This window comes from Clytia hemisphaerica, unplaced genomic scaffold (assembly GCF_902728285.1).
Source record: "Clytia hemisphaerica strain Z4C2 unplaced genomic scaffold, Clytia hemisphaerica genome assembly, whole genome shotgun sequence".
Lineage (NCBI taxonomy): Eukaryota > Metazoa > Cnidaria > Hydrozoa > Leptothecata > Clytiidae > Clytia > Clytia hemisphaerica.
Window position 1 is genome coordinate 497,266 of NW_027103472.1, and position 204,372 is coordinate 701,637.

The 204,372-nt window shown below is 36.0% G+C and overlaps 17 protein-coding genes across 20 annotated transcripts; 11 read left to right on the forward strand and 6 right to left on the reverse strand.

Moving 5' to 3' along the window:
- Positions 1–509: 509 nt before the first annotated feature.
- On the forward strand, positions 510–5,607 carry LOC136798354 (serine/threonine-protein kinase VRK1-like). Its single transcript, XM_067054961.1, has 10 exons — positions 510–683; positions 812–870; positions 1,112–1,181; positions 1,421–1,617; positions 1,728–1,826; positions 2,150–2,282; positions 2,951–3,071; positions 3,332–3,390; positions 3,638–3,783; positions 4,830–5,607. The coding sequence occupies exons 1-10, from the start codon at positions 536–538 to the stop codon at positions 5,139–5,141; spliced, it is 1,344 nt and encodes a 447-aa protein (XP_066911062.1). The 5' UTR covers positions 510–535; the 3' UTR covers positions 5,142–5,607.
- Positions 5,608–5,894: 287 nt separating this feature from the next.
- Positions 5,895–36,088, forward strand: LOC136798355 (protein phosphatase 1 regulatory subunit 36-like). 2 transcript variants are annotated; one of them, XM_067054962.1, is made up of 17 exons: positions 5,895–5,969; positions 6,189–6,285; positions 30,449–30,531; positions 30,815–30,910; positions 31,240–31,355; positions 31,497–31,560; positions 31,810–31,908; positions 32,170–32,310; positions 32,537–32,579; positions 32,982–33,064; positions 33,343–33,395; positions 33,562–33,637; positions 33,783–33,812; positions 34,156–34,251; positions 34,724–34,777; positions 35,261–35,401; positions 35,759–36,088. In XM_067054962.1, the coding sequence occupies exons 1-17, from the start codon at positions 5,935–5,937 to the stop codon at positions 35,787–35,789; spliced, it is 1,338 nt and encodes a 445-aa protein (XP_066911063.1). In that variant the 5' UTR covers positions 5,895–5,934; the 3' UTR covers positions 35,790–36,088. The 2 variants fall into 2 exon arrangements, with proteins under 2 accessions (XP_066911063.1, XP_066911064.1); XM_067054963.1 differs by lacking the exons at positions 5,895–5,969; positions 6,189–6,285 and adding an exon at positions 30,152–30,246.
- Positions 7,622–13,967, forward strand: LOC136798356 (sterile alpha motif domain-containing protein 15-like). The gene is made up of 2 exons (XM_067054964.1): positions 7,622–7,882; positions 13,715–13,967. Exons 1-2 carry the CDS (start codon positions 7,667–7,669, stop codon positions 13,904–13,906), a joined length of 408 nt encoding a protein of 135 aa, XP_066911065.1. The 5' UTR covers positions 7,622–7,666; the 3' UTR covers positions 13,907–13,967.
- LOC136798353 (carbohydrate sulfotransferase 6-like) lies at positions 15,062–17,231 on the forward strand. The gene has a single exon (XM_067054960.1). It carries the CDS (start codon positions 15,194–15,196, stop codon positions 16,532–16,534), a length of 1,341 nt encoding a protein of 446 aa, XP_066911061.1. The 5' UTR covers positions 15,062–15,193; the 3' UTR covers positions 16,535–17,231.
- On the reverse strand, positions 17,624–20,511 carry LOC136798352 (heat shock cognate 71 kDa protein-like). Its single transcript, XM_067054959.1, has 3 exons — positions 19,995–20,511; positions 19,387–19,803; positions 17,624–19,049 (listed from the first exon to the last, which is right to left on the reverse strand). The coding sequence occupies exons 1-3, from the start codon at positions 20,298–20,300 to the stop codon at positions 17,880–17,882; spliced, it is 1,893 nt and encodes a 630-aa protein (XP_066911060.1). The 5' UTR covers positions 20,301–20,511; the 3' UTR covers positions 17,624–17,879.
- A 2,618-nt stretch (positions 36,089–38,706) lies between the features above and the next one.
- LOC136798357 (proton-coupled amino acid transporter 1-like) lies at positions 38,707–44,375 on the forward strand. The gene is made up of 8 exons (XM_067054965.1): positions 38,707–38,943; positions 39,607–39,697; positions 39,965–40,053; positions 40,377–40,460; positions 40,686–41,031; positions 41,217–41,383; positions 42,001–42,173; positions 43,717–44,375. Exons 1-8 carry the CDS (start codon positions 38,783–38,785, stop codon positions 43,983–43,985), a joined length of 1,380 nt encoding a protein of 459 aa, XP_066911066.1. The 5' UTR covers positions 38,707–38,782; the 3' UTR covers positions 43,986–44,375.
- A 1,579-nt stretch (positions 44,376–45,954) lies between these two features.
- On the forward strand, positions 45,955–54,838 carry LOC136798358 (protein ERGIC-53-like). Its single transcript, XM_067054966.1, has 11 exons — positions 45,955–46,168; positions 50,960–51,114; positions 51,321–51,428; positions 51,788–51,849; positions 52,033–52,132; positions 52,251–52,374; positions 52,608–52,666; positions 52,838–52,972; positions 53,201–53,442; positions 53,735–53,831; positions 54,019–54,838. Exons 1-11 carry the CDS (start codon positions 45,991–45,993, stop codon positions 54,181–54,183), a joined length of 1,425 nt encoding a protein of 474 aa, XP_066911067.1. The 5' UTR covers positions 45,955–45,990; the 3' UTR covers positions 54,184–54,838.
- Positions 54,839–55,004: 166 nt separating this feature from the next.
- Positions 55,005–56,739, forward strand: LOC136798360 (retinol dehydrogenase 14-like). The gene is made up of 2 exons (XM_067054967.1): positions 55,005–55,762; positions 55,974–56,739. The coding sequence occupies exons 1-2, from the start codon at positions 55,039–55,041 to the stop codon at positions 56,282–56,284; spliced, it is 1,035 nt and encodes a 344-aa protein (XP_066911068.1). The 5' UTR covers positions 55,005–55,038; the 3' UTR covers positions 56,285–56,739.
- Positions 56,740–71,117: 14,378 nt separating this feature from the next.
- LOC136798361 (pecanex-like protein 1) lies at positions 71,118–107,501 on the forward strand. Of its 2 annotated transcripts, XM_067054969.1 has the most exons (31): positions 71,118–71,320; positions 71,786–72,293; positions 78,561–79,052; positions 79,504–79,942; positions 80,328–80,600; positions 80,855–81,008; positions 81,466–81,498; positions 81,786–81,960; positions 82,330–82,440; positions 83,835–83,926; positions 85,036–85,154; positions 85,408–85,525; positions 86,832–86,924; positions 88,807–88,957; positions 89,394–89,529; positions 89,758–89,935; positions 90,200–90,308; positions 90,573–90,702; positions 95,245–95,303; positions 95,561–95,776; positions 96,165–96,224; positions 96,658–96,851; positions 97,164–97,400; positions 99,843–99,952; positions 100,351–100,504; positions 100,976–101,127; positions 101,749–101,827; positions 102,018–102,258; positions 102,591–102,755; positions 103,411–103,542; positions 105,882–107,501. In XM_067054969.1, the coding sequence occupies exons 1-31, from the start codon at positions 71,168–71,170 to the stop codon at positions 105,899–105,901; spliced, it is 5,283 nt and encodes a 1,760-aa protein (XP_066911070.1). In that variant the 5' UTR covers positions 71,118–71,167; the 3' UTR covers positions 105,902–107,501. The 2 variants fall into 2 exon arrangements, with proteins under 2 accessions (XP_066911070.1, XP_066911069.1); XM_067054968.1 differs by lacking the exon at positions 105,882–107,501 and having other exon boundaries at positions 71,124–71,320; positions 103,411–103,944.
- LOC136798362 (uncharacterized) lies at positions 72,877–77,771 on the reverse strand. Its single transcript, XM_067054971.1, has 10 exons — positions 77,448–77,771; positions 76,414–77,232; positions 75,648–76,212; positions 75,426–75,518; positions 74,904–75,021; positions 74,531–74,701; positions 74,215–74,348; positions 73,722–73,853; positions 73,373–73,465; positions 72,877–73,142 (listed from the first exon to the last, which is right to left on the reverse strand). The coding sequence occupies exons 1-10, from the start codon at positions 77,671–77,673 to the stop codon at positions 73,091–73,093; spliced, it is 2,403 nt and encodes an 800-aa protein (XP_066911072.1). The 5' UTR covers positions 77,674–77,771; the 3' UTR covers positions 72,877–73,090.
- LOC136798363 (somatostatin receptor type 2-like) lies at positions 106,078–107,391 on the forward strand. The gene has a single exon (XM_067054972.1). The coding sequence runs from the start codon at positions 106,078–106,080 to the stop codon at positions 107,389–107,391; it is 1,314 nt and encodes a 437-aa protein (XP_066911073.1).
- Positions 107,502–115,350: 7,849 nt separating the features above from the next.
- On the reverse strand, positions 115,351–122,903 carry LOC136798365 (heat shock protein HSP 90-beta-like). Its single transcript, XM_067054974.1, has 7 exons — positions 122,532–122,903; positions 119,030–119,557; positions 118,583–118,732; positions 118,071–118,386; positions 117,352–117,911; positions 116,731–117,118; positions 115,351–115,681 (listed from the first exon to the last, which is right to left on the reverse strand). Exons 1-7 carry the CDS (start codon positions 122,661–122,663, stop codon positions 115,590–115,592), a joined length of 2,166 nt encoding a protein of 721 aa, XP_066911075.1. The 5' UTR covers positions 122,664–122,903; the 3' UTR covers positions 115,351–115,589.
- Positions 122,904–126,125: 3,222 nt separating this feature from the next.
- On the reverse strand, positions 126,126–128,752 carry LOC136798364 (uncharacterized). Its single transcript, XM_067054973.1, has 3 exons — positions 128,695–128,752; positions 127,131–127,786; positions 126,126–126,441 (listed from the first exon to the last, which is right to left on the reverse strand). The coding sequence occupies exons 2-3, from the start codon at positions 127,771–127,773 to the stop codon at positions 126,359–126,361; spliced, it is 726 nt and encodes a 241-aa protein (XP_066911074.1). The 5' UTR covers positions 127,774–127,786; positions 128,695–128,752; the 3' UTR covers positions 126,126–126,358.
- A 12,187-nt stretch (positions 128,753–140,939) lies between these two features.
- On the forward strand, positions 140,940–149,352 carry LOC136798366 (uncharacterized). Of its 2 annotated transcripts, none has more exons than XM_067054975.1 (7): positions 140,940–141,433; positions 141,778–141,940; positions 144,387–144,492; positions 146,048–146,211; positions 147,397–147,564; positions 147,754–147,929; positions 148,768–149,352. In XM_067054975.1, the coding sequence occupies exons 1-7, from the start codon at positions 141,071–141,073 to the stop codon at positions 149,023–149,025; spliced, it is 1,398 nt and encodes a 465-aa protein (XP_066911076.1). In that variant the 5' UTR covers positions 140,940–141,070; the 3' UTR covers positions 149,026–149,352. The 2 variants fall into 2 exon arrangements, with proteins under 2 accessions (XP_066911076.1, XP_066911077.1); XM_067054976.1 differs by having other exon boundaries at positions 141,778–141,934.
- Positions 149,353–151,245: 1,893 nt separating this feature from the next.
- Positions 151,246–165,091, reverse strand: LOC136798367 (RNA transcription, translation and transport factor protein-like). Its single transcript, XM_067054977.1, has 8 exons — positions 164,978–165,091; positions 156,359–156,429; positions 155,118–155,242; positions 154,368–154,470; positions 153,789–153,866; positions 153,241–153,395; positions 152,047–152,098; positions 151,246–151,496 (listed from the first exon to the last, which is right to left on the reverse strand). Exons 2-8 carry the CDS (start codon positions 156,420–156,422, stop codon positions 151,342–151,344), a joined length of 732 nt encoding a protein of 243 aa, XP_066911078.1. The 5' UTR covers positions 156,423–156,429; positions 164,978–165,091; the 3' UTR covers positions 151,246–151,341.
- Positions 165,092–165,764: 673 nt separating this feature from the next.
- On the reverse strand, positions 165,765–182,262 carry LOC136798379 (phosphofurin acidic cluster sorting protein 2-like). The gene is made up of 23 exons (XM_067054991.1): positions 182,245–182,262; positions 181,988–182,077; positions 181,477–181,602; positions 181,079–181,170; positions 180,617–180,657; positions 180,088–180,179; positions 179,609–179,644; positions 179,304–179,372; positions 178,424–178,581; positions 173,774–173,936; positions 172,639–172,794; positions 172,004–172,108; positions 171,543–171,649; positions 171,070–171,224; positions 170,269–170,379; positions 169,691–169,787; positions 169,440–169,485; positions 169,123–169,159; positions 168,450–168,534; positions 167,910–168,057; positions 167,303–167,417; positions 166,836–166,937; positions 165,765–166,569 (listed from the first exon to the last, which is right to left on the reverse strand). The coding sequence occupies exons 1-23, from the start codon at positions 182,260–182,262 to the stop codon at positions 166,445–166,447; spliced, it is 2,274 nt and encodes a 757-aa protein (XP_066911092.1). The 3' UTR covers positions 165,765–166,444.
- On the forward strand, positions 174,635–176,363 carry LOC136798369 (uncharacterized). The gene has a single exon (XM_067054978.1). It carries the CDS (start codon positions 174,678–174,680, stop codon positions 176,361–176,363), a length of 1,686 nt encoding a protein of 561 aa, XP_066911079.1. The 5' UTR covers positions 174,635–174,677.
- Positions 182,263–204,372: the final 22,110 nt, after the last annotated feature.

A 204,372-nucleotide genomic window follows, 5' to 3' on the forward strand; every position in this document is an offset into this window, starting at 1 on the left:
TTAAATCACTCAAATATTGGTCGGTTATTTTCACAAAGTCAATGATTTTTTGGTCGGTTTTAACTGATAACCGACCACTATTTCAATCACTGCAATAGGTTCAAGGTTTCTCTTCCTTTTATTCCACTGCATTCATTTCTCTGTCTTCTGTAGTAAGCGATCGAAAACTCCTGATTTTTTGTTTTTTCACCTAAAATGGTGATCCTTAAAATCAAAAAAGACCCATACCACGGGATAGAGTTTTTCAAACTGAGCTGAAAGATTCACTACAACAATCTTTCCTAGATCAAAAGTTATTACCGCTTGTGATGAAAAAGGTCTTTAAATTTTGCGAAAATTGTGCAGAATTTGGGGTCATGCCCAAAATCATGATTCTTTTGCCATTATGATTTTTGCTTGGAAACACAAAGCTAACTATGCAAAAACTTCAGGTTTTCATGAACAATAGGTAGTGTGCATTGGTTGTCTAATCCAAATGCTTTAATTTTATTAACATCATTGTACTTCAGAATGATTGGTTAAAGTAGAAATAAAAATGCCACCAAAAAAGAAAGCAGCAGCCAAGGGTCCTCGTGGAATGGGCAAACCCATATCCCCTGGTCAAAAGATGTTGGACTTGACCAAAAAAGAATGGAAGCTTGGTCCTGTTATTGGTCAAGGAGGTTTTGGTTATTTATATCTCGGTAAGATTTTCTTTTCAGGAATGTATCAATTTTTTTAAATAACTGAGTGAAAGTTATGTAAAATTAATTTTCCTGTCTTTTACCACTTAATAGCTAAAATAATGTTAAATCTTTGATTCTTTTCATAGGTGGGCCTGCTGAGGGAGGAGCAATTACTAGTGAGAATGGATCATATGTCATCAAAGTTGTAAGTATTAAAAGTTTCTGGAAATTCTGGAAATTGTGTTTTAATAACTGCGTTTTAGTGAGCTTGAATTGCTTTGTAAATATTTTTGGATTTTCTTCTTTTTGAACAAGTTTGCAACAAATATAGCTGTAGTATAACAGAGTATAAACGTTTTTATTTTGAATATCATGTAAGTTATCATGTAACTATAGTCAAAATTCTAAATCTGTTTTGCATAATTCACAATATTATTTTTTGAAAGGAGCCCCATGCAAATGGACCGCTTTTTGTTGAACTGGCGTTTTACCAGCGTGTTGCAAAGCCAGATATGGGTAAGAATTTTACTTTGTTTATTTTCAAAAAGCCCTGTTTGATTGAAGTTTCCGTGTTCAAAGTTTTTCTGTTGCAAAACAGACGTTCATCTCGACCTGATCATATTAAGTTATTTGTGTCTCAAAACTTGGTAGATTGCTTTTTAGGAGGAGTATAGGAGGAAACCTAAAAAAGCTACAAAAATTAAAACAACTGTAAGTCAGCATGATTATTTGCTAAATGATCTGATTTTTTGTAGTTTCAACTTGGATGAAAGAGAAGAAAAAGAAACATTTGGGAATACCACTGTATATAGCCACTGGTTCCTTTGAGCATGATGGTAACAAATACCGCTTTCTGGTAATGGATCGGTTTGGAACTGATGTTGAAAAAATATATAAAGAACATGGTTATGTATTTCCTGAATCGACTGTGTATTCATTAGGATTGAGGATTGTAAGTCAATGATTCATTCAATCCGCATAGATAAGAAGTTTTATAAAAGCAAAAAACATGTGTTGTACTTTCAGTTGTAGTTTCTACTCCATATTATATTTTTGTTTTAGATCGATGCTTTAGAATATATGCATTCAAAAGAATATGTACATGCAGATATCAAGTCTTCAAATATCATGCTTGGGTTTTCAAAGGCAGACAAATTAAAAGTAAGTCAAGTTGCTTTTACCTTGTAAGTTCTGTTTTTTATTCTTTTTTGCTTTGTTTTGATTGATACATTCACCACCCTTTTCAGAAATTTTGAAATATTTGTATTGATTTCAACCAAAACTAAACTTTCAAATGCTTCTGTTATCTGTTATTTCTGTTTCAAATAATAAACCGATCGACGCTGAATTATATTCCACAGAAGGTATCGATATAAGAAAGCATCAATATTTTGAATTGTTTTCATTAGCTTCAGCCAATTATTGTTGTTGTTGAAATTAGGTATTAATAATTACCTCTTTTTCTTCATTGGTATAAAACACAGGTATACTTGCTAGATTACGGTCTAGCGTATCGATACTGTCCCGGAGGTCAGCATGTGGCTTACAAGGAGGACCCCAAAAGACGACACGATGGAACAATTGAATACACGAGTCGTGATGCTCACAAAGGCTGTGGTAAGGAACTGCTTTTTTATGAGATTTCAGTAGGTCATGAATCACCTTTTGAGCATTGACACAAAAGGGAGAGTGAGAGGACCAAATCATATGCATACTGGACAGTGCTTTATGACACAATGTCTGATTTGTTTCAAACTTCTACCAGTTCTAGCTTCTTCAAAAAATACACATACCTCAAAAATACTTTAGTGAAATTAAATTTTTTTCACATCTAAAGCAGTTATGAAGTTGTTTTCGACTTTGTGCTTGCACAGTGTGAGATGTAGCAAAGGTTATTCTTTTTTGTTCGAAAATACTGTAGGCAAATGATTGTTGATACGTTAATTTTTATATTTTACTTAATGGGAGAAAAACTTTACTAAGAATTCCTAAAGCCTAAGAATTTACAAAGATTCCCAAATTGGTACTTGATGCCTCTCTGCTTAATGCTCGGCAACTAAAGAGACGTATCAAGGGTAAGTGGAGAAATCCAGGGAAAGGAGTGGTGCCCTCCCCTACCTTCGGGTAGACAGCTATACGAAAAGGGAGCCTTCGGGTCCCCCTCGACTGCGGTTGCAAACTTACTTACTTAAGAATTTATCAGAAATAAGACAATCTATTTTCATCGATTTTGTCTGAAAAAGCAATAACTTAAATAGGCTTTGACAAAAATTTCTCTGTTTTAGCACCATCACGAAGAGGTGATCTTGAAATTCTTGGCTACTGTATGCTACAGTGGCTTTGCAAGAAATTACCCTGGGAAAAGAATTTGAATGATAAAGAATACGTCATGAAAGAAAAAATTAAGTATGTGAAAAATTCCCCCAAAAAATGCATTCAACCTCTCTACGTTAAAAGTTATTTCGTTTATGAAATTTTCATCCATTGTTGTACTCTGGTGGGGTAACTTCAAGATAAAACACGAAATCAGGCAGTTTTGTCTTGAATATTTGAGTTTGGCTTTGATAATTTTGAAATTGTTAGCTGATTCTTACTGACTTTCTTTAATCAACAAATGCCTGATAAAACCTCTTCCCTACATTTCATTGAAATTTATTTATTTTTAGATATATGAACGATATTCCAAAATTGTTGAAGGAATGTTTACCAGGAACAACACCGTCAAGTTTGTTTATTTTCTTCCTTTATGAAATATCACTGCTAAGCATTTTATTCTTATTAACCAGGTGTCTTATACTATTTGGTCATTTGGTCATTTTGTTGTTTGGTTGACCTCTTTGAATATTATTGATCTTGGACTGCAATTTGATAAATTGCTTTTAGACTGGAGTAGTTTTGCTCTACCTGGGTCTACACATGAAAGTAGTACAAGAAATATGAGTAATAACTGATATGCTTTATGTTAATGACAGGTCAACTGAAAGACTTCTTGAACTATATAAACACGCTGGAATATGACAGCCAACCTGATTATGACAAAGTGCGAACGCTCTTCAAAGCGGGGCTTAAGAAAGCTGGACACAGTGATGATGGAGCAAATATTATCCTTCCTACTGGTGTAAGTTAATGATATGATTGCTAAAATTAACAATTTTGAAATAAGAAAGACGAAGAAGGTTCAAGTAAGGTCTTTCTTTATTTGTCCTTTCTCGTTTGCATTATTATGTCTTCTTGAACTTCTCGCTCAAACTTGTTTAGATTTTTCTTGAACTCTCGACTTATTAAATTTATGCTGTTTGAATAATGTTTTTTGGACCTACCTCCCTATAAATTAACCTGTGTCCGTCCGTCCGTCCGTCCGTCCGTCCGTCCGTCCGTCCGTCCGTCCGTCCGTCCGTCCATCCGTCCGTTCGTTCGTTCGTTCGTTCGTTCGTTCGTTCGTTCGTTCGTTCGTTCGTTCGTTCGTTCGTTCGTTCGTTCGTTCGTTCGTTCGTTCGTTCGTTCGTTCGTTCGTTCGTTCGTTCGTTCGTTCGTTCGTTCGTTCGTTCGTCTGTTACCAGCTTTTCCCGAGGTTGGCTCATTAGTTTTTTCTGATTTTTGGCACAAAGATGCAAAATGGCAATGACCAAAATGTGACGAAGCCTGATTTCCAAAAAAAAAAATTTCCGGGCGAAAATGGCGGAAATATGCCGGAAAAACCGGTTTTTTGACATTTTCTCGATTTTTCATCCTTAGTTTTTTCTGATTTTTTGCAGAAAGATGCGTATTCGCAATGCTCAAAACATTGCTGAGTTCGATTTTTGAGAAAATTTTTTTCCCGGTTGAAAATGCCGGAAATCGCCGTTTTTGCATATTTTCATTGGATTTTTTCCTTATACTTCTATGTTTTTCACACAAAAACATTATTGATAACAATGCTCATCATCAAGCATGATTCAATTGTCAATAAAACTGACTTTTGCGACCAGAACTTTCTATCTATTTTTTTCCCTACAACCCTTCCCTCTCCCCCATCAACAATCAATGATGAATTTATTGCGTTATGCATTTTCCCTAAACACTATATTTTCTGACTGATTTTTTTCATTTTTCTCCTTGCATTGCTATCTAACTTTCATCGTCAAGTAGGTCCATTCAGCATCTAGCTTGTTGCTTTTTCTTTAGTCTCCATCAGCAAGCCCCAAAAAGAGACGTTCAGCCAGAGGTATTGCAGCCGCTGTATCAGAAGATGAGAATAAACCACCACCGCCTGTCAAGAGAGGCCGGCCTAAAGCTTCATCAAATGTTGCTGCCAAGAAGTCAAAACCTGATCCACCCACACCAGAGGAAGCTCCTAAGAAACCTCCAAAAGCTGTCGGACCACCAAAGAGTAAATCTGCAGCAGCTACTAAGGGTGACAATAAGAGTGGACAGGTTATTCATAAAAGAGTAAGGAGGAAAAATGTGCCGACGAGAGACTTTGCTCAATCTCCTTAAACAAACTGATCAGTAGATGAGGAAAGGATGACTGACTCCTAAAGAGTATGAATAATTTTCCATCACTACCTGGCAGGTGGAAAGATGTATCCCTTGTTCGTTTAAATTCCCTGGCATTAAATTACAGAATTTATTTGGAACTGGGCTGGACAGAGCTTTAGGTCCGTCGTCCCTCAGTCAATTGCAAACTTAGTTTCTGAGAATTTTATCCGAGCTGGAAGGCAAGCTGTTTTCCCTTTCACACAGAAAGGAGATGCCAGATTTGTGAAAAATAACTGTTGCTTTAGCTTTTGAAAAATCGTTTAGAAATTTTCTAGAATTTTTTTTAAATTTTTGATTAATATGCAAAAATATGTAAATATTTTTCCTTTATTTGTTTAAAAAACTTTATACATGCATTATACCTGTTAAAGAACAATTTTCTATTTTCTTTGGGAAAAAGAAATTCAAATACTGCAGTTTTCGATACCATATATGACTTTATTAATAGTATTTACAAATGACATATAAACAAAGATTGGATCAGACAATTAAGATTTACTGGCCCTCTTGAGGCCACTCAAAAGTTTTCAAGATGTCACATTTGCCACGAGCGTGAGCCTCCGGCACGCCGTACGGGTTACGTCTGGCAACGGCGGACTTCCACCCGATCATTTGAGCGTCGGTACGGGGATAGGATTTTTTCGTTTCTTCTTTCGGTGTTTTTATTTTATGATTATGGCTTGTGCTATCTTCTTTTGTTTCTTGTTCTAGCTGTAACAAAATGAAAAATTAAATAAAATGAATTGAATGAATGAATTGGAATTGTGGTATTGTATTGGTTCTGACGTGAGTGTTTATTTTACTCTTCGGTATGGAAATGGGAAAGATCATTTGATATTTTTGACATGGCTTGCGTCGACTTTGAACCACTCAAAAAGATTGAAATATCGTAAAGTGGAAAGATTAAAATCATCTTTCTCGTCCGAACTTTAAATTTTAACGAACGAAAAAAAGCTGGGGAATCAAGGTATAAATTAATGTCGAGTCTTGTTTACCTCTTTATAGATATCGGAGAGGAATCCCCATTTCTGCGGCCAATTTCTTTGTGCGAGCAACTCGCGACCGATGTGATCCTTCCTGGAAAACAAGAAGAATAAAAAAGGTTAGTAATGCTTTTCCTGTATGACGTTAAAACAGGCCTACATTAAATTAATTCATAAAGTTAACGCTCTTTAATTCGACGTTCTACAATTAATTTTCTATTTCTATTTGGTTGAGTTGCAGGAGGCTTTGAGGCCTATTTTCGCAACTATAGACGCTTTCATTGAGCGCCCCGTCAATACCTTGGACTGACTACCCAATTCTCCTTACATGGCATGGGTTGACCCGGGCGAAGGTTCATTCCTTTGCCAAGTGAACCGCTACGAGTGGGAATCGAACCTCAGTCGCCTGTGCAGCAACCAAGGTCAACGACCACTATACCACAGCGCCTTTTCAATACGCTCAATTATTAGATAATATTGAAAATCACAGTTAACAAGAAACTCTCATAAAGAAATCAGAAATCGAATTAGAGAGTACTTTTTTTAAGTTCAATTTTTAACAAGAATTTTAAAGAATTCAATTTAATGTAACCAAATCTTTCCGACGAAGCAAAAAGTGGGCATCGTTTTTTCGAAGATTTGATACATTTATTACATGTGGTAGAGCTTAGCTTCGCATAATGTATCGTTTTCGTAAACTTCCACACGAAATTCAGTTTCGCGTGTAGAAGCTTCCTGACAGACCTAATGAAGGTCGTAAATTAATTTGGTCTAACTGACACTATATAAACCCACAAAGTTATCCAAGTGGTCTGCGTAAAGGCGTGAGAAGTAATTATGTAATGAACCTACCGCTTGGTAAAAAATACTTTTCAGTATAATATCAATGGCAAGAAAAAGTGAAGCCTTAAAATATGCGCCGTATTTTTGACGACGGATTGAATCTAGCGATTCTTTTGTTTTCGAGTGATATCTTTTTCGAAATTTAGGTGTAAATTTTAGTTTCAATCTGTCATTTGTGTAAAAACCAGGCGATCCGCGCTAGGCTGCGCAACTAGGAGATTCGATTCTAGCCCTTCGAGAATATACTTCGTTGTATAATATACTCACCATATTTCATCACTGTGGACGACGTTCAAAGACTTCTTTAGTTTGTGACTTTCCGCCATTCTCTCCACTCTATTTAAGTTGTTTTTTACACTTTGACAGAGATTTGGCCACCGATAGATTTATTGCAATGACTTCGTTATCGACCAAAAAGATATTTGACGTCAATTTATCTAAAATGAAACAAAATTTTAAAACTCTAAAAATCTTAGAGGAAAACATATTCATCAAAATATCCTTTCTTTCTCCTACAAAATCAATTTTTTGATAAAAAGCAACCATTTAATCATGTATTTGACGTCATTTTCTTATTTTCGATTCTTGTCAGTGCGCTTACATTTTTTGAAGTCTCGGTATATATATAACATCTTGTCTGAGCAAGTGTGAATAGTTATGGGCAAACCATACAAACCAACTTTTGATAAAAGTGGCATCCCATTAATGCTTCACTGGTCACCTCAAGATGTTGGCAACTGGGTCAAGAACACATTAAACTATCCCCAATATGAAGATTGCTTTATCAGCAATTTTGTCGGTGGCCAAAAGCTGATTTGGATTGATGCTGATAATTTGGTTAAATTGGGAGTGACTGACTTCAAACATATTAAGGTAAGACGATTTTTTGCTTATGGAAACTTCTTAGTAAAATTGAGAAACTTCATTTCATAATAACTAGCATTTAACCCATAGATTTATAAAGCCCGTAGGGCTAGATGTCAAACTTTAACTGAAAAATGTGCCGTGTTTAGGTAGGAAATCCTACCTAGATCGCGTCTGGTCGCGTGACAATACAATAGAATTTCAGCGCTTGACCAATCAGAAGGTTCGCGGGTTTTCGAAAACAACAACAACAATATTTTTTCCGATATTCACTTTTTTTACCTGCGATGTCTTAAAGCACGACATCTAGCCCATCGGGCTTTATAAATTTATGATTTTACCACCCCCTCCACTCTAAAGGCTCTAAAGGTGACAAAGAAAATTGTGAAGCATAAAGGTTCTGAAAAGAAGAAAACAATTAATTCTATTAAATTCAACTTACCTTGATAAGGCTCTTCGTTCAAACTCGCTAAGCTTGGACTTGAAATGTTCCTCATCTTCTCTTTATAATTTGGTATTTCTATTTCAAATATGATTTTCATTCTATTAATATTTATTTAGCCTTCTATCTTTGAACTTTTGAAATATAAAACGTGCTTAGGGTGCTGTGCTTGGATTAGTGTTTCTATGGAAACAACAATATTCAAATTTCTCGATCAATCAAAAGTTACATGCGACGGTTAAAAAGCTTGTTCAGCTATTTTTTGTAAAACAATGTAGTGACTTTCGGAAGTTATAGTTACAAAGTAAAGGTTGCAGTATTTTGACAACTTCTTTGTTAGCTTTTTTCATTCCGAATTCTGTAACCGTTCTAAAATTTAAACCAACGAGTAGAAGCCCGAAGAGCTAGCAGCGAATCTCTAACCTTTCTCAGGAAGGAAAAGTGAAGCCTTAAAATATGCGCCCCGCATTTTTGATGACGGACTGAGTCGAGCGATTTCGTTGTTTTCGAATGGTACATTTTTAAAAATCTTGCGCAGTCCGCGTGGATTTTGTGTGAAATCCACGCGTACTGCCCTAGGCTGTGCAACTTTGGTAGGACTTAATGGCTTCAAATCCTACCAAGGTAAAGTATAAAAAAAAATTTCCGAGGTTTTTTTTTGCAAATTTTAGCCATTTTCCAGGGGGTATCCTCTCATTTCCAAAAATATTATTTTGACTTAAAAAGATTCTTCCACCCCCCTGTATGGATTTTTAATGGAATAGCCCATTTCATTAATTTAAACCCTCTGCGGTTCGCGTCTAGAGAGGGGGCTCGACAAGACTCGTTTTCATATTAGAACAGATTGGCACAAGAGATGAGAAATTGTAAAAAAGCAATAAAATGAATCAGTGTGCTGTAATAAGGAACAGAGACCTTGGAAAAGAGATCTTATCAATTCTGCTTTAGCTGACGAAAAAACTTTTTTTTAAGGAGAATTTCAGATAGATTTTCAGAGCAATCTATTATAGTCGTTTGTAAAAAAAACAACAGTAATTATAATTAATTCCGAAATAATTATGTGTCAATTAGCTGAGACAAACAATTCAAAAAGATGTTTTGATCCGTCTGTGATGGAATGTAATATGACATTTATTCAACTTGCTCTCTTTGTCATGATCACGTCAATCTTGTCAATCTTAGAATTTTTGAAATCTTATCAGTTTGTTGTACACTGTAGTATCAAAATGGTAGACACGAAAACAGGCTTGTTTAAGATGAGAGAGATTTTGACTTTGATTTTGCTGCAAATGATTAGCTTTGCGAATGCATTGTTGGTGTTTATAGCTGAACAATTTGACAGAAAGCGAAAAGTAAAAAACAGTGCAAAGGTTTCCAAAGTGCTTTGGTGCACGCGCGTTGAACCAGTGTACACTGAATGTGATTTTGGAAGTGATGATTTTGTTTCGGTCTTCGAACAATTTGCAGACCCGAAAATTATCCTGAACGAGAGTGTTACGTTGTATGCTTTGACTGAAGATGAGGCTCTTTTTGTTGACACTGGTGACGTCACAATGATGCAAGCTCAACCTGGGTGGCTCTATTTATTCCAATGGGAATCAGCCAGGAAACTCATTTCCATGCCTTTAGATGTCTTCCTCAAAATGTCCGAACAAATCGATTTCCCGGACTGTCCGGTCATCAATATAGCGAACCATACCAGATGCGGAGGAACCTTAATGAGCAGAGTATTCCAATCCATCCCAAGTGCTTTGGTCCTTACTGAACCTCAAGCTTTGAGTTGTGTTGCTTTCTTCTCAGCACACAAAACATTCTCACCTGACATGATTCGGTGTTTATACGTCAGCACTCTGAAATGTTTGTTTAAACATGCGACTTTACAGAACCTCGATATTGTGTGCTTGAAATCGTGGCTGCCAGAGGTGTTTATTTTAGACTTGATGTTTGAAGCTACTCCTTTAATCAAACATATCTATCTTTACCGTAACCCTTTAACGTTCGTCAAATCATGGGAGAAACTGTTTGCTGTCAACCAGTTCCCTATGATGCCAGTCCACGTCGTCAAATCGAGATGTTATTTGTACCCAGTTCTTTCTAAGTCTTCTTTATTCACTGATGAAAATATCGGAAGAATGTCCTGGTATGAGAAATGGGCATTACATTGGATTCGATGTTACGCTGGCTTCGTGGATGTTCATAAGAAGAACCACTCTATTTCCACGGTCAGATTCGAAGATTTCATCTCAGATCCCGACCAAGTGATGTCTTTGATTTTCAAATATGTTGGAATTAACGAATCGCTTTTGCCAGACGCTAAATCGGTTTTGAAATCCGATTCTCAGAAAGGCACTATTTACACGTCGAGATCTGGTGCGAAATTGAGGGCTAATTTGCTTACGCCCATCACCAAGGAATTGAAAGAGAAAGTTGACATTTTGTGTGATTTGTTTGACGCCCCTTCATTCTGGGGCGGTGATATTGAGCTACCGAACAAATTACAAAGTTGATTAGGCATTTTATTGTGTGGATATAATATTTTTTTGTAAATTTATGAATTTAAATCTTATTTTCTTTTATACCAACGATAACATTGAAATCACTTCATCATTATCTCCTTAATACATTTTCATGTCTTGGAATTTGTTTATCGATTGCTGTCTCCATTTTTTTTTTTACTATGACTACCTTAAACTTTGAATTGATGGAACAGTTTTTTGATCGATAACGACTAAGGATCTAAAAATCACAGACCAAGGTTAAAAAAGTTTTCAGGAATCGAGTTTAAACTAGGGTAGGGCGTCAACAGTCATTTTTGGGGCAAAGTCAGAAAATTCAAGATGTAGTGTTTTTTTTATGAAAATTTAACCTATTGTGAGGCATTCTGCGCAATTTTTAAGGTCAGAAGTTCAAAATTGGCCGAACCCCCCTGGGGGTACTGATTCGCACTACAGGCAAAAATTGGAAAAAATGGCATTTTCTGGCCTTTTCAGGCCTGTAAATATGTCAAAACTATTGCAAATCTTATTTTTTTCACTTGCTGTACTAAATTTTATGAAGAAACAACAAAATAATCATATTGGATTGAAAATTGTGCCCATTAGAGCCCTAAACGAGCCGTTTTGAGCCAATTTTGGGTAGCAAAATGCTTTTTAAGGCCAATTTTGCAAGCTCATAAACTTTAAACTGATTGAATCACATGCCTGAAATTTTCAGAGATGGAAGTCTTCAATAAAGTCTCTACGCAAAATGAATTCCAAGTTTTTCACTTTTTTCAAAAAATCATAATGGCGTCTTCAAAAATCGCTTTTTAGCAAAAAAAAATCATATTTCTCAAAAAATAGCATTTTTTAAGGCAAGCTTCTACAAACTGTGTTTAAATGCTGACTGAAATTTTTTTTGCAGTGATAGTATACTGGAGATACTCCAGGGAAATCAAAATCATTTGCGTCTGGGATGGCGGTCTATGTCCGCCATTATGGAAATAAAATCCCTGCTAAGAGCCATTTTTCAGGCAAAAACCCAAATTTGGACTGAAAAAATCTCTATAATGTCAATAGACATGGGTCCAAATTTTTTTGCAGTGATAGTCTTCTGGAAACACTCCAGGGAAATCAAAATTGTTTGGGTTTAGGATTTAGGTATATCCGCCATTATGGAATTGAAATATGTGTTAAAACTGGCTAAAATACAACGTTTCAAGCAAAAACCCCGTTTTTGAATAAAAATTGCTCTAAAATGACAATAGACATGGACCCAAGTTTTTTTGAAGTGATAGTATTCTGTGAATATTCCTGGAAAAACAAAATCATTTCAGTCTGAGATTTGTTTACATCCACCCTTATGGAAATGAAATCTCTGTTAAAATGCTATATATTTCCATCCGATACATCATAATTGACTAAATATTTTGTATATTATATTAAGCTTAGAATGTGAATTTACAATCCTTTAATTTAGAAATACTAGTTAAAATAAATTATTTAAAAAATCCCATTTCACTCAACAATTCTTTATAGCCCACTTACATTTCCATTTTCAAGACTTGTTCCGTCAAAAAAAGATTGAATTTTAGCTTGAAATATTATATACATTTTAAAACTGGCTTCAGTTTAAAAATTGCGGTCCCAGAAGCATGTTATACCTGAATAGTTTTTACAGACCACTATCACTGCAAAAAGATTTTAGGTTCATGTCTATTGCCATATTAGAGCAGTTTTTAAGTCAATATGGGATTTTTGCTTGAAATGTTGCAATTTAGCCAGTTTAGCACAGATTTCAATTCCATAATGGCGGATATACCCAAATCCTAAACCCAAACAATTTTGATTTCCCTGGAGTATTTCCAGAAGACTATCACTGCAAAAAGATTTTAGCTTCATGTCTATTGCCATTTTTAAGATTTTTCGAGTCAAAATTTGGATTTTTGATTGAAATATTGCGTTTCAGCAGGAATTTCAATTTCAAAATAGTGGATATACCCAAATCCCAAGCCCAGATGACTTTGATTTTCCTGCAGTATTTCCAGAATACTATCACTGCAAAAAAATTTGGACCCATGTCTATTGACATTATAGAGATTTTTCAGTCCAAATTTGGGTTTTTGCCTGAAAAATGGCTCTTAGCAGGGATTTTATTTCCATAATGGCGGACATAGACCCATCCCAGACGTAAATGATTTTGATTTCCCTGGAGTATCTCCAGTATACTATCACTGCAAAAAAAATTTCAGTCAGCATTTAAACACAGTTTGTAGAAGCTTGCCTTAAAAAATGCTATTTTTTGAGAAATATGATTTTTTTTTGCTAAAAAGCGATTTTTGAAGACGCCATTATGATTTTTTGAAAAAAGTGAAAAACTTGGAATTCATTTTGCGTAGAGACTTTATTGAAGACTTCCATCTCTGAAAATTTCAGATATGTGAATCAATCAGTTTAAAGTTTATGAGCTTGCAAAATTGGCCTTAAAAAGCATTTTGCTACCCAAAATTGGCTTAAAACGGCTCATTTAGGGCTCTAATGGGCACAATTTTCAATCCAATATGATTATTTTGTTGTTTCTTCATAAAATTTAGTACAGCAAGTGAAAAAAAAAAAGATTTGCAATAGTTTTGACATATTTACAGGCCTGAAAAGGCCTGAAAATGCCATTTTTCCAATTTTTGCCTGTAGTGCGAATCAGTACCCCCAGGGGGGTTCGGCCAATTTTGAACTTTTGACCTTAAAAATTGCGCAGAATGCCTCACAATAGGTTAAATTTTCATAAAAAAGCACTACATCTTGAATTTTCTGACTTTGACGCCCCACCCTATTTAAACTTCTTTTTCAAAATTTAACAGCTAAACCCTCTTTCGTTAGCTTTGTGGGAATTTTTAAAAAAATTTTTCTTCTCTTTCTTTGTAGATCATCACTCAAAGTATACGAGAGCTTCTTGGTATCGAAGATCCTCAATGGAGCCGATCCATCTCATTGCCACCGCGCGAGACCCTTTCGCATTTCTTGGAACGGAAATCAGTTCGCGGTGAGGAGAGTAAAAATTTAACGTTCGAAAAACATGTGCGTCAATTAAAAAAATTCATGCTTCATGACAGTTGATCGATTCTCTGACAATAAAGAATGAAATAAAGGACAAGGACAAAATTACAAAAAAAACTACTTCCATTTCTTGTACACCCCTGTCTCACATAATCTATAAAACCTCCTTTCCAATAAAAAACACTCTTAAATTGTCTTTTGCAAACTACTGTATTTCATCATTAAAGAATGAAATCGGGAAATCTCCCTTCATAGCTATCGTACTGGCTTTTTTGAGCTCAAAACGTTGGTTTTATTACTATGAAACCTTTTAGAATTGAAAAGATCCACGGACATTTAAGGGTTATCCTAGAGTTTAATCGCTTCCCTTGAAATGCAAAAAAGCGTCTGTTAATGGAGAATTATATTTTACAGAGCCTTAATACAATTGGGTACAATTAAACATGTCGAAGTAAAAGAATGAAAACATTTGTGTAATTCAGTAAACAGAAAAGAATATCATTTTTCAAAGATTTTTCACATTTCTAAATCAGAAAATGGAAAGTTTGTAAATCGTACAAACAGTTATAAACATTTATTGTTCTGTTATTTTCAACCTGAATTGGAAATCACTGCAAAATTCGTGAAATTCTTGATTACAGAAAATCTAAATAAGTTCTCCCCGATTCATTTCATCTCAATGCAAATCAGTGCAAATTGAAATGAGATTTTTTGAAAGATTCTTACTTATTGCAGATTTGCGAAACTTTTTGTAGATAAATAGACTAGTGTTATCAGAGTATTCTTTAAAAAATGTTCCACCCAAATTAGTTCGTCTGTTTTAAGACGTAATTCACTTTTAATTAAGGTAGAAAATAGAAATTAAATAAAGATTTAATCACGATTTAATTCAGTTGAAAAATTTCCGATTTTCATTCGATTTGTTTACATGATAAAGAAAAGAACAATAAACAAATTCAATTCTTTTGTACTCACTTTCAGCATAAACAAAAAGTAATTCTCAATTTCCGAAAATTAGTTTTCAATTTTCAAATTACATGGCTGGTTAGTTCGTCTCTGCTAACAAATGTAGACAAATGAGGCTTCCTTATCTGAGAATTGTTCGAGACAATTTGTTTTTTGTTCGAACGTTCGAAACAACCAAAACAATCGGCTCATCTTCGTTTTGTTTTTATTGCTTGTATAAACTTTATAAAGAGAAGAAAATTTAAAGAAGCAATTAAAAGGCAATAAAATCCTCGTTAAATTTGATTGAATTTATTTAGATTACCTTTTGATAAACTCGAATGGTATCTAATGGCAATTTTGTTATAATATTTGACAAGTTGATGGAATAGACCGTTGGAAATGTTCGAGGAGAAGTTGGTATCAGTTATTCGTCGAACTCGTGATCAAATCTTATGGCTAGTCCTCCTCCTCGCGATATTATATTTATTGATTCTGAACTTATATTATGCTGACCAAAGATACAAAGTCGTGATTGAGGACACTGACGATGGAAAGCCAAAATGTGCGACTTCGTTAAGCCAGATGCAAGAAGAGGAATTGAAGACGGATAACAAGCCTCAAGGCGAGCTGGAAGAGTTACGTCAGAAGGTTTTGATGTATGAACGATTAAATAAGTTGTTGGAATTCAATTCTTGGATGAACCAGCATGGCTCGAAAATGCGTCAAAATATCTTGATTTTATCCAATCAGTATTGCGGAAGTGCATTGCTAGGTGAAATGTTCAATCAAAATCCACAAGTTTTTTATCTGTACGAACCTTTGAAAGCTCTTGATTATTATAAAGAGAATCGTCCATCAGATGTTTATGACTCCATGGTTACTCAACAGCTCGATGGAACTTTCCAATGTAAATTTGATGAGCTCTCATATTATACGAACTTTATGTCTTTTCAATACAGCTCTCTGAAAAGTCGTCTCGCAAGCCGGGCTCTTTCCGCACCTCCGCTTTGTCCGGAAACTAATTCCCGTTCATTTTACACTATCCGAATGTGTACACCATTGAAACCACAAACAACGTCTGCAATATGCAAACTTCACCAACATACAGTCGTCAAAAGTATTCAATTCTCTGAAGTGCATAAATTATCATATTTAATGGACAAAGATAGTAGTGATTATTCATTGAAGGTTGTGCACTTAGTGCGTGATCCGCGCGCCATTGTTTACACTCACTTACTAACCAACCCTAACATCTCACGAATGGTAAACAGTACGGATCATTTAAGAGAATACTCCAAAAAACTTTGTCGTGGTATGCTCATTAACATAAAATATGCCATTACAGCTCCTTCGTGGCTTCAAGGGAAATACACTCTACTTCGATACGAAGATCTTGGTACAAATCCACACCAAATAGCCGAGTTGGTTCATAAATTTGTGGGTATTCCCATGGCTCCACAGGTGCGCTTATGGTTGGATAAAATCGCTTATGGTTCAGGCGGTGATAGCAGCCGCCTCTCGTTCATGAATTCACAACCAAGCTCGTCCTCTTCAGGGTGGATGGAAGAATACATGGCTAAGAACCTGACCAACTCAGTACACAATTGGCGCACACAATTGCAGTATCAGGCGGTTAGGATGATAGAGACTGAATGTTATGAAGTGATGAATTTGTTAGGCTACAAAATCGTTGATGACGAGGAGGAATTGACGACACTCGAAACCTCTCTCGTCGATTGAATGTAAAACATAAAAGTGGTTGTCTCAAAATTATTGGGTACTGCTCATTCGCTCGAAAGCTGTCTCTTTGATTGAATATATAAGACATAAAAAGCAACAGTACATCTGAAAAAAAAATGGCGAGGTCTTAAGTATCTTAAGTGTATTTATTTTTCCGGGAATTAAATTTGACGGGTTTTGGTAAATATTAAATACCCGCTAAATTTGATAAAATCTTTTTAGGATAGAAATTCTATCTAAAATGAGCATTTTTAAGTAAAAACTTTCAAAATACCAAATAATTTTTGATTTACAAGTGCCTAAAATTTCCCCACACGCCTAATTAAATCCCTGTCAAAAATCGCATTTCGGCCAGCCGCCAAATTAGGTACACGCCAAAATTAATAAACTCAAGGTATATCCCAATACTTTCATGTCTCATTTTTCATGATCGGGAGGACTATGGAGACCTATTTTATCCCATTCAATACATCCCCAAGTTCCAAGCCGTTCACTTTGAGTGGATTTCAGAATTGGACGTATCAATCACAGTACCCTAACATGGAAAAGTGCAACGGCCTTTTGTTTCATGCTATAATGTATAATAATGTTTCGATTGCGGTCGAATAATGTATAATATGTATTTTTTGATAGATTGTTAGTATTAGATGTTAGTTAAATTAATTTTGTAAGACTGATGAAATGTGTTAAAAATAAATCATCGTTTCATTAACGTTATTTTCAACCCTTCTTTTTGATAAAACCATGACTTGTTAAACGGTATTTGACGGTAAGCAATTCAAACGTTGTTTCATGTTCAAACCTTTGCAAGTTTTTAGGATCGAGGATTCGGGAGATTTTATTCCAGGGCTAGGTGGATGAACTTACATCATAGCTTTTATGAAAACACCCCCTTCTCACAGACAAGTCAGATAATTCAGTGGGGATGGGAAAAATAGTAAATATTTTGCAGTGAAAATTGGTTTATTTATTATTCTCAGTGGGACAAAAATTGGAGGATAATTTTCCAGCGGGACAATATTTTGGCCAATTTTTCCGGAAGGGTGTATGAAATTTACGGTCAATAAGAATACAGATGAATATTTATTTCAAAATGGCTTGTTCTTTTACGACTGTTCTTTTTTCAAATCTTTTGAGTTAAATAATGGTTGAATGAAGACTAACTTCATTTTTTTTTACAACAAAGTTCTTTTGAAATATACAATGTCTTTAAATCAAACAATAAAATTTACATAAATATAATGGTTTCCTACTGCTACAATGGTTTCTTTTAACAGCGATATTATCATAATTTTTCTTTTTTATAGGTATACTCAGGTATAATGTTCTCTTGAATATACTTTGTTTAGTCAACTTCTTCGACAGTTGGTCCACCTTGAGACATGTTGGATTGGCCAGCTCCTGTTGCTCCACCTTGATGCAATTTGGTCATGATGGGTCGACAAACGTTCTCCAATTCGCTTTTCTGGTGTTCGAATTCCTCCTTTGATGCCAGCTGATTGCCATCAATCCATTGCAAAACTTCTTGGCATTTCTTGAGGATTGTCTCTTGGTCACCTTCACTTAACTTCTTTTTGATGTTTGAGTCATCAACAGTGCTTTTCATTTGGAAGGCGTAGGCTTCAAGTGCGTTTCTTGCATCCACTCGTTCCTTTTGCTGCTCGTCTTCCGCACGATGTTTCTCAGCATCCTGTACCATCCTCTCAACCTCGTCCTTGGATAATCGACCTTTATTGATGGTAATGTGTGCATCTTTGCCAGTGCTCTTGTCTTTGGCTGTCACATTTAAAATACCATTAGCATCGATATCGAAAGTAACTTCGATCTGCGGTACACCTCTTGGGGCTGGTGCGATTCCAGAAAGTTCAAATTCTCCAAGTCGATGGTTATCTTTGGTCATACTTCGTTCACCTTCAAAGACTTGGATGCTGACACCGGGTTGATTGTCGGAGTACGTTGTGAAGGTTTGAGCTTGATTGCATGGGATTTTGGTGTTTCGTTTGATGAGTGACGTCATCACTCCTCCAGCTGTCTCAATACCAAGTGATAAAGGAGCCACGTCAATCAATAGTAGATCTTTAACAGCATCGTCTTTTGAGCCAGTCAAGATGGCAGCTTGGATGGCAGCTCCATATGCAACAGCTTCATCTGGGTTGACAGAATTACAGAGGGATTTCCCGTTGAAATAATCTTGTAACATCTTTCGGATTTTCGGGATTCTTGTTGATCCTCCAACCAAAACGATTTCATGAATTTGTGATTTATCTAACTTGGCGTCTGCAAGGGCTTTTTGTACCGGTTCCAACGTCTTCTTGAACATCTCTGAGTTTAGCTCCTCAAACCTTGCTCTGGAGATAGATGTGAAGAAATCAACTCCGTCGAAAAGGGAATCGATCTCGATAGAAGCTTGAGCTGTCGAAGAGAGAGTTCGTTTGGCTTTTTCGCAAGCTGTTCTTAAACGTCTGATAGCTCGTTTGTTGGATGTGATATCTTTCTTGTGTTTTCGTTTGATCTCCTGAAGGTAGAAAGAGAGAAACAAATTAGTCAATGCACTTACTTGAAAGAAAAAGAAAAATTAGTCAATCTTAATGGATATTCTCAAGAATTGTCGACTCATCCAACACAATTCAGTGGAGTAGGCAAGAAGTGCGCAAAATAGAATTTCTTGATAAATAATTAAGTCTCACATACCATGTTGATCTAAAATTAGGTCCGATGCACTACTTTTTTAACCGGTGTTGTCAAATGTCTCGATTTATGCAAAGCTGATGCTTTTATTTATAAAGATTTATTATCTTATACTCCTTAATGACATGAATAAGAGATGAAAAAATTATGATTGAAGGACTTACGGCTACGAAATGTTCCACCATTCTGTTGTCAAAGTCTTCGCCACCAAGGTGCGTGTCGCCACGGGTTGATTTCACTTCAAAGACTCCATTATCAATTGCCAGTACTGAGACATCAAAGGTGCCACCTCCAAGATCGAAAATCAAAACATTTCTTTCGTCATCAGTGAACTTGTCAAGGCCGTAAGCAATTGCTGCTGCTGTTGGTTCATTAACAACACGCAAGACGTTCAAACCAGCAATCACACCTGCGTCTTTTGTGGCTTGTCGTTGGCTGTCGTTGAAATATGCTGGGACTGTAATGACTGCATCTGTAACTTTCTCTCCCAGATAATTTTCAGCAGTATCTTTCATTTTTGATAAAACCATTGATGATATTTCTTCTGGAGTATAAATCTTTCGTTCCCCTTTGAAATCGACCTGAAATGAAAATATGAAATATGAAATTAAATGTCAATTTATTGTATACAACTGATGTGCAACAAAAAATAAAAACATTGAGTAATAAAGAAAATAACACATTATAGGATACTGATGATGGCAAGTTCTGATTGCTTTTCAATAAGCTATTAGAGTTAACAAAAAGAATAAGACTGACTGAAAATACATACCTCAATCTTTGGTTTTCCAGCTTTGTTTGCAACTTTAAATGGCCATAACTTTATATCCGATTGGACTGTTTGATCCACAAAATTTCTACCGATCAATCGTTTTGCGTCGAAAATGGTGTTAGTAGGATTCATAGCAGCTTGGTTTTTTGCTGCATCACCAATGAGACGCTCAACGTCATTGAACGCAACATAACTTGGCGTTGTTCTGTTGCCAGCATCATTCGCGATGATATCAACTTTTCCATTTTGAAAGATCCCAACACATGAATAAGTTGTTCCAAGATCGATTCCTACTGCTTTTCCCATTTTTGTGATGTTTTTCTTCTCGTGAATTCTAAAGTCTTTATTTTTCTCGTTGTTGTCAACTTTTAACTCTTGTTTGAATATGACATTTCTCAGATTTACTCTCTTTATATATTGTTTGGAAAAATTCCAGAATCATCGAATTCGCTGTGTTTCTGGTTGAAATCTTGCTGCGACCCAGAATATTCTCGTACTTTCGGTTTTGTTCAAGTCTGCCATATTTGTTGTTGTTTCCATTGCATAAATTATCTAGAATAATTTTTTTTTTCTAGAACATGCGAGATTCGACCAATGAGATTTATTATACATAGGTTTTGCATAATTTATGCAGATGTTTTCGTGTATTTTTACACACATTCAAAACAAAATTGGGAAAATTCAAAATGGCGTTTAATTGCTGAGATTTATCGAGATTTTTCTAGAATTTTGAGTTTCAAACCGTTTCTTTGACCTTAGAAATTCTTTCGTTGTCTATCTTATCTACTAGTGACTCAGGATAGAGGTATTTTTCATAGGGTCTCTAGACCACGAGGGAGCCACGACTAAAAACCTTCCAATCAGTATCTCCAGCTTCGATCCTCATCATCTATCTCTCCCGTCACCGTCTACATACGTACTCTATATGTATGACTATGTACTACATAGTCATACATATAGAGTACCCTACCCAGTTGGCGACCGAAATTTTTTGATTCAAATTTTTCACTTACTTTTTACTTTTTTGAAAATCCTTTTCGACCAACGGTTAGACAACTTTTAACATGCTCTTCGTGTTTGTTTTGATATTTTATTTGAGGCGATCTTCTTAGAATAAAAAACTTTCGAAGCGAGCGGTACTAGTGCCCAGTTCCCGACCGACGTACCAGTCTGCGACCGATCGCGAGTAAGAAAAAATCAGTGCTCTACTTGCAGGTAAGGTCGTATTAATTGATCAGGATGATAAAAAAACTCATAAGCTTTCCCGTATTACATTTATTTACACTCGTTCTTTTGTTTTAAAATAGCTCACTTACATTTCCCTTCGGGAACTGGGGAGGGGACTCTACACCTGCATGATACAAGCACAAGACTACCGTCGTTTTGTATAAGATTCCCATTTCAGCACTAGCATTCTTTTTGCCAGTTTTCTAGCAGTTAAGTCACACTAGCGTCCCGCCAAAATGCATATCAAAGATTAATGCTGCGAAAGCGCTATATCGTTTACTTGACTCTCGAGCAAAAAAATGCACCGCAAAACTTCTAAAGAGATTCATGAAAAAATAACCCGGCGCTTTTTAATGAAATTAACATTTTCAAAAACTTTGAGAAATTGCCTAAAATTTGAGCCATAGATGAAAAAATTTGAGCCAAGCCAACCTTGAAAACTAATTTGAAGATCAACTTCACAAGAAAAAGATCTACGGGGGAGGCGGAACCCACCTAGATCCGCGCACCGCCGGATAGGCTATTTCCCGGAAATTTTGCCGTACCTCAAACAATGACCCATTTACATGTTCGGAATTATTTTTACTTTAGCGTATAAACAAGGCCTTAAAAATCGAAGCGCTGTCTCGGGAATTGAATGACAAAATTTGGTTGGTTGATATTTGGCTGCTGCACATTTTATTTTGTTTCAAACTTTCAAGTTTTAATTAATTGTCTTGCAAACTTGATTCAGGCAACTCTCATCCTTGTTGTGCAAATACATCCTGTAGATGACTGATGTTGTTTTTTCTAAAAGCTAGATTTCCTAGTGTGACTAACTGTCTAGAGAAAAAAGACCAGGCAGTATAAATAAAACTCCTATATATCAAGAAGATTACAGGATTTGGAGTGCGGGCAGATTTTACTTTCGTTTTCAGTGGTGTTTTTCAATTTCAAACCAACATCTTAGCAACGGCGTGCTTGCCCATAGTTACAGGGATTTGTGAGGGGCTCTATCTTTCAATTCCTGCATTACTAAAAATAGACAAAAAGAACAACAAATTTCATAAAAAATGACAAAAAAAAAAACAACAAATTTCTTATTTTCCCGTCCACAGGTGCTGTGGTACCTACTTCTATTTCTATTTCTATTTGGTTGAGTTGCAATAGGCTTTAGAGGCCTATTCTCGCAACTATAGACGCTTACTAATGAGCGTCCCGTCAGCACCTTGAACTGACTACCCAATTCCCCTCACATGGCATGGGTTGACCCGGGCGAAGGAACGTTCACTTGCCAAGTGAACTGCCGTGAGTGGGAATCGAACCCTGGCCCCTGCACAGAAGCCAAGGTCAACTACCACTATACCACGGCACCTCCTACCTACCTCTTTGTACCTCTTTTTGGCTTCTGCTTGAACTGCTCATCCAACTTGTTGAGTCCCATGCTTCAACATTTCCTTTAGGCTGTTGGATTCGGCTTGCCTAAGGTTGAAATAGTGGGCAAGCAGTGGTTCATCCAGAACAGTTGTGAGGAAGGTGTCTAAGTGTTTTTTGAATACTTCTTTGGGTCAAATCTCTTATTGGTCTGGGAAGTATGTTGAATATAATCAAGGGCCTTCTTGGGAAAGACTTCCCCTCCAGATATTTTTGTGTTTAATATTGACAGCTTTTAGATCACAAATTCTTCCCAATCTCTGATTTATATAGCAGGAAATGCCTCCTTTACTTTCGTCATAATCAAAATTTGGGACGTACCTTCAATGACGTTCCAGGTATCAATTATTTGATACTGCTCTCTCCGTCTTTCAAGGCTATACAGTTTTACTGATTTGAGTTTTTCCCAATAATTAAGATGTCTGAGGGATGGAATTCCATGTAAAAATGATTTCTGAACTACTTCCAGTTACTGGACAAGACCACGCTTCCAGGGAGACCATAGTTGAGAACAGTAGTCCAAATGAGGGATGGCTAGTGCTTTCCGTAAAGTTAACATGGTTTCAATTTTCTTTGATTTGAATGTGCAGTATATCCATACACTTATATTTTTTTATTTGTTCTTGGATATGCTTCTCATAAGTCAACTGAGTGTCTAGGGTGACTCCAAAGTCTTTAACTTTGTCTTTATTTTCTATCGACGTTGCTGTGTCAGAAAAAAATATCAAGAACTTTGCTTCAGAGCGTCGTTTTTCCCGTAGACAAGGTGCTCAAATTTAAGACCATTCAGCTGCATGTTGTTGTACTCTAATCCTTCGTATACATAATTTCTTTTCCCCTAATTCCAACAATCCATCTCTAATCAAGTCAAGTAGCAGAGGGCACGCGATCTTATAATTCAAGATAGATTTATTTTACTTTAAAAGAGAAATTTTTAACCATTGTACTACTTACTTTTGGTTACTTTTGGTTGTCTTCGAGCTTCATGCTCTGGCAAGAAACTTTCTGCTTCACACCACAATGCTGCATCCATCAAACCTGAATAAAGGAAGGATTTCGGCAACTAAACAGTTCTCATGTCAAGAATGGAGTTAGAGTCGGCTCTCCTGCACCCTGTGAAACCATGGATCTGTGGCTCGTCTGGGATCGAACTGAGGTGTCTGTCTAGAGAGTTTTTGAACTTTTCGACTGTAACATTCTTCATATCTCTAATACTCTTGGGCATTGAATTGAATAACTTAGCACCTTGCACAACAAGCGTGCTATCATGTAGTTTTGAACTATGGGTGCGAACACACATCCTTCCCAATCTTGGGAGTTCCTTGAATTGAAATTTATTGTTGATGTTTGGAACCAGATTTTCAGCTATTTTCCATGTATACAGGATCCGATATCTCTCCCTTCTTCTTTGAAGTGAGTAAAGTTTTAGCTTTTTCAGACAATCCCAATAGTTTTTTGGAGTGCCAGTTATTCTTTTGAGAAATGATTTTTGGATTTCTTCTAATCTTTGGGTAGAACTGACAGCACTTGGACTCCATAGGACTGAGCAATATTCAATGACTGGAATAACCAATGATTTGTAAAGAGTAATCATTAGTTGTGGTAAACGCGAAGAGAAAGTCCGCAGAATCCAGGAAATCAAGTTTTTTGCTTTCTCAATGACTGAATTTATTTGATGTGTAAAGACAGCATCATCTGACATTAGTACTCCCAGGTCCTTCACTAATTTCTTCCTTTCGATATTTTCTCCTGAAGGGGATTTGTAGTGAGTTTGGTTTTTTATTTCTTCATCTGGACCATAGCGTAGAAGTTCAAACTTTGTGTCATTTAGTTTCATGTTGTTTTCTTCAGTCCAGTCATAGACTTTTTCTAGTTCTTTTTGAAGAATTTCAACATCCTTTGTGTTTTTGATTGATTTGGTGGCACGTGTATCATCAGCAAATGATTTCAATATACAGTACAGTACTTTTTCATCAATGTCACCAATCAATATTAGAAATATAAGAGGTCCCAATACACTGCCTTGAGGGACTCCTGAAATTACTTTCTGGGCTTTGGACTTGACACCATTTACTATTACTGTTTGATATCTTTCAGTAAGGAATGATTCAATCCATCTGTGGATTGGTCCGGATATACCCAATTGCTTTAATTTCCCAAGTACAACTGCATGATCGACTTTGTCGAAAGCCTTTGAGAAATCAAGGTAAACAACATCTGCATTCAAACCCTCATCTAATATGTCAAGAATGAGGTCGTGTTGCTCGAGAAGCTGACTAAGGCAGGATCTCCCACTTCTGAAACCATGTTGGTTTGGATTGAAAAGGTCATTGTTGTTCATGTGATTTACAATATGATTTCTCAATATTTTCTCGAAAATTTTTATCACATGCGAGGTGAGTGCAACAGATCTGTAGTTGGCAGCCAGAGATCTGCTTCCTCCTTTGTGAATTGGTGTTATGGTGCATTTTTTCAGTTCAGTTGGAACAAGACCTATTTCTAGGCTTTTCTTCCAGAGTAAACACAGTGGAACGGATAACTCATCTTTGCATTTTTTGAGAAACATAGCTGGAAATCCATCAGGTCCTGCAGAAGATGATGGAGACAGCTCATTTATTGCTTTAACGATGGAGTCTTCTGTTATGTTAATCTCATCAATCTTGACGTTTGTTTTGTCTTGGTTAGGTTGTGGTTGTGGTTGCTTTGGTTTACTGAACACTTTAGCATATTGGTCGGCTAAGAGATCAGCCATTTCTTTGCTTCTTTGTGTAAGTTCTTCATTGCAATTCAATAGGGGTCCGATATTAGACCGAATTTTCGATTTCTTTTTTGCATAGGTAAAGAAATATTTTGAATTCTTTTTAATTGAGTCAATCACTTTGCTTTCCACGTGACGCTTTGACTCATTAAAAGATTTTTGAAGTTTTTTCTCAATTTGTAAAAGTTCATCTTTTATCTTGTCTTTCTTGGATTTGGAGTTGGTGTGTAAAAGTATTTTTGTAATTTTTCTTCTTCTTTTTGTAAGAGAGTGACAGTATCTCTCAGCTTTTGATTTCGTTTTTGATGTGGTCTTGGCCTTCACGGGAACTCTGCTTTCGCATATTCTGTAGCATATGTTGTTTCCAAAATAACATCTGGGTCTTCAGTATCGAACTCACTTGGCCAGTTGACATATTTGAGATCATCTTTAATAGTTTCCCAATCAATGTCATCAGCAAAATAATTCAGTGTGTTGAATTTTGTGCGTGGCTCTTGTTGATCGTCGTCCAGAAAGGAGTTTTGAACTTTCAGAGTTGTTGATACTAGTACAATTTCGTGATGTGATGTGCTTTGCAATACATGTAGCTGTGTATTATTTGTTCGTTGTTAGTGAAAACAAGGTCTAATGTATTTCCGTCCTTGTGTGTTGGCAAATCGATATATTGTGACATGAAGAATTCGTTGCAAAACTGATTCAAAGAGTTTAGAATAAGACGGTCGTTGATAGTACATCCTGATTTTGGAAGGCCCTCAGGCCAAGCTGCTTTTGGAAGGTTGAAATCACCTCCAAAAATGATATTTGGTACGGTTTCTAACTTTGAAAGTGCATGTTTTACACCATTGATAGGAATGATAAAATCATTTGCGGTTGAAGGATTACCATTTGCTTTGTCGTCAGGTTGTCGGTAGACTACCAGGATAGCCAGATTTTCGATGCTTGAGTATAGGCAAAGAAGTTGTACACTGGGCGAGTAGTGAGAATAGATTTTTTCGCATGAAGCTGCAATATCATCCCTGACATAAAAACAAACTCCACCAGTAAATCTGCCTCTAGATTTCTTCTTTCTTGTTGAATCACATCGGAAGGGAGTGAAACCTTCTACTTTAAGTTCTGCGTCTTTATGGTTATATAACCAAGTTTCTGACAATCCAACAAAAAGTTGGTTTTCATTACAAACATTATCTTTAATAAAGGGAACTTTGCTGGGTACTGTTTGTGGACAAAGCCCTTGTATGTTAAAAAATGCAAAGCTATTCACTACTGGAATGTTTGCATTGGGTTGAATGGTAGTTGAGGGATTTGGAATGGTGGTCTGAGCGGTAGTCCTTGTGGGGGTATCAGATGAGTCTGTTGTGGAGGTATTTGGTGAGTCTGTTGTGGAGGTATTTGGTGAGTCTGTTGTTGAGGTAATTGATGAGTCTGTTGTAGGTTTTGTACTTGAAATTGAATGTCTTGGATTTTCTGTCCCAGTGTTTCCAGAATTTCTTCCTTCAACAGACGAATCACATCTAAAAAATGACCAGGCTCTTGTTTGTTATTGTTTGATTGTTTGTTATTGTGCGCTACACTACTTTTCACAGTTGGAGGTTGTCTTTTTGTTCCTTTTACATGAGCAAAACGACAGGATTCTGAAAAGCATTCTCCTTTCCGAAGGGAATCTAAACACATTTTTGGATGAAAGTCCTTGCATTTAGTTCCAAGGTTACATCCTCTTGGTTGCCTTGTTCTATGTTGTGTGAACTTGCGACACATTTTAGGGTGAGTGTAGTTGCATTCCTTTCCTTTTAGGCCATGCTTGCATGTTCCATTTTTGTAAAATTTGCAGATTTGGGATTTCTTTTCATTATCTTTGATTTCGCCTCTTCTTGTTTTGTTGGTTTCGTCAGCTTCAGTATTTATTGGATGATGGTTGTTCTGAGTTTGGGATGTACTTTTTGTACGTTTTTTACGCTTACTATTCCCTTCTTCATCACTTGGAATGGTAGTAACTTTACAGGGATCGCTACTATATGTGTATGTGTAGATATACCCCTTGGGGTGGTTAAAAGAGAAAGATTATTATTAGACCCTTGTGGCACACCTGAAATAACATCTGTTTCTGAGGACAACGTTGCGTTTACCGAAACTCTCTGTGTTCGATGAGTCAAAAAGGATCTGATCCATTCAAGGAGTTTACCGTTTATGCCATTTTTCTGAAGCTTGTGTAACAAAATGGTATGGTCTACTCTATCAAAAGCTTTACTGAAGTCTAAATAGATAACGTCAATGTTGTTTCCATTTTCTAGATAATGGATCAGTCTTTCGGTGTGTTGAAGTAATTGACTAAGACATGAGCGGCCTTTCCTAAAGCCATGTTGCTTATTTCTGTATTCTGTATCTTGGCTCGTACAATCTTTTCAAAGACCTCTGAAACGTGGGATGTGAGGACAACAGGTCTATGGTTTTTCAGCAAGTCCTTGATTCCCTTTCTTGTAAACTGGGGATATACGTCCAGTTTTTAAAAGTTTTGGAGTGATTCCTTTGTTTAGTATGTTTCTCCAGATGGTAGAGCAATGTTATCTTTAGTTTTTAGCAGAAGAATAGCTGGAAAACCATCAGGTCCAGGTGCTGAAGTTGGTGACAGTGTACCGATTTCTTTGACAAATCCCTCGATAGTCAGCTGTATCTTCAAGTGTTGGTATTTGTGACTCAAGTGGATGAAGGTCGTAGTTTTGGTATAAGTAGTTTTGGTCATTGACCTTGGTTGCTGCACAGGCAACTGAGGTTCGATTCAAAATCGCAGCGGTTCACTTGACAAGTGAATGAACCTTCGCCCGGCTGACGGGGTGCTCATTGAAAGCGTCTATAGTTGCGAAAATAGGCCTCAAAGCCTCCTGCAACTCAGCCAAATAGGAATAGGAATAGGAACAACCCCAGTAAGTAAGTAAGTAAGTATTTATTTATTTACCTTTTTAACACATCTGAAAATGATACAAGAGGCGGAATCAACAAAATAAAAAGGAAGGAGACCGCCTTATAGCTAAGCTAATCAAATAAAGATGCGGCCACCTAAGTGCCGAAAAAATTGAAGCAATAAAAAATAGAATAAATTTTTATTTTATTTTTGCTTTCTTGGTTGGGGAGCGGAGGGGGTGTGCTCAGTATTCCCCAATACAGTGAGTGAAGGCAACTGACCGAAAGTGACTGTACCACCCCCAGTCAAGGCCTCCTTGGTCTTTTTTAACATTAGTTTGGATAGAATAAAAACACAACCAAACCTTCTGTCTTACGTTTACTCTTTCCTTCCCACTGCTTCCCAACAACTTTCGCTTTTGGTTATGTAGGTTTTAAAATTCACAAGTAACGAACCTCTAATAGCTTTATCTGAATAAATCTGGCTGAAAACCTTTTGTCAGGTTTGATTCCGTACATTTTTTATCAACGTGGTGAGCCGGTTTCCCCAATTTCTCGATAATTAAAAATTGGAACTTTCCCATGGGCGCAATTGGGCGTATCGCCATCGCAAAATATTTTTCGTGAAAATTTACCGTATTCTAACGCTAATATAATCTAGATAGGAAACAGATATTGAATTTGACTCTTTTTTTGCTCGTATTTCTAAATTTCCCGATAAAAAGAACTATTTACAAATGATTTTCTTTAGCGGGCCTTGAATTGATATTGACATATATAATGATGTTGTAATCAATGCCGTGCATATTTTGTCATCGCCATGCATATTTTGTCAACATCCTTTTCATTGGATAAATACCACTAAAATATACAAGATAAGTAAACATAATTTTATCGCCTGCGAGCACGACTTAGCTAAGCGCACCTTTCTTATTCATTATCTAAGATTTGAAGCGGGCAAAGATTACCGTGTAGGCTGATGGCGCACAAAGGTTATTTGAAGATATTTTCAGTCATAATCCAGGGTAAAACAAACTAAACATAGAAAGGGGGTATTCTTTAGTGCTCTATACGATCATCAGTTTTTTTCTTGAATTCTATGTTTAGATTTTTCTACCCAGCCCCATTGCTATGCACACGCGTCCTGTTGCTAAGACCTTTCCTTGAAATCGAAAGTGAAACCAAAATAATTTAACGCACACTGTTGTTCACGTAATATCAATAAAGTGAAAGGAAGCCCTGACTGACCACCCCCAGCGATTCATTTCTCTTTGTTTAGACGACCATAAAAAAATTGTACTATTCGCGTCACCCACCCGCATCATATTTTCTGCTAATTTTCCGGTGCAGACCTGGAAAAAACCCGGGAAAAGCAATTTGTTCTTTTAAAGTATAGTTTTTTTCAATCGCTTATGGCCATCGAAAAATCGTTTTGTTAGCGTCACCACCCGCCCCCGACTTACTGGCGCAATTTTTAAAAACCTGGGAATTTTTCCGATTAAACCAATAGAAAATAAAACTTTTTAATGTTTCTCTTTTTTGCACCAATTCTTTGAAATGAAAATATTTAAGATTTTAAGTTCCTCTTTTATTCAATGATTTTTTACGGCACTTTGTTGAAAATCTAGGAATGAGCTTGGGGGCAAAAGAATGAAAAGTTGTAAAATAAAAACAGTTATTTCCACCAAAAAAGTGTTTTCTTTTGCCCATATTTTCTTGGTCTTGATTCTCGCTTTATCCTGCCAAACAAACATTGACCTAAATTGTAAGCTGAAAATCGCCCCTGGTAGACTTCTATGTGTTTTATAGTTTGGAGAAAGGGAAAGAAAATTGATAAATAATCTTATTTATATTTTATATTTTTCAAATGAAGATTTAAGAATTAATAAACTAAAAAATTAAAAGATGGCAGCAGCAACAAACAAAACTGTGATGATATCTCAGTCCATCTATGATCAAGTCAGTCTATTTACTATGGGTTATCATTATTAAACCCTAATTATGTTAAAATATTTCCAGTTGATATCTCTTTTAAACTCGTTTACGAGTTGATATTAAGTAGAATTATCTTGTACATTTTTGTGTACGTCTCATAGAGTCAAAAGAAGGAGTCTGGAATTTAGGAGCAAGGCAAAATTTGTAAACAAAAAATATTTTTCAGTTCCCAGATATGTTACCGGATGTAGGAACGATGCATAAAAAATGGGTTTGGAAAGATGACATCAACTGTTTGGAACAAGTCAAGTCAGTACAAAAATTCTTTTTGTTTCAATATATGGAAAGATAGAAATTTCTTAGTTTGGGTTCTTTTTCGTTCTGTAGTTTAAGCTACTGGCAATTTTTAAAGTTTCTTCTTTTAAAAATTGTTATCATAACATCTATGAGAGAAGATTTAATATACGATTTTCAACAAAATTCAATGTTAATGACAAGAAGTTTTGCATACCATCAAGTATCCTTTATTTTTGGAACCAAAACATTTTTGGTTTTGAAGGATAATGTAACCATGTAATTTTGTTTTTAACAGCACCGGCAATCAAGCTACAACAGATAAGCAGCTCTTAGCATTTTCAAAAAACAAAAAACAACACAGGCATACACTAAGAAAAATACACTTTCAAGGGTAATGAGTAAATTGTTTTGTTTTTTTAATTTCTTCATTTTAATCTGGATCATCTTATTTTTCAATGTCAGTGTGAAACCAACTTTTCATGCATAACATGAAATGAACAAGACATTGCTGTAGTTAATTAATTCTAGGTATCATATTCCCAATTTACCGCATTAAGATTTGCATTCAAGTACGTTTAAGGTTTCAAGTAAGATAATCCCTTTCTAGTCTTTTCAAATCAAGGTGAGTGCTGGAAATAGGGCCATAAAAAATATATTCTCATGTCTTTATAGCCTGGCCCATATGAGTAGGAAGTCATATTTTAAAATATTTTGTTTTAGCCAACAACGCAAGAAATTAGATCCAAAGCATGAAAAAACCAATGCACTGTCACCAAAACCAAGCCTCAAAGTTCACGGATCTGAAAAGAGAGCAGTCACTCTGCAAGACGTCAAAAGTATTCTTTTAGTTTATCGAAATAGGGAATATGATTTATGTGGTGGTCTTTCAGTAGATTTGATAATGTTCAATGAAACTTTCTTAACACTGTTTTGTTTGTTTGTCAAAACTAACTTCTTGTGTCACATCTTTCTTGCAGGTGTCGCACTAGATTTTCTTTCGGAGAGTGGAGAGTTACCTGAAGCATTCCAAGAAAGTTTGAGGTAAAAACGTTTATATTTATCTTTTCCCGGTGATAGAAGAGTCTCTACCACTTCTTTGAGGACTACTCTACATTTTGCAAAATTATTCTGCTCCTGATAAAGGGAATCACGCAATACTCTTTATACTTTTACTAAGGATAATAATTGAAAAGAGACCTAATAATCATCCTTTTGTCTATGAAGTGTTGAATAAAATCTTTACTCATATATTAAATTCTAAGTCAAACAAATCCCCATTTCTTCATCCAGGAACAACCAGTTCGATGTTTTTCTTGCAGCAACACTTTACTACTTTGACATGTACTTCAAACGGATCGCACTGGACAGCAAACCCAAAACATTCGCAGCGTAAGCAAATAATATATTGCTGATAAATACGGAATTCCTTACGATTTTTAGTATCACGTGTGCTATGCCAGATGAAATTGTATCAATTTACTTAGTGTAATTTTAGCTAGCAGGAACAGTGAGGTAATTTGACTGTTTTTTGTGACTTAGTTATGGATTGCTTCGACACAGAAATATTCTTTCAAAGAAAATAAAGATATTATATTATTTAGCACGAGGATCCTGCAAATTATCAAAGAGTTTGAATGTTTTTCTTTTCAGGGAACCAAGTACAGCAGAAAAGAAGGCCGCAACTTCAGCATTGAAGAAAATTGATTTGGCGAGAAAATTGTTGGCTGAGAAATATTGTGCCTTGATATTGGGACTGGAAACGAGAGAGACACATCACATGGCTTGTGGAAGGTCAGGGTGTACTTTGTGCATCACCTTTCCTCGTTTTAGACGATAAAGTCGACAGGAGTTGAATGTTTAGTAGCTGCAATGCCTTCTTTGAAAATAATTTATTGGAACTTCTGATTTCTTAGAGACTTCACGTTTTTACCAACTACTTTAAAAATAAATGAAACAAAAGATTCCTGGAAAAACTCTATTCTTTGTTTACAGTTTCTTTATGTATTCATTTTTTTAGTCATCGAAAATCTTTCACAAAGAAGGACCGAATATTTTACGAGGTATGATTATGTTCTAAATTCATGATGAAATACTTAGAATGGACTGCATCCTTGACGCTTTGCCGATTTTCTTTTCAAGCTACCAACCATAAGCATGGTTTATTGCTCCCACGTATTGGATGATCAGAGCCGAGCGCAAATACAGGCTTTTTTTGCGGATCTAAATCTGAAGTTTCTGAGTACAGTAAAAGGAATTCGTTATTAAAGCAAAATCATTTCTGATCCTCCTTGATTCATGCGACTGTGGAATGATCTTTATTTCCTACGAACTGCAGTACGGTTGAGTTTCATTTTTTTTGTACCACGAAAAATCAACACTTTCAATTAAACTTCAATTGTGATAACTTGAAAGGAAGTTGTTCTAATTATTTTACTGTCTTTAATTTTCATCGTTTTCTTTAGACCTTGTATTCATATTGTTGTCTTGTGATTTGGGTCACTTTTCGAAGACGAAATTTGGATCCTATTCAAAAAGAGATGGGAAGGTATACAACCTATCAAACCTCTCATTTAACTTATGTCTCGACAACAGTTCGGGATACGCACCATTGAAATGACTTTACCACCCGATATGTTACTCTTACCATTTATGCAAACGGTATATTATAAAAGCTGTTGTCAAAAAAAGGCATTGTATTGTTATACCATGAACATTTATAAATTACTTTGCATAAGTATTGCTTCCCCTGGATTCCCTAGAGTTATGCTTTGGTAAAATAAGAATGATTGAATGTATACAATTCCCTATTTTTTTATTTCAAAGGTTATTTAGGAGTGATTCATTTAATCCATACGAAGAACCCGTGTCCAAAAATGGTAAGTTCGTCCTTTCTCATTATGCATTTTCCCTTAGTAGGTTAGGGTGTTTAATGTTTAGGTTTCTCTTCCCTGGATAGTCTTTTCTGTCCCAATCTTTTTCCTGCTCAAAACTAGAATGCATCAAGGACAGAGGACAATTCGGAAAGCGTTTTTATTTCTTTAGAATTTCAACTTGCATCAGACTTGGCCAACAAAGAAATTCATGAAGTCACTTTGGGTCAACCCTCCATACGCAAAAAGTAAATCGTTCTTCTTTTTCATCCCGATATACTGTGTATTGATGGTTTCAGAGGTGTCCTAATGGGAGATACAATTATTTTTCGATTTGGTTTGAGAATCAGTATTATTTACAATTCATGAAATATCTTCCCCTTTTGTTTTCAGTAAACGCCCGCCCATCTCCACCATTATAAAGTAAGTGATAAACTTTCTTGCATGCTATATTATGAAGTAGCGCGTTATGTGTGATTATTGAATTCAGAAGTTTGATCGTGTACAGTGGTATTTCAAAGGATGGAAATTTTGGGATGTGTTTCCTTCATTGCTTTCTTCTTCACTTTGTGAAAACGTTGGACTTAGTTGTTGTAGAGACTGATTTTTTACGTTTTGGGCGTCCATCGAAAAATATTTAATTCTGCAAAATACAGATTTTATAAAAACAACTCGATGGAAAGTTCAAGGAATTTGGTTTTCAACCACAAAAATTAGTTTCCAAACGTATCCCGCTGAAAAATGATCATTTCCGTTATAATTTCAGTCAACGTTCACCAGTGTTGGTTTCGTTACTTCCGACTCCTAAAGACAGAGGTGCTCACCTTCTCGATCGACGACAAACTATCTTTAATCATGTGAAGTAAGATCTCTTTCTCCACTCTATTTTAATTTAATCTCCAACAAGTCTCTGGTTGGCGAATCGTGAAAGCTTTTTATTGAATTTTCCCAATGCCTGGATTCGTATCTGGATTTCAAAAGTTATCGAGTTTAAAAACCTCAGGAGCACATTACACAAAACATGGGTTAGTTCTAATTCATCTTACACCAGATCATATTTTGTAGTTTTGATCTGTTAGAAACTATCTTCGCTCAGTTATTTTGCCTATTATATCTTCTCTCCAAATGGCTTTTTCTTAATCTTCACTCGCTGATTTTTATATAATATCCTCTCCACATAGTCTACACAATAGACAGATCCAGGCTTTTAAGCCTTACTCTACCTACTACGAAGATTAGGAGTTTTACGCTCGAAAAGAAGGAAAATATGACGTAGCCTACGACCCAGAATATTCGCATGGCTTGTTTCTACCTTTACTGATTCTTATTTACAGGAAAGATAAAGAAGAGGAAGAACTGACTGCTAACATCAATCCAATCACACTCAGGTAACAAGTACTCACATTGTCATTCCTAATAGTTCGTAATCTACACTCTATAAAATATGACTAATGGGAATAATCTTAACTCGCAATGTTCACTTTTTGTTGATGACACCGGCAAAAGTTCTAGAGATTCTTCCAAGTTATAGATCGTAATGTTTTCCTACTTTTGATTCAATATAAGAAGGCGACCTATTTTTCAATAAATATACACATTAAAAAGTAGCTCAAAATCGTTTGAAACCTCTACCGCTTTCACTTTCTTCTTTAATTACAATCCCTCAGAATTACCCTTAAAATTTATTTTAAAGAAGAAAGTGAAAGCGGTAGAGGTTTCAAACGATTTTGAACTACTTTTTTAATGTATATATTCATTGAAAAATAGGTCGCCTTCTTATATTGAATCAAAAGTAGGAAAACATTACGATCTATAACTTGGAAGAATCTCCTTTTATATGTCGACTTAGCTGCATCTCTCGTTTTTTCCAGTGTTGGGATCATTGGCGAGATGATATCAGGTTTCAATCCCTTCACACTGGCCCCTTTTGGCGACGACGCCGAAGAAGACGAAGAGGGCGAAGAAAGTCGGGGTCCAGTTACAGGGGAGCAAGGTGTCGACGAAAAACCAATGTACGTAGGAAGGTTATAGTGATATATTATAGAAGCTCGTGAACCTTGCATGAATCTTAGGAGGGTGAACACTATGTATTTTATTGTCATTGAAAATTGGCGAAAAGTATTGATTTGACTATAAAACCTCGTATACTTTGTATTTCCCTTGTATGTGACTGGTAAGGCCTTCGAAAATCCCATTGTCGAATTATTCAACAAATGAATTTATTGGGGGCTTTTTTTAGAATTAAAGACTCGTGTTGACATGACCACTTTTCCATTACTTATAACATGATCGTCCATTTAATGGATCTGATCAGGTCGAAAAGGATTTATAAAAGTCTACTATTAATTTCCGTTCTTACTTTCTTACAGGCATGCAAGTCCCAGTGAATACAACGAATAACAAGAATGCATTGATGAAGCAAACCATACCAGGTATTTTGACATGATCTTCTTCGTCAAGGTGAGAGAGGTTGTTGTTTTTAATTTTTTAAAGTAAGTTGTAAATAGGTTTTATTAGATTATGCTGTTTTGATAATAGTTTTCTATACATTTAACTTATTTTCTAGTGACATAAAAGTGTAAATTTCAATTATTTTTTTGTGACATATAGTGTAAATTTAATTTATTTTTATCCTTGTTTTGTTAATATTTTTGATTTAATTGATTGGAAGAATCTGGACAATGACGGTCATTATGGAACGAATTGAATTGTTATTTTCCGAGGGATTGAAGATTGAAGGTATTGTTTTGTTATTAGGGAAGGGGGATAAGTGTCTCTCCCATTTTCAAAGATTAAAAACAATTCTCTTGGTTTAAGTCTAAGTATAGATTATTTTCAAACCTGCTCCCAGAAAAGAACGCCCTCTAGAGAATGGATTTTTATTCATCTTTTCATATTTACTTTTAAAGAAGATATTTCGTCGTAAGCCTAGATAAGCGTCGAAAATATATTATGACTGAAATTTTCTATTTTTATGTTTCTTTCAAAACCACAGAATTATTCTTATCTTTGATTTCATTCATTTTCTCATTTTTGTCCTCTTTCGACCAATTTCGCTATTAAGCTCCTTCTTTTTAGCTAAAACATCAATTGCACTTGTATTTACAATAAAATAAAATACGCTTTTTTTCCATAAAAATGCGTCTAACATGGTATTTTTACCATCTGATTCCCTTAAGTGACAAGATGCAGCATTTAAGAGAAGATGGCTTTTAAAATTGGTAAAACTAAATTTTCTCAACTAAACTTTCTTCATCTTTCTACCTTTCCATTTCATAGTAAGTTAGAGGAGAGGTGACTTGATTGAGAATTTGTGAAAGCTTACTGCTTCATATCGTATGTTCGATGTCGGAATATTTCATCAAGAGAACTGAGAGAAGTGCTCTAACGAACCTCTCTCTCTTGTTTTTTTAATATGACCGTATAATTTTTAGAGCAGATGTTTGAAGGATGTTTTTTCCTTAAGAACAGTTAGATGTAAACAACATTTCTGGGGGATCTTTCTTATATAAAAAAGTATATCGTGTTCTTCTTGGTCTATTGTTGTGTAGTGCAGACCTTGAATTGATCATATATGAACAATGCTGGGCCTAGAGACAACTTATAGAGGTATCACAGTTTCCTTCCAAGCCTTTTGATATTATTTCTTATAATCTTCATCTCACATTCTCTACTTTTAATATTTCTTCAATTTTTTTTCATTCTTTGGTTATACATCTTCTCTTTCTTTTTCTCTCAGTAATTGGGACCATCATTTTCAAGTTGTCTTCTTTTTCAGTTCTTCTTATGGCTTGTTTTGTTTGCAAATCTTCTCTCTGTTTGTCAAATTTATTGTCCAGCCAGCCCTCTTGAGGATTTAGGGGTGGACTGTTTAATCAACCTTTGATGGACATTTATTTCACGATCTATCACTTTCCATTTCATTGATATGTGGAGTTTCCAGTGCCCGCGATTTTTAAAAAAAGAATGAAATGTACTTCAGGTTGATCATTGAGTATTTTGGTATTTTCTATTCTTTTGGTATTTTTGATTCATTGAAACTTCGATTGATTTTTGTCTCGGTTTTTCCTACTTAGTACTTTTCCCCTTTTTACGCGGGGGAGTTGGGGAGAAAAATGTTTATACGGTTTCATTATCGTGTAGATGCATAGTCTTTGATGTCTTGATTGCAAAAAAATTTCTACACTAATTAATTGAAAAAAGGAGCTTGGGAAATAGTAAAAGTAAAGATTTTTTTTGTATTAAAAGCAGATTCTGGAAATTGAGAAAAGGGGGAGATTCGATCAAAAAAAACCTCAGTGGGAAATTAAATAAACAAAATAGGGATATATTAGAATCCTAAAGTCAGTTTATATCAAACATAAATGAAAACTATGAAAATAATCACATATTGCTTGACAAAAGCAGAGAATAACATTCAAAATAATATAAAAATTTCTCTCTTTCACGAAGGCTCGAATTATTTCTCAACATCGATTGATGGTTAGAGAATTTCTGATGAATTCATTATTGGATGAAAACTTTTTTTTTCATCTTGTCTTGGATATTTCTTCTTCGTCGTTTGTGTTGCGCTGACCTGATAAAGAGAATTTTCATTTTGTCGAATACTTTTTCCTCTTTCTGACTTTTCGAATGATATTGTATCAGTTTAGTGTGCTTAATCCTTGAACGCCTAATTATGGCTAAGTGCACTCAACATTTTCCCACTCTATTTTGCTCAGTGTCCAGGGGGGGGGGCTTCCAAGAATCCGGTATTTCGGTATTGGACGAAAAAATGACCGGTATTCCGGTATCGAAAGACCGAATTTCCGGTATTCCGGTACTCGTTGGGACATTTTGGCCGGTATTTTAGATTTTTTTGACCGGTACGTCGGTATTTCATGAAAAAATTACCGGTATTCCGGTATTTCGTACCCTCGGAAGCCCCCGACTCCAAGGCTTCTATACTGAATCATTGCTCGGTGCTCTTAAGGTTTTTACATTGAATTGTGGCTTTTTTATTCAATTTAAGATTCGTACACTAACTAGCATTGTCTTATTTAAGGGAGATAAACTAAATAATAGTTTAATATTTTGAACAATTTTGGGTCACGTTATCAGGGACAGGCCTAAAAAGACTAAAATTCTACCGTTTTGTATTTTTTCCAAACCACAACTGCTCTCTAGATCGTGTAAATGAAAATAATCGAAAAAAATTCTCTTGGCAGCTCTTTGGAAATTTCCAAGTATACACCACTTAAATCAATTGCATCCTTTACTTTACTATATGTATGTATTATCTATAGACGTTTCTTTCATCATTTTCCATTTTAATTTCAGCGCAAAATGTTGCTAGCGAACCAGTGAAACGCGTTATTCATTGCTAGGTAGTTTCAGGGTATGGCCACTAAACCATGGATGATTGCAACGTGGATATAGTGCATGTCCAAACCATTACATATAAAGATGACGTTGTCGATGACGTCATTGATAAAGATGAATGTCTGGACCAATCAGAAGACGAGTTGGATCGTTTGATCAATGAATCTATTGAACCAGTGAATAACCAACTGGAGTAAGATACTAAATATATGGAACATATATTATGTTCTCATTAGACTTGTAAACAAGTCTGTAATTACTCTGGCTATAAGAACTATACAATAATAATAATAATAAAAAGACTAAAAATGTACGTGCAAAAGGAGAATAACAGACTTGAAGCTTCTTCCACGCCTTTTTTTTCTTCAGCTAAAATCATAAGCTCAGACATACAGATTTCTGTATGTCAGGCGCGTACGTGTTTGCGTTTATTTTTCTTTCTTTTAATTGCGTTTTAACAATTGTTCTTTTATTTCTATGTTCCTAAGTTCAATGTTACTATGAAATAACATTTAGTCAAAAAAGTTGGATGGTTTCTCAAAAATCTAAAAAAAGTTGAAAAATTAAACAACGTTTTTTGAGGGAAGAAGATTCTAGTCGTTGAAATTTAAAAAAGACACGCAACATCACTTTTTCGATGCTTTTTCTTTTGAGCTTGAATTTTTAGATAGAGTCTGTTTTCAACGGCTAGTTTACTAGTCTATGTTCTCATTTAATTTAGTAGTCAATTGTAGAAATATACATCTTTTTCTCGAAATTTTTTCATTAAAATGTTACCAAATACTTCCAAATACTTTCCTTACATAAAATTATCTTTCTAAGTTGATCATTTTTCTTACTTCTCTTTTATCATTAGAGAATGGCAAGTTTTGACACATATTTTCAAGTCGTTCGTCGGTACCGGCATTTTAGGGCTCCCGTCAGCCGTGATGCATGGCGGGATCGTTGTAAGTGCTTTATGTTGATTCTTATTCTTTAACATTAATGTATTGATCCCAAAGTCTGAACAAAAACTGGAAGGAATATTTCTACAGCTGATCTATGCCTCACAAAATAGTAGATAATATCTGGTTGAAAAAGATTTTTGATGTGTCTCAGAATAGTAGCAGGATCGTTGAAGATATTTGCACATGAAGGAAAAACGATCTACAAGTGTCGATTCGAGTCGTTTTTCTAGAACTCGGTGGTTCTGACGCTAGGATTTTTTTATATAGCTTGGTCCATTGATATTGGTGGGACTTGGAGCAATCTGTATGTATAACATCAAATTACTGGTTGACACTGCGCGCAATATGAGACATAAGTGAGTGACGTATTTCTTGCCTTTGTGTGTCTTTTATCGCTGTTTGTTATTCACTAAAAAATACTGTTATGGGCACATACTTGATCTTTACGTCTCTGTTTAGGGACCAATAGCTTCTACTTTGAATCCTTGTGAAAAAAGCATCACCAGGGATTTATGCGTTGGCTTAACTTTGATCAATATCTTGTCCATTTGAAACCCTTTTTATCTCCTTTTTTAAACAATTTTCTTCTCTTTCGCTTTGATAAATAGCATGTCCATTTGAAAACCACCTTCTACCTCCTCCTTTGTACAACAACAGCATTTCTCTTATTTTTCTTCAGTTTGAACATCAGCCGGATCAGCTACTCATCAATATCAGAAAATGTTTTTCAAGCGTATGGAAAGCGTGCTGGCACCGTTGCAAGGTTATTATTATTTCCCTTCAATTACACACCCCGAATTCTTAATGATGATACATGATGCTTGTTTTCTGATTTCTATTGACCTGATTACTGCCATTTTCCTATTCATAATACACAGTTCGCCTTTGTGTTCCTTTTTATGATATCTATTTCCTTTTGTTTCCCGACATACTGTAAAGGAGTAATCTTTTGTCTCATAAATCCTTTTTTAATCTGTTTCTTTTTCAGGTACCTGACAGACTTTTTGTTGTGTAGTTTACAAATTGGTTTTTGTTGTGTTTATGTTGTCTTCATCGCGCACAACATCCAGTTCGCTGTTGGTTCCTTGGACGTCCGCATATGGATGCTGGTCATTCTACCTTTTCTTATTGTACCCTCATTGATCAGTAACATTCGAACATTGGCATACCTCACAACGATAGGGAATGTTATTGTTCTGGTTGGTTTGGGAACGATTTATCAATATCTTCTTACGCATGTACAAAGCCCGTCCAGATTGCCGGCAACGAACGGTGTTTTGAACGCATGCGTAGCATTCGGACAGATTGTGTATGCTTTCGAAGGAGTGGCAGTGGTACGTGCTTTATTAGGGTTTTACTCTCAACTGTTACTTTAGCCTGGAGGCCACTAAGGATTTCTGATAGACTGGATAGCGTTATTAAGTATAGGTCAAGTCTCTACTGACTCCAAAACATGCAACAAGACAGAAAAAATGCTAGAAATATGAACCTAGTATGAACCATCTTTTCCTCTTCGCAGATTTTACCAACTGAAGAGAAATTGAAATCACGCGGCTCATTCGATTGGTTATTCAAAGTATCAGGCTGTCTGGTCATCCTTTTATACGCTTCCATGGGTATCTTTGGTTACCTGACTTTCGGACAAGAGACGTTGGGAAGTATCACTTTGAATCTACCGAACACAGCGTAAGTGTTCTCTCATCTCAAGAAAAGGTAGATGTAGTAGAGTATTCATGAAAAGGTGTGAAACAGGTCGTTTTAGATTTAGATTTCAAACGCTATGGTTTCGGCCCATCTACACACCCCTGTCTCACAGCCCCGGTGAAACTTCTTCCCAAAGCGAGGGTAAAAAATTCTTTCGAAATCCCAATGCGGATAGAAATCCTTTTGTCCTCAGGTAAAAAAATCCAGTGGGGTATTTTCCACAGCTCAGACGAAATTTTGGCCAAATTTTCAAGTGGGGCTGGGATCCCAGCGGGTCTGTGACACGGGAGTGTATCTACCATATGTTGAACGGTGAAAAAGAGTGTGGCTATTATTATTTCATTTTTTCCAGACATGGTTTGGGACTCGATCCTTTCTCAAGGGAATCCATCTACAATAGTTTGTTGAGACTAATGATTAATTCCTACATCACTTCGAATTTATTGTTTTTGAAATTGAAAAGGGCTTCACTTTTTACTTGATGTTGGTGACATATCTACGGAAACCGAATTCTTTTTTTATAACTGGAGCGTATTTTGAGACCACAAAAGACGTTCGGCAGTAGTAATTTTGTGAAATTCTCTATTTTTGCATTTCAGTGTTTATCAAACGTTACAAGGAGCTTTCTGTTTGATGGTTTTCTTCACTTACCCCCTACAACTCTTCGTCTCGGTGGACATCATCAAAAGTTATTTCCCGCCATCTAAAAGTACCGACACCGAAAGCTTCCTAGATGATGCGTTGTTGAAATCACTTCTAGTTTTTCTCACGTGTAAGTTTGTTCAAGAATTTTTCGAATCTTTCCTAACAATAACAGTTTTTAATTTTAATCGGCTTGAGCAAAGTTAAGTTTTTAAATGACAATGTAACATTGGGAACGATCTGACCAAGAAACTGAAACAGGAGTCTCTCGATTTTCAACTATACTTCGACGAAGCATGTTCGATATGCACGCCTACGAACTAACTTACAGATCCTTGAGAGCTCTATGCACCACTTCGATTGTTTGTTTAGTAAATTTGTCCCGTCCAATCTTTTCTGTTTTAATTCTAAAATCTATCTTGACCTTACTGACTTGTTTTTTGGACCTACCCCGGTGGAGGTCCTATAAATTAACCTGTGTTTGTTCGTCCGTCCGTCCGTTCGTTCGTCTGTTACCAACTTTTCTCAGGATTGAATCATAGGAATCTTTTGATTTTTGGTACAAAGGTGCAAAATGGTGGTGGCCAAAATGTGACGGAGCCCGATTTTCGAAAAAAAGATTTTTTGGGCCAATTTGGGCCGAAAAACGGCTAAAAAACGGGTTTTTTAGACTTTGTGAAAAATTGGATCATTAATTTTTTCTGATTTTTTGTACGAAAGTAGGGTACCATCATAGGTAAAAGATGGCTCAAGCAGATTTTTGCAAAAAAAATTTGTTGGCTCAAAAAACGCATGTTTATCTATAAGAATCACTATTAATAAGCATACATCAATGTTCTTAGTCAAATTACTCAATTTCTTTATGAGATAGATGTTTTTTTTTGCTCACGAGGGCTTACTTTTAGAGAGTATGTGTGTTTAGACATGAAATTTTGGTTGCTTAGCGTGTTTTTATAGAAAAACTGGCCAAATTCGATATTTTTTTATAAGCACATTATCAATTACTTAGGTATTAGCTTTTCTCGAGATTGGCTATTTCATTCTTTATGATTTTTTGCACAAAGATGCATAACTTTAAACCCTCAAATGTGACGGAGCCCGATTTTTGAAAAAAAATGTTTTTGGGCAAATTTGGGCCAAAAAACGGCTAAAAAAAGGGTTTTTTGGACTTTGTGAAATATTGGATCATTTTTTTTTTCTGATTTTTTACATGAAAGTAGGTAAAAGATGGCTCAAGCAGATTTTTGTGAAAAAAGAATTTTTCAGCTCAAAAAACGCATCTTTATTTATAAGAATCACTATTAATAAGCATACATCAATGTTATTAGCCAAATTACTCAAATTTTTAATGAGATAGATGTTTTTTTTTGCTCACGAAGTCTTGAATATGAAAGATTACTTCAAGAGCATGAAATTTTGGTTTCTAAACGTTTTTTTATAAGAAACAAACGACTAATTTTGATAGATCGTCACTATTTGTGTTCTGAATGATTGTTTAACGGTCATGTTCACGTAGATATCAATTATATTTGTTAAATGCATAACCAGGTAGGTCCATAAAAGTATCACTTGTCTATTTTCAAGTGAATATGTGTTAGAAAGGATTTATAATAGGTTCAATGAGCTTCAATATTATATTATTAAAATATTGTTTCATCCGTTTTCATCGGCAGGTGTTCTTGGTATCTGCATCCCACAACTCGATAATTTCATGTCATTGGTTGGATCAGTGTGTGGCGTTTCTGTTGGTCTTATTCTACCGCCCATTATTCACGCCCAATGCTTTTGGAATCAGGGCTTAACACCCCGGCAATTCGTCCTTGACATTTTCATCCTGGCGATTGGCGTTTTTACATTTGTGACTGGCTTTACGTCATCCATGTACGCCATTTTTCATCGATTCGTGGAATACCCAGGGCACACAACTGGACCCATTGTCTAATTGTTGACTTCGCCCACCGTACTCGCGCCTACTTTTATAACAAAAGTTAACTTTTAAAATCAATCTGATTGGCTTCTGTTTTGCGTGCCTTACCATAGTTTGAGCAATGGTATGGACCATTAAAATTTACAAATGGAATTTGATTGTTATTACGCCGATATAAACCAATCAGCGGTTGGGAAACTAATTTGGAAGTGAACCAGAATCTTTGAAAGTAGAGCGAAATTACGGTGCTGAATTCGCAATCGAGAAATTCTAATTGCAATTAGTGAATATCACTGTGGCTTGCTTTTCGATCACGTTTTTAATTCAATTTTTAATAGAAATATTTTTAATTTATATCATCTTTTAAAAAGCGAGAAATATATTTTATTTAATAATTGGGAGAAATCTTTTTTTTTCGATTTAATTTTTTCGTTACATAATTCTGCGATCTTCCCAGATACTTATTCTCGAAAAAGTAAAGTTTGAATACACCACCTTTTTCCGGTTAGCCGTTTCGTATAAAAAGTCACCAATTTTTCTCATACTCTGCACATTTTATTGTTTATGTTTTTTGCTTTTAGCCAATGGGATGGTTTGTTTACTCGAAATTTTGGTGACTTTTTATACGAAACTGCTAACCGGAAAAAGGTGTATTAACTTGATTGAGTAACTTCGAGGAGAAGCGTGGTGTTACACGCTTTTTTTAAGAATACACTTTATAAGAATGTCAATGATGAAAATGGCCAAAAAATTAAGAATAATGCTAAGGATATCACCATCATGGAATTTGGCTACTCAAGCTAAGAATGCCATTTTAAGACCATTTTCAATTATAAACTATCAATTATCCCCAAGTAAGGCTCACTCCTTTCACAAAAATGCCATCTTATGTTTGAGACGTATGTACTAAATGTTAAATCTAGTCTGAATTAGGATCCTAACTTAAGAATGTTGTAAGAATATTTTAGGATAATTTTCCCAAAAAAGCTAAGAATATCCATGATAAAATGGATTTACACCATTCTTATATTTCATAAGGTTCTTAGGCTTCTTTCGATTCTTTTCTGAGCAATTTCAGAATACGATTTTATTTTGTAAAAATAAAATTTGTCTAGATCGAGAGTAGAGGCAAAAAATGGAAGAGGGTGTGACAAATTTTATGAAGTCAGTGTATCCCGTCAGTGAGGCTAGGTGTTTTTTTAATTTTGGTGGTAATCCGGTTGAATTAGAATTTTTGAAAAATTTTGAATTCAGGGATTGATTATCAAAATCAATGGAAAATATCCTTTTGAGATCCTCTGCCTGCGATTGGCCCCGCCCCTAATCACCTTAGTTTCCTTCTGTCCCGGGGGGGGGGGGGGTACTTAGGCAAATGGAGGGTACGGTATATGCCGCCCTTAAGGGTACCTTTTTTGGACTTCCAAAGTCCCACTAACGACTAAGGGTCGGAAAAATCAGAAAATCAAATTTCAGTCTCACTAAGGGTCGGAAAAATAGGAAAATTTAAATTTTTTACCCCCTGAAAGATCGAAATTTGGTCATAATTGGTCAAATTTGTCCCGCTAAGGGTCGTAAATTTCCCAAAATTTCCCTTTGTTTCTCCTTTTTAGTCCCGGTAAGGGTCCAAAGTTCGAAAGTCGGGCGGCACCCCCCCCCCCCCCGCCTTCCCTTCTGTCCTTCCCGCGTCGATATGGTAGGGGCACCCAAGGGGCAAACTGACTGGAGTGGACTTCCTAGGGGAGAGCCGTTTACTGGGTATTTAAAGCAATTAAAAGTTGGTTAAAATCGTATTTTCAAACACAAATTGAGCATCAGAAGGTGTTTGTAAGTGTTTGATCAATTACAGTTTGATCGCAAATTTCCGATCAAATGTTTCGAGGAGGTGGTTTCTATTCCCATTGTGAGAAAGCTTTTATATAGACTGAAACAAGGAAGTTATGTATAGAAACCAGGTCATATATTTATAGTTCCAAAATACGGCGACAGAACTCGAAATCTCGAAATTCTTTTCAAAACAAATATGGCGACCGGGATGGCAGAAAGACACGTTGCTCACATCTTATTTTTTGTATTTCACTGCTTGCTTTTGGCATGTGCTGAAGAAGGAAGGCACACTAGATTTGAATATAAACAGAGTTTCAAGGGACCTCATCTTGTCAACAAACAGGGCAACATCCCTTTCTGGACGTACTATGGAAGTAAGATAAATTTTCATGATTTTTTATGTATTTATTTTTTGCCTTTTTTCTGTTCTTCTTTTTTATAGATGTCTCTTCCTTACTTGAAGTTACTATTTTATATCATAGAATTTAGTTGTCTTAACTGATGGAGCTATTTTATATGATTTAAATGAATACAGTGTATACAGGCTTTGTGTGTGGCTCCTCTAATAGTTTAATAGTCATCTGAACTCTCATCTAATTAGGTAGGCAAACAACAAGAATAGATTTTAGATGGGTAGGATTACACATTTAAGACCTCTTTGATAACTTTTGCTTATATGCTTTAGTCAGAAAAATCGGCCTATTGGCACAGACCTGTCAACTGGAGATATTCATTGAGCCATTCTAGAATTTGTCTGTAACTGGAGTGCGGACGACACAGAATTTCTGAGGGCAAAAGTTTTCATCAAAATTTAAAATTCCCGTTTGAGAGTCGTCTGGCTGTCGGCATATCACCGTTTAGGAGTCCAATGTAGTCGAACTCAGACAGATGACTTCGATAACGCCATTTGAGTGTGTAACGGTCTGTTTGAAGTGTGATGAAATATCTTCTCTCATGTATATAGCGACACCACCACTACATCTTCCAAATCGTGACTTTGGTCTTTTTCTGTCGGACCGAGATATTTCATAGCCTTCTATGTGTAACTCAGCATCATTATGGTCTTTGAGCCAAGTTTCTGTTAAAATCATAAATAAAAAGTTATTCTCAATCAACTTGTCTTTGATATATGGTACTGTGGATTGAACTGTTTGTGGTTTAAGTCCTTGAACGTTTAAAATTGAAAATGAATTTAGCGAGACGGGTTGATCATTGACAGGTTTATTCCCCAGTTGGTGCTCTGAGGGGACATCATTCGTTGAGGATACTGGTATTGTAGTGGTATTTCCTTCCTCACTTGTTTGTCCATCAGTGTGGATATTTTCTGATCGATCTCCAGTATTAAGTCTTTTTTGAATTTTTGAAAAATAGCTAAAAAATCCATTTCTTTGTTTGTATTCTGGTTATTCCTTTGATGGGTTTCTTGAGATCCATACTCCCTGTTGTCATGCTGATAGTGTTGTTCCTTAAAATCATTTTGGTACTGATTTTCTTTGACATCCCATTTGTTTTGATATTCTCTCTCTCTCTGTGGGTAGGTTTCGGCATTTCTTTTTGTTCCTTTTACATGTGTTAGCTGACACATCTTATTGAAACATTCTCCTTTCCTCAGTGAATCAATACACATTTTTGGGTGAAAAAAGAGACAGTTTCTACCTTTTTGACAGCCAACTCTGGATCTGGTTCCGTGCTTCATGAATTTTCGACATGCTTTTGGGTGGTCGAACTTGCAGTCTCTTCCCTTTATTCCGTACTTGCATTTTCCTTTTACATAGTGCGCACAGGTTTTGGATATCTGTCGATTTTGGTCTGTCAAATTGTCACTTATTTCAATTGTCTCATTTGACTCTGAGTTGTCTTTATCACTCAGGATTGGATCACTCATATTGTCATCCTCATCTTGTTTGCCTGCCATTGGTATTGGCTTGACAAGGTTATTAAGGTCTCTCTGTCTTTTGTTTTTCTTCTTTCCTGCTTCGCTCGTTGGGAGGTTCTCATTAGCACAGTGATCACAAAGGTAGTAGAGGTTTTTGATGTTATGTGGATTAATGATAGACAAGAGACTATCACTGTCCATATTTTGGTCAGCAGCACCGAGTTGAAGAAGAAAACATTGCCTATGAACATCCTGTCCACACATGACACATTGAAGAAGGGGATTATCCTCCAACCTTACACAATAAGATTCATTACAGATGACGCATCTCTCTGGAAGCAAGTTCTGGATCCTACATATAAGGTTATGTATGTTTGAAGGTTTCAGATAGTCTTTTTGCTCAGGTACTTGTAGAAAAGACAAGGTATCTTCTAAAATAGATTTGGTAAATCCGTTGAAATCCTTCCTCAAACGATCAAGGTCCTTTCCATATTGGTAGGTTTTGATACATCTCTTGATGTTGTCGGTAGGAGCTAGTAGGCAGAGTTAGTAACTATTTGATTTTATACAATTTAGTTGTCTTAACTGATGGAGCTATTATAATGATTTAAATGAATACAGGTAGACAGGAAATAAAAGCTTATCACCTTTTAATAGTTTAATAGTCATCTGAACTCTCATCTAATTAGGTAGGCAAACAACAAGAATAGATTTTAGATGGGTAGGATTACACATTTAAAACCTCTTTGATAACAAAAGTACATTAATTAAAGTTTAATGTTAACACAATCATCAGATGTATATACTGAATGATTAAAAATCTCTTATTTTATGAAGTCTACAAAGTGATTTTAAATAATAAAAGAGGTCATTTTTAAAAAGCATTAAAAACATTAGAAATATTTTTGCGAGAAATCATATTGTTGAAATATTGCATGAGACAAAGTCAAGATACCTGGATCTCACGCTCAATGCATGAGAGTTGGTTAACTTTGTGCAACCCCCTTTTAATCCTGACATCAACTTCTTTGCTTTAGGGAAAAATGGGCAGAATGGCTTTTTGGACCTACCTGGAGGTCCTATAAATTAACCTGTGTTCGTCTGTCCGTCCGTCCGTCCGTCTGTTACCAACTTTTCTCAGGATTGAATCATAGGAATCTTTTGATTTTTGGTACAAAGGCGCAAGATGGTAGTGGCCAAAATGTGACGGAGCCCGATTTTCGAAAAAAAAAAATTTGGGCCAAATTTGGGCGAAAAAACAGCTAAAAAACGGATTCAAAAAATTGGATCATTAATTTTTTCTGATTTTTTGCATGAAAGTAGGCTAACATCATTGGTAAAAGATGGCTCAAGCAGATTTTTGCAAAAAAATTTTGTTGGCTCAAAAAACGCATGTTTATCTATAAGAATCACTATTAATAAGCATATATCAATGTTCTTAGTCAAATTACTCAATTTTTTATGAGATAGATGTTTTTTTGCTCATGAGGGTTTACTTTTGAAGAATATGTGTGTTTAGACATGAAATTTTGGTTGCTTGGCGTGTTTTTATAGAAAAACTGGCCAAATTTGATATTTTTCTATAAGCACATTAGTAATTACTTAGGTATTAGCTTTTCTCGAGATTGGCTCTTTCATTCTTTATGATTTTTTGCAAAAAGATGCACATAACTATGAACCCTTGAATGTGACGGAGCTCGATTTTTGGAGAAAAAAAATTTTGGGTAAATTTCAGCTACAAAACGGCTAAAAAAGGGTTTTTTGGACTATGTGAAATATTGGATCATTGTATTTTTCTGATTTTTTGCATGAAAGTAGGTAAAAGATGGCTCAGGCAGATTTTTGTAAAAAAAAGAATTTTTCAACTCAAAAAACGCATCTTTATCTATAAGAATCACTATTAAAAAGCATACGTCAATGATGTTAGCCAAATTACCCAATTCTTTAATGAGATAGATGTTTTTTTTGCTCACAAAGTCTTGAATATGAAAGAATATTTCAAGAGCATGAAATTTTGGTTTCTAAACGTTTTTTTTATAAGAAACAAACAACTAATTTTAATAGATCGTCACTATTTGTGTTCTGAATGATTGTTTACAGTCATGCTGACGTAGATATCAATTATATGTGTTAAATGCATAACCAGGTAGGTCCATAAAAGTATCACTTGTTTTTTGCTAAATAAGTAAATAAAATATTTTATACTCATAATTTATTGTTCTACAGAAAGGTGATGGAAAAGAAAGGTTGTTGACATAAGACCAACAAACTCCTCAGGACTAGTAACTAGATTAGAATGGCCTCTTTATTCTTTTTCTTTACGTAGGAAGGACGTGATACCATTTTTAATCCAAAAAATTAAACATTATGTAACTGCTACAAAAGCATTACATAATTTTAGTGTCAGGATAACCTAATATCAATATTTTACCATTCAATTTGTAGCTTCATTGATTGCTAAGATTATGTAATGTTTTCCGATTTAAAGAGCTTTGTATCCTGCAAAAGGTTTTTTTTGGTGCACCTGGTAGCATTTTCCATGTGTAAGCCAGGAAATTTTTTGGAAAACATCATGAATTAAACAATATTAGAAAATGTGGGGACAGTGGGAGAAACCCTTGAAAAAGTATAAGAATTTGGGAGAAATTTTTAATGTGGTTGAATGAATTGAAAGTGCTGAAACGGCAGAGTCTCCCATCCAATGGGAAAAATTGACAGCTATGGTAAAGTCTTGGCGCGATTCTTTGTTGCAGCACACAAAAAGTTAAAGGGCTCAAGTTAGAACAAATTTTCACTGAGACCGCCTGTAGTGATTGTTAATTTCTTGACTTTTCCTACCAGTAGTGTCCACCCAAAAGGTGCTCCATGAAGTATAAATCTTGAGCGGAGTAGATGAAAATCCCATTTTAGTGTAGATAGTTGAGAATTTGCATTGAGGGAATGGTCACTCAAAAAAACCATGTAAGGAAGTTTGTCAAGTTGGGTGCAATAGCTCTTCTAACCTGTAAGGCTTGGGGCAAAAAAAAAACAATGCAGAAAATAAGGGCCCACTCAAAGGGGTAAAAAAATGGTGGAAAGTACTCTTTAAAAGTTTCTTGTTTGTAACAGGTTAAAAACAGCCCAAACTTATGGAAAATGGCCTAAGAGGTTTACTCGTTTTTCTCCAGGTCCCTTGAAACCTTTTTCATTTTTTTTCCAAAATATTAAACTACTTGGCATGATTCTTGAGTACTTTGTCAAGTTGTTGTTTCAGATTAAGATTAGATTAGACCATATTCTTGTGTTTCAGGTGCTATTCCAAGTGATGAGCAAGTCCGTGTTACACCATCACTGAAAGACCAAAGAGGAGGATTATGGGCCAAAACCAAAACAAATGCTCCTTTCTGGGAAATAGAAGTCTTCTTCAAAGTGTCAGGAAGGGGGAGAGTTGGAGGAGATGGTCTGGTGAGTTATTGAGACCTTTTTCGGCATGTTGCTGAAATTCTGTTGACAGAGGGACTTAACAGCTAGAAGCTAACTCAATTTTTTTAATCATTGAACTATTCATTCACCTTGCCAAATTTTTTTGCAGCTCTACTAACAATTTCAAAATTCAGGTTTCCCATGATTACGCAAGCATTTTGACTTTTATAAAATCACTTAATTTTTAGGCTGTGTGGTTCACCAAAGACCAAGGAACAACTGGTCCAGTTTTCGGAAGTTCAGACCACTGGACTGGAATGGGATTATTCTTTGACTCATTTGATAATGATGGAGAGGTAAAATTTTCAATAAACTGTTTGAATAAGAAATTATTTCAAATTTTCAGATTTCTACGTACTTGGCTATAATTTTATAGACAGCTCCAGCTTTGTAAAGCTTCACTGTTGGTTATGGTATTCCCTTCTTGTTTGCATCAGGGCAAATAAAACTTACTTCACATTATGTATAAAAGATTCAAAAAATGATGAGTTATGAGTAACATGCATAATAACTTCAGGATGCTGTCAAAATTAACTTCACCGTTTATTCAAAAAATAATATGAATCTTATAAAAGATCACAATGAATTTTCATTACTTTATTGAGATGCTGATTAAAAGGTGTTTCATTATAAAAACGTACTGTTACATTTTTAGCAAAACAATCCTTATGTTATGGTTATGTTGAACGATGGGACCAAAACTTATGATCATTTCAAGTAAGATAACTTAACTTGAGCACATTTTCCTTATGAGCCAGTCTCTATAACTCGAATTTGCCATAACTAGAAGAAATTTTTGTTTTTTGTTTCTTGTCTCGTTTCTTGAGTTGTGGACACTCTTTTCATATCACCTTTTCACTTTTTTTCCTCACAATAGAGTTCAATGTTCTTTTTGTTTAGAGATGGAAGCAACCAACAACTAGGAGGCTGCATGAGAGATTTCAGAAATCGACCACATGCCATCCGCGCTAAAGTCCGATATTACAATAATGTTTTAACGGTAAGTTTAGAGTTTTTCTTTCATTTAGAGGGTTTAAATTTCTGGTAAAGTTTTTAAAAATGCAACAAATTGAGAAAATGAGATGCTATATTCGAAAATTGTTTTCCTTGATTTTTAGGTGTTTTACCATAACGGTATGTCAGAGAAGAGTGAAGATTATGAACTTTGTATGAGGGCAGAGAATGTGGAACTACCAAAGGAAGGATTCTTTGGTGTCACAGCAGCTACTGGTGGGCTCGCTGGTAAGAACCTACCAAATAGTTGATAAATGCGTTTTGATAATGGTGGGAGAGACTTAATGCCAACTGTAAAAGTAAATAATACTTGTAACCACACTCTAGATGACACAAAGGCTTCCTTTTGTTTGCTTTCTAACTAACTGCTTCATCATCCCTTTGAACTCTTTTTTTACTCGTTATCGTTGTTTTATAATGCTTGCTATATAGCTAAAATAGATTTATTCTTTTTTATTTAGATGATCATGATGTTATCAAGTTTCTTACACACAGTTTGACTCCACCACTCTCTGAAGAAGTAAGATTCCAATTTCCGTTTAATCTGTCAGATGGCTAAATAAATACGTTAATATGATTTGAGACCGAAACAGCAGAATAATATTAATTCGATCAGAGTCAATAATAGTTCTGTTAGAATCATACTTAAAAGTAAAAGGCTTAATGATCTTTTGAAATTTTTCTTGTATAGGAAAAGAAGAAGATGATTTCAGAAGACCAACGGAAGAAATACGAAGAGCAGTATGGAGAATTTACTCATAAATTGGAAGAAAAGAAAACAGAATTCCAAAAAGAACACCCTGAGAAACAAGTACAGGAAGAAAAGGTATTAATCCACTTTCACTTTTCTAATTACCAGGGTCCACCATTTTTGTTTGCGATCGAAATCTCAGAAACTAAAGACCGAGAAAAGCTGAGAAAAGCCGAATTTTTTTGGTAAACTTAATATAGAGTTTTATGACATTTTTTTATCTAGCCACAATATAATTATTTTTCAACTTACCATTTGTCCTTTGGATGAATATTGTTATGTTCTATTGATTTCTCTCTTTAGTTTGAATCAGTGTACGAGCGAGACATTCGTCTCATTTACGAAGGACAAAACTCCATGCATCAAATCATGAGAGGTTTACATTCCAAGACTGGAGAATTGACAACGGAAATCAATAATTTACATTCCGCCGTCAACCAAAAGACGAGCGGTGGTGGAGGCTCCAGTGATGGACCAAGCCGCAATGATGTCAACAGATTAATCAACTTACAAAATGAAGTTCATACAGCTATAAGAGATTTACAGTAAGCAAGCCTTTCAATTTTAGAGTGATTCATCTATCACTCTAGCTTATTATCTCAATATTTGACGATCCAGCTTTGGATTCAATGCTTGTTATGAGGAAAACAATAATTTATCAACCTTTTTGTTTTTTAAAAGCTTTTGCTTACTTCCAAAAACCTTTTAAAGAGATGACATTAATAGTATTATGGTATCATTGAATTAAAGAAGGATTTATCTTGCTCGAAGAATTTATAGTTACCTGGATGGACTGTATGGAGACATAACATTGTGTAACAATTTTTTGCTTTGTAGATCCAGAAGTGGAAACACAGACGATCAAAGGAAATTGGAAAGAGTTGAACAAAATATTCGAACCATTTTAGAAAATGTTGTTTTATTAGCTTCAAAGGTATAAAATCAAGTTTCGGTTTTCTATAATTTTTTCTAGACCTTACGTCAACATCTTGTTTTTGTTGTTTGATGATTAGAGATCGTCTCATTTTTTTCTTGATTTAATCAAAAGGCTTAGAAGAAAATAAAATGTCCAGTCCTTTTGATCCTGTTAATATGATATAAAATCACTTTTTCATTTTCAGATGAACGACAAAACGAATAAACAAGCCTCACAGCAGAATTGCCCGACCGTCACATGTTTATCCACCGGCACTTTCATATTCATGATGTTTCTACAGATCGCCCTCATTGTCGGCTATTCAATGTATCAAAACTATCAACAACAACAAGCTAAAAAATTTTATTAGAAATATTTTGAAAATATACTCTTTTTTATAAATTGCATAGTTACCTTAGAGTCTCCACAGCTCGAAGCTCCATAACTCTAATGGATCCTTAACTAACGAGTTATCTGACCTGTTTAGCTGACCAACTGTTATAAACCAGTCTCCATAACTCGAACAATTTAACGTTTCCCTTTCGTGTTCGAGTTATAGAGAGCACACTGTATTACATCATTTTGATGCTAAAAAATTACTTTTGGGGGAAATGATCGATCAGGATTTTTTGCTGGACATTTTTTTTATTGAGAAATTTGAATTTTGTGTTTCAATGTTGAGGTGTAATGTTTTATTTCTGCAGTTATAGAAGTTTATGTAAAAAAAGTGCACTTGATTTCAAATTCCGGCAACAAATTTCCTCATCACTCATTTTAGCTAATCTAGTTTTCACGAAAAATCTAATCTGTAAAATTTTATAACATATTATAGCTTTAAATACAGTCACATTGTCAAAATATTTTGATATTTTATTTTCTTTGATATAATATTCTTGTAGGGATTTGAAAGATTTGTTCATATTTTAATGAATAGATATTATCATCATAGGTAGATTTTTATTTTTCTGTTTTAATTTTTTTTTTGTGAATGGTGAAGTAAAGAATTTTTAAGAATCTGAATAAAATCTTTTGTTACCTTATATTCATCTCTATTTTACATCAATCTTATATTGATTTTAATTTGATTGATCGATTGATTGATTGATTGATTGATTGATTGATTGATTGATTGATTGATTGATTGATTGATTTTGATTATATATTGATTGTCACTTTTTCCATTCCAGTTAAAAAGAGAATAAATAAAACAAGAACAATAGAGAAAATGACGTCATCATTCTTACAAGATTTGAAGGATGAAATATACCACCATATGCCAACTTTCAATCCAAGTGGGAGTTACGTCACTCTGGGAATTGGTGCCGGTATTTTGGTCTGCTGTCGTTTTTACCTCTCATCAAGATATGCTCGTTGCAAAAACAAAGAACTTTTAAACGGTAAAACATTTGTTATCACTGGTTCTACGTCCGGTATTGGACAAGCTGTTGCTAAGGACCTGGCACGCCGAAATGGCAATATCATCATAGCGTGCCGTGATGTTCAAAAAGGGAGTAAGACTGCATTAATGATTCGGAATTCGGTACCACACCCGGTCAACGTTTCCGTCTACCATCTTGACTTAGCCTCGATGGATTCCATCCGACAATTCGCTTTTGAGTTGAACAAGAACAGTGTTGATATTGACATCTTAGTGAACAATGCTGGACTATTTGGTGCACCCTTCACACTAAGTCAAGATGGCTACGAATTGCATTTTGCTGTCAATCACTTGGGAAGTTTTCTTCTGACACATTTATTGTTACCGAGAATGAAAAACAAACCAGATGCGAGAATCGTTATGGTGTCGTCAGCGCTCTACAAGAGAAGCTTGTCTGCTGACTTTCAAAATTTTAACGATGAGAAAAACTTCACCTCATTCAATGCGTATTCGCTTAGTAAACTGGCAAATATCATGTTCACTTTGGAGCTCAGTAAAAGGCTACCCAAAGGTAAAGTTTTTTTCTTATTTAATGAAATTTTTGTGGCATTTTTTGTTTAGAAACGTGGCATCAGTTGACCCCCTCCTCCTCTAGAAAATGGGAACTTTGCCGATTTATATGCCTAATAATAACACCTTGGACAGTTCAACCCCCAACCCTTTGTGAAATCTTTTTATCTAAAATTTCGTAACATCAATTAACATCTTATTATTCTTTATAGGAATCACCATCAACGCAATGCATCCTGGAATAGTATTTACCGATTTAGCGCGCTATCGAATCGGTGGTAATGTTTTCTTGAGATACCTTTATAACATATTTGGCACCTTGTTTTTGCGTTCTTCAGCGGTTGGCGCGCAGACGATTATTCATATGGTTACCGAACCTTCTTTGAAAGGAGTGAGTGGAAAATATTTTGGCGAATGTCGAGTGGAAGAGTTGAAAGAAAATGCGAAAGATGAACGAGTTGCCGAAAAATTGTTCGAACTCTCTGAACAACTGTGTGGAGTGAATTATAAGACTGTCCTCTAAATGCGTGATTTTACTCGATAAATGCTCATGGATCCATCATTGAATTTTTGATTGACTAGTCAACATGCTCCTGAATGTACCATTTTCATTTTACATGTTTTTGGTTGGAAATCACCGTTTGAATACCGTTTTTTGTGGAATATAACCATTCAGATACATTCAGATATTTCCTGATGACATTATCATGGGAATTTGGTATCATCATGAGGGTCGATGCTTTGATAAACGAACAAACAATGCGGATACAGATGAACTGTTTAAAAATATAAAAATGAAGAATTCGAGAATGGATAACAATAACATACACGATAGAGAATAATGTAATTCAGAACAACTTTTCTTCCCATGATCTTTAGTAATCTTATAGCCACTTAAATTTTCTGTTAACACCTTTAAAGAATAACTTATGACACGAATCCCGTCTTTTACACCCAAAGAAAGTACTGATTGAATTATGTAGTTATTTTTTTATAACCTTTATCCTCGACGAGATGCTTTAATACCGGAAGACCAACGAAAAAGTATAAGATTGATGGTCCGCAATAATTTAATGAAATGATGTGAATTTTTACAATATCAAAATTTTAACAAAATGAAAGACCAATTTGTTAAGACCGGTCCACTTTCGCGCGACATGAGCGAAAACTTTTTGACGTTGTGTAGGGCTCGTTGGTCGGTTGAAAAATGAAGCAATTCCATTGGTCGAAATTGACGTAACTGATGAAAAAAGTAGAACTTCCTTCAACTTTTTTTTTGTTCGCGCGAAATTTTTTTATGACGTTATCTTTTCTTCAGGCAAAAAAGGTTAAGAAAAAAACTGTCGCCAATTTCGTGCGAAATGGAAGACCGGCCTTTAAAAGCAAAAAATCTATAAAATTTTCAAAAAATTTATAATTGTTTAGAACCAAATTTTAATTTTGCCTTTTCTCTTTACAATGAAAAAGAACCTTTTTTGCGAAAATTATTCGCATTATTAAGTTGGCGATCAATCCCTAAGAATTTTTCACTGTTCACCCGGTATATAAAAATAACTATCACATTCTTATATTAAGAAAAAGTCTAACAAGTGAGTGAGGAGATCAGAGTCTTTTTGCCGTAAAGCAGGAATAACGCCAAGAGGTATCATATTATTGATAAAAAAATGCTATGCGAAATGTCTTTTCTTGCAGTCAGTCCCGTTTGCCTTAACTTTTGAATCTCACCCAGTTATCAAAGTAACCACAAACACACCTTATTAAAAGTATACAGGAGACCCATCCTATATTTTTATAATCTGATATAAACAGGACGGGTTCGAACTGTGAGGCAAATTCAGGCTTCAGAAAACTGTCGTTTTGTTTTGTAGTTTCCCTTTTCCGCATATTGATGACGTTCAGATATAATGCGAAGGATTTTCCAAATTTTGCTTATTTTTAAATACACGTGGTTTTAGGTCTAGTGAAAAATAGCCCCTGAATGAGCCTCGCCAAACAATAATATAGTATATAAATAACACCTCCAGTCCCCCTCCAGGGTTTGCACTTCAATTTAGTGATTGTTGTCGTGTTGTGTCCTTTCCCGGGGCCCCCTGAAAAAGTGGGGGGCACTAGAATAATCCACCAATTATCAAAAGTCGACCCTATCTCTATCTACCCTGAGTATCAGAGGCCAAGTTTTCAAAGAGAAAATATTAACGAATTTATTCGCGCTGTGATGATACTCACGGTAATCTCTATCAGATACACATATGTCAGATATCTTCAGGAGCCTAAAAAAGGCAAACCCTGACCAGCGGCACTTCCCCGTACCCAATTTTGCCTAAGTGCCCCCCCCCCCCGGGTGTTCTTTGTGAAGTAGTGAAAAGTGAAAAATCGAATGTGGTGCGCACGTTTATCTCGCAGACCCTACCGCGCGTACAACTCAAAAAGGTTTGCTTCGGTGAAGGCTTCTTCGTAAAAGCGAAAGACATGTATCTATTTTTCGGATCCGGCATGCGGGAATAGTGTCAGGACCTGCAGGCGACCTGGTAGGGTTGGGTATGGGTGTGGTTTGGGTGTGGTTACGTATCAGATTGGCTAGGAGTTTGGTTATTATCAGTTAGGGTTAGGGTTGGAGCTCGAAACAAGCACTCTTTTGTGATTTTCTCTAAATATAGTCTGGTCTGCAGTTTGTACAATATAAATAACCGTCAGAAACACTCTCTCGGCATGAATCCGTTGGGTTCGAATCCCACCGGTGGCGATCTGTCGGTAAGTCATTCAGTAAGTTAGAAAACATAGAAAATAACTCACATAGAACCAGAAAGTCAGAAAAACTACGAACAAGAGACTGGAAAGTACGAAATAAGTCCAGATCTGTCTTTCGTCTTTACGAAGAAGCCACGACCGTTTGCTTCTTAGCTAAAAACAATAATGGTAGCTCAAGCAATGGTGACCAAAAAGTGCAGCGATTTTCATAGCCTGGTTTATGATATTTTTGCTGCTGGTTTAACGCTTGGCGCAGGTAACTCGGAGATTTTTCCCTGCAATGCAGGTTTGGCCTGATTGGCCAGCTTTTTGGCGTATTACTTAGCAGTACTTTCGCGCGCATTTTGATAATTTCGATGCGCGCGCATAATTTATGGAAAAAGCTGACTCTGCAGAAAAAAGGTAAACAAATGAAAATGAAAACATAGATTCGGAAGGTGATAAAAATTGACCGTCAGTCGAACATGGTTTTTTTTCCGATCTACGATTTTGTGTTTCCGGGGGTTTTGTTGTTTAGAATTGATTAGCTAACAGTTAGGTAGGGTCAGGGTTGCTAGTAACGGCTTGTCACTGTGCCGGGTGCATACTCGGCGCCTTGGGCCCCGCAGGGTTGCTAGTAACGGCTCGAATTTCAGTCAGGTTAAAAAAGGGGTACTTTTACCCATATTATAATAACATTACCCCCGTCTTTTTTGTCATTCTATAACTATTTACAAATTTTGTAATCTGCTCCCTCTGCTGTGCGAGTGTGGCTCAATGGATAGCGCGCTGAGTTTCTGATCAGAGATTCTATCATTTGGTGGTTCGAATCCCGGCCGGGTCGATATTTGGAGAAAGTTTGAAATATCAAATTCATAGAAAAGTTAGTAGAAATCAGAAAACAAGTCTCAGAAAGTCAGAAAATAGAAAAGGAGATAGAGAGATGGGAAGTAGAAAAACAGAAGGAGGATGTTCGGTTGACGGTCAATTTCTATCACCTTCCCATAGATTCATTTAAAAACAAAATGGCTGTTTGTTGACTGGAAGTCTAAATACATGTGGCTGATGTTTTGATGTGGTTTTTAGTAGTTTTGAAAGTCTTTAGAGCTTGTGAAAGAGTTTTTATGGTAAGTTGATTATGTGTGTTTGCCTGGGTTTCCAAAGTTCAGAAAGTCTGTCAACAAGGGTTCACACACAGACTGTTCATAACATTCTGTGTCAGACTAAATCTACCTGCACCAAGCTCTATAATTTTAGAACTTGTGAGGTGAGGTATTTTTTGTTTTTTCTAAAATTATGAGCTTGGATTCCCAGGCTACGATTTTCAAGGCAAAAAAAAGTTTCTATATAGCAATTGAACAGATAACAGAGTATAAATTGCTAGCAAAGGCCAGTTTGAATTGAAGATCTTGCTTCGTGATTCTAGCCTAAAGTTTTGTTGATTCAGGGGGTATTGGGTCATTAGTAGGGTCAGGGTTGCTAGTAACGGCTTGTCACTGTACCATAGCTGTCAACTCTCCCGCATTGGGCGGGAGACTCCCGCATACCAATGTTTTCTCCCGCGGGAAAAAAATTCAGCCAAATCTCCCGCATTTTCAGGATTTTCTCCCGCATCTCCTGCATTCCCAAAAATTTCCCAATTTCCTGAAAAAAAATTAGGTTTTGAAAAAATGGAATGGCAAAATTTCCTGATTTTGGAAAATTGGGACAAAAAATTTGCTGATTTCCCCGTTTTCCCAAAAAAAATTTCCAATAAAATCAGATTTAGCGGGGAAATTCCCTCGATTTACCGATTTTCCAATTTAGAAAAATTGGATTATCGAGAAAATTTTTCCAACTTGGAGCTCTCCCGCATTTTTGTGAGGCGAAGTTGACAGCTATGCTGTGCTGTACTGGGGTGGATACTCGGCGCCTTGGGCCCCGCAGGGTTGCTAGTAACGGCTCAAATTTCAGTCAGGTTTAAAAAAGGGGTACTTTTACTCATATTATAATAACATTACCCACGTCTTTTGCCAGTTCGGTATAATATGTTATGAATTGCGTGATTTTGATGTGCGGCGATGGCTCAACGGATAGAGCGCTAGCTTTCGACTCGAAGGTTTTTCTTTGGTGGTGGTTCGAATCCCACTCGGTGCCAAAATTAGACTGGTCGAAATTGATGGACAAATGATTGACAGGTATGAAAACTCAGTCAGAAATGAGAAACTAAGTCTCAGAAAGTAGAAAAAACAGGTAAGGTGAAAGATAGGAAAGGGAAAATGGGCCGTCGCGCTCTGAGCATTTAGCAAACTCGCAGCTCTACTCTACCATTTTTGTTTTGATTTAACTTTGTATTTTAAGGACCAGACAGGTGTCATTCATTTGAGGGCTATGCGATGCATGTTAGCCTCCACTGATGCAAGTTACCCGACTTCACGGTATAAGAGTCCAGCTTGTGTTTTCCAACTAGTTGATTTCTAGTAAAAGACTTCTTTTTATCAATTTTTTTGGACTAAAGCTTCATTTTATTTTCTGACTAAAGGAAATATAAGTCACTTAGGGGCCACTCACATATCGATTTTTCCCACGCTTAGCCTCATTCCGACGCTAATTAAAAATTTTGCATTTTTAGCTTGAAATAGCTTATGCCTTGAGTAGCAGTTACATCAAAATGCCACGAAAATGTCAATATGAAAATTGCGTAATCAGAGAACGTATGTCTCGCTCATTATGAAAAGGCTGAGACAAACTTTCAATAATTGGATTGTAACATCGAGTTAAGTCTCTTTTGTTAAGTCACCAGGGGGTAAATAAAACAGACCTTGATACATTTATTGTTCGTTTCAACTTGACGATTCGTTTAAAACTCAGCCTCCCAAATATTTGGGGTAGGTAAAATATGTACAAAGAAATTCATACTTTTCCAAACCGGCGAATCTTTAAAAAAGAAGCGAACAATAAAATATAATTACCCTTTCCAAATAAACCTCTTCGGTGGCGAGCGTAGTCTACTCTGACGTAATTGTAAAATTTATGTGATGGGAGTTTGACATTAATGTAATGTTGTTTGGGGAATTATGAAGTTCTCTGGAATTTCGATTGCATTTATTCAGGTTGATTTTTTATGACTTCTAATGGTACTTTTTCTAACGAGTTTGATTACTCTGTTCTCACACTTATGTCTTTTTTTTTCGCGTCCTTTTCCGTGATTACTTTCATTTATATTTTTAAAGACAGGTAAGAAGGCATATTGATGTAACTGAGTAGAGTAAAACTTGTGTAGATTTTTCCAAAATCAAGATGTTCTCAAGTGAGTTACGGCATGTCCAAAGAAAAAGTGAACCAGTTCCACTCACTTTCAGTGAGGATCTTATCGCACTCAGATTTCGGAAAACACCAGCTTTTTGCTGATTTTTGTGGAAATTCGATATTAAAATTTTTTGATTTTAGCAAAAATATGGTCTGTCGGGCCCGTATAACAACAAATTAAATTGGTCTCGCCTAATTCATGCAAAAATAATATGATAATCTTTTTGTTTTTATTTTCAGGTATGCCGCCAAACATTGACGTCATCGTTATGGATTTAGCATGAACAATAGGACCAACAGACTCAACAAAAGGTACAAACAATAAGACGACCCGAGAATCTTACGATGAGGGCGTTTTGTCTCCGCCTGATATCACGCCCACAGAAGACGCTGTTTGAAAAGCGGGGGTAAAAATAGTAAGTAATAGCTTTTGTAAGTGTTTATTTTGCGAAATATATAACCATTTTCTAATATGGTCTACAAACTAGCATTTCTAAAATTTTGATAATGAAAACTTAAATATATAATGAAGAAAAAAACATACCATTTCAGTTTTATTTATACGTTTAACCCCCAGAAAAATTATGTATTTCCTATTACGTAACTTTACATTTCCCGCCTCGCTAACTCCCAGAGGAATTCCGATTGTAAACCTGATTGGTTTATTTCGGACCATCTTCATAATGGCAGATAATTTAGAAGTGTCTAGTGGAAAGGTCTTGTGAATTTTTTGATGTCAGTATTAATTTTGTTGGTTGATGGCTTGTTGAATCTGGCAAGAAAAAAGTAAACAGGTATAGCTTTTTCTAACCAAGGATCTGAGGGATTCGAGCAACACTGACTTTCAAAATGTCAAACATACAGGAGCTGGAAAAAACAAAAACCTATAATAATTTATAGAAGTGTATTTCTCAGGTCTATTGACCTCTATGAAACAATCTTACATCTTTACAATTTATAGATCTTATCTTTCCATTCGTTTGTCAATTCTAGTTTGAATTTCCCTACGGACGGTGCATTTACAACATTGGTTGCCAAACTGTTCCAAGTATCAATGCTTCTATAGTAAAGTGAATTCGTTTGGTATCCTCTAATGCCGTCTTCAGCGAAATTCCTCTTTAATTCGAGATTGTGCTTACGTTGAGGTCGATTTCGAAGAACGAGTTTCTGACATAGGGAAGATTTATCATAGACATTAAGATGTTTATATACTTCCACCATGTCCCCGATTTTACGCCGGATCTTGAGGCTGGGTAGGTTCATGACTTGTAAACGTTCTTCATATGAATGGTTTCTATAACCACCGACAAGTCTTGTGGCCCTACGTTGGACACTTTCAATTGCATCAGAGTGTTTGATCAGTCGTGGAGACCAAACAGCTTGCGCGTACTCAAGGTGAGGTCTCACAAATGCAATGAAAAGTGTGCGGAGCATCTCGGGAGAAAGGAAGTCGAAGCTTCTATTAATCAATCCAACGATCGAGTTAGCCTTCTTGATCTTGGTGTAGATGTGTTCTTCGAAATTCAATTCACTATCAATAATCACTCCAAGATCCTTCTCTTGATCAACATGTTCTAGGACAGAGCCAGCGATCTCGTAAGGATGTGCATGTTGAATGTTCCAGAATTTCCCTAGTGACAGCACGTGGCACTTGTCAGGATGGAATTTCAACAACCAGTCACCAGACCACTTTTCCATTGCCTCGATATCGTGCTGAAGTCTAATTGCATCTTCAGCGTTATTTATTTCTTCAACAAGCTTTGTGTCATCGGCAAAGAGAAACATTTCTGAGTTGGTAACTTCAGCTAGATCATTGATGTAAATAACGAAAAGGAGTGGACCTAAGACACTTCCTTGTGGTACACCACTTTGCACCTGGCATTTCTTAGATAACTTTCCATTGACCTTCACATATTGGTAACGATCGGACAAAAATGCTTTCATCCAACCAAGTACCCTTCCTCTGATACCATACGCTTCGAGTTTTCTTAGTAATCTGCGATGTGGAACGGTGTCAAATGCCTTTGCGAAGTCGAAATAGATTACGTCAACAACCTTATCATTGGATATCGAGTCTGCACATTTGTCTAAGTAGTGAAGTAGTTGTGTCACTGTCGATCGTTTACCCATGAACCCATGTTGTTTGGTTGATAGCAATTTCTCATTCGTGAGGTGTTCCATTATTTGTTTCTTTAGGATTCTTTCCATTACTCTACACGCAACTGATGTTAAACTAACGGGCCTGTAATTTTCTGCAAGGTTCTTTTTTCCTTTCTTGTAGATCGGGGACACATGTGCAGTCTTCCAATCATCAGGTAGTTTACTTTCTACGAAGGACTTGGCCATGATAGTATGTAAAGGACCGGCTATGTAAAAGGCCAGCTTTTTCAGCATGACTGGGTGAATCTCATCAGGTCCTAGCGATTTATTAGGATTCAAATCTTTCAGTTCCTTTTTGATCATGTCGATTGTTAGATCGAATGCTACATCTGTGTCTGTTCGTGATGGAAACTCAGGTAGTGATCCAGCAGGTTCATTCGTAAAAACACTGCAAAACTGATCCTGTAGGATGTCAGCTTTATCCTCATCAGTAAAACGAAGTGATGATTTATCATTTGGATCAAGGAGAAGAGGGGAAATTCCCGTTTTGGTCTTCATTGAGTTCCGGATATGCTTCCAAAACTTCTTAGGGCTTCTTTTTGCTTGACCACAAATTCGTTCTTCTAGTGTTCTTCTTTCTCGTCTGATCTTTCCTGTAACCTTGTTTCTCGCAGTAGCGTAAATAGCTCTATTTCTCTGTTCCGAAGTTGTACCTATTGATCTTATCCATTTGCGATGAAGGCGACGTTTTTCTTTTAAGCTTTGTTGAATATCTTGATCGATTGCAAAACTTCCCTTTTTTCGATCTCGCAACATCTTCCAGCAATCATTTACGTTTGCATTTTCTGCTTTTTGATGGAAACCTGTAACCCAGTCAGAGTTCTCAAGATGTCCTTTCATTGCTTCAAAATCTGCCTTATTGTAGTTATAGTTTTCAATAATGCATTCTGTTTCAAGGTAACATTCGAACGTAAATGATAGAACACTGTGATCACTTTTATGAAGTGGTGAAAGATAGGTTATGTTGCTAACCTGGCTTTCTTCATTTGTCAGAATCAGGTCAATAATTGATGGCGTATCGGTACCTCTAGCTCTTGTTGGTTCATCGACGTGTTGGTAAAAGAAGGAGTCTCTTAAAGCTTCGAGAAATTGTTCGTCTTCCTTCGTGTCATCGTGAGGAGTTGACCAGTTTTCCCAATTGATATCTTTATAGTTGAAGTCACCGACGATACACTTATGACTGTATTTCTTATTCATTGCTATTTCCTTCAGAAGAAGATTAAGTGCTGTATTGTTTTTTGCTGATGTTAGCGTGTTGGTTGGACTTCGATACATACATCCAAAAAGCAAAGAATCCGCTCCTTTGAGTTTGATTTCCAGTAAGCACACCTCCTGAAATTCACTATTGGGTGTCACTTCGACTACATTTTTGATCGATTTATGTGTCAAAACGATGATTCCACGTCCAACATTATTTAAGGCATTTGTTTCGTAGGGTTCGGAGTAGCCTTCAATGTGGTAGTCTTGTATGAGACGTTCTTTTTTCGAATGTTTCGGTTTTACTTCACAAATTGCAATGATATCGGGTTGTTCTTTTGAAATCACTTCATTTAGTTCTTTTCTCTTTATTTTAGTTAGTTGGTCTGCATTAGTATATAGTATGTTAAGGTTTTTTCGTTTGTTAGTTTGTTCGTCTTTCTTCTTTGTTACGTCTTTTTTTCGTGTTTGGTTTATTGCCGATCTTTGGCGTTTATCTTCTTTACACCGAATCCGTTTTTTGCAAAACCCCGCACTCTCCAGACTCCATCTTTTTCGGTTTGATTTCGTGCCTTAGCATCTTCTGCCGCCTCTTTGTACTTTTTTCTTTGAGCTGGAGTTAGATCTTCGCAAATGCTCATCCCCTTATAGGCATCAATTCCTTTTAGCGCTGGGAGATTTCCAAAAACATTCATTTTCTCTTCCTCACTGTTCAGAGTAACAATGAGGGGACGCTTTTTCCCGTCTACTGATTTGCCAATTCTTGAGATATACTTGATGTTAATTTTGACGTGGAGCTTTTCGATGAGTGTTTTCACCCATGCTTCATCTTTTTGGTAGCATCCTCTGTCGTTGGATCCTCAACACCATGGATGATGATGTTCTTTGATCTTCTGATCTTATCCCTTTCTTCTGCTGCCTCCTCCTCGTGGACCTCTTTAACGGCGGTCTTGATATTGTCATTAGGCACTTGGACATTGGCAGAAGTGGCTGCAGCATACGATTTTTTACATTCCTCTTTCAATGATGTTAAGATTTCCGTTCGGAAGGTTTCTAGTTTCTTTTCCAGTTTACTCTCTACATATTCGACAGTATGAAACGCCGGGTCATTAGACAATTTCTTCTCTAGATTAGTGAGCTCTTTTTTTTGAGATTCAATAATCTCGAGAAGGTGTTGTTCATTAGACTTCAATTTCTTAATTGTCTTTTCGTTTTCTTTAATCGTCTCATTTAATTTTGCAAGCTCGGCGGCCGTTCGCAGGGATGGTTGAGGTCCAGGTTGACACAATTTTGACACACGTATTTGCATGCGTTCGCAGTTCTTCTCCCGTCTTTACAGACTGCAATCATGTAGGGTGGTAGCCTTGTACAAATGTAGTGCACTAGTCGATTACACTTCGAGCAGGTTAAACTTTCTTCGTTTTGGTCGTCAGCACAGGATGAAGGACTGCAAAGCGGATTTGGAGTATTTCTATTCCTCGTGGACGTCATGATGGTTGGTTATGGTGATGTTTAAGTTGAATTGGTTGATGTTTTTGATGAATTTGAGTGGGTCTAGTAGCGATTTTTCATGATTTTTCAGAAAAACCTGTATTATGAGGTCAAAAACATTACATAACGTTACGTCATAAAACTTAAAATTTGAATATCTCGTGAACTAAAAGTCATATAAATGTCAAATTTTGACCACAAATAGATATTGATGTAAGAAAATTTCTGAATTTTTGAAAAAAATGATGACGTCATTTTTTATAGCCAAAAATTGAAAAATGGCTTAAAAATGCTGACGTCATCATTTATCAGGAGATTTTGAAAATTTTACTTCTAAAGAATTAGGATATATTTGTTCTGTCAAAATTTCATATTGATATCATTAAAAGTTTATGAGTTATTTGAATTTTAAGTTTCATGACGTAATGTTACGTAATGTTTTTGACGTCATAATACAGGTTTTTGGGCTATAACTTCTTATTGCCTCAAGTTAAATTTTTCTAACACCCATCACGTTGATCTACATCATATGGCGCTTCTTTCCAGCTATGTTTGACATTTTGAAAGTGATTGGAACTGGTTCACTTTTACCTTGGACATGCCGTAACTCACTTGAGTTAAACTCCTTTTATAACTCCTTCCTTTTAAATATTATACTATTCTAGGGTTTTGTCTTTCACAATTAGCAAAAGTTTTGATCTTAAAACGATACCATTAATCTTGAATAAGGTCAACTTGTTCATGCAATTATCTCAAAATCAGAAAAATGCAGTTACAACTGTACTTCCTTTTGTCAGATCACGGCAGATATATACTAACACTGGACTTTTTTTCTTCACCAGCATTTTTTTTAACGCACCATCACACTATTATGCAACAGACTTTGTCAGGTGTTTGAGTTGTCCTACTGTGAAGTCGGGTAACTTGCATCAGTGGAGGCTAACATGCATAGCCCTCAAATGACTGACCAATCAAAGCAGCAAAATTTCAAAACAAATGAACTACACAGCTCCGGTCGCAGCTCTACTCTACCATTTTTGTTTTGATTTAACTTCGTATTTTAAGGACCAGACAGGTCATTAAAATACGAAGCCTCCACTGATGCAAGTTACCTGCCTTCACGGTATGTGGCAAAAGCTGTTTTCTCATATTTTATTTCTCATTTATTTCTAATACTTTACTTTTTTTATCATTTATAAATCATCTTCCTCATGTTATTGGTTGTATATATTTTGTATGTTATTTACATTTTTGCATAACTTTTTGAGCGTAATCTTCTAATAAATATTTCCAGACAGATGGTGTCAATCGAGCAACTTTGAACAAAAATCGCAATCAAACCAATCGAACGTAATCAAACGCAATCAAACGGCCGATTCCTGGGTAATACTGTCAACTCCTCTAACTTGTGGGACGATTGGTCGAAACATGGGACTGTTGACTGGTTGATATCTAGCCTGTATTTTTACTTACTGTTAAATCTCTTTGACAACAAATTTGTTTTGATATGATAACTCCACCAAGTTTATCAATCATTTATTAATCACTTTCTGTCACAACATGTCACGATAACTTTCACTGATCATCACTTTTTAACTTTTTTGTTTTCATTCAAAATGACCAGACCCCGATTGGAGAATTACTTACTTGTGTTACTTGTGTAGTTGTTTGAGCATCCTGCTTCAGGTAAGGTTCTTGGTGAACCACGCCTCTGTGTGATCAATCTGTCGAGAGAAAAAGAATCTCAGCAGATATTTTTCATGTCAATTATTGAATTAGAATTAGCTCTCCTGCACCCAGTATATCCATGAATCTGGGGTTCATCTGGGATAGACTTAAGGTGTGTGTCCAGGGCTCTTTTGAATTTATCGATAGAAATGTTTTTGAGGTTTCTGATGCTCTTTGGCATAGCATTAAAAAGTTTTGCACCTTGCACTGCAAGTGTGCTGTCTCTAAATTTTGATGTTTGGTTGGTTACAGAACGCCCACCGCCTAACACCCGATGGGATTAATAAATAACGAGTGTGTAAATTGCTGAGCGAGTGACGTCAAACGCTCCATCGTTTTGCCACTAATTTGGTCTTGTTCATTCCAGACATTTGCGTGTGTTCCACTTCAGATTTTTTTCATATTTCGATTTATAAGCCTACTCGGTGCCAAATAGAAATCATGTATTTTTCAATCCGCCGTTCATTAACTCAAATCAAATGACTTTGGAGGCTCGGTAAAATGGTGGCCGAATTGATGTCCCATGTTTTGTCAGATAGTCCCAAGTTAGACCAGTTGACGGTATTCAATTGTGTTCAATTGTGTTTGAATAAGGTTAGATTAGTTCGATTGATAGTTGACTATTTTTTATTGATAGTTGACTATGTTTGATTGGTGCGATTGATTGTCTAGTACATTCGATTTCGTTCAATTACAATTATGTTCGGTGAGTTTGCTAGCAATTAAATTAAATTGGATCACTCCGTTAGAGCTTTTTAGCGTAGGCGACCGAGCGCTTAAGTACCGTACGAAAGCGAATAAAATTTAATACAATTGAATCAATTGAACGTAATTGAACATAATCGAATACAATTGAACGTAATTGAAGCAATCAAACTGCAAATCCTGGGTAATATTCAATTGCAATTCGATTGTGTTCAATCGAATTCAATTGATTTGGCGTTCGATTCATTCGATTGACACCGTCTAGATATTTGAAAATGCAGGACACAGGGGATGTGGGGGGTACAGCCAGCGGGTAGCAAAAGGTCGATTTGCATACTAGGGGGTATTACAAAAACAGGCTAGCTCTAAAGCTCTAAAACAGCATCTAATAACAGAAAACCAGAATATGATTCTTCAATGGGAATCAAAACTATAAAGTGCACTTAGGCAAGACCAATTTAATTTGTTGTTCTACGGGCTCGACCGACCCTATTTTTGCTAAAATCAAAAAAATAATAATAATGAATTTCCAATACAATATATTTTACACACTACTAATTTGTAAGAATCAAATTTGAATTAAGCTGAAAATTAATTTATGAAATTGAATTAAATTTAGAAAATCAAGCATTCCATACACTAAGATTTTATTATGATCTTCAGATAAGATAGATAAAAAAAGTGAACTTTTGAACCAGATATTTTTTGGAAAACATTTTCTGTACTTTACCAACCCTGATAAATGAAAAATTTATCTTTATTTTACCGACCGACCGACCCATATTTTGCTAAGGATTTGCCCGTAGAACAACAAATTAAATTAGTTTCGCCTTACAAACATTAATTTGTCAGATCTAAAAAATTAATAACCGCACTGTCAAGAGTCTTGTAAACATTCCAACAACTTCCATGGAAATGATCTGTCACAGCTAGGTCTACCATTTTTAGCGTTGTACGAGGATTGAGCCGAGAACGCTTTCAGAATGAAAAACTTTAAACTGTCAATCATCTTCTCAATCTTCAATTATCATTATCCCTTAATTTTCATTCCTATGTGGCGTTTTTTTGCAAACTTCAAAAAACTGATTTTTGTCCCGCTTTTGTGGGACTTTAGCTTATTAAGTGCTTGCGTGCAGCATAGGGTACAAAGTCCAAATATGCGCTTCCCATAATTTTTGTATGAAGAGTTAAAAGTCTGTACTGAAAAAGTGCTATTTTTTTAGAAGTTTTTGCTGTAATCACTTTCCTTTGTAACATAAGGTCTTAGAGCAACTAGAAATATATGATATGCATAGTTAAGTTACAGGGGGCATTGAGAAAATTCCCAACATAGAAATTCCAAAATTTTCAGCTCATGATATTCTGCATTATAAAACACACTTTTTTTATTTTCGTTTTTTTTCTATATAGGCTTATTATCGTAATACAAAGTATTATGGAACTCCATGAAAATCTTTAGGTTTTTTATTATTAGCAGAAAATGTACATCATGATATAGCCCTAACTCTTCATATAGAATTTACAGGAAATGCACATTTGGACTTTGTACCCACTTGTGGGTAATGAAAATAAAAATGAATACTATCCACTGATGATCCGCAGCACTTTCATGGTAGAATGGTAGAATTTAGCTGCAGCAGATCATTTCGATGGAAGTTGGAGGAATGTTTACAAGGTTCTTGACAGAAAATCCTTAGTTTGATTGTCAATGATGACAATGCCCTTATTAATTTTGTTAGATCTGACAAATTGATTCACTTTATAGTTTTGATTCCCATTGAATAATTATATTCTGGTTTTCATGTTACTAGAATGCTGTTTTAGAGCTTTAGAGCTAGCTACCATAGTTTTGATTCTCGTTGCGTTCAGCAATCTAATTTCAATTGGTTGGTTGCAATCAGGTTGGTAACAGCTGTGTTGTAAAAGACAAATCAATTATATGATGTTATTTAATTTATTGATTTATGCTGGAGTAATTAGTTATTCAAAAGACCATCCTGTTCTCCCAAACGACTATTCTCTTGTATTCTCTTGTAATCATTACCTCATCTTGTATTCATAGAATCATGAATTAATGAAAGAGAGTAAACAATAATTATCAAATTAAAAAATGGGTTCTCAAACCCTTGAGATCCTGCGTCAGGGTATTTGGGCTTCCATCACAGGTGGTTGGTTCTTTGATCCTCACCAGGAAATATTCTGCAATACATTTCATATGTATCTATGGTTGGCATTGCTACTCATACCATTTGTCATCCATCTGGTAAGTTGTTGTTACTCTTCTGAAAAAAAGATTCCTCTGGAACCAATATTTTAACATTGTCTCTGCTTCATTGATGTCATGTATAAATTCACACTGACCAATCCCAATCTTGCCATTTTGAATATATCGAGTTAAAACGAAATAAGTTCCAGTGGGTTTTCGTTTTTGAAAGAATAGTTTGTTATTCTTACATCAATTGTTGAAAAAAAAATCTATATCATCTGCTAGTCAACTACCAGAATCTTGTTAAATACTTGACAAGTTGTGTCCTTATTCTTCACAATAATAATAATCTTTTTCTTTTAGATAATTTTAACTTCATTTTTCTCCTTATTTCTAATTTGTCTAGAGCACTTTTAAAGTGTCATTTAGCCTTAGAGACTGACCATCAGGGAAATCTCCATGTGATCAAATATTTTGTCCAAATATTTTATCAATGACAAAATGTTTGTTTACTTTTTACAGACAGCAGAAACGGTGATCCTTCCTTCCATATTGTACCCATTGACCATCTTTCTCTTCTTCATCATCACAAAACTCGTAAACCACAAGCTTCACATTTTGTTTGACGGTGAAGAGCTTTTGGAAGATGATAAAAATAAAGAAGGCGATGATTCGGACAAAGACAAATCATCCTCACCAAATGATAGCGCTAGTAAGGAAAATAACGATGATTCAGCAACAAAAATTGATAACGAGACCTCAATAACATCAGATCCTACCAAGAGAAGGTATTCAGTGGACAATTTAGAAGAAATTGTGTTGAATGTTGCAAAACCAGGCAAAGACTCAACTACAGACAACTTAGGACAAGATGAGGATAAAGCTGCTTCAGAAAGTTTGACACCTGATAAAAACACACCTCAATCTGAATTAGTACTCTCACCTGTTGTTTTGTCACCCGCTGAGCGCGCTGTGGTGGTGGATCTGCATTCAACCAAGGCTGATTTCAAAGAACAAGACACAAAGAATGGTAAGTGGCTTCTTGTTCCTACTAGGGATGTTTTTTTATTGTTTGCAAATGTGAAAATATCGCGAGTGCTATTTTTTTTAAATACTTCTCTTTTGTAGCACCTTTTAAGAGGCATTGGGAATGGAAACCATTGAAAACTTTAATTAGTTGTCTTTAAGGCTTTTTGAAAGAGAGTGTATCTACTTATAAACCAGTACAACAAATTACTGAAAAGCTTCTTTTGGCTTAAAGCTTCTTCTTTGGGCTAAAAAAGAAACCAGATTTGGACATCACAACATCACGTGAAAATAGATGAACTTTTGGAAGACACACAGGTATATGAAAAGGTTTTTGGTGATATTATGAAAAAGGGGTATTTCAAGAAAGTCAAGGTAAATTTGTAATGGGCTTCTGTAAACTAAGAGATTTAGAGACAATTTATAATTTTTGGAACCCTATCGAACCTTTATTCTGAAGAAAAGGTAAAATCTTGACAGTTTTTGAAAATAGTAAAAATAGTTCACACAGTTGTGGGCTCCCTTGGCAGTCTTTTGACATAATGCCTAAATCATATGAGCGAAATTTGAAGTCAATTATATTTTTTAGTATACGGAATAGTTATATATTTACAAGGTAAATAATAAAAAGAAAAAATCCAAGATGAGAAAAAATAGTTTACAAATATTAAGAAATGGGGAAAAAATCGGCGAAGAAAAAACAAAAATTACTAGATGAATATTATTTACAAAATCCTAGTTAAAAAAAAAAAAATTAAATCTTTTCACAAAATATACGTTGAAAATTGGTTGACAATGGGTTCAGAGAAATTGATGGCCAAAATATTTGGTTCTGTATTCCTCTGCTTGTCGCCTGAAAACGAAAAATGAATCAATAATCAGCAAATCGAAAATAGATATTGGTTGATATTTTAAATACACAGGTCATCTTTTCTGTTGTGATAGCAACGTAATTGATGAAGTATTTGTCAAAAATCTTCTTTCCTCCTGCATGACCATATCACTGTGAAACTTTCTACATACTTTACTAAACACTAGGTCTGTATCTAAAGAGACCTCGCAATACAAGCATGAATTACTTACATGTTATGCTTATCTTTCCCATCACGAAGGTTGGAGGCTTCAGCAATATCTCCTGGACCATACTCGAAGTAGTTTTGTAAGAGTTCGTGAATCCTAATGAGAAAAAAAATATGATGAATGAATTTAAATAATCACTACTTAAAAACAGCATTTTTAAACAAACGAAAGAACAACTTTCTTAAGAACAACTTTCTTAAGAACAACTTTCTTAAGAACAACTTTCTTATCATTAATTTTGAAAATGTCTTTTTCTTATTCTGCTTTGTCAGTATAAGAGGCGCGCCTCTCTCTTTTCTATATTACAAAAAGAATAATCATTTTGTCTTCGGTCTTACAAGATAAAACTTACTTTGTGCCAGTGAGAGTATAATCAATGACAGTTTTGTTGTTCAGATCTTGGTAATGAGGGTTCATATGGTGAGCCATCAATAATTGGAGAATGTCTTCTTGTCCATCTATTGCTGCAATATGGGCTGCAGTCCTAAAAGTTGAAATTGAGAAATTTTAGATATACGTTCAATTAACTTAATATTTATGTGATGGTTTAAGGAGCGATGTCCAAGTGGTCTAATGCGTCAGCATTGTTCCTTCCAATGTTCCGTTCAGTTCATAGGTAATTGAGCCAGCTGGAAGTGGACCGCGTGAGAACAATCGAGATAAGCTGTCTAAAACTCCTAGATTACTTGGCTATCCACTTAATTTGTCGACTTTTGTGTATCTAAATCAAATTGTTTATCAAGTTTTTTAATCACTTTATGATCATTGGTCCTATATGTTTTTAGACAATTTACTGGCAAGAGAAACTATTGATGTTATCGAAAATCAATGTTCCTGTTTCTTACCTTCCATTGCCTTCTCTTGCATTGACATCACATCCTTGGTTCAACATGTAATCAATACACTTGAGCAACACGATGTTTTTGTCACTCATTAATGACTTGTGAAGGATGTTCATCTCTCCCAATTTGTTATTGTCCTGTGGTTATGAGAATATTGAAATTTAAAATGACTCCTGGACAGGCTTTTAGCAAGAATGTCTAAAATTTTACCCCGGTCTCTATTAATGAATTTAAAACAAACTTTGTGAGATTTTATTCCGATCAGATCAATGTTTATAACTTCAAAAAAGGAAAGTGCGACAGGTTTCACTACACTTACATTTGTCCTTGGCGAGACATCCCACAAAAGTTTGAACATGTCGAAGCGTTCATCACCATAGAAATGCAACAAATGAATTAAAGCATCACGTGAATCTTGCGCTTTGATGCGCGTATCAGCTCCTGCTTTGATCAACACTTTCACGCACTCGATGGAACCAATTTCCATGGCCTAAATGAATAAGAGAGTGTTGATTAATGCAATGATAACTGTAACCAACCAATTTAAATTTGTTATAACATTTTCTCTCCTTAATAACATTTTTCATTACCGATTTTTCACTTTTTTCAACGAAACAAAACGAACACCAGTTTATAAAGATATGCCCGACTTCAAACAAACCGACGAAAACACAATGAAATTAGCAACTTACTTTGTATAGTGGAGTTTTACCATGACAATCTCGCATGTTAACGTCAACACCAGGACATCTCAATAAGATGTTCAAAGTTCTGGTGCACCCCCATGAGGCAGCATAGTGCAGTGCGGTCCTATAAAAATGGGAATACAATATTTTTAGTTTTTCAGACCACTATCATAGTGTCCTCCCCCCCCCTGGATTCAGGGGGGAATGGGTTTTGAGGTCAAAAGGACGTATAGGGGTTTGGAGGCAGGGTGGGGAAAAATGAGGGGAGGGAATGGAAAATTTTCATTCTAGGCATGGGGGGGGGAAGAGACCCTGAAGGACACTATGACTATTTTTTTATCACATAGAGGCCAATGGGGGTCAACTTTGAAAATAGGAATAAAAACCTAAATGGAATATACTAATGCACGTTTTTGTGGATTATTTTATACACAATAATGAGTTTAAGGCCTCCACTGGAATCCATTATTTTCTGAAAACCAGATACAACGAGCTTATGTTGTGCGTTTTTAGGAAGTTGAATCTTACCTCTTTAGACCGTCAACTCTATTGATTTTTTTCTGAAATTTCTCATCTTTAAGGACCTGGCGCAATTTCTTCAATTTGCCTTTCCAGGCGAATCTAAAATAGAAAAAAAACGAATTTTTAAGTGGAAAATTGCGTATTACTTTGAAATCTTCTCTGAAGAATATCAATGGATAGTCAGTTATTTTAAAAATTGTAACATGCAACGTGGTCTATTGGACATACCTTAGAACGGCAGACAACTCTCCCTCTTTGACGGAGTAATTAGGGTAACTTCCCTCTAAAATTTTACGTCGAATACGTGGTTCTTCTACGTAATGTGGAGGTACGCCGTAATCGTACGCGTTGTCGATAAGAAACTTGCAATACATGTCTGCTGACACACGGTGGCCTGCACTTTCGTCAATCAGAGGCGCGTTCGCGGTTTGTTGACGAAATTTTTCCATTAATTCTTCGGCATATTCACGGCGCTCGTCTAAGGTCATTACGGACGCTTCGTAACGGCGGTGTTTCGGCACCGGAATAACTGTCCGGTTCCCGATGAATGGGCCGGTTTGATTTTCACGTTCCAACTTCTTCCGTTCGTGTTGCCGTCTAAGGTTCGCGTCGAACCTCTTACTCAAGTTGTAGAAAACACTTTTATGTTCTTTTCGTGGGGCTTGAACTGAAGCTTTGGCGACAGAAGCATTCACTTGAGTGACGATTTTTCCGACTCTGTCGTATGGTGTTGGATGAACAGAGTATTTGATTGGCAGCTGTGGCAAAACTTCTTTTCGCTCCTTCACTCGATCTATTCATAAACAGAAATGAATGTTTTGATTATTATTCCGAACAGAATGAATATCACTTTGTACACGACCTAAAAAATCGCTTTTCCCTCTAAATAGTTGCATGAGCAAAAGAATGACATAATCTCCTTGAATATCTTTATGAAAACCACAGATCGATAGGTTTTGGGGCTTTCGAAAGACAAAGAGAAGATTTCTTTTACCTTTTGCTTCTTTTGCCATTTTAGCAGCTTCTTGTTTCTTTTTCAAGATTTCTTGAAATTTATCAAGAGTTGCTTGATCTTCCTCTTCAATCTTCTTATGAAAAGACGAATCTGCGTCTCTGATTTGTCCATGCTCATCAGACAGACCACGTTCTTCGAGATAATTATTCACCAAATCACGATAATGTTTGACACGTTCGCCAGTCATGAGCCCTGGGTCCATGACATTTGTGACTCGTTCAACTTCGGTCAAACTTCGGCGAACAGAATCGAACTGCATGAAACGCAACATGGTTTTATCCAAAGCCTCTTCGCTGATTTCAGGATCCAATTTCCTCAATTCGTCTTTGAGCTCTGGTGTGCAGAGTTCCAAGCACTTTTTGAACACGACCATGTTTTTCCATTGAACTCTTCCTTCCATTTCGGCGTCTTTTAAATGTTTGAATTCAATCTTTGCTTCTGATTGAACTTCTGGCATTCCCGATGAATCAGGGTATTGCAATGAAGTTGTCTGCATCCGCTTTTCCGATGGTGTAGGTCGAAGGTGCAATGATGTGCTTGATTGAACTTTCTTTGGCTCTAGTTCATTCATATATCTCGAAAATCTTGTCTTGCTAGATCGAGTTTGTGTCGCAAATGTGTTGGAGCATGCAAAGGAGGATTGCTTTTCCAATGTCATCAAACGAGAATTCGCTGAGCCGACATTTTGGTTGTTGCATAATTTCCGCAATGGTGGACAGTTCTCATAGTAGTTGACATTAGGTTTGATACATTGCAAATATTTACGGCGACCATTCAACGTGATGCGATTCTCACGTTCTAGTAAAGTAAAAGAAAATCAAGAATTATTTCTCGGTGAATTTTGGTAAGGCAGATTTTTTGTGTCCGTGTAATACTCACTGCAAAGTTTCAATAAAAGCAACAATCGAACCACGTCTCAATGTAAAAAGGGTTATTCAAAAGAGTGTCCCTTTGCGGGCATTTCGAGAAGAAGAACAAGGACGTCATTATTTTGCAAGAAGAAGCCAGCTTACCTATGATCTGTTCGACGCGTTTTTGCATCTCCTTCACGCGTCTCTGTTTCTCATTGTAATCTCTCGAAACGGGTGCGTTGAAGTGATTTCCCCGCTCAATCTCTTCTCGCTCTTGGTTTAAAAGAAAAGATCTTTCTTGAATCTCTTGTTTAATGACATTCCTTTCCTCTTGCCAAAGACCCAAGTCTTCGCATGGCAAAACAAAAACTTTTAAAGAGTCTCTCATTTTGACGACTTGAAAATGATTTTTGTCTGAATAACTAAATTCTCTGCTCCTAAAACAGAGTCCGGTTGATTTTTACTTGAATTTACTGCTAATTATCGAATCAAAATATATTCTTCTATATATCTATCTCCAAAAAGCTCCTCCCAAACTTTTTACGGCTTGATAGGTTGGGTTTTCAATCTAAACTGAAACGAATAAACAAATTAACTTTCTATATTATTTGACGTCAATTCTCTTGTGTGATGTCAATTTTCTTGTGTGACGTCACTTTTTTATTGCAATATTCTTTGTTTAACCTTCAACCTTTTCCGCTGTTCAATCAGTTGGTCATAACCTGAATCCCCCTCCTTATTACAGGGACGAGTGCTTCCGTCATTGTCAATGCAAAAACCTGCGACTGTCTACAAATTCCGCATAATTCATAGCCAAGCCAGCTAGTCGCTCGCTAAGGCTTCTTGCTCGATGTCTTTATAATAGAGAGCTTTGAGGAAGGGGTAAACTCGACGCTCGTGCTTTGCGCTTCAATGGCATAAAAGACATCGTAGTAAGAAGCAAGGGAGCGTTGAGCTTGCTTGGCTACATAATTCATACAAAATTAAAGACTATTGGTACCACTAAAACGCTTTTTATTCTAGAACAGTTGAAAGTTTAAAGTGCTCTTTCTTTCATGTGTTATATGCTTTTTTTATTTTGAATAAAGTTATTTCGTGGCTGCTTTGGTAATCCGAGTCATTTTTCTCTGGGGCAAGGTTACGAGGGGGAAGAGGGAAAATACGAGCGTATTTTCCCGGTGAAAATCAATCCCCTGAAAAGTTCATACTTGCCTGGAAAGTAGTTTATTTTTTGTTCCAAATTCTCGTAATATAATCAGCTAATCATATTTACAGGTGTAACGGACGCTAAAGTGACGCAAACAAACACCTCAGCAACCGATAACAACAGCATCCAAGATGATAATCTCATTATCGCCAATAAACCAATGGCTTCTGAATTCGGTGGCGGTAGCGGCAACATAGGAACATCAAAAATAAAAACTGCTAATGAGACATCCAGTAATTTCAAATCAAAGAAAAAAGTCTACACACCTGATTCTTCTTGGGGAAGTAGCAGTGATTGTTCCACCATCTCTGATGCAAGTGATAATGATGAAAACCTCCCGAACATCGAACCCAAAGTCAAATTCTCACCGGTAGAATCTTCGGAATACAAACAAAAGAATGGAGCCACAGGGAAATCTGAATCCAATCTTTCGAGACCGTCCACTAAGAAAAAGACGACCAGCAATAGAAGTGATAAAGCTATTTCTCTGCCAGCTTTGGAATCACAAAATACAACTGCTTCGACTACACAAGCAACCAAAACTTTCCAATCCGATCCAGGTTAGTGCACGTTGACAGACAACTAGTTGTTTGGAGTTGTTTGGAGTTCTGATGTTGTTATTATTGCATCATCTTAGGCGTTCACGGAGAATTTTCACAGAAGTTTTTCAGTACGGGGGTGGGGTTTTACTTATGGTAAGTACCGTACCGTAGTTGCGACCCTTAAGGATAAGTTTTCAGGCTTCCCAAAGTGCGTTGTAAGGATTGAGAGTATTTTTGGAGATTCTTGCCAGGGAGTATTTTGCTCAAATTTGCTCAAATGTTCTGCACTATAAAGGTGCAATTTTCAGACTTTTTTTGTCCACACATACCAGCGCATACGGTACATTTTCGAATCGAGTGTTGCTCGCTAAGTTGATAATGGTTTGAAGCCTGTACAAATATTAACTGCTTGTCACCTTGCTATTAACAATGAAACATAGAACCTCCAAATTCTTTCTTTCCATTCCAGAAAAATTGATGTCTGTGAATAAAGATACGATCAACGATGCCAATGACAGTCCTGGTATTCGAGTCTTTTCCGATATCGATGTTGGCAGCCTGGATAAAACAGACAGTCTTGCGAATCAAAGAACTATCGTGAGATCCGGTGCTATTCGGATGACCGGTAGAGGTACATTACGGACACGCAACAGACAGCGCACAAATTCCGGCTCCCCTGCGACGTCACTCTTAAATCAAGAGAATGAACAAAGCGGAAGTGGAAGTGCGGAAACGAAACATTTGGCCATGACACACGAGGATACTTCAACAGGGGCAGTGCATTGTTTTCAAGATGAGTTTGGTCAGTGGTACACATACACTTTCGGTGATGATTCTGCTCAACCTATCGCTCAGCCTTCACTCGTGGATTTCATTCAGACACAGATTCCTTCAACTTCTAGGAGAAGGTTTGATTCGTTTTGAATTGGCACAGTAGTTTCTTGTACCTCAAACTTGTAGATTTAATACCGCTTTTGACCGTTTGATTTAATTTTAAGGGCAGATTGAATTGTAGAGCTGGTATTCTGTGTGTGTCCTTGACATCAGACTATAGAACTATCCAGAACGGTCCTATCTAAACTGGCCCTTACTTAACATTGACTCCTTTTTTCATCGGCTCTTTTCGCTCGGTTGAGATGTAACAGGAGGACGTCATTTCTGGGGAAGTTGTTTAATTGACAAGACAAGGCGATTGAATAATCCAATGTTCCTTCAAAAGAACACACTACCCAGTTAGTCACAGAGCACTCTTTCGAAACAAAGTTATAGTCCAACTATTTTCTCTTTTTCCAGAGAATCGAACGCCTCGAACAGCCTGTTAAACGATTCGACAAGCTATCTCTCACAACTAGACAACGACCCTTTACGAATCCTAAACGACGAGATGACCATCCCGACTCGCTGGAGATACGACTTCCAATCGCAACGATCTAATTTCTCCGGAGCCACCTCAACTGTCAAAGTGGAACAGCCTGCACCCAAGAAATATTACATGTTGCCCATTATTAGGGATTATTCTGTCAAAGTTTCTTTCGATCGCCTGGCTTTGCTTTCCTTGCTAGATAGGTAAGTCTTAGTCTGGAAATAACAAAGCTAAGGTCAAATTCCGGCTTTTCCGGGTGTTTCCGATTGGAAAAATAACCTATTTACACATTTCAAGAACAGGTGTACATCTGCAGTAATGCATGAAACTTGTTTAGAGCGAATAAATCAATGTAAGTGGAGTTGATTATGTACAAAAACTTTCTAAACAAAAGGTAGATAGTTACTCTCGCTCCACAGCTTCTACTGTTTAAATCTTTTTTCACTTTCCTTTTCAGAAATAAAAATCACGTCCAAGCATTTTTATCGGTCGTCTTAGCAACGCTAGTGGCGTTTCTTGGGTATAATCTACTGACCAGAGATTACTTCTACGACTTTTGGTTGTTCGTTATTTGCTTCATCATTGCCAAATGTCAATTCTCCTTGTTGAAGGTGAGCTAAAATTTCATTTCTCTTTTTCCCTTATGACTCTTACTTACATACAAGAAAAAAGAAAGTTAACTTTGGTAGATCACACTGCATGGTGGCCAATCAATGAATACCAAACCTGGTCAGGAATTGGGTTTGTTTTGAATCTTGAGATTGTATTTTTTGACCATTCGTTTTGATCACTAGTTTATACTAGACATTACGGCTTTTTTCCTACGCAGGAATGAAAAATCCTGGTTTTTGGTGAGATTGGTAGTTATATGATCTCGTGACCAAAAACCGCTTCAGAGAGTGGTTAATAAAATTGGGAATGTCGATGCAGTGGAATTACATTGTGACATCCCCCAGGTTATGACTTTAGATTGCCCCCTTTGTTTTGATAACGCTTAGATTCAATTGACATTGGGTTGATCAACTTGGCGCACTGAACGTTTAATTAAATTGTTTTTCTTTTTCACAGAGTGTTCAACCAGACTCAGCGTCGCCTATACATGTAAGAAGCTTTTTACCAGTAGTTTTAGTCGCTCAATATTATTGGGGCATAAGATTTTTCAATTAATGCCCTATCGTAATTTTATGAGAATAAACTTTCGCTGTTCAGTGATTTTGCCTCAAATCAGTTCTAAAACCGAAAATCCACACAAATAATTCAATGATTATGACCTTTTGGACCTCCGTCCCCTTGATTTTTCTACGAAGTAATATCTGCATTCAGGGACAGCGGAAACACTTTAAATCTAGTCCCCATTATAAGTACGATTTTCTTACAACCTTTACCAGGGCCACAACAGTATCATCGTGTTCAGTCGGTCGGTCTATTTCTGCGTTCTGGCTGTCTTCATTATTATTGTGGACGAAGGTGCCAAAATGACGTCCGAAAATCAATCAGTAACATTGTATGGTGTCCGATTATATTCACACACAACGTTGGTGTTCGCAAGAGATCTACTCGTTGGTAAGTACCATTTTGTTTGGTTTGTTTACTTTTAAAATGTCTATTCTTGGCGTGAACATTTCAGTACTTGATTCCACTCTAGATTCCCTTCAGCATGTCGCTTTGAAGTTGGTATATTTACAGCCAATTTTATTAAGACGGGAACGCGAGATTCAGAATTTGTAATCTTTCAGAGTAATATGGACAAAACTCTTCCACTGCTGAATTTCTAACGCGTTCTTGTCGGCAACAAACGTGTCCAAGTTCGAAAATTCAAGTTTTATAAGGACCTACAGAGATTAGCCACTAAAAGCCAAACAAATCAAGGCAAGATCTTCACTTCTGCTGTTGAAAGACACTAACCTCCAACAAAACTTTTTTCGTTTCCAGGACTTCTGTTGGCGTTCCCGGTTGTATTTTTGCTCGGACTCCTTCCGCAGATCAACACTTTTATCATGCACTCTCTCGAACAATTTGATATTCACATCTTCGGTGGCAGTGGTAAGTCAGCTAAGATACCATTTTCTGCTTAATCCATTTTTTGAATATAATTCAAAATTTTATTTGCAATTTCAAGATGCCTGAAGACTTGGTCATCTGTGAATCATCTTAAGGACTTTGGAGGGTCTGATTTGTCACCTGTAGATAATTAAAAGGCCCTTAGATTTAAAATCCTTAGAATATAGAAAAATTTATTAAAAATGTGTTAAAGTGTCAACAATGTTTACTTTAATGGGATTAATTTTCGCGGGGATTAAATTTTTTGTCCAATTAAACTTTTGAAAAGCGCCGAAACCTTCTATGTAAAATGTAAAAATTAAAATAAAAAATGATAAAAATAGAGAATCTCAGCGGGAATCTTTATATCACGGTTGGACCCTTCTTAAATTTCGTGGATGACACCCAAATCCGCAAGTCCAGCTATATTTAATACCCGCGAAAATTTATCCTATTGAAGTATCTGAACATCGAGCATCTTGCTCCCCTCCCCAAAAAAAAATCTTTTGATAACTTTTGCAAGTGTGCATCAAATATGAATTGGCATCTTTGGCGTTATTTTCTGCCCACCACGCTGAAGCTCTAAAGAGATTTGTGAGAAAAAGACCAGATACATATTAAAGCTCAACTCAATAACAGAACACTTACGTTAAACAGCTCTCTCTCTGTGCTTTTTTATTTGCTGGTGTCATGCAAAGAATCGACTTAGTCTATATTCAATCACCACTGAACAAACATTACAACAGAATGTAACATTTTAATTAGTACTAGTAATCGTATGGTTTGGAGTGCAATTAACGATTAATCACGAGTAACAAAGGAGAAAATAGTAATTTGCACGAGTCCGAAGGACGAGTGCAAATTACGGTATTTTCTCCTTTGTTACGAGTGATTAATCGTTAATTGCACGACAAAACATACGATTCCGAGGTAATCGTCAGTAAATAATCATTAGTAAATCAAAGTTTTTTTAGAAAAAGGGAAAATTTTTGACATTCGAATTGCTATTGTAACGTAAAATTTCTTTGTTCTTTTTTATATTGAAGAAAAAAAATGTCTTTGTTTTTTATTATATAGTAAAAAAAAGTCTCTGACACAGGACTTGGGAGAAAAAAGAATAAGGGGACAAAAGTGACCCCCCGCCGAAGAGTGCAAAAAGTGGTAATAGTGCAATTAACGATTAATCGCACTCCTCTAAACCAATCAGATTCGAGTAATTTTGCACGGCTGACGATTACTTCAGTTATTAGAGAATCAATTATCGATTATTAGGAAGATTAATTTCTTCCACTTTTCAAGTTTCAACTTTTGATTTGCTACTAACGATGCTTCTTTGAAAAGACTTTACAAAAGTAAAGGTCAAAAAGTGAATTCTTAATATTTTTCTCTATTTCCAGCTACAACGAGCCTGTCCGCTTCCATCTACGCATTTTTTCGGGCTATTCTTTTCACTTTGATTCTGGTTCCCTTCTGTTACATTCCTTTGGAGGTAAGGATTTTCATTTTTATTTCGTTTGATAAAACCAATAATTGCCCAAAATCTTTTACGCAGAATATTTTTTGTTTGAAAACAGGTTCTCAACTTCAATAGAGATAGAATCTGACAATTTGTCTGCAGATATGTTTTCCGGTCTCTTTGAGTTTTAGATAAATTTCTAGGCTTAAAGATGGACGAGTTTTTAGCTGCAAAATGAGGTTCAAACTATATTGCATCCTAGAGACTTAAGATCTCCACGGGAAAGACAAAACGCATTATTATATTCTCCTAGAACAAATGAGCAATATACTATTACCGGACCATTAAGAGATTCAAGAATCGATTTTGCTCACTTGTTTGTCACATATTAGTTTTTCTTTCAGTCTGGCATTTGTGTTAAGACCACGCTAATCACGCGTTTTGATGGAAAATAAGTGGCTTCATTTCCCATCTGACAGACAGTATCGGATCTAGCCCCTTCAGTGCTTTGAAATCAATTTATATACCGTATTACTTCGAATAAGGAGGGGCGTTTATTCGAGGGGGCGTTTATTGAATTATTTTAGTCTAAAGTCGAATATTTAGAGCAAATATACCCTTTGTTTTAGTTCTTTATCAGGATTTTAGTGCAAAATTTCTTTGGTTCAACGATTAAAATTGTATCGTAAACTGCTCTGGTTACAAGAAATGACTAAAATCTTCTTTTTCATACCCAATCAACACTGGTATTGAAGTATTAAAGTCATAAGTTTCTAATAAACGCCCCTTCCCTAGAGGGGTGTTCATTGGAAGGGGGCGTTTATTTGAGGGGGCGTTTATTAGATAATTTTCCTTTTAGTAGGGGCGTTTAAAAGAAGCTGGCGTTTATTCAAAGTAATACGGTAACTTAGAGGGCGTAGATGATTTTCCCCATACTGTAAATACGAGTGAGATGTAATGGAAATAATCTTGTAGCTTGATTACATGACTTATCTCTAAACATCTGGTTCACGCTTCGTCCACTTGCTGACCTTCTAGTATTACCGACAAAGCAACATGCGATCAACATTTTTAAAGCTAAGAGCCAAAGAACTGTGCTCTTTGGAATATGCCTTTGTTATAACTCTAATTTTTATTTCTAGATTTCTTCGAACACAAACGCATTCCGAAGCCAACATGTTCTGTTTTCGGTCTTCTCCGGTCTCTTGTTGGCGCTCTCTTACCAATTGAGCCGCTCCACCTCCAACCCTGAGATTCTATGGTAACATTTCTTTTATCTCCCTCGCTTTTTGAAAATATATTTAGTTATTGTTATCTCAATAGTTTTTGAAGATTTCATTTTCGTAAAATATTTATCACGCTTGTACGGTAGTTTATGAATGAGAATCGCCACTCAAAAGTACAAAGTTGGCTTTCCGTGAAATTAACGGGAAATTGAAAGAATAGCAGTCGCTCAATTTTTTAAACCATTGAAAATTTGCTGATTTTTTATCCTCCAAACATTCTTGTTCCAGGAGAGTGTTTGAGAGATTTTGTTGTGTATGCTGCAAAACGCCAACAAGTGGTAATGGTGTTGGAGGAAACCCTTCAGAATTGAACGATCCGCTACCTGATAAACTCCTTCAAACCGTCGTGAGTTTTAGTCTTTACCTACACTCACATAAAAGTGTTTAATTTTCTAGGGGTAGCAAGAATCAAGGAAGCCGAGCTTATTTATAGCCCGGAGGGACGGAGGGTGTCTCAAGATTGCTCTATAGATTCGAATGTTTGGATCGATCCGGTTGTTTTAGGCTACAGCCTGTCCTCAAAGTCCTTGAGTCAGTTTATTTATGTAATAGTTTTCCCTTGAACGATTGTGTACAATTCATTATGTTCGGGACGTAACGTTTTAAATAGCCCGGGCGTTTTCTACCACTAGTTTTATTTTTGGACCTACCCCGGTGGGGTGGAGGTCCTATAAATTAACCCGTGTTCGTTAGTTAGTTAGTTCGTTCGTTAGTTACCAACTTTTCTCGAGATTGGCTCATTCAATTTTTCTGATTTTTTGCACAAAGGTGCATTACTATAAACCCTCGAATGTGACAGAGCCCAATTTTCGAAAAAAAAATTTTTCCGGCCGGTAGAACCGGAAATGTCCCGAAAAAAGCGGTTTTTTGAGATTTTCTCGAGATTTTATCATTAGTTTTTTGCGATTTTTTGCACATAGATGCACATTAGTACTGCCGAAAAGGTGTCGAAAACCGTTTGCAGAAAAAAAATTTTTTCCGGTCTGTAGAACCGGAAATGTGCCGGAAATCGTCGTTTTTTCACATTTCCGTCACATTTTTTCAACTTATTTAATTGTTTCTTTACAGAAAAATGTTCTTTATGATGATGCCCAAAACTTAGCATCGTTTGATTTCCAAAAAAATCATCCTTTGAATCCGGAACTCCTTAAAAATCGCCGGAACAGCCGAAAACCGGCGTAAAACGGTTTTCCTTCATTTTTTCAACTTATACTCGACAGATTTTCATAATTTTTTGCACAATGATGTAAAATGGCAATGTCCAAAATGTGACAGAGCCCAATTTTCGAAAAAGAAATTTTTCCGGCCGCTAGAACCGGAAATGTCCCGAAAAAAGCGGTTTTTTGAGATTTTCTCGAGATTTTCTCATTAGTTTTTTGCGATTTTTTGCACATAGATGCACATTAGTACTGCCGAAAAGGTGTTTCTTAATTGCTTTCTCCGTTCCAATAGATATATAAATCGAAATTTAAAATTATACATTACTTCCATTAAATTCTAATTATTCGTTTTATAAATAGGTAGGTCCATTAAAGTATTACTTGTTTTATTTCAGAATAATTGGAAAACGCCCGGGCTATTTTTGTGCTTCCGTATAAAATATTTACGTCGAGAATACCCGAATTCATGTCCTGTTTCATATTTTGTTCCAGAAATCACGTGCTGTTCACGATTTGATCACGTGCATCATCATTTCCTTCTTGGTGTTCGCTGTACACCTCAGCACCGCCTTCACTACTCTACAGGTAATAGTGAGTTTACGTATTTACACGTTTGAGAGGACGGGAAAGGTGCTGATTTACCGCCGTCCTCGATTGATCAGAATCTAGACAAATCAGAAGCCATAACCTTCTTCGTCGGTGAAAAACACAAATTCGTTCGTCTGTTACCAGCTTTTTTCGGAATAAGTCAATTAGTTTTTTCTGGATTTTTTTCAAAGTGATGCAAAATGACAATACCCAAAAATTCAGAAAAATTAACGGAGTCTGATTTTCGAGAAAAAAATTTTTGGCCTAATTTGGGCGAAAACAAAACCGACATATGATGTATAAAAGTTTAATAGTAGCGGGTGTTTAAAGATATAGTGCACTATTAGTTAACTTTTCCCGGACAATGTACAGCACCTGACCCCGAGAATGTAGTAAACCCCGAGAATGTAGGTTTGTCATTTTTTAGGGTCAAGCTGGAGTTTTTACAAGCTCTTTGATGACTCTGTTGATCGTTAAATGTTGAGACAAACAAACTCCAACTCATCCCATTTTTTAGCATTGTAGCCCTAACGATAGTTCAACTTCATAAAAAGTTGTTTCAGTGCATACTGTTACATCTTACTGATTATTTCTGGACATAAATTTTCAACTTGAATTAATTTTTTTCAACGAAAATCTGAATAGAAGTTGATTGGATACTACCCGAATTGAGACATTTTTCAAACAAATCCTCTCTAAATCGAAATCTATTGGAATTAAGTTATAATGATAGGGTATTTTCTTAGTCCTAATGAACTAAGGAAATGGGGAAAATAGTCCATTTCAATATTTATTGTTCTAAGTTAGATATTTTGACGAAAATGTTTGACCTAACTTTTGGGGTTAGTTGACCTACAATTTGGGGGCCTTTATAACCTGACATAAAAAGTCTGTCAAATTATATAAAACTTGTTTGTTCTACTTTCATAACATGAAAGTACTACCTGAGAGATGATTAATGTTGACATTTTGAGCTTTTACGACGTGTCCCAGACCCACTGGGACCCCAGCCCAATCAGAAAATTTGCCTAAGTTTGGAACAATAGAATTTCTATCCCAATTTGGACTTAAGTAGTGATTTTTGAACCCGCATTAGGAAAAAGTTCCACCGGGGCTGTGAGGCAGAGGTGTTGTTACATTATTCACATCATTTCAACACAAAATTTTCAACATACAAAATAAAAACAACTTTCTTGTCTCTTGATTTCGTCCTTTCTTTTACTTTTCCTCATTTGTAGCACGATAAAATTAATATCTTTGTTAATTTTTTTGTCAGAGTATATTTCTAAAGTATGAATTTCACTTAGAGAACGATAATTTCAGATGAATACCGAAATTCCATTTTCAACAACCGAATCTTTTCACCTACATTCTGGGGGTTAAAAAAGGAAAAAATCCAATTTTGAGAATAACACAATGCTCTTTAGAATATTGTTTCAGCATAAAATATTTCTAAAATTTGCTGTTAGAGTTAATCCAATTGAAAAAATATCAACATTTTACTATTACTAGATATAAAGCCTACATTCTGGGGGCTATAACGAAAATGGGAGTCAACTTCAAAGACCTAACTAACCCCTGGAAAAGGATTTTGGGAGTTCAAAATTTCGTTGTAAACATTCAAAAATCTTTTAAAATGCAAATCTACATCTTTCAGGTCTTATTCAAATTTCACCTACATTCTCGGGGTGAGGTGCTGTATATTGAAATATTATGCTGGCAACAAAGTCAAAATTATTAGACTGTCAAATAAGTTCAGTATTTCGACTTCTGGTGATAACAATATTATTTATGTTTTTATCTTCAACAACCAGATTTTGGGTAGGTTGGTTCAGCCAAACAAGTTTTGCCAATAATTTTCTTCCCTTTTTATTTTCAGCCGTCATTATCTTACATCATCTACATTTTGACGGGAGTTGTCGGTATCTTGACGCATTACTTGTTGCCACAGTTACGTAAACAGTTGCCATGGTTATTTGTCTCCTCCCCAATCCTCAAGTCATACGAATACAATTTATACGAATGGCAAGGTAAAGGGAACTGTTGATTGTTCGGGTAGACTGTTGGTTTTTCGGGTAGACTGTTGATTTTTCGGGTAGCCTGTAACTGAATACCGTACTTACCCACAACAATCTAAAAGTGCTCTCACCAATCAAGAACTTTTTCTGAGCACTGATTGGTTCATTAAGGTCAATTACATCATAATTATGAGTTTCAACCAATCTGATCGATTTGATTGTGGAGAGAATTTTTGGATCGTTATGGGTAAGTACGGTATGTTCCTTGTGAACTGCCTTGTTAAGTATCTTTTTGGTAAAAAATAGCTTATCGCCTCCTTCTCAGACTTCTGTTCCAATATACATGTGTTTCAAACGAATTTTTATGTTTTGATTTTCTCAATGACTGTCTTATGTAAGTAGATCACCAGAGAAGGCGCTCAAAATCCATTTTTCTCGATCCTTCCAGAGCACTCCAAGATCATGTGGTTTGAGCGTTTATACGTCATTTTGTCGTTTGTGGAGAAGAATGTCTTGTATCCAATCGTTTATCTGAGTGCCATCACACAACATTCTGATCAAGTCGCTCAGAAGTTCGGAAATCTGTGAGTGTTTTTTCTCCGCTGAACATATTTGAAAAGTGTCCTCAATTTGACAATCAGAATTTTTTGAAAATGGTTGAATCTTTCAGAATCTTTAGACTTCAAACTATGTTCACTTAGGTTCGGTCAATCAAAGTAAAAAAGAGGGGTTTGAAGCTGTCATTTCATCGTTTGTTTTTCGTTCGCCGTCATCAAAAGTGCAAATACATAAACTGGCCTTTCTTCGTTCAGGGCGGCGTCTTTCATCATCACCATCTGCGCCATCAAACTGCTACGCTCCGCCTTCACCAACACGTCACGTCAACATATTATACTCATATGGACCGTCCTGTTTTTCGAGTATGATTTCCGAGGATGCTCGGAAACTTTCCTCGTCGATTATTTCTTCATGTCTATTTTCGTCGATAAGGTTCGTAAAAATATTGATTGAAAAGATTTTGACATGAAAGTATGTGCCCAATAATGATATTTACAAGCTAAGATTTATTTTCGCTGTACAATAAACAGTGTATTTCTCGCAAAAAACTAAACACCGAAATTGACTTCAAAACAGGAAAACGGGATGGTTATCCCTAGATTTTTTGTTTAACACTCAAATCAATGGTACTGTAATCTCCCTTATCAGCAAAGGGGTTAAAGCTCTATAAATCTTTGATATCGTTTTACCTGACAGACGATGGAGTTATATCTAAAGTTCAAGTTCATATTGACATACACAGCACCTTGGCAAATCACTTGGGGCTCCGCTTTTCACGCGTTCGCTCAACCCGTCAGCGTTCCTCGTATCCTTTTCAGAGAAGTTATTGTTTGGTTAGGTCACGCAACAGTAATAATTTTCCAAAGATTTCTTTGTTTGCTGGAAAATGTGCTATTATTAATTCTCGGAACTGTCGCTATAACTCATATCATTGGGCTATTCCATAAAAAAACTTTCTCCCCCTTTGAAGAAGTCTTTACTGGAAGGTCGAAGATCAAAGATCGAGAATGATTTTCATTTGATGTCGCTATCAAATTGCTTTTCCTTAACAATGACAATAACAAACTAGACTGTGGCATGCTGATCGTCCAGGCTATCGTTGCAGCGTTCTTTTCTTCGCCACTCAACCCGTTCTTGGGATCCGCCATCTTTATGACGTCATACATGAGACCAATCAAGTTCTGGGAGAAAGACTACAAGTAAGCGATCCTCGAATTGAAATTAACAAAACACAAAGTTTAATTTTCACTACTTTGCCGGGTCGGGTGGGCGGGTGGCCCGGGCCAAAAATAATCAGTCATTTCAGCCGTATCTATCCATCATGACTGTCTTGACCTAGACAGAATGTAGGAAAATTGGAACGACAAAATTTCTTCTGTCGTGCTTTCGTATTTTCAAGAAGATATCTACAAAATGAACCCAACATTTCCTATTCTTAGGAACAAATTGTGTGGTGAGAAATCAAAACACTCAGTACTTTTCAAACCTGAAAATTGAAAGCCTTTTTAAGAACTGGCATGATATCTCATTTTCCAGTTTAAAGGATATCAAGAAGGAGCTATTTTATGTGTGGAAAAAAACGCCTGAAAAAAATGGATTTCACCGCCATCTTTCTTTCATTTTAAACAATAGAATCTGATAACTGGAAATGAAAACAGTATGATTCCATGCGTGTTTTGCCCCCCCTTGATTTTCTCAACGTTGTTAAGCATAATTAAATTATTCTTAAATTCGACTTGTTTTAGTTTTGAGGTTTTTTCCACTTAACCCCAAACATTTTGCAATGTATGTTTCTTTTCCGTTGAACAGCAAATAATTATTTTTGTGTTTTCAAATTAGATAACAAACAATATATCGTCGCATCAAAATATAAAAGCTTTAAGTCCATTTTTTAGAAAATTGAGTTATGACCATACCGATGCTTTACACCCCATTTTTACCATCTTTTTGGCTTAATCCATCAAAAACCAACCGAAAGTGGCCTAATTTTAAGCTTTTAGAAAAATAAAAATTTTCACTTTATTTTACGGGTAAAAAAGCTTTCAGTCACATCAGTTTAGGGCGAAAAAGCCTTGTAACCAGTGTGGAAACAGTTATGGACCCAAGGCTTTTTTAACACAAAAATATTTTTTGTCATGTTAATGCATAATGGTTTTTCAGAATTTAAGGAAAAATAATTTAAAGTCGATTTTCTCAAAATAACAAAATGGACTTAAAGCTTTTTTATTTTGATGCGATGATATTGCGTTGCATATTGCAATTGTCGTATAAAATTCGATATCAAGCCAACTCAACCGGAAGACGTTCTAAATTTGCCAATATACCAAGTTCCAGACTTAGGGCTATAACCCCTGACCACTTGATTTAAAAAGGCATAAACCGAATGCTTTCAAAAAGAGTACACAAATGCCTTTCTAATGGAACCAAAACCATTGTCTTGCTCTCAAGCTACAAGCTTTTATTCTAGTTAGAAAATTTGGATTTCATAAATAAAGTTGGGAATTTTCATATTTTTCAAAAAATGTTGCACGCTGGAAAGTTTAATTTGGCTTTTTGTGATCAGCGTTTGCTATATATTTCATATTCATTTCAGCGTGAACAAAACAGAAATAAAAAGCGAAATTAATTATAATGTAATTTGTAATCGGCACGTTCCCGTCGGGGTTAAGGTCAGTTCCCCCTCTGTGTCGTGGCCCAAATAGCAATGTATCTTCCGAAACCATTATGGAAGAAATGGACAAATAAGAACCCTTCTGAACATGTTGTTAATAAAATTTGTTTGAAAATGTACTTTCAAAATCGCCATAAAAAGGTGAACTACTTTTATAAACAATTTCAACTGATATATAACATGGCAAGACTATTAAAATGAAACACATTAACAATTATGAGGATTTCCACCTCCTTTAAAGTCATTTTGAACAACTGCGACAAGCTCCTTTCTTGAACACAGGTTAAAAAGATAAGTCTATCTACACTTAATACAAAACCGTATTAAGCATCTTCCAAACATCTTCCAAAATGATGATTATTTGAGCCAAAGATATTGTTATGATGGCTGTGATTGTGGTTCAACGCATGCGCGTTCGAGACACGTTTATCTAAGTACGTCTCACGCCATTCTTTCACTTTGTTCTCGCTGTTAGTCGTCTTGATGCACGATAACGTGTATATAACATCGTCGGTTCCCGTCATCGGTTGAATACGCGTCGGCCGCATGATTGTTCGCAAGCGTTCTCGCACGTTCTCAAGAAAAATCATATGTAGTAGACCATCTTTGATGAATATAGCTAAGAAACCATACAACATGTTTCTATGGAAATCCCAACCGTTGCCGATGAAAATACAAATGGGTAAAATGGACGTTATAGTTGACATCAACATTAATAAAATACGACAGATTTGTCGGCAACTAAGTTTCATCCGTGAATGGGAAATGGTATGTGGAGTTCGTTGGAACCCCGTATTCCCTCTATTTGCAATCGTTTTCATGTATTCGGGTACCACCGAACGTTGCGAACATCGCCAAAAGATATACGAGTATGTCCCGGCCGTTAACCCGATTGACATAATATCCAGAATCGGGTAGCCATATTTTCGAGACCAACATTCGGCAATATGAAACATTTTGCTGTCCAATAAAACCAAAAAACAACTTTGCAGTCCAGCGCATGTCAGAAAAAATGAGAAAGCGATGTAGAAATGTCGTTCTGTTAAATACACAGGGTACTTAATGTTGAGATAGACTTCTAAGAAACGATCAACGCTTATCGTAATGGACATCAAAAAGTATAAAAGACCGAACCCCAAATAAGCCGCAATTTGAAAATGTTTGAAAGTATAATCTCTTCGCAGATTGTATTCCACTAAAACTTCGTTTATGAAGTAAACCAAGCATGTTGTTATCTCCATAATAGAGAAGACACGTGTTATGAGATGTCCGTTAGTTCTGGTTCTCCGTTCGAAACGTATTAAGGAGATAACAGTAGCATGCAATGAAACGGCCAGCAAACTCATTAAAGTAACACCGATCATAGTATCCAGAATGAAATGATGCGTTTCGTCCGAAATATTCGTACGTCAGTGGCTTCAGATTGTGAATTGTTGTGATATTTTAATATTTAATTGCGAGAGATTTCTCAACACCTAGCGTCAACGTCTCCAACAAAGTTTTTTCAAAAGTCTTTGTGTCAATCAGCTTCACCTTACAGCAATGTTACCTCTTGTTTACATGGAGAGTCTTGCTAGACTTGCCTTGTCACCACAAATTTGATTTCTCATGTCTCAATACAATATGTTGCGTCGATGTTTGAACACTACAAATGACAGAATCATTTTCCCTCACAAAAATCTTCAGCTGTTTCTCTCTTTCTCTCCCCATTCCCTTTTAAAAATTCATCGTAAATTAGAATGAAAAAGAAGAAAAGAAAAGGATTGAATAAGAAAAGCAGAAGTTTATATTCGGAATCGTAACGAAAAAGACACAATAAAACATCATGTTATGTTGCTAGGTAACCGTGTTACCATTTTTTTCTGACCAAGTTTTTTCTCACACGTTATAATCATCACAGAGATAGACTCTGTGGTGGAGAAATTTTGACAAAGCTTCGTCAAGGATTTTCTTTTGCTCTTGCACTCCACATCCCTACTGTTTGTGTTAAATGGTGGTATTTATGCAGACAATTGAAAATTTTTTGTATATCTTCCTCTTGTGCTTAGTTTACGTTCTTGAGATGTACGTCAAGCAAGAGACCGTCCCTCAATCAGGCTACGTTTTAAATATCATTTTTATTCGGCCCTATTTTTAGTTTAAGTTCACTGAGTCTTATTGCTTTGGAAAATTGGATATAACTTAGATAAAAAAAACTCTCATTTTCCGCCCGCCTACTAAGAATCGACCCTTGGTTGAGGTGATAAAGCCCTATATCTTGTATATCGAACTCTTCGTCTGAGACAACGGAAATTCAAAATGCATATTTGAAATCTTTTATTGTGCCTCATTTTCTCGATTTCATCTCTATAAATAATCTGTAGAGAAAATATCAGATCAAAAGAAAAGATCAGCTTCTTCGCATATCAATTGACCCACAAATCCAGGTTAACCTCCAAATGAAAATGGTTTCGAAGTATGGTTTCTAGAGAGATAACATTTACAATAGAATTCAGTTCTGCTTTGTTAACAAATATAAATTATTGATTTTCTTTCATTTTTCTTGGAAAGTCTGATATTTCACTCCAACAAGATTTCACTTCAAAAAAGATTACTTGGAACTGTATAACACTTACCAGCTTACGTGTTTTTGCTCTCATAATTCTTTCCGTCACTTTCCTTTCCTCTAGCGTGACTTTCTAGATTCGTGCCAGGAAAAAATCTTTCGCTCGTCAGCCCACAGGTGTAGAAATATATGTCACACCTACAGTTGAGGCTCTCTAAATCGACGAAAATCCAATTCCCCTTGAATTCGGGTGCGTCAATGGTAATTTAAGAATATTGATTAATTTTTGCCCGACTATGAATCACTTTCGTTTTCTTTCATCATAAGAACAAAGTTTATATTTTTTGGAAGGATAAAAATCGGGAGAAGTGAATTTCACCTCAGCTACCGATTAGGTATAAGTGTATAGTAGCGTAGTACGGCATTGAATATTAAATTTTTCGTAGATATGGCGTTAGTTCAAAGACAACCGAAAACGTCTTACAGATCAAACGAATTTTTAATATCTCATTTCTCACTTTTCAGCACAAAGAGAGTCGATCATTCGAACACAAGACTGTCATCACATATCGATAGCAACCCTGGTAATATAGTTTTTCCCGTTTATTATTATCAGCTTTGACTGAGCCAGAATCTCGTTTTTCCTTCGTTTTCATCTCTGCTCCTATATTATAGTGGCTCTTTATCCTTGCAAAGTAGTTGAAAATTCGTCAAAAACAAATCATTTTACAGCTATTTGTTTCAAATATACGTAACTGTTTAAAATTTCTCCCTCAAGGAGGGCCAATTATTCGAGGAGGATTTCAAATATATAGCAATATCTGCATTCTTTCAATCATAGGTGCCGATGATAACAACTTGAACTCGATCTTTTACGAACATTTGACTCGCTCACTCCAACATTCGTTATGCGGCGACTTGTTGCTAGGGAGATGGGGTAATTTTTCAAATGGAGACTGTTTCATAATGGCGTCGGATTATTTGAATGCATTGGTTCATATCATTGAAGTAGGGAATGGTTACGTCACTTTTCAACTCCGTGGGTTGGAGTTCAGAGGTACGTATCGTTAAAACGAGAATAAGCTCCACCCTTGCTTTGCTAGAGGAAGCTTAAAGCTACCGGTTTACACCCTTCAGACACTGTATATAGTTGTTTGGGTTATCAATATTTGCCTTAAGCAATCGCTCCATTTAAAAACAAAGCTAAAATTGCCAATGAACCAAGAAAAACATACTTTGCACATTATTTGTTAATGGGTTAAGTGTTCTTCAAGAGTGTTCTATGTTTTCTATGTGAGGATGATACTTTGCACATTTGCTCATACGTAAGAAGATTGGATAGGCTGTCATTTAATGTAGTGAAGAACATGATGTCCCTCAGACGATCCTTCAAATAGAACACCCAATCATCATATAATCCTTCACATTTCTTCTGGTTTCCATAGGAACGTATTGTCAACAAAGAGAAGTGGAAGCCATTACTGAAAATGTGGACGATGACGAAGGTTTGTATTTTGATTGAAAGCGCTGTGTATTGTCCTGCGTTCAGTTTGATGAGCTTAGGTCAGCCTTTGTTTTAGCATGCATCGACGTTCTAAAAGTAAACCTAGTGTAGTGAATTCGTTCAAGCTGCGTTTAACCACCATTCCTATTATCTAAAACTGATTATCTTCTTTTTGAAAACACCAAAAATTCAAGACACCATACTGCTGCTAATTATAAGAAGGAGGCGTAAAGGTTTTGTTCCCCTTTTTTATTGCAATGGAAGACGCTCTGGTTCTTGCTCCAAAGTTAACGTCGATGTTAATGTTGATGTTTCCCCCTTTCCCCCTCCCGTCTTTTTATGGCGATAACTATATTTAGGTACTATCTAGACCTGTAAGGGTGTGTATACATGGTGGGTTTAAACTTTATGACATTCTGTATGGTTATTTTCAGGCTGTTGTTGTTGTCATGTAGGACACGTTCAGAATCTACTCTCCTTCAACGCAGCCTTTGGTCTTCGTTGGTTAGCCTGGGAAGTCGTTCAAAGCAAGTATATTTTGGAAGGGTACAGTGTTAGTGACAACACGGCTGTCACCATGTTCCAAATGTTCGACCTTAGAAAGATCTTCATCACATATTATGTAACGGTATGTGTTTAAGATGATCGTATACTTTAATAGATCGTGCTACTCATGCATCATTATCTTAGTACCTTACCGTCCGTTTAATTGGTGAAGAAAAGTGTCCCTCTTTGCAAGAAATTTAATATTCTCATTTGTATTGATTGGACTTTTTCTCCTCAACGGAAATGTCACAAACTCATTCTTTTTGTTAGGATCAAAATGTCCTGCTTGATTGCATGCTCTTCAATTGTTTGTGATGTTTATTGCGTAAAATACTTGTGTCAATCTTCATCCCGTGGCGTTTAAAACCCACTGCTTTTCCAACCTTTTTTTCAGTCAATTGTATTTTACTGTGTTCGAAACAAAAAACTGAAAACCTGGCTAGCTGACGAATCACTAATGAGCCAACTTGAGGAACTTCAAAGCTCAACGTTCGTGGATTTCGATACAGTTTTTCGTCCTGTAACAGATAAAGATTACGATTTAGCTCAAGGTGGTGTGACCAGAGCTTCGTTTTGTCAGAATTACCATGAATGGTTGGTTTGTTGTAATATGCATCGACCTGCTGATCAAGTGAGTCAACCAGGGAAAATGTTTGAAAATAGGGCCGAACCTTATGCTTTTGAGTCGTTTGATTTTTTTTTATCGATATATAGGTAACACGAACAAATTGTACAAAACTAAAGGTTCCTAGCCTCCCGCTAAAGGACCACCAGCTCATACCGCCAGGAGGTAGGAACCCAAACTAAGCTAACAATAAACTAATAAATGGACTAATAAATGGAGAGAAAAAAAACTAACTACAGAGGATAAATACTAACAGAAATGAAAAACAAAAACTAAAAGAGCTAGGAGAGCAGTTGGAGTAAGACTAAAATAACGGTCCCCCAAAACGGCTTGTATCACGGATAAATTTTATCGTTATACTCAATATATCATGATTTTGGACAATGCTAAAATCGGGGTCGCCATAAAGAAGTATTCTACACAATGTTTTGGGATTAAATGGAAACAAGGTTATGTCAAGTTGAAGAAGGCTGTCGAACATAACAAGTCTGTCATTGGAGTAATCAGAGCAATGCATCAGGAAATGCTGTGTCGTTTCAACAGAATTACTTCGACAGTTGCAGAATGGGTCGATTGTGTCTGCAAAGTTATGTCTAAATTTGTGGTCCCGAAGATGACTGAAACCAACCCTTAATCGGTTAAGTAGAACCACGCCATCGTTGTCACTAGCCCTGAAAACTGAGTTAGTGCAAGGTCTAAAAAAATTAAGAATCGCTTGTTCGAATAATGAAATAGAAGGAAGATTTCGTATATTTTCGCCCAGGTTATTCCATTCATTGATGCAAAAGGAAAAAAAGGAGGCACGGTAACGTTCAGTCCTACAAAGTGGTGCCTCAAATGGTGGTTGTATCCTCCGCCCTGCCCTACGTTCCTCCTCCCCTCTTTGGGGAGGAAGAACATTTGAAAGATAAGCAGGTGCAAAGCCATTGATTATTTTATAAAAGTAAATTAGTCTTCGACTTAGTCGCCTGTCCGACAGGTTTTCAAGACCTAACTCAAGATAAATTTTTTCTCTGGATGTTCCTCTGAAACATCCAGTTATTGCAAGACAAGCATCATATTGAACTGATTCTAGTTTTTCAGAAAAAGTGGAATTACCTGGACGATCATACATGACATCTCCATAATCTAGATATGGTCTAATATGGGTTTTAAATATCGTGACTAGTGAATCCCTAGGTAGGAATGCACGAAGCCGACGAATAAGACCAATACCTTGATTGGCTTTTTTAATTTTTTCATCAAGATGACGGTCAAAAGCCAGCTCTTGATCAAGTATGAGACCAAGATGTTTTTGATGATCTTGTCGAGCAATGGCTGCGTTGTTAAAATAAATTTCTGGAGGATCAGGTAGATTTATCCTCCGAGTGAAGTACACTTCAACAGCCTGTTTAGAAGGATCAGGGTTGAAGGTCATTTTCCATTGATGAGCCCACTCACTAACCTTCTGCATGTCACTGTTCAATTCGTTTGAACAGCGAATATGATCAAGGATAAGGGAGAATATTGACGAGTCATCAGCAAAAATTTTGATCATGGAAATAATTCCTTCAGGGAGGTCGTTAATATATATCAGAAAGAAGAGCGGTCTTAGAATAGAGCCTTGAGGTACACCGGCCAAGACCTCCGTCCAATTGGAAGCTTGGCTATCAAGAACCACCCGCTGCAACCTACCTGAGAGAAAATTTTGAAGTAACGAGAGAAGGGGCCCGGACACACCATATGACTTAAGTTTGAAAATCAGCCCATCGTGCCAAACTCTGTCAAAAGCTTTGGAAATATCAAGAAATACTCGATTGATCAATATTAAGAGCAGCTCATAGTCAATATTTTATATGGATAACATTAATACAATAATGACCGGTTAGTGAGGGCTGTACTGAGAAATATTGCCCGAGGTCAAGTAACGACCGAGCTTGCGAGGTTGTTACGTTGACCGAGGGCAATATTTTCAGTACAGCCCGAAAAAAACCGGTCATTATTGTATTTGTTAACCGTTTCCTTCAGCTTCGATCGATTTTTAGCGCTTTATCCAGGAAAAATGGCGAAATAAAGCGAACAAAACAAGCGAAAAGAGATAAAAAATTGTTATAATTTCTGACGTCAGAAATAAAAAATGAGAGAAAATGATGTCAACGCATTGTTCATTTTCCTTTGAAAAAGTGACGTCACAATGAATTTTCCTGACGACGGGCAACTATGGGCAGTGTAGGCCCGTCGTCATGCGAAAAGAACCAATTGCATTGCGCAAAAAGTCGTGTAGCCCGCTTCGAGAAAGTAACCGGTTAACAATAATATATCAGGAGATATCAGGAGGAGTTTCAAGGTATTTTCTTGGCCGTCTTGGATGCCTTATACGGGTTTAGGAAAGTCTAGATCTCGCCTTTATCTAGTTGCTTTTTTTTGGTCCGTAAAATAATCATTTCATAATCTCTGTTCAATTTATAGCAAATCGAAGATGATGGAGTGAACAGCCGTGTGGTGACATTATGTTTTGCGTTAAGTCTTCTTGGTAGACGGTTGTTGTCCACAGCTTCTAATAATCAATGGAACGCTGCGTAAGTTGCAAATTCGGACCACTATAACTCGTTGCAGTCTATAACTCAAATGTCTCCTTAACTCGAATAAGTGTTATGGTCCCTTCATTTAGCAACGTCTTATAAACCTTACTCTATAACTCGAACAAATTTGTGTTCCCCGAGTTCGAGTTAAGGAGATTCCACTGCATTTTGATAAAGAGGCTTCTCCGTTTTGAAATTTTAGAATGAAAAGTTATATTTTTTCTTCTCACAGCAGAAAATGGCTCATAGTTAAGTTTTTTTCTTTTCAAATTGATTCCAACCAATCATTCATCAATGTTAAACAAGGATAGGTATCGCTTCTTCTTCCCATTATTCAAACTGAAGGAGATACTCTTAAATCTTAATAATGACAACCCTTTTAAAAAAATTTTCAGGTTGAAATCGTTTTTACATGGACTACACGCTCTGTTCAAAGGGGATTTTCGAGTAACGGCGGCAAAGGACGAATGGGTGTTTGCTGATTCGGATTTAGCGCTGCTCAGACAAGTTGTGGCACCTGCGGTGCGAATGGCCCTTAAACTGCACCAGGTGAGAATTTTTACCCACGCTAATAAACGTTGAATTGACGAACAACCTTTACGGCTTATATTAAACAGTGAAAGTCACTGAAAGCGACAAAGGTTTTAAATCTTTCGAAAATTTTCACAGAACTTTGAATGAAAGAAAAGCCGAGATTTTTCGTACATAGCCTACGACTATGGTCTATGAGTTGACAGCTTTGTGAGACTTATGACTCGTAGTGAAGGCTTGTTGACTGAGATTCCCTGGTGTTTGTGACACTGAATAATTCAAACCGATAACTAAGAAGTCATCGCTGTAAACTAGGGCGTGTCAGCTCAAATCCCCGCCCCTTCCATGTTCCGTTCAGTTGATAAATATTCGAGCCAGTTGACCGAGGATCCCGTGAAAGTCCTATATTACTGGGCTATTCATGCGGAATATTAACTCTATATAGAAGACTGTCTACATTTGCTGAAGCCGTCTGTCCTTCTTTTGCAGGATCACTTCACATGTGTGGATGAATTTGATGATAACAATGTGTTGTACGACACTATATCTTCACATGAAGAACAATTTGTCATCTGTCATGAAGGACATCCCTCTTGGAGACAAGCCGTTCTCAATAACCGCTCCAACCTCCTCGCTTTAAGGTAACCTTAAAAAGGAGCGACCCATTCCGTCCATCTATGTGATCAATGTGTACCTCTTTTCACTAGATGTGATCATTGTATATCTCTTTTCACTAGATATGATCATTATGTACCTCTTTTCACTACAATCAGTGCCAAAATACTTGGCACAAAAGGGAAATTCCCCACGAAATTTTATAACCACAAACAATTTGGAAGTGCTCTAAATTAGGTTGGAAGGGTGGAGTTTTAACTTTAAGTTTCAACGCTAGACTTAAGACTTAGGACCTTAGGATCTGAGGATCCAATTGTTCAAAAATGGTCCGAGAGGGCTTGAAATATAGCCTAGAAACCAATTAATCCCTCCCAGATCGAAATATTCGATTAAACCAAGTTAAAGGCCCGAAATTGACATTCTCGCTCGAAATTCAATTTTCGAAAAATGATAAAATAGCCAAAATTGCCAATATGTTATGGCACTGATTGTAGATGTGATCATTGTATATCTCTTTTCACTAGATGTGATCATTATGTACCTCTTTTCACTAGATATGCGATCATTGCGTAACTCTCTTCACTAGATATGTGATCATTGTATACCTCTTTCACAAGATGTGATTATTATGTACCTCTTTTCACTAGATACGTGATTGACGATGGAACGGATGATTATAAAATTATTATGCTCAACAAAAGATGTCTGAATTTTAGAGTTATAAAGGTAACATATTTTTTTTCTTGGTGTGCACATATACGATTAGCTCTCGATTTTCTCCTGTTTTATGCAAGAGCGTTTCCAAATATTTCATATTCAAACAGTGGCATTACTTCGTTTTCGGCACATACTCAAAAAACAACGGCTATCTTTGCGAATCTTTTTAAACATAATACTACTGTTTCACTTTCAACAGGTCAATAAAGAATGCGTACGAGGACTTTGGGCAGGTCAACTACAAGAACTTATCTTCTTACGTAATCGAAATCCAGAACGAGGCTCCATACAGAACGCGAAACAAGCCTTACGAAATATGATCAACTCTTCATGTGACCAGCCCATCGGATATCCCATATACGTTTCTCCTCTAACCACCTCGTATTGTGAAACAAACTCCTTTTACAATGAAACCACTGTTGGAAACTTGAATGGCAGTAGTAAGCCCCTCTACTTCTCTTCCATGCGTCCGATATTCTGATTCTTTTAAGATAAATCACATTTTTACTTTAGGAGGCTTCGTCGTTCAGCTATGTAGACTAATCATTAGAAATCATTTACCAAATTCAAACCTCCCAGGACCGCGTCCTTTGGGACCAGGGGCCTTACTACGTTGAAATCTAGCTAGGGCTTTGACCCTGCCACATAATTCAAACGTATGCTAAATGAATCAAGACTTATTGACCAAGCAAAATATAAAGAGGATGGAAAGCCATCTTGCCATTTTTATTTCCAAGTTAATCTGTATGTTAATCTGTTTATCAATTTTTAGACATCAAGAATTTTTTTCGTTCCTGCTACATGGCCGTTTATAACCGGTTTGCCGGGCACTGCCGGAATGGTGGGAACCCGGTAGAAATCGAAATGTCCGTATACGTGCCGGCAGAACAGAACGTAAATAAAGCAGAACCTTCCAATCCGTCGACTTCGATGAAAGGTGGGTAGATGTTAATTTGATAAAGTCTTTGAATATTTCCCTTACAACTGATATTGGCAGAAAACGTAAAACGTTGAAGCAGCAAATATGTAAAACATAAAAATGAAGCGACTGCTTAAGTAGAAATTTTCGGCATCTTTCGTGACTTCATCAGCATATAGCTCAACAAAACTACTGATAAACTAATGATAATGATAAACTGATTAAACTACTGATATTGGCTGTATGTTTAGAAACATCATACTCATACCTTGAGGAATCGCAGTTTAGTCTGTGATCAGTTTCGTTGGAACGAGAGTTAAAGAAGCCGAAATGCTGCATGTACTGCATGTACTATGCAAAGAAAACTGTAAATATTTTCTTGCCGCTGTAAATGATAAACATCTTTTGGGTACTTAGAGATAGATGTTAAACTGTTAACTATTCTAGTCGATTCTTGAAATTTGGCAACGGTTGCCGCTGTAAATGGTAAACATCTTTTGGGTACTTAGAGATAGATGTTAAACTGTTAACTATTCTAGTCGATTCTTGAAATTTGGCAACGGTTGCCGCTGTAAATGATAAACATCTTTTGGGTACTTAGAGATAGATGTTAAACTGTTAACTATTCTAGTCGATTCTTGAAATTTGGCAACGGTTTTAACTTCTTTTTCAGTACCAGGAGCAGCAAGAAGTATTCGAACAGCAAGTTATGCATCCATCCCCTCCTCGTCCAACCACAGTTCCGGCAACTCCTCCACCAATGGAGAATCATCGGAAATCGGCATCTTTCCGTATTTCACAGAAGGTAAAGCCGTTATTGTAGACATTAACCGTATTACGGAAGCCTTAGATGCGGACATCCAACATAACGTACAGTGGCCCGGACATCTCTCGATGTTGCGTGAGCGTACGGACATTTCTGCATGGGATGGTTGGTTTCCGCGCATAGGAATGATTGCGGATATCATTCACGAATGGAAGCCTAACCATAAAGATAAAAACAGACTGTCGCATTTGAAGAAAAGTATCTTTTTGTTGCGTATCGATGATTACAGTGTGCCCATTTTGGAAGATGGCGTCAACGTTATTGGAGAAAGGACGGCTGAACATCTAACACCTTTTGCATGAGGTGTGGTGTATTTTCTGGTCTGTAAATTGTAGTGTCAGCTTCATGGCACGGCGTTGTTATGTTTTGACTTGGTTAGTTTGGCTCTTTTTCAATTTCTCAAAAAAGTTCTTTATTTGTCATGTACCCGACTGGGTATGGATGATTTTTCTTCAGAATTGAGAATTTCTATTCTGTGAAATTTTAGGCTGCTGGCATCCACTAACGGATTCGTGCTCCTTATAGAGGATGCTTAATAAGCTATATTTCCTTTGTCCAGAGATTTGCCGCCTTTAGCCGATATACGGCTAAAGACATTTTTAGCTGGCGAGTGTCTACAAATATAACATTACGTAATGTTTAAATTTTCTGCGAGGCACCAAATCATAGATTGGAAAATATATTTGGATTTTGAAAAAAAAGTAGGCGGAGGGAAGTTTGCTTGTTTTTCTTCCTCCTTTCTTGTTTAATGTGGAGATTTTGTAAAAGATGAGAAATTAGATTTATTGAATTTAAGTTCCCTGATGTATCTTCTGTGTGCACCAACAAAGTTTTGCTTCATAAAACTACATTTTGATGCTTTAATTTGGACTTGCATGAGTGCATAATTTTTTACCACACTGGATTCGTTGATCACTTTGGCTCCAGATAATTGTTTTGTCAGTTCTACAGATATGTTGCAGATTATTTCAAGGTATTCTAGTTATGTATATACAGTACATTTTGGGGGTCATATTGAATATTTCTGACATTACTTCTTTATGATTCTACAAAAGGGAGTGTTGTTGTTCCTTCAACAAGGGCCTTTAAATGTTAAAACAAATAATTTCTTCAGCTTTGGCATTTCACTTTTTAATACTGTGTGGCCTTTGTATCTTTTCAGGTACTTAGCTTCAATTCTTTGAAGAGATTGGAGTGTTTCTGGTTGTTTTCTTTCACTTTTGTGTCCATATTTGTATTTTTTGAGCTTCGACCGAAGAGCTGATGGAAAAGTTTTGATAAATTTACAGACCAGATATCTTATAAAAGCAAAAGTCAAAAATAAATCTACAGACTGTACATAATGCGCGCATCAGATTGTTTTTTATCTTTTTTCTGTTTTGTTTTTCTGGTCTGGGATTCGAATTTCAAATGTAAACATTCCATTGAAAACGTTCGAAACGATCGTTTTTGCGCGCACAATAATGTCAATCAATTTACTCGCCAAGATTTCCTTTGCGAACCGGAAAGCGGTTGGTAGATCATTAAGCAGACCTATACTACCTGTGGTTTTGTAGAGGTCTGCGATTCAGACTAGTGAAATTTCAGTTGATTTATAAGATTAGTTTTCAAATTTTTAGCTCAAGTAAGATTTTGGCTTACAGTACTAATTTGGAATATTTGAAGAGGTTTACGAAGAAGCTAACTTTCCGCCATCCATGAAGTTTGAAATTCTAAAGATTCTTTTTATTGATGACCTCATTTTTTTATTTAGATTTTTTATAAATGAAATTCAATTCCAAACATTGGGATTTTACAAAAACTTGTGTTATAGCATTGTAAATATAAAGAAGAATTCTCAAAAACTTGAGAAAATCCAAATATTTCAAAGTTCATTAATTTTAATGGTTTGACCTAAAAAGCCCAGGAACAATTTTCTCTTTTCTTTGAGTTTTCATCCCCTTATTATATTTTCGTGGTGCAAAATTTCTGTATTTCTGTATCGTGAATATCTGCATGCTTAGTTTTACGTTCATTTTGATTGGTGGAGATATTTGTACCTCTTGTTTTCACGAGAAGGCCTGTGGTGTCTCTTCTTTCGAAGCCCACTCATCTATGAGGTAACTCACCACCAAATGACGTCATCTCAAAGTGAAAATTCCAAAGGACCTTATCATTTTTCTAGTATCGCTCTTTTTCATCATTTGCAAAAAATAAAATGAAAGGTTGGATTTTTGGCAAATCTTATCTTACAATCACGATCCCCTATCGTTTTCAATGTTTTCGGAAATAGTTTATAAACTGAGATATTTCTCCCAATTTCTTTTTTATATTCTTAGGGACAGAGGTTGCACCTTAGAGAAGTATTCTCATGGAATGCATCAATTGAACTGCACACGTTAGTTTTCAGAACAGCAAGGACAACAGAAGTATTAGTGTAGTAAAAACGGGAGGATTGGTGAATATTGCGCCAGAACTCAACATTGGGAAGAAATCTCTCACAAAAGGAGAATCGCATTCTTACAAAGTTTCAGTATGTTGATGTTGAACCTGACCATCTGTTTAGCGCATTTTGAACTCACTTTACCATGGTTGACAACGTATTGTCGTCTGTTTTCCAGCAACGGCACTACCACTGCGGCAACGCCCAGTGCCATGAATGCAGAATACGTTATCAAAACATACTGTTGTCCCTGGGCATTGAACACTACACACGAACATCCCAAGAAACTCACTAGACTGGAAGAAACTCGTCACATGTGTAGCTTCCCCGGGCTAAGTCACAATCGTTGTAAAGATAATCAGGATCGTGATCAATCATTTATCGATGCAGTTAATTATGGATTTTTCACGTGTGTTATACCGATCGGCTGTATCGCAAACCTTTTGATGATTTTGACTATCAGTCGTGTCAGTCACAATCACAACTTCGTACCCATGCTTTTCATCAAGAATCTGGCAATCGCTGACATCATCTCGCTTCTTGGTTACGTCATCATGTATTCAGTGTACAATAATTGGACCACCATGCCCACAAAAATGTACAAATATTTGTTTTCGTCATTCGATATTTTAACTGGTTCAGCATCCTTACTCCATATCATGGCCATCTCAATCGATCGCGCCATCGCTGTTGTCTTTCCCTTCAAACATTTCTCAGGAACCATCAATTCGAAAGCACGTGTTTCCACCATCTTGCTATGGTGCTTCTCCATACTTTTGTTCATTCTTTCCATGACGAGAATAGGTTACGACGATGAAGAATTTAGTACACATTTTCACTATTCTGTTATCATTATCGCGTTCATGGTTCCGTGCGCCTTCGTCTTCCTTTCCTACACGGTAATCATCGCCGTCACCATACGTAGCAATCAACAACTTGTCCGTGATAACGTACGTCGAAATTCCGCTATCTCGACAACTGGTTTGAATCGGTTCCGTGAGATTAAACTAGCTATCAATGTGACAGTTATCATTCTACCAATCATGTTTGGATGGGGATTCGTTGCCATAGTTTCAATAGTTGAAGGAATTCGAGATACACTTTCTGTTTACGGGAAGTTGATTTTTATTGTCCCGATAACGATGTCTTCAATAAACCCTCTGGTCTATCTCATGATGACGGCATCCCTTCGCAAAAACTCCCTCAAAACTTTACACAGTTTCGTTTTCTGTAAAACAGCCTGTTGCATTAGTTTTGCGACCAACAATGCAACGCGATTGAGGTTTGGAAGTTATTCGAGAAATTCGACGACTCGTGATTCTGGCATGATGATAGACGATGTTGTGGAGCAACTGACAAATCTCCGTGAGCGAAATGAAAGAGTTGAAGAAAACAGTGAAAACTGATGATCATCATCACTTTTTGTTTATATCTGTAGATGCAATTTAAAAAAAACATAATAAATATTTGCTATATTTTGAAAAGGGAAATCAAGAAAAACTTTGCTTTATTATTCAAAACATACCGGTACCACCTTAAGGATTTCATTTTACCCCAAAATATCCTCCATTATGCTGCTTAATCTCACTCACTGATACTTCAGTTATGTATTCAGTTAGAAATCTTTGCTAATCAGGTTACCAATGCTCACAATAAATGTGAAAGAAAACTTCAAAGAAAAGGTTTTGATTGAAATCTGTCTATAAATTATGTGGACTTTTTTATGTTCGGGTAAATGAAAGCACTGGTTAACACGTTTGTCAGGCAAAATTGTAAAATTGATAGGCTAAAGTCTAATAAACAAGCAACATGCTGAATGGACCTACCTGAGATAGATAGTCGGAAACATGCTGAATGGACCTACCTGAGATAGATAGTCGGAAACATGCTAAATGGACCTACCTCTTTAAAGATAAAATCTATAATGAAGCAGCTTCAGCAAATCCAAAATTTGCACAAGTTTGACTAAAACTTTTAAGTCTTACGTTTTAAGGGTTAAAAGAAATCTTCCGAAAAAAACGGCTTCAGCAACTTTTTAGAGACCCTTCCCCTTCTTATCTCTATGCAAAAAAAAATCAGAAAAAAAAAATAATGAAGCAATTTCAAAAGACGTCCATTACCCCATATGCTCCTGGGCACTGTCATTTTGCATCACTATGCAAAAAATCAGAAAAAATAATGGGACAATCCCGCGAAAAGCCGGTAACGGACGAACGTTTTAGAGTTCCAGTCGAATGAAAAAGTGCAACTTTGTTTTGAGTGCAAAAATTAAGCCATTAATAGTTCCCGCCCAGTAGATTTCAAATTACTTTTGTTAAAATTGAAAACCTTATTTTCACCCAAGGAACAAGTGCTCCAAATTTCATTCAGCCAAATCCGAGCATTTCTGAGGGTTCCAGGCTGTATTGAGTTTCAAGCCCAAAGAGCTAGAGACGAAACTTTAACCCTTCTCAGGCAAGAGAAATTGAAGCCACTTTTAACATTTTAACTTTTTAAATTTCCCATCCAAAACGCGCATAGAACGCAACGGATTGTATCTAGCGGTTCCTTTGTTTTGGAGGACTACATTTTTTGAGATCTAGGGATAGATTTATTAAGTTTCAATTCGGCTAAAAACTACGCGTGGGCGTTCTAGATGGGAAATAAGTGGTTTCATTTCCCATCCAGGAGTCTGGACTCTAACCCTTCACGCTTGAAACTCAATTCCAGACTGTCAGTCAGATTCCTTTTCATGAGTTTGAAGCCCAGAAGGGGCTAGAGAGGAAATTTCAACCTTTCCCAAGGAAGAAAAAGCGAAACTTTAAGTTTGCTCCGCATTTAGAAATTTTGTTTGAAAGACACACGGAACACGTGTTCAAAGTTCAAGATGGGAAATAAGTGGCTTCATTTCCCATTTTCAAGTTCTGTCTTTGTAACAATTTTTTCACTCTCCTATTTGTCTTTTCAACGGGCACAAAATCGCTACTTAATAACTTAAGGGAATTAATTTTCGCGAGACAGCCTCGAAATGATTTTATTTTCGCGACTAACTTCCACTGTAAATTTTTGCGAATTGGCGATTTTTTCAGATTTTACATTTTTCGTTATGTGTGTACTTAACTCGAACGGCTACTAGTAGGGGGATTTTTGTTCGATTTTTTGGAATCGCTTGACTGTTTTGTTAGAAGCACTTGTTATACATTTTTGGAAAGCTAAGGGGTAGTACCTAGGGTTCGGTACCTAACTCGAGATATTAATCCTTGAAAACCGTGTTTATCAGCCAGAAACAGCTATTTTGTCCAGTTTTTGCGCTTTTTGAAGCTCAATATCTCGAGTTAGGTACTGAAATCACCTATACTTGCAATATATCTCTAATCCTAATTTTTTGAGAGCTTTCCAAAAATATACAACAGGTCTCCGTTTTCTCGAGCTAAAATTTTCATTAATTTTTACCCCTATGATTTTTGCCTGAGACCGTCATATTTGTCCGAAAATCACACCAAAGTGTCCGAAAAAAATCGGAAACATAATAATTTCGATTCCCCTACCCCTTAGCTTTCCAAAAATGTATAACAAGTGCTTCTAACAAAACAGTCGAGCGATTTTACAAAATGCCCTCTACTATACGAGGAATGAAAATTTATTTGAATTGTAGAGACATTCGAGCAATGGAGACTCATTTAAGAGAGTGTCTTAGCTGAAACATTCCTCTGGCTGAAAGGACAAACGGTTTTTGGCGTAAAAAATTAAATTTCGCGAATCAAGCGAGAGACGAGGGCGAAAAAGGTGAAATATAATCCACGCGAAAATTTATACCCTTAAGGTAGACCTTATCGGATTTTTCTAAAAGAGCGATGCATTGTGGAATTGTTTCGAGTGTATTACTAGTCTAGCAAGCTACTCTCGGGTACCTAATAGCCGGGGGGATGGGGTTGGAATAAGCGGGTGGGGGTTGGAAAAAATCTCAAAACTTAATAAGCGGGGGGGGGGGGTTGGAATAAAAATGTCCTGGGTGGAAAATTTTTGAAAAGGAGGCTAATACAGCAGAATTAGGACAAAAGAGGGAACTTTCAAAAACATTTTCCCAAAAATTAATAAGCGGGGGGGGTTGGAATAAGAATGTCCTGGGTGGAAAATTTTCGAAAAATTAATTAGCGGGGGGGGGCGGCTATTAGGTACCCGAGAGTAGACGACTAATTTATACATAGTAGAAATGAAGCAAAAAGTAATGAATATGGAACAATTTTAGTCGTCTAGAAACCTTTGTGCACTAATTCCAAACAAAAGAAAAGTGTCAATATTGCAATTATAATTTTTTCCTGCTCAAAATAATTCTTGAGAAAAAAGAATATGTGTGGATTTGTGTATTGAAAGTTTTTCATTTGAGTTGATTTCGTTTTGAGAGTTTGTTGTTGCTTGATAAATTGTTTTCTCGCTACGCAAGTTTCTGCGTAGCTAGCCCCTGTATAGGGGGTGTTTGGGTGTTTTTGGGAGCTTGCTGGATAGTGTTTTGTACATTTTGTACTATAGGGGTGGGTGGGTGTTTAAAATCGAAATTTGCTACAAAGTACTGATACATGCCGCTGTTTTGTACATTGACCCCCCTGGTACAATTCCTAAAAATGAAAGTCTTGTTCATCGTGGTATTTTTGAGCTTGTGACCGAAGAGACAAAAGTTTTTGGAGCAAAGTTAAGAAGAGCGAAGGGTAGAACATATCGTTGTTAGGGACGACAATAGTGAGGTTAAGTAAATCGGCAAAATCACGACGACGGACAGAAATTTAACAGGCTAGTGAGTTTCAACCAATCAAATTTCGTATTTTCACTAGCCTATTACATTTTTTGTCCGTCGTCGTGGCAAATTTTTTTTTCGTAGACGGGCGGAAATATCTTTAATGGTCGGAAATATCATAGCGTAATGGTCGGAAATATCATTTGATGGTCGGAAATATCTTTTGATGGTCGGAAATATCCAAAACTCTGAAAATTTGAAAATTTAATGGTCGGAAATATCATTTGATGGTCGGAAATATCATTTGATGGTCGGAAATATCTTTTGATGGTTGGAAATATCATTTAATGGTCGGAAATATCCCGCGCTTTTAAAAATTCTTCATCAGCAAAAAAATGTAAACAAAGATGGTAGCAAAGGTGTTGTTGAGATTTCGCTGATTGCTCAGAGCGCGACGAGCAATTTTTTCCCCGATAATTTTCCTATCCGTCATTCCGTGATTCAGGGGGTATTGGGCCATTGGTGTTGTGTGCACAGATATCTAAGCCCGAAGGGCTAGATTTGCAACTTTAAGCTTTCTCCAGCAAAAAAAAGTGAAGCAAAAATTTGACTTTTTAAATTTCGTGCCGATGGATAGGATCTAGCATTTTAATTGTTTTCGGAGCGCGAGATCAAAAAACGTAGGCGACAAACGCTATTTCACATCTCTCAAACCGGTGAAATTGCATATTTTAGTCACGTGACTCTGGTAGGAAATCCTTCCAAAGATGAGCTTCACTTTTTGATAAAAGCCGCAAATCTAGCCCTTCGGGCTTTACAGATATCTGTGGTTGTGTGTGCCAGAGTAGTTTTTTATTATTAGTTTTTGGGACACTATCTGAGAACTGTTCTGTTTCTTAGTTCTTTATACAGTATTTTACACAAGACATAGACAGCTTTTTAGGTAGAGAAAGTGGTAATAAATTTTTTATTCAAACACGACTCTTCTTTCTTTCTTGTCTTTTTTTATATCCTTTCCTCCTCTAGCCCCCACTACTCTCAAATCACCCTAAAGCTAGTCCCAACCCTACCTATTGACACCCTCCCATTCTAGACCTTACCCGGGGGGGGGACACTCGATCTGAAAATGACCATACGTTCGGCGGAAAATTTGGCGTCCAAAATCTAACCCTTACAGTGCATCCAACCAGCAGTGCATGCAGTGAAAATTTGGCCAACAAATGACTCTTACAGTGGGGGCTAGAGGAGGAAAGGATATAAAAAAGACAATAAAGAACGAAGAGTCGTGTTTGAATAAAAAGTTCAATACCACTTTCTCTCCCTAAAAAGCTTGTCTGGCACGGTTGGCAAACGATATCATTTAGTCGCGCGGCTGAGGTCGAAAAAAGTGGCTAGAAAATGATTTTCGTGATACACCTCTTAGATTCCACTTTTTTCGATGGAAACTCTCGAATTAGTATATGTAGATTCCAAAATCAAAAAGTTTCCACGATATTATCGTGCAAGTAACGAGTAAATGGCGATTTTTTGCGTTTCCAGGCAAAATTGCAAGGCCTGGAAATTTTTGGGGGGTCTTCAAATTTAAAAAAAGACCTATATCACATGATAGAGCTCTTCAAACTGAGCAAAAAAGTGTATTACACCAAAGTCCCAACTTCTCTAGATCAAAAGTTATGGGCCTATTTGTGGTCAAAAAGGTGTTTAATTTTGCATAAATTAATGCAGATTGTGGGGAAATTCCCTGTTTTCCATCAGTTTTTTACCACAAATAGGCCAATAACTTTTGATCTAGAGAAGTTGGGACTTTGGTGTAATACACTTTTTTGCTCAGTTTGAAGAGCTCTATCATGTGATATAGGTCTTTTTTTAATTTGAAGACCCCCCAAAAATCATGAATTTCCAGGCCTTGCAATTTTGCCGAAACGCAAAAAATCGCCATTTACTCGTTACTTGCACGATAATATCGTGGAAACTTTTTGATTTTGTAATCTACACAAACTAATTCGCGAGTTTCCGTTGTTTTTTTGAAATCTAAAAGATGTATCACGAAATGAAACGTTTTTCGACCTCAGCCGCGCGACTAATACTCCAGGATGCACCCCGGCTCGAACCACCAAATGCAAGCAACCTTGTTTTATAAACCCAACACCTAACCGCTTGCGTCAACGAGACACGACAAAAAACTGTCATTCACAAATACTTATAGTGTGTAATTTACATACCTTAATTAAGAAAGCTCCCAACCCTACCGGTGCCCCTACAATTAGGATCCCTACGGGATCCAAAGTTAGGTCTGAGGGTATGAATGCCCCTAAGAAGGCCTTCGGCCTTATATTGTGACTTTCGAGCTCCAACCCTAACCCTAACTGATAATAACCGAACCCCCGTCTACGTCCGCGGATTGAAATATTTCACTTGCAGCCTGGAGTATGATATCGTTTGCCAACCGTCTGGAACACACAACAAGTTGGCCACACAACACCACATTCTGATAAATAACGAGATTGCTCACGAGAATTTTTAACCCGCGCGGGTAAACCCGCACCTGTCAATCATTTTTTAGACCTGTCAATCATTTTTTAGCTGCTTTTCTTTTCACTTGTGGTACTGAAAAAAGTGATAATAATAAAAAAAGAGATAATAATAAAAAAAGACGAAAGTCGATTTTTATGCATTTTTTTAGTTGAAAGTTTTTGAATACGTGATTTTCAAGAGAATAGGGAAAGTCATGAATCTTGACTCTTGACTCTTCACCCGCTAACCAACCTGATCTATTTTGCAATACTGTACTTGAGTCAAACTGCACTGAGGTGACGCCACTTAGAAAATTTTTGTTTCCTAAAAATATAACGGGAATTTACAAAGATATCAATAAGAGCTCATAAAACCAGAAAAAGTTTGGTCAATGCTGACAAAATAACACAAACTCCAACGCACCATATAGGATTCGAACTCTCGAAAATGACTTTCACAAGCTTATCAAATCACCGCCTTATCCACTCGGCGACGCAAGTTGCCAGATAAAGAGAACAATGATAAAACATACCATATCTTTATTTGCCATGACCTGTATAATTTTATTTACCCTATCAAGGTATTAACTTCTTAAACAAATGATTTTAGATCATTTCCAACATATGGGAGCCGATCGCCGATTCTCAGGGGATTTACAGCTAGTGCCTGTAAAATTCGAATTTCCATCTGGGGGGTTAGGACACTCTCCAATCTCCTTAAAGTCTCAAAAGACTGCGGAGAGGAGCTTTTTCTTGCATACAGTACCCAAATACAGCAGACAGAATTCATAGAGCGTATACGCGCGGGCGATTAAACACGATCGCGCGGAATGCGGATCAAAAAATTCTCGTGAGCAATCTCGTTATTTATCAAAAAGTACAACACCACCTTTGCTACCATCTTTGTTTACATTTTTTTGCTGATGAAGCATTTTTAAAAACGCAGGATATTCAGTCAGGAACTATTGCAAATTAGGCTATGTTCGCCGATTCTTGCCTAACTTGGATATGATGGCTTAATTAAGCTAGAAATTGTAGCCTAATTAGGCTGGAAGGAACAAAATTCCAATTTTTGACTTGGATTTCAAAATCCGCGTCAATATTTAGCTTAAAATGTCAAATTCTTATTTATTTGAATAAGTTCCGAATGTTTTTTGGGTAAAATTTGAGCGGACTGAGAAAATATTCAGTTTTTAAATATTATGCTGTTTCAGCAAAATTATGTTTACATATATACAGCAGAACAGTCGAAATTATTTCAAGATTAATGTAAACAAACGTAATCCGAACTTGGCTTTAGAAACATGTTTTATCTATCTATCTATTTTTTATCTTCATAATAAACTTGTTTGGTACGCTTTTAGATTTTATAAACAACCTTGTCAGCTATAATATATAAAAAAACGTAACAAAGACCATCCTCAATTTAAATATTTAATCAACCCATCAAGTGTAAATTTTGATAACATATCTTTAAGATCAGCAAAACCAAAAGACTATACTTTTAAAGCCAACGATAACAACAATATATTATGATACTAAGTTTTTTTCATTTTTCAGACAAAAAATGGCGCGCTGCATGTAGAACTTAAATCGGCTTAATTTGGCTATCATAGCCAAATTAAGCTAATTTTAATAAGATAATCACATCTTTTCACTCCGCTCTAAAAAGAGAAAAGTTTTTCGCTTTAAATACTCTTCTTAGTACAAGTAACAAGTCCATGTAGTAAGATTGACGCGGATTTTACTTGTTCTCAAGATATTTAGGTTTGAATATTTCATATATCCAAATTAAGCCATTAATATCCTAACTAGGATATAAATTCTGGCCTAATTAGGCTAACATCCTAGTTTGGCCATCATAGCCTAATTTGCAATAGTTCCTGACTGATATTTCCGACCATTAAATTTTCAAATTTTTAGAGCTTTGGATATTTCCGACCATCAAATGATATTTTCCAACCATTAAATTTTTAAATTTTCAGAGTTTTGGATATTTCCGACCATTACGCTATGATATTTCCTACCATTAAATATATTTCCGCCCGTCTACGGAAAAAAAATTTGCAGCGACGTGATTATCCTAGTATGCTTAACCTCAGTAATTTGACCTTTTGTTGGAATGGAAGAGACAAAATAAGTTCCAGTATTTCAGAATTATATTTATGTGGGACCTTTCATTTATGATATAAAAACTGTACAGAACTTTGAGGTCAAAACATTAATATGTAATCTTCAAAATACCAACGACGTCTCAAAAGCAGAGAAGGAGTGTGGTGTGTTTGGGTGTTCATTGCCTCCTCCTCCACTATTTTTCCTTTCATTTCCATTGAATATGAACGTAACATCTTAGCATTTCTACAAACGAGGGATGGTGCGTTTAATCAACTTCTTCCATGCGAGCTTTGTCTTCGTCTTCAGCTGGGGCATCTTCTTCCAATGGTGGCATGTCCGAATCAGCATCTTCCGTGGCTAAAAAGACAATTCAAATCAATATCACAGTATCAGTAAAAAAAATATTAAAATGCTAAGATAATTTAATTCAAAATCTTAATAAAGAAATTTAGGCAACATGCACGTTTCTTTTTTAAAGAAACACACTTTTAAGAAACACGAGGCTCAGAATGCCTAAAAACTAAGAAACATCTAAGAAACATGCTGAGGCTGAGAATGAGAAAATAACATTTTTTATTCGTTTTTTTTTAATAACCTTCCAATCCAGCCTTCCATGAGGCTGATTATGTCAAAAAGTTTAGAAACATGTAAGAAACATTTAAGGCTCAAAAGGCCGTTAATTTCTTAAAAAAAACAACGTGTATATAAAAAGGATCAGTCAGGAAAATGAGATAAACCGTTGGTATAACGGATTCACATTTTATCTTTTTGAAAGATCCATCTTTCTTATGTGTTATTGCAGGGGGGGGGGGCACGCAGTTACTACAAGACAGTATGACACTTACTACCGTGGTGGTACTGTATTCAGAAGTTATGAAAACAGTTACTACACAGTGTAGTAACTGCTGTTTGGGGGTGGTGCCAGACACTAAAACTAGCACTTTTGGTGTAGTAAGTGCTTATATTTTAGTTTTTTAAAGAACTTTCAAAATTTTTCACAATTCTTTGTTAAAAAAATATTTTTGTTATAAATGGACGAAAAAAGATTTGACCCAACTTTGAAATTATGCTTTCCCTAATCATCATTAAAATGTTCTCAACAGCTGTTAACCAAGTAAATTAATAGAAAATGGCTTTAGGTTGAAAAATAATCGCAATTTAGGGTATAATTTCGAGCATGCTTTTGATGATATCACTCAAAAACAGGGGTGGTACCTGGAAATCTTTTCTGAAAACAGTTACTACCAAGGTGTAGTAAATGCAAAGGGTGGTGGTCCTGAAAAAAAGTGTTGAAGAAGCACTTACTACACATCATGTCTTGTAGTAACTGCGTGCCCCCCCCCTGGTTATTGTTCACTTTTATGAAGTACTATCAGCAAAATTCAATTTTAAGAAGCAAATCTCACCTGGTTCATCATCAACTCCAAGACCGAGTTTGATCATTCTGTGGATGCGAGAAGCATGGTTTTTTGGTTCTTCCAAAGAGAATCCGGATGACAAAAGAGCAGTTTCGTATAAGAGGACGATCAAATCTTTAATGGATTTGTCATTCTTGTCGGCGTCAACTTTAGCTTTCAATGCAATCATGATTTGATGTTCAGCGTTGATTTCTAAATGTTTTTTGGCAGCCATGTATCCCATGGTACTGGTGTCACGGAGAGCTTGTGCTTTCATGATACGTTCCATGTTTGCAGACCATCCATAGGTACTGGTAACGATACAGCATGGAGAATCGACGAGACGGTTGGAAACTGCAACTTTTTCGACTTTCTTGTCCAAGACTTCTTTGATAACCTGAAAGTGGGAAAATCAAACAGGTTGAAAACTTGAAACCACATTCCCATTTTGTCTGAAGTCTTTTTGAAACATTGCCAAAAGAACAAGTTCAGCGCCAAACCATAGCCAAAACATTTCATTTTCAATACAAGATAAAGAAATATAGTTATAATTCCCAGAGTAATTTTAAGGAAATTATTGTTAGCCAGTTTAATCGTGTTGAAATAGCTTTACAAGGTATGAATACTAACCTTGCACAATTCTTCGAATGAAGCTTTCAATTCTTCGTGCTTCTTCTTAGCTTCTTCGTCTTCAGGAAGTTCAAGACCCTCTTTGGTGACACTGACAAGTTTCTTTCCATCGTATTCTTTCAATTGTTGGACGGCGTATTCATCAATAGGATCAACAAGGTATAAAACTTCAAATCCTTTTTTCACAACACGTTCCAAGAAAGCAGAAGAGGAAACAATTTCTTTGCTTTCACCAGTAATGTAATAAATGTCCTTTTGGTTTTCTTTCATTCGAGAGACGTATTCCTTGAACGAAGTTTTCTCATCACCAGATGATGAAGATGAGTATCGTAAGAGTTCAGCAACTTTGGCACGGTTGGTTGTATCTTCGTGGATACCTAATTTGACGTTCTTACTGAATTGTTCATAAAATTTCTTGTAGTTGTCCTTATCCTCAGCGATTTCTGCAAATAATTCCAAGCATTTCTTGACCAAGTTTTTACGGATAACCTTCAAGATTTTACTTTGTTGAAGCATTTCTCTTGAGATGTTTAATGGGAGATCTTCAGAATCAACAACACCTGTGAATTGAAACAAGAATTGTTTAATTTTAATGCTTACCATCCTGTAGAACTGTAATCCAGACATTTTGGTATTTCTGGTTTAAGCTTTAGTCTACATGACTGATGATAGTTGCATATGGATAAGATGCAAGGCTTTGATTTTAAAATACTTCTTACCCTTGACAAAGTTTAACCATTCAGGCATGATTTCTTCACAATTCTCCATGATGAAAACCCGTCTGACATATAATTTGATTGAATTCTTCTGCTTCTTGTTTTCGAAGAGGTCAAAAGGTGCACGTTTTGGAACAAAGAGGATAGCTCTGAATTCAAGTTGACCTTCAACAGAAAAATGTTTGACAGCCAAATGTTCTTCCCAGTCATTGGTCAAGCTCTTGTAGAATTCAGCATATTCTTCTGAGCTAATGTCATCTGGATTACGTGTCCACAAGGGTTTAGTTTTGTTGAGTTGCTCCATTTCATAGTAGGTTTCCTAAGAATAATAATATTTAATACATTTTCAAACATCTTTTAATACATTTTCGAACCTCTGTTTGATGGATGTGTCATGTCAGAAATTCAATTAGCTTAAATCATGTTTCTCATATATTAAGCCTTTGATTTAAATTCATCAACCAATCTTTGTATCTATACTTGTTAGCGATGAAGAGTGATGGAATAAACAATACCTTGATAGTCTTTTTCTTTTTCTCATCTTTTTTGTCTTCATCCTCTACATCTTCAATCTTTGGTCCTTCGTCTTCTTTGCCTTCATCTTCGTTGTCTTTCTCCTTCTTGTCTTCTTCCTTAGTTTCATCTTCAGCTTCATCATCACTGACCTGAAAATTAAAAATAATTTGTTTAATACATATACTGATAATTGATAATTAATTAAACCAAAATTAAGCTTGCTCTTTTTCACTAGCATATCAGAATGAAAGTAAATACCAATCACATTTTGAAGCTCTGGATGTTTTGGAAAATAATTAAAATAATTTGAAAAACAAAGCACTAGGGAGGTTTTACTCAGATCCAAAGAAGGTTTTTGCGGGTCTAGTATTTGGTCTTGGAAGACGTAAACAATCTTTTGGGATGTTGAGGTGTTGATTTTAAGGAAAAGTTTGTGTGATACTCACTTCTTTGTCTCTTGTCTTTTGCATTTGAAGGGCAATTGGGTAACCAATAAATTGACTGTGTTTCTTAATGATGTCTTGGATTTTCTTTTCTTCAGAGAAGTCAAGTTGATCTTCTTTCATGTACATGATGATTTTAGTACCACGCCCAATAGGTTCATTGATGGTATCAGTTTGGACAGTGAAAGAGCCTCCAGCAGACGAAGTCCAGATGTATTGTTCGTCATCATTGTGTTTGGTGATGACTTCGACACGTTCAGCAACCAAATAAGCAGAGTAGAAACCGACACCAAATTGACCAATCATAGAAATGTCAGCTCCAGCTTGAAGGGCTTCCATGAAAGCTTTTGTTCCAGATTTTGCAATGGTACCAAGGTTATTAACAAGATCAGCTTTGGTCATACCGATTCCAGTATCATGAATGGTGATAGTCTTTTCATCTTTGTTTGGAACAATATCGATTTTGAGTTCTTGTCCAGATTCAAGTACAGTTGGGTCAGTCAAAGATTGGTACCTGATTTTATCCAAAGCCTGAAGTAAGACAAAAGAATGTGATTTTCAGTAACTGCATAGAGTCTTTGAGGTTTCAAATCATGGTTAACTTTCTTATTTTGTAAACTTTAGTCATGGTTAATACTCCAATTTTAGGAATATACAGACCGTTATTTCAAGCCCTGAGGATGCAACTTTGTAAATTTATACAAATGCAGTGTTGCAAACACCTTGGGCGAAACTAGCAAGATTTTCCCTCTCAATATTATGGACAACTTTTTTGAATCTATGATAAATCCATAAACGATTGGAAATCAATTTTATTTGTCAATAGGTGATCCAGCTTATTCTGCTAAGTTGTTGATTTTATGGAGTGGGAATCTGGATCTAGAGAGCAACAATCAGAAATTTTCCTCCTAAGGTTTAATTGCAAAGACCTAACCCTTAGTGACAAGCTATGGTAGCTGAAAAGGGACTAAAAAAAGTGATACCTAAAAATAATAACATTCCCCCGAAAAAGAATCGATATCCCAATCCAGTATGGATTTCATGTAACTATCGCCAAAGATCTTCGGCGTACAACTGAAACGTTTTTGGCGCATTGGCGTAAGGGTACTTACAAAGATTGCTTGATTTTCAGCTTTCATTTGGTTAAATTTGCTTTTACTCGCTTACGCTCACGTCAATTTAATAATATGTTGGCGCAACGCCTCTTTCCCATCTTGCACCCAAAATTGAAAGTACAAAATAAATGTTGCTTGGCGTGAGGCTGACGGAAACATCGGCCGAGATTTGTGGAATCCATACTGGATCCCAATGTTTTCTGATAGTTCAATAGCACAAATTGAAGACTAATGAGAGACTGAACTTGTTAATGGGTGAACCCTTACTATGTCCCTTAGTGGTGAATCTGAAGGGGGTCATCAAAATTTTCGCCATAAAGACTACATCCGTGTAAAAAGTGATGATAAAACTGGATAAAAAAACCTTTTCTATAATAAATTTTTTGTGACATGGTTTGACAGGCTCACGATATTCAGTCTTGGTAATTGATTAATGAAAGATATTGAATGTATCGAGTAGGCGCAGGCCAGTATGGATTTTGTGTAACTAACGCCGAAGGCCGAAGATCTTCGGCGTACAACTAAAACGTTTTTGGCGCATTGGCGTAAGGGTACTTACAAAGATTGTTTGATTTTCAGTTGGCGTAAAGTAATAATTCCAGCTCGGTGCGAATGACTCCATAATCCATCGATTTTTAGCTTTCATTTGGCTAAATTTGCTTTCGCTCGCTTACGCTCGCGTCAATTTATTAATCATGTTGGCGCATGCGCCTCTTTTCCCACCTTGCACCCTTATTGAAAAATTGAATGTTGGTACAAAAGAAATTTTGCTTGGCGTGAGGCTTGCTGTAAGGAAAAATATCTTCGGCGCGAGATTTCGTGGAATCCATACTGGGGCGCAGGAGTCTGGTTTCATAGTTCAATATCTTTTTTCATGCAAATATTTTTCAAATGTCTAATATTTTTTAAACCCTTTTCCGCCACCATACGGATCTCAACTGGACAGACTTCTTTCTAAGGAACACTGATTAGATTATGTCCCTAGCATTGTCTTCATTTGACTAAAATAAGTTTACTATTCTGCTGACACTTTCTACTGAAAAAAAGGACTTTTTAAAATAGTTGAGAAATGAGCTAGTTTCTTGATTACCGTGAAATTGGGTAACTTGCATCAGTGGAGGCTAACATGCATAGCCTGATAGCCCTCAAATAAAAGACCTGGCTGGTCATTAAAATACAACTTCTCAGTTCCGCTCGCAGCTCTAAGTCTACCATTTTTGTTTTGATTTAACTTTGTATTTTAAAATGACCAGCCAGGTCTTTCATTTGAGGGCTATGCATGTTAGCCTCCACTGATGCAAGTTACCCAATCTCATGGTATAACTCTAGAAGAAACCCTTTGTAATATTCAGCCAGCCACCCAGCCCAGAAAAACTAGGGATGGGATGTGAATTCTTGGTAAAAATATTGGTACCAGATAAACACAATGTCAGATGATCAATAGACTAAATCACGATGATCATATATTAAGCCTTTGATTTGTGCATCACCCATGTAAGTTTTATCAAGTCGAGACCAGGAAGGTTCAAATTTTCAAAGCAGTGCAAAATGACTTTGTATTTTAAGGTTGGCAAACGATATCATACTCCAGGATGCAAGTGAAATTTTTCAATCCACGGACGCAGACGGGGGTTCGGTTATTATCAGTTAGGGTTAGGGTTGGAGCTCGAGAGTCACAATATAAGGCCGAATGCCTTCTTAGGGGCATTCGTACCCTGTGACTTAACTTTGGATCCCGTAGAGTTCCTTGTAGGGGCACCAGTAGGGTTGGGAGCTTTCTTAATAAGGTCTGTAAATTACACGCTATAAGTATTTGTGAATGACAGTTTTCTGTCGTGTCTTGTTGACGCAAGCGGTTAGAAGTTGGGTTTGTAAACCAAGGTTGCTTGCATTTGGTGGTTCGAGCTGGGGTCGGTGACCTGTTTCACCGGTAAGGGCAAATTTCAGAATACTTAGAAAACAGTTAGAAACACTTGAGAAAGATAGAATCAGGATAGATGATAGGAAAGTAGAAAATAGGAGGAAAATAAGAGACGATGCATCCTGGAGTATGATATCGTTTGCCAACCGTATTTTAATGACCAGCCAGGTCTTTCATTTGAAGGCTATGCATGTTAGCCTCCACTGATGCAAGTTACCCAATCTCACGGTATAACTCTAGAAGAAACCCTTTGTAATATCCAGCCAGCCACCCAGACCAGAAAAACTAGGGGTGGGATGTGGAATCTTGGCAAAAATATTGGTACCAGATAAAACACCACGTCAGATAATCAATAGACTAAATCACGATGATCATATATTAAGCCTTTGATTTGTTCATCATCCATGTAAGTTTTATCAAGTCGAGACCAGGAGATTCAAATTTTCAAACAGTGCAAAATGATACTTACGTCAGAAGAGTTGGAGATCAATTCACGAAGGAAAATCTCTTTGTTTGAGTAGAAAGTGTTGATAATCAAGCTCATAAGTTGAGCAATTTCAGCCTGGAAGGCAAAAGTTTCGACTTCTTCGTTTTCACCCATGATTTGTCAATAAACTTTGCAAAATATGGTACTAAAATTGTACTAATGCAAGATGAACACCCGTTTGTGACTCTGTTCTGTTGTGAAAGACCACATGCGAATATTTATGACTTTACCACGCTTAGCGAGCTCTAGAATGTTCTCTACGACCTGATTGGTCGAGGGCGAATTCCTGCTACCTGATTGGTCGATCAGACACTTCCAGAAAATTCCATCAAAGAACGAAAGTGAAAGACAGATGCGATGCGTTGCAACCACTGACCTTTATATACCCTGGACAAAGCTTCTCAATCCCAGCCAAGCAAAATCTTTGATCGGAGTTTTTTGAAAATTGGTACCCTAATGTCGGCACTACTCGATAGCGGTGTAAATGCATCGAGAGCGCTAGGTCTACTTTTCCTCAAATTTTTTTGATGATGTAGCGGCGTTAGACGTTAATTTTTAACATTGCAATGGCTTCTCCTTGGGTACCAATTCTAAAAAAACTCCAATCAAAGATGGCAGATATTGTTTGGTCCAGGGTTATATAAAGGTCAGTGGTTGCAACGAAGCGAGTGCAAGAATTTTGCTAGAAAAACAAGAGCCGCAAAATTTCGGATAAATGTTTTGAGTTGGGGGTTCCGACGTTGAACGACTACCTTGACTACCCATAGGTAGGTTGACCTTTACTTTTGGGGAATTTTTTTGGTCATTAGGGGATTTCCCTGTTCACCACAAGCAGTTATTTGACGCATCGAAATTAAAGGAAATTTAACAAAGCTCGCCGTTAGTGCTCGCCGTTTGTGATTAAAGTGACTTTGAAGACTTGAATGACTGACTGCTGATATGTTGAGCTTTTGGAACAAGGCAAAAAATTGAAATCTTGAGCATATTTTGACCTTTTTTCAGCCAAAATGCAAACAAAAAACTTTAAACGTGATTTTCTCCATTTTTTTTAGAGACTCTGCAGTAGATAAGATACAATTACTGATTCGTCAAAATTAATAAAAAAATCAAATGCTCAGGGCCAAGCATTCAAGCTTTTGACTTGAAATTTTGAGGGATTCTTTATATCCATAAAACGGAGATCCCCTATAATTTTCTATTAGAAATAAAAAAAGATGACGTCACTGTGAGCATTTGATTTTTTTATTAATTTTTACGAATCAGTAATTGTGCACTAAAAATGACATAGCTCAGCAAAAAAAGACTCAATGGTCAATGTAGTCTTAGAAAATTATAGGGGACATCGAGAATTTGGTCTACAACACTCATAGTCATATGTTATGTAATATTTGAAATCGATCAGATAAAAATTACGGCCTCTATTTTCTGCAGAGTGGAATTGGAATTTTTTTTTTGGAAAATTCTTATTTTTACTTTGAGAAGTTTCATTTGACCAAAAATTAAGTTATTTGGACCGATAATGACCGTTTTAGCGTTTTTGGTGGGGAACCACCTTATAAGTAATTTGCTTGCCCGCAAACTTTTTGAGAGGATTCGTGCATCTGCTATGCTAACTTTAAGAATCCTCCACTAACTTTAGGATTTGTCCACACACTTGGAGGACTTTTCCACTAACTTGAGGATTTGTCCATTAACTTGAAGATTTGTCCACTAACTTGAGGATTTGTCCACTAACTTGAGGATTCGTCCGCTAACTTGAGGAATTTCCACTAACTTGAGGATTTGTCCGCTAACTTGAGGAATTGTCCGAAAACTTGATTGAGAAATTGTCCGCCAGCTTGCTCGGGGTACCTAAGGCACTCCTTAATGGTCACGTGAGGTTCTACTTAACATAAATTATTTTTAATTTTAAGGTTTTTTCGAAGCCTTTTCGATATAGAAAAATGGGATGGGGCATGGTCAGATGGTCCCACTTGCTCCATAATTTAAAAAATTCGAAAAAACCTCATTTTCGCCCCATATTGATGACATCATAAAAATAAAATTATGAATAACTTTAAAATAGGAGAAAGCTTTTGACTTCAAATTTTCAGCAATGGTGTAAATCGATGAAAGGAGGAAGCGACCCACAAAAAAGTTTCATTTTTTGATGACGTCAGCAAAATTTGCAAAAAGTCGTTTTGGCTGAAATATGTCAAGTAGAGCTTTCTCCTTATAGCAGTTACTAGACGGTTCCCGTCGTCGCAAACACCGGTTTAGCTTGCGTATCAAAAGCCATTAGGCCTTAGGATGAGAAAAGATACCCTGAGTATCAGGTCCGCTAACTTCAGGATTTGTCCGCTAACTGCAGGATTTGTCCGCTAACTTCAGGATTCGTCCGCTAACTTGAGGATTTGGATGGATCATGTGGGAATAAAAGGTCGATGGAATTAATATGAAAAAGGTCTTACTCTGCACGTATGGCACGTCTATACTTTCACTATATAAACGTTTATATTCGATGAAATTTATTATTTATCGGTTCGGTTAGAACGTTTCTTTGCTAAATTCACCTAATGGACTGGGCGGTTTTGGAGCCTTTGTATGCTTTGGTTTTATCAGCGGCCCAATTGAAATAGACTTAAACCTTGGTGGTAGTGTATTAAGGGCTGGCTTAAAATGGCCTGATTGGATAGAAAAATATTTCAAAGTTTTCATCTGATCAAGCTGTCTCTACTGATTCCCCACTCGGTAAGCATATTATGATTAAATGAGAATGTTCCATGTGATGGAGTTTGACTATTAAATACCACAGGCATTACTGATACAAAAGAGTATGGGTAGTTGTGATAGGTATTAACATAGTATAATAAATCCTTGGAATGGTAAACATCTGAATTTCTGTTATTCTATCTCTGTCGTATTTGATGACTATTTGTTGATCAAGAAATCAGTAATGTAGCATCTTTAATGGTAAATTTTATTGGTTTGTCGTTAATACTTACTTCTCAGTGCGTTTTAGACATTAATGATATGCTCTTGATAATACACTTGCATTATAAAATCATTGTAACGGAAAAATCAACACTAAGAAATTGAAACAAGCACAAAATGGCTGGGTTGAAAGAACTCAAAAATTAATGAGGTGCCTCGAAATGCCTTCGCAATATTTCAGTGAAATCTTTTTAGAAATCAATGAAAAAGTACATCAAGATAACACTGTGAAAATTTCAAGCCAGCACCTTCAAAATTTATCATTTAAACTGACAGGAAAGTTGTCATCTTGAATATAGTTCTTATAATTTCAATTTTAGCGAAAAACTATGTTTCCACAAAATACCCCTAAAATATGTCCAAAATTAGTTCAAGTGTTCTATTGGGTACAGATTCAAAGATATCTAGCAACAAAAAAACTTTTTGTGAAGGAAAATAAAAGAAAAATTTTAAAAACTATCTACCAATAACAAACTGATCATCATGATGTTCTTATAAAGCTCGGAGACAGAGATGGAACAGCAATTAACTGAAAAGACAATGCGGTACATATTCCAGCCGCGGCTTTCTTATACTATGGTATTAACATACACCAATAATAGATTGATATTTCATGAAAGTAAATATATTTTAGCTCAACTGATAGAAAAAAATTATACTACAACAAGATTCCTACTTTATGCTGAAAAAATGTCTTCTTCATACAATAGTCATATTTCATGCCGTATTGGATAAATGGGATAAATTTTCGCATAAGATTAAAGTACCTTACAAAACAAAATTTAATTGAGCTCTAAATGTGATATGAGCAAATCTGCATCATATATCAATTTCTTTCATTGGAAATTTGATTCCGGCTTTTCTGTACCAGCACCTGTATTCTCCAACATTGATTTCATTGCTTCTGCGTCAAATGCTTCTAAATTTATAAAAAAATGTGAAGATTGTATTATTAGGCAAAAATAAAAAAATGTAGTGTTTCCGGAAACCGGCCGGGTGAAACAAAAAACATTTCTGACCCGGCCGCAGACTATGGGTTCATCTATATGGTTCATCATAAAGAAAATCAAGTTGACCATTCAAGCTATCAAACGTCGTTTGGTTTGATATTCCCGCTTGTAAATCAATTTTTGTTCGTTAGTAGTTGATACATTAGTATTCAGGGTTTACTTCATACTGTTGGCAAATAAAAGTTATCTTTAAAGTTCTATTTCAATGATCTTAAGTTATCAAAAATAGCAAAAAATAATTTTTTCCGGCCGGCCGTATGGGAGCTTTTTTCCTTCACCCGCATTCCGGAAACGTTACATTTTTTTTATTTTCGCCTTACTCTAAATGTTTTCATTATTACCCTTATACTCTAGGGGCTGAGTTAGGTCCCGTATGCGCATCGGCGTATAGTCATTTTTTCTTTTGATCATGAAAGTATAGTCCTTGAAGAGTCAGAAAACGTGTGTGGCGTTATTTGGATCAGGCACAAATTTCCATAATGGCGGATTGTAGATTTTCAACCCTTTTTAGCCCTCTTAGGCAGAGTCTTGCTAAATAAAAATTTACTTGATGAAATATGTAAATAACGAAACCCTGAGAGTAACCAAAGTAACTTACTACTTGTATACATTTTCTTGATCATAGGCAGCATCGATGTGACCCTGAGATCCCCTTCTAATTCTGTAATCTTCTTATGGTAGTCTTCGTCTACCATTTTTGGGTTTGACTTCCTTATTTCATACATGAATATTTGCGGGTCAACGGTTGCATAATCCACAATCCCTTTAGCTAGACCAACAAGTAGAATTGATGTTGCATCTTTAGCAAGCGTTCCTTCAGAAACCCATTTCGCTTTTTGGATGTAAACGGTGTTTTGAATAAGTGAATCAGATTCCCAATTTAAGTAGGACTTGGAGAAAATATCTGCTTCAGCAGAATCTGATGGTTTTTGGTTGATGAACCCAATAACCTCGTTGATTGCAACACTAGCTAACTGCTCCCAATCGCCTTTAAAGATACTTTTCAGTGCTTTCTGGATATTATCCGATGTTGCACCCTCTTTACTCTCGAACATATTTGTTTCCTGGACAATCATTTTGTTACCGCACAACTTGTATCCTAAATTGTTGTCGGTTGCTTGACCCAATCGTATAGAATCAAAAAGGACTGTCACGATAGCCTTCAATCCTTTTATTTGCTGATCGACAACTTGTTTTGCTGTATTGTCACCTGAAGTATGTGGCTGAACAACATTACCCATGATGGTATACAACCTTAAAATAATAAAAGTGGTAGTAAATAGCCGGACTGACGTAGCGTATAGAAGATGCCCTGATCTTGCGCATAAAAGACCCTAGCTAGATGAAATTAAGCAAAATTTGTGCTAGGTATGTGCAAGATGTAAGGGATCTCTTTTCACACACTTGTAAATCACACCCGCGTGTCACAGACCTGATACCCACACTAGAAAATGCGGCCAAAGTTTTAACTATCCAACTGGATTTTTTTAGCTTGAAGCAGTAGCTTTTCTGCGTTTGGAATTTCGATAAAAAGTTTCATCCCCACTTTGAGAAAGAGTTCCAGTGGGGGACTGAGACAGGGATGTAACGTCCCTCAAAAAATCCCTTCAAGCAAAACATCCTATCTCGCAAAAGCACCATTTCCAGTTTGGGCAAAGAAATTTCGGACTTTTTCTATTTTTGATATAAAATGTTTAGATGAAAAAGTTCGGAGCATCATGAGTCTTGTCAAAGTTATGACTTATTTTTTTAGACAGAAACTTAATAGCTGATTTGATTCAATCCTGTACAAAAGGTTCTAGAATCAATGAACACGGTCTGAGTAGTCCAATTTATACTTATGTAGTGAGTTGAGTGACTGACATCTGCAATATTTAATTAGAGTGTTTTTTGCAAAGTCTATAGACCTTTATTGTTAAAAACGAAGATTCAAATATATTCTTTCTTCTATATATTCGAAAAGAAAGCTCACCATCACCAGATTTGGTCAACTGGATGTCTCTTCAGAGTTTATTGGTGCTCTCACCACCGACTCATCTTTGCTAAGTTTCAGCCTCTATTAGCGACTTTCAGGTCCTTAGAAGTCCCAAAATCACAAAAGGACTAAAGCAATAGCTGAATTAGCCATATACACGACAAGAAAAAAGTAATATATCACGTACCTTGTAGAATAGGTGTCCTGTAGAAAATGTCTATTTGAGTTTTGAGAGCTTATCACCGACTGATGAAAAATGCACTTAGTATTCCCTTAAATATACAAATGTGACAATACGACAATAGGGCTGATTTGCATTTCAATTGGTTAAGTCCAAATAAGGGTAGCATATTACAGAAACAATAAAGTCCAACGCCCCATAAGTTGGGTTTGTCGTAATACATGCCTAGCTCTCGATTAGAATAATTAAGTATGTGCATCAGGGGGTTAATTTGCATTTCAATTGGTTAAGTCCAAATAAGGGTAGCATATTACAGAAACAATAAAGTCCAACGCCCCATAAGTTGGGTTTGTCGTAATACATGCCTAGCTCTCGATTAGAATAATTAAGTATGTGCATCAGGGGGTTTATTTGCATTTCAATTGGTTAAGTCAAAATAAGGTTAGCATAATACAGAAACAAGGAACAATAAAGTCCAACGCCTCATAAGTTGGGTTTGTCGTAATGCATGTCTAGCTCTCGATTAGAATAATTAAGTATGTGCATCAGGCAGGGGGTTAATTTGTATTTCAATTGGTTAAGTCCAAATAAGGCTAGCATAATGCAGAAACAATAAAATCTAACGTCTCATGAGTTTGGATTTGTCGTAATACGCATGTCTAGCTCTCGATTATAATAATTATGTCTTGATTGGTATATTAAGTTAATGAATGATAGACCTATTTATTCCTCTCATTCATTAGCAAGCATCTTATCAGCTTTTCGATGCTTAATTATAGCGCCAGACAATCTGCGTAATTTGCATCACTCTTTGATAAATCTAATTAATAATTGCAAGCTGCTTCTCTGTGATAATCAAAGTCGATAGAACAAAGTCGATTTCTGTGTAAAGGAATAAGAAGGATGGTGATAAATTAACCCTCCAAATTACTCAGTCAAATAAATTGAAATGTTCAATAGTGATTTTTGTCTCGAATTACATAGCACCAATATCAATTGATGCTTCTCGTACCCATTCTTTTAAGTAAAGACAGTGAATAAACTGAAACCCAGTTCTAGTAATCCGGCAGTTAGGCCAAAATTGGTGCTGGGTATATGTCGGTTATTTTTTACAAAATGTTAAAAAAGCATATAACAAAGTGCTCAATTTCTAGTTCAAGTTCATCGAAATAAAAACAGATTCCAGCCATTTATAGCACAAATATCATCGAATATTTTTTTGTTGTCTGAAAATGGGAATATTTAACCTCATCTTCCTCAATGAGTTCGCTCGTGTATTTTGTTGATATTGACTAGATTTTTTTAGCCAGCGGGGGTAAAAATAACGTACCAAAACTCGACAGGGATTGATATTCCCATGTCTTTTATGGCTGGGGGTTTTGAATTCCACCATCATGGGGATGGAAGAAAGAGCATCATATTTTACAAAGACGATTTGTTTTTCTGATTATTTTCAGCGGGGGCAAAAATTAGAGTATAATTTTCCACTTCCAATGGGTCTGTAAATAATGAGGTGTATAGCAAACGATTAGCTCATTACCTGGCACACAAAACAATGTCATTTCTTGTAAAGAATTTTGTGTAAAAGAAACAGAAGACATATGATAAGGATTTTATTTTAAACAAATACGTTCTATCAGCTTCAAAAGAGTTACTGTGTGGGCTATGTATTCCAATAACCTGTAACATCGATGCATGTATCAAAAACAAAACCAATGATCTTCAAAGGTCTTTAAACTGATTTGACATATTTCCTTCATTCCATGTGCAACCTGTCTCGTTTAGTAAAATAAACGCGGTCTACTAAAAACCATATAAGGCTTGACCATTTTGAAAATTCAATGTTTTGTGCATGATTACGTGAGTTTGAAAAGGAGTTAAGAGGACCTTGACCCCTCGTTAGATCAGAAATGAAGGGTGGACTTCTTGTAGAGTTTAAAAGTCGGCAAACCTTTTGGCTGTTTTGAGTCGGGGAGAGTGGGAGTTCCGCACCCCTTTTATATTGATTGATTCAATTGAGACACGCCTGTGTCAAAGACCCGGTGGATAAAAACCGTACAATTTCAATTGGGGTGAGAAATTGACTTTTATTTCATCCCTGTTTGAAATTCAATGTTAGTAGATGTTGATAGAAATTTTGATCCTCGTTGTGGGAAAAAGTTCCACTGGGGCAGTGACACGGGGATGTATTGATTGAAATAAACAAACTATTAATGGGGAATTGATGCTTTCATTTTTGCTTTTTACCAAATAAAGATCTCTTTGTACTTATCAATTTTCTGCCTAGACATAAAAAGATGCTTTTTGATAAGACAAGAACGAATTAAAAATCTTTGTACTTATCAATTTTCTGCCTAGACATAAAAAGATGCTTTATGATAAGACAAGAACCAATTAAAAATCGTTGTATTTATGTACTTGATTATAATTTAATTCGCCACAGAAAAAGTTTTTTACCCTTTAAGAATTGAGTAGAATTTATTTTGGTAAGAATTATCACGTTTCACAAAAAAATGCTGAAGTTTTGTTGAGTGTTTCTTGAAATATTCCATTTTTTGTGTTTATGCAGAGATTTGGGAAAAGAGGATAAGTGTGTACTACTGAAAAATCAAAAAAAAAAACAGAAGTGGAGTTTAAAAAAATCAAAACATCAGTTTTAAATACAGCTTTGTAGAAAAATTTGGCTTTGATTTAAAAAAGTTTTTGTATAAGGGAATCGTGTATTTATCAAAGCAATGTTGTATCTCCTTGGGATGCCAGAGATATGAGAGGATCTCCGAAATGTGCTCATAATTAAGTCAAATGAAAATTTTCCCTCACTCTAAATAAAGGAGGACAGGTGTTGAAAGATTGTTATGATTTTTTTTCTGGCCATTATATTCACTACTACACCCTTCCTTTAACCCTATTAGCCCCATAGAGGGTAGAATCTACCACGCTGGAGTTCTTTTGTGTATATCTCGAAGAAAAATATTATAAACTACTTGAAACTTTCTGACTTTTAACAAACCCTGCTTTTAACAAAATCTTATTAAAAATACTTGTGCAAAATGTTAGGGTCATAGGTCGTCCAGATCAGGTTTTATGACTTTACTGCAAAACATGACATAAAACCCACGCCTAAAATCGTTTAAAACTCAAAATTTTAAAGTGCTGATAACTTTTGAACTATTTATTCAATCATTTTCAAATTTTGACACATGATAGGCATTGACAATATAAATTAAAAAAATTTAAAAAAATTTAAAAAATGACGACGTCATGATTTCATTTATGACGTCATCAAATTTTTAAAATTTTACTTATCTTCGGCATAGATTTTAAGATAAAAATCTTTTAGTAAAATGCAAAACCGGCAGTTATATCTTTCAGAATCTTCAATAGAATCTAAATATCTTTATTGGTTCGACTGTAATAGACATTTTTGTAAAGCATACATTTGAGCTTTTTCCAAAATTTTGTGATGACGTCATCGGTTTTTGAATGACGTCATCAGAAGAATTTTGTTCTGATAATTTGTGTCATGATGGTGAACATCTGTACCAAATTTCATGGCTATAGCTCTTCTAGATCATCGAGGGTGGTAGATTCTACCCCCTGGGGTCTGATGGTTTTTGGCTGATGAACTCAACAACCTCGTTGATTGCAACATCAGCTACCTGCTCCCAATCGCAAGTCCCCCCAATAATATAATTGCTAATAATTGCATTGCTCGATTTCTCTCGTTTGCTTTACTTCTCCGTTCTTTTACTTGGTCTCTTTCCATTATTGTTAAATCGTCTGTGATGCTCATACTGGCGTACTTATCGTACTGCTTCAATTCTCTTAAGTTTCTCATAAATTTGTATTTAATCTGCCCGTCATTAAATACAACTTTGATTGGTGGTGTACGATTTGATTCTTCACCAATACGGGAGATGTGTACCGTGAATAGCACAGGTCAAAATCATATATTGACGCTGTGCCGACGAATCGAGATTCTATTCGTCACGCAATCAACGAAGACAAAAGTAACCATAACGACCATCCAAGATCTTGGATGAGGTTCAAAGTTGATATTTTTATTCCCGTCGTTGAAAACACAACTTAAAAAAGTCATCAATGCTTTGTAAAAAGAGTCAGTGATAGAGAATCATAACATAAAGTATGTCTATTATTTCCATTCGATTAAAGTGACATTTCCATAATTAAAAGTTTAGTAATTACTGTTTTAAACATTTGGGGATCATGTAAAAGATTTCTTTCGAAATAAACTCATTTCAATTACACTTAGAGGTTTCTGGGGAATTCGTAAATAGTATAAAGTGCATACTGATACAGTCTGCTAGACATTAATACGGTAATATTTGCTCTTCATCTTTGATTTTTTCTACAGTGATTAGATTGACACATGCGCGATAAAATTTCTATTATTGGTCTTCAGAGGTTAATATATTCTTTGAAAACTTAACCTCTGATACTCAGGGTAAGATATAAGTTGGCTCTGTGTTTATTTTAACGTCGTTTAGGAGTTCGTTTACGAAATCATTGTCATCTCTATTACTATTACTCCATGGATGATGATGTTAACTTCCCTTGATTACTTTCTCTGTTCTTTCATTTGTTCTTCAACTTTTTCGCTGCGAAGTATTTGTTTCATGCTGGATAATAGGTTTCGCATTCATTGCCTTTTCGATTTTAGTTGTCAGTTTAGTTTCCAGCGCTCTAATCTAGAGCTTAAATTTTCAAAATTTCCCCCTCGGGCCAAACGATGGTTGGCCCTCGCGGTGTCACTAAACTTCAGCCCCCCCCCTCAATAAGAAAATGCTTCCTACGGCACTGAAAGGTATTATATATGAATCTTAAATGAACAATATTGCATAAGTACGGCAATTTTTTTAGGCTTTCTAAATTCCAACTTCAGCATGGAGTCTTTAAGAGTAATCCTTTTAAAAAATAAAAGCTGATCGATGCTCTATGCCAAGTTCAACCTTAATTGTCAACATTCAAATTAGGTTCAGTTTAGGACGGCAGTTATTTGTTCTCATTAAAAAACAATATTGCATAAGTACGGTCTAATTGGTCATTTGAAGTGATAGAGATGACGCGTTCTTTAGAAAAAGTAAAAAAATTGTTTTATTACTGTTTAACGACCAACCAAATCAAATAAGAGCTTGTAAAAACTCCAGCTTGTCCCATTCTTTTCACTTCCTAAATTCCGACTTCAGCATGGAGTCTTTTAAGAGTAATCCTCTTAAAAATAATAAAACCTGATCGATGCTCTATGCTAAGTTTAACCTTAAATCGTCAACATTCAAATTAGGTTCAGTTTAGAACGAAATTAAGACTAATCTAAATACATTGCCAAGACATTTCATTCTGTGAAGGTATTTAATGTAACTGCACACAATAGGCATGGTTTGCCCTCGCGGTGTCACTAAACTTCAGCCTCCTCCAATAAGAAAATGCTTCCTACGGCACTGAGTACATAGCATCTGTTACATTAGAATTCATGATAATACCGGGTGTGCCAAATTGTCAACCTTGAAATTCTCACATTTAGTTATTGCTAAATATTTACAACACTTTCCAGCAAACTTTTTTGTGAAATTTGTGTCTTGATAAACTAAACTCCATGACATTTGTATTATTGATCATTAAATCACATCTTGGAACAATAGAGTTACTTGGTTCAATTGTTGCAAGAATGTTTATCTTTGTTCATGTTCTCATTATGTGCAATATTATCATTACATCATTGCCAGCAAGTTACATTGTATTGTCAGCTTTAGAGGTCACCAAACTGTGTTGAATTTGTAATCCTGGCACCTGAATTTGAAAGGAAAGAAAAATTCAAAATTTCAGAATGGGAAGTAATCTCTTTACAGTAATCAATGCCAAATGTGTGGTCATTCGCTGAAATCTCCCAATAAAAAAAGAGTGTAAAAGGGTGAAACTCTGCTTGACGGTTAGGGCTGTGTTTGCCATGCATATATATTGAGCCATATTCAAGAAGTTTACGGGAACGTACAAAAAGGACCACAGGGAACGTACAAAAAAGGCCACAGGAGCCTACAAGAAGGACCATGGGGAGCCTACAAAAGGTACACGCCCGGGGGGTACTAGGGTAAGATGGGTAACGGGGATGCTCCGCTGGTCAGGGTACCTTTTTTAAACTCCACGAGTCCCAGGTAGGGTCGCCAAAACACCAAAATAGAAAAATCAGTCCCTCGTAGGGTGCCTTTTTTGGAAAATTTGGGGAAAAAGTAGAACATTTGAGAAAATTTTGGAATTTCAGTCCCATTCAGGGTCACTTTTTTCGCAAATTTCGAGTCCCACGTAGGGTCCATTTTTTGAACCTCAGCGGAGCACCCCCGTCGGTCGACAAGGGTAGTACCCCCCAGGGGTACATGGGGAGCATACATAAATTTACACGGGTGGGGAGCATAAGGTACACGAGGAATGTACAATAAGGTACTCTGGGAACGTACAATAAGGTACACTGGGAACGTACAATAAGGTACACGGGGAACATGCAATAAGGTACATGGGGTATGTACAATAAGGTTTACGGGGAACGTACAATAAGGTACACGGGGAACGTACACTCGGGTAACTTAATGCCCCAAATTATTCAAAATCTACTTTTCGTTTTCGCCTCCCCCCCCCCCCAACTCCAGCCATTAAACCATAACAAATTATACATTTTTGGAAGCGTATTTGCATATAGAATGTTGGATTTAGTGTTATTTATCAACTTTTTGTATTTATGACGTCATCAATTATGACGTCATAAGCGGGTTTTCTTAAAATATCTCTAATTATACTTAGAAAAAAATTTAAGTAACACCGAATCCGATATTCTACATCCAATTACGCTCCAAAAAATATTTCAATTTGTTATGATTTATGAACTGGAACTGGGGGCGAAAAATTAATGCAATTTTGGGACATCCATTAAGTTACCCGAGCAATAAGGTACATGGGGAACGTACAATAAGGTATCCGGGGAAGCATTCAAAAAGGACCATGGGTAGTGTACAAAAAGGACAACACAAAACGTACAAAAGGATCACAGAGAGCGCACAAAAGATGGTAGGGGAGCGTAAAAAAAGTACACAGGGAGCGTAAAAAATACACAGGAAACGTATGAAAAGGTACACAGGGAACGTATGAAAAGGTACACAGGGAGTTAAAACATCTATTATGATCTAGTTTTCTTTTTAGCATCTGGCATCAAGGCTAAAAATGGGGCACTGAGAAGAGTGCAAGCTTTTCGAAGTTTTGACCATTAATATCTAGACAATATACATGAAATCAGAAAGAAATTTATGCTTACCTTCTTCTCTTCTATTCATCAAAATATGAATGGATTGAGTTTCCATATGTTAATAATCATTTTGTTACCGCACAACTTGTATCCTAAAGTCTATTCACGATAAGTGTGCACTCTTTTTTCATTAACCTATAACTTTTGAAGGAATTCTTCAATCTTTATAAATTTGGTATCATTGGAAAGATATTAACGAGTGGAACAATTTGAAATAAAAAAATCATTAGAATTATTCTGAAAATTGAAGATGGAAATGAAGAAGAAAAAAATGAAGATCTTGTAGAGAAGTGCTATAACTTTCATTTTCACTGGAGAAATTTTTTGATCTTAGGAGGTTATCACTGTGAAGAAATTTTACTACAATATTTATTCAATATAAAGTTATGATACAAAGTTTATAAGTGATTGACCCCAAAAAACAGCAGAAAACAGCAGAAATAATCGATTTTAGACTTCAATCAGCTTATAATTTTATTTGATATCTTTTGACTGAATGATTATTTTTGAGAAATTTTTTCACAGTGATGACGTTCACTGATCAAGGATTCACTTCAGTGAAAATGAAAGTTTACCTTAGAATAATAAAAGTGGTAGTAAATAGTTGACCTGACGTAGCGCAAAGAAGATGATGTCCTGATCTTGCGCATAGAAGACCCTAGCTAGATGAAATTAAGCAAAATTTGTGCTGGGTATGTGCAAGCTGTAAGGGATCTCTTTTCACACGCTTGTAAATCATACCTGATGTCCCCACTAGAAAATTTGGCCAAAGTTTTAACTATCCAACTGAATTTTTCGAGCTTGAAGCAGTACACGAGACAGTTGATTCCCAAACTTAATAGATCTTTACGACAAGAAAATAGTAAATGTCACATACCTACTTGTCTATATTATCTCCCTGTAGAAAATCTTCACCGAATGAATAAAATATCTAACATTATCTGATATATGATTTTAAACATTAGAGAGGCTTTATTGAGTTGATAATGGAGCTAATTTGCATTACAACTGGTTAAGCCCAGATATATAATGACGCCCCGATATTTCAGTGTTTAACTAGTGGATGTTGCTATGCTTAATTATTTTGTACCAACTACCTCCGAGGCTGCCTATTTTGCCTATTTGCGTCATTGATGTGTAGAACCTGTAAGCTCACGACACACTCTGCCGCACTTTTTCATGTGGTACCCAAGATCAAACTTTTTACTGTTACGTGTGTCACCTTAGACTAATTTTTTACTGTTTCGCGTAATAGTGGGGGGGGGGGGGTTACAACAGGGGTTCGAAATACCGTCTTCCCGTCAAAATTTTTGCTGAATCCCGGAATCTCGAAAATTGTACAGGTTCAAATACTGGCATAATGACAAAAAATAAGGCCAAATACCGTCACCGTCTGATTTTAAAATACCATTTTCCCGTCTTTTTTTTCGTCAAATCCCGTAATTAGCCTCCGTCTCGGAAGAGGACTGGGCCCGAATTTGCGGACGTTTTCACAGTTTCACTTTCGTTTTCGGCTATACGACAGCGTTTTCAAGCAGAAAGCAGAGGAAATCTGTGAAAATATGGCAGGGAATGCTAACCTATTTTTCCAGTGTTTCTCAAGATTGGAGCAAGATTATTGTTCTAGAAAGTTCATAAAGGCCTAATAGTTTCAGATTAGTATGATTTCATCAGAAAAAACATTTACACCAAAGCTCCTTATTGATATGTGAAGGCTACCAAAAATAGCAATGTCCTCCATCAGAACAACTTTAACTTAAGGGACAAGGACAGTCAAGAAGTCTACTTCTTTGTTGAAAATTTGCACAAAATACTTAGAGAAATGGTACTATGGAAGCCCATTCTATACTCCTAAATGATAGTTGAAAGATCAGCAGTTGAGAGGGTTGATTAAAATAGAACTCAAAGCACACAATAAAGTATACATATATATTTGTCCAGAAAGAACTGGCATGTTGTTTGCTTTGTTTTGGTGTTTAAAAATATGTACTTATCAGTCCTAAAAAAATACAAATTTGAATATAATGAGGGCAGTGAGTCTGGTTAAATGTTACTATATTTACAAGAAAGGATTACTGAAAAAATACTACTGTATGTACTACTGATGAACTAAACTCAAAAACTAAAATTTTACCATAAATTTACATTACGACAATTTAAAAAATCCATCTTTAATAGCAACAAAGAAAAAAACATGGCTCAAAGTTTTAAACATAGAGCTAGTCAGAGCTTCAATTCACAGATTCAGTAGGTTTAGAGCTTTCAAAATTTGAAAACAGACACTGCATTGGTTACTACAAGACATACTATCCACACGGTTTTTTCGATTCATGAAAAAAATAAAGTATTTATCAAAAAAAGGTTCTCTTAATTTTTTTGGTAATCAATTCCAACAAACAATAATCAATATAACAGTTTTTTGAAAACCATCCCACAGTGTAAACATTATCAACCAACTAAACCCACACCGCCAAAATTGTAAAAATAAGTCAATATAATTTCTATCAACAATTTCTCGTAAAATGTTTTTTTCCAACATTCTGATACCAATCATGGCTGGAGGCATCATGCGTAGGGTGACTGTGTGGCATTTCATTGCTTTTAATGATCACAATACCAAACATCAACCAAACAAAACTGACGCCAAGCCAAATCTGGCGATTAAAAATTTCCATGAAAATTATAATTGAAACTTATCTCGTAAAATGCTTTTTTCAACATTCTGGAAGTGTTCAAAGTTAGAGGTATCATATGTAGAGCCAAGCAATACATGAAAAGTCATTTACTATCCCATTTGCCATGAGATATATGAGTCAAAAAATCAAACAAAAACCAACAAATCATGTCTCTTCACTTTCATGTCACATCGTGTTTATATGGGGTATCAGAAAGCCAATCCACAAGAAGAGCCATCTTCCTTTATTATGGAGTGTTCCAAAACTATTGGTAGGTTGTTTGGAAGTAAAGAAACCCACACAGTTTGCTTTATTTTGAAGATATAACTTGAAAACAAACTGTATCTTTCCAGTAGAAACTCATGTTTCAACCTGCTACATAACATTGGTCAGTCGGGTCTGCTACTAACATGTAATAGTTTTATAATAGCTGAGCTTGAGAATCCGTAGGCAGAACTTGTAACATGTATTATGTGTATAATTATGTCAGTCGACTTGAATCATGATACATTACTTACATTTCACTGGATGCATTTTCGCTGTGAAATTATCCGCAAAATTTTCTGACCGCGTTCTGAGACGGAGGCTAATACCGAACTAAAAAAGGGCCAATCCCGTCACACCGTAAAAGTACAAACTCCCCTAATAGTGGTAACCAGGACCGAAAAAAATATTGCTGATTTTGGAGTTGTAAACCCTAAATATTCATTCTCCGGACTCCAGGGCATAAATTATTGCATTCCCATATTTACATATTTGACATTAGTCTGTTACTTAAGGGCTCTGACCATAGTGAATTTTTCATAATTGCCATGTTTAAAATGTGTTTTCTGACTGATGTAACCAACAAGACTATGGCATGTTATACATTTTCTGTTAGAGAAACTATTCCTGAATTTGAAAATTCAAAAATTGCATTGAAAAGATTTGACGAAGAAGAAAATGAAGACTTGTGCGAGGGAGAGTATTTCAACTTTGAACAGCTTAGTTTCAGCAAAGAAAAAACATTTTGAAAAAAATTTCGCAGTAGATGGTGTATCTTTTACCGAACAATAAAATTTTTTGCGGAAAATATTTGTAAATGCTTCTTTGTCTCGAAATCTTCAAAATAGTGGTTTTTCATCAATTTTTCATCTGGATTTTGCTTAAAAAAACAGTCATAACTTTTGACACATCGTTTTAGAAAAATTTTCCGCAAAACTTAAAATAGTTCAATTCTTTGCGGACAGTGTAAAGAAATTTTGAAACAAAAAGGTTAATTACCCATTAAAACTTAGCACTTTTTATAAAAGAAGGTGATGCAACATATTATCAACGTCTTTTTAAAGTTCATAACGTCATTTCTACAATTAAATTCTTAATTAACTCTGAAGGAATTTGATTAAAAAGCAATTTATAAAGGTAATTCTTTGTTGAAAGTGTTAAAGAACCTAAAACATAACTTTTATGTTCAAATACTAAAATCAATTTTCCGACTATGGTCAGAGCCCTTAATAAGCGCCCAAACCAGTTGCTAGAATGCAATAAAGAAAGACATGGATCAATGAAGTAGAACGGTTTGTACATGTTTGTTTCTATTTCATTGGATATTATTTAGTTCGTCATCATTTGAAACGCTAGTCTAATACATTCTCGCCAAAATTTCTTTTCTTAAAGTACCGTATGAAGAACTCTGGTTTAGAAGCCTATTGTTGTAACTTTTTGTTAACTTTTTTCTTTTTTGATATCAAAAGTTGAAAATCGATTTGCTCAGTGTTTGATCACGCTGCCATAAAATCCTCTTTGGATTGGTTCGGAATTTATCCACATGATCAAAAAAGTGTGAAAAATAATTTCTCAAGTTATGATTCTCTATCACTGACTCTTTTTAAAAAGCGTTGATGACATTGAGTTGTCTTTTTAACGACGCTAATAAAAATATCAACGTTGAACTTAATTCAAGATCTTAGATTGTCGTCATGGTTATATTTTTCTGCGTTGAATGTGCACTGAATAGAATCTCGATTGGTCGGCACAGGTCGTAATATGATTTCGGCATGTGATTTTCACGGTAGTTGTTTGGAGTATGTTGAATGGTAATCCATTCGGCAAAATTTACAAATAAAGTGACACCAAATAAAATATTCTCAATTGAAAATATATTCACAAACTTTTGTATTTGGTTTCCTACTAAGTAACTGGTAAGAAGTTGTAAACAAAAATTTCTAAAAAGATATATAGGGTAATGAGTTGATTGAGATCAAAAATAGAAAATATTGGGCTGACATTTTTTTGATTTCTTTATAGTCTGAGTAAGAGATTCGTTTTTTTTCTTCATGAAGACAGACATATGGTGAGATTCGCTGTTTTGACCTTTTTGGCAAAATAAGTTGATACGAATTTATACGAAGCAACAAAAATGGTGTTTTATATATTCTTTCTTATTGGTGGTCTAATCCCATCTGTTTTTGCTGGTAAACCATCAATTGTCCGGAAAAAGGAAATCACTAATGGTAAAGCTCCGGACGGCGAGCCTATGTTTTTGTCATATATTAATTTCGCAAAATTCCAAAACAAAATGCTGGTTGTTGGAGTACCTTCAGCGTCGATCATCAATGCAACTTTTGACGAGTGCAATGAGAAATGTTTGGAGATGAATGATTGCGTTAGTATGAATGTTTATAAGGAGAATGGAACCAAGTGTGACTTAATGAGTACAGATCAGCACCACGCCAATATGACAGTACTTGATGTACAAGGTGTAGATTATTATGAGCCAACGGTTAGTAGAAATTTTTTATGCATATAACTTTTTGTTATAATAAGATGAAAATACTTTGTTCAGTCGATAAATATTCTTTCTCAAGGAAAATGAACAGGTTCAAAAAAATCAACAAATTGACCGAAAGTTTAACTTTAAAAAAGTCCTTTAAATTGTATACCTTTTTAGGACGGCCCAGAAATCAAAAATACAATGATAAAAGAGACATATTTCTGTGTCAAAAGCTAGGGGGGGGCAAGCTATAGTTATTCGGTCATCTCATCAACGATTTTTTCCTTTACGTGAACTCTTTTTCAACTTTTTCAGGAAGCACTGTATTCCCTGTTGTTAATTATTTTTCTTAGAGCGATTGCGTGAGAGGGAACACTAACTGTACCAACAACTCCTTTTGTATGCCTGACCACCATACTGGTGATGTGAAATGTCAATGTAAACGATCCAAAACACAAAATTGGAACTGCTTGGAAAACGACACAAAATCCTCGACACAAAATCCTCTGGGTTATGGTTGGTTTTTGGTAGCAAAATTGCAACAAATTTTTTCAGGTCATCAAAATCACAATCTGATTCGTCAGGCATGCCCGATGGACGAAAATACGTTCATCAGGCATGCCCGATGAACTAAAATACGTTCATCAGGCATGCCCGATGAACTAAAATACGTTCATCAGGCATGTCTGATGAACGTATTTTCGTCCATCGGGCATGCCTGACGAATCAGATTGTGATTTTGATGACCTGAAAAAATTTGTTGCAATTTTGACCATACTGGGTCTGTAATATTTCTGAATAGTTCCCTAACATAGCGAAATAAGACCATTTTAGTATTGGGAAAGTTCACCGAACTGCACTACAAGTGGTTTTTCGGCAATAAACCTGTAAGATTGCTTAGAGGTCCTTGAGACTTTCATTCTTGTTATTAAGGAACTTACAAGGGCTGAAATGAAACTCAGCAGTGTTGGGCGGTAACTAGTAGGTGCACTTGTAAAATCCGAAAAGTAATTCTCAGCTCACGAAATATGGTAAAATCTTTAGCTTTCGTTTTGAAAATACTAAATAGAAAATATCTTTGAACCTTCAGTTTAGAACGAAAAATGTTGTTGTAGAGTTAACCTACTTTAGGCGTACAACTTTCGCGAGCAGAAACTTTCGTGAGGACGAAAAATCGCAAAATTCACGACATTTACTTTCGCGAATTTAAGGGCTCTGACCATAGTGAATTTTTCATAATTGCCGTGTTTAAAATGTGTTTTCTGACTGATGTAATCAACAAAACTATGGCATGTTATACATTTTCTGTTAGACAAACTATTCTTGAATCTGAAAATTCAAAAATTGAATTGAAAAAATTTGAAGAAAAAGAAAAGGAAGACTTTTACGAGGAAGAGTATTTCAACTTTGAAGAGCTTAGTTTCGGCGAAGAAAAAACATTTTGAAATAATTTTCGCAGTAGATGTAGACTGGGAATCCAGTCGTTTATAACGTTTTTGTTGAAAGCGGGAAATTTTTATGTCGGGATATGTTAAAATAAACGACTGGGCTAAGGTGGTTTCCGTAGCTTACGGGAGTTCCAGCAGGGCCCGCAGATTTCTGCGGGGTGAGAAAACAATCATATACAACAAAATATATAAACAAATGAAAATTTCAGCCAATGAGAATTTCCAAGTGAAAGAAAAAAAAACAAACCAAAACAAACCAACAAGACCCCCTGAAAATGTTGTCCAAAAACATGAAAAAAGAGAATTTTTATGAAAAGTTTGTTGTGCACAAAATATTCTAGACGACTATATTAATGCTCCTGTCAAGTTTTCTACTTCCTATTTTTTACTGAGTTAAGTCGTCTAGCATGCTAGACTACAGTAGATGCTGTATCTTTTACCGAACAATAAATTTTTTTGCGGAAAATTTTTGTAAATGCTTCTTTGTCTCCAAATCTTTAAAATAGTGGTTTTTCATCAATTTTTCATATGGATTTTGATTAAAAAAACAGTCATAACTTTTGACACATCGTTTTAGAAAACTTTTCCGCAAAATTTAAAATAGTTCAACTCTTTGCGGACAGTGTAAAGAAATTTTGAAACAAAAAAGTTAATTACCCATTAAAACTAAGCACTTTTTGTAAAAGAGGGTGATGCAACATATTATCAACATCTTTTTAAAGTTCATAACGTCATTTTTGCAATTAAATTCTTAATTACTCTTAAGGGGTGTGATTAAAAAGCAATTTATAAAGGCAATTCTTTGTTAAAAGTGTTAAGAAACCTGAAATATAACTTCAATGTTCAAATATCAAAATCAATTTTTGGACTATGGTCAGAGCCCTTAATGGAAAAATATTTTTCGCGAGCATAAACTTTCTAGCGTCGTTAAATATAATTGTTAAACGTCTTTGTTCTTCAAAAAAACTGAAGATGCTCTAAGAGAGAGCGAAATATTTTAAACCAGTATGTTTTTATTCTGAGCATAAACTTTCGCGAATCAAGACGTCAAATTGAGAAATTTCAATTTCACATGAAAAATGGCTTCCAGGGACAAATACTTCTTGAATTGGCTTGAAGATTTGTCCTTTGACTTAATAGTCTTTTAGCAGGCTAAAAAGTGCCATAAAAGTTACATTTTATTCAAAGTTTTACAGATTTTATGTTATGTCAAGAATTTTTCACGAGCATAAACTTTCGCGAATTGCCCTTCCTAGAATTTTTAAAGACATTTACTTTCGCAAAAAGGGCCAAAAATCACGCCAAGAACTAAACCAATACGATAGGCCTAAACCTACATTTGACTCTCCTCTGTTGGGCTTAAACCTCTTTTTTCCTCGCGTGATTTTCACACAAATGCTGAATGAGAAGTAAGTCCTGTAGTGAAGTCAACTTTATACTAAATCTAATTCTGTCTTTTTCAAGGGAGACACTGTAATGGTTCGTATGACGTCTTTTTGTATTCATCGTTTTAGTACCAGATCCCAACGAAGACCAACAATACTGGTTTCCGTATGTTGGGCCAACTTGGAAAGTTTCCTTCTACTTTGACGCCTCATCGATCGAGCTCGACATGTTACCGTAAGTTTAATTCTAATACGCTACAAATTAATTTAATCAAGTTTTAAATAGCACAAATTTGGTAGACTGCTGGCATCCACTAACGGATTCGTACAACCTGGGGTTTTGTAGAGGTCTGCGATTCAGATTACTTTAATCGGATTAACTTTCGTGAGATTAAATTTCGCGATTTCGCGAAATTTTGCCACTTTCGCAAAATTAACCTTTCCAGCGCGCTGTTTTTTATATTTTCACGCTGTCTGCGCGCAACTTTTTTTGAGAAAACGCGGGGTTTGGGAAATTTGCCATAACTCAAGAACTAGAAATCTTTTGGCAAAAAGTAAACTATCCCTGAAAAGCTAATTAAGTTTTGCAGCTTTTAGGTTGGGTACAAGTTCAATTAAAGTATTCTAACTTAAATGGTAGCTTTACATACACCAATGCTTTTTTCCTCATTTTTCGACAATGTCACTTTTTTGGCATTTTTCACTTTCTATGCAAAAAAAAGTGGGGGAAAGTTAATTATAAAATCTTTCTTTACTATTTTATCAATATATACTTACTCATGAAGCCATATACCAAAAATTAGCATCCAAAAACAATTCTACTGGTCACAAGGGCTTTTCAAACATTGTTCACTTTTCTCCAAAATCAGTGTTTTTCCGTCTGCCATCTTGAATCAGTGTTTTTTATTTGAAAAGTGCTGACTCACACCGTGATCATAACATTACATCATTATATATCAACGGAAAGCTTAGACTCTCTACTTTCTTTTTCTTTATTTTTCAACGATCGGAAAGCAAGCCAATTAAAGATATTGCGCGAGAAAGACATGCCTATCAAATTGCGTATATGTACGGCATTCGGAACGTCTCAAGGACGTATATGTACGGCATTCGGGTCCAAAAGGTTAAAACTCACGAAAAGGCGTGAGATTCCTGACTCGCAAAATTAAATCCACCATAAAATCCAGAAAACTTTGCGATTTTTTTCGCTCGCAAAATTTAATCTGATTAAAGTATAAATTTGGCGGATAGGGCATATAAAATAATTTTGGCGGACTCTTAATTTTTGTGGATTTCGGTTAAATTATTTCGTATTGAGGAAGGGGCACTTTGAAATTCCCATAATGCATTGAAAAGTTGTACTTTTTGAGCCATACATGTCCAAAAATTGATATATTTTAGCTACCTTAGTGTATATAAGTTTGGCGTGAATTAAATTTAGTGGATTTGCGCCAAATACCCATAAAATTTTCCAAAAACTTTTTAATTTAAGTTAGAAGTTTCTATTTGAAATCAGCATTTTAAGTAAAACCTGTTATAAAACACAAAGTAATTTTTGATTTACAAGTGCCTAAAATTTCCCAGTATGCCAAATTATTACAAAGTCTGCCATCCACGCCATCCATGCCATTAAATACCCACCAACAATCGAATTTTGACCAAATTAATCCACCTAATAGATCATGTTTTTCAGGCTCAGGTACTTTCTAAAAGTCTTTATTAATTACATGTTGCACCCACAGGCTTAAGAAAATTCTATTTTTTCGACTACATTCTTTTGGTTCTCTCAGAAATGAAATGTACGTTTTCCAAATGAGATCAAAGACAAATGTCATCTTAGAAGCGAAAATAATTAATGGAATGATGCATCTTGTGGCACACGAACTTAATTCGAAATGTAAAATCCTCCTTGGCAATAAGGTTTATCATTTCGAGGTTATGATGAGCTACAAAGGTAATTCAAAACTTCTACCTTAAGGGAACTTATTTTGGCGGGAACTAATTTTGGCGAGCGGCGAAAATCTTAAAATTTCTAAATTCGCCAAATCAACCAAAATTAGTTCCCGCCAAAATAAGTTCCCTTAAGGTATCTTCAGGGTTCAGACAGACCTTCGAAAATAAAATTCCCTGAGTTTCCCTGAATTTTAATCAATTTTCAAAGGTTTTTTCCCTGAGAAATTCCTCATTTTAGCTATTTTTCCCCAATTTTTTCCCTGAGTATCAAGCAAACCATAAAAACTAAGCAGAGTCAAAAGAGATGTATCTTTAAACAAAAGGCACACAAATCAAATGATAAACCTAAGGTAAAAATTAAAGCTACAAATATATACTGCATATGAATAAACACTTTAAAACTAAAAAAACTTTTAAATCTGTTTTTTCCATTCATTCTTCAAAAAATAAAATTCCCTGAGTTTCCCTGAGCAGACTGGGAAAAAAAAAATTTTTTCCCTGGGTTTCCCTGAGTTTCCCTGATTTTTCTGAAAATTTATCATATTTCCAGGTTTTCCAGGTTTTCCAGGGTCTGTCTGAACCCTGTCTTAAGTCTTCACCCGGGGGGTGGGGTACTTAGGCAAATTTCAGTCCCACTAAGGGTCGGAAAGATAGGAAAATTTCAACTTTTTACCCCCAGAAAGATCGAAATTTGGTCAAATTTGTCCTGATAAGGGTCGTAAAATTTATAAGATTTTCCTTTGTTTTCTCCTTTTTAGTCCCGGTAAGGGTCCGGGCGGCACCCCACCCCGTCAGCTCGCAACCCTAGTACCCCCCCCCCCCGGAGTCTTTACTATAACACTTGTGTAAAACTGAAGCTTTAAATTATAGATCACAGTCTAGTCTCTTTAATTCGATCTCCAAGGGAGAAGTAGTTTGCTGAAGATTCAGAAAGACCGGGGGGGGGGGGGCTCGATTCAAAAATTACCATACGTGCGGCCACTTTTAAAATTGGACCCTTACTACACGCTTAGAGTGCATTTTTCTCATTTTTAATGATATAGACCCTTTAGTGCACTTTGGGAAACTCGGAAAATATACCCTTAAGTAGGGCTGCACGAATGGTAGGTCATGTGAGTGTATCTTTGGACATTTGGATAAATGTTTTGAAATATTAATTGACTCTCCATTTTCTTTACTGATTAAGGTTTTTATGAAGGAATGCAACAATTTCAACTCACAACTGAAGAAAATGGAAAAACAATTACAGGATCAGGAACAACTTATTATAAGTATATACGACAACACAGTGATGTCACACTCTCTGTCATAAACTTTGAATTGAAGAATATTCAAGTTGATAATATTCCAAGCGGTAAGATTGAAAGATTTCCAAATTATAAATGCTAAGTGTTTTGCATTTCATTTCTTTCATTTGGATGCAAATTTTTCAGAAAATGAGCTAAAACGCTAAGTAAACCAAGCCCTGATTCGTAAATTGAAGTCATTTATAAAGAAAATGTGTATCGACATATTGACTGTAAACTAATGTTTTTTTTTACAGAATATCAAACCTCTAGTCAATGGACATTATTGGAAATACCACAATTGAAACTTGAATGGATACTCCATCTAAAAGTGAAAGTGTTTTCTTTTGACATCACTACCGGCAACATTGTGGTGATCGAGGGCCTGTTCAAACTCGCTTACAATATCAATGCTGATAAACACAAATACCAGGTAGGACAAGTGGCTTTTTATACTTTTGTAGTTTCTTTGGTGATTTTTTATAATTATTGTGATTGTGTGACTTACATTATCACTTTTTACCCGGGGGTAAAAACGAGCATACGTGCAGATGGGCTTTTCCAGAAAAAAATTGAATATGGGGGTGGAGGAGATTTACCCCTCGGACATTGTGACTTTTGACCCCCTGGACAGCAGGTCCAACCCCCCCGGACAAGCATTAGTTGACCCTCTGGACACTCAAAGTTACCCCCATACAAAGTTTACCCCCGGACAAGGCAAATTTTGTAGATTTTTCACTACCCCCCCGGACACTATATCCTCCAACCCCCATTGTACAAACATTTTCTGGAAGAGCCCAATACACCTTTCCTGTATTTCGCGAAACAGCTGCGCGCGCATATTTTGTTGCTCTCTACCATTTGGTCTTTTGGGTAAAAAAGCCCCTTTTTGCCTGCGTTTCCTCAGTGATAAAAATGGTTTTTTGAGCTTTTCTTAAGTTCTGTCCGACAGAATCCTCTCAAATATTGATATGTTCTTTCCTTTTATGATATTATTCCAAAAACATATCGCAAGGGTTAGAAGCTGAAAACCAACTTTCCCTAACCCCTAGCAGGTAAAAAAGCGTTTGTCTACCTCCCAGACAATTTCATACACAACGGTGGAGCAGGCATTTTCTCGGGCTATTTCTGAGAAGTTGGAATATCGGGAAAAGTGTATTAACAATATTCAAATTTTGAAAAGCCTGGGAAAGCCTGAAGAAATTATTCAAAAATGCTTTAAAATATGTTTTCACATTTTATTGCACTTTGTCTTTTGGAAATACTTTAAGGTGAGAACGATAGACGAGAAAGGCAAGCTCTTAACAACCTACAAACTCTACGTTGACGATGTTGAACGGGAAAAATTTCAAGAGTTCACACTAATCCAACAATTCGATGCAAGTTTGGCAGCTCATGTTGTGAAAGTTATTGTGAACAAGAATGTGGTGTACGTTGGAAAAACCAAAGCTACAGCCTACAGAAACGCTCAATTAAAAACAGGAGTTATTGAAACTAAGATAGCAGATTTTTACATGTTTAATCTTTGACTGTCTCCGAAATTTTTACGTTTATGAAAAATGGGGGGGGGGATGTATAACTGACCTACGCTGATTCGAACTTCTGTTCTATCATTAGAACCTTTTGATTTTAGCCAAAAAAACCATCTTATCTATATAATAATAACCGTACGTGTCTGAAGCCTTTCTCTGCAGCGTTTTAGATTACCGTAAAACCTTTTTCCGGGGGATATGTTTTTGATTTGCATCAGTATTTTCAGCCTAAGACACAGAAGGTATTGGTAATTCTTGCCCCCTGATGAGTGTCCATGACTTATTATAGATTTTAACATTAGGCTGCGGGAAAATTACGCATCTCCCCACATTGAATTTTGAGTGATCGTCATCTTTCTAATTTGTGGTATTTTAAAGAAAAAAGGCTACTCTACTATTTCTCAGGTTATGGAAGATTATTTTGAAATTAGACTGAATTCTACGAGAAACAGTTCCAACGATTTTCAAACATGTTCAAAGTATTTTTAGAGTCCTTCAAAGTCACAATTAAATGTCTACACACGATTTTTTATTTATAAATCTTTCGTGGTGAAACTACTAGCACTGCAATGTTGTGTTTTTAACTCTTTTTTTTAGTGTATAGTTTTATCAAGGGGGGGGGGGTCGGTAGTAAAATCTCAGACATAATGACGTTTACTACGGTGGTGGTGTGACGAAAAATCGAAAAAAAATTTTACTACCCAGGGTAGTTTAAATGCTAAAATGGGTGGTATCTATGTGTTAAATGTTCAAAAAAATTTACTACCTGGGTAGTTAAAACTGGCAAAATTAGCTAATTTTAGCTATTTGTAATTCTTTTAATTTTTGGATGACTTTTCTGAAAAATTTTCTGTTGGAAAGTTTTTTGCTCTAAATTCTCGAAATTTTTTGTCAATATAAAAAAGACTTTAATTTTAAGGGCAAAACATTAATTTTTGCACTAGAGAAAAATGTGTCACAGAAATAATTATTTTTTAGCTTTTTTTTGTAAAATCAGTCTGTGAAAAGCAACCAAAAAATAGGTGGTCTCCATGACAAATTGTCCCAAAAGCTTTTACTACCAGGGTAGTAAAATACCTCTTCCAAAAGTCTGGGTGGTGGTATGTAAAAGTTCGTAAACATCCTTTTACTACTCATAGATGTCTGAGATTTTACTTTTTTTCTTTCTTCGATGTTGAAGTAATGAATTAGTGACAACGGTCTGGGACCGCTAATAAAATAACACCCCCTTCTCTCAGACCTAGTGGGATTGTTCAGCGGGTGTAAAAATCACGGACCAAAACTCGATGGGGATAGATGTTCCTATGTTTTTTATGTCTTCCATTATTTTAATAGCACAATATTTTGCAGTGTAGATTTGCTTATCTGATCATTTTCAGCGGGGACAAAGTTTAGAGTATGATTTTCCACTGGGGCGATATTGTGGCCAATTTTTCCACTGGGAAGGGTTCCCAGTGGGTCTGTGAGAAGGGGGTGTATAATACGATTCTCTTGAAGTCGAACAAATAAGATTTCCCGTTCGCAGTAAAACTGCATCAATTCAACAAAGAAAGAAGCTATTCACTTTTTAGTCCTTGATGGCAGGGAGATCAAAAAACATTTTAGCATCGGGGTTTTATTTTTTGAAAATGTAATTTTTTTTCTTTATTCTTTCATTTTAATCAATAATTGCTAGCAAGATTTCTTTAAAAGCACTTTCGTAATATTTTGAAATTTACACAAGCTCAAAACGAGGCTGAAAAAGTTGATAAAGTAGTGGCGGTCAAAGTTGCCAGTGAGGACAACAAACAAAAACTTTCAGTGAAAATTTGTACGAGTACTAATCCCACAGTGCATTTCGAAATGATTGAAAAACCTTGAAAGCTATTACGTTTTTTTTGATTACCTCATCTATCGCAAAGGAGGATGGGATAGCAAGTCGTAGAAACGAATAAATTTGTGCAGATTTGTTACTTTTTCTAGATTCGGTGCGTGTGCCATTTGATATCTTCTTTTTGACGCTTTACTCTTAAAGCTTATAACTTAAACTAAATCACAAAAGATTGCCTTCACAATGAGAAGAGAATTTGCAGGCTCATTTCGTCATCAAAATACTTTTTTTGAGTCACCCAGTGCACTATAAAAATTTAATCGCTATTGTATGTTTTGGTTTTGTTTATAATTTTAATTGTTTTTATAAACTTTTAAATTTAAATATAAAACACAACAAACGATGGATAACCACTATATAAAATCACTTTCACGAAATAGTAAAAAAACCCTACCAATAAGCGAATACCTATAAAATACTCAAAGAGATTGCAACCATGTTTATCAGCGGCCAACTTTACCAAGCGATTGATCCGTCTTTGGGTTTGCGCTTAACATTTGGACAGTGACGATTGATTGGTTGATTTTAGTTTGTAAATCTCGCAGTTGATGAATTTGTAGGAGCCGGAGAATCTTGGCTGCTTCACGGACTGCTGAATCTGTAAAAAAATCGAATTTCCAGTTTCCAAAAATCAATTTACCTTATTTGATTCCTGGTTCCTCCTTTTCATACAATTTCTAATCAGGATATTTTTATCCGGACCCCCCCCCAACGTTCATTTGACGTCAAACAGTTAAGATAGCCTGTACCAAGCTTGCCTCGCAAGACAAGTACGGTTACTAAGTTTACGGTTAGGCATCATTCCGGGTCTGAGAAATTTTTTCACCAACTCTTTGGATGGCTCTACTATGGAGCTACTTTTTAACATTCATATCAGATAAACAAAATGAACAAAATACAAATTAATCATTTCAAGTAAAGCTGAAAAGACCTTTTCATAAATTACGTCACGAACATCACTTGTCTCGTATTCAAACAATTTTACCATAGTGATTTCTTTATGGATATGAATATGAAGTAATTTTAATGAAATCCACTGGGGGTTTATCACCATGGCAGTAATTTCAAAACGAGGCAAGTGATGTTCGTGGCGTAATTTATGAAAAGGTCTATTCTCGGTGTATTCTTTAAAAGGAAAGATCCCTTACCGTCGATATTGAAGCCAAGCGAAATCTCATCGAGGTCAACGTATGTTGTTTTCTGGAAACGAAAGTGAGCATTGAGATGAAGAAAATTATGAAATGATAAAAAAGGAAGGGAGGCTCCTGCAGAGACTCAAAAATTCAGAATAGGAGACAGAAAAGCACCAAAAACGTTGGGGAGTACTAAAGTTGGAGATTTCCAAAAAAACTCCAAAGTTTTCCTTAGAGAGACTAAAGTTTTGCGAAAAGTTAGCCCTTAAAGAGATAAAATCATAACAAAAAGTTGCCCTTAGAAAGACAATTTTTTTTTGACTTTCACTTTTATCCTACCGTTAAAGAGAGAGAACAGATGAAAATTCCAACAACCCTTAAAGTAATCTTACTGTTGTTTTTGTAACCTTTTTTAAGACTTGGGAAGACCCTTCAATCCACTCCCAGCACAAATTTTTTTACAATTATTTTTGTAACCCCCCTCCCACTATGATTTTCTGTAAAGTATGGATTATAAATTTTCAAAATTTAACCTAAGGGTTAGGGTTGGAAAGATAGCCCTTTCTTCTATTGCAGTGAAGTGAAAACAGTTTTTTATATTAAAGTCCGACATTTGTTGATACATTATTGAGATATGTTGGGAATTTGAACGTTTGTCAGAATTATATGTTCGGGTGAGCATGGCGAACTCATCATTTAAACTTTATTTTATCAGATGTTTTGATTCGGGAAGTGTTTAGTGGCTTCCCGGCTATATTGATAGCCTTATTGATCTATTGGAAAATTGTTGAGCCTTGGGATCCTAATGTTAAAACTCAAGAGTTAAAAGTTTATATTGCAGAAGTAAGGGTTTGAATTGAAGTGGTTTTTTGTGCGTATAAACTTGATTCAATTGCTATGATAATGAACCTTTTTGTTACTGTTAGAAGGTGGATTCCAACATACGGTGAAAATGTGGAGATTCGCTGCAGTAGATAAGTAATCACTCCTGGCACACAACGTTGTTTCAGCGTTCATCTAACGTTATATGGACGTTATGAACGTTAGATAAACGTAAAATAACATTTTGTGTCAGCTTAGACTCCTAGCTCTTTCGAGTTTTTGCTCCGGGAATTTTGAAAAGCCTTAGCGCCTCCTAGCCCTGATAAATTTACGGGGTTTGAAAATAAAGATGTGTCGAGTGATTTTAAAACTTTTGTAATGTCATACCTGTTTTGGGGTATTTGTTTTCATATGCTTCGAAGCTAGACGTTCTTGAATCAGTTTGGAAACAGCTTGTAACACAGTTATGTGATTTGGGTGGTTTGGTATTCGTAACGCTTGCCTCAAAACCTCAATCCCTTTGATCAAGTCACCATCGTTCGCTATATAGAGAAGAAAAGGGGACCAATTATAGACAGTTTAGCCGAGAAAAAGCTCCCATTATTTTGTTAATCAGGGTTGATGGCTACCAAACCTAATTGTAAAGCTTCAAAATTTCTGTTTCCAATCTTTTTATGATCGCGCAAGGGCTTCCTTTCTCTTCTGCTAAAATATGTAAATTTTGAAATCTGGGAACATGTAGTCAAGTAAGCTAGACGAATCACAATTTAGGAGAAAGAATGGTATCCCAGCTCCATTAAAAAACCCAACGAGAGTATTGGCTAGGATGTCAAGAAACACTGAGAAGCTTTAATTTGGTCAAACTGATATCCATACTGTCGGATAACGTAAAAAGAAGAAGAATTTCAAATCTAAAAAAAAAAGTAAATACGAACCATCGATTGAATGGAGCCATGAGTTCGTGTCCACTTTGGATATCGGACGGTTAGTTGATTCATCGTTGTACTTTGATGCTTGAAAATAATTAACAAATTCTTAAGGGTTAGCAAAAAAACCTACTAGATATGCCCTGAATTACCAAGCCAAATATGTAATCGGATATTATCGAGGCCCCAGCAACGGTTTGCTTGACGGCGTGATTTAGATTTCAATTTTCATATATCATTTTCTAAGTACAACGACAGCCTCGTTTTGAATCCATTGCTGAGTGATTACATACCTTAGTCTTACAAGTTACTTTTATAAATATTTCTTGTGAATCTTGCCCAGTCTAATACACCTTTTCGACCGTAGTTGCCAATTGCCGCGCGGGCATTTTTTTGTCCACTTTATCCCACTAAAACCGTCCCAGTCCTTTTTTCACAACTATAGACAATAGAAAAATGTTTCAAAAAAGGATTGGATTGAGTTTAGGGAGATAATTAAATCATTAAGTGGCACGCACCTGATCGCGCGGCTACGGTCGAAAAGGTCTAATTCACGGCCCCCTCTCAAAAAAGTTACATGATAGTTACCCTTTTCTTCGAATTCTAAATGGACAGCGTAGCTTATCAACCAATTAACAATGACACCTTTTTCATTCAAATTGTCAACAGGACATTTCAGATCACTCAAATACTGAAAAAAAAATATAAAAAGATAAACAGCATATAAACATTTTCAATACATATATTTTGATGAAATACTGTATTTAGGTATAAAAATAATTGTAAAACTGAAATCAAAATCAGGAGGCGAAAAGATAAAAAGTTAATCTTTCATTCTTCAACGCCACACGCTTTTATTCTTATCAAGAAACTTTCTTGATCTTATATGATATAAGAACAGTTTCGTAAGAACACAAGGCTGAAAAATGTCCAAAACCTAAGAACAAATTAAGAACAATCTGAGGCTTAACTCTAATATCTAAGAGATTATTAAATTAGACTTAATTTTCAGCATACTTTTTATCCTTTAATGCCTTTTTAAAGTCGAAGAGTAACCGTCTTTATTGGATTTAAGGAATATTTTTTTACTTTTAAGGCAATTTTCGAAAATTCTCATTATTATCCACCGATTCGCGAAAGTTTATGCCCACTTTATGTTGGAAGCCTAAAAATGCACCCTTAAGGACACACCTATGGTCGCCCACCTTGAGTGCCACCCCTCCGAAATTACCTTAAATAAATATAAAATACCCAACTGCTAAAAAGTTGACAACACCCTAAACGCTTCAAAAATTCTTATAATCATATAAAATACGGTATAGAAAATGCATTACTTACCTTTTTCAGAGCACCAATCCAATATTGACTCTCCACATCTCGCAAAGGCTCTCGATCTTTTGTATCGTAAAAGCGAATCTTTTGATCTTCTAACCATACGACCAAGTTACGAACTTGCTTCTCGTCTAGTAGGAAAAACAGTATATAGCAATAGTTTAGTCCATCCAGTTCATTCCGATATAGTTTTTTACAAACACTTAATTTCTTGTTTTGATGGCGTAAAGAAAAGGTTCTTAATGACTCATTCAGATGATACATAGTGGACGGGATTATATATTGAGCAAGAGAGAAGGTTATAAAAAACTGCGACACGTTTTGATTAAAACGAGAGCCACATAGATAAGGATAAATAATTTCTCTAAATTATCCAAAAATGGACTCCCTTCTCACAGCATAATTTTCCACTGGGGACGATATTTTGGTCCATCCTTCTATCCACTGGGCTTTTTTAGAAGGGGATGTAAAAATACTTAATCTCGGGTGCCTAAACGGGAGAGGGGGATTTGTAAGGCCAAAAGACGTCCTAATAAGGTCCATGAGGGTTGGAATAAACATCGAAATAATTAACAAAGGGGTGTTTATAAGTCACCTGGGGGTAATAGAATAAGTGCGAAAATAAACAAAGGACTATAAGCAACATGCTAAATGGACCTTCATGAGCAGACCTGAAAATGGAAATCAAACCATGCTAAGTTTTGGGCAGAATCGAAAACAGTCCTTTTTTTCCTGTAAAGATAACTGTTTCTTTAAATAACGAACGTCCGTTCGTCTGTTACCAGCTTTTCTCGGGATTTGCTCATTATATTTTCTGAGATTTTTGCATAAAGAGAAAGGGCAAGGTTCTCTAAAAAGTGGCTGTAGTAGTTTTTTTTCCGGAAAATCTTTTTTGGCCGTAAAAATCGGATTTTCTTATTTGGGGAAATTCCCTTTTGTCATTTTTTAAGGAAAATGAACATTTCTCGCGATTTCCTTATTATTTTTTCTGATTCTTTGCACAATGATGTAAAAATGGTAATCTTTAAAATCTGATGGAGCTCGATTTTCGAAAAAATAATTTTTAGGAAAATTTGGGCAAAAAAGTGCCTAAAAGTTGGGATTTGTGGACTTTGTGTGAAATTGCTTCATTTTTTTGCATGAAAAAGAGAGCAAAGTTTGCTCGAGTTACCCCCTGGAAATATAAAAAGAAGTGGCACAATAAGAAGAGAAAAATATGTTGAGGTACTGTAACATGGGATATTTACCTTGCAATGAAAATGTTTGAGGATTGTGAAATCCCAGCGCTGTCAACTTCCTGACATACGCCATATTGATCCTATAATAAAAGAAATATAATGTTTGCCTAGTTTCTAGAATGATAATCCATATATTACGTAGGCAAAAACTTCCCAAATATGTGAACGAATACCCACAGAGAACAATAGAAATGAAATCATTCAAACAAGAGACGGAAGCTTTTTTAAACCCTCTCTCCATCCTTCACTGCATACGTACTATGATATAGTGATATGAAAAGAAAATCTCAATTTTTATCCATATTTTAGACTAGAGTCTACTTTTGGCTGAACTTTGCTTTTTGATAATTTTTTACGACGCTTAATCCTCTTTAATTCGATCTTCATGAGACCAAAAACTTCGAATTATAGAAAGATTTGTATTACAGATAGTACTTTAAACCACTTTTCAGCCGAGGGAACCAAAATTTTAGTTCAAATTACAGAAAGATTCGAATAATAGAGGTTCGAATTAGAGAGAGTTGACTGTGTATACAATCTTGCACCATTCTTTGTTTATATGCCTCAGCTGAAATCTGCGCATACAATACAGTTAAGTGTAACTTTCAGTAGAATAAAAAATTTGTCTGATCAGCATTAATATTTCGAAATTAATATAATTCATTAGACAATCAACTAAAATTTGAATTAGACTAACAGCCCCGGTACGGAGAGGTGCCGCTGGTCAGGGTACCTTTTTTCACCTCCATGAGTCCCAGGTAGAGTCACAAAAACACTAAAATAGAAAAATCAGTCCCCCGTAGGGTACCTTTTTGGGGGGATTTGGATAAAAATATGGAAAATTTTTAGATAATTTTGGAATTTTAGTCCCATTCAGGGTCACTTTTTTCAAAAGACAAGTCCCACGTAGGGTCCATTTTTCAAACTTCAGCAGTACACCCCCGTCGGTCGAAAATGGAAGTACCTCCCCGGGCTAATAGCACTTACAGTGAATTAGACTATCAATAAAATATTAACAGTAAAACATTGATTCGAACCAGTCATCCGTGGTTTTTGACCATGAGATTCTATAACTACTCGAGCATTGTTCCTTCATAATAAAAATATCTGCAATGTCATTGGTCAGTTGGATTGTAATGATGATGAATATTTCTTTTCGGCGGTTTTGTTCTTACGTCAAAGGCTTTTACGAGAATAATGTTCGGTCCGTTGAGATTTTCTGAAGTCAGATAGTGTTCTAGTCCTTTCCTGTTTTCAACGGATGGTAATGTGTTTGAGGCGGTACTGCCCTCACTATCTTCTTTTGTTAGTTGTTTGTTTACATCCAAAGCTTTTTTGCTCGTTAGAACAGGGAAAGGTTCATTGAATATAGAAAAAACTGATGCACTTTCTAATACTAAATCTTTATCAATAGTTTTAACTGGAGGTGTTTTCTTTTGTATTTGCGGTACGAAGCGGACTCGATTTGACCGTTTTTGCCATTTTACATCCAAGTTATTGTCCTTTTCTCTTCTTTCTATTTGTTTGGAATGAGATTTTAGAAAGTTGAATAAAAATTTACGAACAGATTTCAGTCGAATGCAGTAAATTAAAGGGTCTATTAAGGTATTGGATGATGTGATGAACATTGTTATTAGCATAAGCAATTGATAGATATCGCTACCAGTGAAAAATCTTTCAAAAATCTGAACTAAAGTTAACGGAATAAAGCAAACACCTATTCCAATCAAGACAGAAGTCGTCATTCGATTTGCACGTATTCGAAATGAATTATTTTTGATTTGTCCAAATTTCTTCCATCGTAGCGTGAGAAGTTTAAATTCACGGTTCAGTTTATAATAAAAGTACCACATTGCAGTAAAAATTAAAAACACGGCGATACCAAAAACAGTTTTGATTCCAATTAGTTGCGATCTGAAGAGTAGATAAGCAGAAGCCACGACAACAAAAAACACAATCCACAATGATGCCAATATCAGCAAAACTTTCCCAGTACACCTTTTAAAGTCATGACGAAGTGGTTTCAAAATCATAAAATACTGTTCAATATTTATAACCACGATAACTGACATTGAAATAGATATTGAAGTCAGTCGTAGAATCTTAAGCGCGTTAAAGAATATACAATCCTGTGTATTTTGCATATTTATTAAGAAGATAAATTTGTATATTTGCAGAGGATATGTTGCGAAGCTTGAAAACAAATCAGTTATAGATAAAACGATCAAAAATCGATGATGAAACGTCTTGTAGTATGATAATTTGTAAAAAGCATACATCACGCATGTGTGAAAAACCAACGTTGATACAAACAGCACCAAGTATAGAATCTGGAAAACGTGGAAACTCTTGAAAACAATAGAGTCTGATGAAAACCGTTGAAGTTTAGAGCAATATGGATGATTGTATGTTGTGTTGTTGTTCTCCATAATGAAAGTGTTGTTGGCTCTTGAAGGTTGTTTATCATTTGTGGAAGACGAAGACGAGTTTTCCCAGAAAACTGGGAATTATTTATATGTAAGTACACTTTGAGTTGAAAGTAAATTTTTGATAAGTATTGTTCCTTTGTTGTTGTTTTTTGCACTTTCAGAACAAAGTTATTTTTGGTTTATTCTGTTTTTACTACTTTAGTCCTATTGTTCTTATACATTAGTGAGATTGAATAATTATCATAGTAATCGTCAGCCGTGCAAAATTACTCGAATCTGATTGGTTTAGAGGAGTGCAATTAATCGTTAATTGCACTATTACCACTTTTTGCACTCTTCGGCGGGGGGACACTTTTGTCCCCTTATTCTTTTCTCTTTTTTACTATATCATAATAAAAAACAAAGACATTTTTTTTCTTCAATATAAAAAAGAACAAAGAAATTTTACGTTACAATAGCTTCTTTTAATTGAAAATAAAGAAAAATTACACTGCAATGTTTTCTTTTTAAACAAAAGAAAACAAGTGATACTTTTATGGACCTACCTGGTTATGCATTTTAAACACATATATAATTGATATCTACGTGAGCATGACCGTTAAACAATCATTCAGAACACAAATAGTGACGATCTATTAAAATTAGTCGTTTGTTTCTTATAAAAAACACGTTTAGAAACCAAAATTTCATAATTCTTTCATATTCAAGACTTCGAGAGTAAAAAAAAACATCTCATCAAAACTTTCAGTAATTTTAAGAACATTGATGTATGCTTATTAATAGTGATTCTTATAGATAAATATGCGTTTTTTGAGCTGAAAAATTATGTTTTTACAAAAATCTGCTTGAGCCATTTTTTACCTACTTTCATGCAAAAAGTCAGAAAATAACAAGTCCAAAAAACCCTTTTTTTAGCCCAAAATTTTTTTTCCAAAAATCGAGCTCCATCACATTCAAGGGTTTATAGTTATGCATCTTTGTGCAAAAAATCACAAAGAATAAAAGAGCCGATCTCGAGAAAAGCTAATACATAAGTAATTGATAGTGTGCTTATAAAAAAATATCGAATTTGGCCAGTTTTTCTATAAAAACAAGCCAAGCAACCAAATTTCATGTCTAAACACATAAATTCTTTAAAAGTAAACCCTCATGAGCAAAAAAAACATCTATCTCATAAAAAAAATTGAGTAATTTGACTAAGAACATTGATGTATGCTTATTAATAGTGATTCTTATAGGTAAACATGTGTTTTTTAAGCCAACTAATTTTTTTTGCAAAAATCTGCTTGAACCGTATTTTACCTATGATGGTACCTTACTTTCCTGCAAAAAATCAGAAAAAATTAATGATCCAATTTTTCACAAAGTCCAAAAAAAACCATTTTTTAGCCGTTTTTTGGCCCAAGTTTGCCCAATTTTTTTTTTTTGAAAATCGGGCTCCGTCACATTCGAGGGTTTATAGTTATGCATCTTTGTTAAAAAAATCGTAAAGAATGAAAGAGTAAATCTCGAGAAAAGCTAATACCTAAGTAATTGATAATGTGCTTATAAAAAAATATCGAATTTGGCCAGTTATTCTATAAAAACACGCCAAGCAACCAAAATTTCATGTCTAAACACACATATTCTTCAAAAGTAAGCCCTCATGAGCAAAAAAAAAACATCTATCTCATAAAAAAAATTGAGTAATTTGACTAAGAACATTGATGTATGCTTATTAATAGTGATTCTTATAGATAAACATGCGTTTTTTGAGCCAACAAAATTTTTTTGCAAAAATTCGCTTAAGCCATCTTTTACCTACGATGGTACTCTACTTTCATCCAAAAAATCAGAAAAAATTAACGACCTAATTTTTCACAAAGTCCAAAAAACCCGTTTTTTAGCCGTTTTTTGGCCCAAATTTGCCCAAAAATTTTTTTTTTGGAAAATCGGGCTCCGTCACATTTGAGGGTTTATAGTTATGCATCTTTGTGCAAAAAATCAGAAAAAACTAACGAGCCAATCATGAGGAAAGCTAATAACGAACGAACGAACGAACGAACGAACAGACGAACGGACAAAGGTTAATTTATAGGACCTCCACCGGGGTAGGTCCAAAAAGGAGGTTTCGAATGTTTACAAAAATATAAAAGTTAGAAAAAGATTCTTTTTCAAAACTATGATTTACTAATGATTATTTACTGACGATTACCTCGGAATCGTATGTTTTGTCGTGCAATTAACGATTAATCACTCGTAACAAAGGAGAAAATACCGTAATTTGCACTCGTCCTTCGGACTCGTGCAAATTACTATTTTCTCCTTTGTTACTCGTGATTAATCGTTAATTGCACTCCAAACCATACGATTACTAGTACTAATTTCTGTAATTTGAGGTCTATAGTGTACGAGAAAGATTGCGGAGTTCTCTTTTTTTTATCAAAAGAAATTTTTAAGAGCAACGAGGTCCAAAAAATGTTGGAAAATAAGAACAATTTAAGAAAAATGCTGTGCCTGGAAAATGCCTGAATTTTACACAAATTAAGGTCTAAATTAGTGAAATTAGGGTATTAAACCTTAATACCTCAGTTTTATCCTAGAAATAAGAGCAGGATCAGAAGAATTTCAGGCTCCAAGTTCCAAAGAAAATAAGAAAAGTCGAGCTTTAAAAAAAAATTACTGGTTCTTATAAAAAAAGAGTATATGCAAATCAAAGAGAAAAATTGATGTCGGGAAAATTTTCAACATCTGGAATTACGAAATTTTGCAAGACCGCGTCAAGAATTTTGCAGCGGGAGGTCTGGTAACCCACCCAGCCCTCGCTTTCGGGGATTGTAATCAAAGGTAATCAAATTTCTATTTTCAAATACGCAGAAAAATGGCTCAAAAGAAAGATTATTATCACCGCCTTTTTCAGTAAATCCTTCAAAAGCTTGTTACACTCTTCTTTTGGTAAAAACGAGTTTATAAGAACAATTTTAGAATGAAAAATTCGGCTCAAAATGCTAAAAAAGAACATGGTAACAACAACCCTCAACCTAGAATAATTTCTTTGCAAATTGAAGGTAAGAGTAAGAAATGCTACTGCGTAAAAAATAGAGAAAAATTCTTCCCTGTAAATGTAAAGATATACTTCCTCCAAAAAAAGCAGTACCACGATATAACGATACACTCAAATCAAGCGGCTACAGGGAATCAATTACTTACAACAAACGAACAAATAATCGCCCAAAATCAAGAAAACGAAAAATCATATGGTTTAATACACCATCCAGTTTAAACGTCAAAACAAATGTTGGAAAAACATTTCTTGCAATCGTCGATAAGAATTTCCCAAAAAAACACAAATTTCGAAAAATATTGAACAGAAATACATTAGTTATAGTTGCTTACCAAACATTTCGTCAAAAATGATTTCTTCGCATAATACCCAGTCACCAATGATCCAACGTGTGACTGTCGTAACAATAACAGCTGCCCACTCCAAGGGAATTGCCTTGAAGAAAACATCATCTACAGATGTCACATCAAATCAGCTACTTGGCCTCGCTGGTAACACGTTCAAGGATCGTTGGAACACACACAAATACACACAGAGACACGAAGACGATACAAACCACACCCAACTTTCAAACCACACCCAACTTTCAAACCACTATTAGGATTTGAAAAGATCAGGCGTTACAAACCCAATCTTCTCTTGGGAAATTATTGATCAAGCTGCTTCATACAAAAATGGAACAAAATCATGCAATCTTTGTTTGACAGAAAAACTACACAACATCACTTCAAAACACGAATTAGTGAACAAAAAAACTGAATTAGTCTCTAAATGCACATTGTAAATTTCTCTTCTATTATGTTCATGTTTTAGCGCTTTGTATAGACATTCCCCTAGGGACAAGTTATTTCAATTTCTACAAGTAGAATTTGTTCGTAGAAAATAATTTTTATCCACATCTGATGATCCCCGTATAAAAAACCCTGGTCTGGAAGCCTATTGTTGTAACTTTTTGTTAGCTTTTTCCTTTGTTAATAACGATCGATTTGCACAGTTTTTGATCACGTTACCAAATACTCCTCTTGGGATTGGTTAAAAAGTTAATTACATGATAAAAAACTGAGCAAAACAAACTAATTTCTCAACGCAAGTTCAAGTTTGAAACAATAGAAAGAAACAAAAGGCTTCCAGACCGGGGGTTTTTTATACGGATTATGGTGAAACACTGTTTAATGGTTGCTTTTAATTTTTGAAGAGAAATATATCAAATTGAATTTAGCTCTACTTGCTATCGAGCACTATTTTCTTCACCGACCATAAGCGGTTTTAGACCCTGTCAAAAGTAATCAAATCAGAAGAGATTTTTAATTGTAATTGTAAATGTAATTTCATTGTTTTTTAACGAGCGTTGCACTCCTTCGCATGTTTCCGACGTACTTGCTCTATTGTCTTAAATCCGCCAGTGACCGTTCTACATGATTTGATTAGATATACTCCCTATAAAAACTTTTTTTTCGCTAGAGGATGAACAGAAGCCTACAAACATATAGAATTGATAATTATAATAAGAACAACCGAACCTAAACGAATGTTCTTACAAAAAAAGAGTGTAGGTGTTAAAGTGAAAGGTAAAATGCATTCGTGAGATTTAATACTTTCTCTCACTTTTAAAAATTACACCTATAAAAAATAAAAGGGACTTTTGATTTTGTGATAAAAGCACTCCCATGCACCTGCCTTACTTAAAAACAGTAGTGAGAAAAAGTAACCATTTTCCCAATAATAATGAACAAAATATTTTGACAGTAATGTTGTGAGAAATCTGACAGCAGCAAAAAAGAGGCGTTTTTAAACGAATTATGATAACCAGTAACCAGTCAACATTTTTGTCATGTGCGACGTTGGCAAATGATACCTACCAGAGCACTGACAAGGTCCATATCGATGCTCTGTCAGGTAAAGTTGTTGGAGCGATCGGCTTCACCTATGCAATCGAGCACTCGGTCATTCTCATTACAATTCTATCATCTCCAAGACTTCGAGGTAACAGAACAAACCAGATGTTAGTGAACTTAAATATAGCATATATTTTCACTGGTCTTGTCAATTTCATACCCATTATACGACCAACAATAAACTTAACCTTTCTGCAATTCCCAGGCTATTGTTACAGTAATGCAGCTTTGGCTTTGCTCAGTATCGATCGCACTATCTTTATTAGACGGCCATATTTGTATCAAAGGTTGACGCGGAGGTATGACTTGATTATGCTACTGGTTACTTTAGCATGCCTAGGTGTGCCCCTAGCCTTACAGCTGATCCAACAGTTCTCGAAGACAACATACAAAGCTCAGACTGACGGTTCTTTCCTGATCAAGATAGTTGGGACACTAACCATAATGATCATCTTAATCGTATCAAACGTCATGATCTTCGTTACTCTTCAGCGACATAAAAAAGCCATTCAAAGTCAAGAAAATGTGAGAAATGTAGCACGACAACAAGCACGACAGGAAACCGGTACATCCACCCGACGACGAAATTACAAATTCACAAAAAAAGACATTCTAACATTTTATCTTTGCTTTGGATGTGCTTTCACTTTCGTTTTGTTTTGGTTACCCGTTGTCTTAGCCAACATCATGGAATATTTTTTCAGGTGCCAGGTCACTTTTTATAGAGCGACCCTCATCCCCGTTGGAATAAACCCGATATCGGATGGTATCATACTGGCATGGTTTAATAGGGATTTTCGGGATGTTTTGAAAAGGAAATTGTCAAGACAACAGACAAGAGTAGTGAAGCCCGTGAGCTACCGCCCAGGCGAAGAAATTACAACAATGTAGCCTGTATTCACTCACAACAAATTTTCAAATCTCAGCAAAGAGGAAAGTACTGAAAATATTGCCCTCGGTCAACGCAACAACCTCGCAAGCTCGGTCGTTACTTGACCTCGGGCAATATTTCTCAGTACAGCCCTCACTAACCGGTCATTATTGTATTAGTACAGCCCTCACTAACTGGTCATTATTGTATTAGTGTTGATGCCAAAAGGTGTTTTTCAAGTTTGGAAAAGAATTAATGTGGCCTAAAAAAAGAGAAGTTTGACCTACAAATAGATCTCTGCAAGAAATATTTAGAGTAAAACTAAATCAAGAATTGTGGTCAGGATATATAGGATATTCAGGGGGAAAAAGAAAATTAAGGGAAACATACCTTTTTTCTTCCTTCCGAATAAAACAACAAAAAATGATTTCCCAATCCAACACAACCCTTATCGTTTCTTCGGATTTTTGTTAATATTTTTTTTAATTCTTTTTTCACTGAAACATAAAAAATATTGTATGTTTCAAATAACTAAAGTTAACTAAAAATTTCCTTTTTAAATAATATCGTTTGCTTACTCATCAATTTTGATTTATAAGCTTTTTCACATTGAACGGACACATATGTGGAGCAAGATCGGGCAAAAAGAGGAATTTTTTGCTTATATCAGCATAATATAACAATAGGCAGACATCGTCCTGATATGAAACATGTGTCCGATAGGAAGCGGGAACACTTATGTAAAAATTTAACCTTTAATTAAAAAAAGAATGACCCACGACACTGATGGCTGTGTCAAAAATGATTGGTGTGTTGTTTTGACACTCTACATAAAGCAACAAAATATATAAAATTTCAGGGAATTATTCATTCTCTCGAGTTGTAAGCTATTTGAAAGATTGAAAAACAAGTATTAGAAATTGAGGCTTGATTTGTTCCATATTGCATATAATAATTTTCGGTACCAATTCAAAGCTTCTAACTCGTCAGACCACTGAACCAAATTTAGGAATTTTTGATACGAATTTTAATTTTTGAAGGTGTCAACGAAAACTATTTTGAGTTCGTTGCAGTAATAAACATCACGAATAACAAAATACAATTTTCATATTAGGATTTCTATTAGGGCAGGGATTAGATCGTTTTCGATCATTAGAATAATTAATATCACACCCCTTGTTTTATTAAATCCTGTTAAATTTCCATGTAATTACTATCTATTTACAAAATACACTTTACTAAACTTTTTTTTCTTAAATAAAAAATAAAACTTGTTGGTAATAAAAGTTGTAATATTTCATCTAAACAAAACATTCGCAAAAGGAGGGAAAAGTAGAAAAAAGCTATTTCATTATATTCACCTTATTACAGTTAGGAGGCCATCTTCCGTAAAAAATTGTAGTTCAAAATAAAAACATCCCTTAACAGGGAGGTAACCATTTCGGGAGGTATCCGTGCATCGTCAATATTAGAGAAACCCTTGCTAGGGAGACGAAAGCGGGTTTCTTAAAGATAAATTTCCACTTTTTAGCTAAAAACAGTTATTTCTGGGATGAGAAACAGAAAAAAAGTGTCAAAATTAACGAGGAGCGCCCCCTCCAAAAGGGACCAGTGGAGGAGGATTGTCCCCTACCAACATACTACTGATATCAAGACAAGTTCAACCAGACTTTGATTAGTCAGCGCTTTTTCACAATCTGTCAACAGCTGCTGTCTGCAGCCACTTTATTTTCAGGTTCTCAGCGAGCTGAAAAAAAAATTAATCCAGTCTTCAAATGAAAAGGTACCCTTGATCCAAAAGTGAAAAACTTTCATGATCACCTGCATCAGAACTCTCTCGTCATGGAGTTGCAAGGATCACGTTTGGTCAACATCGCCATAGTTTAAGAAGAGACCAATAGGGAATTGTTTGATGTGTGTTGGCCATTGGTGTGAAAGTGAAAAGAATTTAACGTTGTTCCATTCTTTGCCATCGATCCATACTAGGAGAGAAAAAAACGCATAAATATCATGCGAAGAATTCAATTGTAAAACTCGAATTGTCCTTGATTAGAACATTTTTCTAGTACCTTCAATTTATAAGCTTGTATTAGCCCTTCGTTCAATTTTTTGGAGGGGCAAGGAGCCAAAACGAAAAGTTTTGATAACATTTAAAATGGTTAGGTCATTACGTTTATTCAAATAACCGAGAAAAAAAACTTCAGCTTGGAAATGACTCAAAGGTAAAAAAACATTCTGTCAACTTTACCATTAAACGTGTGACCACTATTTCTTGCAGTACAAACCAACTTGTTGACTGGCACAGAAATGGCCTCACTCTCTTTATCCCGTTTTGTCATCAGACGTTTTACTAAGAAAGAAAAATAACAAAAAACGTTATTTCACAAATTTCATAGATAGGAGGAGGAATAATTGGGCAATTTAATTCAGTTTTCGATCTCCCGCTTTAATTCGACTTTTGACTTTTGACTGGAGATAAATACTGTACTTTGAAATTAGCTGTCCCCATAGGGAAGCATGTAATGGTGTCTGGCAATTGAGACTTTACTGTACACTTATTGACCAAAGTACCTAAATCTTCGCGTGGAAATGGACTGTAGAAGTATAAGTCGTTTGGCTCTCAAAATTAAAACCTTTCAGGCTACTAAATGAGTTGATACTGATTGGAATAAAAGAATAAAAATATTAACAACGGAAAGAAGCTTTTGTTGATACCTCCTTTATTTCGATTTTTGAGATGGGCGTTGAAGACGAGCCCATTGGTATCTTCACAATCAGGCAGCGGTAATCTTGATACTGACAAAGAGCGGAATGTACTCTTGATAGTCATCTACAAAACAGAGGTACACCTTCTTATCAATGAATCATCTTTAGGGAGATTCTAATTACCTGGTCGATAAAACATTTCCCTTAAGAAAATACTGTATGGAATGCAGAGAGGTCCAACCCCAGCCCTTTTTTTAAGAGGGGTCAAAATCTTCTCCACAGCATAGATTTTTAACATATTTGTAACCTATCAGCTCTGTCCCCAGTTCTATTATTAAACACTCATGCCCCCTAGTAAGCTAGCTCACAGTATTCAAAAACAAAATACAACCACCAATCAAGCAAAAATAGTTTAGCCCCCCTCTAAGATGAATGCAGGGGTGCATTGTGGAAGTTGGAGTTATCTCTTTTAAGTTTTTGCTGATTTAGGGGGGAACTTTCAAGTAAATGTGATTGGGGTACAACCGTAAAACACTAAATTATACTGAAAAGATGAGTGGTAGCGCAATTACAACCACGCACTTTCAGATATCTGCGCAACGAATCATACACAGACCTTGTTGACTTCTTTCTGTTTTTCTTTACTTTGCAGTTGAAGTTGTGAGGTGTTGGTCAATGGCCAATAGTCTACCATGAGATCGAGGTTCTCTGAATAACAGTGACCTGACAAGGATGGTGATCTGGGATCCGATGCTTCAACACTTCTGGAGAAAAAAAGATAAATGTTCGTCAAAGAAAACTCGATTCATATATTGATGCTGATGCCAAGGCAGCATACATGCTGCGTTTAACCATTTCATATCAGTATAATGTACTAAGGGGAAGAATTACTCCTAAAGCTCAGAGCAATGAGACTTTTCAGGAAACTAAGGGGGTCTCTGATACTTCGGAAAAAATACTTGGTCCGATGTTACAGTAGAAATGACTTCCTCAACATAGGTAAATCTGACATATCTCAATTATCCGTGCCACGATGAGAACATTAATGGTCATAACTGGCTCAATACTATGACGAACGTTGTAAGAACGTTGTTTGCCTCAAAAGTTTTAGAAATTATCGTCGTTTCAACAAAGTGAAGGGAAGAATGATGTTTACCGTGGGCTGGAAGTAAGAGAGGAAGAGCCTTTACTTTCCATACTTATTGTTGAATCTTTCGCACCACCTGAGTCACTATCCACGTCTGTAAAGAAGAGAAATCGTTATTGAGGATATATCGTCGCATCAAAATAAAAAAGCATTAAGTCCATTTTTTGGAAAATTGAGTTATGACCATACCGATGCTTTACACCCCATTTTTTATCAGTTTTTTTTGGCTTAGATCCATCAAAAACCAACCTAAAGTGGCCTAATTTTAAGCTTTTAGAAAAATAAGAATTTTACTTTTCACTTTATTTTCAGGGTAAAAAAGCCTTAAGTCACATCAGTTTAGGGCAGAAAACTTTAAGTTCAGAGTGGAAACAATTTTGGGCTTCTTTAACACAAAAATGTTTCAAATGTTAATGTGTTAATGGTTTTCAGGATTTTAGGAAAAATAATTTAAAGTTGGTTTTCTCAAAACAGCAAAACTGAGCTTAAAGCTTTTTTATTTTGATGCGACGACATAAAGAAAAATAGAAGGTCTGGGTAAAAAAAGAGGACAAAATGAATGGATAAAAGCTGATAAAAGTGATATAAGACGATAATGTTATCATATAAAACCATCACATTAGATATTGGCAAAACATTTGGTGATTTTCGAAACTAGACACAGACTTGGTAAAATACATACCGTGGACTGGTGCTTCATTACATCCCATTCGAACTTCCTATAATAATGAAATGTAATAATACTGTGGTGATGTGGGGTTGAGGGGCGGTAAATAGAGCATATACGCAATTCAGTGTGAATAAAATGACTCTCAAGGGGGACACCCGTTAAATGCAAGGTTTTTACATTATAAATAAAACTAAATAGTTAAAGCTAGTATGTTGCGTGAAGAAACCAATAATCCATATGGTTGTTGAGTGAATTCAAGAGATTAATAATGACAGAGTGGTGTTGTGTTATTATTTCAAAATACATTTACAATTTCACAAAATTCTTACCGTCACAAAAGGAAGAAAGAATTGGGAAGAGTCTGATTCTTCAGGCCTGAAAATAAATTAATCCATCAGATATATTCAAAAAAGAGCTCAAAGGTTCCAAACTTTATCAATATCTTTCGTCATTATTGTTGTTCCAATGTTCATTAAACAGTGGTCAGTTAAGCCATGTGATTTCCATGCTACCCTGTGATTTTCAACCAGACATAATATGCAGTTGCTTGATGCCCTGCGAATAATATTAAAAGACTTACAGTCGTGCAGTTATGAGAGCTTCAGCGATAGGGACAGGGTGAACAATTTCTGCATGTTCTAAATACTGTGTGATCCTCTTCTCAACCTCTCGCATATCTGACAGCAAAAGAAACAACAGCTTTTACAAAATCTTAAATCTTGCTATTTTAATTGTAATGAGTAGGCATTTGGCTATTTGAGGCTATTAATTTGATAGACTGGAGGGCGCGATTAAGAAGCCAGCCCATATAAACCTACCATTGCTTATGTTTAGGTATGCTTATTATCTATCCACCTCTTTTACCTGGAAGGGTGTGTACGTTAAATTACAAATATGACGTCATATCCTTGTTTTCCATTTTTAATGTATATCGTCTACTTCGAATAAACAACCCCTCGAATGAACGTTCCTCCGAACATCGAAAAAAAAAATAAACACCCGAGGAGTTTATTCGAAATTATACAGTATTTTTCAATTCCAAGTAGTTTTTTCGTTTTTTTGGAATTTGGTATTCTTTTTTTTATGGCGACCTCATCCTCACCTAGTCTACTGTAGTCCGAGACCGTTGTTAAAAAAGGTTACGGGAGTGTAAACTACCTTGTTCTGAGAGATAGGGTTGCAAAAAGACATTTTTCCAAAACTGGTCCATGAAGAGCGAGTTATATTTCATATCGATACTGGACAAGTAGTTGGAAACTTTATTTTGTGCTGTAAAGAAAAAATAATTTTTGAAAAATAAATTAAACCAATAGCTTTTAGCTTCTTACCTATAAGGGGGAATGTATTCTCGACTCAGTTGACTGACACATACAGTCAAACAACGCCCAGATAAAGTCCAGAAAACGTTCATTGAATGACTGATTGAATGAACTTGCAGTCGGAAACACTACATCGAAATGACAAAACTGCAATCACGGAGATTATTTCCCGAACAAGAAGGTGGCGTTGCCCAGCATGGAAACAACTTCCCGACTTAGTCCCTTTTTTGGCCACCGATTTGAATTCTCCTACGATTTTTTGTGCTCCGTTAAGAAAGTATTTTTCCGAGGTGCTTTTCCGATTGGAAAACATGCTTCCTGCTCCCTGATAGGTCGATTTTTAACGTTTTTGGCCACTTTCTGAAAGTAACTTTTTTATTCAATTGAGCATAATATTCGACCTAATGAACCGAATTTAATAAATAACCCATCAAAACTTAAGTTTAACTTTCTTCTTTCCAATGGAATAGGAATGGTTCTTTTAAAATTTTCAGATTTCGAGAAAATTAGTTTTAAAGAGAGAAACTTTTTTGTGGCGCACCCGGTACTTCACGTTGAAACAATAGTTGCTATTTCGACAAAGTGTTGGCGACCGACTTGGTTGAATGTATATTTTTAAAACACGGAAAAGTTTACTTACCAGTGGGTATAATAAGAAAACGAACAAAACTTTGATAATCCTGCGGTTTATTGGAGAAATGCTCCACGTAGGTTTTCAAGACGTGACGCACGTAACTTTCCGGCCCCATGACACCGATACGTAAAGGCGGGGGACTAGTTGAATGACGGCTACAACTTGTGAGAAAAAAAATTCACGATATAATATATTTGTAACATTTCCAGCAAAGAATCGAATCTGTTACCACTATCAGGTCATTTCAACGTGTAATCGAATAACACAACCTCCCAAATTCCGATAAATATAATATACCAATATAATATCAGTCTCCTCGAGAGCAGACGGCACTGTTAAGGAACGATGTTAAGGGACGATGTTTAGGGACGATAAGGAACAAGATTGAGACAGTGTCTTGAATTAAAGATGATAGTTTCAAAATGAGAAGTAATGTTTAAGAAATAACATTTGATGTATGTCTCCCTAAGATATCTTACTATTTTTGAAATTTGTTAATGACGGCAGCTATGGTCGCTTGAACGTCGGCCATGCAAGTTGTTGATAAAACTGTCCCTATCCGTGCTTTTAATTTCATTGCTAAATTCTGAAAACAAACAAAAATATGTTGAAAAAAATCATTTGAAAGTGAAACTCGAGGTTTTAACTTCTTTTTGTTAAAGAAAATGTACCTTTCAGTAAGTTTGAAATCATCGCTATTGTAACTTTTATTGGTACAACTTTACCGAATCTGTAATTTCTATCACGTGCTTCAAAAGCATTTTCAAACAAAAAAAAAGAACGAGTTTTCTGCCTCCCACGCTACGCGAGTTAAAATTGGGAAAAGATTTTAATGCTCAGCATAAGCTCTGCGTCTGCTTTGAAAATCATCAAGAAAATTCTTTTGTGAAACTGATTATGTATCAAATAAACTTTAAGGCGCTCAATTTTGGGCACTCACCTGACAGAAGTCATCCTTGATGGCGACCATAAGCATGTGGTCGGGTAACTTATCGTCCGTTCCGAACACTGATAGCAATTGATCTTGGTATCGAGATACTGGCTCCTGTAAATGATGTACGAAGAATTGAATGAAATAATATTTAAAAAAAACTAATATTTAATCCAACAAATTTTACCGTTTAAGGTATCATACTCGGATTTTCTTGAGTTTGAAAACTACTTCGTAGAGCAAATTAAGATTAAAATACTCAAGCATCACATGTGCCGTGAAAACACAAAAGTGTATCATGTTATTAAGACACTAGTGAAATATGAAATTGTTGACTCATGAATTTATACATTTTGCATTCTTTCATCACTTTGGTAGCGCATAGAACGAGTTTCCTTCAGAACAGATTTTCTGCAAAAAAGGGGGGAGCGGTAAAATTTTATTACAGAAGGTGGGGGATTGGTATATATAGGGGGGTGAACTAAAATATGCATAAAAAACAGGCGATATTATTATTCCTATTGGCTTTTAGCTCCCTCGTTCTACCTTTACGGCTTAGAAAGTCCTGCAAAACAACAACAGTTCTCTTAAAAATTTCTGAAAACAATTTGTCTTCTCAACATTTTGATCACTAATTTACAGACCTTGAACAGTGAATCAGGATCAGCACTCCACTTCTTGCTTAACTCTTGTTTGGATGGTTGCATTTGTTGTTGTTGTTGTTGTTGTTGTTGTGGTTCGGTGGCGGCGGTCGTTACGTCATCAGTCGTGTGTGGAGAAGAATCACGTCGTTCCATGAACTAAGTAAAAGAAGAATAACGGTTAAGTCATCCAATTAAAAACAGATTTCTACGAGGAAGGCTAAGCCCTTCGCGCGCACGTGTCGATTTTTTAAACCACAGCCACCCAGATCACATGAGCTTATTAAAATATAACTTGTTTTCTTTTAAGAAAAAACTCTTATCCATTAGCATACCTAGGCTTATCTTACCCATGGTGCACTCTAGGAGCACACTAGCACGGGGAAAAAGACAGCTAGAGAAAAGGGACCTTCGGGTCGCCCTCGAGTACGGTCGCAAACTTCGCAAACTACATTATACGTAGCGTTGTCTTGACACTTGTTTAGCGTCGCTTTATAAGGACGTTATGAAATAATTGGGCTTGTCAAACTAATTTTACCCACGTGTCTGCTTTCTGCTAGGAAGACTAAACCTCCACGCGCACGTGTGGATTTTTTAAACCGCAATCATCAAGATCGCGCGAGCTTATTAAAATATACCTTGTTTTCTTTTATAGGAACAAAACTCTCATACCAAGGCTTTGCTTACCAATGGTGCACATTAGGATCACACTAGCACGGGGAAAAAGCCAGTTTGATTTACTCAGTCGGAAAAAATACAGCTCTTAACGAGCGCAGTGGGTACGAAGAGTCAGTATTATTTTCACATTCAGCAAAAACCAGATTGTTCAAAAAAAGTTTGTTTGTTTGTTCGATCCCCAGCCGGGTCACACAAAAGATTCCCAAAACGGTACTTGATGTTTCTCTACGTTGCTCAGCAACTAAGGAGACGGGTAAGTGGAAAAATCCAGGGAAAGGAGTGGCGCCCTCCCCTACCTTCGGTTAGATAGCTGGAGAAAAAGGAGCCTTCGGGTCGCCCTCGACTGCGGTCGCCAACTTACTATTTACGGATTATACGTAGCGTTGTCTTGACACTTGTTTAGCGTAACTTTATAAGGACATTATGAAATAATTGGGCTTGTCAAACTAATTTTACTCACGTATCTGCTTTCTAGGTCACTTTTGGGATCATCAGAAGCGTCATCGGGGCTTCCATTTTCACGGAGGGCTGTATCCACCGCTCGTTTCAATGCAGCAGCTTCCTCGTGTGTTAAACTCGTTTGATTCAAAGTCGTTTGGCTCTTGCTGTGGTCGAAGTAAGGTCTGAGGATGGCGAAAAACAACGCAAGTCAATACAAATTCAGCCTTTTGGGACGTGTTTTTGGCTTTTTTTAAAATCATTTTTGTTTTCAAGAGCTAATAACTTGGGAATCAAATTTACAAGTTCTCCTCTTCACAATTAAAAGGACATCACTCAACGTCTCTTTAATTGTTATAAAGCTTTTTTTTAACAAAAGAAATAACAACGCAAGCACAAATTTGAAAAATTCGTTTCGTTAAGTTTGCTTTGTTTTGTTTTTCTGCTTTGTTGCCTGCTCTCTGTATCATATTACTTATAATACCACGATGTTAAGGCATGATTGAATATTTTTTGGAACCCTGCTAGATTCTTATCGAAGAGATTAAAAATATGTAAATGTAAGAACTTTTATAAACAAAACGCTTATCAGTATACTGAGATCTGGATTTGGTGAAGAAAATTTACATATAATAAAACTTTTCGACCGTAGCCGCCAATTGCCGCGCGGGTATTTTTCATCTGTTTTACCCCCTCCCCTAACCAGTTATACCGTCCCAGTCTCTTTTTCGTACCTAAAGACAATAGACAAAAGTGCAAAAAAAAGGATTGGATCGAGTTTAGGGTGGTAAATTAAATAGTAAAGTGGCACGCGCCTGACCACGCGACTACGGTCGAAAAAGTGTATTAGCAAAAGAATACGGGGTTCCCGAGATTATATTTTTAAGCACGGAAACGAGGCTGAGATTGATAAACAAAAATTCAAAATGGCGGACCAAGCGAAAGATGTGCAGCAAGCTGATAATGTTTATAACTTTTTGGTTAATAATGTTGATGTAAACATAGACATTTTTCTCGAAAATACAGTAAAAGATGGAATCATTATACCGTGGAGTAAATCTCTTGAGCATTTACCTCTTTTTACAATAAAAGAAATAGAAATTTACAGACTAAAAAGTGGAAAAAATGGAAAATCTATAATCAAAACAAGAGACAGGGGACGCAAGTTTTTCGAAGAAAAATATATCACCTCTGGGGATACGTATACAAGAACCTCAAAAAACACAATCACTTTTAAAGGGAAGTGTAAAGCCAGTATGAAATCTAGCACCTTTAGAGCTATGAATGTAGTGATTGATCTGAAAACATCAAAAGTTATAAAGGGGCACTGTAATTGTCCAGCAGGAAAATCTGGTTACTGCAACCATGTTATGGCCCTTTTATTTCAAATTGCGGATTATTCTTTGCACTCAACACAAAACATCCCTGAAGAAGTCTCCTGTACCAGTAAAAAGAGGCAATGGGGCGTACCAACCGATGAACTGAAGTATCCCCTCCCTGTTATGTTTACAAAGATTCTTGGTGATAAGAGAAGAGGCATATCTTCAACATTATATGACCCTAGATTAAATCAAAATAAACTTCCTATGTTACAAGAAAACAAGATGAAAACTTTACAAAAAAATCTATCAAAAAAAGATAACCGTATTGGCTTTGCTCATGTTATTGACATGATGTCAGCCCTGTCTATGCAGAAGAAAGAAACAAAATATGGAGAGTTTTTTGTTGGTTCAACACTGTCCCACCAACTTGCAATTTTCGACACTGATTTTCAGATCTTATCCTCCTATCCCTCAGAAACATCCTCTATTCAACAGAACCCTGATGTCAATGTTGACCTTCCACTGTCAGTTATCCCTGAAACTAGTGAATGCTTTCCAAAGGACTGGGGAAAACTTTCTTACTCAGAAATGATGACTCTTGAGAGCATTTTTCCTGAAACGCTTGAATCAGCACGAGAATTAGAAAGAAAAACTATTGGTCAGGATAAAAATGAATTTTGGATGTTAGAAAGATCCAAAAGAATAACATCAAGCAATGCCCATAAGATCAACATCCGTAAAAGAAACTTTGAAACCCTGGCATTTGCTATCCAAAGTAAAACTAAGAATAAGTTACCAAAGTTCGTTGAAAAAACCTTGCAGCATGGGAAAGACTATGAAAATGTGGCAAAGGAAAAATTCTTTGATTACCTTACTTTTAGTCTTAAAAAGAAAGTAGCAATTCGTGAATGTGGTTTGGTAGTACAACCCTTTTTGTTCTGGCTTGGTGCCAGCCCTGATGGTTTGTTATTTCATGATGGGAAAGTCTCACTGATTGAAATCAAATGTCCTTATACAAAGAGGCATTGGTATCCAAGTCAACTGGTGAATGATCCAAAATTTTATGTAGGGAAAGAAAATGGTGTTACTTTTTTAAAGAAAAACCATCAATTTGGGTATTTCTCACAAGTTCAATTGGCAATGGGACTGTCCCAAATCGATGAATGTTGGTTTATTGTTTACACTTTCAAAGGGTTGATTATTACTCGTGTTGAATTTGATCAAGATTACTTCAAAAATATGGTTGTGAAGGAAATATATTTTACACTAGATTATTCATTATTTTTTTAATTTTAATTTTCTTGTTTATTTACTAGGAACTGCTACTTTCTTTTTTTACTTTTAACTGCTTTTAAAAGTTTTGTTGCTAGAACAGGGAAAAATCACTAAGAAAATACTAAATATAAAAATAGAACTAAGTAAACATTTTCATGAATTTTCATCGTCAGCTTCTTTTGGTAAGTCCTTTTGTATGAGGGGTGGCATGAAATTGCACAACAAACAAGCAACTGTCCAGATTTGATTAATAGAACCGTGTAAACAAAGATTTATCTCGTTTCGAATTTGACGGAATTTCTTGACTCTTTGAATTGCCCTTTCGACATGTATTCTCACAGATGCTATGGTTTGACTCTCCTCAACCTCCTCCTTAGTGAATTGATCTCTCTGTTCAAGAAAAGCAGGGATGTTTAAACTAACATTAAGCTTCCTCAAATCCTCAGCTATAGTGAATCCTCGGTCTGCCATTACTGAGTCATCTTTTTTCCAGAGTTCTTTTGTGAGAAAACCAGAACGTTTTACGATTTCTTTGTCTGAAATGCACCCCTCATACAATTGGCTCACAAAGGTTATACTACCAGAAGGTGCTATACCAATAAGTCCTTTGTAAGTAACATGACTTTTATAGTTTGAGTACATATGACTTTGACTAGCCAAAGATGATGGTCTTTGACAAAATAGTTCAGTGCAGTCAATGATACAGCGTGTTTTGGGATATGTTTCTTTGAAGAAAACAGGCATAGTCTTATCAATAATTTGCCTTGAGGGCCAAATTGGAACAGCTCCAAGGGAAAAATACAAAAAGTTAGACCACGTAATAATGTATCTAGATACTGTTGATTTCGGTAGATCAAAAAGCCAAGATGCATGATTTATACTGAAACCTCCTTTGAGCCAAGTTAAGTACAAGAAAAGCTGATTTTTTGCGTTAATTTTCAATATTGCTGGTCCTTGCTTTTTTCCTGAGGGATCCTTTTCCTTTGTCTCAGGTGGCATCCAAACAAAGTCATTTTTATCTTGTGTTTTCTTAATTTTTGAGTCATACATCTTTACATTAGCACAGTTCTCTCCAGGATTTAAAAAGTCGTAAAGCTCATCGAAACTTGCTGTTTCTAAACCAGTTTCTGATTTAAAAAGTTTTTTATTTGAATATATGTTTTCAAAGTTGTAACGTTTACTATCACTTTTGTTTAATTTTGACATAAGATTTTCGACTTCGTTTTTCAAAGATAAATTCTCCTCCTTTAAAATAGCAATCTCCTGTTTCAATAAATCCACTTCTGATAAAGAGGGTTCCTCTGGTGGTTCCATGGTACAACTAGCCATAGCCGATTCTAAAGGTTCGATACTGTGTCTCTCTTTGGGTGGCTTCCTCGAAGTAGAAGGCTTTTCATCTTTCTTTTTAAAAACAGGGACTACACTTTTGTCTTTTATAGTTTTACGCCCTGTGTTTATTGAAACTTTTATGTCCTCTGTTTTGAAATGAAATTCACACACTCGAGTGAAATCCCCGATTTCAAAGTTATCTCCTGCTCCTTTTCTCCTGACATTGTTGATAGCTCGAGTCCATAAAAGTCTTTGACCCTTGTCCTTTGGAAGTAGAAAAAGTGTGATACCAGATTTGCGGTTTTGGTTATCGTAGAACGCACTCCCACACCCTGGAATGCAACAATAAGTGCCCCTTCCTCCTTGTTCGATTGGGTCGGGTCTCTTTCTTGAACTGTTATGATATTTTTCTTCACTCATCGCTTGTATCTCTTTTTTAAAAACAACTCCTCATCTCTCAAAACAGCTCAAAACAACTGCTCTCTTCTCTTTTTTTCGAGATTATAAACTGATATTTTTGAGAAAAAAATGGTCTTTTTACTCATAGTGGGAATGGCAGATCGTATGTGTACTAATTTTGAGGATAATTTTCGACTTTAGCAGTGTAAATAAAAGTTGTGAACACAGAGTGTTGAATATTTTGCCTTTCGCCGCTTGCGATTTCTCAATGTTTATATTTTTGTCAATCTCAGCCTCGTTTCCATGTTGCGGGAAATAATCTCGGGAACCCCGTATATGTAGTGTACCTCAAACCGGGTCGTTTAGCGGACGCAATGCTCGTGTTATCATCAAGAATGTCGTCATCGTTTTCCGAATCATTCGATTCGACGTCAAAATACAATCCTTCGTCTTCCACCAGCTCAAAATCTTCTTCTTGCAGTTCTTGCTGTACGTCCTCCAATTCCTTTACAAAAGAAATATGAAAAATAGTTTATTGGTTTAAAAGGCTGTAATGCTAATGGTTCTTAATCAATAAAATGGATACTGTCATGAGGACATAGTTCTGCAATTCTATTATTCATGTTAGTAGTTATGGTAACCATTGAATGGAAGCTCACCTTGAGTACGTTAGATAGAAATTTTATTAGGAGATAAAACACTTCGCTTTTAGCCTCGGGCGAGGCAAGTCCTCCTGTCGGGGAGTATCAACATGAGAGAAGAGATCCAGGTACCAGGAGGAGTAAAGAGTTCGTTCGGAAATGGCACCGGCCAGGCAGAGTCGATCGTGCGTTCCCGTCTTCTCGACGTGTTAAACTTTATTGAATTTATGTTTTATGGAACTGTATGTTTGGATATTGTATAATGAGTTATCGATTGAAATTAGACTTCAAAATTTTGTGTCTCCCTCCTTGATCTACTCCATAAACTCCGTCTCCTGTCTTCTAACAGCAGTCAGGCCGATATCCGGGGAAAAACTTTTAAATAAAATTGTTGTTGCCGTGGGCCCAGCCTTAACCGGAACCATGACAATACCTTTAGGATGAGATAAGATGATACTAAGATAAGTTAGATTTTACATTCCGGAGGCATGTTTAACAAGGATCGAAGCCTAGCTTCTTGAAAAGTCTCTTAAACTGGATTGATAAATTATCACTGGAAAAAATATTTCTCATTGAACTGACTTACCCCTTCCGAGGCTTTTAATTTCTTGAATAACGCTTGAACAATTTTCTGTTTTAAATTTCGTGATTGCGCCTATAAATATAATAAATACAACCCAAATGAAGAAGTCGTTCTTCAGCAACGCTTTCGAGAAAGGAAAATCGTAAATGGAAGTCTGTTTTTTTTGGATAAGTTTAGATCATTGTCAAAAGAAAAGTCGGGCTCAAGACATAGATCGATTAAATTCGAATTGTAAGGACTTTGCGAGTAATGGTTTATATTCAACTACCAGTGAGACAGAAAAAGAAACGTATGATGTAGGAACCTACCTTGCTTCGCCTCATCTGCTGTCGGCTGTATTCATCCTGTCGAACAAAAGAAATTAATTCAAAATTAAGACATTACAGTGTTCGAATGATATTTCCTTCCTAGATTCTATCTGAAAATCGTCTCTACGAAACTTTTCGAATAATTTTGCTTGGTTTTACTCTAGTACTAATTTTAAATTTTGCCTCCATTTCTTTAACAAACAGACTGACCGGCTAATCAAGTAGAGACATGCAGAGGGTCGTCAATCAGACAGACAGACAGACAGACAGACAAGACAGACAGACAGACAGACAGACAGACAGACAGACAGACAGACAGACAGACAGACAGACAGACAGACAGACAGACAGACAGACAGACAGACAGACAGACAGACAGACAGACAGACAGACAGACAGACCCAGACAGACAGACAGACAGACAGACAGACAGACAGACAGACAGACAGACAGACAGACAGACAGACAGACAGACTTACCCGTTCCATTTCACCAGCACTGTCATCTACGTCACTGCTGTAAGAGTCATCATCACCCTCTTCATCAGAACTTTCAGGATCTGCGCCACCTGCTGCAAAATCAAAAGATCGGAGATGAAGTTAAGTTCTTAAAGATTACACTGTTTCCATGCCAAAACATCATAGTGAAGACGCAGCGTTCTTAGAGCTCCTGACTAATCCTGACTAGAACTTTCAGGGCCGCCAAAATTATCGACAGATAAATTTAGATAAGAAGCTAAAGTTAAAAAGTTACAAAAATTGAGTCTGCTACGAGTTTCTATTTAAAAAGTGGGAAAGAGGCAAGCTTTAAGGTAATATATTATAACTATTAAAGGGATGCAGCGATCCTAAGACTCCAGACCTGATGGTACGAAAAGGGCACAGTGAAAAAAAATTCTGGTACCAATTAAAGAAGCTAGAGATCATGACAATGTTTAGAATCACGCAAAGTATATAAATGACAAGTAAATGTCCGCAACGGTTCGTTGAAAAGAATCACGTGACATACCAAGCCTTCTGTCCCGATCTACGTCACGATCAATTGGGTCACTGAAAACGAAAAGCGAAAATCACAATCATTTTCACATGCAAAAAAAAAAAAATAAACAAGAATTATGAAAGAACTGTAAAAGCTTTGGCGAACACTGAAATATGTAGGTTTGTTACCGATCCGTGAAGAATAAAGGTACCGAAATTATTATCATTATCGTCCTTGTTCTACTCAATTTTCGACGAACCTTTAAATAACACAAATTTCGTAGCTTATATACATTACATTACTAAAATCAAAAGCAAAACCATTCTTTGTAAATATGAGTTTTGGTTGTGTGGCGCTCCTTGACAGGTCAAGAAAGTCAGGAAAAAGATTAGTCAACCATTGACTTTAATACACGTTATCGTGAAACTTAAAATCACTAAAATCAAAAGAAATCTCAATAGTTTATATTACAAGTTATTGCTGAAACCTTACCTGCTCATAGTTGCTATAGTGAGGGTAGCAACAGGCGATTTCTTGTCTTTGGTGTAGAGATGAAGTTCTTTGGAAAACCATCCTTGCAAAACCTAAAACGTAGTGGTCACAGAAAGTTTAGGGGAACCGATGAACGCCAGTCGTCTCTGTATTTTACAGCCCGATTTTCTAGATTTGTAATTTGTAATTTCAGTCCGTATTTTGACTATCAAGCATTCTCAACTTTAGAAAGCAGCTTTTTTTGTTAAAATACTATCAAATTTCAATAGCCATTTAAGGAATTAACCGCCCTGAGAAATACTGGGTCCTGGGTGAGGACAACTAGACACCACTGGCAAAGAGCAGGCAAGAATCCGTAGAAGTATAAGAAAAATGAAAAGATGTTAAAGAGAGCTAACCTGAGCCATGTTGACACGTCCGACAGCTAGATTCTTGTATCCCAATATCGTACGATTTCTGTATTTCTTACGTCGTTGCAAAGTTATTTGTAAGTGGTTTTCTCGTCGCTTTAAAAAATGAGGGTACTAAAAAGAAGAGCATAGAGGTATAACCAGAATTTTTTGTAAAAAGATACCAGAAATCGCCGAAATAAGGATTCGAATTTGCGAATTATAGTTGACTCTCACTTTGTAGATCAAGGGACCAAGAATTTTCTTTGGATTAAAGAAAGATTCGAATTACAGAGACGATTTTATACTGCTTTCCAGCTAAGGGGATCGATATCATTTCGAATTATAGGAAGAATCGAATGGTAGAAGTTCGAATTAGAGAGAGTTCACTGTATCAATTTCATCCTAACAGAATCCTCGGCTAGACATCAGAATTTCAATCGGAATTCCATATTTTGATTGATGTGAGCGAACACCATCAGCTCACAAATTTTGTTCGCTCTTTTGTAAAAAATATTACCTGGAGAGTGAATAATAGATCGAGCTCCACGTCTAGCGTTCCAGACGGGAGAACGGGAATTTGATCTGAGCGTAGGCTACGTCTTGAGCCCTGAAAGTGAAAGGAAGGGGAGTGAGTTGGATTTCATTAAAAGTATCACTAAGTAAATTCTGTAAATTATGTAAAGTATAAAATAATTTTTTTTTCCTAATTGCCCTGGTGGCATGAAATTGAGTTGAAATTTAAGTCGTTTCTCTACTTAAACAGAAAAAATAAACGGAAAAAATATTTTTCATACTATGATTTGAACTTTTATACAACAGGAACCAAGGTGCAAATATTGCTTAATTAACCATTTATCGACCGTTGTATTCCTGCAGCAACAAAATGACGAGTGCTTTGAGTCCGATTCAAAGCTTGAAACACTTGCGGACCACACGTAAACAGCATGATCTGAAAATGTAAAATTAAAAGAAAATACATTGTATTTTACACGAAAAGAACAACAAGCTAAAATAAGGTCGGAGGAAATCAGTATTATATTCCTTGATCTCCGCTCCTAATAATACACGCTAGGAAAAACTTTTCACTTCTAAGTACTTAAACACATTTGTTCTTATTTAATAGCTTTTTTGCACCAAAATATCCTTCATCTCCCAAATTAAATTCCCTCTGAAAAAACCTTTTCGGCTACCCACCAAAATCTCTTCCCTTAATGTACTTATGTTCGTGTAATAAGGCAATTTCGTGTGTGTTATTGGATTGGAGTTCGATTATAGTTCGATTAAAAATCGATCATAGCCGACGGATATCGAGTATAGTCAATCACATCAAGCAATACCAAACAGTAAACTTATATCGAACAGAATTTCGTCGTTCGATAGTTCGAAGTTTGATCGCATTCAACATGAAATCTCAATTGATCGATCATTCATGCTTTGAGCACATTTAAGGAATTTAAAGCATGATTTTTTTCTAGGAATTAAATGACAAACTAAAGAAATTTGAAATGAGCTGTCTAAGCATACGTCCAATTTTATTGGTTAATATACGACTTCTCTTTCTACATATCTACTTCCAAAGGATATTTATCTGAAGCCTGCTGCAATTAAATAGTTTCTACATAGAATTCCCCACCTTGTCATTTTTAGGTCTAGCTAACTATTAACTTTCATCAAATAGTTTTTCCAGCTTGATATTTCACATCTTGAGTAAAACACCTTGTGTGCGAGTAAGAAGAAAAATATTCTAATCTCACTGAAAAACCTCTTGGACCGTGAAATAGAAAATTTACAAACTTTTCGCAAACCCAGAGTTGAAAATGAATTTATGACTGAAACGAGCCAGGCTTACATGTCCGATAATATTAACATTGGGAAGACATGAAATTGTACAATCACTTTTGAACTGGGACAATCAACTTTGAATTAGAACGAATCACTTTGACAGTAGCGAGTTTATGTATGTGTGTTTTACCACGACGGAGATGTAGATTTGTCTAGATCAGGATACTTTTACCGTCAAAGATTTTGCGGGTTCTTCCAAACCACTTCAACCGCTCCCCATCCCTCAAAAGTGCAAAATACATAAACTCCCTAGTTAAAAAATTCAGAGAGTGTTACATAATAAGTATTTTATACCTTCGAACAGTAGAAGTTTTCAAAGAACTTCGTCGGCTATTTTTACCGTCCACAGTTGAAACAAGTTCTTGCTTCACATGCTTAATCATGATGGTCTTAACAGTGTTACTGAGAAGGATACGAACTCATTATTTATCAAATCGGACTTCTGGACAGGTACCGAAGCTCAGCACCCAGAAAATCAGACCTTGAAAGCTCAACGTTTCACGACACCATGGACGGTTGAATATTATAGTACAGAATTTTTGTATTTTTGTATGAAGATTGCGTAGTAGTCGAGGTACCATTTCCTTTTTGTTGGTCGTGAGTAATATAAATTATTATAAATTAGTGTTATTTTTAGGGTTGGGAAGTCTATATTTTCCCTTGATAATTGTATAAAGTAAAAAGGATGGGAGGGCTGGTTGTGAATTGATTGCAACTTCAATCGAATTCTTTCAGCGGAATGAAGAAGATAAGAAAATTTATTCAAATATTCAATCCTGAATAGATCCCTAGTGATAAGCAATCTCTCCTTCGTTACCTAATTGATGTATTCAAACTTCAACGGAAAGTTTGACCTGAAAGTTTTCGCCTGAAAATGTTTTTTGTAGACATTTTTCTTCACGTAGGAATAAAATTCAAATGTTCAATCAAGTCTTTAAACCTAAGTCTGCCAAGCCCCTTTTTAAAACAGAAACATTAAAAAGGAAATATCTTAAGCTAGACTACGTACCTTGCAATGCAGCTAGGTGAGTGCGGTTCATTGCTATCGCTAATATTTGAGAAAAGTCGCATTGACTGCATCGCGAAGAAAAATTTTTAGCCGTCTCATAAGAGTGTTTAAGTCGGCTCTTGAGGGCCGGGCGTACTTCAAGGCACCCGGTGGAAGGTGCTCGTCTATGCCTTTCTCAAAATGAATCATCACATCGCTTAATCTTTATTTTCACTTTTGAGTAATTCTATTTAAAAGTAAAAAAGGAGGAAAAGTAAAATTTCGGAGGGAGAACCACATCCAACCATATCTTAATTTGAGAAGAGACAAAAGAAAGATATTCAACAAAGTCTAAACACTTCTTCCGTTCGTTCCCTCACGTTATTGTTATAAAATATTTCTTCCAAACCTCTGCGTCAAGGAGCCTTTTTATTATGGCTTTTTCACTTAAAGTTTTCACATCTCTCTAAAAATAATTTTTATTTTTGTGACGAGTTGAAAAAAAAACAAAATGCCAGAGCAGAAGAGAGTGAAATACACGATGCACCTTGTCACGGAAAAAAAAGAGTGAAAGTGAAAAACAAATCCGAGAATTATCTTTCCTTTAAGATCGGTTTCCTCCTGTGAAATATATTCTGAAAATAACCCAATTGTTTCAAAATACTCCGAGCGTTTTTAAAAAGGGCAGAAAAAAAGTGAAAAAGGGCAGAAAATGTAGCAATACAACCTTTCTTAATAGCTCTTAAAAATACTGATTGTTTGGGCTCTGTTTTAAGTAAATCAAACATTAAGATTTTTTCTTTGACTTCCCCATGAATGAAAATTCGAACTTGGATAGCTCCATACCGCACAAAACATCCAAGCGCGACACTAAAAAATCGAACGTAGCGGTCGGCGTGGATGTAACCGAAGCAAACCATAACACAGACATAACCCCTGCGGGTATACAAAGTCTTACACAAAGCCCAGCAAGGACTCACAAACAAAGACTGATTCCCCTGTTCATGTTGGGTAATAATTTTTTAACATATCGTGAAAAAAAAAACATAGAAAACAACAAAAAAGGGAAAAGTACATTGAAAAAAAAAACATATAGAAGAAATATAGATAAAACAAGAAGAAAAGGAAAAAGAAATCATTAAAATTTCGGAGGGAAAAATGGGGTCCGCAAAGAGAAAATATGAGGGATATTGGACCTTCTATACAAAAAAGGAAGATGAAAGAACAACTATTTTCAAAAAAAGTATATTGATAAAAAATTCATTAAAGGTATCAATTGACTAGTTGCTCAAGACCAAAAATAAGGAAGAGGAAAGCTAAAGGAACAAAACCGAGAAAAAAAGATTGAAGATTAAGATTATCAACTTTTCTACAGGTCACCTGCCGCCTACGAATGAAATATATTTACTTTTTTGCGTTTCTTTTGATGTTTGTACCAATTAAGTAAGAGCCTCTTTTTTCGATATTCATCATATAGAAACAGATTGATAAAAAAGGGAGTAAACAAAACATTCCTGGTTATTTTTCTAAACAATTCAATTCAAAAAAGGATTGTATCAGTTTTCAGACCAGAAATTGTGCCTTTATAAAAAGTTTTTAAAGGTCGTACTGCATATTAACATTCTATTGATAGTGAATGTTTACTTTAAATTACATAATATTGTTGAAATATATCAATCAATTATGGATTTGATCTTTTAACAGTCATCTAATTAGGGGCCAGTAGTCTTCTAATTTACTGAAAATCGAGATCTTTCATTTCAAATTGAAAAGAATTATTTTAAAATGGAGATCTGGTTCGAGTGTTTGGTTAAGATTCAAATTTTAAGCATTTCAACCGACGCTTGTAATAACCTCCCAAAAAAATTTTTCACTCAATCAAAATATTGTTTTTTCGGTAATTAATTAGTATTTCGCATATATTGTATATTTAACAAAGTTTTAGTACCAAAATCTCTAGTGAAAATCTGTTTTTCATTTTTTATCTCTTTTTTAAATCCCCTTTAAATCCAGGAAGAAAATGTAATTGAAATTGAAAACACTGATAGATTAGAACTTGTGTGAGATTGATTAAATTCCATTGGAAGAAATTATCATGCTTTCGAAAAGGATAATATTCAGATTACTTATCTTCAAAATTAAGCATAACAAAAAAGAATACTGACTCTCCTTCTTCTCATCCCGGAGCTTGACTAACTCACATACCACAAAAGAAGTACCCTAAAGCGGGAGAGCTATCATAAATTGGTACGAAATACAAATAGTTTACAGTTTGACAAAAGAAATTCCCTTTCAAAGAGATCACTATTTGGTCTAGCCTTTCCCTTAAAACTTTGCCTGCGAAGCAAAACAAAACAAAAAAACTCGTTTCTCAACCGCAAAACAAAACAAACCAGGGGGGGTCGGTACTAAAATCTAAGACACATATCTTACTATACTAATCGAGTTCATGAAAAATTTTTGTAACGCTAGCCCAGCATTAAGAGACATCTCCGTCTATCACGGGCTTCGCATAGCCGTAAGAGTATACGGATATAGGTAATCTGTTAGCGTTTTGGGGAGAAGTCGTTGCAGTGTAAATCTTTCGCAAACAAACTTTCCCGTGGAAATAATTGACGTTTTTTGTTTTTTTGGGACCCTTGGTTCACAAGGTACTAGCCAGTGCCTTCCCACAAATCAAATTTTTTCTTTGTTAAATCGCCATAAAAAAGCGGTTTTCGTCTAACAGGCTAACAAGGTACCTGTTGACCGCAAAAATTCCAAAATTCGCGAATTGACCGTTGACAAAATTAGGGGTAAAGGGACCAAATGACGTCACAGATTTGAGAAAAGCTTCAAAATGCGATATCTCGAGTTTGAGAAGGAGTTGGGAAGTCGTTGACCCCTCATTGGATCGAGAATTCTATGGGGAATAAGATGGGAGGGGTTATTAGGCTTAAAAAAGGCTTGGAAATTTGGCTGATTTTTTCAGGCTTTTTCACTTGATGACGTCATCAAAACAGGAAAGATGCGATATCTCGAGATTGGAAAGGAGTTAGGAGATGGTTGACTCCTCATTGGATCGGAAATTTAATGGAGAATAAGTTGGGAGGGGTAAGAGTGGGTATATAGAGACTTTCGAAATTAAATATATTCAAATTGAGGCATCTTAGGTCCGATGACGTCATCAAAAACTGAAAAATACAATATCTAGAGTTTGAGAAGGATTTAAGCAACGATTGACCCCTCATTGGATCGGAAATCATCATGAGAATATATTTGGTCAATGAAGAAATAGTTACAGTAGAGTGAAAAGTTTATTACAAATTCGATGACATCATTTAGAGCCCAAATGACGTCACAAAACATTAAAATGCGATTTATCGAACTTCAATCAGCTATAAGTGATAATATTTCGTTCTTTGGGATTAGAATTCAAGCTTATTACCGTCCCCCACCGTCCAAAGGGCTTTTGATGTGTTCAACAACACTCTACTCGGCGGGTGCGACGCCGGGTGACGGGGCGTTTATGAAAAATGTGTGTAACGCAAAATGGTAGCTGAGCTGTTATTCTCAAATTTTACCAAAGGGGTTGATTCCAGTATGAAAGAGGGATTTCGTGCAGTTTTAAGACAAAAAATCTTATTGTCTTTCGAAATTAGCTATGACTATCTTACTATACTAAATGTGTTTACGAAAAATGTGTGTAACGCAAGATGGTAGCTGAGCTGTTATTCTCAAATTTTGCCAGGGGGTTGATTCCAGTATGAAAAAGGGATTTCGTGCAGTTTTAAGACAAAAAATCTTATTGACTTTCGAGAAAGTAGTTGATGATACGTCGTGGTTTTAATTTTGTGTTTAAAATTTCACTTTCATCTATAATTGAGCACGAAAATTAGCACTACCTTCCGATAATTATTCAAAAATCATGTAACGTAAATTTTCGAATTTTAGAAGGCGTGGCACTTTCTACGCAAAAGTTAGTGAAATTTGATTTTTTAAATAGTAAATGCACAGGTAAAAAAACGGAGGTCTTCCGCGCGAGAAGTGGATATAAAATGTTGTCCCGTATGTTTGGGTATATCCATGATTGTTTTGAAATCAAAGTATTTTATTATTTGGTCTTTTAAAGCGCGTCATTTTGCCCTTAAATTCGTACATACAACATTATTTTCTTTTCCATTCTTATGCACTGATGATACATTTGACGCTCTCAATTTGACGTTTTACTGCTTAATAAGTCCCCTTTTTCGATTAAATTGAAATCGCCTTCAAGCTTCCGGAAGAAACTCTCATAATTGACAGTTTACTGTTTACTAAGCTAATTTTATGGTGAAGATTTCAAGTCATATTCTCACATTTAATTTGAAGCATAGAAAGGTATTTACGAGAAATCTTCCAACTACTCGATATACTCCCGTGGTTGATGAAAACTAATTCGAAAATCAAATTCCTCTTAAAAGTAAAGTTAGAGAGCATCAGCAATATCATCTTTATCATCTTATATGGAAAGTTTTTTTTTTTTTTCATTTTGCCTAAAATGCCTCGGTCAATAGTTAAATTTCCTAAAATTTGGTGATTTTTAGTACTCATGTACTAAAATTTTTCTTAAATTTCTTGAAGATCCCACCTAATTTTAGTACACATGGTACTAAAATGCTTTAAAGCTTCTTTTGTAATACCACCATGTCACTAAAAGTCATGATGTCTGAAATTTTAGTACCGATCCCCCCCCCTGAACAAACTCGTTTTTCAACGAGCAATTTTTGCACCCAATGTCAGCAAGCAATCTTCTGCTCTGGCTCCTGGGACCAAAATGCCAGCTACACCAAACGAATATCTGACTATTTGCCAACAGAAAATATAAGCTTTTTGATGGCAAGAGTCTAATGTCCTTTGAATTTCTTGTGTGGTCATAAAATAGGGCAAATCTGGCAAAATATTATTTTGTATTGACCGCATCAAGCACAAACTAACTTTATTATTTGAACGCCTAAATTTTTACCAATAGTAAAAAAAAGTCAATATATGGTATCACCAACGATAATATCAAGAAAATTTTATTTGAGAACCAAATTTGGATACTTTGAAAATCGGCCAAAAAATTACATGATTTAGCAAAATTTTGATTTCTTAGCTTGCCCCATATTCAAAATTTTTCTTCCTCTCTTTATACCATTGTTGAAAATAAATGTTGAAACAGTGCTCGATAGACTGGGTAGAGCTTTGATACATGGTATCTTCCTATCTTTATAAATTATAGCTGGGTATATAAGTATAATGTATTTCATAGACTTCTTCGTCCGAGGCAAAAGCATATTACCATATACTACCGGGCCACTTAATCGCGCCATCCAGTCTCAAAAAGCTTTAAGTGGACCCTGTATTTCAGGACTGTTTTAAAAATTCCCAAAATGTTAAAGTTTGTCTAAGCTGGATCTGAAATAATGAACACAATTTTGAGAGCTTTTTAATAAATTATCAGTGGGGAAGAAAAGGCATCGAAGAACTCCCACTGACATTGGATAACAAGGAGAAAGGAGAAAGGTCATACAAAAAACTGCAAATGACACCTTTTCTGTCAATACTAAGAACTACAAGAACACATAGTGTGGAAAGGGGTCTGACCCCCTTCTTGGCATACCATAACATGTCATTTTTACCTACTTTCAAAGATTAAATTGAAAATTTGTCCTTCACTCAATCTGATTGGATATCAACAGATCCTAAAAGAAGGTGCTAAACACAAAAAGTGCGATATTTGCCTCAAATATTCAAAAGTTTGGCAAAACTTGTTAATTGTCCCTGGTAGAGCTGTCTAGTTTCAGGAGGAAAAATAAAAAAACACCGTGATTTGCAAATTAACGAGTTGAATATGGTAATACCTGAAATCAAAGTCAAATTATCATCAAACAATATTTTCTTTAGGGTTGGCCCATTCTTCTGCCGGTTTTGACTGGTCTGTTACTTTCCCTTTCCAAAAATTTCAATTTCACCAATGCTAAATAAATAGCCAGCAAAAGCGAGTATACAATTTGTTGTCTTTTTTAAACAATTGCAACATAGACAGAAATGAAAATAAGATGATTAATAGGCAGCACCATGGTAAAGCTATGATCACTTCTTGCATTTTTCACTTGAGAAAATGATTGACAGATTAAAAGTCTATTCAGCCATGAGGGCGTTGAAAGATGCTCATTAGGTTAAGTCCACAGCCCAGCTGGCATGTATGTTTTTAAAATGGTAGTATTTACTTTAATTAAATTAATGGTTACACCAAACAAATAATTGATTTGACCTTTTTTGAAACTTTTTTGTTTTCATTCAAAATAACCGGACGTCGATTAGAGAATTAAAGAACGCCCGTTGCCTAACTGCATAACGCCCAATGGGATTAACAAATAACGAGTGTGTAACTTGCCACCTGAGTGACGTCAAACGCTCCATTGTATTATCACTAATTTTGTCTTCTTTGTTCCAGAGATTTGTGTGTGTTCCACCAGGCTAGCTCTAAAGCTCTAAAACAGCATCTAATAACATGAAAACCAGAATATGATTCTCCAATGGGAATCAAAACTATAAAGTGCACTTACAAACATTAATATGTAAGATCTAATAAAATTAATAACGGCACTGTCATCATTGACAATAAAACAAAAGGATTTTATGTCAAGAGCCTTGTAAACATTCCAACAACTTTCATCGAAATGATTTATCAAAGCTAAGTCTACCATTTTTAACGTGGTCCAAGGGTTGAGCCGAGAACACTTGCAGAACGCTCGCAGAACACCCGCAGAACACCCGCAGAACACCCGCAGAACACCCGCAGAACACCCGCAGAACACCCGCAGAACACCCGCAGAACACCCGCAGAACACCCGCAGAACACCCGCAGAACACCCGCAGAACACCCGCAGAACACCCGCAGAACACCTGCAGAACACCCGTGCGGGTGAAAAACTTTAATCTGTCAGTCATTTTCTCAAGCAGAGTACACAAAGTGATTCTAGCTTTACCATAGTGCCGTGGATCATCAGTGGATCATCAGTGGATAGTATTCAATTATCATTATACCTTTATTTTCATTCCTAGAACTTTTGCAAAAAAAAAGGAAGAATAGAAAAGTTGTATTTTTTACTGCTCTATTCACATACTGAATTTGAAAGATCTTCTATGTGGCTTTTTATTGCAAACTTCAAAAAACAGATTTTTGTCCCGCTTTTGCTTGCGTGTCGCGTGTCCCGCTTAAGTCAGCTTAAGTGCTTGCGTGCAGCATATGATACAAAGTCCAAATATGTATTTCCCATAATTTTTGTATGAAGAGTTAAGCCTATACTGATTTTTTTCATAGTTCAATTTAAAAGCCTACTCGGTGCGAAAGAGAAATTGTGTATTTTTAACGTCAAAAAATGCAAGCTGCTATCAAATGAGACTGACTCATTATTCATTGATGGAGAAGAAGTTGAACACGTTGCCAAATTCATCCTTCTCGGATCTGTTGTGCCTGAAGTTAGCGATGATGTGTTAAGAAGAATAGCCCTAGCCTAGCAGCTGCCTTTGGCAAACTAAAGAAAAATGGATGGTCAAGAAACGACTTATCTCTACGAATCAAATCGAGGCTCTTTTACACACTCATCATACCAATAGCAATATATGCCTGTGAAACTTGGTCTTTAAAGAAAAAAGATAATACGTCAAAACATTCAGTCTTCCAAAACGACTGCCTCAGAATCATGGCTGGGAAATGCAGAATTGACAGAACAAAAATAGTAGATTTAAAGCGTACTCTTGGTGTCAAGATGAACTGGTTTGGTCACATCGCAAGAAGAGACCCCAATATCAACTTTGTGCACAAGGCTTATAAAGCGTGATTTTAAGGAAAACATGTGATACTTTTTGGACCTACCTGGTTATGCATTTAACACATATATAATTGATATCTACATAAGCGTGACCATTAAACAATCATTCAGAACACAAATAATGACAATCTATTAAAATAGTCGAACGTGCGCACCACACTGGGCTCAACTTCAGATTTTCCCGTTATTAGAAGGCCCAATTGTAACATTTCAAATATTTAGTATTAGGTAGCAAATATACTTTGTCCGTTTTGGCTGAAACTCGCCCCCAGGCCCCAAAAATCAAAATTTTCAAAAAATGAAAAAAACACCCCCAGATATTCACCCAAGGAACATGTGTGCCAAATTTCAGCCAAATCCGACCTTTTTTGAAGTGTCCAGGCTGCCAGCCTCGTTTTGGTGAAAAACTCGTCCCCAGGCCCCAAAAATCAAAATTTTCAAAAAATGAAAAAAACACCCCCAGATATTCACCCAAGGAACAAGTGTGCCAAATTTCAGCCAATCCGACCTTTTTTGAAGTGTCCAGGCTGCCAGCCTCGTTTTGGTGAAAAACTCGTCCCCAGGCCCCAAAAATCAAAATTTTCAAAAAATGAAAAAAACAACCCCCAGATATTCACCCAAGGAACAAGTGTGCCAAATTTCAGCCAAATCCGACCTTTTTTGAAGTGTCCAGGCTGCCAGCCTCGTTTTGGTGAAAAACTCGTCCCCAGGCCCCAAAAATCAAATTTTCAAAAAATGAAAAAAACACCACCAGATATTCACCCAAGGAACAAGTGTGCCAAATTTCAGCCAAATCCGACCTTTTTTGAAGTGTCCAGGCTGCCAGCCTCGTTTTGGTGAAAAACTCGTCCCCAGGCCCCAAAAATCAAAATTTTCAAAAAATGAAAAAACACCCCCAGATATTCACCCAAGGAACAAGTGTGCCAAATTTCAGCCAAATCCGACCTTTTTTGAAGTGTCCAGGCTGCCAGCCTCGTTTTGGTGAAAAACTCGTCCCCAGGCCCCAAAAATCAAAATTTTCAAAAAATGAAAAAAACACCCCCAGATATTCACCCAAGGAACAAGTGTGCCAAATTTCAGCCAAATCCGACCTTTTTTGAAGTGTCCAGGCTGCCAGCCTCGTTTTGGTGAAAAACTCGTCCCCAGGCCCCAAAAATCAAAATTTTCAAAAAATGAAAAAACACCCACAGATATTCACCCAAGGAACAAGTGTGCCAAATTTCAGTCAAATCCGACCTTTTTTGAAGTGTCCAGGCTGCCCCAAAGTTTTAGCCTCGTTTTGGCGAAAAACTCGTCCCCAGGCCCCAAAAATCAAAATTTTCAAAAAATGAAAAAAACACCCCCAGATATTCACCCAAGGAACAAGTGTGCCAAATTTCAGCCAAATCCGACCTTTTTTGAAGTGTCCAGGCTGCCAGCCTCGTTTTGGTGAAAAACTCGTCCCCAGGCCCCAAAAATCAAAATTTTCAAAAAATGAAAAAAACACCCCCAGATATTCACCCAAGGAACAAGTGTGCCAAATTTCAGCCAAATCGGACCTTTTTTGAAGTGTCCAGGCTGCCAGCCTCGTTTTGGTGAAAAACTCGTCCCCAGGCCCCAAAAATCAAAATTTTCAAAAATGAAAAAAACACCCACAGATATTCACCCAAGGAACAAGTGTGCCAAATTTCAGTCAAATCCGACCTTTTTTGAAGTGTCCAGGCTGCCCCAAAGTTTTAGCCTCGTTTTGGCGAAAACTCGTCCCCAGGCCCCAAAAATCAAAATTTTCAAAAAATGAAAAAACACCCCCAGATATTCACCCAAGGAACAAGTGTGCCAAATTTCACAGCCAAATCCGACCTTTTTTGAAGTGTCCAGGCTGCCCCAAAGTTTTAGCCTCGTTTTGGCGAAAAACTCGTCCCTAGGCCCCAAAAATCAAAATTTTCAAAAAATGAAAAAAACACCCCTAGATATTCACCCAAGGAACAAGTGTGCCAAATTTCAGCCAAATCCGACCTTTTTTGAAGTGTCCAGGCTGCCAGCCTCGTTTTGGTGAAAAACTCGTCCCCAGGCCCCAAAAATCAAAATTTCAAAAAATGAAAAAACACCCCCAGATATTCACCCAAGGAACAATGTGCCAAATTTCAGCCAAATCCGACCTTTTTTGAAGTGTCCAGGCTGCCAGCCTCGTTTTGGTGAAAAACTCGTCCCCAGGCCCCAAAAATCAAAATTTTCAAAAAATGAAAAAAACACCCACAGATATTCACCCAAGGAACAAGTGTGCCAAATTTCAGCCAAATCCGACCTTTTTTGAAGTGTCCAGGCTGCCCCAAAGTTTTAGCCTCGTTTTGGCGAAAAACTCGTCCCTAGGCCCCAAAAATCAAAATTTTCAAAAAATGAAAAAAACAACCCCCAGATATTCACCCAAGGAACAAGTGTGCCAAATTTCAGCCAAATCCGACCTTTTTTGAAGTGTCCAGCCTGCCCTAAAGTTTTCGGACGGACATACAGACATACATACAGACAGACAGACATACAGACATTCTCAGATTATAGCTCAACTGAAGTTGAGAATTAGTCGTTTGTTTCTTATAAAAAACATGTTTAGAAACCAAAATTTCATGCTCTTGAAATAATAATAATAATAATAATAATAATAATGTATACAAGTTCAAGGCACACGAGGGCCTCTGAGAACCGAATCTTGATTACAATTGTCTTGTCTCGAATCTTTTCGGATGTTTTTTCCAAGCTTCGTTGAGTCTTTCTTTAAAGATTTTGACAGTCTTTGCCTCTACAACGTATCTTGGTAATCTATTCCAGTTTGGTATACTCCTGTAAAAGAACGAGTTGGTTTGTGCGCCTCGGAATCCATCTTTACCAAAATTTGGTATCAGCTCATCTTTGTGTCTCCTGTTCGGACGTGTTCGAGTCGATAATTTACTTGGAAGAGTATTTTTATCGTAGTAGTGGAGATGTTTGTATACTTGGACCATATCACAAAAGAGTCTCCTGAATTCAAGCGTGGGGAGGTCAAGTATGCGCAAGCGTTCTTCATAGGACATATCTTTGCAGATAGGCACGAGTTTTGTGGCGCGTCTTTGTACACCCTCGATCAAATTAACATATTTTCGAAGTTTAGGTGACCATACCGACTGAGCATACTCCAAGTGCGGACGGACAAACGAAGTATATAGTACTAGGAAGATGGATGGATTCAGATGTTCAAAGCTCCTGTTAATCACTCCTAGTATTGAATTTGCCTTCTTTACCTGCTTTGCAATATTCTTTCATATTCAAGACTTCGAGAGCAAAAAAACATCTCTCTTTTTAGCTGAAATTTACCCCAAAATTATTTTTCCAAGAATCGAGCTCCGTCACATTCGAGGGTTTATAGTTATGCACCTTTGTGCAAAAAATCATAAAGAATAAAAGAGCCAATCTCAAGAAAAGCTAATACCTAAGTAATTGATAGTGTGCTTATAAAAAAATATCGAATTTGGCCAGCTTTTCTATAAAAACAAGCCAAGCAACCAAAATTTCATGTCTAAACAGATATATTCTTTAAAAGTAAACAAAAAACATCTATCTCATAAAATAAATAGAGTAATTTTACTAAGAACATTGATGTATGCTTATTAATAGTGATTCTTATAGATAAACATGCGTTTTTTGAGCCAATAAAATTTTTTTGCAAAAATTCGCTTCAGCCATCTTTTACCTACGATGGTACCCTACTTTCATGCAAAAAATCAGAAAAAATTAACGACCTAATTTTTCACAAAGTCCGAAAACCACATTTTTTGGCCCAAATTTGCCCAAAATTTTTTTTTTTGAAAATCGGGCTCCGTCACATTCGAGGGTTTATAGTTATGCATCTTTGTGCAAAAAATCAGAAAAAACTAACGAGCCAATCATGAGGAAAACTAATAACAAACGAACGAACGAACAGACGAACGGACAAAGGTTAATTTATAGGACCTCCACCGGGGTAGGTCCAAAAAGACCCTGTGGACATCCCCCAAAAGATGGAGCGATCTAATCCGAGAAGACACACTTCTTACTGCTGAGCGCTGTGCCCGTGACCGAGAAAAGTGTAAAGAGTTTGTCTCCAAGAAGTGTGCAAAGATCCCCATGGGATTATGCATTTAAAGTCAAGTAAGTCAAGTCAAGTATTTTTTTAAAACTTCATTCATTAACTCAAATCATAGAGGTAATAAAAGTAATAAAAGGAGTAACAACTTTTCTGTAATAGCCAAACATTGGCCCCAAGAGACTTGTGTATATAGTATGACGTAGTATGTTGTTTTGTAAGCTATATTCCCATTTGGGAATTAGCGTATGATATCGCGTTTTATGGTTTAATTCAATTAGTTTTTTTAATGCTCCAATGCACAATTTTCTCTATTTTTATCTCGCCCTTTTTTGCTTTTGAATTTAATCTAGAAATTGTTATGAGAACGTGTAGACGTTTTGAGGGGTTTGTAAAAACTCCATTCATACACAGTGCTTTGGAGCTTTTTTTGGAGTTTCAGTAAGTTTTTCCTATATTTTTTGACTTGTAATTTCCTATTTTTGTACATTTTTTTGGTACTAGATTCCCTAGGATTCTTTAGATTCTTCCTTGTATTTTGGTCACCTTTTGACCTGGTCTGTGTAAGTGACTTTCGTTTAGTCGATTTTGGAGTCATTTTCCTAGCTATTTTTCTGGTCACAGACCGTTAGTCTTTTGGGCATTACATTTCGTCCTTTGGTCGTATTGGCTTGATACTCTATTTCTGGCCTCTATCAGTCAAGAACACCTTCAAATTAGCCTATCATAGGCTGATTAGCCTATCATAGGCTATTTAGACTATTTTATATAGGCTATTTAGCCGAAAATCGATAAAAACCTCGATTTCTGACGAAATATAAATAGTCGCGTCTATTTTTCACCATTACTTCATTGCCCAAAGCCAAAAGAATCTTTTTCACTTAAACTGATATGACATTCAATTTTGGAAACAGAAATATATAAATAAATCTATTTTTATAGGCTAATTTTCTTATAATGAAGTGCCGTGTGCAAAAATACATGTTTGTTTTTTCTTCTTTTTTTTTAAAAAAGCCCGATTTTCTTACCCTCGCATGCACAGTACCAAAAAGTGGAATATATCCTAAACCAAAATTGATCCAAAGTCAAAATTTGTCATGAGCATTTCTCTGACATTGAGAAACCATGTATTTCTTAGAGAAGACGCGACTATTTATATTTCGTCAGAAATCGAGGTTTTTATCGATTTTCGGCTAAATAGCCTATATAAAATAGTCTAAATAGCCTATGATAGGCTAATCAGCCTATGATAGGCTAATTTGAAGGTGTTCTTGACTGTCTATTTGCCCTCTGTTTGCTCTAGGGCCATTTTACTTTTGGAGTTCCGTATAGTTTTCCGTGTTCCGGTATTGGCCCTTTCCATCCGGAACTGACTGATCTCCGGAATTCGGAACTTAGCTATTTTTATTTTATTTTAAATTCTAATTAGGCTTTCTTTGTATTTTTCTAGCCTCTGAATCAATAAAGAGCGTTGTAACACACCACACTGTTTCGGGCTTCCACAGCCAGAGAAGTCATAAAACTCTTTAGAAATTTCTTTCAAATCGGCCTCCTTTGATTACCAATCCTTGATAGCAAAAATCAGTCAAGATATATATAGATTATAAGAACTAAAGTAAAGTTATTCTGTCCAACAAAACCTCGTATTTTTAGGTAAAATGCGAATTTTTTTCGAGCAATAATTTCTTTATAGTTTTAAAAGAAGTTATTATTTTATCGGGAAACTTTTGAGAGGTAAACTTCTTCAAATTAAAATAGCAGCTGCCTCAAAATTTTGATAGAATATAATTAAAAGATTGGCATTAGTAAATATGTAAAAATTGACAAAATTTGCAGAGGATTCCCTGAGCAGCAAACATTTCAAATTCGATGTTCTGTGCTTATTCTTGCAAGGTTTTCTTATGTTTTATAAACAAAACTGTCATCACACAATGAACAAATTAAAAATGTAGCGTGACTTTATTCAAATTCTCTTCGACTCAATTATTCCCATGAGCGAAAGCAAAATTAATGGCTTTTTCCCAAAGCAACAAAACAACAGTTTGCTATCAACGATACAATACAATAGAATAGTAGGAGTGGTATCTCCATCTATATGTTTATTACCTCCATGCTCAAATCAAATGACTTTGGAGATTTCGGTGAAATGGTGGCCGATTGCTGTCCCATGTTTTGTCAGATAGTCCCAAGTTAGAGCAGTTGACGGTAGACTCTCTACTTTCTTTTTCTTCTTTTTTGAACGATTACCAAGCAAGCCAATAAAAGATATGGCACAAGAACACAGGTCTATCAAATTGCGTATTAAATGTACGGCATTTGGAACGTATCAAGGACGTAAATGTACGGCATTTGGGTTCAAAAGGTTAAGATTTAAAGATCTTCTTTTATTCAATGATTTTTTATGATACTTTGTTGACAATCTAACTCTCGCATCAAATTCCCACTTTCTTCAGTAAATTGAAGATAAGAAAAAACCTACAGTAAGCCTTAGAATCACTGATTGAAACAAATATATAAAGGGTGGGATTTTACAGCCGCCCATTGTGCAAGGCGCTGAGAGGCCACAGGTGCCAAGAAGAAGGGCTGTGTAAAATGTGGTAATCTCTGTTACTGCCGCTGTGCCGCTGTCAACTTGTCAGCATTGCATTGTTGTAAAGGAAAAGATAAAAGAGGTAAGGCTAGCCTAGTTTCTAATCCTGATATGGGAGTTTGTTTAAGATTAGGCAAGGGGAATTTGATGTTCTGTTTACCGTCCACCGCCCGCATGCTCTTGAGCCGACGCTCAAAAAAGTTTATTATTTCTTAACAGGGTTGCCACTATTTTGTTTTGATCAAAATTTAGGAGAATTTAGTAGATTTTAGGTGATTTTCATCTATTTTTTTAGGAGAATCTGAAAATTACGAGGAAAAAATTTAGGATTTTTGAGGAGATTTTCACACTTTTTAAAAGAAATTTAGGATTTTTGAGGAAAAAATTCTACAAAATTTTCATAACTTCCAATGTTTTTAAAGACCTTTAAGCATACAGAGTGAAATGCTTTTGTCAACAATCATGTATGCCATGAATAGGATCATTTAGCAATAAAAATTTAATAATCAGAGTAAATTGAATTTTTGAAAACTTGGTAAAATATTTTTTAGGAGATTTTAGGAGAAAGTATTCAAAATTTCAATTTTCTAAGGAGATTTGAGGAGATTTGAGGAGATTTGAGGAGATTTGAGGAGACTTTTCAAAATTGAGGAGAATTTAGGATTTTTTAGGAGGCGTGGCAACCCTGCTTAAAAACTCATTATTTTCTTATTTTCCTGTGCCAAGCTATCCAAAACACTCAAAGTGAATCAATAATAACATATTCGCTAGCCCGGGGTCCACTTACAGCTTTTTTTATAGACTGGATGGCGCGATTAAGTGGCCCGGTAGTATATGGTAATATGCTTTTGCTTAGGCGAGATTTTCGTTGTTTTTGCCAGGTAAAAAAAGAATGCAGCAATGTTTTTATTTGAAAATAAGGGATTCAAAATATGTTATTAATGGTTTATTCTCATTCTTAAGTACCATGAGAGGTCCTAAATTTGACACCACTGCCTAAATCTGATGGGGTCTTTCAAAGATACAAACTAAAATAAAAACAAACCTTTCGCTGTGACCCAACGAAGATACCAAAGTGTCAACTAAACTGAGAGATTTGATACACTGAACCAATTGAACCAAATAACAATAATTGCTTCTTATAACAAAACATATTTTTTTATTGCAATATGCACAACGTCATAAATGACAACAGCATCATAAAAAGTAATGAGATGTTTTGATTTCCCAAAGCACACGAAAATATAAAAGAGGTCTGTGTACGAGCGTGTTCATTTTGAAACGTTACGTAATCAAGCCTGGTTTTTATTACTTTACACTGGCCCTTGGCTTGATTGCGGGCCTTCCGTAAATAAACATCCGGACTTATGGGTGGTAAAGAGGGCGTTGATAGTTGCCGCCTCATTGATTCGATGTTTGTTATTCAAATTAAGTGCTACCGCATCCGCCCTTTTTTCAACTTCGCGCCATTTTTGCAATTTAGTCTGTTTGTTTCTTGATGGAAACCAGCCCAAGTTGTTTCGTATTTTTCCTGCAAAAGTCAAAGTCGGGCATTGCTATTTTGCATCATTGTGCAAAAAAATCAGAAAAAAATTATGAGTCAACATTGAGAAAAGCTATATTTTCTGATTTGGTTGAAGGGAATTTCCCCAAAATACGAAAATCCGTCTTTTAAAGCGAATAAGAATTTTCCGGGAAAAACCACTTCAGCCATTCTTTAGAGAATCTTGCCCTCCATCTTTGTACAAAAAATCAGAAAAAAGTAATGACAGGATTCTGAGTCCAAAAAACCCTATTTTTAGGCAGTTTTTGGCCCAAATTTGCCCAAATATATTTTTTTTCGAAAATCGGGCTCCGTCATATTTTAGGCATTGCTAGTGCAAAAAATCAGAAAAAAATAATGAGTCAACTTTGAGAAAAGCTATATTTTCTTTTAAGGCAAATAAGAATTTTCCGGGAAAAACCACTTCAGCCATTCTTTAGAGAATCTTGCCCTCCACCTTTTTACAAAAAAGCAGAAAAAAGTAATGACAGGATTTTGCACAAAGTCTAAAAAACCCTATTTTTAGGTAGTTCTTGACCCAAATTTGCCCAAATAAATTTTTTCTCAAAAATCGGGCTCCGTCACGTTCTATTTTGCATCATTGTGCAAAAAATCAGAAAAAACTAATGAGCCAATCCTGAGAAAAGCTGGTAACAGACGGACGGACGGACGGACGAACGGACGGACATGGGTTAATTTATAGAACCTCCACCGGGGTACCCAGAGGTAGGTCCAAAAATGTTATCGTTTTAAACATGAGCAACTGGATCCAGAATAAAAGGTAATTATTTTTACAAGTCACACTTTTTAAAATTACATTAATTGACATCTTGACATTACAGCTATTTTGTTAGATGTTTTGTTTCGAGAGTTTTAGCAATAGTTTATCATTCAACTTGGAGAGGGAATGTTTGTAAACATAGAATTTTTTTTCATAACAGTTATTTGGGGGGTCGGAATTAGGCAGTGGTGTCGGATTTAGGACCTCTCATGGTACATTTTTCAACTTCAAGTAGCTTTTTTGTTATTTGGATTCTAAACATTTTTTTTCAAAATGGCAACCTTGCCAAAATGCTTTTAGTCTACTTCACTGGACTCAGCGTCATAAAAAGATATCAAAAAGCAAAGTTCAGCCAAAAATAGACTCTAGTCTACATCTTCGCTAACAAAATGTGCGCCTCAAGTAAAAAACATGGTTCCAATCTTGTCCGCGAATGGGGCAGGCGTTTTTTTAAGCAGTGGGCGGCTACAAGGGCGATTTAGAAATTCGCGTTTTAGACACGTCTCGAACGCGTTTGAATCTTCGCACATGTCATTTTGATTCCGAAAGTGAAAGCAGCTCGATTTCATGGTGGAATTCAACTTTGTTGGAGATGGGAAGCACCAGGTAGGAATAATGAATAATGAATAATGAAATTTTGCCGCATCAAACATTTTTTGCAACGCGACGGTAAACAGAACATTAAATTCCCCTCGTCTTAGACAGACTGTCATGTGTTTTTGTAGCTCAAATGGTTCCATTTATTGTTAGTGCAACAGCTTTAGCCAAAACGATCCCCAACAATCATTGGATTAGTAGAAAAGAGTTGTTCATGCGCTCTGAGAATGATATGTGAATGAAAACCGTAAATCAAACACATCGAACATCAATCGAACTAATCGATCGAACTAACAGTTACATCAATATGCCTTCTTACCTGTCTTTAAAAATATAAATAAAAGTAATCACGGAAAAGGACGCGAAAAAAAAAGACATAAGTGTGAGAACAGAGTAATCAAACTCATTAGAAAAAGTACCATTAGAAGTCATAAAAAATCAACCTGAATAAATGCAATCGAAATTCCAGAGAACTTCATCCAAACAACATTACATTACATTACTATGTCAAACTCCCATCACATAAATTTTACAATTACGTCAGAGTAGACTACGCTCGCCACCGAAGAGGTACTTGGAAAGGGTAATTATATTTTATTGTTCGCTTCTTTTTTAAAGATTCGCCGGGTTGGAAAAGTATGAATTTCTTTGTACATATTTGACCTACCCCAAATATTTAGGAGGCTGGGTTTTAAACGAATCGTCAAGTTGAAACGAACGATAAATGTATCAAGGTCTGTTTTATTTACCCCCTGGTGACTTAACAAAACCAGGCGTAGTTAATCGATATAATCGATAATCTTGAGTAATCGATAAATAATCGATAAGTAATCGATGGATTAGATATCGATTAACCGATAGAATCGATAGGTAATCAGACCTTCAAAAAATCTTGAGTATCGATCAGCGATCGATTATTTCCAAGCTATCGATTACTTATCGATCACATATCGACTACATACAACCTATCGATTACTTATCAATCATGTATCGATTGTTATCAATCATCGATTACTTATCGTTCATGCATTGATTACTTATCCATTATTTACTTATCTTCGATCACGTATCGTTATCGATTATATATCGATCGTGACCGACTATTGACTACATTACCGACCCTTTTTACGCCCGTCCCTTATTCCACCAACGAGTCAAAAAATAACGCTAATAAGGTCCGGCGTAAAAAGGGCCAAGATAAGGTATTTAATGAAGTAAAGAAAATTTCTGGAATTCGCCAAATCTCACCGATCGTATTACTTTGAATAAACGCCCGCTTTCGAATTAATAATGCTCCTCCAAAAAGGCAAACCATACAATAACGCCCCTGCTCTAAATAAAACCGTAACTTTGCTTTTTTTAAACTTTTTTTTGTTCAGCCTTTCAGAGGGTTTGAGAATGCTTCAGCCGAAATTTATAGTATGCTTATAAAATAAATGAGTGTAGTAGCTTTTCTAGGCCCTATGCGACCAGGGGATTGGATTCAATTCAAAAGTACATCCCAATCGAGATCAGCGAAAAATGTTGCTTTTAATTTCGCGAAAATGGCGAAAATTCGAGAAATCGAGAAATTTAATCTCGCGAGGGCGAAAGTTAATCCAATTAAAGTACCACTCCCTAAAATCTGATAAATAATCGTTCACGAATTGATAGACGACCCACGGCATGGCCCGAACATGTTCGGGCCTGTTCGGACCATGCTCGGGCCACAAAAAAGTATTATTGAATCGGCCCGAACATTTTGTTCGGACCATGTTCGGGCCATGTATTTACAATTGATACGGATTTTATTTACCTTTCCTGGTTTATCATCATCCATTCCGTAGGACGGGGTGAATCAGATACCCGGGGTGAATCGGATAATTTGTTTAATCGCCTCTCATACTTCACTGACGATGTCTTTTTCCATTCTGTTTTCAGATCCCGTTCACTGATCGATCAAGCTTTCCGAAAAATATTTGGAACATGTTCTTCGGAAATTGAAGAAGAAAACTTTCTGATTTTGGGACCCTTTTTTGAAATACCGAATAAGAAATAATGAAGCGACCGTGATTGAAGATTCCTTTGGCATTGTGTTCTACGAAAGCCAGTTGTATACAATCTTTGGTTCACTAAACAAAAAGCAATGTCTATTCTTCGTATTTTCATTTTAAAGTTAGGGCGGAAAATTGTTCGCGTTAAAACGCGAATCGCCCATTTTCGCCCCAAGTTGAAGGCGTTGCTAAGTGATACAGAACCGAGAAATGGAAAGGAGTTAATTATTGAATAATTAAGAAATATCAAATGCCGTCATCATGTCATTTTTAATTACTGCCACACTAGCCACACTATCCGAAGGGGCTTGTTAGTGTTCAGAGTAGCTAGGAATAAATGTTCAAATGTTAATAGTCACTCATTGTTCATGTGAATACAACGTCTTTGTATATTTTGTATAGTGATAATTTAGCAGTTTATATGTTATGTATTATTTTACAGAAGAAGATAGTGGGAAGGGTAAGACTACAAACACTTTACAACAGGATAAGAACGTTTATTAAAGAAATGGACGCCTCGATCTCTCGTCCTACCTATGAAATGTCTTTGACGAAATGGATTATTTCTAAAGCCTTGATAAGAGACAGGGTACAGTATGAAGCAAGACATAATTT

Bases quoted from the DNA above. Each gene is read 5' to 3' on its own strand.
- LOC136798362 (XM_067054971.1), bottom strand. From the start codon at position 77,673: ATGAGAGACTCTTTAAAAGTTTTTGTTTTGCCATGCGAAGACTTGGGT. The intron at 75,519-75,647 runs GTATGTCCAATA...TTTCTATTTTAG, and splicing joins GAGTTGTCTGCCGTTCTAAG to ATTCGCCTGGAAAGGCAAAT. The intron at 74,702-74,903 runs GTAAGTTGCTAA...TTATTCATTTAG, and splicing joins GTAAAACTCCACTATACAAA to GCCATGGAAATTGGTTCCAT.
- LOC136798355 (XM_067054962.1), top strand. From the start codon at position 5,935: ATGAATTGGAATTGTGGTATTGTATTGGTTCTGAC. The intron at 32,580-32,981 runs GTATGATTATGT...CGTTTTCTTTAG, and splicing joins AGGACCGAATATTTTACGAG to ACCTTGTATTCATATTGTTG. The intron at 33,065-33,342 runs GTATACAACCTA...TTTATTTCAAAG, and splicing joins ATTCAAAAAGAGATGGGAAG to GTTATTTAGGAGTGATTCAT.
- LOC136798358 (XM_067054966.1), top strand. From the start codon at position 45,991: ATGGCGACCGGGATGGCAGAAAGACACGTTGCTCACATCTTATTTTTT. The intron at 52,973-53,200 runs GTATTAATCCAC...TTCTCTCTTTAG, and splicing joins AACAAGTACAGGAAGAAAAG to TTTGAATCAGTGTACGAGCG. The intron at 53,443-53,734 runs GTAAGCAAGCCT...TTTGCTTTGTAG, and splicing joins ACAGCTATAAGAGATTTACA to ATCCAGAAGTGGAAACACAG.
- LOC136798369 (XM_067054978.1), top strand. From the start codon at position 174,678: ATGGCGGACCAAGCGAAAGATGTGCAGCAAGCTGATAATGTTTATAAC.
- LOC136798352 (XM_067054959.1), bottom strand. From the start codon at position 20,300: ATGGGAAAAGCAGTAGGAATCGATCTTGGAACAACTTATTCATGTGTT. The intron at 19,804-19,994 runs GTATGTATTTTC...TTTTCATTTCAG, and splicing joins CTGGAAAACCAAAGATTGAG to GTCGATTTCAAAGGGGAACG. The intron at 19,050-19,386 runs GTAAGTCCTTCA...TTCTACCTTCAG, and splicing joins TGGTGGAACATTTCGTAGCC to GAGATCAAACGAAAACACAA.
- LOC136798353 (XM_067054960.1), top strand. From the start codon at position 15,194: ATGTTCGAGGAGAAGTTGGTATCAGTTATTCGTCGAACTCGTGATCAA.
- LOC136798365 (XM_067054974.1), bottom strand. From the start codon at position 122,663: ATGGGTGAAAACGAAGAAGTCGAAACTTTTGCCTTCCAGGCTGAAATT. The intron at 118,387-118,582 runs GTATTGTTTATT...TATTATTCTTAG, and splicing joins AAAAGAAAAAGACTATCAAG to GAAACCTACTATGAAATGGA. The intron at 115,682-116,730 runs GTGAGATTTGCT...TTGTCTTTTTAG, and splicing joins TGGAGTTGATGATGAACCAG to CCACGGAAGATGCTGATTCG.
- LOC136798360 (XM_067054967.1), top strand. From the start codon at position 55,039: ATGACGTCATCATTCTTACAAGATTTGAAGGATGAAATATACCACCAT. The intron at 55,763-55,973 runs GTAAAGTTTTTT...TATTCTTTATAG, and splicing joins CAGTAAAAGGCTACCCAAAG to GAATCACCATCAACGCAATG.
- LOC136798356 (XM_067054964.1), top strand. From the start codon at position 7,667: ATGGGCAAACCATACAAACCAACTTTTGATAAAAGTGGCATCCCATTA. The intron at 7,883-13,714 runs GTAAGACGATTT...CTTTCTTTGTAG, and splicing joins CTGACTTCAAACATATTAAG to ATCATCACTCAAAGTATACG.
- LOC136798366 (XM_067054975.1), top strand. From the start codon at position 141,071: ATGGTGTTTTATATATTCTTTCTTATTGGTGGTCTAATCCCATCTGTT. The intron at 141,434-141,777 runs GTTAGTAGAAAT...TATTTTTCTTAG, and splicing joins TAGATTATTATGAGCCAACG to AGCGATTGCGTGAGAGGGAA. The intron at 144,493-146,047 runs GTAAGTTTAATT...TGGTTCTCTCAG, and splicing joins ATCGAGCTCGACATGTTACC to AAATGAAATGTACGTTTTCC.
- LOC136798357 (XM_067054965.1), top strand. From the start codon at position 38,783: ATGGATGATTGCAACGTGGATATAGTGCATGTCCAAACCATTACATAT. The intron at 41,032-41,216 runs GTACGTGCTTTA...TCCTCTTCGCAG, and splicing joins CTTTCGAAGGAGTGGCAGTG to ATTTTACCAACTGAAGAGAA. The intron at 41,384-42,000 runs GTAAGTGTTCTC...TTTGCATTTCAG, and splicing joins TTGAATCTACCGAACACAGC to TGTTTATCAAACGTTACAAG.
- LOC136798364 (XM_067054973.1), bottom strand. From the start codon at position 127,773: ATGGGTAATGTTGTTCAGCCACATACTTCAGGTGACAATACAGCAAAA. The intron at 126,442-127,130 runs GTAAGTTACTTT...TTATAAATTTAG, and splicing joins CAAGAAAATGTATACAAGTA to AAGCATTTGACGCAGAAGCA.
- LOC136798367 (XM_067054977.1), bottom strand. From the start codon at position 156,422: ATGGCGTATGTCAGGAAGTTGACAGCGCTGGGATTTCACAATCCTCAA. The intron at 155,243-156,358 runs GTAAATATCCCA...TTTTCCTACTAG, and splicing joins TCAAACATTTTCATTGCAAG to ACGAGAAGCAAGTTCGTAAC. The intron at 151,497-152,046 runs GTAAGGGATCTT...ATTTTTTTACAG, and splicing joins GCTTGGCTTCAATATCGACG to ATTCAGCAGTCCGTGAAGCA.
- LOC136798361 (XM_067054968.1), top strand. From the start codon at position 71,168: ATGGGTTCTCAAACCCTTGAGATCCTGCGTCAGGGTATTTGGGCTTCC. The intron at 83,927-85,035 runs GTAAGGATTTTC...TTTTATTTCTAG, and splicing joins TCTGTTACATTCCTTTGGAG to ATTTCTTCGAACACAAACGC. The intron at 102,756-103,410 runs GTGGGTAGATGT...CTTCTTTTTCAG, and splicing joins TCCGTCGACTTCGATGAAAG to TACCAGGAGCAGCAAGAAGT.
- LOC136798363 (XM_067054972.1), top strand. From the start codon at position 106,078: ATGTTGATGTTGAACCTGACCATCTGTTTAGCGCATTTTGAACTCACT.
- LOC136798354 (XM_067054961.1), top strand. From the start codon at position 536: ATGCCACCAAAAAAGAAAGCAGCAGCCAAGGGTCCTCGTGGAATGGGC. The intron at 1,182-1,420 runs GTAAGAATTTTA...GATTTTTTGTAG, and splicing joins TGTTGCAAAGCCAGATATGG to TTTCAACTTGGATGAAAGAG. The intron at 1,827-2,149 runs GTAAGTCAAGTT...TATAAAACACAG, and splicing joins CAAAGGCAGACAAATTAAAA to GTATACTTGCTAGATTACGG.
- LOC136798379 (XM_067054991.1), bottom strand. The intron at 169,486-169,690 runs GTAAGTCTTTTA...ATTTATTTTCAG, and splicing joins GCTCTCATAACTGCACGACT to GCCTGAAGAATCAGACTCTT. The intron at 166,938-167,302 runs GTATCAACAAAA...TTTCTTTCTTAG, and splicing joins CAAAAATCGAAATAAAGGAG to TAAAACGTCTGATGACAAAA.